This window comes from Aquila chrysaetos, chromosome Z (assembly GCF_900496995.4).
Source record: "Aquila chrysaetos chrysaetos chromosome Z, bAquChr1.4, whole genome shotgun sequence".
Taxonomy (NCBI): Eukaryota; Metazoa; Chordata; class Aves; order Accipitriformes; family Accipitridae; genus Aquila; species Aquila chrysaetos.
Genome location: NC_044030.1, coordinates 10780254 through 11068611, shown reverse-complemented (window position 1 = coordinate 11068611; position 288358 = coordinate 10780254). Strand labels below are relative to the sequence as shown.

Below are 288358 nucleotides of genomic sequence, written 5' to 3'. Positions count from 1 at the left end.
AAGTAGATTTACTTGCTGGTGGAGATCATTAAAAGGTAAATGACCTGAAAGAAATTATCTGAAAGAAAGAGTCAAACTAAAAAGAATTTAGATCAGATCTTTCTCTGTTCTTATTTTTTAATTCCCTTGGGTTGGAGATAACATAGTATTCAGCGAGACAACAGCTTTCAACCTGGCTCCTGGCTGTGATCAAAGTGTCACCTCATTTTCACAGAATGGGTGGGTTCCCGCACCTGTTAAGAGCCAGGGTAGGCATCTGATTAAGGATGTGTGTTTGGAACAAATTTCTGTTTGCGGCTCTCTTCTTGAACTGCTTCCTGTTTTGAAGGTTACAGAGAAGGGAGAATATCTTCCTGCCCTGCCTGCTATCAACCCTCAGATCAGCGGGGCCTTAGTGTCACCGATAGCTGTGGGCAAAGACCATGTCATTGCAATAAGCCATCCATATAAATGACATATATGGCATGTGTGCTGGCATAAACACGATCTTCTGGGAACATATCTGCACACAGAACAGCTGCAGGAGTCCCACTAGCTAGCATCCTCACCTCTGGTCTGCAGCTAGTGGAGCCCTGTTGTAGGCACTGTGGCAGGATATACAAATCCAGCGCATTCTTTCCAGGCATCGGCGCTGATGGAGCTCTCTTGGGGAAAAGAAAAACTCCGTGAAAATGAAATATTTTTGCCCCAAGACTGCTTCCTTTAAACACTTACATACCCAGTTCATTGTCTGAAGAACGCCTGCACAGATGTTTATGCCTGCTTTTGCAGTGGGACCCACACAGAGGAAAGTGTGAGCTGAGCACCACACCATTCTTCTGTGCACACCAGTAGCAGACACACGGCTTTGGCACCACCCATGCCCAGTTGCCCAGATGGCCAGGAGCTGCGTCCCAAGTTTGTTTTATTGTTCTTTGTCAGTTCTTGCTGTGTGGAGTACGGCACTATAAACATTAAGCCCTTTAGAGCAAGGGCTGTCTTCCCACCCTTTGTCAGCGCAACATCAATCATTGTGGCACCCATATCCATGCCTGGAGTTTCTTTGCATTACCCACAATGTACATAGTAACTAGGAAGAATAGTTAAGTGCTGTCTGTCTGGTTGCTTTCTTCCCGTGTGCTGGCAGCTGAGTTTTTTGGGGTGTTTATGTCTCTAGTTCATAAAGAACTGTGGAATCCTCCCTTCTTAAATAGCACTATATAAATCTCAAGTCATATACTTTTCAGAATTTTGCCCACTTTTTAACGTTTCATAGTTTTAGTTATGAACAATGGCAACCATTCTTGTCCTGGATTGATCTGTAGATAAAACTCCGAATACTACAGAGTGCGCTCAAGGGGTAAGGATTAAGGACACCATGCACTGCGTGGTCAGCTGATGCCACTGTGGCAGTGATGACACTCAAACCCTGAAGCAGTCCATGATGTAAACCTGACATAAGCCATGCATGACCAAGATACCACCAATCCTGTGACCACAGTCCCCAGGTACTCCTCTGTTAGAGGTGTTATGACCCAGGTTTACTGGCATGAGATGGAAACCCAGTGTCCATGAACTGACATTGACAAGACAGGCATTGAACCAGCCCTCATATGGCTACTAGCCGGCTCTGGTGCAGTACAGGAAGATAGGTAAACCGTTGTTCAGGGAAGGAGACAGAACTGAAGGACCCTAAGCTTAAGTTTACTCATAGGACGTAGACACGTGTGCGAGCTCAAGACTTAGAGCTGACATAGGTCTTGCCCAAGTCTTTTAACAGCAAAACATGAAGTTACTATTGCTAAGATTGTTTATATTGCAAACCATAATTGGATAAATTTCTTTTTTTTCTAATGTTCTGACAGTAATGTAATGGCTGGAAAGAAGAGATCACATTGCCCAGTCTCCATAGTACTTATCACACAAGGAGCAGAGCAATAAGGACTACAGACTGGATACTTCTTCTTAACTGTTAGTTTCAAAAGCAGCTTTTTGGGTAAAATCAGCAGCAATAAAGAATGAGCTGAACAGCTCCATCTTACTAATGAGTGTTGCTATGGAAATGAGGAAAATATGCTTGTTTTTAGAATTACAAGGACACACAGGATAATGGTGAAAAAACATACATTATAACAACTTCCTTAAAGTGGTTCCATGATACTAGACAAAAATGTGTATGTCTGTGTATAATTCTTATCCCAAAAGTCAGTTTGCTGTCATTTGGTTGTTCTCTAACAGTTTAGCATGGGCTTTTCAAGCATCAACCCTTGCACAATCACGATACAACCGTGAAGCTCCACTTAAAGCTGCGGCTCAGGCAGCTCTCTTATAAGCTTTGCATTGTTTGCCCCACTGTTTCCATGGGAACCTCTGACTCTGCTGCTGGTAACTGAGAAAGGAAAGATTCAGAAAGTTCGGCTAAGCCAGTTTAAAAGAGCAGCTGCAAGCTGCTCATGTGGCCTAGAGGAGACAAAAAAAAGGAAGATTTAGTAGGAGACAGGATGGAAGAAATTGTAGCCTTTTTAAATTAAAACTGTATTCCACAAGAAATAAGTTATATATTTTTAGCATATCGGTCCCATCAGTCCATATAGGGCAAAATTCAGCTAAAAGTACACAGCACAATTATGGCTCCGTGCATTATTAAAACTGCCATATGAAGGGCTAAATTTATTTTACTGGGTAAAGTGCAATCAATACAGACACTGCATGCAAAACCAAGAAGCAGCAATGTATCTTTAGCTTTGTCCAGAGCATGGAGAAACTGTGCCTGGCTACAGCCCAGGTTTTCCCTTGCAATATACTGTATTTCTTGGACTCTTGAGTGCCAGGGATGACACCCATGTATATTACACTAGCTCCTTTGTTACCAGTGCTAATATTGGGCTTCCACACTAGAAGTACATTTTTGCCCAGAAGAAATAAAAGCTGGGGCAGGGCTTCCCAAGGCTGTTTACTGGCAGGGCTTTCAGTCCTAGTAAAATCGTTACCCAATGAGAGAATGTCACCTCTGAAGTACAGAAAGCAATATATCATGACTTGACAATAGACAAGGACAAATGTGACTTGAAATGTATTCCATTAATAAAAATACATATATAAATGAACAAACAGCTCCATGGACTGAACCCTCCTATTAAAATAAAATAAGAGAAATTACTTGTTCTCAAAGATAATTTGCTAGTTTTGTACAGTATATTTATTAAGACCACACACTTGTATCCTGGGATTTTATGAAGTATTAATTAAAATATGAAAATTGGAAACCCATGTTCTTACTGGTGAGTTTGTTCTTGTAATATTGCTGGATAAATCCTACCAGGATTGAAGAAAATCATACTAAATGGGTATTTAAGGTACTAGTTTTCTAGCAGAAACTAGTTGCTAAGTTTTGGGGAATGATTTGATTTCTGCCTTCCTGGAAGGTCTCAACTTTGGCAGACTTAAAAAATATTCCGTCTAATGTCTTTTATATAGCAGCACCTCAGAGAACTTCAGAAAGGAATATATTTGGCAAATGCAGTTTGCTACTTTTGCTAGCACATGGAGTGACCATTGCATGCTGGAGTTCATTGGGCATGGCTTGGCATGTTAGCTTTTTTTGCCATGAAATAGACTGTAAGGCAAGACATCATGGTTCTAGCCTGCTCTATTGCTGATAAGATGCAAAGATGAAAATAGGAGTGCAGAATTTCACAGCTTCCAAGATTTCTTCTTATGTTGGATGGTTGGGTCATTTAGATACAGGGGAGTAAAACATCTGCGAGAAGAGTGAAGTTACTCCAAGCCAATTTGCTATGCAGGTGCTCCTACTCTTCAGTAAGTGTCAGGTGGCTTAAGAAATCCACCACCAAGGTAAACCGAATAATAGAAGATAGGTTTACACTGAGTGAAGATTATTGACAGAAGACTTTGCACTGATACCATGAACTTTCTTTCAAACTAATTTAAAGTAAAGTTTATGCTGAATGTTGCAATTGAGTGCTCCTCTCACAGAGAAGGATGATGGTATTGGTTCTGGAGGGAGGCAGCTGGACTGTTAAGTGAAATTTAACCAAGTGCTGATCTCACTGGCTAACATGAAAAAAGTAATTTAGACTGGGGTCAATGATCTCATTTACAGCTGTATAAAGCAGATTAATGCTTTTGAGATTCCTTTTTCTTAATGTGACTTTCCAGATTGTTCCAAAAACTGTAAATAAAAATAAGACCTTAATTGTCATATGGCCTTAAGCAGTCTGTTAAACTTTGTATCTCAATTATCCTTTCAGTAAAATGGTGATAATTGTACCTACTTGCCTCACTGAACAGTTGTGAGAATAAGTTATGGTTCATAATCAGCTTGCAGGCTGAAAAAGGATGCCTTTTAAACATTCAAAAAGGGACAGGAACAGTTAGTGTTAACATTCACAAAAAAAAAAAAGCAGGGAGAAGAAAAGATCACCATTAAAACTTGCTTCCCCAGGTGCATTTTCTACTGTGTCCTCACCCAGTATAGTAATCACTTCAGGAAAAAATAAGCCAGGCACATGAAAACAATGCTACGATACTCCTGGCAGAATTTCCAGTGCAGGCCAGCACTGCAGCAATGTCTGCTCATGGCTTGTCAGGATCACTATGGGAAATGCACACAAGAGCAGGAGTTGTTATACAAGTGAAGGCATAGAAGGCAACTGATCTGTTTACGGTTGCTTAACATGGGTTTGGGCAGTGTTCTTCCCAGGCCTTCTTGAACACACCCTGGTACCTGGGAACACCTTCACATGGAGCAGTTATGAGATACTGTGGTCGATGTAGTTCTGCTAACAAGCTGCAGCAATATTTATAAACTGCAGAGCTCTATACATAGTAATACACTTGGTAACGGGAAATGGGACATGGTTGCTTCACCTCTGCAATATGTGAAGGAAGTTGCTGTATGTTCATACACCTTTATACAAACAAGAAATTGATAGAAGATCCTATTGCCACCTGGACTCACCAAAATGCCATAGAGACAGTGAAATATCACAAGGCACTGGGCAAAATAAAAGAGCATAAAATGCACTACCTTCTTACAGTCAAATTCTCTGATACCTGTCCTGCCGTGTAAATAATTAAAGCACTGACAATGCTTGGCCGTTGGTATGGATGGTATCAGTTTAAGGCACTTCCGTCTGTATGGGAACATATATTAATATCAAGTTGAGGTTGCTTTTTGCATCCATACAGAAAGGTTTTCACTTTCTAAAATGTATGTCTGTTCCTCAAGATGGGGAGCTATGGGAATGCTGGGCCCCTGCCTACAATCAAAATCCAATAATGCCAAATAGATGTAGAATAGTAGAGAGAAGTTAAAATCTTGGTCAGGGCATCTTGTGTCAATGTTTTCTCATGTCCATCAGCCAAACAGTTGTCATTTCATTTTTCCCAGGCACTGGGTTAAACTGCTTGTGAAGAGCATTTCTCCTGCTCCTTCTCCCCTCTGCTAGAGCCAAGGAATTTAATCTGCTTGGAATGAAAATTCAGTCTCACTGGCCATAAACTTCAGATTGATGTGGTCAGGTTTTTCTTAAGCACTACCAAATTTCACACCAGTTGAAAGCATGTTCTCTGACAGTGATGCAAATTAGCTTTTTTATAAGAGCTGAGATTGTGAAATATGTTGCATAAATACGATCATCTTACTTTTAAGAAGGTTTGTCAGAAATTGACTGTGTATATAGAACAGGAAGGCAGTGGAGTGTTAGCACTGAAATATCACCTACCATCTGGGGCGGGGCTTAGCATGCAGTAAAAAAGCAAGGTCTGGGCATAAATTTGAAAGCTTTCTTAAAGATGTTTAAAGGCATGACTAAAGACACAGAGCACATAATTCTAGGACTCAGGTTAATGTTTGTAATGGAGAAAATCTTCTGCGGGGTGACAGCAGCTATGGCCTCGGTGACAGAAAAACAAAGTTCTGCCCTGACAGGAGGATTGGAAACAAAACCCTACACCATTCTGAACTGGCTGCAAATCAGTACAGCATTTCAGTCCTGTCTGTCATGCAAAAATGAAGTTTTTCTAGATCTGATATGGTGTAAAAAGACAGAATGAAAATTAAAAAAACAAATGGATATAAGTTGGAAGAAAAAGTAGGAAAAACATGTTGAACCTTGGGGAGGAGGAAGAGGTTTGTTTTCTGCCCTGTGTATTGTTGATGGCATGGTTGGCACTACATGCATCATAATCACAGCCATTAGAGATATGCAAGTGTATGCTGCAGATATTCTCAGTAAAGCTCTTAGCCAGTAATGACTCCTAGTGCTGCACTTCACCACGTATCAGCAGAAATATGTAATTCTGTGGGCCAAACATTCCTGCGCATTGCTGTGCCAGCAGGCCACTCATTCATTTCGGTGAGAAATCCAGCTTGCAGAACAGTGATCAGGATTTCTGTGTTTGGTAAGCTGCATACACAGTGCTTATTTCAAGCCAGACACACACATGAGCTTTGTAAAAATGACAACATGCCCCAAACCCATACAGCACATGGCTATATTCCCAAACAATCTTGCCACATATTTTTCTGAACAACATTCTTACAACATATTCTGCTGACGGTCAAGGTTTATGAGGGCCTGCACCTCCCTGACTTGATCCACTTTTCCTGTTGCCTACCCAAGCTCATTCTGTAACAACAAATATTTTGGTTTGTTTCTGTTGGTTTTCTGTTTGTTTGGGTTTTTTTGGGGGTGGGTGGGGGGTGGGTGGAGGGGTGTGTGTGTTGTGGTTTTGTTTTTTTTTTTTAAATTACAGCCTCTGCTTTTTGTTTTCATGCTTCACCATCCTTTCATTTCATCTTCTTTTTTGGTATGGGATACCTCTTCTGTTCTCAGCTATGTGGGGTGAGATCTTTGCTCCTTTACAGCAGATCTAAGGCAAGAGTCATAAAAAAGGGCTTGAAAAACCCCTGTATCTAGCCAGGAAAGGATTTCTTCCATGCAGGCACTTCAGAAGACACATCTCTGAGCCACTGACCTGCTCGGAAACCCTGCCCTGCAGCAGACCAAGGCTGGAGATGGTAAGGAAGCTAGGACAAGCTGCATGTGCTGGGGAGGGTCTAAGCAGACCTGTAACATGTAGGAACATGCCAGGAGGCTTTTTGGACTTCAGCTAGTCATCCAGGGCTAAGTACCTGGAGAGCTTACAGCTACCATAGCCGCCTTTTTGCATGGCCCACACCTATGATAGGCAATCTCAAATCCGTATTTTAAGTATGACTTACGATGTACTTCATTTTACTGTAATTTGTACCACTAAGGCTGGAGTGCCTTGGCTAACTCTTTTTAAAAATCAAGGGCCTGCAAAGGGATCTCAAATGGGAAGTAAGAGAGATTAAGTTGAACTGAAATGGAAAAATTACTGGGTCATACAATGAAGTTTAGCCATTGCGTGCCCTTGACCATTGGACAGGAACACAGCACAAAGCAACTGGACTGCTGGAATTTTCAGCATTAAGCTACAGTGAGCGGCGAGAGCACAAGAGTCTATGATGTGCCATGTCAGTGAACACACGTGAGGTTCTGAAAGTGAGTGTTGGCAACAAGTGAGGTACTTAGACAGCAGGGTCACTGAGGAGAGGTAGGTTTTGAGGTCCTCCAGGGTCTGAAGGTCAAGTTAGCTCTTTGCAAACTTTGCTCCTCATTCTGATCTCACTGCTCAAGGTATATACATCAAACACATCAAACAAACTATGCCAATTCTCTCTTGCTGACTTTTGGAGCATTCAGTCTCGTGTTTTAAAGCAAGCATCTCCTTCCATCTTATTTCAAGCTCACTTCTGCCCAGTTCCCCAGGAATAGATCTCCTTCAGCTGTGAGATGGGAGTGATCTTCTGAGGGGAGAGACAAAGGAGCAGATTCAGAGCATGGTGTCCATCCACTACAGGGCAGATGTGGGGCAGCACAGCCAGGAGGCTGGGGGTAGGAATGCCCTTCCAAGTCAGATGGGCACTTTCTTCTTATATCCACAGGTGAAAGGATTGAGGTTCATGAAAAAGAGAATTAGGAGGAAACCACAGGTAGTACAGCACACAAAAAAGACCACTGTATTTGGGGAGGACTTACTTTGCTCAGGGCCATCCGAGATATTAAGGGTAGGGAAGCCAGAAGTTGAATCCATAGACAGTAATCTATGTATGGCTATCTTCACAGAAGAAGTGTGGCATTTGTGATATCAGTATCTCCTCTCACATCACCTCTCTTCTTTGGGGATGTTCTCCTGGTTCTCATTTGGCACTGAATATGAGTACTGTGCTTGGGTGGAAGCGGTTTTTTAAATGTTATTTCCTTTGCGGTTCCAAAGAGGATACACAGTGCCTCTGAATCTCTGTACACTAGATAGATGTGGTGCTTCACAAGAATGGGAAAGCTGGCTGTTAGACAGATTCCCATTCAGTAAAATGGGTGAATTAGAAAGGTAAGATAAGTGCAGGAAGCTTTGGGACTAAAGGGGGAAAGCACTTGAGATATCTTGTGTATATCAGACAGTAACTGCAGTATTTAAACTAAGAAACAGACCTTGATATAACAGAAGAAAATTATTCTTCATGTTTATCTTTTAAAAACAAGGCTCAGTTCATTGGAGCCAGCAGGTAGGAACCATGCAATGTTAGCAACTTTCTTAGAAAGTATAATGAAGAGATTCTCTTTTAATGAAAACATTTTGCAAAATACTTCAATAGCCTTCAGAATCAGTAAGCAGCTTAAGTCTGTTGTAATAAATATTTAATACTTCCCATGTCCTGAAACTGTTGTTTTGCTGTTTACAAAGCTCTGTGAAGCTGCTGAGAATCATTTAACTGGTCAACCGATGCATCCACTGAAACTGCATTTGTTTTTCAGTTGGGAACAAGCAGAAGAACCCAGTAATGTGCCCAGTGCAGATGGACACAGAGGTTGCTTTCTTAAGAAAAGCATGATTTAAAATTAAGCCCTAATTTAATGGTGTGTTAGAAAGTGATTTTGAACCTCTAATACAAAAATACTTTTATAATTTTGTATGCTTTGTATTTCTGAGTACACTGCTACTACTTGCATTCTTATTTGGCTTACTCCAGAATTATCATAACAAAACTAGTTCAGCTACTGTGCTTGAACATGTGTTTTAAGATACGCTCTTGTATTTTATATTTGTTACATTGCTGTAGAGAGACAATGAAATGGATTTCTGATGGTGTCTCTATAGTCCACTGTATTAAAACTAACTGTAAGTCAGTTGTAACCTTAATTTCCCATATTTATCTCCCCCTCTTTGATTATTGTCTTTGCAGTATCATGGCTAAAATCTGACCAGAAGCTCCTTGAGGAACAGTCTGGTCTCTTTGTTAGTTCCACAGAGTATGCAACATACTCAGAGTAGAAGTGAAATGAAATTATAATAATCTAGGAGATTTTGCATATAAGTAGCTATGTGAATTATAACATGATTAGATCACATTGCACATTTGTAAATTGCCTTAATTTGTAACTGTATCTTTGGGAATGATTTTCCTAGCCCTCAGAAATATGGATAAAAACTAGGAACAGTATATATAAGGAAAGCTGTTGGTGTTCATTGTGTTTAAGGAAATAACAATCTGTTGAGCGAAGGTTCAATTCCATATGTATTGGTAAAGTGGGAAAAGATAGCAAACACAAATAAATCCAGCATCATTGGATGTGAAACATACTCTATTTCAGATACCACAGTGAGATTCATGAGAGCAGAATGTGGTTTTGCTCTGTTTCAGTCTTTGCACAAGAAGGTACACTGAGGTTTCTTTAAAACTTCAGAAGAATTCTAGGATAAATAACGAAAATCTCAGTAATACCTTGGACATGCAGCATGGACTTATTTTAATATCAGGAGGGTTTTTTTTCAGTGTTAGGCCAGGCTTTAGGCTGGTACAGCTGAACATAGCTCCATTGCACTCAGGGTTCAATATTCCCCAGCAACTTGAAGTGCATTGTTTCAGTCTGGGATCACCTTTTGGGACACCAGTTACAACAGCTGTTGACATGCTGCTTACTTTTTTGCTTTAGTGATACTTGGTCATGAACTACTCTATATTTAATGCTTAATAGCACATATGAACATATAACAGCATCCTATTCACCTGTGAACCCAGGACCTAGTTGACTATGCTGATATCTGTCCTTTAAATCAGAGGATATTAACAGATATGGTAAAACTTAGCAGAGGGTGGGGAGGTTTTTTGCCCTTTTTTTAATTTTATTTTTTTATTTTGCTTTTCCCAGGATTAGGTATATGCCGTGGAAGCATTCACAACCATAATTTAACATTCTTGAACCAATTGACTTTGACTGTCACACCTTTTTCTGCACTGCCTTGATATTTAGCTGTCTCTATACAAGGTAGAATACCTGTGGGCAAGAGATCCAGGATAATAGTTGGGAGTTCTCTTGCTGGAGCCTTGACACTAACACAGCTACAACCTGCCAGTGCCTTAGAGGGTAGACTCGTACCACTGTGCCAAACCCTGCCTGTACGACACCAGTGCCCTGTGCTCTTACCCCTTACTAATGGGTTTCCCTAAAGATGCTCGGGGAGGTTGCATTCAGACCCTGCGTGGTGTGCCTGCTCCCCATGAAGGGTCTGGCACCTGTTCCCTATTCCCTAGGGATGGAGAGAAGCACTGTGGTCAGTCCATCTCAGCTTCTTTGGCCACACAGCCCTCTAACCAGAGTCAGTTGCCATGTGAATATCTGAACCAGCCAGAGAAGTCTGAGTTTTTCTTTTTGCCCTTTGGGAAAACTGATTACTTCATGCCACGTGTAGCTTTATTGCCCAATGAGAGTTTGTTTACCAGCTCTCACGAGTAGGTAACTGTGAAAAGACTCAGTGGCAAGCAAGTTCCTGTTGGAAATAGTCTGGAGCCACACCTGTTCATACAATACAAGCCTCTTAGGTGAGCCTCCTGCTCTCTCACGGCATTGAGAAACAGAGAATGTCACACCTCAGTGAAAAGCAAGGTAAGGCTGTATTGAGCACACAAACACACATGCAAGAATGCTAATGTCTTTAGACTGCCAAGCAACATTGTCCATTTAGCCATATCTAATGTTTGCACTCACACACACAAAATATTTGTTGCCTGAATAATATTTCTTTTTGCTTGAGAGGGAAAAAGAAAGAAAGGGCAAAGGCCAGGTTCCCAGGAAGGGGTACATAAAATGTTTTTGATTCAGCTGTGATGGAGTCAGCTGGAGACAAAATGCCTACTGGTTTCTACAGACGCCCAGGTCATTACGGGTGTGATGCCCAGAAACAGAATATAGTATTTCCATATCCACGCTTACCACAATTACATGCCTGAAAAGAACATTTAACTGTAATAAAAACCAGAGCAAATCACTAAGAAATGGATGAGAAGATACAATCTTCTAATAGCCCCTTTTGGAGGATGCAGTAATTTGTAGACACTTGCTTCCTACTTACCGAAATTAACCATCACACCTTACACTGACAGCACGGGGTTGGAATACCGGATGCAATGCAACAATGACTCATGATGACAAGTACTCAAAATGGACCTGTCCCCTGTATTTCAGGTAATCCACCCAGTTATGATTTACTGGTGAAGGATTGAACTTCTTGTCCTTAGGCAAAGGGCACAGCAGCAGTGTCTCCCAGACACAGTGCCAGTGCTTCCATGATGCCTCCAAGTTCACTCAAGGGAAGACCCATTCAGTAGCAGTTTTGACTACTACAGGGCTTTTTGGCACAGGCAGATGAGCAGAAGGACAAAATCAAGCGCTAAACCTGTAGCTTTCAATTTCACACTCTAGGCTGAGGTCTCAAACTTAAAAGAAAGTGGGGGAAATTGCTCAGTCATCTGTTTGTTCACTTTTTCCCATACATGAAAGAGATCATGCTCCTGAACAAGGCAAAATCTTGATGGATCCTGCAGCTGTTTCCACTGTTTCTTTCTTGATGTCCAGGTTAATATCACCAACATTGACAGAACAGCAACCAGCTGCTTCTACTTCTGCTCCTGGCAAGACTCTGCTCTTACAAATGTAAGCATGCCTGATGACAGACAACAATGGTTGCTAAGGGCAGTTGATTCCAGAAGCGGGAGAGTATATATTCCATTTCAGGGGCATAATTTTGGACACATTCTGCCATTCATCCATAACAAATCAGATTAATTCCTGTCTGTACATCTTTATATAACAGTCACTCTCTGGGTCAATGTCGAGAACTGAACTAGGAAAAAAACTCCTCAGTAAAGCAGAAGTCACTACATGGAAAGACCATGATGCTAAGAGCCCTAGTAATCCCACATCCTTTCTAAATGGTAGACCCCAGTATGCACCCAGTTCACACAACACCTAAGAACTTAATATTTACAATGAAGAAACAAAAATATGTTCTGCTTAGGGAGAGGAACATGTACATAGAATTTTATAAAATCAGTATTTAAAAAGGAGTTCTCAGACTTTTCTCAGAGCTGCCTCCTTTGTAATACATCAAAGCTCAGCCTTCTCCCTCACCTGCTGTGTGCTTAATTATAAGAATATTCCATTGCAAAGGAATTTAGAAGGGCATTAAACTGTGAGGCTTTTGATGGGCTTAAATGGTAACTGAAACTTGTTAATTTCCCCATCATCTTTCTCCACTTTCTTAAGGAGTAACTCATGTCAAGCAGGATGTAACAACAGAAATAAGGATGATCTTTCATTTGCAAAGAACCTAAAAATGCTATGGAATATTTTTAGAAACAGAAACTCAGATAGCAAAGGTTATCTAGAGAGAAACTGAAAACTCTGGTTTCAAACTGTGCCTGTCTAGACTAAATGTATATTAGTCTTCTGAGCCACTTAACAGCTGCTTCACCATGAGAGTGGTAATTAAATAACCACAGCAGAAATACAAAGGACCACAAAGACATCACAGGAAACTTGGCAGCTCAGACATGTCAGGTCACCATGTTAGTTACCTGTTGCCATTGCTTCTAACTTGATGCTCATCCCTGTGAGTAGCCAGAGCCTGTAACTACTGTGGAAAATGGGCATAGCTCAGAATAGATGATCCCTGTCATCTCGGTGAGCACAGTGAGAACACCTGAGGCATGGATCTGAAACTCTCTGCATGAAGGACTCCCCACTGTTTCAGCTAGTCTCGGTTCATCACAGTCGGTGCACCTCCCAGCCGTGCAGGAGCGGCTACCGAGGTCATAACGACCTATTAGTGTTGCCCAGCTCGGGACATAATTGTGAAAATGGCTGTGCAGCTGCAAGCCCACAACAAAAGGGTGGTTATATCCTTCCAGAAAAAAACATTTCTCTGGTTGAAATAGCAGGTCTGGACTATGCTACAAACACATTTTGGGACAGCAAGCTTCTTAGGTACAGAGGCCTGTTACTTGCAACTCCTTTAAACAGCAGGTACAGAAATGCAGGCACTGCTTTTGCAGGATGTGTACCTGTGCTTGACTGGCTTAATACAGGTGCATCTGAGAAAGATCAGGAAAACTTGCTCATGGCTGTGATGAAATATTATTTGCACAGCAGTTTTTATCACAGTCCTGTGAATAGAGCTCTATTTTTGAGCTTGGTTTCACAAAATAAGGAAACCGGGATGTCAGAAAGCAAAGTGGTAAGATGGAGAAGCAGCAGTAAAAGCTAAGTGAGCAGCTCTGGAATCATTCATATTTGATTGATTGAAATATTGTGTTAGCAACTATTTAGAAACAACTGTTTCTAAAACACTTAAGTAATAGCCACTAAAATAGTTTTTAAAAAAGCAGTCTGAAAAAGCCAGATGAGTTTTCCTCTAACAATTTTAGCAGTGTATTTTCATCCTCAGGCTACACTGTACTCAGCTTCTTTCAGCAGCACTCAGGTAGAGACTGGACAAGTCAAGCTGCCCCTTCCAACCACTGCTATCAATCTGTGACTCTCTGCCATGAGAACCAAGCATACGGGTAGAATGGTTGTGTCAGGGAGTTCTGGCTACTCGTACATAACCTTTCTTTCCATCTTCAATCTGCACCTCCATTCAGATTCTGAGAGATGGCATGCAAATAGTCGCATATATCAGGAAGGAGATCTCAGCACTCCATACAGGAGTGCAGAGTGATTCCCGAATGCTTGGCAACTGTGCAGCCATTGGGAAAGACACAAATACAGCTCCTATCTTCGCAGGTGCTTGGGAAAGAGACATTCCTTAGGGATGCCTCTGATGAAGCTAGTGGAGTATGCTTACTTCTAGCCCTTGAGACATGAGTAGGAAACCCTGGGAGGTGTCTTGATGACTACATTCAATCACAAGAGATATCTTGTAATCAATGTGTTAATTGTGGACTTCAGAAATTGCCAGGCACTCTGCTTCAAGGCAGGGCTGATCCTGATTTCTAAGCCAGATATCTTTCTAAAGCACATATTTCCTCCACTCCCCTAATACTGGAGTGCTTTGACAACTAAGGACCAAAACATCTTTATGATTTTTCTCACCTACCTGGCCAAAGTGGTTTTGCTTTCAGGCTTTCATGGCTGTTGCAGTGAGAAAGGACTGGGGGCTTTCCAACTGCTCCTGGATCTGCTTCCACTGAACTCTGGAACCACCTCCCACCCTAGCCACCACTTTTGTAGCATAGGTGTCCAGTGTTGGGGACCAGGAGTGCTCCAGTTGCTTTAAGGACTAATTTCTGTGTTGGTATCTATAGATACATCTAGCTATCTTATTTCTATGTGTTCATATTCTTGGAGCATCAAACATTTGTTGATGGAAGCATCAAACATTAATTTTAAATCTAGTGTCATATTCAGTCATGAAATATCACTGCTTAGCTCACTTCTGTAGGTGGACTCTGTTCCTGCTGTCATGTTTTCCCTTGATTTCAGCCTTTTTGGCTCTTGCTCTCAGTTTAAAAAAGCATTCATATTTTTGGTTCTCTAGCCCAAGGGGGCCCTTTGACCCCAATTTCTGTTCTGTTGCTCCCAGACCAAATTCTTTCCCCCAGTTCTAGGCCTTGCTGGATGCCTTTGGTTCCTGATGCCTTGAACAACTTTCCCTTTATTGAATCTACTAAGACTTTGAAATTGTGCTCTTGACTGCCCTTGCCTCTGTTAACAAGAATGCGACAGTTTCACAGCAAAAAGGATTGCTAGATGCTAAGAACTGAGAGTGTCTGCTTCAGTCCAACATCTGCAAAGAGAAAACTGACTGTATTTTTCTATTGGCAGTAAGCTTTTTAAGTTGCACTTAGCATTTATTTATGGGAGATTTTTATTTGCAAGAATTTTTGTATGGCTGGAAACTCTCAGAAACTATCCCATTGAAAGAATGCTTGCTCCTCCAAAGTCATGCAACCTGTCTAACAAATTTGCAATTTTGTTTGATTCTTCTCCTTATCTTTGTAACACTGATTTGCCCTTACAGGACATGAACCATTATGAGGTGATGTCAATAGCCAATTGAGCAACATGAATAAAAAAATAAATTATAGTCAGAGTTAAAAGTCCATGCATAGTGTGTATCTGACTGGACAATGAACAATAAAAATGTTTTTGAAAATACTTGTGAAAAAATCAAAGTTTATTCTCAGAATATTAATGAAAAACATAAATTTAAAACATTGTCTAAACAGAGCAAAATGTTGTAAGACCTGGTGACCTTGTCTTTCCCTCTCTATGTTCATATTCAGTATTTCTCTAATGTGTTTTTTGGTCATAAAAAAAAATTATATGTTGACATATATTCTGCTCAGCATATAAAATTCCATGGACATACCTGCAAACAGGTTTAGCTCTTAAATGGAAGCTGTTTGCTTAATATTCCTTAGAGGGGTGACTTTTTAAACACTGGAACACAGAGATTATTTTTGAAATAAAGCTAGCCCCCCAAATTGAGAGGATTTAAGAGCTTTAAAGAAAAAAACTGAACCTACAAATATGTATATAGTTTCCTTTTGTACCTCAGATATCACTGTCCATGAAGGAGTCACATAAATTCTACGGGAAAAAATTCAGATGTGAAAAATATCATAGCTATTAAGCTGTTTCAACCAGATGCTCTCACTTTTTCTCGGATCACCACACATCTTGGCCATCCTCCTTACCCTGTGGCTCAGCAATAATTGAAATACTGTGGCCAGATGGTTTTGTTTTCCAGGAGATGAGGATAGCATGATATTCCCCAGAAGCAGCATGCGATTTGTTTATAGGGCATTACATTTTTTAAAAGCAAAAGAAAACACCGGTGTATAGATAAGACAATTTTGTGGCAGTCTGTATATTGGAAAATAATGTCTTTTCACCTTGCAGAGATTATCCCTGTTCTGAAAATCTCACAATAAAAATGAACGGAGACAAGGGAAGGTAAAGGAATAAAAAAAGGGCAGATGAAAATGGAAAAAAGGAGCTGTTAACACTTACTTATAACAAATCCACATTGTTCTTGCTCATTGAAAATTGGAAATTGAAAGAAGAAAGTCCGGAGTACCTAACAGAGGACAAGATAAGAGCAAACATGTTTGGGGGTGAAATGTGGCAGAACATAGTCTAGGGAGCAAGCAGGGATGAAGTAAATTTGAATAAATTTGAATAAAAAGAGACTCAGAAAACAAGAGGACAAAAAAACTAGGTAAGGCAGGAGAAAGAGCCATTAAAATGCAGGGAAGATTGAGCTCTGCTGGGCCTCCAGAGTGAGGAGTAAGAAGTTCAAAGGAGAGTCAGGGAAAAGCAGTAAAGAAATGCTAGATATTCATAGCATATGAAGGAAAGAGGTTGAAAAGGCCTGCGTGGATGAGCAAGGGCTCCTGATCAAAATCAAACATAAAAAGGAATCTTACAAGAGGTGGGAACAGGACAGGAAACCCAGGAGGAATACAAACACACTCTCTGAGCATGCAGGGAAAGCCACGCTCCCTCTGGAGTTGAATCTGATGAGGAATGTGAAGGACACTGCAAAAGCTTCTACAAGTACCCTGTAGCAAAAGGAAGACCATAGAAAATGTGGGACCACTGCTGAATGGGGGAGGGTACCTAGTGACAAAGGACATGGAGAAGACTGAAGGACTCAGTGCCTACCTTCAGTGGAGGAGGATCAGGTCAGGGAACATGGAACTGAACTGGGGACACATGAGACCATTGGATCTCATGGGATGCACACAGGTGCTGAGGGAGCTGGCTGACATCATCATAACGCTACTTTTGATTGTCTTTGAATGGTCAGGCAGAACAGGGGAGGTTCCTGAAGACTAGGAGAAAGCAGATATCCTTCCTGTTTTCCAGAAGAGCAAGAAGTTTGAGCCAGGAAACTACACGCTGATTAGTCTCACCTCAGTCCCTGGGAAGGTGATGGATCAACTAATCCTGGAAACAATTTCTAGACATGTGAAGAAAGACAGACGATTGGGAGTAGTCAGCATGGATTTATGCAGGGAGAATAATGCTTAACCAACGTGATAGCCGTCTATGACCAGATGACTGGTTTGGTGAACAAGGGGTGGTATCTGGATGTTGTGAATCTGAACTTTAGCAAGGCTTTCAACACTGTCTCCCATAATATCCTCATAGACAAACTGACAAAGAATGAACTAGATAAGGGTATGGTGACGTAGACAGAAAGTTCGCTAACAGCCAGGTTCCAAGCCTTGTGATCAGTGGCAAGAAGTCCATCTGGAGGCCAGTCACTATTGGAGTGCATCAGGGGTCAATAGTGGGGCCAATGCTGTTTGACATCTTCATTAACAACAAGGTGTACCCTCAGAAAGTTTGCAAATGATACAAAACTGGGAGAAGTGGCTGATACCATACATTGGTGGACTGCCATTCAGAGGGATTTTGACAAGCTGGACAAATGGGCTGACAGGAACCACATGAAGTTCAAGAAAGAGAAATGCCAAGTCCTGCACCTGGGGAGGAACAATCCCAGGCACCAGCACACACTGAGGGCCAACTGTCAGGAATACAGCTTTCCAGAGAAGGACCCAGGGGAGCTGGTGGACACAAAGTTGACCATAAGCAGCAATGTGCCCTTTTGACAAAGAAGGCCAACAGCATCCTGGCTTGCATTAGTATATGTGTTGCCACTACAGGAGAGGCATGGACATAGTGGAGCGAGTCCAGCTGAGGGCCACAAAGATGACAGAGGGTCTGGAGCATCTGACATATGAGGGGAGGCTGAGAGAGCTGGGATTGTTCAGCCTGGAGAAGAGAAGGCTCAGGGGAATGTTAGCTATGTGCACAAATATCTAGTCGGGGGGAGTAATGAAGATGGAGACAGACTCCAAACTGGACAAACTGCTCTAGTTGATCCTGCTTGAGCAGTAGGTTGGAATAGGTGGTCTCCAGAGTTCTCTTCCAAACTCAACTATTCTGTCACTCTGTGAAATAATTTACTTTGGTTTTCTAAATTTAATTCTTCTCCAAGTACACCACAGTTTAATGCTGACTGCATAAGCATAACTGTATTCAGCAGCAATACTTGGGAGAAGGGTCATAGGTTACTATAGACCTGGCTCAGCTTCTCAAGAAAAATATCATGTAACTGAAACATTTGCATGGATTTTACAATATTGTTTGAGAAATTGTTTTTTAAAAGTGCTTTCACATTCTCTTACAAAAAGACTTCTGAAGATCTAAAGTAGCAAAGCCTTACTCCTCAGAGATCTGTACTTTGAGGTTTCACTGCAAGCTGTAGGTTTAACTTTTTCCGTTCTTGGGCATTTGTAAGAGCTCTGGTGTCTAATTTTCCTGGTGTTTGATTTGTTGAGACACTCTACCAGACAAGAGACAGCCAGTGTTGCAGCTAGCCTAGAACTGCATTTGTTAAACCTCATAGGCCACTTTACATACACTGATTAGGTAGCCTGTTACTGCCAGATAAGGAGGATACTGGCAGAGTTGTCTGATAAACTGGGTCTCCCCCCGCCCCCCCGACAGACTTTTCTTCAATATTTACACGTGCTTTAAGACTTGAATAAAATTCTGAACTCATTTAGGCAGGGAGACTAACAAGCAGAGAGCAATTGCATACATTTCTATATCAAACCCAACTAATGACTGCATACTTCTTTTCATAACCTAAACAAAGGAGATTTAAACAAGAGGAAGCTGCAAGACAGAACATTTGAATAATAGCATACATGCTGAGCAGTAATATACACATTTCTTTGATTTAATTCAAAGAAAAGGAACAAAAAAGGTATTTTAATAAGAGGTTACTTATACAAACCCAACATCTTGCTTGGCCTTGGAGGCAGACCTTTTAGAGTTTAAATTATTAAAACTTCGTTTCAAAGACACACAATTCCTACCAATGCATATTCCCTTTATAATAAGGTATTTTACAAAGCAGTTTCAGAGTGCAGATGCATGAATGGATCTAATTATTATGCACAGGGAAAACTTACACTGTCTGTCCCCTTATTTCCATATTTTCATAAAGAAAAATGCACATAAGCAAGAGAAAGCTAATTTGTTCTTGCTTTCTATTTGCCCTGAACCTCAGCAATATCATTTGAACATAAACAGTAGTAGTACAGTGAACTGTGGAGTAGATACTTGGAAATACTAACAAAGGCACACACAAGCTGTGAAATAGCATTTCAGCGGATTTTAAATACATTTTTAACTGGAATTCAGGTGACAAACTGTTGTGCCATCTGAAGATGGAGAACTAAATCACAACTTTCTCTCTCCAAAGCTTATGTAAACAACGTTTTTTTGATAGAAACTCTGATGGTTTAGAAGGAAACTGAAAAGTCTGTGGAGGGGTTAAAAGCTTCTACAGACATACTAGTAAGAGAAACTTTTGTGGTTTTGGTTTCAACAGTCTTCTCAGAACTAATGTCAGTATCACTACAGGTTAACACACTAATGTTCTTTTGCTAGTGATCAAAATATGCATATCCCTTTTTATGAGTTCAAAATTACATGAGTGTTTATCCTGCATCATTTTTGCTGATGGAACAGTAAGTCTCACATCTAGGCCATTTAGGACCCTTGTGAAGGAGACTTCTAATAAATTAATCTTTTTCAGTCTGCAACAAAGCTATACTCAAACACTGTTAACAAAATTCATCAGTATTTTGGCAAAATGATGTATGAACCAACAGTAGCTCTATAGCACATGGGAGTGTTGTTTTTTTGTTTGTTTTTAATTTAAACACAGTACACATTAGCATAAGTCCAAAGCATTTGATTAAAACACCAGGGCGTACCATGCCTCCAAGGCATGACGTGATGAGGCATCTTTGAGGAGGAGGCAGATTTGCACTATCTGAAGAACACTGCTCTCTGTGAATCCTTGCACTCCACAGTAACAGAAGGGAGACCAGAAGCACGTCCTCTACCACTGAACTATCACAGCTCCAGATGGCCCCTTGTCCAGGGAACCTTTACTCTTTGCTCCCCCACTAAACTTAACATACCTGCTTAAAGAATCCATGTGGCAGGGTTGACTAGAGAAGTTACTCAGGTCAAAGGCCTTACCCTACCTGACTTTCCTCCACCATGCTCCCAAAGAATCTCCTGGAAGTACATTGGAGCTTCCTATTTTAAACCAGGCATCGACCTGAGTGTTCGGTGCTGCAGCTTTTTACCTTGAACCCGTCATGAGAGAGAATTCTTTCTCCCCATACAACAAAGCCAGGAGGACAGAATGCCATCCCAGAGAGGATGGCAGAAAGATGGGTCCTTTGGTAAACCAAAGTTATTTACACCAGCTTGGCATCTTCCTGTGCAATATTGTTTGAGGACTGCTCATTCATCAGTGTGGTTTGCTGAAGTATAGGAGTCAGTAGCAGGTTAAACAACCTTTATTCATTTTATTTATGAAGAAGCCTCAGCAAAGTTTGTTTGCATGGAGCCATTGACCCTAGCTATTGCAAAATAAGCAGCCCGTCAATGTAATCTCTCAGGCAAACACCTTCTAGGACAAAGAATAAGCTTTACTGCTTCAGCTCAATACTTCTTCAAAACCTGAAACAGCTTAATAAAATGTGATTATTTGCTCAACTGACTATTGAATGCAGGCCCTCAATCTTCCTAAATTCACTGTACTGTCATATTTTAATGCAAGATACTGTTTTGCATAGGCTGTTGCTGCCTTGTAAGAGAGATGCAATCCAACCAGATAAGGGTTATATCCGCTACGTTCTAACAATTGCTACATATCAGCTCATAATTCTCTGGCTAGACTAGTCTTGTGACAGTGCCAAAATTGAGCATGACAACTCAAATCATGGCTAATAAATGTATATAAGGCTCATTGAGGTGATCTTAAGTCAATATAAATGTGATCATTAGACTCTAACTGCAGGAACAAATAGAAAAATGAAAAACTGACTGCCACTTTCAGTTACAAACGAGATATGGACACAATCTGTGACAGTGGAATTTGAAAATTAAGGCCATTTGTTTTACGTGAAAATTTTATTTTAAGGAAGTTTCCTTAAAATAAGCCACATCATGTGAGATCCTAGCTTTTCTGACAGTAAGTTGCCTTTAAATCTCTACATGCTAACTGCTCATACACAACTACAGCTACCTTGAAACCTAGGTCTTCCACAGTTTCAAAGCATTATGGAGACTAGAAAGTATTAAAAAACCATGACTGAGGTCTTAAGCAGAATTTAAGAACACTCCTTCATCTGCATTAATAATTGAGAGGTGTGGAAGAAAAAAAAAACCTATTAGAGAGTGTGCATTACACTGCAATGTTCAGCTTGTGCTACCGGTCAAGAGTCCTGAGGAAAAAGTGTCTCAGGTACAGGTAACCATAATCTCTTACGTATGTCTATGCTTCTTCCAGACTAAAACTAACCTGCATCTGGCAAGCTCAGTATGCAGGCACAGGCACTCAAATGATTTTCCTTCCGCAGCATACCCCAGATTAATGGGTTAAATTTAAAACAGTTAATGCAATGCATGTTTGCTATTAGACAATCAGCAGAAGAGATAAATTGGCATCTCTGACCCCAGGTCCAAAATGCTACCGTGAACTGTAAAAGCTGAACAGCAGTGCTGGGGAGCTTCTTCATACGAATCCCCTCAAAAAGGGGGGCAACATCACAGTAATAGGAATTGTCATAAACACTGTAAAGAAATTCAGGCAAAACTAGACAGCTTAGGTGATTAGTAACGAGCAACAGACTGTCGCCAACCGGGCACTAACCCAAACCTAGCCAAGGCTGGTAGCCGCCAGGCTGCTTTATCACCGCATGGGCCCCGCTGGCGGTAGCTGCGGCGTGACTGCTGCCATCACCCCAGTGCCCTCGGCAGCTGGTCTGGCTCGGGGGGGATCAGCACCATCAGCGACCTCCAGGTGCACACCGATGCTGGAGTTAGCAATCCTGTCCTGCAGCATTCAAGGTCAACGAGAAAGCTTTCAGACTCAAAAACGGTAAATAAAAAATAATAAAGGCTACGCTGCCCCATCAGCCCATCTGTGCTAGATCAGCTCGGCAACAACCGGCCGCCCCGAGCCCTGCTTCTGCTGATACGGGGCTGCGGTCCCCTCAGCTGCGGCGACAAGGCCTTTGCGGGGCAGGGAGCCGCCTTCAAAGCCACCAGCAAAGTTTGAGGACCAGGAGCGGATGCATCTGCCCCTCCCGCAGCCCTCCTCGGCCGCCGACGGGCCGCAGCCCGCCAGCCCGCCTGCCTGCCCGCCGCCGCTGCCGCCGCCGCCGCGCCTGTTGCTACCGCGGCCCCCGGCCCCGCTCCCGCCCGCCCCCGGGAGACGCCCGCAAGGTCGCGCAGCCGGCGGCGGGGCGAGGGGCCGGGGCGAGGGGCCGGGCCGGGCCCTGCGCCCGGGGAGGCGCGGTAACGGATTTAACCGCCCGCCCCGCGGCCGCCGCCGCCAGCCCCGTGACTCCCCGCCCCGCCTCTCCGAGGCCAGCCGACCAGCGGTGGGCGGGGCCTGCGCCTGACAGAAAGGCGGGGGCGGCGGCGAGCAGGCTGGCCGGGCCGGTGGTTCGTCAGAGCGTGAGCGCCTGCCTGCCTGGCTAGCGCGGAGGCCGCCGGAGGAGCAGCAGGCAGCCCGAGAGCCCGCCCGCGGCAGCTGCCGCCTCCTCTCCGCACGCCGACGGGCCACCGAGCCTCCCTCCCTCGCTTCGCTTCGCTTCGCTCCGCTCCCGCTCCGCCGCCGCCGGCTCCCGCTCGGGCCGCCGCGTCCCGGGGATGGCGGTGCTGGCCCTGGCCCTGGAGGGACTCGCCATCTTCGGGCTCATCCTCTTCGTCGTGCTCTGGCTCATGCACTTCATGTCCATCATCTACACGTAAGCGCGGGCGGGGGCGGATGGCGCCGGCGTTGTTCCCTCAGCCCCCTCCACCCCACCCACCCGCCATCGCGCCGAGAGCGGCCCCGCCGCTGAGGAGCGGAGCAGCGGGCCTCGTCCCCCGCCACCGCACCCGCGGGCCGCCGGCTCCTCTTCCCAGCCTTCCCCCCCCCCTCCCCTCCCCTTTCTCCCCCGCCGGGTGTCGGGCACGGGGAGCCGCCCGCCTCCCGTCCTCTGGCGCGGGGCCGGAGGGGCTCGCCTGCGGGCCGGCGTGCTGGGAGCGGCCGCCGGCTGCGTCCCGCGGCCCCCGGCGTGAGGCATCGCGGGGGTCGGGCCGGCTGTTGTGAGGGCGTAGCTGGTACCCTGCCATCGGTAACACCCGTTCTCGGTCGGTTTCTGCCGCCTGCTTTTGCACCCTGATCTTTGCTCCTTTGCCTTCAGCGCTGCTAGGGAGGGGTTGGGGTGTGTTGTTTGCCGGTACACCTGTAAAGCGAGGCTTTTCCACTGGTGGTGGGAGACCACCGTACACAGCAGTTATAAAATGTGTGCTTTTTAACTGTGCAAGGAGTGTACAGCAGAACAACCGAAGTAGTGCGCGCAGTACCCTGTGCTGACCAGACAAAATGTTAGCTATAAGTACACTTTTTTTTTTTTTGAGAAACAGTGGTAGTACTAGTAAAAAGCAGCATATATAGCGTGTCCAGACCCTTCTTGGATAACTCCAAGGAAAAATACTTTAGGAGTTTGTGAGGAGTGTTTGCATTTTGGTGGCTGACAAAGCAAGCAGATTCCTGCTTGAGCTTTCCAGAGGAGTTCTCTGTGGGTATGTGGGAGAAGGATTAAGAACACATCTTTTTTTTTTTTTTTCCTGTAGCAGACCATGTTTTTACTCCCTCAAATAAAAGGCCAGTGTTGCATCACTACAGGGATTAGAAAATATCTGAATTTCTATTTGCTTTGCTTGTGCTTATCTGTTCTCCTTTCTTGCTGTTCCACAAGCATTTGATAAGTATCTGTGATAAGACCCAGCGCTTTTTGAAGGCAAAACTCCTCTTGAATTCATGGATGCTAAAGACTTGCTACTGCTGCCCTTGGTCATGGTTGCCTTGCTCTTTTTTTATGTGAAATCACTTGTAAGCTCTAATCGTTTTTCTGTACTGTAGTTTGGTTGCCTTTAAGTGGTATATTTACTCAGATAATTAACTTCTTGAAAACTAGCTCTGTGGGTTGTCCTGGGTACAAACGGCAGGATTTCAGTACTGGGGAGCTGCAACGGTGCCTGGTGGGGGAAGAGACTATGGACTACTGTGGGTGCAGCTGATCCTGGACAGCTTTGAAGCTGATCAAAACAGCCCATTGCATGCTAAAACCTCAAGCTATCAGATGAGTATGTGTGGTGCTGCTGCTCATAAATCTTTTAAGAGTGGCAGCTGCGAGGGGCAGGAGACACAAATGGAGTTATGGGGGAAGACATTGTGAGAGGATAAACAGAGAAAGAAAAAGGATGAGATACACTAAGAGACATGAGAGGAATAGAATAGAGGAGAGGAAGAGGACATCATCAGGTGGTCCATGCCACAGGAGCTATACCCTCAAAGGGACTGCCTCCTGTGGAGGCTGCACACTGGAGCAGGGACACTGCTGGATGGATTGTAGGCTGCAGGTAAGCCATGCCAGACCAAGTATACATACCCCTGAAGGGACTGTGACCTGTGGGCAACCCATGCTGGGGTAGAGGCACCCTGAGGGACTGCAGCCTGGGGCAGAGACTCTGCCAAAGGGATTGCAACCTGTAGGTAAGTCACTGCAGAGCAGGTACACCTGCTGGAGCAGAGTAACAGTTAAGAAACAACCAGCTGTGGAGGAAAATGAGTAAGAAGCAAGGCGTGGCAGAAAAACCATTACGCACTGACCCTCGCCTCCTGCGTCAGCTCGCTGAAGGGCTTGGGAGGGAGGGACTGAGTGTAAGGAGCAGTGGAAATGAGCAGTTCACATAGAAAGGTGGGGAAGAAAAGTCTCTGACTAAAGCTGAGCCTGGGGGAGGAGGACAAAAGGTGCTTCCCTAAGAGTTTGGTTGTTTGTCCTTTTTTTTTCCTTCAATACCCAAATCAGAAATTAATTGTCTGTTAATTGGCAATAATTTAAAGTACGTAGAATTCCCTGTTTTGCCTGTGACAGTAATTGGTGGGAAATGCAGGTAGCAGCTGGACCTGGTGTGGCCTGGGGCTGGAGTATTTGCAGTGCTGTGAAAATTCGAAGAAGTTGTGGGTTTTGCTATTAGGAATTTGTGTTGCAAGTGTATGTATTGTATATGGGGAGTTAATGCAAACAATGTGTTAACAGGTAGAAAACTTGGCAGCTGTGAAGGGGATGGGTAAGAATTGGGGTGGTCATGTCCCAACCTGTGAGACCCCTGGAGAAAAGTGTGCTTCTGGTAGGGCTCTCAAGATACTGTCTCAGCAGGTCCAGAGCCAGGAGCTGACTGTCTTTCTCAGAGTGATGGGCTGGTGGTAACAGGAGTATTTAGTGTTCAGTGTGAAAAGTAGGCCCTTGGTTGGAGTTGAGCAGCTGGTAGCACTGAAGTGACCAAACTGCAAGCTGTGCTGGGTTGGCAGGCTGTTGTGGAGGAGGTGCCCCAGTTGCAGTGATTTGGCAGATCTGCAGAAACAGGACTGCTGTTCCCCTTAGTGTCACCATGCAGCTGCTCTTTGCTTGTAGTGAAATTAAAGAAATGCTGGACACTTACAGCAGCCATCCCAGGGAGATGTCCTTGCAGTGGCTGTGGTGGTGCTGGGAAACTGGAGCTGGTGGGATATAGCTGATGGCTGGAGAAAGCACTGCTCTGGTGAGTTTGCAGCCTGTTTGCAGCTCTGCCCTGTGCAAGGGAGGAGGGCTGTGGGGTTGTCTGGTGGAATGGTATGTGGAGGAGTGGCCTGGTCCTGCAAGTGAGATAACGCTGTGAAGTGAATTAATAGGAGGAGGTAATCAACTGTTTGCTTTAACTGCTGGAGTGCATTTATAGGGAAGCGATGGACCCCAGATAGATGGTGATTGTTAATGCCATGGCCTGAAAACTCTGGTGGCTGGACCCTGTTACTAGTGCCCCTTATCTCATAGAGACTATTTGGTCCTGGACAGCAGGCACAGCACACTGCACCCTTTCCTAGACTGCTGAGGTATGAAGGGGCCTCCACTTACAGACAAATTCCTTTTGATGGCAGTGGGAGGACGTAGTATTAGAGCAGAATTGTGTGATACTTGTCATATACTGAAAACTACTTACACTGTACCTGTTACAGGAAGTGAAGAAGAAAGATGAAACACTAATTAGTCTTCCTGTTTTCTCTTTATGGACAGTATTGTTGGTTTAACATTTTTTAAAGTTGCTGGGGTAGGGGCTGTTTATTCTCTATCTGCACTGCATCTAGTAATGCTGAACTGGTGAGTTGGAAGGGCTGATCTGTGCCACTGGAGTACTAAGAAAAGATTGAAACATATAAGCAAAGCTGTTGTGGCCTAGGGAGTCCTCCTCCTGTGGTTCCCCATGGTATTTTAGGTGTTTGATTTAGCAAAATACTTAGACTGTGTGTGAATTAAGTAGATAAATGCGATTATTCAAGAAAGTAAGTTTTTATGTTTTGGAGTGCTGTCAGCAGTTGTAAGGTTTAAGGTCATGACAGCATTTCAGCTGTGTTGGTTTGTGCTGTAATTGCTTTAAAAGATGTAGGGTTTGGATATCTAAGGTACTGTACAAGGTTTCAGTTGAGGAAGAATGTCTGTTCCTCCATAGTGCGTTTGCAAAATCTGGTTCTTGCCACCTCTTTCCCCTACTGCCCTTCCCCACTATGAATGGTTTTTATTTATAAATAAGTATATAGTCGTATGGGCTGATTTCATACTCCTATAAAAAAAACAGGTGGGCTGAAGCAATGAAATGCAAATAGCCACACTGTTAAGTCAAAAGGCCAATCTTTATAAATTGTCTAATGTATGTGATTATGAAATGGGTCTTAGTTTGGTGCGCTGTCAGTAATACTGAGTCAGTGAAGTAAATGCAATAAACACGGACCAAATAGCAGGTTTTTATAACTAGTAATTAGATAAAATGGAGTTTGCATGTATTACTCTGCATACGAAGGCTGTGATATTTGACCTGTTTGAGTTGCTATCCTTTATACCCAACTTGGGACCTTGACTAAGACTGTTCCGTTCCATTCTTGCATATAGGCTCTTCAGTTGGAGTTGAGCCACCAACTGAAGAGTTTGGTGTTGGAGACAGTATCTGATACACTGACTTTGAAACCATCTGAAGTTGTGTAGTTGTATGGACAACTAAAATAAACTATCAGAACTAAAACCAAATTATAGCTATATCTGAAATGGAAGACCATGGGTATGATGTGCTAATAGGGGAAAAAAGTCTTACAGTATTGGCTGAAGTGGTGTTCAGGAAACTGTGGAGTAAATGTTGATATTTTAGCTGTCTGTTAAAATAGTTACTTAATGATTCTTACTAACTTCCATTCTAATCACATGCAAAGAGCAGAACAGAAGTCTTGTGAAATCAGGGAAAAGGAGAAAAAAGAAAAAAAAAAAGAAACCATGAAAACCCAGAAACTAAAGCTTATTTCTTGGGGTTTATGGCCCTGTAACACATCTTGTAATTCTGAATCACTGGCTAGCAAGATCTGTGGCAGTGGATTTGCTGTTTTAACTGTATTTCAAAATAGATGGCTGTCGTTTAATAATGATAGGAGCTTTCTGAACATGGTGTGCCTCTTTCTAAAATAAAGCTGGCAAGCAAAGCCTGCAGAACCTAGAAAATGCCATACTTAAGCATAATCAATCTGATCTTAGTTTCCCTACTATGTCTTCAGATTTCAGTCTAAAAATGAAAGGTTTTATTTTTTTTTTCTCTGAATAACTCTCTCACTTTGTTATGATTATTTCAACCTGAATGCCAAGTAGAGGTGTGTATTGTAAAGATTATTGTGGAACTGAGGAGAGACAATAAAATGGCTTTTAAGTTAAGGAAGTCAAATTCAATCTTTGGTGACTTGCACTCAGCATTGCCTCTGCCAGAGTTCCTCGAAAATATATGGTAAATCTCTTAAGCTGTTTATATCTTACTGCTTTATTCACCTGGTCTACAAAACTGAACTCATGGAGTCATGTTCTCGTTTTGAGTCTCCATTGTTCTTGTAACATTTGTCAGTGGCAATTCTAACTATAGCATGTAATGTAAATCACTTTCTTAAAGACATCTACAGTCAGTTGATACTGAGGTTGTTCATTGTCTTGGTTCCCAGGTAGAAGTGGGAAGGGTAGTGCATGTCACTTAATTGATAAACATATTGCTGGTTTTAGCTTTTTAAAATTTAATTGTGTATGAGTTACAGTAGTCAATGAAGAAATAATGAATTCTGCATTCATGTGGTATTTGGATGTAACTGGGCCCATTGTGCCTTGTCTGCTGGGTGAAACCCAAGACTTTCAGAAACATATAAATGTAAGAAAACACTTGAATGTAACTAAAGGTAATTAATTGCCTTAGTGTAATGCATATGCACACAAGGAGGAAATTCAGTTTGCACAGATGCATAAAACTCAAGTTTCCTGAAATACGTCTGCAATGTTGAAGAGCTTTCTGAACACAGCTTCTAAACCTAAACAAAAAACCACACATAGCCAATGTTTGACTTCTGGTTTTTTTTGTTATGTGAAGACATTTTGATCTTTTGGCTAATAATCTGTTACTGTATAGTAATTATGACCTTTCATTCTTAAGAAAATAACAATTCTATTTCTCTTGGCCCTATTTGATTGTCTTCTCACCCTGTTTTTCTTTGTCCCTCCCTTGCTGCTCAGTCCATGATTTGTGTCCAGGCTTACCCTGCTCTGTTCTCTGACCTATCTGCTTGTCTTCTGTCATCTCCTTTTGACATTTTTTGCTTGTTGGTGGGGCTTTTTCTTCCTTTGGGTTGTCTTAATTTTTCCACTGTCAGTGTCTGGCAATAGATTGACTAAATCACTTTGCCATCATAGGGTTGCATTTTCTTGGTTTGTGGAAGTGCTTCAGAGGCAGTCTTGTCACAGATAGGAGCCAGGAGGGGATGTAGTGTACACCTAACTTAAAACGGTGATCTTTAGAGAACTTGCCTATTACTATCAAGTGTTACCAGGCATAAGTGAACTAACGTTTTGATAGACTTTGATGGAGATAATGCAGATACTTATTTCTGAGATTAGAGGCACCCCTCCCTCTTGTTGATGAACAAAAACAGAAAAGTGAGAAGTATGATTGTACTGAAGCTTCTCCAGGAAATAGCTGGAAGATGTCTAGCACGTGCAGAATGCCATGTCTGTTCCTGGGTTTGTCTTCACTCCGTAGTTGAATAGTTATTGAACTTGAACTACTCATGCTGAAATTTTCCATACAGGTTGTCTACCTCAAGGTAAATCTTTTTACCAGTTATGTAGCTGATGACAAGCTTGATGTAAAGTGTTGGTAACTTTAACAATAGATTGTTGTCTGTGATCTTGTATATGTGGAACAGGGAATGGAGCAAGCTCATGATCTGTATTAGCAATATCTTTCTGCAAAAATTCTTAGAGGGTTAAAAGCAAAAAAAAGGACTTGTATGTTTGGCCACGAACTATGACATTGGAGAACCATGGAAAGTTATGTGAGGGTTCTGTTTGATCTTGGGTAAGCTTCATCTTCCTTGCTCTTTCTCTCAGTAACCCTGTCTCTAGTAATCTATGCGTTGAGGATGGACCCTACTTTTATGCAGAAACCTGAAGGTACTTGCTATGAATGTTACATCCATACAACTTTGATGGGTTGCTTTTACTCAGCGTTATAGCAGAGGCAAATCTGAAGGATAGCAATGCAAAGATATGAAGTCAAGTACAGTTGCTGGGGAGGAACACAGGAAAATGACAGGGTATGGAAACACACAAGTGGCTGAGACTTTAACAACTTAAACGCAGAGGTGAGGGTCAGTTAGTTTTTCAGCAGTGTGAAGGAAATCGGAGTGCTTCAGGCTGGAAATGCCTGTTGAAGGTTCAGTTCCAACCCTCTGCTCAAAGCTGGACCAAATTTCAGCAGTTTGCTCTATGCACAGTGCTTAGATAGGATAATGATAGCTTGTGATAGAAGGTGGAAACCACTGAAGGGATGCTAAGTTTGAGATGCCCAAAATCATTAGGGGTCAGTGCTGGGGCCAATAGTGTTTGACATATTCATTAATGACCTGGAGGATGAGACATATCAGCAAGTTTGCTGATGATATGGAACTGGGAGGAGTGGCTGATATACCAGGTGGGTGTGCTGCCGTTCAGAGGGACCTGGACAGGCTGGAGAGATGGTCTGACATGAACGTCATCAAGCTCAACCAAGGAAAATGCCAAGTCCAGCACCTGGCAGGAATAACTCCATGCATCAGCACAGGCTGGGGGCTGACTGGCTAGAAAGCAGCTTGGCAGAAAAGGACCTGGGGCTGCTGGTGGATGCTAGTTTGAGTATGAACAGCAGTGTGCCTGTGGTGGCAAAGAAAGCCAACAGTATGAGAGACATGTATATACTGGAGCAAGTCTTGCTTAGGGCTACAGAGATGATGGTGAGGCTGCAGCATCTGACATACAAGGACGGGCTGAGAGCTGGGACTGTTCAGCCTGGAGAAGGCTCGGGGGAATCCCATCAGTGTGTGTACCTACCTGATTTTGGTGGGGGTCTGAGGAAGATGGGGCAAGACTATTCTCAGTGGTGCCCAGTGACAGGATGAGAGGCAACAAGCACAAATTCAAATGAGAGACTTGTTTTAAACAAGAGAAGACTTTCATGGTCAAACACTGGAATGGGCTTTCCAGAGAGGTCGTGGAGGCTCCATCGTTGGAGGCATGAAAGGATGACTGGGTGGTCCTGAGCACCCTACTCTAGTTAACACCACTTTGAGCTAGAGAGTTGGAGTAGCTGATCTCCAGAGATGCCTCCCAGCCTCTGTTCTGTGATTTTGTGAAAGGTGACACCCAGGCCTGGACTGTTACAGAGTGATAGACTGAGAAGGAGGTTGTGTGGAGGATATAAGTTGTGTATGTTTTGTATTTTAAACAAATTGAAATTTACCTTGTCACTGTGTAGTCACAAGACTTAAATGTAGGTAATCTTTAGGGGAAGACAGATCTGGAGAAACCAGGAGTTAACTTTTGAGTTAGTTATACTAAGATTGTGGTTTCTGTATTACAGAATTAATAATTATGGAAAGCAAAACAGTGCAGAACCAGAAATCTGAGAGTGATAATGTGAGAGAAACCCCATAATATTGGAGGCAGTTAGGGAAGGCTGATTTTTAGTAGTGTGTCAGGAGGATAAGACACAGACTATAAACTTTGAGGTGACAGTATGGTAGTAGCACCTCTGAACATGAATGATTTAACAGAATGCAAGGAACTAAAGCCTAGACTAAAGACTGTCTAGTGTAGATTTAAAGGAGAAGAATTGTGGCAGACCGGATGGTATGCCTATGTTGAAAGGAGGGAAGATGGTGCAAAAGATGTGACAAGTGGGCTTTAAAAACAAACCACATCTGTTTGAGTCATTTGCATGGAAGGGGAGGATAAAAGACTGCAAGATTTAGAGTATGTAAGATGGAAATGAAATGGGTTGGGTTAGTGGAGCATGTGGAGCTCTTGGAAAGCAAAAAAACCCATGCAGCCTTGTTTGTCAGCTGGAGTGGAAGAAGCTGAACAGTAGGATGAGGAAGAATATAATCTTTTTGTCAGCTTTTGTAAGGATATGAAGATTTCAAAGACGTTTAAAGAAACTGAGGTTTTACATGAACTATGTTTCCATAGAGGCATAACTTTTGATTAAGGTGGGCGAGTAGAGTGGTAGATGATAGAAATTTCACAAATTAATTTTTAAAGCCTTTGTCAGAACTGCTCTGTGGCATGCTAAGTATGTAACTAGTTTTACTGGTTTACTAGAGCACTCTTCAGCATTTGTGTCCATCACTCCCTGGGAGTTGCGTAATGCCAAATAGTGGTGTCAGAGTTCACGGGGATTCTTACATTTTATTTTAACTGAAATGGGGGTCTGTGGGTTTGACACAATATTAGTTTTGCATCTTACTGAAGACTATAGCTTAAAATAAATGATTATTTTATTGAGACATGTTTTGCTGTAGATCAAAAAAAGCTTTTATTTTTGCTAATTGCAAGGCAAATAGTTTTGCATTTTCTTAAATATGTTGCTTTTAATAGTTGATGAGGACCTAGGCTAGACTATACCCTGTCATAATTGGCCTGGGTGAATTCATACCTTGAGTCAAATTATTGAAGTTGTAACATGCATAAAGAAAGCCTTACTCTGTCCTTTGGACAAGTAAGGTAAAAACATGTTTACAAGTATAGACAAAGATAGAAAGCCAAAGTGAAGCATTGTACTAAGTGAAAGATTAGTACTATCTTGGCAGTGCTACTTGTAACTTCTTGCTTTGGAACTGTTGGATCTCTTAATGCAATTTTTGAACACTTGATAGATCCTTCTAGTGGACCAACTTTTTTTTTTTTTCTAAACAGTGGGATAACTAATAATGTATCTTCGTTGCCAATTTGTGCTGGTAGCTGGTTTGGTCTGGTTTAGACCACTTGAATTATTGTCCTCCTCTTCTGAAACACCTTTGTAAACCAAAGACTGTTGTGGTTGGTTTTTTTCCCCCATGGTAGGGCTCATCTCAACTTTGTCAGCAGACAGTCCATAAGGAGGAGTCTGTAAATGAAGTTAAACATTCATTTTTACGTTGCTTGTAAGTGTCCTATTCTTATTAAAGTGCTTGTCTTGAGGTCTTGGTTCAATATGCCTGTATAGTAATGACTTCCCAGGTGACTGGTGCTTGAGTTTGATAATAGGTAGTGTGCTACACTTCATTATGAATTCTCTAGTCATATGCACACATTGTTAGATACAGAATAATCAAGCTGCTGAAACTCAGATTATGGTCAAGGTACTGAGCTGTTATTGAGGAGGTATCCTAAGCACTTTCTACTGAAATACTTTTTTACTTAAATGGGTATGCATTTTTCTTGCAAGCCTTGCTAAAGTAAGATTCTGGGTTAAAAAGAGGTAGAAAACTTTCAGACTCATCATCTTCATGAGAACATATATTTTGAACTGTTGAGTGTTAATAATAACAGGAGTAGCAACTAGAAAGTGAGAAATTCTTCCTGCCTTCATCCTCATAGATCTCTGTGATGGGCTAGGGGAGAGGGAGGAGGAGACAGGATTTTTAGGCTGCAGGAGTCTGTGGGGTTTTTCACTGCTTTTTCCCCCTCCCTGCTGTACTGACTGCACAGTATGATGTAGTTGAAATAGTGTCAAGGGTTGTACCTGTTAATCTTTTGAAATACTAATGGGATGTTTCAAAATTAAGGTACTCCACACTTCCTTTTAAGCATTTTTAAGAGATGATACATGTGTTTCATAACAGCATTTCCAAGCACATTGTTTTATGTAGATTGTGTAGTGGTCAGGGAGGTAAATGACTTTTTGGAGGGTCTATGAGCCAAGTGTTTTGTGTTGTGGGTGTTTTTTGTTTGGGTTGGTTTTTTTTTTAGAGAGAAGACAGGTGAAATTTATGAAGTCAGTTTTTCTGGTTTGTATGTGTTGGAAACATTAAAAAAAATTGCCCTTCTGAAATGCTGCCAAATATGGTGTTGAGTGTAGAAGTGTTACTTTAACTTAACATTTTCTTTCACAGGTTCTTTTATAATTGCATTCTTCAGTTTCTGATATTCCTTATAGGAGACTTATTCAAGCTCTCCAAGGCATTTGCAGTGCAAGGGCAGTGACACTGTCTCACTGACAATTGTGTAGTCCAGGCAAAGGTTTACAGCTTTTTTATTAAGCCAGCTGGGGGTAATAGGGCCTGGGACTGTGTGTTCAAACTTTCGTGAATTGGTGTTTCAGTAAGGTTTCTGCTTCAGTGGCGTGCTGTTTTGTACTCTGGAAACACTTGCAGCTGAGTTAATTAAATAAAAAATGGCCTGTCATCCACTGAAAAGTAAGAAAAAAATATTAGCATGGTATCTGCTTTATGATTTGTTAATGTAGTTTCTGTTTAGTCATTAACATAATTCTGTTACTGGCAGTTAACTATTTTGGAAGCTTTTGGGGAGAAGAAACTGGAAAATGTTGATGAGTAGCAGAGATCTTTGGCACAAAGGGAGCAGTGAGGAGCAACCTGGGGTCTGCAGGAAGCACATTATTTAATTCAGCTAATGGTGTTGTCATTTAAACTTGTGCCTTATGAAATTAATAGGGCTGAGCTATTTTAATCCTATAGAATTGCAAAATACAAGTCAGAAAAACAAATTGAATAGTTTCACAGTACAAAAGTTCTAAAGCTTTATGTTTTAAAAGATCCAATACTTAACATTGAGGGGTTGATCCTGTACTAAAAGCACTCTGCTGTGGTTGGTTTATCTGGCCCAGAGTTACTGCCAGCCACTGGAGATGCTTTCATAAATAAAACACAAATTATGCTGGATGCAGTTCTCTGAAGTTGCATAATGTTTTTTTGCAAGGGGTCTGTATCAAAAAGCATTCCTATTTCTGTGCCTCAGTGGCTCTTGATTTGATGCACAAAGGGATAATCCAAATCCCCTCCTACCCCTACACCTTTCTAAACATTTCTGCCATTCTAATCTGCCTTTAGCGAGCATGTGGCTATGTGGTGACTCAGATCAGCAAGCTAGCTTTTTCTGTGGGATAGTTCTCTGATCAGCAGGCTGATCCAATTTATCTTGTGGTGCTGACTGCTTTATAGCCACCAGTAGGCTGAGGGTGTGGGAAAGCAGAAACAGGGAATGAATTGCTATTTTGATGGCAGCCTGCAGATAGACTACAAGAAAAAACCATGTGTTCGTTTTAATGCTTAGTATGATGCAGTAATGGCTGTGTTGTAGGCAACTTGCTCTGTTTTCCTTAAGCATGTTTCATTTCAGCTTGCTGAATTGTAAACTGTCTAGGGTTCAGACAGTAAAAGGGTTACCATTACTTCAGGTTTAACTACAACCTATTGTATGGGAGCCTGTTTGTTTCTCTTTATTGTGCAGGTGTGGGGCAGGGAGGGCAGCAGGAGAGGAATTTCTTGATTAAAAAAAGGGAGTGTTTGCTGGCTTTAAGTTGAGGTCTGTAGTGTTTGCTCTTTCTTCTTCCTGAAAGATAAGGGATTTTTTTCTACTTAAAACTCTAAAACATATTTAAAATCCCTACTTTCTCTCCCTCCCTTTTAAAAAAGGCTATAGCAAGTTATGGATCACATCTACTGAACATGACTTTTGTGATAACATTTGGAAGATGCTTCTTAAAGAATTTCAGCTGTGTATGAAGATTTCAGATTCAAAATGTCAAGTAGCACTAGGCAGGATTTCTGCTGTTCTGCACTGTATGATTTTGTTTGTTGTTATTACTAGCCACTGATCGAACTACTGCTTCCCAAAACTGGAAGAGCAAATTGATGTTTGGTTTTTGAGAACACTTACCTTCTGAAAAATGAGAATGATCACAACCTAGGCTCTTTCTTAATTCTGTCTCATGACCTTTAATTCAACTGTTTTGGGTTTTTTTTGCAGAAAAGCTTTAACTCTTGGAGCTTGTTTTAAGGTTGTTTTTTTAAATCATTCCCTTTCCTCTCCACTACTCGTTGTGATTTCAGTGCATTACATTCTAAGGTCCTTTTCTTTGTTTTGTCTGTGGGGTATGTGTAATACAGGAGAAAATATGCATTGAAAGTGAATGAAATGTTTGGTCTGTCTTCTGCCCTCAGCTGGCATGCGATGAAGCACTAACCAATTGCAGCATGCTTTTCAACATAAATTTCTAGTATGCAAACAGTAGGATTACATTTTTTTGTTTTCAGTTTTTTTGCAGGCATGCACAAACCTCTGACTGTCTCTGCTGGCAGACAGCCACAAGAAGTCTGTGCTCTGAAGTGGGCACCTGAATCTTGCCCACCATTTCCTTCTCTCAGACTTGTCTACTTCCCTCTATCTCTGACCATTTTATCAAGTCCAATTGACATGTTAATTGTTTTTAATTACAATTGCTGTCATACTAAAAGTGACATTAGGGGTTCCTCTTAGTCCTTTCTACTTGCTCCCAGCTGTGCATTTCTATTCCTCCCTGGTGTTGGATCTGACACTTGTGTAACTTGGGTGGGTGGATTGACTTGCCCTGTGTCCATACGGCTGTTGAATTGGATGTAAGCAAGTGGCAAGAATGGAGGTTGGGGAAGACTGCCTACCTGAGAACACTGGTTGGCTGGTGGGATGGGTTGACCCAGGCCAGCAGCCAAGCAAAGGTGTCCTGAACTGGCACCAGCACATTTCTATGGGGCAATCTATTCCTTTCAGCCAGGAGAGGTAGAAGAGTGGCATGCCTTAAGTATTACTTCGAGAGTTACTTGTGAACTCTGGCAGTGTTTTCTACTAGTAATTAGTTCTAGTTAACTGTTTCTGGCAGGCAAAGGAAGGGAGCAAACTATAAGGGAGTGAGTGCTGTAAAGGAAAACTGTGATGCAGGGTTTGTTGTGAAAGAGTTTTCAGGGGCCTGACCCTAATCCCTGTGTATGTTTCTAGCAGAAGGTGTTGTGCCCCTGATGCTTCCTTTGTGCTGACACTGGTCCTCCTCTGACTCCATGGTGAGTGGGTTTATGCTGCTCATCCAGGGGCAACTTGGCTCCTCTGGAAGCCCACTGAAGCCTGAGGAGGAAGGAGATCCTGTTCTTCCTCTTCTCCCGTGATCTTGGCAGCACATTCACAGCCACCTTCTTGAACATGCTCTGGAGCTTCTTTGCAGCCTTCCCTAAGGCACCCTAACTCTAATGCGGCAGAAGACAACCTGAAGCGGGAGGAAAAAAAGCCAGATTTAGCTTTCTGTGAAGTGAGTGACTTGAAGCAGGATTGTATGGGTATCAATACTAGCATGATGTCTTGTTTGGCTGGTGTTGATGGCAGCACAGTGGAGAAGGAGCACTGGGGGATCTTTGCTTCTAGTGAAGCTGCATGATCATCTTGCCACATCCTTTCATACTGTATACTTGCTAAGTTAAACTGACAAAATGCTAACATTGCATATGGGGTAATAGTTATGTGGTGGTTTAAGTATCTCAACTATGTCACTGTGGGATCAGACAAATGTCAGCACCATTGACAAGCACAGCATGTCCCAGAAAAAGAGGGGAAAGAGGGAAAGAGGGGGGTGCCTCTGAGCAGTAGCCTGTAGTTAAACTGGTTCAGGTATGGTTTGATAAGGACTTGGCTGGATGGTCACACTCAGAATTGCAGTCAACAGTTCGATGTTCAAGTGGAGACCAGTGATGAATGGCATTCCTCATGGATCGGTATTGGGACCAGTGCAATTTAATGTCTTTGTCAGCAACATGGACAGTGGGATTGAGTGCACCTTCAATAAGTTTGCTGATGACACCAAGCTGTGTGGTGTGGTCAACATGCTGGAGGGAAGGGATGCCATCCAGAGGGACCTTGATAGGCTTGAGAGGTGGGCCCATGTGAACCTCATGAAGTTCAACAAGGCCAAGTGCAAGGTCCTGCACATGGGTTGGGACAATCCCAAGCACAAATACAGGCTGGGTGATGAGTGGACTGAGAGCAGCCCTGGGGAGAAGTACTTGGGGGTGTTTGGTTGACAAGAAGCAAAACATGACCTGGTGATGTGCGTTTGCAGCCCAGAAAGCCAACTGTACCCTGGGCTGCATCAAGAGAAGCATGACCAGCTGGTCGAGGGAGGTGATTTTCCCCTTCTACTCTGTTCTTGTGAGACTCCTGTCTGGAGTACTGTGTCCAGCTCTGGGGCCCCCAGCATAAGAAGGTCATGGACCTCTTGGAGTGAGTCCAGAGGAGTGCCATGAAGATGATCAGAGTGCTGGAGCACCTCCCCTATGAAGACAGGCTGAGAGAGTTGGTTTTTTTTTCAGTCTGGAGAAGAGGAGGCTTTGGGGACACCTTATAGCAGCCTTCCAGTATCTATAGGGGGCCTACAAGAAAGCTGGAAAGGGACTTTTTGCAAGAGCATGTAGTGATAGAATAAGGGGTAATGGCTTTAAACTGAAAGATTAGATATTAGGAAGATTAGATTTAGATTAGATATTAGGAAGAAATTCTTTACTGTGATGGTGGTGAGGCACTGGAACAGGTTGCCCAGAGAAACTGTGGATGCCCTATTCCTGGAAGTGTCCAAGGCCAGGTTGGATGGGGCTTTGAGCAACCTGGTCTAGTGGAAGGTGTCCCTGCCCATGGCAGGGGGGTTGGAACTAGATGATCTTTAAGGTCCCTCCCAACCCAAAGCAGTCTCTGATTGTATGTTATAAAGCTCCAATCTAGGGGGAAAAAGATTGAAAACAGGATCAAGGTGTTTAGTTCTTGCTTTAACAATAATTCTGTCCATTTGCTAAGGGGCTGTGGCCACAGGTGATGTTGGCTTTTGTTTGATCTGTTTTACAATTTTCAAATGTATCTGAAGTCTAGGAGTTCCCTAAAAAGGAGTAATAGTGTAGTAGGCCTCTTAATGCCCAGTAGTATGCCTGTGTGCTTAAACCTGGGTAGAGCAGTGTGAGAAATAAATACTTGATAATAGTGTGTTTTTCAGGCTTAGTAGTGTCATTGCAGAGTCCTCTTGTGCTTCTCTCTGCCTCTACACCCAAGTGTCTTGTTTTGCTTCCTGGTGGGGTAGACTGGAGCTATGACAATGGCTGCTTGTGTAGATTCCTTCCCTCCTGCCTTCACAGGCAGGCAAAAACTTGCACTGTAGCTCCCAAGCCAAATGCTGTCTTGAATTTATGACTCGGATATATATAAATAAAAACTTATTCCATCTATGAATGTATAATCATAGAATTGTTTAGGTTGGAAAAGACCTTTAAGATTGAGTCCAGCCGTTAACCTAGCACTGCTGAGTCCACCACTGAACCATGTCCCTAAGTGCTACATCTACATGTCTTTCAAATACCTCCAGTGATGGTGACTCAGCCACTTCCCTGGGCAGCCTGTTCCAGTGCTTGACAACCCTTTTGGTGAAGAAATTTTTCCTAATATCCAATCTAAACCTCCCCTGGCACAACTTGAGGCCATTTCCTCTTGTCCTATCACTTGTTACTTGGGAGAAGAGACTGACCCCCATCTTGCTACAATCTCCTTTCAGCTGGTTTTAGAGAGCGATAAGGTCTCCTCTCAGCCTCCTTTTCTCCAGGCTAAACAACCCCAGTTCCCTCAGCCACTCCTCATAAGACTTGTGCTCTAGACCCTTCACCAGCTTGGTTGCTCTTCTCTGGACATGCTCCAGCACCTCAATGTCTTTCTTGTAGTGAGAGGCCCAAAACTGAACACAGCACTCGAGGTGCGGCCTCACCAGTGCTGAGTACAGGGGGACGATCACCTCCCTAGTCCTGCCCGCCACACTATTTCTGATGCAGGCCAGGATGCCGTTGGCCTTCTTGGCCACCTGGGCACACTGCTGGCTCATATTCAGCTGGCTGTCAGCCAGCACCCCCAGGTTCTTCTCCACCAGGCAGCTCTCCAGCCACTCTTCCCCAAGCCTGTAGTGTTGCATGGGGTTGTTGCGACCCAAGTGCAGGACTTGGCACTGAACCTTGTTGAACCTCATACAATTGGCCTCGTCCCATTCATCCAGCCTGTCCAGATCCCTCTCTAGAGCCTTCCTACCCCTGAGCAGATCAACCCTCCCTCCCAACATGGTGTCATCTGCAAAACTTACTGAGGGTGCACTCAATCCCCTTGTCCAGATCATTGATAAAGATATTAAACAGAACTGGCCCCAGTACTGAGCCCTGGGGAACACCACTCGTGATGGGTCACCAACTGGATTTAACTCCATTCACCACAACTCTTTGGGCCCGGCCATCCAGCCAGCTTTTTACCCAGCAAAGAGTATGCCTGTCCAAGCCACGAGCAGCCAGTTTCTCCGGGAGAATGCTGTGGGAAACGGTGTCAAAGGCTTTACTAAAGACACATTCACAGCCTTTCCCTCATCCACCAAGTGGGTCACCTTGGCACAGAAGGACATCAGGTTAGTCAGGCAGGACCTGCCTTTCATCAACCCATGTTGACTGGGCCTGATCACCTGCTTGTTCTGTACGTGCCACATGATGGCATTCAAGATGATCTGCTCTATAACCTTCCACGGCACCGAGGTCAGACTGACAGGCGTGTAGTTCCCCAGATCCTCCTTCTGGCCCTTCTTGTAGATGGGTGTCACATTTGCTAACCTCCAGTCAACTGGAACCTCCCCGGTTAGCCAGGACTGCTGATAAATGATGGAAAGTGGCTTGGTGAGCACCTCCGCCTGCTCCCTCGGTACCCTTGGTGGATCCCATCGGGCCCTGTAGACTTGTGTGTGTCTAGGTGGTGTAGCAGGTCGATAACCATTTCCCTTTGAAGTATGGGGGCTTCATTCTGCTCCCCATCCCTGTCTTCCAGCTCAGGGGGCTGGGTACCCAGAGGACAACTGGTCTTACTATTAAAGACTGAGGCAAAGAAGGCATTAAGTGCCTCAGGCTTTTCCTCATCCTTTGTCACTGTGTTTCCCAGTGCATCCAATAAAGGATGGAGAGTCTCCTTAGCCCTCTGTTTGTTGCTAATGTATTTATAGAAACGGTTTTTATTGTTTTTTTTATGGCGCTAGCCAGATTAAGTACTAGTTGGGCTTTGGCCCTTCTAATTTTCTCCCTGCATAACCTCATGACATCCCTGTAGTCCTCCTGAGTTGCCTGCCCCTTCTTCCAAAGGTCATGAACTCTCCTTTTTTTTCCTGAGTTCCAGCCAAAGCTTTCTGTTCAGCCAGGCTGGTGGTCTTCCCCACCAGCTCTTTTTCCTGCACATGGGGACAGTCTGCTCCTGAGCCTTTAGGATTGCCTTCTTGAAGAACGTCCAGCCTTCCTGGACTCCTTTGCCCTTCAGGACAAAGGTATGTTACTATCTCTGCTGAGAGACCCAGCAGTCTGTCTACTGTAACAAGCTTTTATTTTTGCTAGAATATTCTCCTGCCCTTAATGAGGTGGGGAGAGGAAGTGTAGTCTTGGCCTTTAAAAAAAAATTTTGTTGCTTAATTTGATACAGGTTAGCAAGAATTCATCATGTAGTATACTGGGCAGCCATAACTCAGTAGTCTGGATTTTGTCTTTGGAAATACTTTTTTCTTCTGCTGAGAGAAGAAATCTAGATTACAGTTGCTTCTGTGGGTTAATTATTACCATGTTAAGGAACTAAGTTTAAGAAAATTTTGTAGATGCCTCTTACATGATATAGGATAGTTGAACTCCTGACAGCCATTATGCATCCTGCTGCTTTTTTCTTTCCCCACCTATGTACACCAGCACCAGACTGCCTAGAAGGAATGTCACAGTTTCACTATTTAGGGATTGCAGGCTGACCCATTTAATATATGTAGGTGCAAAAGTGCTTACAGATAACCTTGCTACTGGCCTTTCACACACAGGATCTGAAAGTGCCTTTAAACAGTGCTCTGCCAGCATCTGTTTCAGAGCTCAAAGTTCTCATACATTCCTTGGTGTAGTGGTTTTCTGCAGATTACTGTATTAGGCAGAGGTAGGAAAAAATGCCTTAAGCAAATACTTCTGTATAGTTAGTGTTTTTGACCGCTTTGGGCTAACTTCAGTGCAAAATAATATTCTATATATGATACAAACTTTGTGAAAGGATTGCTTTCCTTTATCACTTTGAACTGTACTTGTCATACCTGCTGGTGACAAAGACCACTATGATCACAACACCTGTCTGAGAACTGAACCACTGTAAGCACAAGTTAGTGCTCAAAAATACCAGCTTACTGCTTCATGTTACCTCTACTTTGGAGACTTTGGGGCATGGTCTGTAACACACAACTTCATTTAGAACATACCTGCATCAACAATGTTGATGTTGTTTAAATTTAATCTATTATTTTGACTTCCATGTTAAAAGTTAGCCTTAATTTGAATATTGTAACTTATTTTTTATAATGGTTGGTCTGTTTCTCTGGTGATGGTAGGTTTTCAATTGTAACTTTTAAAGTCTTCAGAATATGCCACTTCATGAATAGTCATTCTCAGTGTAAAATGTTCTGGTTTACTGTTAATTTGCTTCTTGCTCCATAGAGTCTAACAGAGCATTGCAATTACTGGCATGGAAATTGTTTTACGTTAGTGTCACAATACCACAGTGCTTTCAGGATGGCAGGCTCCCACTTCTGTGCAGCTTTATGAATAGAACATTAACTGGAGTCATATTTTTAAGATACCATCTTAGAGACAGTCTTGCCATACTGAGCCATACTCTGTCAAAAGTCTCAGTGTATGGTGTTTCATAGCTGAATAGATTCTGATAATGCTGCATGCCTCATTTGCATGCTTTGCAAGGTTTCCCTCTCTCACATCATGCGTAGGATTATGCAGGTGATTGAATTACATAAGGAAAAGCCTATGTGTCAGCATGGTTTGTAATATGATGCCTTGCAAGATTCTGCAGTTTTATCACTTGGTCCTTATTCTTTATCACAGTCATGCCTCAAGTCTGTCTTCATCCTTTCACTCTTTACCTTTTTCCATTTACTCTGCCACTTCCTTCTGTATTTCCTGTTCAACAAGGCTTTTGTCTCTGTACAAAGCTATATGCATTGCTACAGTCTGTTTTAAATGCGGTACTTTTTTTTCCCTTGCATTATCTACCTTCTGTTCCTCCTGGTCAAAGTTGCATTCTTGAGACTATCCCTCCTTATTGGCACTAAAGCCCTTGCTTGCTGTTATGTTTGTGAAAAATGGTAAGGAAATCTCTGTCTGTGGTAGCTATTTGAACTATTGCTTTTCTTACTCTGGTCTGACTGTCCCTTGGCTATTAATTGCTCAGCAAGACCATTTCAGTTTACCTCTGCACTGCCCAGGCTTGGACTCAGTACAAGGACATCACCTGCTTTGCCCTTCTGTCTTTTTAGTGAGTCCATTGTTTATTCTTTGTAACACCATTATGCCCCTGGTGTCCAGCTGCAAACCTGCCTGAAGGGATTGTGCTAGGGGAGGGGGAGGCTGATGAGGTAACAAACATGATGTCACTGTCCTGTATCAGGAAAAAATAACTCTAAGAGAACTATTGGAATCTCTTCTTTTAGTGGAGCTCCTTCATAGTTCACTAATTTCACTTGATCAAACACATTCTTCAGGAGCACACTTCCTAGGAACTTGACTTTTTCTACCATTTAACCAGGATGAAGCAACTCTATTCCCATGTTTGGGTTTTTTTGAGGCAGCATCTTGTAAATTTTAAAGTGTGAAAGTTTTAAATTAAGAATTGATACCATTAGGTGCATGCTGCAATAAAATATTCTTTCAATCTGACTACTATGCAAGTTAGAGAGCTACAGTATAAGTATATACACTAATTTGCAAATTTTAAGTTTCAGCAAATACTTCTTCTCCAGTTAAGTAAATACGTATATAATTTATGTGGTGCAAATTTGATTGTATACTGGCCCATCAAGCTTTCAGAACGTAATTTTGCATTCATCCACACAGGAGTATAGGATTAAACATTCATGTTAGTGAGTTGTTACATGATTGTCAATTTACTTTGTATATTCGTGACTGAAATACTAGTGACTGAAATACTAGTGACTGAAATACTAGTGACTGAAATACTAGTGACTGAAATACTAGTGACTGAAATACTAGTGACTGAAATACTAGTGACTGAAATACTAGTGACTGAAATACTAGTGACTGAAATACTAGTGACTGAAATACTAGTGACTGAAATCTAGTGACTGAAATACTAGTGACTGAAATACTAGTGACTGAAATACTAGTGACTGAAATACTAGTGACTGAAATACTAGTGACTGAAATACTAGTGACGACTAAATACTAGTGACTGAAATACTAGTGACTGAAATACTAGTGACTGAAATACTAGTGACTGAAATACTAGTGACTGAAATACTAGTGACTGAAATACTAGTGACTGAAATACTAGTGACTGAAATACTAGTGACTGAAATACTAGTGACTGAAATACTAGTGACTGAAATACTAGTGACTGAAATACTAGTGACTGAAATACTAGTGACTGAAATACTAGTGACTGAAATACTAGTGACTGAAATACTAGTGACTGAAATACTAGTGACTGAAATACTAGTGACTGAAATACTAGTGACTGAAATACTAGTGACTGAAATACTAGTGACTGAAATACTAGTGACTGAAATACTAGTGACTGAAATACTAGTGACTGAAATACTAGTGACTGAAATACTAGTGACTGAAATACTAGTGACTGAAATACTAGTGACTGAATAAGACTGAAATACTAGTGGACTGAAATACTAGTGACTGAAATACTAGTGACTGAAATAACTAGTGACTGAAACTAGTGATGAATACTAGTGACTGAAATACTAGTGACTGAAATACTAGTGACTGAAATACTAGTGACTGAAATACTAGTGACTGAAATACTAGTGACTGAAATACTAGTGACTGAAATACTAGTGACTGAAATACTAGTGGACTGAAATACTAGTGACTGAAATACTAGTGACTGAAATACTAGTGACTGAAATACTAGTGACTGAAATACTAGTGACTGAAATACTAGTGACTGAAATACTAGTGACTGAAATACTAGTGACTGAAATACTAGTGACTGAAATACTAGTGACTGAAATACTAGTGACTGAAATACTAGTGACTGAAATACTAGTGACTGAAATACTAGTGACTGAAATACTAGTGACTGAAATACTAGTGCTGAAATACTAGTGACTGAAATACTAGTGACTGAAATACTAGTGACTTGAAATACTAGTGACTGAAATACTAGTGACTGAAAATACTAGTGACTGAAATACTAGTGACTGAAATACTAGTGACTGAAATACTAGTGACTGAAATACTAGTGACTGAAATACTAGTGACTGAAATACTAGTGACTGAAATACTAGTGACTGAAATACTAGTGACTGAAATACTAGTGACTGAAATACTAGTGACTGAAATACTAGTGACTGAAATACTAGTGACTGAAATACTAGTGACTGAAATACTAGTGACTGAAATACTAGTGACTGAAATACTAGTGACTGAAATACTAGTGACTGAAATACTAGTGACTGAAATACTAGTGACTGAAATACTAGTGACTGAAATACTAGTGACTGAAATACTAGTGACTGAAATACTAGTGACTGAAATACTAGTGACTGAAATACTAGTGACTGAAATACTAGTGACTGAAATACTTTCTCAGTTTATCTATGCTTCTGACCCAGCCTGATGTCCAGTTTCTAGGATTTTTATACTACAGTTAATTGATCTTACCCTTTTCTTGGAGGTGTTTGTTAACAAATTGATCAGGAGGATCAACTGTTTCCCCTGTGCTTTCAGCTTGCTCTAAGTTTTGCATAAATTAATGCAGCAAAAACCACCTGACCCTTTTCTTGTTTTGTCTTTTTTACAGTAAACTGTTTTTTCTGATTATCCTGTTACAGTACTATGAGTTTTAATGCTATGGAGGAAGGCAGAAAAATCTTATCTCCTGTACAGTTTGAAAAAAGTGATACTCTTATTGTTCAAAATGCATACTGCAAAATGCATTAATCTGAAATGTCTAATAAGTTGAATAAGGTTGAATTTAACCTACATACAATGCTAAGAGTTCTTTAAGCATTGTGTCTGACACATCAACTGTCAGATATAAAAATAGCTGTTGTTTCTACAACCAAAACTAATTTTTTTTTTGCAGCAATTTTAACTCCCAAGCTTTCTTAGTTCTCACTCTATTTTGAATGGAATTCTCTAGCTTATTTTTTTTATATGGTGGTACATGTTATTTTTCCTTACAGACGCCTCCACCTCAATAAGAAAGCCACAGACAAACAGCCATATAGCAAGCTTCCTGGTGTTTCACTTCTAAAGCCGTTAAAAGGTGTGGATCCTAACCTGATCAACAACTTAGAAACCTTCTTTGAACTGGATTATCCAAAAGTATGTATACTGTTTAGTGTGTCTTTTTTTTTTTTCCTCCCATGCCTCCAAAAGTTGTATCAGCAGCTTGGGCTAGAACTATGCAACTTGATTATGTCTTGGATTGTTCTTCCTTCCACAGCAAATGCATAATTACACATTTTTGATGTTGCAAACAAAACTTACTCCTCCTTAAAGAGCTGTCTATAAAGGAATATGACCAAGACTTAGGGATGAAACATACTCTACACTTCACTAAGATTTGTTTAATCGTTATTCCAGTATTGTGGTGTTTATATTGGTATCAAACCCTTCAATCTATAAAAGATCACTTGAGAGACCAGACACCCTTCCCAATGAACTACTACTCTGTAACAGATCCTCTAAAAGAGAACACTTAACTGATAGCCTGAAACTTTCTGGTGGTTCTTCCTGATGACTCATCTGAAGAAGAATTGCTCAGGGATGAGGTGGTGTACCTCACCAGTTGTTGGTATGTATGGTAGTCTCCAAGCCACTTACTGGTGTTGGGAAACATAAGTTAATAAAAGCTTATATTTGTTGTTGACCACTGTTTGACTTTGTAATATAAGTATTAAGTAATGTAAGTGGTAAGTGTGTCAGAAGCTGTCCTTGTTCTAAGGAGCTTACAAATTAAAGGAGAAATCTGCAAATGCTTGCTGCATCATTCACTACTTGGTGTATGCTCCTGTGGATGGAAGAAAGATTGCATTTTCTACTGCATATCTCCTGAATTCTAAAACTTGTAATTTACTTTTATTAAAACTTCTCAATTCTTCTCGAAACTGCTTCTGGCACTGCTGCTTCAGTTATAAAAGGTCAAAGGTATGTGTAAGCTGTACAGTGAGTTTCCTTTGTATATTCTGACTGAGAGCTTTAAACTTACTCCTAAGTAGGCAAGGTAAAACAAACCAAAAAACCCCCACCATTTGGAACTTATTAAAAGTTGGATAGTTCTTCTGTAATGAAGCTTGGAGCCTTTTGAAAAGCTTCAGGCATGAACATCTGAATCCTTTTGACTCAACAAAAGTGCAATAAAAATTAAGTGTGGCCAAGGTAAATTTAAAGTATACTTGAGGCATGCTGTCTATGCCAATACTGCAAGCAGTGCAAAGAAGCTGCAACAATATCTTAAGCTAATTTATGACTATAATAAGCATCAAAACATTATGCAGCTGAAAACATCTGACTACAAATACAATTAGTTTGAGAATTCAGTAAAACAGTTATGCTGGATCTTGCTTTATGAAAGGTAGTCCTGACCCTTACTTCTGATAACTATACATATGGGTGGCAATCTTAAAAAATTGCTACTCCACACAAATCTGAATTTCAGGTAACAATAGTGACAATCATATTTTTCCCAAGGAGAGTGAAAATGGAGGTATGAATGGTTCAGTTTACTGGGACACAGATTATATAGTACAAGCAAGATCCTATGATCCTTCTGTACAGTAACTACAAAAATACTTCATTTGAGATTGACATTACACCACAAAAATTAGAACAACAGTATTGCCTGGCATTCAAAGTTCAGCTGCCAGGGAAAAATTACTAGGAAAGAATAATCTTAAAACTTTTTCCAGTGAAGCTGAGTTCAATCTACAGCGATACTGATTCTCTGATACTCTTCTGTGATACCCCATGTGTGAAATAATCTTGTCTTGCATAGAAGTCAGTTATGTAGCTTCTAAACAGTAGGACTTACATGTAATATTTTTATCAGTGAACAATTCTTACCTACTGTGCATATCGTAATTTTGGCAGAAATCTTTCCATTCATGTTATGTCCAAATGAACCTGATTGAAATGGTTATGTAAATAAGCATCTTGGTATTTCTTCTGAGTTAGTCATACATTTTGTTGTTCTTTACTTTGTTACTGCATACAAAGGCCATTTACTATGAATTTTTCTGTTTTCAAATATTGAAATGTCAAAGTTGTTTATTATTTCTGGTTGAATTTCTTGGAGAACATGGATATAAAAGTGTCATTGCAACTGTGGATTGAAGATTAGTTAATTACTAGCAAAAATAGTTGTTCTTTTATGTATTTAATTGGATGAGCAATAAAGAACTGATTTCTTCAGTTGGTAATTTCTACAGTGTTTGTGCTGTTGGGATTGTTCTGTTGTGGCAGAAGGACCTGTCTGCTTAATGAGACAGATCTTTTACCTTTTAAATTACATTTTCCATGCTGGTAAAATGATAGGAATCAAATATTGCTTGCTCTTTAGGCAAATTGGCTTTGAGTTTGCATTCTGAGAGGCAGAGATGTGTTTGTCTGATAGTTTGTAGTGTTAGACCAAGTCTTAGCAACTCCTATTTAGTGGTTAATGATTTTAAGTTTCCACAATCTTCTGAATGCAGTTAGTTGTTGGGGAGTTTTGTGTTTAACAATACCATTTTTTTTCTTGAAAGATTGTATTTCTTTAACTTAATGTCTTCTGTTGTTCAGTAAGAAGTATTTCATACAAGAACATCAGAGATTGTCATCATTAAGCCCACAGGCAGATTTTGAAGCTCAGATTACTTTTTGCTTAGGTAGTTTACTGAAAATAAAGTTTAGTGATGTGATAGAATAGTATAAGGGAGAATAAGAACTGTTTTGATCACTAGATGGGACTCTTATTTACAACTGCTATATTAAATGAGGTCCAAGAAAATTGTTTTTAATGAGAATGAACTTTTAAATCTTGGACTGCAGAAATGGCTTCTAGGTATCTTGATCAGAAAGTTGCATTTTCTGAATTTTGTTCTTTGGGTTGGAGCTCTCGTAACTTCTTGTAATAGTTCAGTAATTTTAACAGGGCGAGAGGAAGGTTATATCAAGTAAGGAATATGCAAGGAATTTGCTGTTAATGCAGAAACAGAAATACCTCCATCAAAGCTTGCAAAGCTGTCTCAAAATGTTGAATGATTCTTCCAATGCTATTTCTTCACCCACTGTCTGTAGCTCATGTAACAAGCGTGTAGCTTGATTGCTGAAACAATTACAGTTTTCCCATACCTCTTGATTTTTTTTAACGATTATTCTATTAATGAGGAACACATATATGCATATCTAATGTATATGTGTGTTCCTGAGCATAGCTTTGCACAGTTAAGTATATGTATACTGGTCTCAGTGAGTTGTCTTCCAACTCTGTTCTGCATATGCATTTACAAAGTAAAGGAAAGGAAGGTGTAGTTCAGAGGTATGCAGTCAAGTGTATCATAACATTATTCCTTTAATGTTTTGTGTGCTGTAATTTTATTTAATATGAGACTGGATTTAAGATTCAGATGTGAACAAAAATGGAAGTGGAAATAAAAATTTTACCTTCTATACCAGGATGTCTTGCTTCATGCCTAATAGAAACCCTTCCGATAACAGGAAAACTGATGTTCCTCAGTACAAGAGTTTATTGGGGTACAGGCTTGGTTCTTTTTTCACAAGTACTTGCTTGTGCATTAAAAAATAGTCTTATTTAGCTGTAAAACAAACCCTTTGGTTTTATTTTTAATTCTGTAACAGTGTTCTTTATTTTTTCAGTTTGGTACCCTATTTAGATTTATTCCCTAGACCATATTGATAGTAGGGGTGTGTGTGTGTGTAAATATACATGGGTGCGTATACATTTTTGTTTTTACTAGTATGAAGTACTACTCTGTGTACAAGATCATGATGATCCAGCTATTGATGTCTGCAAAAAGCTCCTTGGCAAATACCCGAATGTTGATGCTAGACTGTTCATAGGTAAGCAGTGCAACTTGAAGGCGGGACTCTTACGTGTAAAATGTTTTTAGGTTTTCAAGTCCATAGATGGTATTCTAAAATAAATAGTTGTCTTGTACAGCCCATGTTGGTTCTGTAGCTTAGTCATCAGTTTGGGGTAAAGCAGTAAGTTTGTAGTCACAATCTGTGACATCAGTCCAAAAAAACTAGGAATAATGATTTGTACAACCTCTCACAACTTTTTTTCTTCTAAATCTGAAACAGCAGTTTAAATTCTGTCTTTGGACTGAACTGAATCTGCAGGAAGTGACTTGGAGTTGTGGCTGTAATTTGAGCTTGAGGTCCTGTGACAATCCTTTTATATCAGCTGAGGCTGTAGGGCTCATTCTTCACTTTACATTTGAGTTAGAGGAGGGAGGGTATAGTAGAACTAGGTAGTAGAATGTAATTTTTTTTCCCTCTGACATGACACAAACTGGACTGTGTCTGTCAGTTGGAAGCAAAAAAGTATGTCTCACTTTATTCTGCTCCTCTTTTATTTTTCTGCTAAAATTACTGTAGAGTATAATGGTCGTAACCAGTAGTCTTGAGAAATAAAAGGTAGAGAATATTTGCTTTACAGAATGTAGTAATCAACTTCATAGCTCTGCTGCCCTTTTAATTACATTAACCTTGCTGCCCTGCTGTTTTGAGGAATCATTTGAATACTTTTTCCTTTTTAATTCTCTACATAATTGTAGTAAGCTAAAATATAGACATGAAGGAATACTTAAAATTTAAATACTTTTCATAAAAGTGGACTTTAAGAATTGATGGGTAAATGTTTACTGTTCTTTAGTTAGTATATCTAAATATTTTGGGTATTGAGTCTGAAGTCTGAAAGAACATTATACATTATTTATAGTGTATGATGTTTGTATTTTTTAGGTGGCAAGAAAGTTGGCATCAACCCCAAGATTAACAACTTAATGCCTGGCTATGAAGTTGCCAAATATGATCTCATATGGATTTGTGATAGTGGAATCAGAGGTAGGTGTGTGTTGTAATGTGCTGACTATTATATTGCCCTTATATATTGCCTTACCTGTAGGCAAGCAGTTGCTGGAGATTATTTTGACGGAGAATACAAGTAGAAGTGAAAGTTAAAAATCTGGAAAAAAATATTTTCATGGTATAAAAATGTTTAATCTCTAATTAAAGGTGAGAATCCCATTTAAAAAAACCCAAACTGTTCAAACTGTTTCCATTGTATTTGCTGTTGATCATAGTAATGTTAATCACTGTTATTCTTACTGTGAAAATTTGTTCCTCCAAAATACTGTGCATCAAGGTATATGTGCTCTTGGTAATAGAATGAGAATTAGTGTCTCTGTACAGTAGTCTGCTAATGACAGAATTGCTCAATAAACTGTCTTTTTTCATTTGTCACTTAGTAACGCCAGACACTCTGACAGATATGGCCAATCAAATGACTGAAAAAGTAGGCTTGGTCCACGGGCTTCCCTATGTTGCAGACAGACAGGGGTTTGCTGCTACCCTTGAACAGGTGAGTGCAATGTTCATTTTTTCATTTTGGTTTTTGGAGGGGTTTTTTTTTGCAAGACCTTGCTGACTGAAAGTTGTATAGTGCCTTTGCGTGAATAAATATTTATTTTCAGCTGCAGTCATCTTCAAACTATCTAGGATAACTTCTAAATGCTCCAAAATTCTACTGTGGTGCTCTGAACATTGATTCAACATTTAAGTTTACAGTGCAAACAATAAAGATTACAGGATGAAAATGATGGATTTTACTTTAAAAATTTATTAAAACTGAAGAGCTCATTCTAATGCTTAGTCAGAAAGCGCCATTAATTCTATTTTGATGTCTGAAAAAGAATACATAAATGGCCATGGCAAGTCAGAGCAAAGTCCAGCTCACACAGTATCTTGTTTCCAGCAGGGGTTATAAGCAGAGCCTTTGAGGAGAGTAGAACACAAGCAAGGCTTATATCCTGTTTTCTTGTAATACTGTCTGAACTTTCCACAATTTTCAGCTGAGAGACTTCCTGAGCAGGAAATAGACTTGTATACTTACTAATCCTCAATATATTAGTATTTTAGTAAACACAGATTTCGCACATAAACTTTTCCATTCTTTCTTTGAGTCCATATAGATTTTGAACATCTGTAACTGTCTTTACCAGGAAGTTCCATAGAACTATCTGTTACAGGAACCACCACCTTGTTCATTCTGACTCTTGTTCTTCTGTAGTGCTATTTCATGTGTCCTAATACTTGTGTGGGAAGAGAGAGCAAACAGTTGATTCCTACCCACCATCTTCATATCACTCATTCTGTCCTATTCTCCTCTCTCTTCTTAGTAAGTTCTCTTCTGCAGAATGAAGAGGTTGAGTTTTCTTATTTGTTCCTTGTGTCTCAAGGCATGTAATTTAATCAACTGTCTTTTATTCTAAGCTGGCATATATAAGGCGTTTTGCCCCCAGGGCTAACTAATGTGTGTCAAAGGCAGAAATGTGAGAGATAAAAAGTGCAGGGAAATGCAGCACTCCTCCATTGCCTGGAGAGAGGGCAGCTTGTGTGATTTTTCTGATATAAAGGTTGAATTTCCTCTTACAAGAGAAGAGCACAAAGCTCTTAGCACTGCTATGTCCTGAAGTAGCAAGAAGTACAACTCCTGCTTCTATATTCCTGGAAGAGCTTTTTGCTTCTAGATCCAGTACACTGCAAGATGAGCATGCCTTCTCTTGAATGAGTTACTGTATTAGTAAGACTAGTGTGAAGGCCATCTATAGGAAGAATAGCAGTGAGAGGTGCTAGCACTTATTCCCACTGTGTCTTCATAGGACACTCCTAGTTTTAAGTTATTGAATCTTGTAAAAAGGCTCGCTTACAATCTGATTCTTTGCTGTTTCTGTTTGCAAGTACATTAAATAAACGGAATTCCCCTGCTTCTGTACAACAGTATAGTAAGTTTCTGAGAACATGTATGCAGTAGTGCAGTTAATGTTTACAAGAGGAAGGAGACAGCATGTCTGTCAGCTATCACCAAATAATATATTAATCCTAGTGAGTAGTAAGTTACCTAATGATATTTAATATATGTATTCCCTGAGAACAACCTCAATAAATTAGAAGTTAAATACCAAATGAAATATGGTTTAATGTGTGGATTTAAAAACCGCTTATGGATTTGTAGAAACACAGCCAATATTACTACTAGATTTCTCAGATTTGGTGGTAGACTAGATTTCTTAGATTGGCAGTAAAGATCTTTCCAAATGTACCATCATAATTGGCCATGTCTAGCACTCAGAATCATAGAATCATTTAGGTTGGAAAAGACCTTCAAGATCATTGAGTCCAACCATCATCCATACCCACTAAACCATGTTCTGGAGTGCCTTGTCTACATACTTTTTGAATACCTCCAGGGAAGGTGACTCAACCACTACCCTGGGCAGCCTGTTCCAATGTCTGACAACCCTTTCGGTAAAGAAATTTTTCCTAATATCCAACCTAAACTTCCCTTGCTGCAACTTGAGGCCATTTCCTCTCGTCCTATCTCCAGCCACCTGACAGAAGAGACCAGCACCCACCTCACTACAACCTCCTTTCACGTAGTTGTAGAGAGTGATAAGGTCTCCCCTCAGCCTCCTTTTCTCCAGACTAAACAGCGCCAGTTCTCTCAGCCACTCCTCATACCTTATGCTCCAGGCCCCTCACCAACTTGGTTGCCCTTTCCCCTCCAAACATTCTTGCAGAAAAAGTTGTCAGTGAGTAGTACTTGCATAAATACATAGAGAGTTTCAAAAACCTTACCTTGTTTTGGCAGGTTTATTTTGGAACTTCACATCCAAGGTCATATATTTCAGCCAACTTAACTGGCTTTAAGTGTGTAACAGGAATGTCATGCTTGATGAGGAAGGATGTCTTGGACCAGGCTGGAGGACTGATAGCTTTTGCACAATATATTGCTGAAGATTACTTTATGGCCAAAGCTATAGCTGACCGGTAAGATGACTCTGAAGTAAGCTTATTGCTTTAAGTGCAGTTTAAATCGTTTCTTAAACACATGGTATATAGTATAAGTGGTATACATGTTCAGGTCAGCTTCACACGCTTAAGTAGACATGCTTATGACATGTGCTTTGTCCTATCAATATAGTCTTTTAGAAATAATTAAGCCATATCATTGTCAATTCCTTTAGAAAAAAGTTTCTGAGAACTTGGTTTAAGTATTATTCAAGTGGTATTTGCTTTCTTGCAATGAAGAGACTTGATAAAATACACTTAATTTTTTTGTTTATACCCATTGTAATAATATGGCACATAATGCCAGAGAAACTTTTCAAGCCTAATAAAATTTTTGGGTGTTTGTTCTCTAATTGTTTTTTGCATCTCTTATTTGCACACTTTTTGTAATAATAAATTATTTTTCAGGGGCTGGAAATTTGCGATGGCCACACAAGTTGCAATGCAAAACTCTGGTTCATATTCTATTTCTCAGTTTCAGTCCAGAATGATCAGGTAAAACTTTAATCTTTTGTTCCTCTCCCACCCACCCCTGTCACCTGCTTCTGACGTGGATAACCTGATAATGAGAGGGAATACACTTTTCCAAGCTCATTTATCTAATGTCCAGAGTTCTGAAGTTCTAGTGAACAGCTTGATGCATGCTTCTTATTAGTGTTGGGACAGAGGCACTGACTTTACACAGAAGTATGACTGATACAAGTATAAAAAAAGCCCTAAAAACCAAAAAAAACCCCCAAACCCACCAAAACCCAAACCACCTTTGTACCTTTTAAATGCTATGTGCAGTATCTTTGAAAGGGAGAATTTTTGCAGTATTTTTTTTATTGTAAATTAAATGAGATTAAGCTAACATTGTCAGAAAAGACCATGATGGCTCATCATTTGATGAGGTGGGAGAGGAGGATATAAAGAATAATGCATAGTCAGAACTGATTTGATTGTCTTTTCTAGGTGGGCCAAACTGCGAATTAATATGTTGCCTGCCACAATAATTTGTGAGCCAATCTCGGAGTGCTTTGTTGCCAGTCTAGTTATTGGATGGGCAGCTCATCATGTGTTTAGATGGGATATAATGGTATTTTTCATGTGTCACTGCTTGGCATGGTTTATATTTGACTACATTCAACTAAAAGGTGTTCAGGTATGTAGCCTTATTTTCTTTGGAGGTTATAAAAGTTATTAGTGCTATCTACGTCAGCAAAAGCTAAGCTTAATTATAACAACAAAATAATTCTCTTGACATCAAGGAAATAACAGGTTAAATCCTGTTATTTCTCAGTCTTCCAGCTTCAGTTATAGTAGGACAAAAAGGAGTAAATGTGCTTGGTCATAATTTTGTTTTCTATATGCACCTGTCTCTGCCTAGGCTCTGAAAGTTTGCATATCTGTCCCCTTAATCTTCATGTTTCCAGTCTGCTCTGCCTAGGCATATCCAGAAACTTTAAGCTTTAACAGTACAAGAACAGCAGCTTTGTGGGATTTTGTTTTTTTCTTTTATCTTAGTTGTCACTTTGTCTTGTATTTATTGAGGTGTATATGTACTCTTAAGTACATTTTTCACTCTATTTTGGAAATAATGGACTTACAGGACAGCTGTAGCCTACTTCTAAAAATAAAGTCTTCCCATCACTAGCAGTAAGGTGACATTTTTCTATATTAAAAGTTTTGAAACAAATCAGAACAGCATTTGTTCTTCTAGTGCTGTAGGAACTACTTAGATGACTTTCTGCTGTGAGCATATTCCATCCAAATCTGGTCCATAAGTACTTGTGTATTCAAACTTCTCAAATAGTTCTCATCATACTGAAAAATATTCTTTTGGTAGACTTAACATGTACTGAAAATTAAAAAAAAAAACCCCAAAGTTAGGCCTTGTGTTGATTCTGTAGGAGCCCAGGAGGTCAGTTCAACAGTCACCTTTCTGATCAGTCTTCTCACAATGCACAGCATGTAAAAGAGCTTTGTGCCTATTCCTCCTCTTCTGAAGCCTCTTCAATTTCCAGCTCTGCATGTAGCTGGAAATTCTCAAAGGAGCAGAAAATTTAGAGAGGCTGTAAGCTTTTTCCTTAGTCCTGCTTTTCCTATGTAATAGGCCAAAGCTTACTTATTTGAATTTTACTCCTCTGGGAATGTGCAAGAGTGTTCTGTCTAGATGATGTTCTTCTGGGGTCTGTGGTAAAAACCCGTTGTCTGCTTGAACACAGTTTTACAAAGCTTCAAAAAGAAACAAATTAAATTGTCACGCTTTTCCTTGCCGTTTACTCTACATACAAGTCTCTTTTTTCAAACCTTCAGGGTCATTCTGCCAAACTCCTCATGTTCAATATGGGTAATCATATCTTGAACAGGAAAATGTTCTTGGCTTATAAAAAATGTTATTGATATGCAAATCTGTATAATAAGCTTTATAATAGATTTATCTGTAACACAAATGTTTTAAGTTACTTCAAAATTCCCTTTAAATAATCAGTATGTTTAAATACTTGTTTTTTATATTCCCAGGGTGGTGCTCTGTGTTTTTCAAAACTTGATTATGCAGTAGCTTGGTTCATCAGAGAATCCATGACAATTTATATTTTTCTATCTGCTTTGTGGGACCCCACTATTAGCTGGAGGACGGGACGCTACAGATTACGGTGTGGAGGCACTGCAGAAGAAATTCTTGATGTATAGCCACAGCTTTGTAACTGTGAATGTCAAAAAGAGAAAGGGGGAAGAAAAGTATTATAAATTGTTTATAGAAATACTTTCAAGAAGATCTACCTTCAGTAGTTTTATTACTTGTATGTTTTGGTATCTGTTCTTTAATTTATTTTTGCATGGCACTTGCATCTGTGAAAATACATCTGTAGTCTTGGCCAAATGGTACCTTGCTCCTATGTACAAATAGAAATGGAGAGAATTGGTCCTGACATCTACTTCTTATAGGAATGCTCTGCAGTGAACTCTGGAAAAAAAAAAGTATCCTCCTATCCTCCTGGATATGAACAGCTTCTTACTCCATGGTGTGCTAGCCTAGCAAATCCAGGATTCACATAGCTATTTTCCAGCTGGATTATACAAGGCTGTACCTACTAAAATCACAGAAGTACAGCTCATTTCTGTTCTATCCCACTAAATTGATCTAGTAACACGACCTGGGAAAGAAGCTCTTAAATGCTTTATGCCTACCTCTTGCAGTTGCTGCAGAACAAAATGAATGGAAAGGTAAAAACGCTTTGCAAAAACAAACTAAAGTAAAGCTGGAGTCTTGTGTTTATATGTGTATATGAAATGCTTTAGTCATTGCAATGAACCAAAAGTGGACTGAGTTTGACAGAATGAGTTGGAAGGAATTACTGGTCAGGCATGTATCATGGGCATCTTTTGGCCAACGCTGATCTGGTTCTGTCTTGAACCTTGTTAAGCACTGTGCTGTAACTAGCCAAGCTGGTCCCCTTCAATATTTCCATCCTTTTTTAAGGGGTGTTTGTTTTTTCCTGTGAGTGAATGCTTTGATGGGGAGGGCGGGGGGAGAGTGTGTGTGCGGGGGACATAGTAGGGGGTAGAAGGGAGCAGAAATACATTTCAGAAACATTTCACACATGAGCTATTTTCTTACACAATGTCTTAAGAATGTAATTTCATGATGCAGGTATTTAATATCTTTTTATAGTGAACATACATACCTATACTAGTCATAATTAAGTATTCAATTGCAGTAGATATTATGAATATATTAAAGGGCCGGGTGAGTTTGCTGTTACTGATTAAAATTGTAATCTTAATTTAAATATCAAACTAAGTCTACTCTTGGCTTTTTGCCTTCTACTGTTAGTCTAGCCTTTAAATTGGACTTTTGTATTCCAGTGGTATGACTAAAAGGACTAGATTATAATGCATGCCGTGTTTTACCTCCCTCTGCTCCCTGTAGCTTGGTTTCCAACCTCATTGTGAGACTTCCTAATTTGTGGTGAACTGGACTGTTTTCTTTGAACACTTTTTAATTAAAAAACCACAGCAAAGCTAGAGAGGGATGTTGCATAAGCCTTTTGTTTTCATAATTGTATTTATGCTGCTTTACTTTTCTTATGGAATAGCATATTGTCACCATGAATGTAAGCTGCTAATTAAAAGGCTAATGCCAACAAAGCAGCTTTAAAAGTTGGATGATAACGTGTAGCATATTAGCAATAATGACATGTATTTATAAAAATTGACATTTTTACCTTACTGAGCCAATCCCTTACCTGTCATATGCTACACAAGTGTAATGTGTATGTATGTGTCATAAAACATACTCTGGGCCAAAATGTTTCATCCACCTTAATATCTCTTTTGCCTTATGGTACCATGGAACTCTTAATTGGTGTTTCTGTATGAACAAAGGCTTTTGATGCATGCTTCATTCTTTTCATGTGAATCAGGAAGAAGTACTTTTCCTGAGGAAAGTTGCACACTGAAAGCTAGTCTAGTTGTGACCCACGAAAACATTCTGGTTTTAGTGTAGTTTTTTACATAGTTGAAGTTTGCTGACAATGTTTGTATCTTTGTTTGTTTCATGAAGTTTGATGCCATTCATTGCACTGCTAAAGTGAAGCTTAGCTTGCAACTTAGCTTTATGCTGATTTCTATGCAGGCAATGGAACAGAACCAAAAATAAAAGGCTGAACAGACTTTATTTTTAAAAAAATTAGGTGGGGATAATTGTTTAACAGGTGCTTTTGTATTAGTAGAGCCATCTTTGGTCATGAAAAATAAAGCTTCATTTAAGCAAACAGTTTCATTTGGGATTGTTCAGTTGATTATGAAATGGAAACCAACACTGTCAAATCTTGTAGAAGATGCTGCAACAGAACTTCTAAAAGTTAAAAATGGGTAATGTAAAGTTGTGTTGATCTACAGATGTGTAGAATATACCATGTTTATTTAAAATTGTCTTGTTTTTTCTCTTATTTAAAAATAAATTTTGAATACAACCTGTTTGGAATTTGCCCTTTGTTCAATGATGCTGTAACATGACAGCTTTAATTATGGCAGTTTTGATAAGTCTGATTTCTGATTAGTCTTCATAGCAATAAATGGATGTGCCTTTCTTCTGAGGCTTTTTACACCTGGACACATCTGGTTTGGATTTTATATTTTGCTGTAATTAATTCACATGTACCTAAATCTGATTTTGAGTTGTCCTTAGTTTCTTAGAATAACTTCAGTAAACCTCACAACTGAACAGGTAGTTCCCTGGCTATTGTAACTAGTCAGCCTAGATTCAGATTTTAGAGTTGGATATCTTTGCCACAAACGACATTGAAATTGAGGAGTAGTGTTGATAGCTTTTGCTTTGAGGTACTTTACCAAGAAAGCACTCTATGCTTCCTCTGTCATCTGACTTGGCTTTTTCTTATCTCTTCCCTAACACTTAACTGAGGTTTTCAAGACTGTGTGTATGATAGAGTTGTTGGAATCTGGGAGGCATGGCAGAAACAAACACCACTGGAATCACTTGAAAACTAATTACAGAAACTTAAATATTCCTGAGTGTAATTTCTGCTCAGTACATTTGCAGCCACACAGCACAACACCTAATTCCCCTTTCCTGAGTCCTTTTATTATTTTCCTGCCTACTATTAAATAATGTTTTCATTTTATTCTGTGCTTTCAAATGAAATCTTTCCCTCTTGAATTCCTTTCATTGCCACTCTTCTGTCTCCTGACACTGCTGACTACCTGCACTTCCTCTGTCTGTTTTGTCAGCTGGAAAAGTTTGTCTCCTTCTAACCACCTGCTTTTGTGTATCACTTCTGAAAGCTGTTCCATTCATCCTAAAGGCTTCTTTTAATCCTCACACCTAATTTCTGATCATCTAATTTTAAGGTGGGTTTCGGCTCCTGCTATTCCTGGGTTAACTGGTCCCCCAACAGCTGTGACACTAATTCTGGCTATTGAGGCTAAGGAAACCTGAAGTTTTGTATGGCAATAGATAAACTTTTTACAGTTACACAAAGTGACTTCAGCCTAAATAGTCTCCAGGCTTGTCTAAATAATAACACTTAGAAGAGAAGATGGCAGTGTATCGAATGGCGATAATTTCAAACTTAACCAAGCTTTTGGGGTCTGAGAATGCATAAGCTGATGTTTCTAACTAATTGATTATACTGCATGGGTCTACTACTTGCATATTCAGAGTGAATGTACAACTTTATTTAAAGGTATTTTCTCAGCTCTTCAAACAAACTAAATTCCATGACCAATCTGCCCCATAACAGTGAGTGCTACATATCTGGGCAGATTGAGCTCTTCCCCCAGGGAAGTCATCTTCACCTTCATGCTGGATTTGGAGAAGGCATGTATTATTCCTACCTCAGTGTTGTAGGACTGCACTGTTAACTCAGATAAGTGATCTGGGATGTGCTTTTACCAAAAAAAAACCCAACCCAAAAACGAAACCAACAAAAAACCTCACCCAAAACCAAGCAACCCCACAAACAATACACAACCCCCAAGACCCCTCAGGACAAAACCCCACTGGTTTTCTGTATCCTGTAGATCCTGAGCGCTTGAAGTCAGACTGCTTTCAAGGTTGTTACCTCTTCTGCATTGCACAAATAAATTTCCATTGCCAGCTATCAGACAATTGAGAATAAGTGATAATTCTTATGGTTAAATTCCCCACATTCTGCTTTCAATCCTTATTTTTCTGGTCCCTAGAGTTTGAACCTTTCAGTAAGGAAGCCAAGTTTAATGAAGCACTTCAGGCCAGTTTAGCCACTTCCATGTTTGTGTTAAAGAGTCTTGTTACCTGTTCCATGTAGTAAGTTGCTGTTGACTATATTGCAAATCTTTGAAAATGTGTCTTTTTTTGTAGCAGTTTCTACTGACAGCTGCCTCTGTTTTCAGTTGGAATTCTACCTGCAGATCAATGCCCAGTTCTCCCTTCAAATCCATCTTGTTCAACTACAAGCATACCAGCCAGTCTTGTGGATCCTAAGGCTTTGTGAATGTTCAGCTGTAACCTTGCAAGGTTATGTCCTGTGTGTTTCCTTTTCAAAAGCAGTTTTAGGTTAGTGTCTTGTAAAAACGTTCTTCTAACTATGCTGAAGCCCTGCAATCTGTATATGGAAAGAAGTGTGTCTAACTATCCTTTTCAGTGGAAGATGCTTGTGATGCTTGTCTTCACACTTAGCTTAGGTTACAATAACTAATCAGCTTACTCTTGTAAACCAAGAGACTGTAAAAAAAAAAAAAAAAAAAATTATTTCTAATTCTCTCCAGCACAGCTTTTGGAATGCCTTATTTCTTAAATTCTCATCAGCTCAAGAGCAGCCTGCTACTTATGCGTGGCTCATGCTTCTGGGGAGAATATGCTTCCTCTTCTTGATCTTAATCAGCTCAAAGTATTTTTGCGTAAACGTTGGTGTGTCTGTAGATGATCAATTAAGAGGTGCAAACCAGACAGCTCAACATGGAAGTTTGTAGATTGCTGCTTGTTTCTGTCTCATCCCTCCACACACATCCCCACAGCTCTTTTTCCCTGTTGCTGACAGGAAGGAAGGGCCTCAGCCAAACCCATGTGCCAGCTGGAATTAATGGCCATTTTATATGCAGCCAGCTTGTGGGTGAATGGGAGAGGTCAGGCTCATGTGTCTGTGCAGGAAGCCAGTGAGCTCACTGGGAGCATGAAACAGGAGCTGTCAAAAGAAATCTCTTCACTGGGCTTTGACATGAAGTGAGTTATTGTTCTTGACTTGGCTTTGCATCCTCTGGGCCTGTGTTAAACTTAGATCTGCTCAGGGTTTCAGTGAGCTCAAATGAATCTAAAGCTCTGCTAGTCTTCCCCCCTGCCCTCAACTGGTGAGTAGCTTTTCCTCTTTTAAGGCTTGCCTGTTGCCTGAAAGAGTGTATTTTTATGTATTCAACAGTAACTTATTTTTGGTGGCAATGGGTCCTTCTGTTCTCTGATACCAAATGTTGGGGGAGGTGCTGGGACAACAGGAGACCTGTACAGTACACATGTAAAATGCAGTAACACATTCAAAAGTGACCCCCTAGCCCCATGGAAATGAGAAAATATGGAGAAACTATGAAGCCTTTGGGGGATTCTGTCAGTATATATAATTAAGTTTATTTTTTGTACTTGCACATACATACAATTATATATATGAATTTATGTGCATACATTTTTATATATGAACTTTTATATATAATTATATAGGTACTAATATAAAAATAAAACTATGTAAGAAGCCTTGAATTTGACAAGCCTGTTCTTTTCTGTATGTGGACCAGACAGGTAAAATAATGTTTTTCTAACATAAAAAGCCAGCAGCTCAGAGTTAAATAAATCATGAACCACTGGGGCTAGTATCCAGTTTCATTTCATCTCTCAGTAAGCAGACAGAGGAAGATTCAAAAAAAGAGGTTTTTTTCTGGTCTGATTACTTACAAGCTTGAATAATGTTTTATTCGTCGGCCTTTTGGGTCATCTTAGTAACACCCCACTGAGTGAGAATTCAGAGAGACTGCTTCCTTAGCTGGCAGCCCCCCAAAATCTGAGCAAGGCAAGGCACATACTTTTGTTACTTGCCTCCTTTCTGTTCAGTTTCACTGGCTTCTGCTCTTCCCTCTTGGGACAACTGTTTTGTCCCTGAAGTTCTTTATAAAAGGAGTTTTCCCCTAGGACAGAAATGTGCAGGAAGGAGAAAGAACAGAAAGAGGGACAGAACTGTAGTAAATGCACTGTTAAGTGTGTCTGTGACTAATGCTCCAGAGTGAACGAATACAGGCAAATCTGGGTGCTTTTGCAACAGGGGTAATAAGGAAGAATAACACCGAGGTGAAACCTTAGAAATGTTGTTAAGGGTTCTTGGTTAGAGAGAGGCTGAGACCTCTGAGATGTTCCTCAAGGGCAGCTCTCTAGAATAAGCCTGTTTCCTTTGAATTATATGGGGCTTTCAGCAAGACGTGTTTTATGGTTATGTTGTGTGGCTGGCAAAGGAGGAAACCGAGACAGCAGGACTTGCTGCCCACCCTGCAGCTGAGAAGTGAGACATGCAAACTTGCAGCTGTTGTCTTCTGGTTACAGACCCCTCAGAGACCTTCTCATTTTGATTCCCCATGTCTTGGAGCATTCAGTTGCATGCAAGCTCCTGCAGATGACTTGTAGGATAAGGATGGCTTGTCACTGTTGGCTAAGTGGAGAGGAAGCTATAGCTGGAGCAGCCAGATCTGGACCTTCCCAAGTTTGGAGTGTCTGCAGCCACAGGCTTTATTTGAAATGGCAATGTCTTGAAATTGCTGCTGGTGGATTTCCCTACCATGAAGGGTCCCTGCCAATGCTGTGGGACCTGAGGAGTCCATCTGTCTAAAGCAGACAGCGTATCAGGGAGGGAGATGGGAGCTGACAGATGTTAGAAGGAGTGTTGTTCTCCTGGGAGTACAACCTGTCTAACCCTGGTGGTATGGACTAGGAACCCTCTTACTTTCAGATACTAGAACAGCACAGAGTTAAAATGTTCATGTGTTTCAGGCATCCTCTTGCAATTTTGATGATAATTAAGCAGACATGTAGCATGTGGTCAACGATGACTGCGTGTGAACGTAAGTGTATCTTGCAGACTGACACAAACAACGATCTCTTCATAATGCGTCATCTATATGCTAACTCTGCTAGGAGTGAACAGTCATATTTGACATCCAGTGGTACTTTCATAAAGACAGTCTTTGTGCAGCCAGAATACAACTCCATAATATTTTCATGCTTTGCTTGTCAAACCAATTGCTTTTGTACGTAGCAGGTGATGGCTAGAGAGATGATTTCATTTCGCTTAAAGCCATAGCTGAGTTGAGCACCAGAAGTGAAATTTGGCATTTCCAGTGCTCTGTTCTATGATTAACAGAGAAGCTGGTGCATTTCTGCCTCAGGCAGTCTGTTGCTGCGGATCCATTCTTTATCAACTACATGAAGTACTAAAACGAAGTCCATAAAGCAGGAAAGACTGCAGTTGTGCACAGGGTCTGTCTCAAGGCTGGTTTTCACAGATTCTCAGCAAAGTAGCCTAAGCCCAGCAGCAGTTATGCCCAGAGGCCATGTACCCCTAGAGCTGTTCAAAGTCAGAGCACTACAGGTATACAGGCGAAATTGCCTTTCAAATGGCTAGTACAGGTGGTGATAGCTGTTTTGCAGGACCACAGAGGCCAGTTTGCTGGCCACAAAATTATGCCACTTTACACTGCATGAGCAGCATTTCCTGCTGTTGCGTGAAGGCTAAACACAGATCACATCCTAAAGGAAAGTATCTTACAGACTGAAGGAGACTCTTTTTACTAATCCCTTTCCTCCACCTCCAACACCCAGTAGCTTGCCCCTCTAAAAAAACATGGTGGAATTAGTCAATTTATTACTCCCAACATCACATTGTTGTTTTACCTCCTCTTGGCTGTGAATTGTTTTGAGCTTCTTGCTCCCCAGGAAGTTGATGTTGTCATCATAAATAGGCTGGACACATTTTTTCTTCCTTTTTTCAGACTGCCAGAGGTCTGAACGGACTGAAGCTCTGCTGTTTCATTGCTTCACACCAGAACTTCCCTGCTGTGTGCCTTCACCTGGTATGCACTGCAACCACTTCTGATGTCTGCTGCATCTGTGACAACCATTTGCTCCTATTGCAACATTGCAATTGGTGGACTAATGCGTTGCACCTAAGCAAAGGAAAATGACCACCTCCTCCCTTCTGTTAGCAATGGTTGAAAATCAGAGGGCACTAAAGGGCACACTCGAGTCCTGGTTGCTGAACGTTATCTCCATGTACCATAGTATGCAGGTGGTGTAAATCTGACACAGCTGATGCTCGGCAATCCCTTGCTGGGAACTGGTTCCTGCCAAGGTGGCAATAGAAAAAGGAAAAAAAAGCCTTTGCTTAGCATTTATTCAGAGATAAATAGGTTGTTTGGAGAGTCTCGCTGTAGTATTTCCATGAAAGATAGTCCTTGCCACCCATCTACTTAGCAATGTTTCAGGTTCCTGGACTTTTCTCCATACTTAGCTGAAACCTGTTGTTTTGGGGGAGAAAGGTCTATCACTACCAACTTGAGCTGGATCAGATTGACTAAATGACAGCCATCCTTTTTCCTCTGTCTGCCCAGGTGATAGATCCTTAAACTTTTTTTCCTGGATGGTATGTTGAAGTCTTTTTGTGACAGGCTCACTTTGCTTAGTTACTTTCTGTGTGTCTTTTAGAAGTACTCTACAGATGTCCGCAAGCCCATAGGCAATGAATCAGAGGTCACCAGTCTAAGAAAACTTTGTGTGACAAAGAAATTTCTACTCCCCACCAGAGGGGGTCCATGCTGCCTTAGTGATCCTCTTGGTAAAACAGAACTGGGTTCTTCAGTGGAAGATGGATAATCACTGCTGCTGCAAACAGCATCAAATAGCCCACTGTGAGTGTCCTTGTAGCACAGGACCTTCTTGCTCCCTTGACCATCCAAGAACAGATGTATGTGCTGCTGTCAGGGAGCTGCAGTGCAGTTCTCCCCACAAAGAATTAGGCGTGAATCTTGGACTTGCAGAGTAGCTGAGGTTGGAAGGGACCTCCAGAGACCTAGTCCAGCCCCCCTGCTCAAAGCAGAGTCAGCTAGAGCAGGTTGCTCAGGACTGTGTCCAGTTGGGTTTTGAGCATCTCCAAGGATGGAGACTCCACAAACTCTCTGGGCAACCCATTCAGCCACTCTCATAGCAAAGTGTTTCCTGGGGTTCAGAGGCAATTTCCTGTATTTCAGTTTGTGCCCATTGCCTCTGGTCCTGTCACTGGACACTACAGAGAAAAATCTGGCTCCATCTCCTTGACTCCACCCTCATCAGGTATTTATACACATTGGTAAGACCCCCTTGAGCTTTCTCTTCTCCAGGCTGAGCAGTCCCAGCTCTCTCAGCTTCTCCTCATATGTCAGATTCTCTAGTTCCTTCACCTTTGTGGCATTTCCCTGGACTTGCTCAAGGGGTAGCCTTACCAGTGCTGAGCAGGAGGGAAGGATCACCTCCATCAACCTGCTGGCATCACTCCTCCCTGTGCAGCCCAGGACACTGTTAGCCTTCTTTGCAGCAAGGGCACATTGCTGGCTCATGTTCAACTTGGTGTCCACCAGCACCTTCAGATCCTTTCCTGCCAAGCTGCTTTCCAGCCAGTTGGCCCCCAGCATATACTGGTGCCCGCAGTTGTTCCTCCCCAGGTGCAGGACTTTGAACTTCTCCTTGTTGAACTTCATGAAGTTCCTGTCGGCCCACTTCTCCAGCCAGACCAGACCCCTCTGGGTCACAGGATGACCTCCTGGCTGTCATATGTGCATCAGCGCCCTGTAAAAAGGGAGTATGTATGCCAGAGTAATGCATAACCTAATATATTTCAGATCTATGGTAAAACCCCTTTGTAGCAAGTGTATTTGAGTCCTCTTGATTGCAAGTCTCAGTCATACAAATCAAGTTATTTTATTGGCTCCTTCTAAGTCCCCACAATTCTCCTTTGTACAGACTAGGTGCATAACTGGTCTCTCATTTACATTTCTCTCATTAACATTTGTGCCTTATGTATACCTAACTGGCAAGCTATCCCAAGCAGCTATTTAAATCATCTGAACATTTGGGGTCTTGCTTTTGCCATGTTAATTAATTAACTGTAGCTAAAGTTGGCTGCAGGAGAAGCTGAGTGTTTTCTGATAATTCGTACCAGCAGGAATCAATGACTATGCAACCTCTCATTTTTGCACCAGATTTGAAAAAAAAAAAAAAAAAACCAAACAAAAATCAAACAACAGAAGAACACCAAGTCTGGATTTCACACGCTTAGTTTCTGGCTACTGTGTACTGAGGGTCTGACTGGACTTGGGCTTTTGAAGACTTTCAACTTTTGTTGATGAAAACTGGAACTGAAAGTACTCTAGGCATCACTAGGCTGACTCTAGGCTCTCCTGCCTACACCAGACTTCAAGTAAAGAATACGTTCATTTCAGGAGTGTAACACAGGCAGTCAGGGCTGCCAGATCTTCATGTCTGCATTACGTGTTAACAAATAGGTGCATTCAGGCAGGGAGCAGCATTCAAGCCTCTCTGCAAGCATTCAGATTATCAATCTGAAATTATTTTATTTTGGTATAAAGAGGGAAAAAAGCATTCTATTACTCCTAACCAAAAGCAAATTATCTCCTTCTCGGTCTAAAATGGAAACAATACAAATGGGTTGCTGATTGTAATCATTGGCTGTGACAGTTGGCTCCATCACTCATTCCTCAAATAACTGGGTGAAAAAAGAAAATAAATGGGTTTTGTATATCCCTGATGTATGCATCTGGGCACAGATTCTGAGTGCATTCATTGCATTTTGGATAAGAGTCATCTTTTCTGGGTGAGGGAATCAACAAATTGTCCCTCTCATCAAACATTCCTCTCTTCCCCAGAGCCCCCTGTCTCTCTGCCAGGCTTCCCCCTTCACCTGCTCAATCTTCCCACTGCCATCTAGGTTTGATGTCTCCCCTATTGCTTCCCGTTTCTTCCCTCCCAGCCAAGTGCAGATGCAGGCTGCTGCTCCCTGTGCAACAGGACATCTATGGGAATGAGTTGCATGTCCTCTGTGTGCCTGGTGCACGTCACTCTCTCCACCTTTGCTCTCATCCTCCATTTCCAGGAGGTACCAGTTCACACAGAAGCCAACCATGCATGTGCTGCTGGCGTGCACCCTCCTGGAGGACTTGTGTGTGGGAAAAGCCTGCTGCTTACTGGAGCACAATTGCAGAGGCAGCCATGGTGGCTTGATGGCCACCATCACGCTGACCACCAGCCGGTCCTGCTGCTCCCATGCCCGGTGGGGCGGTGAGCAGTGGGAATGTGCACCACGTGCGGTGAGTGTAGCATGGCTTCCTTCTGGGCTGAGGGTACCTCCAGCCCCTGTGCCAGAGTCCACTGCCTGAAACCTGGTAAGTGGAGCCAGGGGCTGCTGGAATGTGGTGCTGGATGCTCTGGAGATGCTTCGGAGCAGTGAGGAAAGCAAGTTGGGGAATAAAACAGAGGGCTCAACTGCTGTCTGGGTGTCTTCTGCCTTGTGCTTTTGTGCGGCTGTCCTGGCATTCAGAAAGGTGGTGCACAGCTGCTCTGTGTCCGGCACCTACCGTCTGTCCCAGAGAAGTGCAACTCCCTTGGTTTAGACAAACGTGCCTGCTGGTCCCCCAGTGGGCTGCGGCACAAGATGTGGGCGCCTGAGCTTGACAAGACTCTGCAAGTCATAGGCATGCCTTGAAACAGACCCTTAGCAGCAGAAATTTGAGCACCTGCCAGCTTCAAGGCATGGGCGCAGCTGGGCAGAGGTCAGACGGTTTCTGAACGACCCTGCTTTGCGCTGGCTGCAGTGATGGCTAAACCCTTTGCAAAGCTGTTTCAGCAAACTAAATCCAGTTGCAAAGCAGGAGAAGTAGTCAGGGTTGGGTTTGGGGAGATGTGGGGGCAGGATTTTTGTTTGTTTGCTGCTTTAGGGGTGGAAGAGCGCAGTGAAGGGTCTGGTGGCTGGCAGGAGGAGGGGAACTGCAGCAGCCAGCACCAACACCGGTACAAGCTGCAGTGGGTTCATACCCTCAGACAGGGATGTCTTTAATGGCTTAGCTCAGGTTTCAGTGCACATGCTGGTTTTTGGATGTTGGGCTAAGTGATTTACGTTTTATGAATGGCCATTAAAGCATGCAGCTTAGTCATAAAATGTATTAAGCTGTGGGAATTGGAGTTGCATATTGGATTAGGTTTAGCTTTAAGCTAGCTGAGCAACATTAACCATGTGTGTATTGTATTTATATGCAATACATTCACTTTCAAACTAAATATATTGACTTTCATATTAACTCCTAATTTTTTGTCTTTAAGAGGATGTATTTTATGTAATTTTAAATAAACATAAGGCATGCTTGTTTCTGCATGTAAATAGAAAAAACCAGAAAATGTGCTGTAATAAAGCTCCTCCCCTTTATTTTCTATTAAATATATAACACTTCTATTTTAGTAAATGAAAAAGGTTTTTGATTTGCAGGCTTGCCTGTCTGCTGTCTGGAGGTGTTTGCACTCCTACTTGCTAGAAAGACCTTTTGTTCAAACGCAGTACTCTTTCAGCAGGGTACCAGATATAACAGAAATACAAGCAAATTGAGATCTTAGCCTTGAATTTTTCCACAAGGTGGTACATCCTATTCCTGAGAAGCTTTAATATTTATCTAGCAGCCACAGGGCTGGATTCCTCACCGTCTTCATTTGTTCCAGTGCAAAAGAGAGGGGAAAAGCATAAAATGCTGCCAGTTTGATATCTAGTATCTTCCACCCTCTTTATTCTGGTTTGACTGACATAATGATACATAAAGCATCGGATGTGTCCTCCCTGTGTCTTGTTTGAATGGTTATACTGGTATTTGCCAGCAGTGTTATTTAGAATTAGTCTTTTTTAGCTATAACTGCTGTTTCCTAACCAATACCTTTATTGACACTAGCATTTCTCAGGTTTCTGTGTTTGCAAATGTCTCCTCCAGATCTAAGTTATTGTGCTTGTGCCTTGTAATTGCTCTTTAAGGCCACATTGCCTGCTCAGGAAGGAGCACAAAGTTTTGTGGTTGCCCTTCTGCCAAAGTGATGCACAGAAAGTGCCGTATGCTGATGAAGTCAGACAAAGTCCCTGGACACTGCCACAGGGGAAGACGGAACATTTTTTCTTCCTTGGAAACACTTCGCAAACGCCTGTGTACCTACTATGGCACTGCATTCGTGCCTGGGACAAGGGATAGTGAGAAAGCCGTGCTGTGGTATTTGCTGTGTGCCCACAGAGGTGGCTGTACTATGCGAGAGCAGGGACCAGGCTCAGGACCTTCAGGCTTCATTGACGTATAAGTAAATGCCATGAAGACCCAGAGCCTTCGCTGCGCTCCATCGCGACCCATGTGGTGTAACTTGCTCCTAACAACCTCAGCGCTGTGACCTGAGCACAGGCAATCTGAAACTGGGTGCTTTTAACCAGTGCTACATACCATGTTGTTTTTCTTCTAGGCTGTCTTTAGTATTATCTTTATTCTGGGTATTTATTGGTAATCCCCATAAAGGGATTTTGAATTAGCTTTTGGACTTTGATGAGCTTTGCAGATAACACTGTTCCCTTGCCTGTTTCTTGCATTGTTTCTTTGATAGCTGAACAGCTATTTAATACAGGAAGGTTTTCTGAAAGCCCGCTCTAGTAACACTGCATACCATTGTTTTCCTCATTACCAGCCCTTTTCCTGTTCAGCCGAGAGCACAGCCCCGTCATTGGGTCTGTGGCTTTGCTAAGAGCCGAGTTTGGGGGGGGCGGGCCGAAAGCTGACCCAGGGGAGCGGAGCCTGTGGCACACACGGTGCCATGGCCAGCACGGTGCTGGGGACATGGGCACTGCTGACCAGGTGGCCGGGTGCATGGCTGCGGCAGCCCGGGGCAAACAGCCGTTCCTCGAGGAGCGCCGGTTCCATGTTTAACTATAATGTAAGCCTTGTGTAACCTGGAAAGTGAGAAATCACAGGGACAGGTTGTGCAAATCTGTTAACAGTGCCAGTTAGACTGAGCCAGAGGTAGGTCTGAGGGTGCCTTCTGCTGTTTTAAATTATTCATCCTGCCTGATTTCGAAGCAAGGGAGACTGCTGTCCCTGAGTGCGGCTCTCACCGGTGCCAACAGATGGACTTGGCTGGGCACTGGGATCAGGCCTCTGCTGGGGAAATAACTCCTTTGCTTAGAGGTGTTGCAACCATTTGGCCCACTTCTGAGCAAGCGAGGACGGGTGACACAACATCATATGCACAGCAAGCTGCAAACCTCCCACTGCGACAGCCAGGTAGCATCTGCAAGCAGAAGCTGGTGGGAATGGGCCTGACAGCAAATTCAGAGCAGGGCAATAAGGATGAATGGAGCTGGAGGGCCATTTTCTTACCCGTAAAAGCACGTGTGCCTCTTCCCCTTCCTGAGGCTGGGAGGAAGTAATTTGGAAGGATATGCTGATGAGTTGTCACTTAACCCTGCCTGAGTTATCGCTGCACAGGGAGACGGAGAGGAGTGGCTCCCCGCATCGTCCCTCTACGTCAGCGATGCAACTGGAAGTGAGTAGTCAGCATAGTCCATTTTCCCTCATCGTGCTGCACAGGTGGAGCCTCTGCTGTCGCCCGTGGTGTGGATTTTGCTGCTGGGCTGTCACGCTGGAGGAGGGAGTACGAAGGGGCAGAAATAAGTGGCAGAGTTGGCACAGTCCACCTCTGTGGTTGGTGCTGCCTGTGCAAGAGGTGCTGCCGGCCCCACTGTGCCCTTGGGAGGCCCAGGGCAGGATTCTTTAATTAGGTTCCCATTTCTCCAAGAAGGTGCTGACACGGGAGTCTCTTTGCCACCCGAGACATGCCACCCAAGATGCAGCACCAAATCACCACAGCCTGGGCAGTGCCAACCCTTCGAGATGCCTTGGGGGGTCTCGTGTGTCCCTATCAGAGCCAGGCATCGCCTTCAGGAGGTGTGGGCAACACTTGTGAGATGAGCTGTTGCCTAGAAACTTTGCTAAATCTGGGTTGTGGACAGAGGCAGCTGCCTTGTACTCACACAGAGGGCAGGATCCTGGGGCTAAATGTTGGGAGCAACCTCTACCCCTGTATCAGAGTGTACCCTGCTCCTTGTTCTGTGCCCACGGCTACCCTACTGCTAGCTCTGATCATCTGGGGACATGAAACAGGGACTTCTGCAGCCTTCGTAGCCACCAGCGGTGCTGCACTGCCTGGGCCCCCATTCGTGGTGCAGCACGCTCCCAAAAAGTGCTGCCCACTCTCTGGGGGTCTCGGCAAACAGGCAACCTCCTAGCGAGGGGAGTTAAGTCCGTTTGCTAGTCACCATCATCAAAGTGCTCTTTACTTTTTCATGCCTTTGGAGGTCTCTCCTGTGAGGCCAGACAGGAGAAACAAGTGACCTTTCCTTGCAGCAAATGACATTGTGACATTGCGCAGCCTTTGCCACAACTGGTTCATTTCAGAGAAATCACAGCAGTGCTAGATGTTCAGTTGGCACATGCTGAATACCACAAACGTCTGTTTTGCTTTTTCTTGTTTTTCAGAAAGGAAGAAGGTGATGCCATTTCCACAAAATGGGGCTTTCCAAAGCATGCTAAAGAGAATGACGTTTGTGGCAGTAATGCAAGACCTGGCAGTGCTGCCGTTTAGGGGAGGCACATGAACAACATTCTACATTCTCTGCCTAGCTGCTTTTGTTGTGTACTCATTACTCACCTCCTCTTTGCAGTCTGGATAGGAAATAGCAATGCTTGGCAGAGTTCATGCAACCCACTGCTAGATAGTACAGCTGTTTTGTTCGAGCCCAGTTCCTCTAAAGCCCCGTGTGTCTCCAGAGAATTGCCAAGAGCATTTAATCTCTGTGACTAGGGAGAAGGTTCACACCTTTCCAGAGCTGCTGATCAGCTTGCAAGATTTCTCGGACATTCCAGACTTGTATTTTGGAGCATGAAAACTGTTTGCAAATACCAGAGGAAATAGGATGTTATCAGCCCTAAGAGAGACAGCATCTGACCACAACCTGGATGTCAGGTATAGCTGTGTGAAGCGAACACCTTCCAGGTGTGTTTTCCCAGGATGTGTCTATTGGGCTGGCACCTGGAGGGCAACACGTCACATCCCAGGAGCCTGCCGATTACCAGGAAAGAGTTAAAGCCCAGCAAACTCACAGGCATGTGAGCAGCATCCCACAGCCACCTGCCCCAGCTGGCTGAGTACTGCCCCAGTAGCAATGTTGTGGTATAGCCCTTCTGCCAGTGGGCAAATGGATTGCTGGCCCATCCCTGACATTACCTTCTGAACACTAGCAAAGGGGACTAGGAACATGGTAATAAGTTTTCCAACCCTCACGACAGTCAACCAGGACAAACGGGACAATATCTGCTCACTATCAGAGCTTTCTACAGGCTTTTTACTGTCATGGAGCTGCTTTCCTGTTTTAGCTGCAGAGAAATGCAAAATGGCTAAGCTCAGATCCCCTCCATTGCAAATGCCTGAGAAAGGAGGGGGAGCTCAGATCAGAGGCTCCAGTGTGAAGTAAAACAGCTCTCTAAGCAGTGAGCCTGGCTGATGTAAACTGATGCAAGTCCATGGCTGGTCATCTCTGTTGCCTGCTGGATTTGTGTTTCTCTGGGAGCATGATTGATTTCACCTTGCTGAACAGAGTAGAAAGGAAAAGAAAAGGCAAAGAGAGAAAAGCAACAACATGGTCTGCCTGAGAAAGGAAGCAGCCTGCATGTCTATTTCTTTAGTGCCATTTGCCTTGAAACGCTCCTCAGCCTCGTCCTACTGCTGTTTTACAGTGTGGTGAGGCATAAATGACGGCTTTGTACAAGGCATGAAAGTAGGAAGTGTGGGGGATATACAGGCATGGATGCTACCTGCAGCATGGTTCCTCAAGCCAAGATAATCTTACAAGGAAATTGTTTCCAAGAAAAGTTTCTACTAATGCACAAAAAAATCACAAAAAGCTGCAGAATCCTGGAACTTCCACATGAAATTAGATCGTCTAAAACCTTTGAATTGCAGCCCAAAAGGAAACACTTGCATACCAAAGCATGGCTATGACCTGGGACAAGCCTATGGAACAATGCTTAACAACTCCATGTGGTAGAAGGGCATTTCATACAAAACTTCCTGAGAAAAGCCATGGGTCGACCCAAAATATCTCTGGCTGTGGTTGTGCTGCGGATTTTGTTCAGCATTTACTACCAGGAAAACCTGGGCACGTTGCAAGCAGATCTTGGGGCTTCTTGCTCCCATCTCTCCTGGACTGTAAATAGTCACACTGTTGATAGTTTTAGCTGCTGTGTCAGCCACATGGAAACTGGCCCTTTATTTTGTGCTGCAAATGGTGATGGAGGGTCATTGTCTCTTGACACCCCACCACAGACAAGATCAATTCAGGCAGGCAGAAGCCAGGCTGCATCAGACAGCCTGGGTTTGGTCTGCAGGAAGGCCTCTGCAGAACCAGATGGGCTGTACAGGGACAGGCAGGCAGCCTGCCCTTTACTGCATTGGCACGTCTTTACAAACCACTCAGATCTATTCCTTCCATGCATTGTAGTTTGCTTGGGGGCAATGGCTACAGAAAAATTTGTAGGTGGTACAATTTTCTAATGGTGCAACCTTTGTAGCGTTGGTGCCTTGAGATGGCTTAGTATAGAAATGGAGTGTTAGTATTTTTATCTGCAAGTCAAAGCACAATTGGGGTTTTGCTGGTTTGTAAGAGAGGAAATAGCTTAGCCTCCTTGTGGTTTTTCTTCCAAGGATTTCTTCCTGTGAAGTAATGAGCACACCTAAAATTCATTGCGGTGTGTAATTTAACAAATGGTTTCACTTAAAAAGAGAAACAAAAGCATACTTATTTTGGAGAGGAGTTGGTAAAGTTGCTATTTTGCAGAAGTCTTTAAATTCCCTATTTCCCTCACCTCTCTCCAAAGGTCCAAGTAAAGGCAAAGCACTTAGGATAACTTTCTGGCTTTGAGGAGTTAAAAAAAGCATAGCTGGAAAGGTCTGGTTAGATATAGTCAGAATTTTGACTTAACAAAGTGGAGAAAATTGCAGCTCCAGAAACATGATGGAGATCTGCTGGCTGGTGGCTGAGAATGACTGGTACGAGGGGTAGGAGTGATGTGCAGAGGGTGGATCTCACAGGGTGTGCAAAGCCAGCGGGAAGGAGCACCAGCATGGGAAGCACTTCCCGCAGTGCAGCCCTGCACCATGCTTTCCTGAGGAGGAGGGATGTCGGCTGCAACCCTCAAGCTGAGGATGCAAACGCCTTTGGGCCCTTTTGCTACCGACTTCCAGACCTCCTGCCTTGGTGTCATTGTGCTTTCCAGTAAATGCTGAAAAAAGTATATATTATTTTTTCTAGATGAGGCTTCCTAAGGGTGCTCAGAGGCCTCTGTGCTGTGGGGCCAGGTGGCCAGGATGGCTGGAAGTCAGTCTGCTCAGCGGGGGCTAGGGTCCTGGCTCTGCCCCAAGGGGCTGGGGCCGTCGTGCTCGGCAGCAGGTACTGACCCTCTTGCGGGAGAGGGAGGAAGGGCTGCCAGCTTTAGCAGCCCCGGCTCATCGCCCAGCTTATACAGAGGTCCAGGGTGTGTGACACTGTATGTTGTCACATACAGGTGTGTTGTCACAAGGTGGCATGTGCTAGAGGAAGGTAACTAGGACATGTGCATTTGTCTCCCTGAACTGCTTCTCCATATTTTGGATCTACTGGGAGCTTATGCTGTGGTTTCACAGTTTCGGTTGAATAAAAATACTGGGGTTTGGGCAAATTACAAGTCATGTTGTGTTTGGTAATTACAAACAGCATGAGCTGGTTGTCCAGTGTGGTCTCAGAGTTACTGATGCATCTGCAGAGAGGTGCTAGAAGTGCTCAGAAATGCAACAGGACTTCAGAACACTTGCTGCAGCCCTCTGTTACTGAAAGCTCGACTCTGGCTTGACTGTCTGAGAGATATGTTCTGGTTTCTGCCAGGAGCTGCCTACTCTTGTGCTGTGTTTACCACTTTTCTCTAACTTTCAAATCTTCTTTTTAGTTCTTCTTCCTGTGTTATAATGTTTATTCCAAACTTTAAGACTATTTCAGGTCATCTAACAGTTTTAACATCTTAAAATTCTGGAGAGAATGTACTTTCTAACTTTATGTAAAGCCAAATGCATATGTATAGCTACATTTAGGTATTTAATTTTGGGTATTTTAAGCACAGATAAAGCACTATTCGTGTAAAATATGTCTCCAAAAAGAGCTTCATCTCTTCTTAGTGCTCCAAATTACCTGACAAAGCAGTCCCTGTGATTAGTGGCTGATATAAAAGGATAATTAGATTTTTGCCAAGTTGTCTCAGCTTTTTCCCTTGAAAAGGTTAGCACCAAGTTCAAGTGGAGGATCAGTAGCTGTGTGTGTTATTTACCACAGTGGGCATTGTGAAGGTGTGTATTTGCTCACGTCAGTGTGCCTATGTGTGCAGGAGCCCAAAAGATTGCACAGGAAAACACCTGTTATAGGATTACGAACCAGGTGTGCTCAGGATTACCTCGCTGCCTTCATCTCCCCTATGCAAAGCACTGGTGAGGAGGCTGCTGTCCTCTAATGCTCCCAGGGTCTCAGAAGAGGAAAGGGTAAAATTCTTGATGTGCCTTTATTTTCCTCTTGCTTGCAGGCATTTGAGGAGTAGCAGTAGCTGGAGTGATGGTGCCCCGTGGGGGGCTGTGCAATCCCCCTGCCGCACCAGTGCCCATTCTCCCACCTGTGGGTAACCCACCCTGGGGAGACTGCTCAAAGGCAGGCTGCAGGACAGTGCTCAATGGTTAACCTGTCAACTACTTAAAAAAAGAGTATTCTCCAGTTCTGTACTGGGGCTCCCAGGAGAATCTCCCCTGTTGTCCTGCAGCTCAGGCTGTAGTGCTGCCTGTAAACAACAGCAGAAGAGAAGGAAGGAAATAAAAGTTGAAAGCTGACTCTGGTTTCCTTAGAGTAGCTTGCACAGCTCCTGTGCATTTATTTGAATACATCACTGACCACTGATTTCCACCTCTTTCAACTTACCTCTCCTCTTCCTTTTTCTATTCTCCTTGATCTTTGCAGATGTGCTTCCTCTTCCATGGGCATGGGAGCAGTTCAGAAATTATTTATTTCCTGTAAATATTGCCTGACACCAGAGGAGAGTGGGATGTTTGTTTATTTTGCCCTTGGGCTACCTGTGTTACGGAAATCCTGCCATACCACCATGCCAGTTCAGGTAGGTGGAGGTCATGGTGGCTGGCGAGATCCCAGGTTCCCTTGACTGATACATCAGCTTCAGATTCCCCTTTGCTGTACGTATATTGGTCCTGATCACCACCTCTTTCAAGACTTCTCTCTGCCTTGTTTCACAGCATCTCACCTGCCCTATGGTCTAAGTGAGGCACTGAGATACACCCTGGCACTCTTGTCTGCTCTGCTTATTCCAGATGGTCCAATATGTCCTCAGCACATGGAGTTAGTGGACCAGTTAATTCTTGCACAGTCCCACTCTGAAATGGCTTGACTTCCCTGGCCTGGTGGGCAGCAGGGCAGCCCAGACCTGAGAGCACTCAGCCCAGCTACATTGCAGGTACATGTCCTGTCCAGCAATGGTGCCCCTTTCAGGTTAATCTCTGCATCGGCAGCTCACATACCTGTGTTTCAGCAAGATGTAAGATAGAGTTTGGGAAGGTGTAAATCAGTCCCTTTCATACACTCTTTTCATAAAACCAGTGGCCCATCCTCTCAGTGATAAAGTCTGCTGTATAGGGACAACATTGTGTGACTGTCTAGGGACCTGAGCTTTAGCATCTTCCTCCTTAATGGGTGTTCACAGAGAATAGTTGAGATTGGAAGAGACCTCCAGAGGTCACCTGCTCCGACCCCCCTGCCCAAGCAGGGACACCTAGAGCCAGTTGCCAAGGACCATGGCTTTTGTATATCTCCAAGGATGGAGACTCCACCACCTCCCTAGGCAACCTGTGCCAGTGGTCAGTCACTCACAGTGAAAAGGTGCTTCCTGACATTCAGGCTGAACCTCCTGTGTTTCAGTCTCTGTTCATTGCCTCTTGGCCGGTCACTGGGCACTGCTGGAAAGAGCCAGGCTCCATCCTCTTTGCACCCTCCTGCAGGTATTTGTACACATTGATAAGTTACCCCCTGAGCCTGCTCTTCTTCAGGATGAACAGTCCCGGCTCTCTCAGCCCTTCTTTATTGATGAGATTCTCCAGGCCCTTCATCATCTTGCTGGACTCTTTCCAGTATGTCTATGCCTGTCCTGTATTGGGAGCCCAGAAAGGAAACGTAAAGAAACCTGCTTGGGAAACTACCAAAAGCATGAACCAACTGAGACAGCAGCTGTGACCTTTTCTTTTCAGTCTAGTGAAGGAGATTGAGCAGCGTGAGGTTTTGGTTTTGATTTCAACCTGCCTTTCCACTGAACTCAGTTAAACCTTGCATGCTTGGACAGTTTCACTCTCAGTGCACTTTCACTGTTTCCATTTGCCAGTAAATTTCAGGTTGTGGTTTCTGTGCCACTCTACACTGAGCTGTTGGTGTTCAGCCTGCTAGGCCAGCAGAAGATAAATCCGTGGAAGAAACTTATTGCTAAAGGCTTTCACTTGCTGGAGATAGATAGGTCTTTGCCTCTGTCAGAAAACCTGGAAGCCTTGGAAATGAAAAGCAAGTTGAAAACCACTACTGTAATGTAGCTACTATAATTACAAATCAATCAAACGCTGCAAGACTCATGCATTAGCACTACAGTCTTGCGCTCAGAGGTGTAATGGTGCTCCTTGGTGAAGGTGCTCATCAAAATGCAAAACAAATAAACACCTTTGCTTTAACAAGGCAGTCCTGGTGTGAGGAACTTCATCCTGGGCAGAGCACTATGCAGGGCACCAGTAGTGTCCCGCAGCTGGGACAGGGGCTGCGTCTTGGTCTTTCTTCCATAGCGATGGGAATAAGACCGAAGAAGAGATGTAAATGGTGGTGTGTTTGGTTGTCTGACATCCTGAAACACATCTGAAATGCAGAAGTTTTTTGGGCTGGAGGAAGTCGTGGTTTAGTGTGTGAAAGGAGTAGTTTGACCTAGGGTTTGTTATATTACCTCACACACAGCAGGAAGCCCTATTTGTGGAGCAGGACTTTTGAGTGCAAACCCAGAACAAAAGGGTGTCTGAGGTGAAACACAGGCATTTTCTTTCATCTGCACACTCTGCAGGTGCTGCTCAAATGCAGCCCCTTGCTTTTGAGGAGCTCTTGTAGAATGTGCAGCTGAAACAAACATTATTTTTACTAGATGATGCAGCTGCATTGACACAGTTACCAGCCTATAAGGCTGCAGCTATTAGCTGCTTGTGAAGGATATCATAGCTAGCCTTACTTGGGACACACCTGCACATGTGTAGCCAATTTTGTACTTAAAGGGATGGGTTTCAGTTCACTTTATTGCAACCAGTTATTCCCTTTGAAGTGTCACCTGTCCTGCAGAACAGGGCTGCCAGGAGCAGCAAGGTGGACTGTCACTACAGCAGCTGACCTGCCTTACTGAGATGCACACTAAATATCCTCCTGTCGAAAGCTAAATTCCATGCTTTCAGGCTTGGACCTGGTTTGCTCAAGCTAGCTCTAATGTACTTGAGAGCGGCTAAGAAGCTGAATGCTCTGAATTCAGTGTAAACCAAGATTTCAGCTCATTTTGATTTTGTGGGTTTAAGGAAGTCTTATGTCTGTTTCACAATGTCAGTTTGGGAGTTTGCAGTGACTTAATTAAGTGATTTTTGAATCACATCTTTTTTTAATCTGCAGTGACTCGGGATAAAAGAAGGGCTTAGGTCTTCTGTGATGAGAAGCCAAAATGCAAACTGAAAATGCCGTGTTTGATGTCTGGAAACATGGAACGCCCAAGGCTGTGGATGGTGCAATCTCCTTGTGAAAAAAAAAAGAGCCTCAGGAAAATCTATCTTTTGCAGCTGATGTCTCAATTTGCAATTCTGTCTCTGGACATAGTGACTATCATGTGCCTCACAAAGCTCACGGGGTGGTAGCTAATTTGCTAATTTTGTGACCACAGATGTAATTTGGTTCATTTCAGGAAAGTGCTTGCCCTCACTGACTGCCTTGCATTTTGTCTTTAAACGGTCAGGAATGTATTGCAGGCTGCTATAACAATGGTTTAAATGACCACCCTTTGCCCGATTCAAGAACAACTGTTTTGTCTAAGCAGAATTTACACATTTTCATTATGTTCCTTTAGAATATGTCACATTTGTGCTGTATTAGCTTTGACCAAAAAAAAAAAAAAAAAGAGAGAGGCTGACAATGAAGCCAGCTTGAGCTGCATGCTGAACTGCATCTTGCGTGTCTAAATGCACTTGCTGGAGGCCAGTGGGCTGCCTTGTCTGCTCTGGAGTGGCAATACTCCAGTGCCATTGACACCAGGGTAATCCATGATAGCTGTTTTAAAATTCAGATTTAAAACAATGTCATTTGGCACTTGATGGGTCACATTAAACACCTTGAAAAATAATCTTCAGGTCTTAGACTTGCACCAGCACAGAGAGGCATACGTACATACTTATATGTATGTATAGGCCCACATATATGTGTATTTTAGTTCAGTGAGCATAGTAATTCCCTGAATCCCTCCTCTCAGCTAAAGGATCTGATCTGGAGGGTTTACTTGAGTCTTGCACAGAGAAAGGCAAGAGCATTCAACCTTCTCTTTTCTTCAGTTTGCGTAGTGGGAGGTAGCTCAAAGGATGCGAAAACGAGTGCTTGCTTATAAGAGCATAAAGGGAGGTCTGATTTTCCTTTTATTTACTCCAGTTCTCTGACACTTTCTGTACACAGCACCAATGATGCTAGGATCCAGCCCACTGATATTCTGGATGACTGTGTTGTGTTCCTGTTGAGTTTATGGCTCAGTAGTGTTCTGCTTTCCTTTATTTTTTTTCCTATATGTTAGAGTTTCAAGATGATTTATCCTATAGTTGCAAGGAAACGTGATAGCTGGGTCTGATACTACCCAGAGGGAATTAATACTGGAGAGTAAGCTGAAGGGGCTTGCAAAGTGGATCTAAAAGGGGAAAGTGGAGGGAAGTTAGTACAGGGGAGAAAAGGGGAAAAAGTTTGAAATAGACGGACTGAGATGGAAGGTTCAGCGGTGAAAGTGGAACAACCAGAAGCTGTGATGTGATGGTCAGTGCAGCTGGACTTCATTGGCTGAGTAGCCGGGGAATCTGGGGCAGGGCAGGTGTGTTTTGGTACAAGAAGAAAAACTTGCCCTAGAGATAACTTTGCTCCAGATACATTGGCTTGATGACCTTAAGACTCAAACTGGGTGTTGTACTAATTATGTTCTTGGGACAGGAGAGATGATAGAAATGTCATATCATGTTTGCACAGGCTGCAGCTTTCCTTATTACCATGGTTAGATTGCACAACTATTTGGTTTCATGCACTTCGCAGTTTAATTAAACCTTATCTTCACCTTTAAGGTCACGTGCCCCCATGTGATTAAGCAACAACAGCAGTTGCCCTCAAGTAATTTTTATTGCCAGAGCTGCCTCCTCTAACCTTTGACATGATCCAGGCAGTGACTGTCACCAGAGCCTTTTGCAGCATGGTGAATGCCCATGTCACTGCAGGCTTTTCCTCTGTGGTGGCATGGACTTTTGTCTCCCCTGTGCTGTGGTCTCCCTGGCATTCCTGTGCTCCCTGGTTCTCTGCTGGTTTTGCTATGGAGCCCTCCAAAGTACCACTGGCAGGTGCTTATGTTTGCCTGCTGCTCCTCTGAGGACCCAGCTCCAGGACAGAGAGGCATTAGCTTGGTGACCTTAAGACTCAAACTGGGGGTTGTACTCCTTATGATAGAAAGCTTGTGTCTTCTGTCAAAAGGCATTTTTATTTTAACAAGACATTTTCAGTATAAGTCAGTCAGTTCCTTTTTTTCCTCTAAGTGATGATGACATTGTCACACATCGCTCTTGCAGCTCATTTCTGTACAGCTAGCAAAGGTTAATGTTGTTCACATGAAGTTGCAAGCTTTAGGCCTTATCTGCCCCGTCTGCTGTTTAGGTATTGCTGCAGTTCAGAGGAGAATCACATTTTATTTTCAGCTGTCAATCAATGGAAAGTTTGGCTCTAATCTCCACCAAGTAACCTTGGCCTTGCCATAACAAGTCACTGCTTAAGTCATGGACTTTTGAACCCTCATCATAGTCTCGTACTGATTTTTCTGCAATGACTGATGAGTTACTGTCAATTAATGGAAATCTGGGTGTGCTGGCCAGGCTTACCAGGGAAATCAAGCCCTTGGTTTTCTGGGCAGGGGATCCTTTGGCACCTTGTGGTGGGTGCAGAAGGAAAGTGTGTGCTGAAGCAGAAGCAGGAGTAGCTGAGACAGGCACAGAGTGAGCTTTGGGGTTACGTCCATCACTGGAGAGCAGTCCCCCAGAGAGGTGGATTTGTGGTCGAACTGCTTTACCAGTTTTCACAGCACATGCAGAGGAGGTGGGACTCCCAGGGATTAAGCCATGGGCTTTGGCTTTGCAAGTTACCTTTCCTCACCTCTCTTTCTTCCAGGAGCTTCTGCCCATGGCATGGTGCCGGCTTGGAGACACTAACCGTGCTGCATGTCACAGCACTGACCACATCCTCCTCTCCACAGGGATGGGTGTGAGCAGCAGGGGAGGGCTATCCATGTACCAGCAGCAGTGAGCACACTTCTGCATGGGGACTGCTGATGGACACGCAGCTGTTGGTGCATGCTCCAGGATCCCTCCTCACATGGCTGTGGGCTTTGCTGTCATTACTGAAGCAATTACTGCCATCATAGCCTTATAAACACCCCATTCAGCACCTGCCCTTCTGTGCTTTGGGGCTTGCCGGCTCCTCTGGTCATGATGAAAGACCAACACCTGCTGTGTGACCTTTAACAACTGTGTTCTGCAGCCTTTTTTCAGGGAAGGCAGTGTTAGCTAAGGGTACATTTCCTTTCCTCCACTTACAGTGAGCTGGGATAGCCTTTATCCTCCCCACATCTTGCCAGCTGCCAGCATCTGCCTTCTGCAAGATCTCTTTCTGCTGCTCCCACCACCCACCTGCGCAGAGGCTGCCAGGAGCATGGAAAAGCAAGGTTATGCTTCCATGAAGATGCTTCCACAGCCACAAGAAGAAGCCTTAGCCCCTGCAGAAAGGGGCACCTGCCTTTATTGTTTACCTAACACTGACCTTGGAAATGAAACAGTCCCAGAAGCTCAGGTGGCATGGCATTTCTCTGGGCATTTCTCTCTCCCAGCAGACAGGGATTATGGTCTGCACACAGAGGGACAGAAGTGTCCGGTTATGGCTAACAGGCAAAACCATTAGAGCACACCAGAAGCAATGCAGGTGTGATAGATATTGCATGAACGTGTTTGCTTTTTTGCCCATGACCCTCTGTGGTCTCAGGAGGGAGGACTTTTTAGTTGAGGGCAAAATGCAAAGCAAAAAAATCCTTATGCATCTGAAGCAAATAAGGGTCATGAATCCAAACTCCATAAAGCTGAAGAAATGTCTTCTTAGGTGAAGTGAGACTAAAATAGCTAATATTTATAAAGCTCTCAAGGATGAATTATTGATTGAAATTATAAGAGGCCATTATCAGCGTTGACAAGGCAGAATTTTACCTCACCTGTTGTGACATCAAACAAGCACAAAATGAAATTATTGCCATATCAGACCAACACCATCTTCTGAGCATTTCCCACACTTGGGAGAACATACTCCCTCTTTTGGTCTAATGGGAGTCTTGCTCCAAAAACCACATTTTCTCAGGTAGCGTCTTTGCATAACTCTTCTTCCAATTCTCAACCTCCAACCAGACCTGACCTGAGGCAGTCTCTGAGATGAACTTGACCCATCCACTGGCTGTTTTTACAAAATCTCAAATAATAGATGGGAGCCACTGTGTAAATGCAGCCAAGTCTGCAGCTGTGGTAGCTCTGGAGAAGGGCACACAGACCAGACCTAGAAGGGAGAGAGATACTCATACTACTGCAGTGGCTGTGTATGATGTCAGACTACTCTGGACCTCTGGGATCTCCTATGGGTTTGGTTTGAGACTCTTCTTTCTTGTGTAATAGTCCCTGTTTTTTCTAGGGTGTCCCTTGACTTCAGAGAAACTCTAGCTGGATAGACCTTAATGTATTAGCAGCAGACATAACCTTCTGTTACTCTGGAGAAATAGTTCTTTTCTCTTCTGCCTCTCTAGCCCCCAGTGCCTGTTGCTTTATTTCTCCCACTTTTGGACAAACTGAAGCATACTTCATTCTGCTGATCTTCTCTTCCACTATTGCATTTCCATGTTATCTTTTTAGTCTGGTGCATTTTGGAGGCAGGGTACATCTATTGCTTCATGGCTGAATCACAGGTGGCACACTTAGAGCATTCCGATCTTAATTTAATATATTTTCCTTACCAAAGTAACATTATTATAAATTAGAACAGCCAGGCCAGGAGCCTGAATAGCATGAACCTGGACCCTGCACAAGTCATCAACAACTAATCAAGCCCTCTTGCTGTTTCTGAGATTGAGGACAAGAATGAGAGATGTTAATTGCCAATGTTTGTGTGAAATTGCTGAGCATAGGCCAAGCTGCTGTGAATGTCAGAGAACACACTCTGCCTGTGATAAGAACAATGTTGTGTAATGTCCTTTTATTACAGGCCAAGCTAATAACAGATTATCTCACTTTTCCATCAGCTAAGTGCATGCACACAGACTGCTACTGCACTGCAGTGTGATCCCATCTGGCCTCCAGTCTAAACAACTGAACTGTAGAGGCAGAGAGCAGCTTTCACGGAGGCTCTACCTAATTTTGCTTGGACTTACAGTAGGAAGTATCAAACATACTATGCTCTCCTGGCAATACTGGCATTACCTGCAAGCAGCTTAATGGGCTTTGAAATTAGGAGTATTCATAGTACAATATTAAAATTGGTTTCAGATCAGCTTCTGCCTTATTCTGCCTAGCAGGCAGGAGAACCTGTAAACAGAGTATTTTAGAGTATTAATTCTCTGCTCTTTGATTTCTTAAATTTGCTTTAGTGGCCTGACATCTTACCATGCCAGGGTGCAGGAGGGTCTGGGAGAAGATCTGAGCCTGTGGAAATCTGGAGAAAAATGTCTTTCATTTTTGTTTACAAGACTGCTCCCTTGCACAGCCAGAGATCTCCACAAATGGAGGAAGGCCACTCACCCCAAACCACCTCTGAGCTAACTATCATCAAGGATCGGCCTTCTCCACTCTAAACAGGGTCACCGTGTTTAGGGTGAGAAGTTTATATACCCACCAGTATAACAGACATAAACACTTGCCCAGGGAAGTAAGCTATGGGTTATTTATTTAATCTTTGGAGCAATCTGACTCCCTTTTTTCTTTCCTCTCTGAGAATACTCCAGAGGTGAGTGAAGACAAACTAGGTTATTCTTTTTATTATTATTTTTTTTAATCAGGAAGTTACTGCATTTGTCATTCCACATTTCTTGTAACACAGTGTAAGCTGTGAATGAAGGAACCTATAAGCCTGATTTATGTGCCTGTTTCCACCACTTTGACAGCATAAGGAGATGGCAAACTGGGCATGTGTGTGATGAATATCCACAGAAAAAAATGTATGTGCTGACAAAATGGCTTCAGGTATCCCTAATGCAAATAAGAACTGGGCTCACAGCATCCAGGAGTTATTCACAGCTCATGATACCTGTCAGCAGCAATAATGATAAATCTCAGCAATTCAGAAGATCATGAGTTCTTCCCCTTCTCACATTGGGTACCTGTTTGCACAAGGAGCTCCTTGGAACTGAAGAAAAGGGACCACTGAGTAAATAAATAGGAGTTTTTCCTACTGTTTTGTTTTTCAACATACAGAAGCAATCTGAGGACTTCTGAAGTGCAGGCTTTTCTTTCTTTCTTTCTTTCTTTCTTTCTTTCTTTCTTTTCTTTTCTTTCTTTCTTTTTTTTTTTTTTTTCTTTTCTTTCTTTCTTTCTTTTTTTTTTTAATTAACCAAAAACTTCCCTTCTAAATGGTAAGGCAGTGGAAATAAACAGTAGAAAAAAACCAGGAGGGAAAACAGGTCACTGGGTCTGGGTGTTTGTAGCCAAAGGACCCACTTCAGCTTAGCTGCTAAAGCACCTGCCTCAGCTCGGTGGAAGAGGAGCACCGCCGAGCTGGTGGCACTTGGGGAAGGGGTGCAGTGCCCCGTGCCCAGGCGTCTGTGGCAGAGGAGGAAGACGGCTGGCAGCAGCAGGCTCGGGTGACCACATCCACAGAGGCGGAAAGGAGAGGCTTGTCCCCACCTCCACCCCAGCTGTGCTTCCTCTCTGCCACAGGGCCCTCGCCTTCCTCTGACAGTCTCCACACAAACCAGGACCTTCCTGTGGATCACCGCTCCCCCTGCTCTTCTCGCACACCATACCTCTTTCCACCTTCCCTACCTCACAGAGGATCCCCTCGTCCACATCATCCCCTTAATGCCACCTCCTTTTCCTCCTTGACCTGATTCTGCATCTTGATTGGGAAACAGGGCTGGGTCTCTGCAGTGGGGGCTGTGGGAGTGATGCTCACCCTGTAAGTCATGCAAGTGATTTTTGTACCTGCATTTGTGCTTAGCAGTACTGGGCTCCTGCTGGCATAGGAGCGCCTGGCCCCAAACACTTCTCTCAGCCAAACCTCAGCCTCTGCATGAGCCCTGGGGCGCCCAGAGGGCTGAGCAACTTCTGCCGATTTCCCCTTTTCCCTCTCCCTGACAGATGCCACCATCTCAGTTTTCCAGCTGGCTGCAGACACAGCAGCAGTGCCGTGGCGAGATGAACAGGGACTCTGAAACCCCCATGGATTTGCTTTGAAGGGGTGCTCTGGGACCCTAACACTGCGGTTTTACACTCGCATGAGCATGTGCTCCTCCTTCTGCTACTTGTCTGACCCGTGTTCACCCACATCTGAGGGTCGTAGCGGAAAGTTTCACTCTGAGCGTACACCTAAAAGGTCAAGTGGGCCAAAAAGTAAGGAAGGGCAAAATATGCCCCTCCATCCCTGGTCAGGACCCTGCCATCCCAGCCCTCAGGGCCGCCCATGGAGAGCAGGGCAGGGAGGGGAAAGGACATGCAGGTAGTATGGGAAAACATGGTACCGAGAACTTGGACCCCCATGGGCAGGCTGCTGCAGAAGAGCAAATCTGCCAGCTGGGAGGTTTTACACAGAGCCCTACACGAACTAATTACTGCAGGAGCCTGAAACGGATGACATCTGGAACGACCTTCCCAGTTCCCTGCCTTTCGTCTGTGCAGTGCCTGGCACAGCGGGGGTCCCCCACGGCACTGCAGGACACTCACGAACCCGCCTGGCACCTCGGTGCTCGCTGGCACAGGAGGCAATGTCTGGGCTGGCAGCCTGGCCACCTGCTCCTCCACGGCTTCTCCCTGGTGCTCTCAGGAGCTCCCGAGGTCACCACGCGTGCTCGCTGCGATCCGGTGCCTTCGCACGGCGGGGCTGTGGCGTGCAGACGTGACCGTGAGCTCTCCCGGCCACCGGTGAGTCCCATGGCCATCCATCTGTTCGTACGGTGCTGTGGCCTCTGGGACGGGCGCGCTCCCGCCGCCTTGCAACCATTTGCTCTGCGTGTGATCACACGTAAGATGCCATCCCAGGGTGCCTAGCAGGTGTGTTGTGGAAGATGGGCAGGAAGGTGAAAAATAGGTATTTGGGGTTTTTTTTGGCTTGGCTGCCTCTCTGTAACTATCACACCATACAATAGGAAAACTGTCAAAACACTTCTTTGCTCTTTATCTTTCCCACAACAACAGCTCTCAGCTGTGAGAAAAAAATCTTTCTTTAATGCAGAAACAGATGATGCCAAGTCCACATACAGAGACCTGTGACAGCACACACCAGAGTGCTGAAAACAGGAAATTCAGTATCACTTTAAGCAGGTAAAACATTTTAAAACAGTCCAAAAAGATGTACAAAGCCCTATTTCTTCTCTCCAGACAAATACCGCTTAACTTCCCAGGATGGATAATGAGTTTGCCTACAACTCCTGGTAACGATGCCTTTTTTTCCATTGCTTTGATAGTGCCCTTTCTGGACACCTGTGTCCCCATTGCTTGAACTGACGCAACCCAGCAGACGCGCAATTACTTCTTGGCACGCTGCAGGAAAGTCCCACCTAGAAAAAGGACTTAACTGACTCAGACTAACTGACTTAATGGAAACAGGAGTTGCTACACTTTGACAATATCCCTTCCTCCTCACTTTATTTTTCTTCAGCATCAGCATTTTGTATGTGCCTCTGGACACCTGAGTCACAAGAACAGATTAGCACTGGCACAAGCTCTGTATTGGCTCGACACCTCCCCAGCATGGCTCAATGCTGCGCCTCGATACCACGGGGTCAGGATGCTGCAGCCTTGGCACAAGCAGGAAGGGTATTGCCACACATTTTCAGTCCTTGGTGTGTCTGCAGCCCAAGAAATACTCTGTTTTGCTCCAAGCACTGTGTTACCAAAGAAAGACTGACAGCTCGAAGATCTCTCCAGGAACCGCAGCAAAAATTAATGCGTTGAGATCTCCTGAGATAGCCATGATGTTGTGCACATTTCCAGGTGGGCCCTGCTGTATCGGATGGATGGGGCAGACTGGAGGTCAGCGAAGTCTCTTTAGCGCCAAGAAATCATGACTGTTACTGGTGGCACAGCTCATACAGCATCACCAATCCAATCTGCAACAGCCAAGAGTAATGCTGAGGTCCCAGGCTGCCTTCATTTCAACTCTTCTGGAAGACCACTAGTGCTCAGATTACTTCCTTTGGTTATTGGCCTCCAGGAGGCTAAGCAGCAGGAAACATCTGCCCCACGCTTTGAAGGCATACAGCACTTGGCTGTACGACGCATCAGTGCTTTCCTCCCTGACCCCGGCTGTCAGCAACCATTTTTACTGTGTCTGGGGTTTGGGCCCTGTGCATGAACAGGTTTGCCCAACCGATCTCCCTTCCACACGTGGGAAGCTCATGTCACTGCAGTGATGTGGAGGCAGAGAAGCAGGATGGTAAGGGAGAAAAGCAACAGGCTGCAAGGGGGGGGTTAGTTGTTTGCATGGGGGGCAGCTGACTGCGGCGGAGGCGGGTGCATGCTGGGTCTCAGTAGCCTCCTGTGCCCATCCCTGCAGCCCCTCCACAGCAGGGACTGAAGCCACAGTGTGCCTGATCCATGCTCCAGCATTGCTGCTGGGGGGACAACACCCATGCATCCTTTCCTACACATCCTTTCCCATCCTTACCAATACACCAACCATCTGAGAAGTGGTAACAAGAGCAAGTTTCCCCGTGAAAACATGATGCTTTGGTGCCTGTCCTTCCACCCTGGGAGACTCACCTGCCTGTTTGCTTCTGGTCTGCTCACCGGAGGGCTCCCTGCCTCAGGCAAACCGTAAGCTCTGGCTTTGGTGCCCATGCCAGGACAGAAACCTCTTGCTTGCACAAGTGCAGCATCCTGGGCTTGTGGCTTGCAGCCAATTCTTACAAAAAAGCATGGCAGACCCAGGTCTGGAGGCCTGTGCAGGGGTGTCAGTAAAATTGCTTAATTAAAAATGCTCCCTAAATCAATCCTGAAGGCCTCACCATGCTTTTGTTTAGTCTTTTCGTCAGGTAATTTTTTTTCTTAATATTTATTGGGAAATGTTGAAGTTCACATGGTGAATTTTTTGCAGATTTTGGGGGTTTTTTTTGGTTAGACTTCCCCTTTTGTGGGTTTGTGCACTGGAGGCTTAAGAGAAGTGTGGTTTAGGAAAAAATTGTCTGGAAGTGGTTTTAAGTAGCAAAGCAGGAATTTCCTGGTGTTGCAGGATTCTCAGTGTCTCCAGAGATATTGCTGTGGGTTCCCTGCTGCTTCTCCTTGACCGTCCTCCTGTTTGTGTTCTGGGGCCAGGTAGGGCTGTGTGCTCCAGCAATGCAGTCGCTTTTTGGTGGGAAGCCTTCACCAGTGCAAGTTAGAGTGACAATGGGGCTGCTCCAGCTTGTGCTTTGAGCTGGTGTGGCCCTTGTGGCCTGCAAAAGCATGAAGGATGCAGAATGGTTATGGCAGGCTACCAGCTAAAGGCCTCATGTTTCAAATCAGCTCAGAGGCAGCAGCTGAAATCACAGTAGCTCTGCTGAAGCAGGAAGATCATATGTCAGAGGTGGGGAGAGAGAGAGAAAAGAGTCACTTTGTAAGAAAAAGGGACTATTTTGTAGATGGAGTAAGAAAGAGTAATTGCACTGACACTCTTGTCCAAGCAAGGGAGTTTTCCTGGCTGTCTCTGTCACATTCTTTGCCCATCTTTCTTGTCACACTGGCTGAACAAACATTGCTCTTTTGTGCTTCCCCTAAAGTGGGCTTAAGTGATTTTCCAGCAAAGCCACAAGGAGTCTTGTGGGCCTTTCACCCCAAGTCATCTTCCCTATCGGCACATGTTTTGACGCAGTTTTCTATAGCAAAGATGTACCATAGCAAAGGTGTCTCTGCAAGTAATCCTGAAAAATCAGCACCCTGGCAGGCAGGTAGCATCGTGTCAGTTGTGCAATAACCACTCCACTGGAACGGCATCAGGTGAGCATTGGCATTTCATCACCTACATGGATATTTCTGTGTCAGTAAGAAAACCCCTGGCCCGCCCTCTTAATACTATGAAGTCCAGCTTTCAAACATGTGGTCAGCTGGTGATCAGGTTGGGAAGAATCAGGGCTTGGGGCTTGTTCAGTTTCTGTACATTACAGGAGAGTGGTAAAAAGGACCAGACTTTAGCAATCCAGGCAGAGGCTCAGTCCTGGCTCCCATTAGTCAGCTCCCAGGTGTTGCCCTTCTTTCCCAAGAGAGATACCAGGAGTTTTGGATGGGTGGGTAGGGCTTGCTCTGATACAGCAAATCCCAGAAAAGGAGGTACACCATTCCTGGCACTCCTGTGCCTCCTCTCACACCACTGCTTCCTTGCTAGCATCGGGGCACCAAGGGTTTACCTGGAAGCCTCCAGTTGTATTCCTTCAAATACTTTTTGGAAACTTTTTTTAACCCCCAAAGTGTCTTTCGAATATATGACAGAATCCTACTGCTGGGCTCCTTGCTCAGCATTGTAATATTAATGAACTAAAGCCATGCTTGGAGACAGGGACTTTGGCCGACAGGAACTTCAGTGTTGACTTTATGCATAAAGCAGTACCAAGAACATAGTAAGTCTCAGCAGTTATGATTTAGAAAAATAAGTACTAGACCATGAAATCTTGTTGTGGGAACACTTTGTGTTACTGTTGCTTCAAAACCAGGAGCTTGAAATAAAACAGAAAGACAAATGTCTCCAGAGAAGTCAAGCCTGTCTTTGATTCAGAGTGCTGGGGAAAAAAAACAGAAAGAAAGAGAAAAAAAGAAAAAAACCAAGCAGACCACTCTCTTGTTTTGGTGGAGATTTATGGAGCTGGAGGAACCCATCCCAGCCTGGCTTCTGATCTTCCCACTTGTGATTGCTTCTTCTGTCAATCCTTTGAACAGTCACTGAGGATATTTTCCACCTCTTTGGTGGCTGCAGCGGCAGTGAGGGAGACCAGGAAAAGTTTCTCTGTCAGCAGTGGTTCAGATTTTGCTAGTTTTCACAAACCGGGTTCCTGCAAATTGAGAAAAATGGAAGGAGGGAGATGCAGAGGAAGGAAAAAAGGTCAATAATCTTTGTCCTTCCTAAAACCTATGAACTATAGCATTGTACCCTCCTCCTTCTCTGTCAGTAGTAAGCTGAGTTTTAGATTCAGGGATGGGTGCTCAGTGACAGCTCAACGCAAATATGCTTATTTAGAGAATCCTTATGGGGTGTGTTCAGAAAACAATTACTTGCAAAGTTTTTTTTCCCCATTGTTCAATGATTTTTTTAAAAATACACAAATGCCACATACATAAGAAATCTCAAAAGGATAGCTAAATTTTAGGAGAACCATCAGACTCTTTAATAAACATCTTGGGGGCTGGCCCATCAATCTTCCTCGGCATTTCACAGAAACACCAGCTTTTAGCTGCTTCTATGAAGCACTAGGATTTTGCAGAGCTGCTTCCTGTACTAACACAACAGACACGAGGATGTTTAAGACTTATCTTAACGAAGCAGCTAAAATAAAAATGACTGCCCAGACAATCTAAAATGGCAAGGCTTGCTGACATGCCTTGGCAGCATGCAGCACTTGCATGCCTGGCAATTTCACAGCGTAAGCTATGTTGAGCTTGAGACCCACTACATTTGTCCTAACATGTTCACTGGTGCTGGCAAAGGGGGACATGGGTGCTCAGTTGCCCCTCTTCCCCCTCTGCCACCTGTAGCATTTTTACGAGTGGGCTGAAATATAATCAGTTCACATGTATGAAAAATTGAGCCTCTCCCTGTCCATATTTATCAGCAGTGTTATCAGAAAAGATATCAAAATGGGCATGAATGTTTTCCACTGGCAAATGCTGTGGAATGCATGGGCAGATCTCCAGAGGGAAAGCTCGATCACACACCAGGGCAGAAGTGCCCCAAGACAGTGTCCCAAGAGGATGAAAACTTTCAGGGGGAGAGAAGAAGGATGAACTGGGGCAAGCTGCCTGACAGGCAGTGTGTGACCGGTCCAGCATGAGAATGGAGGTGCCTCCTGGGGAGCACAGTGAAACTGTCAGCCCAGCTTGATGGTGTCAGCAAGGGTTTGTGTGAAGTTATTTACACAGACGTGTATGCTTGGCTCCGCAACATGTTCTGCTGCACCTGGTCCACCCCTGATGCTGCCAGAAACCTGGGGACTTCATGCTCCACACTGAGGAGCACAGCCTTGGGCCCCGGCAGCCCGGATTTGCAGTGCGTGCTGGGCACATCGGTGACATTCACCATTTCCAGGCACCGGCTTACTAGGGTGCCTGCGCTGTGTGCATCAGGTTTCCAAAGTGAGGCATGGGCCTTATCTGCCAGATTGCTGCTGACAAATTGTTTCCAGCACTGTCCATCAGCGAGCTAGGTTGTTTGGGGGGCACCAAGTTGTCCATGCCTTTGCTGAAAAGCATCCAAAGAGGAGTAGAAAAAATTAGGCATTAATAGTTGGTAATCAATTCTATTTATATAAAATGACAGATGTTATGAAATGAAACTATTTGACTTTCAAACACACAAGAAGGCTTGCTTAAATCATTCTGACTGGTATGTAAACACCACCCCTGGGCAGCTTGAGGAAATTAGCTGTGTTGCCAGTACGGGATCCCAAGGGGTGGAACCTCTGCAGAGAGGTTATCAGGCACCCTTTGCCAGCACCAAACAGCAAGGTAGCAGTTTCACACATGCAAAGGGGCAATGCCATATCCCCGTGATGTTTTTGACACAACACGGTCTGCCAGTTAAGCATTTGAGTTGCCGAGGGACTGTGGCTGGAGTTTTGAAAAGAAGACCTCGGAAGGATAATATTTTGGAGCCAGCGAGCAGTGAATGCCAGATGAGCTGGGCAGGGTGCACCCGCTCTGCTCCACCGCTGTGTGCTCGCCTGCTGCCCACCCCATCCCCACATCACCTTTGTGTGCAGTGCTTGGCAGGCATGAGCAAATGAGCAGGGATTTCTTGTGGTGGGGTCAAACAGCTCTGCTGTATCTACAGGGATTTTAAAGCACTCTGCTAGCTTACCCTTAGGAGAAGAGACCATTTTCCATGCCAGTGCTTGTGGCCATGCTGCATCGGTAATTCTTCTTCTTGGTTATTTATTTTTATTGCTGTGATTCACAAGCAAGTAGATGCTGCACTGTGAGTTGTGGGCATGACTCAAAGGAAACATAAATGCTGACAAAAAGCGGGAGAGGCTTGTAAGCGTAGCAACAGTGCCATTTTCCATAGTTATTCAGTCAGGGGTTACCCTGCAGCAAGTTTCTGATTTCACCAGAAAACTTTTGCGGTAGTGAATGTACTCTCATTCTTTAAAGCACACAAGTTTCATCGCAACCATTCTCAACGTGCTAAATATTTGGAATTCCATCCCAAGCCGTACCCTGGATTGGCAAGCAAACCTTTCTGCCTATAATATTTCTGATTTTCCTACCTAAATGGTTTTTCTCAGTATTGTTAAGTGCCAAACTTTGTTACTTTTTGTTTATAAGGCATGCAGTACAAGACAGAGTTTAAGGGCAAAAGTTGAGATTTTTACTAGCCCAAGAAAAGTGGATTATTGTGTTAACAGGAAAGACCTGATCTTTCTAAAATGGCTTATTGTTTTTTACAAGGCCCCTTTTCTTGACTGTCCCCCAAACCATTATTGTGATGAGATTTTTTCAAATTATAAGGGACAGGAAAAGAAAAAACAAAGCAGCTGTGAGGGGACCAAGAGGAAACTGTTTACGACACATTTCCCCACCTCCTCCTCTTTCTCCTTTTGTACTTACTTGCTTTCCTTGTCTCCCTCACACACACCTCCCTTCACAAACATGTGTCCTAGGATAAGCACAAGAGATTTTTTTTTCATTATGCTGTGTTTGGAAACTGGATTAGGAGGGAAAGATAATGTTTTTTCTTCATAAATACACAGATAAAGTACCTGATTTACCCCAGTAAGGGAGGGAGGCTGAAAGAACAAAAAGGCTTAGGAGAAAGTAGGATATAAATCTTCAGGGTTTCAGCATTCACTTGAGCTATTTCCTGTACGTATTTCTGTGTTTTTTGGAGCTCCCTGGCCCCCTCCCCGTCGCTGCTCTTCTGCGTGCAGCTTCTCCCCAGCGGACAGGACGGGCAGCGGGGAGCAGGGTCTGGGGAGGGCGGCAGGTTGTGCCAACTGGGATTGCTAACCTGGGGAGGAGGAGGAAGGTGGAAGGGGTGGCAGGAGCAACGCCGGCTCCCTGGGGTCTCCTTGTGCTGCCACCGGCAGGCAGCAGCTCCCTGGCACCCCTGCCCTGACCCTCAGTGATGCTCCTGGGACTGAGGTGATGGAGAGGATGGTTTTGCAGGTGAATGAGGTAGAAGAGGGGATGCAGCCTCTCGGGGCACATGTGTCTCCCCATCCTCAGCAAGGTGGGATCCCCTCCCTGCTACAGAGTGTGGACTAGCCCGCAAATTTTTATTTTCCTCGTGAGGATACCAGTCCAGGCCCTGCTGTGTGAAACATGACAGTAAGGCTGCAGAGCCCAACACTGTCAAGCGTGCGGTGGCTACCAGTACGGGACAGCAGTACCTGGTGAGCAAGCCCGACACAAGAAAAACTATGTCACTCTGACCCCAGAGCCTCTTTGCAGCGCACGGGAAAGGTATGTCACAGCACAGCCATGAATAGCAGCTGCCTTCGGGGTGGAGGGTGGGTGTAGGTTTCTCCATCTCTCCAGCAACTGTTCGGCTCAGACATTTGTCTCGCACGGCTGCTTTCCCTCTCTCAGACAGCAGTGTGGTACAAATCCTCATTGCTCTTTCTTGACCGTAAGCGAAGTCCTGCAGGCAGCCAAGAGCACAAATACAGCTGGAAACCCACTCCCACAGCTGCTCCCTCAAGGTGGTGCCCAGCAAGTGCAGATGGAAATGGTGGGTGCACATGCACCCACCCAGTGCAGCCCCTGGACATACTTGCTCCCCAAAATGGCTCCTTCTCCTGCCTGGCATGCACCCTTGGTGCCCGTGCCTACTTGCAGCAAAGCAGCGGCCCTCCTCTGCCTTCTCTGCACCCGTCTTTCTCACCAAGCACACCCTTTCCCCATCCCCAGCAAGCCACTGGGGCATGATCCTGTGATGCAGGGGTAAGTCCAGGACCGAGGTCCGTCAAGGGCAATGACTTTACATTTGCTTAGACCCACTGTTGATTTCAGGTGGTTCCCACCTCCATGAAAAATGCCCCATGGACTTCCACACAACCCACCTTTTGCCTGGGGTGGTAGGGCATTTTGTATGTAAAGGGTATCACTTTCTAAACAGCTTTAGCAACAGCTGAATAAATCCAGTTCCTGCAAACAGTAAATATCGATTTCCATCATCAATGCTGAACAACAAAAAAAGGTTAATCTTTCCCCCCCTTGGTTGAACCATTTTAATCATCGGGAATTCAGCAGGACTCACTTCTGCTTTTGTGTGCTGCATGCATACCCAGGGGAACTCCAGATCCGGCCCTTACTTAACTTGCCTATCTAAGCAGGTTACCTTACATGGCTTTTGAAATACTTTATCCCAAATTATGTTGAGCTGAGCAAAGCAGAGCAGGGACTGGGAGTATTTGTGGTCCTCATAGACCGTCATGTTGATTTATTTTGAGTGCTCTTTCACGCTTATGGCAGCTAATGCGTGTTACATCTGTGTATTAGTGCTTGTTGCAGCTGCTGGCCCTGCAGAGGAAAGTCCCCACTTTAGCCACAGAACTAGTGTATCACAGGAAGGGACAAAACAGTCATCTCCAAACTGCCTACACTGCTGTGGCTGAAATCTCATTAGGAGGAACAGTCATCTCCGTGCAGGCAGAGGTTAGCACTGGTCTCAGTTCAGTAAAACATCTGACTACATGCTTAATATTGAATCCACTGAGCCAGCTGCCATTACCATGAGCTGTCTTTTATTTAAGCGTGCCACTGAACAAGGTTTCCATTGTCTTGAGACTTTCACTCTCGGTTACTTTGCTAGATCTGCCAATAGTGTTGCTTTTTGGGGGGCTGAAAGCCAACATTTGCAACATCCTGGTCTGGGACGCTCTGAACAAACAGTATGTGCTTGCTGCAGTTTTCCGATCACTGATTTGCTTCTCTCATTTTCCCCCAATGACTTTGCTCACTTGGCTGCTCCTTTAGTTGCTTTGTTACTACTTTCCTGTTTCTCCAAAGAATTTCCTCACGGTGAGCACAACGGGGAGGTGTCCTGCCTATTCTCTTCCCCATCACTAATACCCGGGAACATGGGCATATCTCATCTGGAGGCTTCCAGGTAGAGCAGGGACCTGTCTTCAGCAGAGACAAGTGGCTCAGCCCTCAGGGGTTCACTTGCAATGTTTTTCTTCCCAATTCCCTTGAAAAGCTGGTGCTTTTAGCATTATAAGGAGAGCTTGTCATTTTGAAACTTGGGATGAAGGATAACGTCAGTGACCTGCCAAATACAGTGAGTGTTTGTGGAAGTACCAGGAATGCAACCAATGGGTTCAATTAATCTTACTTATTGGCAAGCTTGAACAGTATAAACAAGGAGACGACACTTCCGCCCTCAGATATTATGGTTGCAGTTAATTTTCTTTTTCTTACAATACTTCGAGGTTTCAGGTTTTGAAACCTACAAAGGATAACAGAGTTTATGAGAGCTGCATTAGTGTGCTACTAACTGAGAAATCCTCTTGAATTTAAGCTGATATTAAAAAAAAAATACAAATAAAACTAAATGTGGTAGGGGAAAACATCTTTTTTTTTTTTTCCCAGCGTATCTGCAGCTGGCTGATTGCTGAAGAATAGCGATGGAGGAAGGCAAAAGCCAAGTGCTTCAAGAGCATACACCTATTACTCCCACAGGGCTGTACTGCAAGGAGGCTGTTTGTAGCTGGATGATTATGGGATTGGAAAGGAATGAACAGCTCAGACAACTGGGAATGGCCCTGTCAGCTCCAGATCAGTGCCTCTCATCCAGCCCAGAGCAAGCCAGGGCTCCCCACTGAGGTCCTCTCTACTGGGCTGGGAAACCCATTGCTGGGATGCAGCTACAGCCACAGGTAGCTGCAATGAGGCAGTGATTGTGGCTCACCCAAGGAGGCAGCAAGCCCAGTTTTCCTGGGGAGAACAGACCCAGCACTCCCAGTATTGCAGTGGCACCCAAACTGGTCAGCTCCATGCAGCATCGTCCTGCTGAAATCCATAAGGCAAACAAGTGCACAGAGCTGGGCTACTCAGCATGTGCAGCTCTGCAGGCTCATGTGAGCTGCCTTGGAGAGGCTCCTGCTTTTCTTTTGGATGGTTTTTAGATAGATGCACATTGTACTTCCCATGTTTCTGGTAACGCTTGCAAGAGCCTGAGGGTCAGAACAGTGGACAGGTCTGGAAGCCCGCCCGGATCGTCCATCTGCTCCTAAAATTTCCAGCACAGAGAAAGCGAGCAAACAGCAACAATTGACCTCACCATCCTGATGGCTGGTGACTGCTGCTCAGGCAGCACAGGCCTGGCACGGACCCGGTTCCTGCCAACCCTTTGCTGCGTCACTATTGTAAGGATGGCATGAAACTCATCTGGTGACATCTGAGGGTGGACAGGGCTGTGGAAAACCCAACTCTGCTCAGACAGCATGAATGAGATCTGTTGTTAGCAGGTCTCTGGACCATGAGTGCATCCGGCAGAGCAGGGAATCCCCTGCAGTGAACAAGGGCTGTAAGCAATCCAGCTCTGTTTTAGCCCAGACTACACAAAAAGTGTTTGTGTGATGCTGGGTTACAGCCCTTCTGGGAATGAGAGCCCGCCAGGACCACACTGAAATTTGTTTGTGCTCAGACAGCTAGGAGAGGAGGAATGCTATAGCTGTGTCATGAGAATCTCCCAATCTGAATTGCCCTGTGATCCGCCTCTTCCAAAGAAACCTGCACACTGGCTCATGCCGTATGAAGTCCACACTGCATTCACTTGGTGCACTGGTGCGTGCAGTGTACCAGCCCGAAAGGTAGCGGTGCGAGGGCTGAAACATGAAAGGCGCCTTAAGGAAGCTGTGTTCAGGTTTGGCTTTCTCATCTGTTTTCTGGGAGTTGGTCCAACACTACAGGGAAAACCCATGATTTACAGGGAAAGCACAAGCTCTTTGCCTCCGACCCTGACCATCTGCTGATTGAGGCCATTTATCTCCACTGAAGCAATGGGGCAACACTGACTTGCATCAGATCATGGTTTGGCCAAATGTGACAGCTGGTATCAGGCACCATGGGATAATGGCAATTGTCAGAGGACTCCAGCTGACCCTGTCACCCTCATCAGAGACGTTACTAGCAAACCCTACTATGTGTTATTTTTTTTATGGTGGCATGAAAGCTGTTCCTATTTTCCATATTAAAATCTGCTGCTATCAGGCATGACTTCCAGTTCTTTAACTGGAAGCTCAACCAAGGCTGCTATTTTTAACCAGAATTTTAACTTTCTGTGATGGCTGCCATCAGCCCTCTCTGGCCCTCTTTTGCCAGTTTCTCAGTGCTTGGGACTGGTTGTTCTACCTTGACAGGAGAAGCGGAGGCTGTCTGTGACAAGTGCATGGAGAGGGTTTCACAGAGACCCTTTTCTCCCCTGCTCAGAAGCCTGCAGACTTTGTAACGTCCTGCTCTGCATATGGACTGGCATGTCAAGTTTGCTGCTCTCACACCATCTGGGCTTTCACCTGCACAGGTCACACGACCCGCAAGACTTTAACTGGGATTTGTTGTGACATCAAGAGATTGAAAATGCTTCCTGCACCCCAAGGTTTGCCTGGATTTCCTGCTTACTACGGCCCACGCGTTCTGTCAAAACCATGATCACCCACCCACCTGGACAGAGATAAGAGGTCATCTTGCCCTGCTTTTGGGAAGGGAAAGCCAAAGCACATGCGTAGGGCTTGTCTGGCTCCACTTGCGCCAGATGCTTTCTGACAGCCTGAAAAGGCACTGAGTTTTCTGCAGCTCCGTCTACCAGCAGGGATTACGTGTTCGGCTTTACACCACCTCTACAGTGGCTCTGCAGAGAGCAGCTAGAGGAGACCTGTACGGGTCTTAGAGGGAAACGCAGCCGGGCTGTGCAGGGATTTCCTGCCTGGATGGGTGGGTGGCTTCCAGCTCCACCAGCCCACCCATGCGAAAAACACTCACCCCTCAGGGCAGGAAGAGCCACAGAGTTCAAGAACTGGACAGGAACTGTTTTTCTGTGTCCCAGCTGATCTCAGTGAGGATTTTTTTGTGCTCTGTGACCTACCTCCACTTAATTCATCGGATATAAAACAGATAAATAAACCAACAAAATTTGTATGAGACACAAACATGGTCAGGATGATGTCCAAGCTGTGTACTTCAGAGCTATCACCGCTCTGGTTTTTCTCGCTTGAAGGAAGGATTACGACAGCAGCTGTGCCGCAGCCGCAGTGTTCAGTAGTTTCATGTTACCATTTACAGCTGCCAGACTCCATCCCATCTGGCCAGAATAGGGGCCAGGTTAAGACCTTACTGCAGAGCCCCCGTTACCCTCAGCACAGGGCTGACCCTGTGCCACAGTAACGCCAGCTCAGGTGTGCGTGGGCCAAAATCAGAGGCCAGCAATCGAAAATACAGAAACAAGTGGAAAGAGCATAGAAACACAGGGAATGAGCACAAAACCACAGAAGAGCTATGCAACTTCTGGTGCCCAGAAGTCATAGCAAGGTAATTTGTAATACTCTCCATCTGAATTATTTTTGATTTGGGTTGAGCAAAAGGAAGCAAATGAAAAAACAAAGAAGGTAGCAACTATCTCTCTGGCAAAAGCATAGAATACATTTTATTTCCCCAGTTTTAGTTAGTTAATCTTCCCTCAGAAATGGCTACAGTTAGCAGCCCCTTGAAATGGCATTGTGCACAGACAGTAAACCCCAAGCATTTCCCTAGCTACTACAGAACAAAACACAACATTTCTTTGCAAAAGAAAAGGCATGATGGAACCTGAATGTCTATGTGCATTTGTACATTTATTTTGCGTAAAAACACTGGTTTAATATGTGCACACTGGCAAAAACGTGAATATTTATGTGCTTGTACATTAAGTTTTCTTTTCTAGGTATACTGTTGCTCTTGAGAACATTTGCAATTCAGCACCCTGTTGGTTGTGTATTGGACCAGGCTTTTGCAAAAGGAAACCATTTTCTAAATTGCATTAAAGAAACACTTTGACAATATAAGGAATTAACTCCTTTCAGTTTCTGATGTACGTGCTTTCCATTCTTGATGTATGTTAGAAAGATCTTCACAGCTGCAACAGCAATTTAACAAAAAGAAACTTTCAAACAGTGGTGCAGAGGTGCATGGGAGTGATTAACAATCAAAATGAAGGTGGACCGATTTAGATCTATCAGGCTGGATCTACAGTAAGTAACATCAGGATTGATTGGTGCACTATCCTTTCGTCTCTGGAAGCCAGAACCTCTTGAAGACCTTTATCTGAAGGCAAAACCGGGTATCTTCTGCTGAAGATCTGAAGTCTGGGTCCTCAGGCTAGGTAGCTCAACAAGTTATTTACCAATTTCCTTATGCGGACTAGGAAAAAGTCCAGCCCACTGGGAAACATCATCATCATATATGTCTAGTTACAGTCAAGGGTTAAGCAAAACCAGGATTTTGTTAAAATGTAAAAGGACCTCAACCTGTACATATAATTTTTGAATAGGAAACACACCAATCTGAATACATAAAATTTTTTTTGATGCATTAGCTCTGTGCCCTAAAGTTATTTTTAGTTTGGCTGGTTTTCACTTATGGAGAGCCTGTCTTGCTCAGGTCCAGTGCAGATTCAGTGCTGCTGTTCCCAGTGCCTGCATTTACAGCAACACGCAAATGAAAAAAAGGGGGTTTCACCAGCATCTGGCAACCTAAGTATAAAGAAGCGTGGGTAGGCATGGGATGTATGGGCACAGATTGGGCACTAGGTACTAAGACCAGGACAAGCAGAGGTCTTCTGGAGCACACCTGGAAGAAGCAGTCCAGCATCCACCTCCAAGGCGTTCTCATTTGCTTACACACCCACTCCCCACCCAAGGTGGTTTATACCCAACCTCCCAGGCACAGTCACATCTTCCATCTCTGGTTTCCTGCCCTGGTTTGGTTGCTGCTCCCTCTGAGACCTTCTGTGAAATGCATGCTAGAAATGGATTTACTACTGTCTTCAAAGAAGGAATGCTCCAAGATAGGACACTGCATAATCTAGCATAGGGATGCACTGAAGCCAGCATAACAGCTTGTTTTAAGAGCATGCAATGCAAGGTGACAATGTGTCAACTACACTGGTCTGACCTCCAGAGCAGTTCTGCTGGCTTTGATGGGATTGCTCTTGAAATATGCTGACATGCTGGCAACCAGGATTAAGCTGCAGCATGTCTTGGGCTTGGGTTTGCAGAATGGATGAAGAATGTCTCTGAACTGATAAATAAAAAGGGCTTGGGAAATTCTCATTCTTCCTGGCCCTCTGTTCCAGGATGTGCTTTTTTCCTAAAGCTGCAGATGTTTTCTACTGTGTGCTGCAAGATGTCTACTATTTGCAGCATCCTTTCAGGAAAAAACAAGTCCTCACCTAGAGTGACACTTAGGGGGATCATTTTCAGCCTGTTGTCAAAGAGAGCAGCAGATTTCTGCAGTGTTGATTAGAGCTTCCCAATACATGGGGAAAGCTCTGCTGTGCAAGTGGCTGCTCAGTTGTGCACATGCACACAAGGACTGGGACCATCCATCTCAGATGCTGAAGGCAGAGCCCGGCTGCACTGCACAGGGAAGGAAAATGCCTGCAGGCAACAGTTCCTCAAATGCTCCCCCACCCTGGGCAAGGCCCTTCTGCCTTTTTTTTTGTCCAAGCAAAATGCGTGTGATTGGACACCAGGCTTCATAACGATGCCCTCCTTCCACATTCAGCTAGGGCCCATGCAATCATAGGAATATACGGCTGGAAAGGACTTATAGTAAATAAAACCATCAGCATTGAGCAGAAATGCAACATCCCTAGACCATGTCAGACCGAAGTTGGTCTAAACACACCCAAAAGCTGTCAGGGAAGAAGAGTCCTCTGGTTTGGGCAGCTCTAGGCAATATTTTTCTGCCCTGCCCTTGCAGAAAGTATTTCTCCACTTGCCATCGCAGGTCACAGTTGCAGCAAATGGGGCTGATTATTTGTCTGACTTCTAATAGGCCCTGGAAAGAAAGGTTTTGTGTCGTCATACATGATTGAAAACCAAGTGAAGAAGGTGCTCATCTTCTCTTCCCTTCGTAAATGAGGACTTCGTTCAGCCTTTCCCCAGTTACCTGTATGTTTCTAAGGCTTCTGTATAGTGTTTTTTGCTTCCAGCTAGCTTTTTCCCTGAGTGCCACGTATCTCACATATGCATGTCACTGCAGCTGAGACCTACCCAGTGCTAAAATGAAAATTACCTTCCTTGGCTGGGGCATACTTCTATCACCCATCCCACAACACTCTGCCTTTTTGCAGCAGCATTATCCTCCCAATACATCTGGTGTCTGTTGCTTTCCTTCCACCCACTGCTCCTATTCTGCTATCTGAATACTCTCTGCGCAGTTCCCATAGGTGTTTTTGATTTGTCTTCCACACGCCATGCATTTTTGCTTCTCTTGCTTTTCCTCCTGCTGACTGTGGCTGTGGCCCCAAGCATAACTGTTGGCGCAGACGGTTTGGCTGCTGAGATGAAGACAAGCTTGTCAATAAGACATTGACTGACTGATTGTGTTGGCCTTTCACAGCCTGTGCCCTTTTTATCCATTTCCAAGTCCCTGCAAGCCTCTCCAATTTTTTTTTCTCCTCAGCCCCCTTAGATTAATGGCTGGCATCTTCAGCGGGGTTTAAATAGTTTGAGGGAAACAGCTTTCTCCTTGTCTCTCCTCATGAGTTTAGAGGTTAGGAAATAACTCGCAGGGCTCAAGCAGGGTCAGCAACTAAATGCACTGACTCTACAATGTTGTTGAACCATGCTGTGGTGATAGCTAGAGCCTCTACACAAGAAATAAAGCTGTATAGCACTAAGCAGCGGTCAGCACCACCCAAGAAAGGCCACCAGCTCCCATACATGATGGGAGACAAGCAGAACTGGGGGAAGGTTGGGGAAAGCAGAAACAGCAACCATTTGTTCAACATTCTCCTGCAGTTTTGGGAAGCAGTGTTCATGGGATGAGAGAGGCTGGCTGCTGCTAGCCATGGGGCATTCCCATCGCTGTCCTGGGCACGTTGCCTCGAATGGTACATCCCAAAGGAGATGTTGAAGAAACCCAGCTGCAAACAGACTAAGCTCAGTGGACTCCTGGGAAGCTCCAGGAGAGGGTGCTTAGCTCTCTGCCATGCCTAGGGCACAGTCCTCCTATGGAGAAGAAACAGCTTCCAGAAAACTGTTCCTCTGTTCCCCGAACTCAGCTATTTATAGACCTGTGTTTTCACTCTGAATTCAGTGTTTCTCTTTTTGCTTCTGTAGCTGCTGGGAAAAAAAAATAAAATTAGGTCAGAAGCCAAACACTGTTTACCATGGCATGGAGCAAATGGTTTGTTTGGAGGTGCGATTTCGTTGTTAAGTAATTACCAGTGAAGCAGAGAGGAAAGCGGAGGAGGCTCCTGTGTGGGTAATTGACAGGCAAAGGAGGTCAGTATCACTGAAGGAGCAGTTGGACCATCCATCCCCCACATTGCGCTCTGATGCCTGCCACAGTTTTGTGGTTTGCCAGGAGACACCAGTGGGAGCTACAGAAGCTCTGTAAAACCAGGGAGATGGCACAGAGCCCTTGGCAGGGATGGGGCTCAGGAAAGGGCTCTGGTTCAGAGTGCCTTTTGGTACAAATTGTCTTTCAATCCTGCCTGTGTTGGAAACGCAACTGATTTGTCGAAGGTGCCAGGAGGAGGAGGGTCTGCAGAGCAACAGCTTTCAGATCATTGTCCCAGGGTCATCATTTCTCCGCGATTGAAACCTGTTTACTTTGTTCTGAAGGAGCTTCTTTGTCTGTTTTCCTAGCAGGCTCTTGAATCCCAGAGCTTATTCCAGTCTTCCTTTTGGTTTGTGTGTAGTTCAAAACCCAGGAAAATCCCCAAAAAGGAGAAAGCATGGCCTACATCACAGGTTCTCTGCCACTGCAGACAGGATTTTTCTAAGAAAGCCTGATAGCCACCTACAAAAAAGGATTACCCAACCGACTGGTAATTGCAGAACAGTCTTTTGCAAGCATATCATCCTGACACCTTTGTTTCAGCAACTCATTAGAGGAGATCCTGCCGTTACTTTGCTCTGCACCCACCCTCTCTGCAGTCGCAGCATTTGCAGAAGTACACGGAGCATGTGCTGCTGAACCTGCTCTACACAAACATGACCTGGCCACAAATGGGAAGCAAACCCACCTCCTGACCAGCATTTCTCTTCCTGTCTGGTACAGGCTTGCGAAGGGACTCCCAAGAATTCAGATGTAGTTAATGTTACAGATATGCTGTGGATAAAACATGCCAGAGGGACAGTCCCACTTCCCCTCTGCAAGTAAAACAAGGCAAACTTGTGCAGATAATCCCACCTGACTGCCCCAGAGGGGGTTGCTAATGGCTCTAGGCACAGCTAGAGGCTCACATCAGGGAGTAAAACTGCAAATAAGACCATGAAAAGGAAAATAGTTCTATTAGCTCCCCATGTGCAGAAGGGGGAGGAAAAGGAGGATAGTTTTCATTTTACTGTCTACCATTGGATGAACATAATAGCAAAGATCCATTGATGTTTTCCCTTCTCAAACACATTTTGTCAGTGTTGACTGCATTTGACCAAGGGGCTGAGGTCCCAAGCAGTTCTTACCCTTTTCATGAAAATAAACACTTTAACAGGGTCCTTCTCCACACATTCTCCACTCAACAATGCGTTCAACCTATATTAGCCGTCACAGCATTCAGAGAGTAGCTCAACCACTAGACAGATTAACGAGGAAAAACAGGCTTCATTGATTCAACTTGCTAATTACTGTGAAGCCAGGGAGACATCTGTCCTGCTGCCGCCTGGGATCTGTTACTTGGGCCTTTTAGAAATCAAGTACAGGAAGCAGGGCAAAATTACAACCTAATTATAAATTGTCCCAGGCTGCTAATTAAGTTATAGCAGGGCTGTCCAAACACAATGCATGCTCTTGCAGTGGGCAAGACGATGGGTTCAAGGACAGTTACAGCAGAAGTCAGCAGCCATTTTTCAGCATCCGTCATTGACACAACCTGACACTGAGACCCTCCAGTAAAGGAGGAAAGGTGAAAGATCCCAGAGGACACTGGAAGTGCATGTTGGCACCCCAGTGTGTTACCATCACAGTGAGCATATTCCCAGGGGTTGCCCTTCAATCCGCATTTCTTTGACCTTGCTTGTCCCAGAGAGAAGCATGTGCAGGGGACTCACTCTGCATGCATCACTCTTGTGTGTAACCTGCAAAAAATCTACTCCCAAACCACATCATTCACTGTCCTATGGCTATTTTCCAAATGTCCAATATGGGAGAAGGGGAACCCCAGGCCATCTCACCTTCCCTGAAAGCAACAGATCTAAACTTCATGTCATCCATGGGGTTGGGCACCTCCCAAAATAACCAGAGACTCAAAGAACATATGCTTCCCATGACTCAAAACTGTTTTGTTCAAAAAGCAAGGGAGTAGTTAAGATGACCAGAATAAAAGTGAGAAAGCAGTTGTCTAAACAAATAAAAGCTTCCCCCCCCCCCCCCCCCCCCCCCCCCCCAAAAAAGAAAGCTTCTGCATGTTTCTGAAAAGGCATCCCTCCCACAGAGCTGGTCTTGTCAGGGAAGCTGTTTGATTTCTGCTTGCTGAGTACTCCTGAGGGACACAAAGCCAGAGGTGGGTAGTTTTCTGCAGTGTTACCAAGGCAAATGGGCTCTGGGCACGGGTGCTGGCACAGGGAGGTAGCAGGATCCCTGGGTTGGAAGTGTGGAGGGCAGGTGTCTGCCTAAAGCCCCTGCTTTCAGCTGCAGCCTGGAAGCAGCTGAGGGGTGTCGTGCAACTGAAGCCAGGCATTAGGGATAGGCGAGCTCCTCTTGAGTGGAAAATTCTTACCCCATTCTCTGACAGCCTTTGAGCCCTTACACTGTTTATATGGACCTCGGCAGCTGGATTGCTGCCCATTGGTCATAATGGCAGTTAGACATCCCTTTGAACACTGTCTTCAACCCTGTCCCAAAATCCCTTTCCAGATACTGGGGGTTTTGCCCTCTGTTCTCTCACTGCAGTGTCTTCCTTGCTGCTGGTCCTGTTACTGGTGTGTTTTCTCACCTAGCCAGGTCCCAGCTTCTCATGCACAGCAACACTTCCAGGGAAAAGTTTCTTGGCCCTCTTTTAATCTGTCCATGTTGCAATGTACCTGATCCAGTATCTATGTAGACACAGCACATATACCAGGCCTCCTACAGCTCAGCCCTGGGAAGTGGCTAACTGCCTGGGTGAAAAAGGAGCAAACAGACTGCCAGCAGGGCCTGAGATGGGCTGGAAGAGAAAGGAAGTTTGTGTGTAATGGCTTTCAGAACCTGAGCTTTTATGGCTGCCAACAGCAAGAAATACCTTTCAGCTCCACTGCAATTACCCAAGCGCAGAGGTGTTTGTGTGTGCCCCGGGAGCTGGAGGAGCTGAGCAGTCTGCAACTGCCCTGGTAGGGACAGGGAGAAAGGAGCGTGGAGCAGGTGAGAAGGGAACTCTGTGAACAGCTAGCAATCCCCAAGGAGATCCTTCTTAAACTTTGTTAGGTAAACAAAGCAAACGCTCCCCCCCCTCAAAAAAAGAAGAAACACCGCTCTTCTGTGTAGGGGTTTTAGTGCAATTTACAAGCACAAACCTCTGTGAAATGGGAGAATAATTATGCCATAGGACAAGGTTAAATGCTTCCCACTTCACCACAATTTTTAGTGTGGTGGTTTGAGACCACAGCTAGGGACAGAGACCAGGAGTGAGTTGCAATGCCATGAAGCAAGCAACAACATTTCCTTTCAGGAGCATCAGCGAGGCTTTGAACCTTCCCTGACCACAGCATCATTTTCTCAGAGATTTCTTTCCAGTTCACATTGGGGCATTGCTGCACCACTGAACTGCAATATTGGTGTCACCTCCATAAGGCAGTGGTACAGTAAGATCTGGTACTCTGAGCAAGGAAAAATAAATCTCTGAGGAGCTGAAACTGATTAAGCTGGGAAAATCAAGTTACCTATAGTCTTTTGCTCTTTCAGAATAATTTTCTTGTGTAAAGGAGGAGAGAAAACAAACAGGTGGCTATGAAAAAGGATGGTGGAAAGGGGATACTTTGACCAGCATTTGGGTAGTGGAATTGCATTAATACAACAAGCAGAAGTCTGTTTATTCTCTTACTTGCTGTCAAAGGAAAAGGAAAAAAAAAGAAAAAAAAAAGAGAGAGGAGAGAGAAAAAGATGAAGAGAGAATGAGTATGTTTCTGACCCACTTAACAAGAGCAATGTGGAAGTTAGTAAAAAGCTTTGATGTTTAAGAAGCGAGGTTTGTGGTAAGACTGGAAAATACCCAGAACGTAACCACTTTCTTTTTGCCACAGGGTCCAAAAAAGGGGTTTGGTCCTAACATGGCAGTGAAAGCAGAATGAACCACAGATATGATTTTGGTCCTCACCTGCCTGCTTTTAAGATTCAGTGATCCTACTCACATCTGAACCAAAGGCAAGGTCTACCTTGGCTTCAGGAAGACCCGATTTTCACGGCTGGTTCTGATTGCCCACTATCATATCTTGTATTACTGTTTTTATTACCTATTTATTAAGACCAGGCCTTTCCACACCAAACAGTGCCTCTATGTTATGCCCCACTCTTTCTTATCCCCAGCTCCAAAGGTACACGCACTGTCCCCAGCTCAGTGTCACCTCACCACAGCCTGCCCTCGGGGACGCTGAAAGCAGAGAGGTGCAGATAGACACAACCAAATCTGCAGCCTGCTTTGGATCTGCCTCAAAATTGGTCAGAATTGGGTGGTGTCCTTTGCATCTTGGGCCAGCATTTCTGTTCTCCAATACATTTCCTGCTGCTGAGGCAGCAACTGCAAGTGGCTAGGAAAATGATCTGGCTGTGACACATGGGTTCAGATGTCCCTGGGCATGCCACTTTGCTCCTTCCTCTCTACCAGCCCGGCTCTTTTGAGCAGGGGTCGTAAGTACAGTAACTTGCCCAGAGTGGAGGCTGGGAAACAGTGCATCTCCAGTTTGCACTGGAGCTTGACCACTCCACTGTAAAATACACCTGTAATGACTTACAAACAAAACAGTTTACTGCGGCACGGCTGATAATTGCATTTTTGAAGGGAACATGCCTGAGGCAAAATCTGTTCAGAGGCCAAAGCACTCAAACAGCAAGAGACATTTCTTTTGCAGTTTTCCACATCTGGACCTCCCACTAGGAGATAGTTCAATATCTGAGAAGCTTTGAGCAACAGAAGGAAAGAAATAATACGTATTATTTAAAGTGTTAAAAATAGAAACAAAGTAAGACTTGAATATTGCTTTGCATACATATTTTTTTTAAGGAGGTTTAATTCTCCATAAAACAGCTCATATAAGCCTTAAAAAAATAACTCATATGCCTAGTACAGATAGCATAGTGGGAAAATTGATCAAACTTGATAAAAGTATACACAGTTCTCATCCAGTGATTGCCTGATTGGTACCAAGGGTAATTTTGTGCAGCAAGCATGAATGATGTCCATCTGCCAACAAGCACTGTAATTTTCCTGGGGATGTAACATCAAACATAGAAGATGTTTCCATTAAAGATAAGCACTGTCACTGATCTCTAAGCATCAGGTTTCTTTTTGTTAGCTAGGTCCCAGCACCAAGGTTTGGTATGACCATGTGCAAAACACTGATGGATCTGTTTGAAAAACAAAGTAGGGATAGGGCTGGGTGTCATTCCATAAAAGCTTTCAGAGGGCCAAACATCCTTACTGGTTACAAGGGAAAGTGCTACAGTTCAACTGACAGATGTTTGGCAAGAAAGAGTGATGAAGAAAAAGAGAAAGATGAAGAGATGAGTGAAAAAAAAAGTTCCTCCTTATTTTCCAAATAACATAGCAAAGAAAGCAGCTGAACACAAAGGACAGCATGGACAGATGGAGCTGACAGCTAACAAGAATGCTGACGAGTATGTGTGGGACCTCCTGTGAATCCATTTTTGCAGGTGAAACATCAATATATCTAAAGGAAAACCACAGCAGGTACTGCCTTTTGAACAAAAAATCAGGGAGCAGAAACACACTCATATGCAACCACTTCCAGAGAGGTGTTTGGTTTGTTGCCTTTAGGAAGAACAGTCACCTACCTTGCAGGAAGCAAAACGTGCCGGGAATTGATACTTGAGGTGTCTTTGCCTCAAGTCTAATCTAATATGCCTTTACATGCATGCAGGTGTCATGATCTGTGGGTACTCATTCTGCATCCACATATTTTAATTCTGGCAGTCACTCAATGAGCTCCCAGCAAAGCGATCAGGGCCAGGGCTGCTCAGAGGACTGGAACATGCTGTCCCCTCTGGGGATGCACCCAAATGACACAAGTTTCCCTACCCGACAGAACTACATGGAAATCCTCCCCACCTCCAGCCATCGCAGCGTTAGGAGTTTGCATTCATCTAGCTGTGCTTCTGGTAAGGTTTGCTTGGTGTGTGTGCCTGGTTTTCATTATGAAATCCTAAGGAAATAGTAGCCAAGGCCAAGTTCATCCCCAGTGACGTAAATTCCCCTAACTGAGAGGCATTGCCTTACTACTGAGACTGGCCCCACATTCCTCCACGGCCACGTTCACTTTGGTGTAAGTTCATAGCCAAGTTATATGGTGCAATAAGCAGAACAACCTCCCGCCAACCCAAACCTTCACAGAGTTGTGTCTTTAAGGGAGTAAAAATAAGAAAATAGCCTGTGGGAAGGGTAGGTTTGTTTACAAGCATTAGTAAACACTTTTGGGAAAGACGGGATTTTTATAGTACAGGCTTTTTATCGTAAAGATAAAAATAGGGATATTTTTTTGGAAGAGAATACCCTACAGACGCAATGTGCATTTGGATCTCCCTCCAGAGATGTTCCTGGTCACACAGGTCATCCCATGCAGCTGAAACCAACCTCCAAAGCTTTGCACCAGCAACATAAATGGAAGCAGGGCAAATCTTTGCTGCCTGAGACAGTTTTCAGCCCCATATATCTCATGGGTAAAGACATGCCGGTTTACCCTCACCTGGAACCTCAGCTAGTTGCGCTCCTGCACAGTGTGACCACTAGCCAATGGCTAATATCCATGGGGTTTCAAAGCCTTGTGTGCAAACTGGGGCTAACACCAATTCCTCATCCGTATAGCAATCTAGCATTTCACTGTGACAGGTCAGGAGCAAGACAGAAGTATCAACTGAGCTAAGGACCACCGCTTTCCAGAGCACCACATCCTACTGCCCTTGAAATAGGACAATTTCACCTGTAGCACCATGACAGCGGGTAGGTCCTTTGGTAATCCCCTCAGAAAAACTTTGGAAAACAGCTGTTCATCGCAAGTGTGCACTTTCAGGAGATCTGTATGCCTGTGCCGGTGGTACCAGAGCAGTAAATGGCATAGTGTAGTGGCTGGGGTTTGTAAACTGGTAACCTGAGTTCTCTTCCCCAGTTATTCCAGTTGATCTGTGGCCTTGTTCAAACAGCACAGTTTCTGTATTTCCATTTTTCCGTCTGGCAAAGCTTACCCTCCTCTAGGAAGAAGCTACCCCAGGCTACCCAATGAAGCCAGCGGCAGCCAGCTCCAAAGCCAAGCAGGGGAGGTGGCTTCTCATAGGGTGGGTGAAAGCTTCCCCACAGGCTGTCACGGACACAACCAGTGCAAGGGGAAACCACGACCACTGCATGGCTTCTTCCTTTCTCTCACTGGTGCCTTCACCCGAGGGCCACCACCACATTGGTGCCAGAGCCCTGCATGCCACAGGTAGCTGTAATGGCAACAGCTGCACAACAAGGTGATGGCTGCAGTGCCATGATTACCTCATAAATTGAAATCACAGCTGGCTAAGGACAAATATACATGAATAAGGTATGTAACCAGGTGAACCAAAGTACCTGGAAATGAAAGAAAAGAAGAACACCTTTATCAACCTAACACCACCTACCTTGATGACATTGCATGTTTGAAAGTGGACCACTGCGACAGAGACTTTGGCTAGCTCTCAGCAAAGCATGCCAGCCTTATTTGTCATACATCTGATGCAGAGCTGGTGGAGCTGAGCTGCTGTAATGTTTCCTCAAAAGACCCAACAAAAATCATACTAAAATACTGGGATACTGGTCAAGACCAGAAAATAAATTCTTTTGTGGTTACAAAAGAGTCAGAAATCACATCCATTACAGGAAATGCCTCAAGCTAAGAAGTGCGACCCTGGGAGAAAACTCAGGGGAGATGCAGCATAACCTATTGCTGTAAAACTGCTGCTGGTTCCTGGACATCCATTTATGGCCCCAGCTGGAGACAGGATACTATGCTAGTGGGACCCATGGTCCACACTAATGCTTTTGGACAGCTTCAAGCCTTAAACTGCCAAGTACCATCATGAGAGTAACTTTATTGCCTTTCCATTGCTGACTCTAATGCAGAAGATGGAGAGGGATGAATCTATGTGTGTGAAGCCTCTGCAGAGCCATTTGCTTGTGTGAGGGTGTAAGTCACCCAGCTGTGGAGGAAAGAGCAGCTTTCTGGTGTTTGATCTTAAAGCCATGTGTATGGCTCCCTTTTGGCATCTCTTAGCAAAAGCACAGGCTCCATGTCTTCCCTATATGCCAGAAAGTCATATCTGAGAGAGGGACAGCCTCTTTTAAAGCTGGTGTTTTGGGATGGTGGAGTTTTCCTGCTGGAAGCAAGCTGAAAAGCAGCCAGCTAAGCCAGTGCTTGTGCTGTTCCTGCTATGGCAAATGGTCGGGAGACCCTCTGCATACCCTTGTCCTATTCCAGTTTGGACATGTAGAGGTTGTTCAGTGCTCCTCCTGTGACCTTGAGGAAAAAGGGGCTCTTCCTTTTGCTCTGCTGAACCTGTGGGCTGCTCAGGACCTTCAGGCTTAGATCACAGCAATAGCTACACAGCAAAAACTGGAATGGCAAAAGCTGCCATGAGCACGGGACGCCTTTATGCCTGAACAAAGTACAAGCTACTCTTGAAAGTAGCTTTGCCAGGGAACAATATGCAACGTGTATTGCTGCATAAAAATACAAATCCTCAACAACCTACTGAAGTATGCTTCACGGTACCTGAGGAGTGCATAAATTCTGTGCCAGATTGTCAACAGCCAACTTTGTGACACAGGACCACTACCCCACTGCAGGGCATCCTGCTTCCTCAGCTGGATGGGAACTGGCTTTCTCTGGAGGTGTGAGCACTCACAGCTGTGCTGATACCAACTGAGTATCATTTGTGTATGTAACATGGTTCCTAGGGCATGTGCAAGGGCACAGAGCCTCTCTGCCTGCATCATTGCCCATGTTTTCACAGTGCAAGCTAACAGTCTCCAGTTGTTTTTCTCCTACTTGCTACATCTGCATGCTGCTGCTGCTGGCAGGACCAGAATGGCTGAGGCACTGAGCAGGGCCAAACCCTGCTGCCTCCAGCTCCAGCTCTGCATGTGGTGAAATTGCACCTTTCAACAGGAGAGAGGAGTACTTCAGCACCTGAATTCCAGCTTTTGCTGCAACCCTTGCCTCTCCTCTCTCTGCTCTGGGGGTAGACATCTCCAATGAGCAGCACACCATTGGTGACGTCTTATTTTAAAATGAGTCTCAGGGCTTTCCATGAACCAGGGATCAGGCGTCATTGGAGCAGCGTAGTATCAAAGGTTGGGGTACCTTGACAGCACTGCAGCAGTCACCGTGCACAGGAGGATCTCCAGAGCACCAAGAGGTTCACTCTCACGGGGATCTGGGGTCCCCGGGTGGCACCAGAGCTATGCTGCACAGCAAGAAGAGCCAGAACAGGACACAGGTGGGAACAGGGCTAGCACACGTGGCTTTGCTGTTTAAGAGAAATGAACTGAAATGAGGCTGCATCTTCACCTAAGTTTGCTGGTGTAGCCTGATGCCCACATCCAGCAGCCTTGCCAACCCAGCCTTTTGCTTACCTGTTAAACATCTGCTGAGTGGAAGGAAGAGATTGTCCCACCACGCCACCATCCCTTCAGACCTCAGAGGTCTCTTGGAAGAAGTGTTGGTCACTCTTCCCACTCTGTACTGCAAAGAAACAGCACAGAGCCCAGCACGCTACCAAACACTTTCCAAAACTGTATGCAAAACAGAGCTCTGCTGCCTGTAACAGGGACTCAGAGGAGTCACTGCCACCCCTCTGGGCTGTGTGGAAGAGCTTGACCAGGTAATAACTTGAGACCCAACTCTAAATTTTCCACCAGCTCATCAGAGACATCACTTCAGAATCACAACAGCCTTTTTCTCTTTTTCCAGTTCATCAAACCAGCGTGAACTCAGAAACCCTTCAGAAGCCTGCACTGTGGCACATGTGCATGAAAACAGTCTGCTCCATTGCACCAAGTTGGGAGGTACTGAGGGCCAAGCCTCAAGTGCCTGCCAGAGAAGCAAAGCCTTTGAGCACATTTAGACTGGAGGGACTGGTCTTTCTCTGTGTGCAAACAGCCTCCCCTGAGATGCCTGCTAATCTCTGAACACACCAAGATCTAAATGCTAAGGTCTAAAAGGAAAGCAACTCCTTCCAGCTGCTTTCCCAGAAAAGTAAATATTTCAGAGGGAAAAGAAGTGCAGAGATCTGGCAGAGAGAAAAGGACATAAACTGAAATAACTGGTCCTAAAAGACTTTTCTTTTAATTATTTTTGTGAAAAGGGAATAATATCATAGAGTGGAGAAAAGTTTGAAGTTGTAGCAGGTGCAGAAGTCCAAGCCAGCTAATCATTTCACTGTGCTTGAGCATCACCTTCACTTCCAGCAACAGCCTCCAGGACTGCAGTAGAAAGGCTCACCCCAGAGAAAGTGAAGAAATGAACCAACGAAAAGAAAATGGGAAAAAAAGGGTAGGAAAACTTGGTGAAGAGCTATTTGAGAGTGGAAGCAGTCTGAGAGCCTCTTAAAACTTGAGAGGTTGTGTTTAGGTTATAGCACTGCATACCTTCTGCTGAGTGCTCAGATCGCAGAATCCATTTGGTGGTTGGCAAGGTTTGCTTGTGCAGATATTGGGGTAGTGCAAAGGTTGGGTAAGAGCTGGGGGCACGGCATGTGGTGGGAGGGGTTGGTAAGAAAGGAACAAGTAGAGAAAGAGGTTGCTCTGCTACATCCATCCAGCACCACCAAGCCTTGATACCCAGCATGAGTTTTACAGTCTGAAAATGTGTGAAGGTTACGTTGGAAGGGTGAAAGCCTCCCAGCTGCCACCCCAGAGGAAGCCTGTGACTTTAGGAGAAGGATTTAGATTTATTTTTAAAGTTTATATTGAAATAGTTTTATTTTCTCCATTAACTAGTTGGAGAAAACAAGTTTTTCTTGTTTTATTCATGTTTGCAAGTGGGGAAAACTACCTCTGCGAACACCAGAAAGTTTATATTAAACATCACAGATTTTGGGAGAGGTGTTCAAGCTCAGGATTTTTGCAGTGAGCCCTATGTATACCAAGGCAGTCACTAAACCCACATAGTCATCTCCACATCAGCGGGAAACAGAAGGAGATGACAGCTGAGGACAGAGGGAGAGGAACCATGAATCAGTTCCCCAAAGAAACAGCAAATATTTTTTCCAGTTTTACCATTCTTTATAGAAGCCTTTTCAAATCTGTTTCAGTCATGTCAATTCATATTGCCATCCTGCTGCAGTCAAGCCAGGCAATCAGATGTCTGATGCTCCTGTGCAAAGTATGAATATAGTCTAAAAAAGCAATAGCAAAGCCAGGTAAATACACAGTTTTTGTCTGGTGCTCTGAAATCACTGAAATCTTTGAAAAACGTGGAAACAACCACTTGCATAAGAACAATGTTTTTAGGAGTGTTGCTCCCCAGCCTCCACTTTTACCCTGGTTGTAGTGGGAAGATGTAAATACTCAATCAGATCAGGATGACACTTCCATTATATCTATTTTTTTATCATAAACCTAGGAGAACAATGAATTATAACCATGCCCAGTGGCTTCATGTTCTTTCAGTGTGACCAAACGCGTTCAGAGGTTATCTGTGCTCTGAAAAGAAAAACACAAGCTTTCTGTTTTCACTGTTTCTTCCTTTAGAGTTCAAGGTCCTTCTTCTCCAAAGTTGTTGCTACCAAGTTACGGCAAGCAATCCCAGGCTTGATTTTGCACTGGCATAATATCAGCTACTTTAAAAGTGGACGTGTCCATTCCCATGGGTGCCGGTAAGGAATGTGCTCAAGCCTCATGTTTCTTTTCAAAGTCGTCAGCTGAGTATGAAGGTCTCCTTAAGCCATAGAGGCTTTCCTTGAGGCTTTATAGGAATGTGTGCTGAAGGACATCTTAAAATGGAGACTATCTTCCTGGCTGGTATCAGTCAGCCCAGTCATAGTGACTTCAAATACAGATAACTCAGTTACTATCAGCTGGGCTATTGCAGACTGTGTGGGGCTCCCCTTTTACCCAAACTTAATGCTCCTTGAATTACAGGCAGTGGAGAACTTGCGCTAAACTAGCACTGTACAATCTGTTTGGCTTAACCCTCTGTACGTAGCTATGTACATTGCAGTTTTAAATAACAGCAATGGCAAAAAATAAAGCCCAAGAGCGTGGCTTTGCAGGTGGGGAGGCAAAATGGCTTTGTTTTCCTTCTATATCTAGATTGGTTTGGATAATGGTGACTGCAAACTGAAACTTAAGAATGACCGTTGCAAGCTCCAACTAGTGCAAGTCACAGTTCTTCCTGTCTTGTTTCAAGTGAGTTAATAATTGTTTATTTTTTGGTCCCTCCATTTTTACAAGTTTATGAAGTTCATTCCTGCAAGCAAGTCAGTTTGGAAGCATAAGGGCAAGCTTGTTTCTTCTATTTCCTGTAAAGCTTAAAGAAATTATTCTCTGATCCATAAAGCAAAACAAAGCCCCTTTTGGAACCTCTGACACAAACTAACATGTGATCAGCCCAGCAATAATCTTATCAGGCTGCTATTGTAGTTTGCACAAGCTCCAGCAAAGAGGGGCAGCTGGCATTTATTTTTAAACTTAAAAATGATCATGAGAGATGGAAGTGCTTTGGGAGGAATTAGTCATGGTTCACAATAATAATCTTTGTTAATGAAGCTCCAAGCAGGCTTCTATCCAGAAGCGGCAAATAATGAGGTGCAGAAATGTTTACAAGCCCATAGAGAATTCATTAATGAAGATCCCTAGTAAAAGAGCTGAAGGAATCTGCAGGATTTGAAGAGCAATATTTATACTAGGGACAATGTTAAAATGCCAGGCTGCGAGTACACACGCAGACCGAAGCTCAGCTTTTTAGCGGATTGCTGTCTATGCTTGTAAAAGTCTTGCATTCCCCCGAGGGCCCTCCTTCTCTGCCTGTTGAAGAAGAAGTAAGGCAAGCTTGTGGTCAAAGTTACCTATGATTTGGAAATCTCTGCAATTTCCGCTGTGACTATCACTTGTGGTCTCCAAGGGCATCCCCCAGTGCCCACACAAATGCCCAAATTTACAGGCAATTGCAAGCCTGCGGTGCAAGGTTTCTCCCTGAGAGCTGCCTCCTGCCACCCCCATTGCTCAGTCACCCATAAATCAAACCATCCGTGAGACCCCAGTGGCCACCACAGAGAAGTTATGGAGAAGTGCCATCTGGAAGCAGATCGCCACCCGGGTCAACTGATCACAGCTGTGTGTTAGTGGTTGTTTCTGAATAGCACAGGGCTACCCACCTTACACAGGCATCACAGAAGCCAAGTGGGTGTTCATACCTGGAAGGTTAAAGCTACAAAAAAGCACTATTTGATCACATGCCCTGGGCTAACAATGACAGATGGGAGATCTTCCCAGAGGGGTCATGGCACGTGAGGGATGGCACATTGCAGAAGCAAGACATAGTAGATCTCGGACACTCAGTTGCTGCTAAATTACATAGTTATGGACTGCCAAGCTTGCCACAACTATGAAGGATCACAGAAACAGAGATCCGTTGATGTTGCCTCTGTCCGTGGCTTTGAGGAAAACTCAAAAGCTGTGTGAAATGCAAGGGAATGCATGGATTTCTGTGCTTCTTGCTACTCAAAAATTGGAGGTACTGAGCCTTGTTTTGCTGGCACAGACACACAGCACTAACACATGCCCCGTGCTGCATTCCCTCCCCAGGAACAAACCCTTCTTGAAGACTAAAGGAGTTTTGTCCAAGGGCCGACCATACGAGTGAACCCTAACTTCCAGTAATTGCAAAGTGCCGTGGCCAGTTCTCAAACCCACTCTAGCAGGAGCAGAGTGACTTAGGAAGCCAGTCACAGCTCTGCCCTGTGCAGGTGTTGGATGCTGGGCAGGGGAGGCAGGGGATCATTGGATTCTCTGCAGCTCCTGGCCAAGGAAATGCCTCACAAGCAACATTCGTCCTTCCTCTCTCACTCTTGCAAAGGATCTGCCAGCACCTGAGCTGAGCTGAGACTGCCAAGGATTTGAGTTTTTATTCCTCCTGTTCTCTGTGAAGCCTCTCTCATTTTCTGGGCTGGAATGATTACTGTACGCAGGTGACTGCTTGGTCTTACAGTGTGGGTACAGGGCCAGCAGCGTCATCCCCTGCCATGCCCTGGCACCTGCAGCTCTCCCTGCTCGGAGGGCTGCTCACTCTCATGCAGGGTGTGATGCTGACACAGGAGATCGAGGAGGTGTGATCTGCCCTTGCTCACAGCAAGGAACAGCATTGCTTTGACATATGGGCACTTTCCCTACTCCTCTGAAGGGATGGTACTAAGCAAGGGTGTAGACAGGCTTCTAGCCAAGGTTGCATAACGTTGCTATCTGGATTTTCAGCTGAGTTTTCCCTTTAATATCTTCAACAGTTTTATGACTGCATGAGCGCTGTACAGGCAGGAACACAGCCAGAGGGTCAAGGGCGGTAATTACTGCCTTCTCTGCTAAGCCTAAAGAAGGATGATCAAGGAGATGGAGCCATACTCTTTTCAGCAGTGCACAGCAAAGGCAACTGTAAAAAGTTGCAGTAAAGGAAATTCTGGGTAGACACAAAGGAAAAATAATTTGCCATGTGGACGGTGAAGCAGTGGAGCACAATGCCGAGAGAGGCAGTGCAATTTCCCTCCTTAGGAGCCTTCAAAACTGGCTGAATAAAGCCCTGATCAACCTGACCTGCCACTGAAGGTAACCTAGCCTTGTATAGGAGGCTGGATGCGATGTTTCTAGTGATCCCTTTCTGCCCAGACTAGTCTGCATTTTTTTTTTCCCTCCTGAAATTCTGAGTAGATGCAATAATTCCTCTCATGAGATCTCTTGGACTGGGAGAGAGGCTTGTTAGGAATGTTGATTTCAAACAAGAAATGCCAGGTTGCAGCAGATTTGCTTGTTTGGGAGAAGGAAGAAAATTTCCAAAATTTCACAAAATTCTTGGGCCATTTCCAAAGCATATACAAATTCAACATAGCCCAGCTGCCTTTAGTTTACTGTTGGTAGAGGTCTGGTCCACCACATTTTTTTGCATGATTGCTTGCCTACATTCTGTCTAAAACACACAAGGTTTCTGAAGTCCACCACCACAGTTGTCACTAGGCAACTGGTCCTGAATGAAGTATTTCAGGGAGTTATTTGCTTTGCCTTCTTTTTTTTCTTATTTCTTTTTTCTTCTTTCCTTTCAGATTTCCAAAGAAGTTTCTTAGGCTTGATCGTATTTCAATAAACACCTAAAAAAAAAAAGAAAAAAAAGAAAAAACTCTCCTTGCAAATATTGGATAATTGCAGATGACACCAAATGGGAATGGACCAGTTAATACGCACAAGGGCAGGGCTGCCGTATGGAGGGTCTGGGACAGGGCGAGGAAGGGGCCAATGGGGCCCCATGCACTTGCGCAGGAGCGAAGGGCAGCCCTGCCTCAGGCAGGCAGACCCCCCGCAGCGATGCCAGCGGGGCCGGGGTCAGCTCTGTGCCCTGGCACGCAGCAAGCTGAGCTGGGCCGGAGAGGCTGGAGGTAAGCGAAAGCTTTTTCCCCTACACGGACAGCACAGGGAGGTGATACCACCTCTGTCCTTTGAGATTTCCAAACCTTAGCTGGATAAAGCCCTGAGCAACCTCATCTGATCTCACATCTGATCCTGCTTGGAGCAGGAGGTTGGTCTAAAGATCTCCCAAGGTCCCTTCCCCTCCCTGCTACTTTTGTTTTATTTTGTTTGTTCTCTTCTTTGCAAGTCTCTGGAGAGTATCATTACATAGATACAGAAGATATGTAAGCCTTATCTTCAGGCTGGGGTGGACGTTTATCTTTTCGAAAGACCTTGCTCTTCCAAAGCTTTGTCAGATGCTCACAAAGAACAATAAATTGAGAAAAGAAGCCTCCAAACTGTGGTGTCCTTTCCCATTCAGGTCTGGTTTGCTTTTGAATATTATTGTATTCCAGTACTCCTAGTTCACCCAACATCTGGAAGCTGCTAGAAGCAATGGGCTACACAGATTGAATTCTACCCTTTTTCCAGAAATATGCAAAAAGTTCCACATATAAGAAAAAAAAAAAATCCATTTGCTTCTTTGTACAGAAGATCTTTAAAAGCTGCATCTGGACTTCTGTAGCATTTATGAATAGTTCTTTTCTCCAAGAGAATACTGTTACCTTCACCTTTCTATTTAAAATTAAAATTCCCTTTGTGTTGTCTCCCTTAGGATTTTCCACCTCCCTGTAAGTGTTCAAGGCCAGGTTGGATGGGGCTTTGAGCAACCTGGTCTAGTGGAAGGTGCCCCTGCCCATGGCAGGGGAGTTGGAATGAGATGATCTTTAAGGTCCCTTCCAGCCCAAACCATGATGCTATGATGATTTTATGCAGAAAATCCGTCTTGCTGTAAACCCACTCATATACGCACAATTTTTTGCACAACTGCTAAAGACGCAACAGCAAGTTACTGGAGTTCTGCAAGTATTGCAAGATTATTTTCAGGAGGTGATCACATTATTATCATGGCTTCTGTCAGAGAGGTCTTTCGGGAGTTTTCAGAGCTTTATTCAAAGAGGGAGAATATCCCAACCTGCTGTTACCCTGGCAGCTGCTCTTCCCATCTGAAAAGTAGTAAGTAGTTCTTTTTCTGTTCTGGTTTGGTTTGGTTGGGGTTTTTTTGTTTGTTTGTTTTTGTTTTAAGGAGTTTGTTTTGCATAGCTCGGAGGCTGAATCAGAGAAGAGTAAAAGACCAGGGTGTGTTTCTGTCTGGCTGTGGGGAGTATCTCCAGTGCTACATGAGTTTCCAAGTGTATCTCCTGCCTGGGTGGCAGGGACAAAACCATGGTTATCTTCCAGGAACTTAGATACTTTGCAGTCACCAAGACACAGTGACTTTGACCCTGATCTGGGTGCTCAGAGCTGCCTGTGCCCGCTTGTGAAATACTTAGCAACATTACCATTAGTGCACTCAGCAGTGCGCTGCCCGGCTTCAGTCCTCCTTAGTAGCTTCTACAAGTCACAGCATTTACTCCTGAGATGAGTGCATGCCAGTCCCCAAACAGCAAAACATGATCAAGCTAAAAATGTATACGCAGTTTGTGTCAGAAGGAGGGAAAAATTGAAGTGACAGACCAAAGCTAGAAATCTGGAAAAAATCAGCTGGGAACTACTGAGTTAGCCAACATCTTCTGTGCTGCCAGGCACTGGAAATAACACTGCTGAAATAAACCCATCCATCGGATCAGCTGGTGTAAGATGGAAGCAGACAACGACTACAATAACAGGATGCACCACTGGCAGGCAAGCTGTTGAGCCAACACTTTTCAAAGGTGCAGCCATCGCAATCTTGTCTTCATGTCAGGAAATTAAAAGGAAAAGGCCCTTTAAAGTCAAAGCATCAAAAATTCTGAGCCAGCTCGCTCCCCTGCCTGCAGGAAGCAATAGCAGCAGTGCTGAGACGCTGGTGGGACACAGGAATGTAGGAAGTCACGGGAAAGCCAGAGACGCAAAACCAAAATCCTCCCTCCAAACCTAGGCTCTTCCTAGGTTAACAGCTCTCATGCCGTGACTGCACACTGCTGCTGAACTGGCATTGAATAGGTATTATATTAAATATACCCTTTGGGACATCATCCTGCCAGGAACACGAGAGTATCTTCAGCCAACGAGCTGGGTGTTGACGGCACACAGCTGTTGTTCAAGGGCTGCTAAGCCACTGCCAACATTGCTGCCTGGCCATACGTACAACTCATTTTGTTCTTACACAGTGTAATACTAAGAAATTAAGGTTAAACAGCGGATCTGCTGACTCTCCCCTTCAGCCAGTTCAACGAAATAGGAAACCACGGATGTTTCTCAGCTATTTACAAAGCTGAAATCTCACAGTCTTCATAGATGGTCCACAAGGTAAATTACATACTTAACATATTTTATGCTAATGCTTGGTCTGCTGACAGCTATCAAGTGATAATTTGCTAGCCTTTTAATACAAACAGCACTGAAAAGCCATCACAAGGAGTATTACAACTACCTCAGCAATTATTTGTGCTTTAAATCTCCATTATTTCTGCAGAGGGGAAGGGTTTTTTTTAACCTTGATTACTCAGTGGGTGCCTTAAGTTTTGCCTGATCTCCCTATTAATCCCAATTCTTTTAAGAGAGGATTAAGATTTTGTTATTTTAAATCTAATGTAGGGACAGCAGCTCTGAGGGTTGGAGCAGCTTGTTTGATTTTTGCTGGGAGTTCTGATTCTCTACATGAGATACATGAGTTCGGGTACTAACACTCTGGTTTAAGGCAAAAATTTGTTACGGGACTCTTAACAGCTTGTTCTAGCATAAGCAGTACTTTCTGGTTAGCAGCCACAGACTTCAAGCTGTCCTGTACCCAAGCAACTTTCTCAGTGTATTTCTCTCTTTATCCTCACAAGACATGTGGTTGAATCACTTGACTATCTGCAGAAAGCAAAGGCTGTCCAAAATACTGTATGATGCATTGCAAGGATGCCCCTCCTGGGAGCAAACTGCTGATCCTTAGTTTGTCCTATGCTGGATGTTGTTTGGAAACCTGCCAGCAAAGGCAGGCCAGTTGTGGAGCAGGGACTGCTGTCTCTTACATGACCAGTGGATTGTATAGCTCATAAATTTATAAGCACTGCAGTGCCTAGCTAGAGCTTGAGCTCAAGCTACGCTGCGTGAGCCAGAGCTGCCTGGAAATCTGCTGTGTTTTGATTGAGGCTGCTCACTAAACTGACACTGAGCAAATTTTGCCCAGTGTTTTCCAGAATTTACTTCCACAGAGAGTGTAAATCAAGACGTTGGTTTATTTTATGCTGGTTATCATTAAATTATTTAGCAAATAATAGTTGGATATTAAATACAGAAACATTTTTCTTGAGCTATTATTTCTATTCCTGAATTTATGAGATTTTGTATTCTGTTAATGTTTCCTTGTTGATCAGGAGCTTTGTGCTTTTCAGTTTTACATGATATACACATTCTTGAGCTGCACCACCAGCAAGAGTTCCAGTTCTGCATGGCGTTTTTCCCAATGTCCTCTTCACTTGCCTTTCATTTCTGCATTTTCTGTCAAAAGAAAATATCTGAATAACCTTGGGACTGAACAAAACAAATCCATCTTGACATCCTTACAATAAGGAAAAATATCCATGGTCTAGGAAATGTGAATTTAGAATCACAGGAAAAGTTTAACATCATTTATTAAAACTCCAGAAAAGGGAGTGAAAATGAAATCTGGTTTGTTTGTTAGTTTTTGTAAATATTTATTTATTTCTAGGCATGGGTGACATATGCCTTCATTTGGCAAATCTTGTATTTAACTCAAGGCCTAGATACAGGCTTTTAGAAATGGAAATGGGATTTGGTGCAGGTTTCATATCTCTCTGTACTTAGTAATCAAAAATAATAAAATTGTAAATAAACACTATCTAATGTATAAAAGGGATTATTTTTTTCTGACACAATTGTCTAAGAAATTATTTTATTTAAAGTTATGCTTTTTTCTATGAGTTCCGTGTCTTCCTGTTAAGAGTAACAGAGGCAAAGTTTGGTCCTTTCTAATATGACATCTTAATAACTAATATTTAGTTTCAGTAAGAAGCAATGCAAAATAACATTTTCTATTACCATTCCAGGAACTAATCAAGTTTGTACTTGGGCTGCACGTATTTCCTTACAATTAAGCCCTTTCACTCTAAGCAGGAATATGTTTAACAGAAGACATAGGAAAATTACAATACTGATCTTCCAAGAAACACTAATCCACTGTTACCATTTGCCTGGTGAATAAAGTAAAATTCTTTCTCTTTTAAAGTCTCTAGCAAATCTCCCTTATAAATCTCTCCAGAAAGAGTAGTAGCCATAGCATTAGACCAGCTAATAATTGATATCCCACCCATAGACTTTCTACCCCTCTGCTTGAATTAGTCCATCATGTGGTTGATGTACAGCTGGAATATTTATTCCTCTCCTGATGAATGTTCTCAGGGGTTTTTTAACTTCAATATTTTTGAAGTCTTCAAAGGACTAGTGAAGTCATGTTTAGCACAGGTTTGGACTTCATCAACTGTCTCATGGTGAATGAGAAAATCTAAAAGATGATTTCCAGAGGATCAAAGCTCCTTTAGATGTTCCTCTGGCTAGTACAGGCACAGGTTACAGCACACTGTTAAACAGAAGCATTTTTGGGGTATCACTATGAATGACTTGTGCAATAAACTTAATTACTTTTTTCAGGTGGGCATATAAAATTTATTGGCAGCATTACACAGTTTGTCCACAGTTTTACAGAAGAAGTTAACTCAGGCTGTACAGTGGCTTTATCAGTTTTCCAAGTCCTGTCCCTTTCAACGCTTTTCAAATAATGATTTAGCTTTCTGAATGCCTCTCTTTGGTCTTCCAGGTACCAGACTTCTTAGAGATGGATAATTACCATAGAAAGATATCAACCATTTCCAGCTCACTGGTGGTCAAAATACTCTAGCCCCGAATGAACACCATGATCCAGAAGCAGCAGCTGAAGTCCAGTAAGGACCACAAAACTAATTTACCCTAGGACTCAGCCTGCAGACAGGAGGTCCCAGTTCTCACCACTGGTTTTTTAAACCTTTTTAAAGGATCCAGTTTGTTCTTTTTACTGTACCAGACCTTTGACGTCAGGAAAGTATAGTTTTTCTTCAGTGGCTGGTAATTGTGTGTGAGCTGTAAAGACCTCTCTGCCAAAGGATGATCTTTCATCAGAGCTAATTTTAAGGTCAAAGCACCCCTTCACTATAAGTGAACTCTAGCAATGACTTCTGCAGCAATACTTTTCAAAAGTAAAAGTTTCAGTCTGTTTTTCAAGACTGTCAAGTACTGGTTCCCTTGGCTGGTTTTGGAAGTGACTCCAGAGACTTGATCTGAACTTCAGCATGAAACTGGAAATGCTTTGGGTTTCAAGGGTGCATTACACTTGGTTACTGCAGCATTATTTTACACACAAATCCCTGGTGACACTGGTTTACATTTAATTTTGTAATCGGCAGCTATCCTGCTATTTTCAGTAGTGGTTAAACTTGGGATTCACACTGTTGGACGTTCCTGCAGTTTATTGCTTATTAGAGGCTTTCCTATGATCTTTGCACTTCTCTTTTTCTTGGAAGTTCTGCTTCAGTATTGCCTTTTCCCCAGGCTTTTTCAACACTTTTGGTATAACAAGCTCTCTGTTCTGTAGTTTAATGAGAGTGACAGGAGCTGGCTTAGCTTTTGATATGGTTTGATTGCAATCTATACAAAAACTGTCTGGTTTCTCCAAACATCATGACAGACTATATTTTGTCCTGTGATTGATTGTCTGTGTTTTGGTGGGTTTTTCTTCCCCACTTTGAATTAAAAATTATTCTCATTTACTGTTATCTCCTCCCATTTTTTAAAAACAGCCTAAGACAATTTTTAGCCAGTGTGATAGAAAGTATTTGCGCATTTTATCACTATACAACCAGAGGAGGTGAAACTAATAAATATTACTGGTTAGGCAGAAATGTAACAAGTGCTTTGCAAATCCAATTAAAATGTGAAAATGGTCCTGCTGTGTTTTGACATTTGACTGCATTGTTACAATACCCGTGGATAAACTCAACATACAGAGGTGACTGCAACTTAAATTATTTAAAATAGCAGTAGGTGCTCAACTTTCTAAATATATTTAATGTGCACATGATGCCACAAATATTTTATTTCAGCATTGTAATAACTCATGTTAACAGCAGAAAATGTTTTAACATGGATGAAGATCCCTGAGTAGTGGGTAGGACAAAAAGAGTTCTTTTATTTTGGTAGATTAGTACTACCGGCGCCATGCTGGAGAGGGATACCGCTGTACAGAAATGCCCTTGGAAACAAAGATGTTTTAGGCTGGCTTCATTCGTCCGTATATTAAAGATGCCATCCAGGAACACAATCTGTTGCTGGACACCAATACATCTTTAACATTGCTCAAAAGTACGTATTTGATTGGACAACATTGAGTGTGTTAAATTAATTATTTAAAGAGATTAGACAAAACCAGCATGAAAGACCCATGAAAAGAACAACTGTAGCACTGCCATGTGTTAGCTCTGCACCAAACCAGAGCTGGAGGATTTAGCAAAACTCTGAAGGATCTTTCCTACTTCCATAGCACAGCAGACAGGAAACTAAACCTGGAGACACTGAGTGAATTCATAACTAGATTGCTACTTCTAAAAGCATTTTCTAGAGCTAAGGCACTGCAGGTCTCAGCTTTGGGGTCTAATGATTCATAGAAATCTGGAATGGCAGCTGCAGTCAGATCAAGGACACCACCACAGGGATTGACAAGTGACACCAACCCTTCGTCTCCCATATGAAACCCTTTTGGTCCAGCAAAACAGTACCCGTAAGGGGCGACCTATACCTTCCCATACTTTCATTGCTGAAACAGTAATCCAGTTGTTTAGCTCTAAGTCCTTTGAGAACCGGTGTGTAGTTTTGGATATGCTGGCCATCTCACCATAAGCTGTATATATATTTTACCACACCTATGTATGAGTAGCAAAATAATTTTCATTTCCTAGTTGTGTAATGGTTCAATGATGTATTAAACATATCCCGAGGAATTTGGTATCTCCACTGCTCCCCTCTGCCCCTCTCTGGAATGGTAAGAATGATCACAAAATCCTTCAAAAACATTTTTCAAACTATTTTCTGGTAAACTCTAGGATCACTTTGAACTTACAGAGAAATACCACTATCTATCTCATGCACTTTGATGTCCTGGTGAAAGAGTCCGGTGTGTTTATAAGCTGTGTCTTCTCAAATATATACAACTTCATATAGCTGAATTACCACTTCTTCAAGGTAAAGGTTTTTATCTTAGATCTACAGTCATGGAGCAATTTTTCATCTCACAACACAGATCACAAAAGCAGAAGGTGTGGCCCCACTGGCTCTGAAAAACTAAAATCAGCCTCCTAAATCTGTGCATTATTAGTTTACCGTCTTTGCCCAATTTAACATAAGGTAACGTACTATGTGATGAGAGGCAGCTGGTGACACTGTGGCATTTGCCTAATTCCTGATGCAGGGAGAAAGCACATTGCTGTCCCAGCCAGGCACTGTGCTCACGGAACACAGGAACCACATAGTGGTCTTTCTTCCAGTGGTTTCATCTCCATGTGCTCATGCAGTTAATATCACCTGCCTTTCAGCCCCTCCAGTGACAGAGCAAACTGGAGCAGATGGAAGGCTGTAAACTGGAGGAAATGAGGGGAAGAAAAATGCAGAAGCAATAACAGTGTGAGAATTAAATGAAAAGTGCTCCTGAGCTAGGACTTGAACTTCGTAGCTTGGTCAAACCATGTGAGATGTCACTAGTGCCAGCATAATAATAGAAATGAAGAACAGGATCTGAAAGTCAAAAGGCGTGTGACTTGTTTGTGAGTGGCCATGGTAGCTGTCCCCACCTAGGGCCACATTGCTTTATCCCCTAAAGGGACATTTTATGTTTTCTGATTGCACAGCATCTTTAGGATCAACCTCCCACCTTTTATGAGGATGGCTCCATGCCCTTGCTTTTTGATAATCCTTTAGAGAGCGTAATTCTGAGGTGAAAATTGCATAATTTCTATTTATATCTTTTTGCTATCCTTGAAAGAAGCCTAGATTATTCTGGAGGGGAAAAAAACGTGCACCCTTCACTTTGCTAGCAACATGCATGGTACAGGTTTGCTAACACTAAGGCAAATCTCATTGGCAGAAAAAGGCTAAGTATTTTGAAGAAAATTGCTAGAAGAGTCTTAAGACTTTGACTTTTAGTTGAATCTTCTTGCTTTCAGAAATATTCTAGTGTATCTAAATATTCAAGATTTGACTCCAGTGCCTACTACATCTTTTAATTTCAGAAGCGTTAAGGCTCTTTTGTACCTGTTTAAATGGGAAGTTAATTTGGCTATAACTGCTTCTAAACTTTCCCCGTAGTTCCTGTACACAGCTTAACCGGCAGCTAAAATGGTAACTCTTGGATATTGGTTTTTTTGCAAGGACATGATGTCACAGCTATCAAATTTAAAGCATGACTTCTTTTTCTAATGCATAAAGATGCTGGCATAAACTTGCAGTGTTTATAAAATCTAGGTTTTAGTATTAGCCACAAGGACCTGATAAGAAGTTTTTCTTCCAGCAGTGCTGAGCTATGTGCTGAGCTATATGATGGCAATTGCTGTTTGGATGAAATCTATGAAATCTTGCAAGTCTGGGAATGGTGGGATTGGTGCACATACCAAATTGGCTATTGTTGCCCTTTGGGGTTTTTTTATTTGATATCTTGAGTATCTGGGGACTGGGAAAGTTTCCTCTCTGCAGTTAGAAGGCACAAGGTCTACTGTAGCAATTAACTGTGAAGTATTACTAACCTCCTTTCTATAGACAAGACTGCTTTCTTTAAGAAATTGGGATGGGGAAGGGAGACAGCCAGGAATTTAATTTGCCTGATTTAACTGGGACTGGTTAAGAGATCAAGGAAGCAGAAATGGTTCTTTTTTTTCTACAGTATTTCTTCTCCTGAGCTGAAAATGTGACCCACACTTCTAATGAACCTCAATCTCGTTGGATCTCCTGAGGTCCAGCCACCTGCCCCCGCAGCAGCAGGAACGAGGCAAATCCTTGCAGAAACAGGCTGGCTGGTACCTCCCGCATGGTGGTCTCTGACCCCCAGTACTTCCCAGCCCCACACGGCACCCAGTGTCCGGGGCAATATGGTGGGTCAGAGCTACTTGCATTAACTCCTTTCTGCACTGTTAGAGACCTGTGCAGGTCTCAATGGAAAAGCAATTAACTGGGAACAGCCACTCACAGGGACCTCACCTAAGTCATAATGTACCAGAGGCAAAAAGGAGGAAGTTTTTTTCTCTTGATTTGAAATAGGATTTTAAGAAATCTAAAATTTTTTTGTCCTTGGAAAACACATAATTGTTTTGCTGTTCTCTTTCATCTAATGTTTTAATTGCTTCCAGAGTCAAGAGCCTTGACACAGCTGGAGCCTGGTCTGCTCACCCTATTTACCTGAATAGCTTCAGGACAAAGAAAGTCTACCACTGGCTGCAGCACACTCCTGATCTTCTGTCACTATGCTCTGGCATAAATGAGGACTGATCATGGTCATGAACTAAGCACAACACAGTGTTTTATGGGCTGGAATTTGCTCAATCATTCCATGGCATTTCAAAGTTGTAATATTAACCTTTCTAAAGCACTCATTGAGTTTCAACTCAGAAGCATTAAGACATTTTAAAATGGGTCTTGTCTAAAATTTGTGTACAAGCAGGGAGTGTAGAAAGTGACTTGAATTAGAAGAATGAATTCCATCCCATACCAAGTATACTATTCTAGACCTCGTCACGTCCGTGGCGGTATGTGAAAAACGTATTGATGCCGGGGGTTGCCCCGACCCATGTGCAGGACCTTGCCCTTGGCCTTGTTGCACCTCATGAGGTTCACGTGGGCCCACTTCTCCTGCTTGTCCAGGTCCCTCTGGATGGCCTCCCGTCCCTCAGGCGCGTCAACCGCACCGCTCAGCTTGGGGTCATCAAGCTGGTGACTTACATCCAATCGTTTACTAAGGCTCGGTTGCTTACAGTTACACTTTCTGTTTTGCTAAGCTGCCGATAGTGCTGTCTTGCATAGTTTTTAATGTTACCTGTGTAATACAGCCAGGCTTATTAAAGCAGTTGAGAATAATAATACGTCTAAACAACATGTGCCCCCCCGGCTTTGTGAGGAAGCGGGGAAACACGTTCTCTTTACACTCCGCCATGCTCTAAACCCTGATATTCGCTCAGGAAGCTTTGACATTTGTTGTTTCTCAGCTCAGAGGAGCAGAGACGGGATTTGACTCCTCAGCAGGGAAGGAGGAAACCAGCTGGGCAGTTGTTGCAATTCCCATGTCGCTAGACGATACCAGCCTGCTTGCCTTCATGTCCTGCCCACCCCATTGTGGAGCAGCGCACCGTGGTTTTTCCCTCCAGCAGCTTAGTCCCAGGTGTGCCCCTGGCTCCTCGCCCCAGGGTCGCTGTGCTAAGAGCTCCAGGTCTTGCGGCGCGTGCTGCATGAAAATGCCAGTGCCGGTGAGTGCCTCTGTCAGCGTGAAAGCTGCAACCACCAAACTCTTCCACGGCCTGCCACTGCAAGGGCTTAAATTGATTTCCATACTGTTTACGTTGGGTGGGTGTTGCACACAAGAGGAGAAAGAAAAAGAAAAAAAAAGTGGTGTATTTCCTCATGCCTCTTAGTTGAAAAAGTACCTTGCTGACTATTCCCTGACCAAATTTTCCTCCTGTCCCCCAGCCGGGTACTGTGTCGGTGCCTTCATCTCGGTGCATGTGCACAGCTGCTAGTCCTCTGTGCCACACGTCCCGTCGGTGAGCACAGGCAGGGGACGTAGGAAGCGGCTGCCATTGCAAGCCTGGGTGCTCACCCTGCAGCTCCAGCACAGTGCTGCATCCATCCCTCTGCCTAGCCAGGCGAGGTCCTAACATCGGCTTAGGAAGTGGGGCGGAAGCAGTGGTGGCTGGTTGCAGGATCCCAGCACAGACCTCTTCAGCTGAGGTTAGGATGCTGTCACGCCACGTCCACGCTTGTGGAAACACCAAGCGTGCCCCTAACCCAGACACCCTGAGCAAACAGCATCCAGCTCCCATTCTGCTGGCAGACCCTGGCACCTCTGACTGCGTCTGCAGAACGGCAGGAATGAAAACTCAAGTGTTTCGTAGGTGGCCTCTTGAATGTTAGACTTTTGTTCCTAGAGATCACAAGGGAGAGGTGCCCGAGGAAGAACCAGAGGAGAAGACAGCAGATGACAAGGCATCGAAGTGTTCAGGTAGAGATGAGCCAGGAGATATGGCTCAAAGTGGCTGGATTAAAAAATCGGGGGTAGAGTGAACGGAAAGGGCACGACAAACTAGCCACGTGCCTGCTTTCTAGTCCTGCGCTGGGGCTGCTCTGCCCCGTGCCTCTGTGCCAGGGACCCGGGGTTTCCGCCTGCTGGGCAGGGCACTCTGCGCTTTCCTTTTTTTTTCTGTTTTGCAGCTGAGTATCAAAAACATGAGCAAGACTTCTTCCTGCCTGGCCATCCGTTAGTGTGTCTTATCGTCTCGGGGCAGTCGACGGCTGGTGCAGGCTGGCTCTGATCTCGCTCTGCTTCTCCTTGGCTTGCTGGGAGCCCCTTCCTCCCGGGTCAGCCCGGGGGCTCTGCCCTCGGAAACCTCAGAGCATGGCTCTGCCTGCTCCTCTGCCTCGGGGGCAACGCAGGACCATAATGCAACCTAGAAATGGCCCGTACAAGAAAAAGCAAGATGTAGGCGGATTTACTTTTCGGGGAGGAGTCTCTGTCAGCCTAAGCAATGCTAGTGGGCTCCAGAGAGAGCTGTTCAAATTTGTGACACGTCTGCGGTGGTACGGTGGCAGCTAAACGCTCTCTGGCTCATCTGCCTTCATGTGCTAGGCACGAGCTTTCAAGGCTCGCTGCAAGACCTGGGTCAGCCTCAGTGCAGGACTTGGGTCAGACGAGGCACCCACGCGCTCGGCCGCGATCCTGTCCCGGACCCCGCATCTCGCCTAGCTGCCCCCTAAACAAGCCCACCGTTTGAAACTTTCCCACGGCTCCCCCATCAGAGAGTTGCCCGAAAAAAGAAAGTCCCTGTGTGGCCAGGGGGGCTCTTCCCCTCGAGGGAGGCTCTTGTTTTCAGTTTCCCTCTTTGGCAGTCCTGGGTGACCTCGCCCGGACTGGTTGCGGTCCAGGACCTTGCTGCTGCGTGGTGGCAGCCCCCTGGGGAAAGCCTGGGAAGGCTCGGCAAGTCACACCACTTTTAAAAGAAACTGCTAAGGAAGTCTGGATTTATGTAATTACTGTGACATGAACAATTCAGCAGTTCCTTTATCTTCTCTTCCTTCTAATTTTTTCTCATGAGCTCCTATGTTCTCCCTATTCAGTACTGTCAACTCTTCCTCTTGCCGGAAAACTCATTAGCTTGCTGGCCGCTAGCAGCCACCGAGTATGTAGCTAAGTACACAGAGACTTGGGGTTTAAAAGGCTCCCAGAAAATGCACGTTTAAAGGCTTGCTCCTGAGAGATGCTGACTGGCTCCATCTCTGAGCAAGTTTAGGCTATTCTTAACCTCCTGGGAGACAGCGTCCGTCAGCCCATGACCACCTGTGTTAATAAACCCCAAGTGATACACACCGCTCGGTACACACCAGGCAGGCAGGGTCACCTTCCGTGTGCGGAGCACCACGTACCCTGTGCAGTCCCTTTCCCTGAAACAAGCCAGCCCAACAGGGTGGCCGCGGCTGGTGTTCCCCTGGTCACTCCTCTGCCAAGCCGTAGCGCTCCCCTGGCTCTGCCTGCCCGTGGCAAACCCTGACCTCAGGTGGACGGCAGGTATGCCGGTGTCCTGGATGCGTGAACAGCCACGTGAACGTCCACGTGTGGGCCCAGCTTCCCTTTTGCAGATGTCAGTCAAAAGTTCCTGTGTCACAGGCACGGGGGTTAGCCTTGGATTGGAAGTGAGACCCAGTGTAGCTGCTCTTACCATTATTTAGACCGGTTTTCCCTTGGATGGTTGAGTAAATGCTCTTTTCAGTGGCATCCCTGCCTGCTGCTGCTCCCGTTAACTCGGCCTGGCGACTTAGGAATGACACTAACTCCTGAAGAAGAGCACGATTTGGCAGGGCACTGATGCTGCCCCGGGATTTCCCTGGGACACAGTTGACTTGTAGCCATGGACCCAGAGCGCTCCGTTCTGCTTCGCCTTACGAGAGCCACGCGTGGAAAGCTTGTCTGCACAGCTCCGGAAAACGGGACCTTTGGCAAATACCGCACAGTATCGCTGTGACAGGATTTCCAAGGAAAGTCCTCGCAGAGCCGATCCGAGTTGCTAAAGGGCAGAGAGTGAAAACGGAGCTGCTGAAGGGTGCTCAGATGGAAAGCAGCTGCGTGAAACTGAGGTGCCTGCAGGACGCTTTTGCTGTGGCTTATTTTGCTGCTTCAGAAGGTTTCTCGGTCCTCGCGGTCTGAGCAAGGGAGACATTGCAGCCCTGAAACGAACCTCCTGTTTGTCTTACCCGTGACGTTACACAGGAATCTCCACCCCTTGTCAGCCTCACTGCAGCCCCTGGGGCTTTGCAGAGGAAGGAGCGGGCAAAGCTGTTCTCGGAGCTCTTCCCTATCCAGCATCCTTTCTTGTTTCTCTTTGATGACCAGGTGTGGCCTGCAGCTTGGGTCAGTACCACTTCAGGCCCTTGCTCTGACACAGAAAACACGCGATGGTGCACGAGCTGGCTCCACGTCTGTTGCGTGGCTGTGATTTACGCTAACTTGTGGGCATGGTGGCAGGTCACTTGACGGTATGTTAAAGACTGAGAGGTCCCAGTCAAGATCCCCTAAACCACGTCTCCCTGCTTTCGTCTTTCCCTCCTTCCCTAGGACCGTTTTACTTCAAAGACGTCCTGGCCCGTGGAGTATTCCCCCTAAGAGAAGGGACTTTGTAAAGCAGAGTTCAGTCTCTCACAGCGCAGGAGCCAAACCCGCAGGAGGCAAAGCACACCACTGCAAGAAGAGCTGCGCCTGGCTGGGGGCACAGCGCCGGGCGCCAGTTCCCGTTCCATTTTTACTGCCTGCCTCATCGAATTCGAATTCATCGAATTTCCTGTGATGAACGGGATGGTGTGACATTCAGCCACAGATCAGGAGAACAAAGGCCACAGTCAGCAGAGGGAATCACATGAGTGGGATTTCCAGAGATGACCAGTTCTGTTCCCAGATACAACTGAATGTGGGCTGAGCTCTAAATAAATTAAATAAAAAGGCCCAAACAAACCAAACCCATACTGAGTTTTGTTTTCAGATCAGTGAAAAAGAGCTAGCAACTTCCATGTAATGCTGGACGAACTGATGAAGATACAGCAAGTGCGCTCTTAGCCTTGATGCAGTAGAAAGTCTGGCTGCAGTTTGAAGAGGACCAAGCCTCCTCCTCTCCTGATGGCTTTAGCTAAAACCCTTTCTCACCCACACTCAGGACTAAGCAGTCTGGCTTTCTGCGGAACTGTCAGATATGCTCACACAGTGGTATTTCCTGAACCAAATTAAATCAGACTTATCCTAACAATTTCAAAAAAAAAAAAAAAGGCAGGCAGAATAGAAATCTCAAAGACAGGGATTTTTAAGTTTATGGAAAAGTTGGTGCTGGCATAAAACTAAGGGCACTCTAAGGGAGAATGGGAATTCAGCTTCATATGGCTTCTAAAGAGCTTGGAATATGTGTGCACATTTGTTGGAAAACTGTTTCTGCCGGACCAAACCATAAAGACCTGCCTGGTCCCTGGCAGTTCAGGGGGAACAGCTGGAGGGAGCAGGGAGACCTGGTACAAGACGTAAGTGTCGTGTGGACGAACTGACCCTCTTCCAGCAGAGCTACTTTGCAGCAGGACTGAATGGGGTGATCAGGCTCTACTGGCCTTTGCAAGTATTTCCAGGCATTCTTACCAAGTGAAGAAAATATAAGACTCTCCTGTGAGTCTGCTGGGATGCATTTTTTGGACCTGAGCTTTCACTGGGGCAGTGCCTCTCAAGGAAAAATACAATTTCTGGCCATGGGTCCTGGGCAAGGATGTGTCTTAGAAGAAATGCTTCAGGAGTCTTAATATCTGTACAACATAGCTTGTGGCTACTAACAGAGTTCTCCTAAAAAATGTTGTCATTGCTGGATACAGAAAATTCAATGACCTGTGTTTCTAAATGGCAAAACAGGTGCCTATGTGATAAGCCTGCATGTCCTAATCCAGAGGGTCTGCAGTGCTGCTTTTGACAGAGTTTTGCAGCACGTACCCTATCTCAAGCCTGCTTCCTATTTTAGAGTTTGTCCATTGCAGCCAGTGGGCTCATCCGCCTGCTTGTATTGTTGCCAGACCTGCAGCACTGCAACAATAAAGATGATGTTAATGTTCCCAAGCTAGTATTTACTCTGTGAAGAAACCACATATATGGGAATGCCTTAACCCTGTGAGGGTCTCAGTGGAACAACACTCATAATCACCCCTATTGCACAGAGGGGGAATGAAGACAGTGAGCATACAACACTTACCCTAAAGAGGTGAAAGCTGAAGGCTTATGGAACAGTTCTATAGTGACTGCTCTGCTGGCATAGGACTCACAAGTACCTCTTTCTATTATGTGCTTTAACAATACCTGTCCTCTTTAGTTCACCTTTTTCAGAAGTTACTTGTAAGACAATGGCTAAAAGTATCTCAGCAACTAAGCTCCCTGTATTCACTCTACCATCCTCCCTTTAGTAAGAGAGCATTATTAAATGTAGTTCCAGTTGCAATTAAAAATAAACTACAGGTGCTGTGCAATCAAACACATGGCAAAGGAAGCCATATAAATACATTATATGCAAAGCTAGTGCAGGACACAGGTCTGCGGTTGTATTCACCATTCACCCCTTCTCATGTAGATGTATGTATATTAAAGGGACACTGGAAGGCTAATAATCAGGACATGAACTTAAAAAAAATTGCGCCTAAGCAAACAATTCTGTGGTTTGGGCCTCATCCCATCGGAGCTGAAGGGAATTGCTCTTTTTATGGATGTGCTTTGGCTCGCACACTCTGGGCTGTTCTTTGTTTGCTTGACCCTCTCCTGCTGGAGAGTAAGTAATAAGTCACTCTTCACTTGTAATGCCAAAACTTTCTAGGCCTTTAATTTTCTGGCTTGGGTGCAGTAGCTGTACCAGTTACTGTTGTTTTCAGTTCCTGTAAAACTTTCTCTTGTTTGTAGATACCATTGCAACTTTCAGTATTTCATCAAGAAAAGCAAAGACGGCAAAGTGTTCCAGAGATGATCAAAGAAAAGCTGTGCCATGGCAAACTAGAGGGGAAAGATCTCATGTTTCTCGGCAAATGCTGTATCAAACAAGAGGCAGGCTTTGAAATTGCAGGGGGCACCTTCAGGGATTTTCTGGCAAGACACAAAGTTTCCCCTTGACAATCCTGAGGGGCAGAACAAAACATGAACATCTCCCACCTCCCTAAGAAGTCTGCATGAAAGGACATCAGATCAGTTCACTGCCAACGACCTGGAGGCACACTGGAACCTAGAGCTCTCCCAGCTACAAATGCACCGCGGTGGTGGCACAGGTATGCATCCAGCCCTCTCAATGGGCTTTTGGCATTGCAGCTATATTCTTAGTGGTGTGGTGATGTGCTGGTAAAAACACTGATGGAGGAGTTAGAAAGCCAAATTGCCCCTTCTGCTACAATTTAGATGACTTTAGGGGTTGAAACTAATTTTATGCAGTCAAAAGCCTGTTTATGTAACGGGAAAAACTTTTGTCAGAGGCAAGGAAATGCAGCATCAATATACATACAAATATATATTTATATATGCAACTCAGAGACTAGCAACACCCATTCTCTCCATGCCTGTGGCTATAAAGGATTACTCATCTGCCAGCACAAACACACATTAAACAAATATTCCTCAAGTACTTCCCTGCATCTCAGAGTTCAATGCTGGTGAAACCTGTGCTCTTGGTTGGTTTGGTCCAGCTTTTCACCAGCTCCACTTCCTAGGGAGAGCACTACTGGAGTGTCACTCCAGTCCAGAAGTGCCTCTCCAATTACTGTCATGTTCATCTTTACTGGTGGTGGGCTAGGAGACTTCTCCACAGCCCTGTGGGGCTCCAGCAGAGGCCCACTGATGCCATCGTGCTGTTTCCCATCAGAACCACCACAGCTCACAGTAAGCAAGAGCAGCTATTGCCCTTGCCTTTCCTGTTCATCCAGAACAGTTCCAGACATCTCCATCCTCAGGAAACCTAATTTGTAAGGGTGTAGGTACTCAGTTAGATGTTTATGTGCATTTGCCTGCCCTTCTCGAGAAGAACTGCTAGTACCTAAATGCCTTAGAGAGTATCTCACAGATAAAAAGCCCAACAGAGCAGCTCAGGCTGAGGGCTTGCCTTTGGATGCGAAGATTAAAGCTTAGGCAAGCACAGAGGTGGAAGGGGTACTATGACATTCTAAAGGGATACCTTCCTCTCTCCAGCTGCTCCCTTACATGGGCAACACTGTGAGAAAACGTGGTTTTAAATCACTGGACTTTCATAAAGTTTGTACTTGACAAAATGTCTGTTTATTTAATTATTTCGGCAACCTTTCTGTAAAACCCTGTTCCTCCATAGGAAAAGGAATACTTTTGTTACAAAATTGTCATTGCACTAGACAAAAAAATCTGAAGCCAGCAGAAGCCCTTGGGCATGTAACTACCAACAACCACTTAAAAGCTGGGAAAAATAACATGAGTCTGCGAAACCCTGCTGTATCAGATTTTAATCATCTACATTTCTCACTTATGTCAGCGCTTGGATAAATCAAAGTCACAGTCTCATGGAGACCCTACGTGGTGGGAGCAAGGCTGCTACAGGTCAGTAGTGCCAAAGCAGGAGCTATTTTTCATTCACTGGCATCTCTCAAACAAAACAAAACAAAAAAATGAAACAAAAGAGATACTTTATTTCAATTTACAATGTTTTAGAACTCTATTTTACTAAAACATGTGAGTTGTGAAAGGGGAGGGGGCCTACAGTGCCAGACACAAAATGGATGAGGGATGGTGGAGTTCCACAGGGGAACACAACAAGATACAGGTCCCGTGAGCGTCAGAGGCTGCAGCTGGTCTTCCCGTGCTACGTAGCACAGACTCGACCCCACAGCTGGTGTGCAATGCCTGCCCAAGTTCAGATCATGGCTCTGTTTATACCTGCAGATTGCTGGAGCACAAGCACTGGCTGTGTGCTTGGGTATAAAAATGGTACAAACATACTACTTGTTTGAAAAAAGACAAAAAGAAAAAAAGAAAAAAAAGAAAAAAAAAAACAAAACCAAAAGCAGCAGAAAGCCTTGTTTCCTTAAAGGGATTGCAGGGAGCTTGGCACAGAAAGCATTGGAACATGATTTGCTAGGTGGATGGGGGTGCACTTTCTACAGTTGCTATGGAAGTGTATAGGATTCAGGGACTTCTGCAAGGGGAGAGATTCAAGTTGAAGCTCCTGCTCTCAATGGGACAAAGAGAAGATCTGACTTTTGATGGATACCCAAACAACTAGGCTAGAAAGGTGTCTGCTGGTGCCTGCTTCCCCATGAGCTTTGCAAAATTTAAGTCAGGGGTAAACTTTCCATATTTCTGGGAGGAAAAAAAAAAATCCCAATGTCTTCATGCAAAACTGTGATCCGACCTCTAACCCAAAGGCTGCTTCAGCTGTCCCCACTCCTCCCACTGCACCATTTTTTCATAGGTAAGCGTTTTGCTGGGAAAATACATTTTCTCCTGCTCCCCTCACCAGCACACTCAGAGTGACCATGATGCTGCAATTGCTCCACACATGCTGCTGACTTGCAAATGACCTGTCTGGCTACCCCCTCAAATTGACAACTAAACACGTCTGGCTGTGACGGACCACAACAAAGGTGGATATTACAAAAAACAGCACAAAAAGCCAAAGTGGTGCATTCATCTGTTCCCAGATTCTGCTTTCTTTTCCTTTATCTCTTGTGCAAGTCACTCCCCTCCTTACTCATGTTCTTGTGATACAGTTTCTTTTCCCTGGCCTCTCTCCAAAGTTCCCTTCACCAGTAATTGCCCCTTCCCCTAGAAAATGTCTGTATTTTCCACCAGTCACTTCGCTGTGGACCAAAAAGATGACTGTCAACCACAGCTTAGCACTGTTTTGCATTTGTCAATGAGGTGTTTCTCAAAAAGCAGGAGAAAAGAAAAATTAAGTTTCACTAAATTTGGCTGCATTTATTGTCCTTACTCCTCCTTGGGCCCAAAGGAGTTTCAGACATTTGTCATGCAGTAGCCACAGTATTCAGATCACAACCGTATGCTCAAAGCCTAAGGCCCTGCTAGTAGATGCTTCTGATATTTCTAGTCTCTGCATCCGTTAGCTTGTACCACACGCTAGCAGACAGAGTATCAGAGAGAGCAGGTAACTCCACTGAAGTCCCACAGCAAGTACTGTCCTGTTCTGCCTTCCACTACCCTTTTGGAGTTATGGAAACCAGGGTAATGTGAGTTTAGCTGGTATCCAATTTAAAGCATCAGAAACTGCAAAGACCACTTCATGGCTGAGGGGAACTTACCAGCACTGCCTTGCTGCAAATCCTAATTTACTTCAGCAACATCTTAAGATCTTGTCTACCTTATTCTTTTCCTTCTTAATCAAGTTTCCTGATTTTTTTCAAGGGAAGTGAAGAGGGAAGGTTACAGACTTTCAAAAATAAATCTAAAGAAGTTAGGAGACAAAGACTCTCCCTGAGCCAGTCACAGCACTTCTAGAAACTGCAGCTTCAAAATAACAGCAGACCTTCAATCTTCTCTCAGAAGGAGACCTGTTTGGACAGAAATACTCAGTCTTGACATGAACACTGTTTTTTTAAAAAGCTCAACATCTACTCAAAAGAACTCTAATGGGTGTCAGGCGACTTCCTCTTTATTCAGTTGGATCTCTAATTCTAACTGTGGTAATGCTTCCCTACTGACACAGAAGTTGCACTCTGCAAAGCAGCCTATGGCAGCCTGAAATTGGAGTGAACAGCGTGGTTCTGCCATTTGCTCCACATTTCATTTGCTGATCTGTTGATTAAAAATCTATTGGTAAAGATTATCTCAAAAGCACGTATCTGATAACTTTTTCTGCCAAACACACTAGAAAGATCAACAGCCGTTGAGTACTGGTCTTCAGTCAATGACAGTCTGTTGAGAGTGCCATGGATAAATGCAAAGGCTAGATAAGCAGTGGATCCCATGATTCCAAAAAATACATTCTTAAATGCGATGGCAAGCATCCTAAGAGTCTGCAGAGAACCATGATAAAGGCAGATCCAATGACTGGCAGCAGAGGAAGCAATTCCTTTGCAAAATTCCAACCACAAAGGAAGCAATTGCTTTTGGGATGGTGTTCCCAAGCAGCTTGGGACAGTTTGCCTCTTCACTGTACTTTTAAAATATGAACTCTCCCTAGGATTTTTTCTTAGATCAATCATTTATCATGAAGAATAAGCAAAGTTTTGTTGATGTCAGATTGCAAGAGAACAACTGAAATTATATTAACAGGCAGTTTTTTCTCTCTCTCTGGTTTTCCTGCTGCTGGACAGAAAGTTCCAAATTTAAAGTGTATCCATTCACCTTTTCTGCCTTGATTTGGAATCTGAGAGGAACAGTGCAAAAGAGCAAATGTTACAGCAAGCACATTTGAAATCCTCATCTCTACCTCAGGCTGTACCTTTGAGATACAGTGTATTTTCTAGGGGTTTAACTGATGAATTTTTTTTTTTTTCCCAACAGAGGCAAGCCATCACTCCCACTCCCTACAAAGAGGAAAAAAATGTGATCATATGCTCCCACAGGATGTTGACTCCATTGGGAAAAAGACAAAGGGAAGTAAATGTAACTTATAATGTAGGAGAAAATGAATACAAGATTAAAAGGTAACAAAGTGAAACTCAAAGAATGGTACGTTTATTTAAGGATGTCAAAGGCAGGAAAAGAAAGATTTATATCGGTTTTGAAAGCTGCTTGTTTGCTTGGAAAAACAGGGACTGATTATAGTGATTTGCACTCGGGGATGGCTGAAAAGAAACCTGCTGCTTCTGCAGTTTCAAGACTTGCATCTGTAGCCTGTGATTTCCCAGCAGCTGGTAGCCAGATTTCTACAGCTGTGAGAAAGGTTAAGACTGAAGTGGAGACTTCTCCCAGCTTACTCATTTCTCATTAAAAAGCTGGAAATTTTTGCTAGGGCCACGCAACAGCAAAATTAGCATATAAACCATAAGCTGCAAAAACAATAATAAATTGCAGCTAACACACACAAGGACCTGTAATCAGCAGCCTCTAATATGGAGCCTTAGAGATGTAGGTACCTGCAGACTCAGCACAGTTCCTGGAAAGAAGATAAAATGTGTAAGACCATGACTGTGGTGTGAAGAGAATGGTTTTAGAAGTCACCCTTAAAAGCTCACTCTGAGACTCAAAGGCTTTTGTTAACTTAATCTAATAATCACCTTGCTTCCTATTTAAAATCTTCTACACCGCTCAGTTCATTACAGCATACCTGCATAAACCTATCTGCTTCTTCTATTCATATGAACACCAAGATTTGTCTTGTAATCCTTCTTCTATGCACTGCATGTTCCCTGGCTATTGTTTGTGCTGTGTCCATCTTTTGCAGAACACCAGAGCACTGGGAAAACATGTTCCTTGAGGAAGCCTGAGTCTGCCTGTAATCTCCTGTTTACATGTCATCATTCTGGACCAGCAGCTATCAGATAAAACCTACTTAAGGGAAGTTTGCACTTGCATTGATTTTTTTTTTTTTTGTCTTCAATTCAGAGAGATGAGTTCAGAGAATGTCACTGGTCTTTTCTAGTGAAAAACACTTCCGTGATTCTCTATGACAGCTACCTTCAGCTGCACTGATTTTCTGATGCTCCTAACAGGTTTTAAGAATTAACAGACCGCAAATGAGTATTGAAAAAAACCATTGCTCTATAATTGTTTAAATCTGTCTGCAGAGAACAGCCTGCAGGCATACTGAAAGAGTTTAGATAACAAGCAGATCTGTGAACACTGGGCTCAACCAAGCCTGCTTTTCCTTGGATTTACATCTTGTGATTGATTTGAATTTCTAACACAACTTGAGCGTTGTTGTTAAATGAGCTCAGCTCTTAGCAGGCACAGGAGACTAATCACATACTAAGCAGCTCAAGATTTTCATTGCTGTTTGCATGCAAGAGACTGAGAGAATTGACTGTGCAATGGATTATTCTTGTATTGCCTGTTTCCTAAAGCATGGACAGAGCATTTGTAACATAATTTACTTGTGCAGTGGATTCTCTGGTGCCTGACAAAAAGAGAGGCTGGATTCTAGTCCTTCTCAACTGCCTGCTTTCACCAAACTCACAACACAACTGTTGCTCTTGAATGTGCCTATGGGCAAAGACATTATTATGGGGAATTAAGAGAGATTTTGTAACAGGCTTGTTTCTTTAGAAAACAGTAAAACTGTGAAACAGTTACTTACAGTAAGTAAGGCAGAAGGAACATTCAACTAACACAAATGAACTTGGACAAACTGATCCCAAGCACACAAATAAGGGCAGCAAGGGGCAGCGGAGGGGAAAGTGCTGATCTCCTCTCTCTGGTTACTAGCGATAGGACACGAGGAAATGGAATGAAGCTGCATCAGGGGAAGTTCAATTGGACATTAGGAAAAGGTTCTTCACTGAGAGGGTGGTCAGTCATTGGAACAGGCTCCCCAGGGAAGGCATCAAGCCTGTCAGAGTTCAAGGAGCATCTGGACATCTGCTTTTAGTCATATGGCTTAGTTTTAGGTAGTCCTGCAAGGAGCAGGGAGTTGGACTCAATGATTCTTATGCGTCCCTTCCAACCTGAGCTGTCCTATGATTCTATGATTCTAAATCTTGACTCATATGCCACTCACAGTAAAGCATACCTTAACAATGGAAAGGGATATAGAAGTGAAGTTCAGGTTAAGTGCTCCAGGATCTTAGAGACTGCACACCTAAGATTTTCAAAAGAGACTGGAAATCTTTAAAAAAAAAGAAAGGAAAAAAAAGCACATGATATCCAGAGAGCAAGGGGCCAGTGTTGTGAAATAATGTCTCTTTTAGGTATTGCAGTTTCTACCACTGTACCAAAGTACTTCAAACAATTTTCACCAGGCCATTATTCCTACAGAGAAGCATATCCTGACTACAGAGACTTTACCCAGAGCATTTTAGGATGTGACTGAACACAGGAAGCAATTATTCAATACCCAAGGCAGACTTATGTGGAAAACACCTGAGAAGGGAAATGCCAGGTACCAGATGAAAAGCCTGGAGGAAAATGTATTTCACTATCATACTGATTTACTATCATCTGCTGGGACATGTTTATGGATAAATGCAAAACAGTGTGACATACTATTAAGGTAGTATTCTTGCTTGCTGATACTCTACGAAGTATTCTGGGTTCATCACTCCTGTGATTACAAAATCACTGTCATTTAAGCCTTACTTTGTCACTCTAAATGCAATCCCTTTCCAATGCATGAACTCTGCCTTTTGTTTTGGAGGGTGAACCTGGGCAAAGCCAGAACTGGTGCTTGCATTAAGTCATGTTATTGGATACAAAATACTTGTTATACCTTGTCAAAGATGGCATGGCTTTTCATTGCAAAACACCCAAAGCTAATACATGAAAATGTGTTCAAACAGTCTGGTCTGTTTGAAAAATATGAATCAGTCCTGCTGTAGTAATTATCAGGATGTAGGATGAAAAAAAAAAACTCCCAGGAGTCCCAGCAGAAAGCAGAACAGATCAACAGGAACCTAACCTAACTCAAACAATCCTATTTAATCTCAAATGCTGTCAGACTGACCAACAGAAAAATCTTTTAAGAAGCAAAAAATAAATAGGATGAAATTGTATCTTCGAGCAAGAAAGAGAATTGCCACAAAGGCAATGTGCAGCTGGAAATTCCCATCTACCTTGCTTCACAGTGACGTCCTGTGTAGACAAAAAGTGCTTAAATAATAGTACTGCTGAAGAGTCTTTGGATACTGCTGTGGCCATACTAGGAAACATCCTTACAGCTACTGCTTTCAATCTCCTCGCGAAAATGCACAATGTATTTATCTCTCTGTTCTCCTCTTTCTCTCGAGTTAAAACATAAGAGCAGATTCTAAACCCATGTAAATATATACCACTGCACTAAATTTAGAAAGAACAATGTTAAGTGGCACGGGGTGCAAACCTGCATAATTCCCTAATTTCAAGGGAATTTCATGAAAATCTGGGGCAGAAAGTTGAATTCCTCAGAATATCTGGATGTACACCCAATTTTGAGCCTGTTTGATTGTAATAAAAATGAACATCTGGCAGATTAAAGGCAAGAAGAATAAAGGGAGTAAGGTAGTATTTAACAGAAATGGAAGGAGCCAGATTTCATTTAGCCACAAAACACTCAAATCACCATGCTGAAACATGCTGCATAATCACATAATAATAATTTTATTCATCTGCCAGTAAGAGACTGGTATACTGCAAAAATGCAGAACTGCTGTTGAAACACTATTTCCCCGCCTCTCAGCACATATTTACAATTGCTACTCATTTGACATTCCACATTCACCTGGCTCTGTTTTTGTGTGCCTCAATGAATACTCCAGGTTATAGAAAAGGACTGGCCAATGGTACACATGGAAATAAAATTTCTAGAATGTGTCAGAATTCACAGAAATGCAAACCAAAGTGGAACTTCCTAACATCTTCATTAGCCAAGAGCCAAACTGAGTAGGTAATTTTACACAGCTAAAAGGGAAAGCTGAGAACTGGCTTATTCCAACCCTAACGTTCTGGTTATGTTAGGCTTTATCCAATGTATTGGCATGGCTGATTTGTGCCCATTAACTTGAAAAATCTTCACGAGACTACTCCAATCCTTTTCACTTCTTCCAGGATGGGTGCAGGAGAGACTTTTATATGAAATGTCGTCAAAGTCAAGCTAAAACACTCCAGGCTAAAAGCTGCTCACTAAAATCTGGGCCTTTGGAAATTACGTTCCATTAAGAACTGACTTTATTTCTAGAATCCTTTCTCTGTTGCTCCCCAGTCTATTAATACTTTTTACACTCCTTGGGGCAGAAACAGAACTTTCCCACCCTTGCTGTGAAATTCCGACTATATCTTCAGTTACATCTTAAGTGAAATGGAAGAAACAGAACAAACTACATATATATATATATACACATATATATTATAAATATATATGTATACAGTTTTTCACAACGTGGTGATCCAACAAGCACACGAGGGAACATAAAACATGAACTGCAACTGAAATAGATCAATTGTCCTGCCTCAAGGTGCGAAAACACCAATAAAAGGTCACTCTTCCTTATTCAGCTGTGAGACTGCAGGAACAAAACAAATATTTCTGGAAAAAATACACACAAACACTTGGGGAAGCTGGGGAGGAGGAAAAACAGAACTTCAGAGCATAGTCCCCTTTTTTTGTGACCATAAAGGTGCCATTTTTGTTAATCTCAAAACGGAAATAGTTCTGTAATAGCCATACCACAAATACTGTCATCGCCCTCTGCCTCATCAGACTTCACCTCTCTCAGAGCCAAAAGGAACAAGCGTCTGTGCTGTCCACAGAGTCACTTCTCCCACTGCCAGCAGCTGCAGTTGTGGAGGTGCTTTTGCAACGCTGACACTTGTTCCTTTCCACTAGAGAGAGCTCAGCACTGAGATCACCAACTAAATTCAGTCTCCTCAGAATGTCACCCAAAGGCACCAGCTCTGTCCTTGAAAGCAATGCAACAGTTAGATTTTTCAGACACTTTCCTAACTTCCTAGCTATGCTGTCACTAGGAACAGAAATACTTCCATCTGAGCTACAGATCATGGATCTGCCAGCTCACGCTGGACTCTTGGCTGAATTCTGCTCAGTATGAAATGGCACTGCAAAACAGTGCCAGACCTGGGAAAGAGGGGTGACTGAGAACAGTTAAATCTGAGACCACACATAGAAACAAGGAGCATACCGGCCCACATATCTGGCCATATCTACGTACAATTGATTGAGACTGAAACAAACAAACAAGCCTGGATGGCTTCTGGCTGTCTCTATCATGCCCAGAACAAAGAAATCTCACCAAAAGATTTAAAGGACCCATCAGTGATATGCAGTAGAAAGTGTATTTTACAATGAAAGGTTTTTCATTTGACACACCATCACAATTACGTGCATAAATGTTGGATTTTTATAGTAACCTGCATGTTATCTCACTATTACAGAATAAAAGAGAAAAAATACTTTAACTTAAGCTTACACAGAATTGTTTATCCAGGGATAAAGCTTTCCCTTTTCCTCTACAGATGAGAACACTTCAGAGATAATACAGATATTGGTAAGTATCTAAACCAGTTTCTCAATATAGCACATCTCAACATAGCACCATGAATGGGTATAGATCAGCAGTAAAAGCAGAGCAGCTTCAGTTGGCTTTACCTTACCTGGCCTGGGTGTGGAACACATATCCAAGGACGCAGAGCAAAAAACATTGGAAGAAAAAGAAGAATTTCAGTGTTAACTGAAGGAACAGCAGTGAAGGATCATTAGAAATGTCTCTAGAATTTCTTGAACCATGAGGGTGTGATTATGTCAATGTTGCAATTAGTGTGGCAGGATGCTACATCTAAAATACAGAGCCGCTAGACCACTCCATGAACTTGAGTGTAAGGATCATAAATCTGAGTAACAAAAGTACCCCTACAGACACACACTTCTAAATCCAAAGCCCCATTCAAAGTGGCACCTGCTAGGACTAGCTTCTCCTAAGAAGTATCTTTGTAAATCTGATCTGAAGTCTAAAAGTTCGTATTTTCAGTTAAACTCTTTCTAGCATAATGGCGTATTTCTTTCAATGAAATGTCAGAGAACTGGCATTCATTAGCAGTACTCTTAAACCGGATTAATTTCACTATACAAACTTGTTTCTGTAACAGACAAAAGTAAGTACAGCCACTATAATTTCACATTGTTCTTTTTGTCCATCCTGTAATAGTTGTTCTCACTAGAACTTTTAAGAACCTTCTTCTATTCTACCTACTTCTTAATTTCCTACTGTTTAAACCTTTTGATTTGCCCTAAAAAATAATTTAAAAAATATAATTGTAAAGCTTGGGAGCAATAGAGCAATGTTTCTGAAAGAGAGAGGCTCTAATGAATGAACTGTTAACATTTGCACAATTATCTGAGGAGGGCAAGGCTAAATTATTTCTCTGTGCTTCCCACATTAAAATGAAACAGATGGAGATGGAAGATAAGTACATGACAGACGAAGACAGGCTTACAGCCAGAGGTAGGTCTGACAAGAGTGACAAAAAAAGCAGAGGGAAAGAGGGGAACTTGCAGGACTGTAGCTGTTTTGGAGAACTTAAGATGGCAGGGAGTCCTGCCTCATCGCTTCTCCCTTACCGGTCCATTCCTGGGTATTAAAATGCTGCACCGCTCTGCTGTGCCTTGCTCTGAAAACTTTACATTATGAAAAGACAAGCTAGGTAAACAAGAGGCACACAGAAAAGAAATTACTTGTTGAAGTGTATGTGAAGACCTCCAACTTTCCAACTATACCCACTGACAAGATAGACTTTATGTTCCTGGTCCTGCATAACGTACTGGAACACTGCTGGTCTCAGTAAAAGGTGAAATAAGTTTTCTTTCACAGAGGATGGCAAGTCTGTCTCTCTAAATCACTTTCTCCCTCTCCAGCTCTCCCTTATTCAGGAACAGCTGCTCATGAACTCTCTCACAGGACCAGAGCAGCAGGAAAATGAACCAGAATAAAGTGGTGCAGTTTGTACCGCTATGCCAAACCTTGGCAACCCATTCCATTAAGAAAGGGAATTATGAGCAGAATGTGTGAGAATGAATTCCACAGGAGAAACTGAAAAATAAGTAACAGTAGTCCAGTATGAACAGTTAAGTCATTCTTTCTCAATCAGTAAAGCAAAATGTTATCAACTCTTAATCACTAATGTAGACAAAGGTGTTCTTACTCAGCTACTAACTACTGAAAACTTACTAACTTGAAGGGCAGATTTAGTAAGCAGTGGAAATGCTGGATAACAGAAATTTTATCTGCCCATTTCTGAAAAAAGTACGCCCAGTTAGATGCAGTTAAAAGCTCTCTCATGTAATTTTGATTGTAATTCCTCCTTGCTACCAACTATGAAGTCTGCTGTTACACTTTGAAATACCCTTTTTAAACACCAAAAAAGGAATTACACTACCTAGAGAGACAGAACATTTAAAATTATAAAGCCAGTAGGAATCAGAAACATTTAGAATTCCAAAACCAAGTATCATATATTCAAAGTGGTAAAACACAAAATATAACTTGGAAAAAAATGACAAAACTTGAGTAAAAACCAAAATTCTTGCTTCTTTATTTCACCAGTTAACAAAATGATTTTGCTAATATATCTCAAAGCAACTTCTGAACAGGAGCGGAAGTAATCACAAGCACTTGATTCTTTCTTACAGAAGGAAAAAATATTAACTGGGTGTATGCCATAGGAAATTGGTTAATTGTACTTTATTAAGTAACTCTAACCAGATGGTACACACCAGCTCATTAATCAGATAATGATTTAATGGTTTTACTTAGCTGTAATTATTGATCAGAGATTAACAAAACTGCACTGAACACAGGTAGCTCCTTATTTGAATTAGTTTCACATGCCATTAAAGCTACTCAGCTTTTTGGCAAACTGCAGTTTTATAGACTGGTATATTATTTGCAATTATTGCTAATTGCTATGAGCAATGATTGCAGTACCTCTGGAACACCTCTGTTGCTGACACTATTTAAATGTGACAATTTTATGGCTAACAACTCTATACTTGTTATTGAAGTACCATTACCCGTAAGTGACTGATGAAAGTCTTCTACCTTTATACTTGGAAATACAACAGGCATTTTATCTGATATAAGGGTTGATCTATATTTTCTCCCATAATGGGCCAGTTTGTGTCCTAAGGTATCCAAAATACCAGTTGATCGACAGACAATCTCAACTGCATCCGGGGATTATTCATGCAATAAAGTACAATACAGACACTCATTATCAGGCATTCATGTGGCTGGAATAGCTGAAAGCCTGTGGCCAACACATGGGACGCATGCTAATGTCTCTGACACAAACCTGTTTGTGAGCGAAGGTTCTCCTTTACATATACCACCATCTGGAAACAAGGGGCAACAATAAGCATCTCACTTCCAGTAACAAACACGTTTCAACTGCCCATGCTATAGTACATACGTGCTGTGCATATATGTCCATACCCGACAGATGCTGGCTTTGGTAAGAAGAGTGCATTTTCTCTATACTGACTTTAGGGGGTAACACATCAGAGAAGAGAGACATTTTCAGTCTCTAGGAATGATGATGTAATCCCTGTTTGTGCCACATCCACTGGAGCAGATAAATGTACAGCCTCGCAGGCTAAAGCAGCAGGCGGGGAGTGCACTGTGCTGTGGAGAGAAGAGCTGGGAAACAGAAAAAATCCAGTTAAAAAAAAACATACTTGAAAACCATTCAAGACTCAAGCATGGGCCTGACAGAGAACTTGCATCACTCATATTCATGGGAAAAATGACAGAGTTTCTGAAGTGTTTTGAAGACCTAAGGTGCTGGTATAAATTCTGAACATTACAGCCAGTGTGAGATGGGTAGGAAGCATTCCCATAGGGTCTGATGACTACTTGACCTATGTTTACCTTGGCACTGACAACACTCATGCCCAATGCAGATCTTCAGAAAGCTTAAGTTTTGGCACTGTCCTTATGCATCTGAATGCGCATCACATAAAAAAGGAAGCAAAGGATTAGGAGGAATGAAGCAAGGTGAATGTGTGACAAGGCACCTTAATAACAACTACAGGCTAATGCATTTTTAAATGAAAAAAACCCCCAATATCTAAGGACATCAGCAGTCAGGCTGTGTGCTTTGTGAATCCAGTGTTGGACTTTTACTCACTGAGGAACAGTTAAAACTGCTGTCAGCAACCATGCTAGTGGGAATTCACAATCTGTTCCTCTGCGGTAATATAATCCCTGAGGCAGCAGACATGTGGCAAGCTGGTGAGCACTTGAATACAGTGGTTCTTTGTGACAGAAGCTGCAGAACAGAAAAGCTTACAGGGACCCCAAGAAATAATCCAAGACCATTCACCTGATACCATGGCAAGATCAGCTGTAGCTGTGTCATTCCTGACAAATGTTTAACCTGCTCTTGCAGACCACTCAGAAGCCATGGTTCCAGAGCATTCACAGTGGTCTGTTCCCATGCATCCCTTTCCTACCGTTCAGAAGCACATGGGTATACTGCCCATGAATGGTACATGCAGCATGAGCACTATGGACACAGGGAAGTTGGTCCTTCTCTAATTGCTGTTTGTGTATTTGTGTATCATGATGTTTCTTGGCAGTCTCTTCTCTGCCAGGCTAAGCAACCTACTAGTAGATTACCCTACTCACAGCTGGATCAGATAGATCTCATGTCTCTCTTGTCAAGTTCCTCTGTCTCTTTCTCCTGATGGGCCACATCCTTCTTGGAGTACAGTGCCTAAAACAGGACCGTGGCTTTACAACTGGACAGGGCAGAAGGCAGACTTCACATGTTTTTTCAAATTACATTCTCCCTCAGAAATGCATTAAATTGATGCTCATTTAAAACTAAAAGAGTATTTGTTATTTAAGAACATTACAGCTACTTCTTGTGAGCACTGTGAAGGGTCTTATCACAACCAACAACTGCGTTTTCCCTTCTCTGCCTCCTACTGGGATGAGGCAGCTTTAATTTCTGCCAAGGATTCTGTCTGATGTACTCTAAAACAGAAGAATGGATTCAAGAATTTTTCTGTACATGGGATCAAGGGCCTAAAACATAATTATTGAATTATCAAGTCCTGGCCCCCAACATTACACCACATTACAGCATGACCCCTGTCAAATGCACTCAATGTACTCAGCTCCCTAAGGATGTCACCTGAGGTTTTTTTGCTCTCACTCCTTTTAAAAGAAGACTGAAATGGAAGTTCAGAACCTAATCTTCTCTACACTTATTCATAACTTGTTCATACTCATACATGATTCTTCCAGTACTATCTATTATCTTAAATAGCTCTCCTATCACTGTGATGCTAATTGATTTGACATAGTATTTATAACTCTCTGTCACATTTTCACCAGAGAAACTGAAATAACTGAGGAGCCTTTCACGCCACAACAGCTCAGGGACACCCTTCCTCCTGCAATAAGCCCTCTGCCAGGAGTGCTAGTTTAGACACCAAGACAGTTACAGCCTGTTCTACCTTAAATGTCAAAGCTGACTCTGACAATGTTTTTCAAAAAACCCCAAAACAATCAAGACTGCAAGCTCAAGTTTACCACTCCATCCGATTGCCAAGGGAATGCTGAGATCCCTTCCTTTACTTACTTAAAGAAAGACACCGTGGAACCTTTATTTTGGAATTTAGATAGTAAGAACTGATTTGAAATTTAGACAACTGTAAATAATCCAACTAATCCTACTTTCTCCAGCCCTGTATAAGACTAGCTTCTTCTATTTCTGAATGCCAAATAAGCAGCTTAACCAATCAATGCTCTATACTTCACAGCCCCCAGGCTGGAGGCTCCTGACCTTTCAAGAGACAGAAGTCAGAAGACTATTCTTAGAGATAAACATATTAAAACAACAACAAAGACATATTTTTTAGTCAAGAGATTTTACACATACATAGACATTCACAATTACTTAAAGGCACATATTTGTTTTACCTTTGAAAGTAAGACAGTTATAAAGTTACTGCCCCTGCATGAAGGATCACGAAACAGAAAGAAATCAATTTCTTAAAAATTTCTAACGTGTTTTTATTGTGGCCTTTAGCTAAAGATCAACTGCTACTGAAAAACAGTCCTTTTAGGCCTTTTGAATAAAGTTGGGAAGACTGCAAATTGGCATCTTATGTAAGAAAAGTACATCAACATTTCTGTCGGGAGGACTTCACTTTTCAAGTAGCACAGCATATATACTTAATTTATTTAGTTAACATTAAATCAAAACACCTCTGAACTAAATTCCTGGTGCTACTCACTGTCTGAATCCTTCCTTTATTAAGATGAGCTCCGTATTTTTCAGATGTTTCGCCAGTGATTGCAAAGATACAGAGGGTGTCAGTTCAAGCAATGGACAACTTCAGCAGCCACTGAAGGAACTCTTTGTAATAGTTTCTAACCACTCAAGAGACCTAAACCAAGCAGGTTGGCAAGAAAAACTATCTGAAAAGAAAAACACGTAAGCCTTGTGCAGAAGGACTACAAAACTGGAGTTCATAACAATACATACCGTGCTGCTGAGAATGAGAGGAACAGTATAAGGCAAACAGCAGCAACTGACGCTAATCCAACAGCAGTCATGTATTGCAGAGTGGGTGATAAATCTGAAAGAAAATATCAAACAATTCAAATGAAGAAATACCAAATAGTGTAGCTTCAGTCTGGTGACTGACCAAGGCTGCTCAAAGCTAACATACTGTAACAAAACTCAGATGCTGGACTTACTGCTCAGTCAAGTAGTAATGGAGCTGACTAGTAGTTACAGTCCAGTTGAGGAAGTAAGATTGAATGCTGTATTTCTCAAAAGTGATTATACTTCTCCATCACTCAGTTTCCTGCCTTTTCCTTTTTTTTTTTTTTTTTTTAAATTTAGATACTCAGTGTCAACATTTTCACCTCTCATCACTGGCAATTTCAGTCTAAATCATATGCCAAGGTGGTCTCTGGTGCCAGAAAATCCTAGCACTTTATTAAATGGCTCAATGCATCTCCTTCAAAATTGTTACAATCTGGGCATGATTGCTCTTCCCCATTCTTTTATTATATTTTTTCCAAGTGACAGACTACAAATAAACCTGGCAATCACAGCCTTACCCAAGCCCATAATACCAGAAGTCACCCAGGGACAGAACAGAAGGCTTACAGTGATTTGCTGTCAAAACCAGAATTATTAAGAACTACTGGTGAAGGTAACCTGGGAAAATCGAAACTCAATCCCTTCCAGCCACTTCTATTCCATTTTCAGCATTAATCAAAGGTTACCTATTTCTTACTGGATTTCCCAGAGACACCTAGGATGCTGGATCTTATTCCTGCAAGATTCCACAACTCTATTTGCTGTTAAATCTTGCAAGCATGAGGATGTAATGTTTTAGCAAAAATTTAAATTCTTGCAAAAATGGCACTCATTCAGTGAAATTACTGTATTTGTTCACAATGAGAATCCAAGTGCCTGAACATCAGAAAAGCAATTCTTAAATTGAACTCTTTTGGGGCTCCTTTGAATCTACAGGCACAAAACTGGCTGGGCATTCACCCAAACACCCTCTGCAGCACAAAAAAATCATACAGAACCATAAGGAGAACCTGACCAGTTTACCATCTTTGCCTAACACTGCTCAATGAAGCAAGGCTTGTATCTGTGCAGAACCCCATGAGTCTGGCAGAATAAAGAATTTCAGACAGGGACCCTAAAGGGAAAATCTGTTCAACCTACAAGCATGTTCAGTTTTGGTAAAAGTTATGCCTGTCCTTGTATCACTGCAACACCAGTTTCCACAAGAAAGTTATGCAACTCTAGAGCAGATGTCAGCTCTCCATAAAAGTGACAGAACTGTCTTCCTTACACATTGCAGAGTATATTTGGTGAAAAACCCTCAAAATTCCTTTTACTTATTTGTGACAGAAGGAAGTGTGCTTTTAACAGCTTTCTACCACTTTTTATTACAATGATTTATCATACAATGTGTAGCTTTGTCTAGACAGCATCTGAAACAGTCCCATTTGGTTTAGATTTAATTTATAAATTTGCCTTCCACACAAGTTGAATTAAGAAATACTCCCCAAAGGATTCAGTGAGCTAAAAATATTCTCAGCCTCTCCAGCTGCAGAAGTACATTAGACCAAGGACACCATTTGGCTGGAAGTCCATGCGATATAAAGGCAAATGGATTTACAACACAAAGCCAAAGGCCTGACCTGTCCTAGTCCCATCTTCCAATGCCCATTCTTTTCACCCCCAATATGTAAAATAGCCCCTGATGATGCTCTATAAACCGATAACTGACAAATTTAGAAAAGGACAATTCCCTGTCTTTCCAGAGTTATTTTACAGCTCTTGCCTATACAGCTCTAGCAATAGAGCCCTCAAACCTAGGGAATTGTTGATGTTAGCCAAGTCTCCATGACCACAAACTGCCTAAATTATATTCTAAGTGTGGCAGTAAATGAACTAGGTCACGAGAGTAAACAACAAAAGGCAACCTAGGAATAAACACACAGCTGTCACCAGAAGATCAGTAATAGCAATAGTCAGACTTGGGTTTTGTGAGCAGTGGAGGAAATGCACCTAAAGCACTGCATGCACCACATGATTTATTATCATTCCAAAGTACTGTCTCACTCTCCACTGTCACTGCATTTCCTAACTCCACTTCATGAGTCTTTCAACTCAAAAGCAGAATTTAGTTTGTAGGGAACTCCAGTGGTGCCAGTTTCTTTGTCAGGAGAGGCGAATGTTTGCTTTTTGCGAAACATGATGAAATGGGTGAAGAGAGTACTTTCCACCATGGTGGAAAGGAGGAAAACTTGATGTCTAGTGGATTCCAAACTCCTCTGAGGTAAACTCATTCACTGGAAACATTTTATACACAAAAAGTAAAACAAAGATAAAACCACGATGAGAAATTCACTGGCTTTTAAAGTTATGCCATTACATTTTAAGAAACTGTACTTACAAGTACAAAAATTTGCCATATTTTTCATGTTTGCATGGTCTTTTTTTTTCTAAGTTCATAAAAGGACTCAACTCTCCAAGGACCACCTGAACATACCAAAATAATGTGGCTTCTGAAAGCTAGAAAATGTTTTGGTTTTTTTGAAATATTTAAGCCAATGTAGAACTGTTATCTTAAAACAGGTTTCAAAAATTTCACATCTTCTGTGCTTCAAATCCTTTGTGCACAAAAACTGCTGTAAAGATTTCGATGTGATGCATAGAAAGAGTAATATTGAAAACCAGGGAGAAACCAGGGAATCCATTTTAGGATGGACTACTGAATCCATTAGAATGGAATACCTAAGTGCAAGGCAAATTTTCTGCCTCTAACCCTTCCAATCCTCAAAGTCACCCAACCATTAATGGCAAATGAAGAAACAGGCACAGCAATTATTAGTTTATGCTGCCAAGCAAAGCCATGACAACTTCTGTTTTCTCACTGAAGGAAAAATTGACTTACTTTTAATTTGTGCCCAAACAGCACAGGACTGTGTTCTCACCTGAAAATGAAAACATAAAAATCACTGTTTTTCATGAGAGAAATTTATTGTCACTAACACCCTCTGCAAGAGCAGCCATCCACAACATACTGTATTTTATTACTATTGGGAATGGGGTTTGTTATTCCCCTGGTACCAGCCTCTAGCTTGTCTGAAAAGATTATAAACTATAAAGATAAGATTAGAGAGAGAACTTTGATGAAAGGCTAGCTCTAGTCTTTTAGATCATCACTCTTCCTTTCTTTCTAGAACCTAGGCATGCAAGTAACACAGAAGGATCTTTGAAGCTGCATGGATAAGAATTCAGAATTTATTAAATGCTAAGATAAGGCTGAATATGCTGTATTAACTCTATCCCCATGTAGAATATGTATGTTAAAATATGGTACTTAATGCCATGTTTTTCAAATACTACATGTAGGGTTTTTTCCAGTTATGACAACTTGCTTGGTAATTTTTAACAATTTTTATAGAATACTTATAGTAGTTAATGTTCACAGTGGTTAAATAAATGTTTATCGGGTGTCTGCTTTTGTAGACTTGTTTAACAAGTTTCGTTTTTTTTACAGCAAGCTTTGGTCCCTGTAGAGCTTTTTTCCCCTAGAACACACTCATACATACACAAGAAGTTCTATTCTGAGTTCTATTGTCTACTGCATAATTACTGTGAAGCCTATTTTTGTCGTGCTTCTATATGTACTTTCCTGCTAAATGACTTCCACAGAATACATACACATATTTTTCATGTTTTGGCAAAATATTTATTATGTTGCTCTGGATAACCGTATGTTTCTACAAAATTGAAGGCTACATTTTGAAGCATTTGCACAAAAGGACAAAGGCACATTTGTATGCTTAATCTTACTTTCATGTGTCTGCATGCAGAATTGTAGAATCTCAGTGTTTTTTAAACTCATTTTTATAAGGAATTTTCTGGTTATTTAAAAAGACAAAACACTGACAAGGAAAATCCTCTTAGGAGAGGAAGAATAAAGAACAAGGGGTGGATTTAAAAACTCGACCAAATGCCAGATTCTGGGGGCACTGGTGTGACTAGCATCATGAAATAGCTACCTCTGTGACATACTCTAGTTTGCAGCAGATCAGTCATCTCTTGCCTATCAGAGAAGTTACAGAACTCCCAGGAATCTCAGCAGCGAAGTTCACTGATCTACACTTCATACTAAATCATATTATAAATCCCTTCCTCTTATGAATTAGCACCGTTCCAGAAAGTTATCAGTGAAATTACTCCTCCAAATACCATGGACCCCAAAGTCCATAGTTCAACCTGGATATTCACAGGTAGCTAAACTGGAGATAGAAACCCCTTCCACAGCTGCACACTTAAAAGAGTTCTGGAGAAAAGAGAAAACATTTTGCCATGCATATACATTTTTCTCAGATGATTTATTATTAGGCTAGTTTTAACAGACTTTTCTCACAGTAGGAGCCATTTTGATTCTGACTTTCCAGAAAGCTCATAGCTTTTTTTCCTGAAAAGACTGTGTGCCATCTTCACCTTTCACAGTCCTGCTCTTAGTTCTGCTACATGCACAAACTGTTTGATCCAAAAAAGCTGATGCTGACACTGAACAAAAGCTATGCTAAAGAAATTAATCTCAAGTAAGTTTAAACTCCAAACACCTTTTTTTAGTTCTTGCCCTTCACTATGAGCCTTGGCTCTCTGCACAGCATGGAATCCATAAAGTAATCACTGGAGATTAAAATCAGTACCAGATGGGTTTCAGTTATTTAATTAGCAGTATCCCTCATGTAGAAGGACACTTCCAAGGGTGGACAATTCATTCCACTTAAGTAAGGTTTTCATGATAATGACAGCAAATTCTTGTTTGTTCCCAAATACTCCCTTTGTCTCCATCATCCCTATATTCCAATTGCCAAATTCATCAATATGAAAAATGGTAATTTCCATTATCTCCAACTTCGTAACTGCTTTCCTTGTACATCCCCAACGATCTCCTCAGATCATCTGACCAGCCTTTTAACACATCTGAATGTCCTGCACAAATGAAATATGCTTTTTAAATCCTCCACCTTGACAAATAAACAGAAAGTAAAAACCACACAGCAGACACCTTTCTCAGGACCTCCAAATCTAAGCAAGGCATAAACGAACGTGGACACAATAAAACGGAACAGCTTACTTGTCTTAACTGTGTCCACACAATTTTATTTGAACTAATTTTCCCACCTTTGCCACAAAGAAAATATGTCAGGTATATTGAGGAATAATGGCAATAAAAAGTCACAACCAAGCCATGATTTTGCAGCATGTATGATATGTATTGTACCCTTCTCAGCAGGAAGGGGTCTGGAGCCAGAAGGGACTCTGGAAGATGCCAGAACATAAAAGTACGATAATGAGAACATTAGTTAGGAGTCTATGACATGTATTTCTAATGTGTCTGTATTCAAATGGAAATGTGTTCACAACTAAAAGACACTACAGAAATGCTGATTTCAGATGTATTAATAACTGAGGGCCAATTAAAGAGCAGATTTTTTTAAAAAGCAGGCTTTTAAATACTAACTCTTGAATCCCAATTCAGTTACTTAAGTAATCAGATTTTTAGAAATTCTCAAAACCCAACAACCCTCACTTTATAATTCTGAATTTCTTTAACTTCTTAATACCAGCAATTGCACAAAATTCAAGGGCATGGTAATTGAAGATAAACCAGTACTTTTGAGCCACAGGTCTAAGTTCCATCTCAAAGAAGCAGAGCTGGGAACCAAACCTGTTTGGCATTTGAAATCTTAATAATGATTTATAAATATTGTATGTAACTTTGTGTACTTCATCAATTAACAAAAGCCATAGAGGAAAGTGTATATTAAGGAGCTGATGCATTCTAAATGGAAGGAAGCAAAGAGTGACTTCTACACATAACAGTAATAATATTCCATTAAATCAGCGGCCTAGAAAATACAACTGGCAATGCTAGAGATGAAACATCAGAAAATAATCTATATGAAAGAGAAAGAATAATGTAACTTAGAAGCAGTTTAGCAAACAGCTGGCAGAGATGCATAAGCAATCTGCACTGTTCTGTGCAAGAAAAACCTCAACACAAGTAACGATAGGAAATGTTCCCCAGTATCAGAAAATATTGAAGGGAAAGAGCTAGGGAAACCAATGTATGAAACCCAAGGACACATAAATTGAGCTCAAGGGTGTATTTAGAAGTGCTTAAAGACGCTAAACTTGTATACATTTGACTCATTAACAATCCTGCTCCACAGAGTAAATTTTTCTAAAAAATACAGTTCGTTGTCCAAATTCCAAGATATTTTGGGCTAACTTAACATTATTTATGAACTGAATGCCTTCAGATGTCATCTCCCTACTTATTCCCTCACATAATTAATTAAAAATTTATGACAAACAACAGACTTGTATCAGGACCAGAAACCACTTTATCTGTGCTATAAAAACTTCTTAGACTATTGTTAAAGTAGATGCCACACAATACTTACGTTGCACAGATTACTAGATACCAGTAACAGCTATTACATGTATTTGTTTTATTTCACTCGCTTTGGACTGAGGCAGAGTTACATTTCTTAATAGAAGCTGTTTCAATTTACTGAGATTTGGGTGTAGGCTTCCAAAATTGTAGAGAATATTTACAAGTGACTCACAGATCAGTTTTTGTGTGCCTCCTTGCTTTGTGCTGTATATGCAAAGCCCTAAAACTCTATTTTATTTTTTTGGGGGTGGCAGGGTAAGGCACCATTTAGGTGTTTTTTACTTCAGCAGGGGTTGCTTTGTTCTGTTTTTACATTTGACATTCAGGAACTGTATGCATATGAAAAGTCTATCACCTGGCCCATATGAGGAAAACCTCCTACTGCTGAGACTTGCATTATGAAAAAATTACAAGCTGTTGACCCCTGAGATAGATGACTGGAAAACTAGTGGCATAATGACATCATGGGAGGCAAGACACTGGAGAATGAAACAGATGAGATGTACATTTTAGAAACTTCTTGTTTTTAATTAAAATACATATTTACCTTAAAATGACAAAAAAATAATACTAGTAATATACTTTTTTCCACAAGGTTTTCCTAAGGGAGCTGGAGTTGACATTCATTGCTATGTGGAAGGTAACACACATGATAAAATGTATTTTTCCTTGTCATTTGGAGAACTGGAATACTTTGCTATAAAACATTCAATTAAAAATGAAAATGGGTGAATTTTTCATTGCTAAGGTGTAATTTTCAGATACTCATACTAATCTCTTTCACTAAATTCTGGCCCAATAAATACACCCTCAATTACTGAGGGCAGTGACGGCCCTTCATTTTTAGTTTCTTCCATTGTTTGCCTTTTGGCATGCACAGTTGCTCCAACATTACAAAGACATAAATATCTGTAAGGAATTACAAGAGTTATTCAAAGAGCTTCAGATCGAATCTAAATCTGTCGTCTAACAGACCCTTGCAACACCATAACACAAAGCTAATATTTTCCTCTTTTTTCCCCAGCAACATTTCATTCAACAGGTGTAAAAAGGTTTTAAAACTTCCATTACCTTATTCCACTCACTTATTACTCTCAAAAAAAACACAATACTCTTCTCCCAGGTTTAAAGGAGCATTATAAAACTTCCCGTAGTAATGTCTGTCTCCAAGAGCAATTGACATGTTATCAGCAACATCCATCGCCCGAAATTCAGCTGCCACATATCCTTTAGCGTCAGCGGTGTTACTAAAGAAAGTTGCAGCAGCAAAGGAGTCACAAATAAAAGTGCTTTGCAAACCCAGAGGAAGCACAATCACTTGATAAAGACTGGAGTGAAACAAAAAAAGTAAACGTTAGCCCTCACTTCAATGTACAAAGCATCAGACATTCATTAATTCACATTGTCTTTTCTATCTTTAGCCTCTTAGCTGCTTTTTATTATCAATGTCCAATACGAACACTTCTTATACTAAAATATTTCTGTCTCTGTGTGTTCCATTGTGTTCTGAACCAAAAGCACTGCATGCACAGCTTAGAGGTGGTTCTCCTCATCACATGCACATTAACTTTATATGTTTATTCATGTTCAGAAGAGCATCAAACTGAGTAGGCTATCTCTTGCTCCTCTCATCTAACACATAAGGTCACCTATGAAACAATACATTATTGGCCTCTAAAAATGATTCATAATATCCCAGAAACAACTTCTTCTGTTTAAAGAAGGAGAGGACAGATATCATTTGTAAAAAAAAAATTAATCAAATCTGTCTTCACACCTCTCAAAACAATGTTTAGTCTATGGTATTCAACCATAGGAAGACTATTAGGGCTGTTACACCAGTCATTTCCTGAAACATTATTAGCTTTCAAATATTTTCTGCTTTAGTGTCATGTTGAGTTACAATTACCTTTTCCATCACAAACAGCACTTAGCAAGGTGTAAATCCTTTTTCTCTAGAAATATATTTTGGTAGTAATACACTAATACAAAAACACTACTTCAGAATATGCATAAATACAGACATCGTTCACCAGTTCCTCTGGCTCCTAGAAAATAAAAAACGTACTGGCTGCATGAGTTTGTTGGAAAAGAAAAATCACGTGGGTAGAACTGTGCTTGAATTCATCAATAAAAATCTACTGTGACTTCACTTGTGGATAAAGGAAAAAAGAAAAACCAAACCAACAGTGAAAACTCAGGATTATCAAAAACAGAATTTTGTTCCATGAAGCAGGGAAGAGTCTGAAGCCAAATACTACTCCACTAAGGGAGGAGAAACTGGGCGTTACAGCTTAAGTTTTCTCCCATTGCTAACAAAAATAATCTAGCCCCCACAAAAAGTTCCAGTATGTAAGCATCATAAATCTGCAGAATGTTTTTTGAAAGGGTGAAGAGTGCACAGAGACAAACCTGATCGGTCCATTTCGATCTTCTGCTTTCCGGAGTCTGAGCAAAGGTGCAGAACCTTTTACTGAAACAAATTCTACATCTGGGAAAGGGGGATCTAAAAAGTAAACAAATACCAGTGATTCAGAGAGGTTTTACAAATATTTCAGGCATGAGAGTTCCTAGCTATTTTTTCCCCAAAACTTCCTCTGTTAACGGAGCCTCAACCCCCTGATGGCTAAAGCCTGCAGGCAACATAAACAGTCTGGTCAAGAAAAAGACAGAGCAAATATGAGCATGATGGCATAGCAGCCCCAGCTCAAACCCCTGTATTAAATTATTTCTGCTAGCTGGGAAAAACAAAGAGGCCAAAAAATGATGGTAGACTACAGAGAAAAGAGACAGGAAAGATTTGTTGGAAGCAGAAGTATTCTTTATTAGACTAACTGAAATGGCCAAGGAGAAGAAAAAGATGAAACTCTGGGCACACAGCCTACTACAAGAAATAAAATGGTATGAATAAAGGAGAATGTATTAGCACCAAAAGCACTTTCAAGCAGGCAACTTCCTTAGTTACTGCTCACAGTCAGCTAGCAATATCCAGCCCCTTAAATTGGATTTCAATATGGGTACAGAGCTCTAATTTGTTTTAGTGGGAATTTGCATCAAGGCCAAAACTGAACAAACACTTCTGCTTCTAATTTCAATGGCAATGATGACAGCTGCACACTGACAGAGACTGGTGCTATGATAATGGAAATTACCACTATCACCCTGGAAGCAAAAATGAAAAGAGCTTCAGTGCGCACAACCAAGGGGGCAGAGCGTGAAGTATGGATACTATCTACCCCAGAAGTCTGAAAGAACAAGCACAAATATTTACAGGTATGGCTAGGCTGTTTGAAAACTGGTCTGTCAAGCTGCTGATGTGGTATCTTACTAAAGAGTAACAAAAGCAGTGCCTATATACATACAAATCAAGGCTTTAGAGCACCGTTAGAAAGAATAACAAATGTCACAGAGACAAACAAAAGAAAACCAATGCATATTTGCCAAAGTTAAATCATATCAGGCAAAAATCTTGCTGAGATGCATGGATTTTTCAAACAGCTGGAATACAGATAGCTGCACATACATGTTGAAACATACAAAATCATTAACTCAGCAGTAGAAAATGAGGCTTGGTAGAAAAACTGTAAAGTGGATAAATAACTAGTAAACAAGGAGCTAGCAAACTACAACATGTTGGAAGCAGAAGTACTGGGGTGCAGGAAGGTTATTAGAGGAGTTCCTCCAAGACTAAACAAAGTAAGTACTAAGTCTGGCATTTTCTTAACAAGCATGGTGCAAAATCCAGGTGCATACAGATTAATTTTGCTGCTAAAACAATGTTAGACAGTGTAAAACAAAAGCAGTGTGGAGACATTATACAAGAAGAACTGAATCACCTTTACAGCTATTGTTTTGCAGAAATGAGATGAAATTCACCAGTATAAAGTAAAAGGTGATACACTTGGGGCTACTAACAAGATTTTTTTGCTATATATTCTAAGTTCCTTTGAGTGTAGGAAGAGCATATTAGTACATCTCAGAATGAGTGTTAGTCACCAAAATGGGAACAGGAAAAAAAAAAAAAAAAAAAAAAAAAAAGGCTGCTCTAAAAAGCATAAGAAACTATAACACTAGAAAAGTACCACCAGAGATAGAGGCCCAGGTGTGATCATTTCACCGTGTCTGAAGTTCCAATCATCAATCCAACAGAGCTAAGTGAAACTAGTGCAAAGGATGACTACAAATAAAGGAGAAGTTGTTTTATATGAGGGAACCAAAAACTTGTCTTTGTAGCCTATGAAAAAGAAATTTGAAAGCCTATGTGATCTCTGCTTTAGACAAATGAAACATGGGAAAGGAACAACTTAAGCACAGTTTGCCCAAAATAAAGACAACAGGCCACAGAGGCATCCCTAGCAATAAAAACTACCTTGCCCTTGGCAAAAATCATCATCAAGAGAACCTCCTGAAAGCTTACCTAGCCAAAGGATTGCTCTGGTAGTTCCCTTTATCAGGTCCTTTTCAAAACCAGGTTATGGGTGAACTACCAGTGAAGAAACCAACTATGAATGTTTAGGATTAAAATGAGACTAAGATTTACATCTAGCAAAGCCTTAATGTTCCACAGCAGCTTCCCTCTAGCAGAGACAGGGCAGAAAACCTTTTCAGATAGTCTTCTGAGTTAATGAAGTGTATTGCTGCCTGCAAGAACAAGAAATGGTCCTTACTTCAGAGGGTCTTTTCAATACTTCTGCACCTGCGGATATTGTAAAATGTATAGACAGTATTTCTATCTGAACAAAATAAATGAACAAATAATATTTGACAGCCAACCTTTATGTCCTTTGCACCTTGCAAACCTAAGCAAACAGAACTTAAGAACTGTAAACCCTTCCTTAACTTCAATGGTTCCTCAGCGCAGACATTGCCAGTGGACAGTGACAGGAAAATATATCTGTCAAGGTAGATGCATCTGGTGCATTTCTCCTATCTTCCTTTCCTTTAGCATCCAATACCACCAGGAGACACTATTATTAATTTCTCTTGAGAGTTTTCCAATTTCCAAGAAAACCTTGGGTATTTCTTCTTTAGTGCCAGCCAGAACGAGCATTGAATGCAACAGCTTCGCACCTTTTTTCCAGAGAAGCAGTGCAAGAGGTAACAAGGGGACAAAAAGAATGCTGACTAAGTTCATAGCAATTAATTTTTGTTTTCTATAATTTGACAGGAAAAATGCAAAACATGAAAATAAATAGCCATCCAGCACTGACAGCCCCAGTAAGTGGGCAAAAGAGAGCAAAATCTGAAAAAACAAACAGGGCTTTTAGAGCTTGGAGTCTTTTGATATTTTTAGTTGCTGCTAAGAAATACTAATTACTACAAACATCAAGCACATCGAAGACAATCTGCCTGTTTTAATAAGAAAAGTGAACAACTTGCAACAATGCGAATTAACAACAACAACAACAACAACAACAATAATAATAATAATAATAATGATAATGATGATGATGAAAGGAATGGATTTCATTTTTGCTTCAGTGACCAGAAAGGAAACTCTGAAGGAGTTATTCCATATGCAGTATTTGGTGACTAAGAACTTTATTAAAAGAAGCATCTTTCCAGAAATTTAACATTAAAAAAAAAACAACCTGTGCTGCGAGGACATCATAATTTCCAGACTTAAAAATCCACATGGTAAAAATACTGACTTAACACTGTCTAGAACAGGTGGAGGGAAAGGGGGAACGCTATGGAGAGATGAGGACTTGCACTAGGTGGGCTGTGAGAAGAAAGCAAGATCCTCCAGTCTGTTCAGGTGCTGTTAGCACCTTGCGTTTGTTAAAGGTTTTGGGGGCTTTTTAAATCTTCACTGGCAGAACAAACTAACATACCTGTAGCAGCACCAGGAAAACGCAGAAGAACATAGCAAGAAATGCAAGTATATGCAGACAGTCCTACTCTAAGCACTTCCTTGTCATAGCAGTGCTACATTACTAACGCTTGGACATTTCATATACAGGCTCATTTTCTACAATGAGAACACATCCGCCGAGCCTCCCTCTGAACATGGAGACAGGCTACAGGAAAGAAGTGCATGCCAGGAAGCGCGTACTGTTGCAACAGCACAGGGAAACAGCACATGCCTCAATGCTGAAGCAAAAGCCTGCTTGGTGTTATGCTGTAATCACGCTCTTCAGAAAAAGTTAGCATTAGCATGTTGGAAGCAGTTCCCTATCAGTTATCATGAAAGCATTTCACAATGGAACAGCTACATTTCTTTCTTTAATCCTGGAAATGAGCTGTTTACTTCTTGTTTTAAAGCCCTGGTTATTGCCAATACTGTTTACAGCTGCAGACTGAGGGCTTCACAGCCAAACGGCCGCAATACAAGGAACATGTGCACTTTTACAACGTTCTCCAGTAATGGTTAACAGGAATGTTTAATGCCTTTCCTGTCATCTGACCTTCTGTACAGCTCTGAAGCTGTAACTCTGGGACAACACCGTGCTACTTACCTTCGCATATATAACGCAGGCAAGAAAAGTTGTAAGTTTCCTATATACAGACATGTCACAAATAAATGAGCAAATCAATTTCTATGCCACCCTATATATGGATATGCAAAAACCTGTTAAACTGAATGATTTGCAACTTATTAAAAAACCTTTGTTTGGTGCCAGCATCGCCCTCTTTACAGCATCTCTTCATCATTTTGTGCTAATGATAAAGCTTTAAAAATAGTAATGGAATTGAACCACAAAGTCCAAAACCAGATGGCAACTCTTCCCAAGTTCAGGGAAGTCAAATCAAAGATTCCTCTTATAAAGCCAAGTTCTAACTGAAACAACCCTTTGCTGAAATACCACCATTTGCGTAATCTTTATTTCCTGGGCTGTATTTGAGGGCTTTGTGTCCAAAACATTTTTTACTGATTTTTAAAACAAGGAAGACAGAAACACTGCTGTAAAATTTTAAAAAAGAGATGTTGATACAAAAGAAAAGGTTTTCGACTGCTTGTATCACTGTCTGAACAGTAACTAAGTTTACGTATTACAGTATAATTGCTTTAACAAAGAGTGAGATTTTTAACTTGGAGAAAGTCGTTACTTAAAGAAGGGAGGGAAGGAAGGAGGTTGAATAAATCGACACCGCATCTACAGAAAAAGATCATTTAAATCTTCTTTAAAGAACTGGTCATCTCTGGAAATCCCACTCATGTGATTCCCTCTGCTGACTGTGGCCTTTGTTCTCCTGATCTGTGGCTGAATGTCACACCATCCCGTTCATCACAGGAAATTCGATGAATTCGAATTCGATGAGGCAGGCAGTAAAAATGGAACGGGAACTGGCGCCCGGCGCTGTGCCCCCAGCCAGGCGCAGCTCTTCTTGCAGTGGTGTGCTTTGCCTCCTGCGGGTTTGGCTCCTGCGCTGTGAGAGACTGAACTCTGCTTTACAAAGTCCCTTCTCTTAGGGGGAATACTCCACGGGCCAGGACGTCTTTGAAGTAAAACGGTCCTAGGGAAGGAGGGAAAGACGAAAGCAGGGAGACGTGGTTTAGGGGATCTTGACTGGGACCTCTCAGTCTTTAACATACCGTCAAGTGACCTGCCACCATGCCCACAAGTTAGCGTAAATCACAGCCACGCAACAGACGTGGAGCCAGCTCGTGCACCATCGCGTGTTTTCTGTGTCAGAGCAAGGGCCTGAAGTGGTACTGACCCAAGCTGCAGGCCACACCTGGTCATCAAAGAGAAACAAGAAAGGATGCTGGATAGGGAAGAGCTCCGAGAACAGCTTTGCCCGCTCCTTCCTCTGCAAAGCCCCAGGGGCTGCAGTGAGGCTGACAAGGGGTGGAGATTCCTGTGTAACGTCACGGGTAAGACAAACAGGAGGTTCGTTTCAGGGCTGCAATGTCTCCCTTGCTCAGACCGCGAGGACCGAGAAACCTTCTGAAGCAGCAAAATAAGCCACAGCAAAAGCGTCCTGCAGGCACCTCAGTTTCACGCAGCTGCTTTCCATCTGAGCACCCTTCAGCAGCTCCGTTTTCACTCTCTGCCCTTTAGCAACTCGGATCGGCTCTGCGAGGACTTTCCTTGGAAATCCTGTCACAGCGATACTGTGCGGTATTTGCCAAAGGTCCCGTTTTCCGGAGCTGTGCAGACAAGCTTTCCACGCGTGGCTCTCGTAAGGCGAAGCAGAACGGAGCGCTCTGGGTCCATGGCTACAAGTCAACTGTGTCCCAGGGAAATCCCGGGGCAGCATCAGTGCCCTGCCAAATCGTGCTCTTCTTCAGGAGTTAGTGTCATTCCTAAGTCGCCAGGCCGAGTTAACGGGAGCAGCAGCAGGCAGGGATGCCACTGAAAAGAGCATTTACTCAACCATCCAAGGGAAAACCGGTCTAAATAATGGTAAGAGCAGCTACACTGGGTCTCACTTCCAATCCAAGGCTAACCCCCGTGCCTGTGACACAGGAACTTTTGACTGACATCTGCAAAAGGGAAGCTGGGCCCACACGTGGACGTTCACGTGGCTGTTCACGCATCCAGGACACCGGCATACCTGCCGTCCACCTGAGGTCAGGGTTTGCCACGGGCAGGCAGAGCCAGGGGAGCGCTACGGCTTGGCAGAGGAGTGACCAGGGGAACACCAGCCGCGGCCACCCTGTTGGGCTGGCTTGTTTCAGGGAAAGGGACTGCACAGGGTACGTGGTGCTCCGCACACGGAAGGTGACCCTGCCTGCCTGGTGTGTACCGAGCGGTGTGTATCACTTGGGGTTTATTAACACAGGTGGTCATGGGCTGACGGACGCTGTCTCCCAGGAGGTTAAGAATAGCCTAAACTTGCTCAGAGATGGAGCCAGTCAGCATCTCTCAGGAGCAAGCCTTTAAACGTGCATTTTCTGGGAGCCTTTTAAACCCCAAGTCTCTGTGTACTTAGCTACATACTCGGTGGCTGCTAGCGGCCAGCAAGCTAATGAGTTTTCCGGCAAGAGGAAGAGTTGACAGTACTGAATAGGGAGAACATAGGAGCTCATGAGAAAAAATTAGAAGGAAGAGAAGATAAAGGAACTGCTGAATTGTTCATGTCACAGTAATTACATAAATCCAGACTTCCTTAGCAGTTTCTTTTAAAAGTGGTGTGACTTGCCGAGCCTTCCCAGGCTTTCCCCAGGGGGCTGCCACCACGCAGCAGCAAGGTCCTGGACCGCAACCAGTCCGGGCGAGGTCACCCAGGACTGCCAAAGAGGGAAACTGAAAACAAGAGCCTCCCTCGAGGGGAAGAGCCCCCCTGGCCACACAGGGACTTTCTTTTTTCGGGCAACTCTCTGATGGGGGAGCCGTGGGAAAGTTTCAAACGGTGGGCTTGTTTAGGGGGCAGCTAGGCGAGATGCGGGGTCCGGGACAGGATCGCGGCCGAGCGCGTGGGTGCCTCGTCTGACCCAAGTCCTGCACTGAGGCTGACCCAGGTCTTGCAGCGAGCCTTGAAAGCTCGTGCCTAGCACATGAAGGCAGATGAGCCAGAGAGCGTTTAGCTGCCACCGTACCACCGCAGACGTGTCACAAATTTGAACAGCTCTCTCTGGAGCCCACTAGCATTGCTTAGGCTGACAGAGACTCCTCCCCGAAAAGTAAATCCGCCTACATCTTGCTTTTTCTTGTACGGGCCATTTCTAGGTTGCATTATGGTCCTGCGTTGCCCCCGAGGCAGAGGAGCAGGCAGAGCCATGCTCTGAGGTTTCCGAGGGCAGAGCCCCCGGGCTGACCCGGGAGGAAGGGGCTCCCAGCAAGCCAAGGAGAAGCAGAGCGAGATCAGAGCCAGCCTGCACCAGCCGTCGACTGCCCCGAGACGATAAGACACACTAACGGATGGCCAGGCAGGAAGAAGTCTTGCTCATGTTTTTGATACTCAGCTGCAAAACAGAAAAAAAAAGGAAAGCGCAGAGTGCCCTGCCCAGCAGGCGGAAACCCCGGGTCCCTGGCACAGAGGCACGGGGCAGAGCAGCCCCAGCGCAGGACTAGAAAGCAGGCACGTGGCTAGTTTGTCGTGCCCTTTCCGTTCACTCTACCCCCGATTTTTTAATCCAGCCACTTTGAGCCATATCTCCTGGCTCATCTCTACCTGAACACTTCGATGCCTTGTCATCTGCTGTCTTCTCCTCTGGTTCTTCCTCGGGCACCTCTCCCTTGTGATCTCTAGGAACAAAAGTCTAACATTCAAGAGGCCACCTACGAAACACTTGAGTTTTCATTCCTGCCGTTCTGCAGACGCAGTCAGAGGTGCCAGGGTCTGCCAGCAGAATGGGAGCTGGATGCTGTTTGCTCAGGGTGTCTGGGTTAGGGGCACGCTTGGTGTTTCCACAAGCGTGGACGTGGCGTGACAGCATCCTAACCTCAGCTGAAGAGGTCTGTGCTGGGATCCTGCAACCAGCCACCACTGCTTCCGCCCCACTTCCTAAGCCGATGTTAGGACCTCGCCTGGCTAGGCAGAGGGATGGATGCAGCACTGTGCTGGAGCTGCAGGGTGAGCACCCAGGCTTGCAATGGCAGCCGCTTCCTACGTCCCCTGCCTGTGCTCACCGACGGGACGTGTGGCACAGAGGACTAGCAGCTGTGCACATGCACCGAGATGAAGGCACCGACACAGTACCCGGCTGGGGGACAGGAGGAAAATTTGGTCAGGGAATAGTCAGCAAGGTACTTTTTCAACTAAGAGGCATGAGGAAATACACCACTTTTTTTTTCTTTTTCTTTCTCCTCTTGTGTGCAACACCCACCCAACGTAAACAGTATGGAAATCAATTTAAGCCCTTGCAGTGGCAGGCCGTGGAAGAGTTTGGTGGTTGCAGCTTTCACGCTGACAGAGGCACTCACCGGCACTGGCATTTTCATGCAGCACGCGCCGCAAGACCTGGAGCTCTTAGCACAGCGACCCTGGGGCGAGGAGCCAGGGGCACACCTGGGACTAAGCTGCTGGAGGGAAAAACCACGGTGCGCTGCTCCACAATGGGGTGGGCAGGACATGAAGGCAAGCAGGCTGGTATCGTCTAGCGACATGGGAATTGCAACAACTGCCCAGCTGGTTTCCTCCTTCCCTGCTGAGGAGTCAAATCCCGTCTCTGCTCCTCTGAGCTGAGAAACAACAAATGTCAAAGCTTCCTGAGCGAATATCAGGGTTTAGAGCATGGCGGAGTGTAAAGAGAACGTGTTTCCCCGCTTCCTCACAAAGCCGGGGGGGCACATGTTGTTTAGACGTATTATTATTCTCAACTGCTTTAATAAGCCTGGCTGTATTACACAGGTAACATTAAAAACTATGCAAGACAGCACTATCGGCAGCTTAGCAAAACAGAAAGTGTAACTGTAAGCAACCGAGCCTTAGTAAACGATTGGATGTAAGTCACCAGCTTGATGACCCCAAGCTGAGCGGTGCGGTTGACACGCCTGAGGGACGGGAGGCCATCCAGAGGGACCTGGACAAGCAGGAGAAGTGGGCCCACGTGAACCTCATGAGGTGCAACAAGGCCAAGGGCAAGGTCCTGCACATGGGTCGGGGCAACCCCCGGCATCAATACGTTTTTCACATACCGCCACGGACGTGACGAGGTCTAGAATAGTATACTTGGTATGGGATGGAATTCATTCTTCTAATTCAAGTCACTTTCTACACTCCCTGGTTGTGAGTCTACTTTCTGACATGTTCATATGAAGAGAGAGACGATACACACACAAGAGTATGTGGCCTGCAGGTGTATCCTGGACTAAAACAAAAAGAACAGCAGCTGAGAAACACAGGAACTACTACAACTGTCTGAGGTACACAGGCTCGAGGTCAAACCTACCCTAACCCACTGGAAAGTGAATGTACAAGTATGTAAGAAATGGCAGCATCTGTGAACAGTAAGCACAGAATAAACTCAAAATACACCTTGATTCTAAGCAAAAAAATGGAGAGGAGGAAGAGCAATGAAAAATCATCATTGCATCTAATGTGAATTATTTTACAAGAAGGAAATGAAATCCAGTAATTCAGGCACAAGAGATCTATCTCTAGTGTCCAGAAAATTTTCTGTCTTATGTCGTCGTCTTAGGTCACAGTGGTCTGCTCTGGACTAAAAAAAGCTAACTAGACACTGTAAATAAGTAGGTATTCATGAACCTCCCAAAGACCACAATTTTGTCACATCCATCATAAAGAATCTATCCCAAAGCAAAGCTTACAGATTCAAATATCAGTAGCATTATAATGCGGCCCAACTGAAGAAGTTACTATTATTTAGGATATTAGAAGCAAAACTGAAAGCATTAGCTCTTTCTCTATTATTCTGTTTTTCAAACACTTGAAAGTGGTTACAAAATTCAGTCGTCTTAAATTCCTGTGTGGAAACAGATAATCAAATTAAGAACAATGCCTTGTCTGAGCATGCCTTAATAAATGATCTTCAAAAAGGAAAAGGAACAGAGCCATGTGTAAGTAGCATAATCCCAACAGAAATAATGAATGAGAACGTACACCCACAAGACACTCCCTTCCTTCCTTGGAAACAGACACAAACTCCCTTCTTGCTTAAAAGACAATCTTGCTACCATCGTTTTATAACTACAAGATAATTATTGCCTAATCATTTTTCACAATTGACCCCATTTCCCATCTCAAGTAGACAGGTGCTGAGAGCCTTTCTAAAATAAGCTAAGAAGGCACAGAAGACTGTGCAAGATGCCTATTACTGGAAATATGAAAGGAGCAGAATTTCAATGATCCATGAAGCATTTGCTAGACTATATTTACCATCCACAAGATGATGAGCAAAACCAACTTTGTGCTCAGCACAGAACTATTTTTAAAGGATGCTACTTCCCAGGGAGAAAAGCAGGCTTTTAAGTGCCAAGCTCTTGGTTTTTTTCATTAGAAATACTATGGATATAATATATCCTCATTCGGGACATATATAGATATAAATATACAGATATTCAGGATATAGAATTAGCTTTCTTAACATGCATTTACAAATCTTGCTTTTTGAAAAAACATGCACTTATTGCGAGCATTTACATGCTTATTGTATTCTGCAACAGTCTTTAAGAATTTACACAGATGACTATCCTTGTCAGGAAATTAAGTCTGTTAGGCAGTGTTCATCCAATCATCCAGGACATGTCTCTTCACACTAGTTGAAACTCCACAGTTAAGATTTCCCGAACTCTCAAAATGTGGGAGGTATGTGGAAGTCAAGGAGATACAACATTGGGATTCGCCCCCAGCTGAGGAAACAGACCAACTTGACTCTGCATTTGTTAAAGGATGCCATATGAAACCTTAGACAACAAATGAGGCCACCTCTGGTACATTAACAGTAAAACACTTTTGTAAGTCTCACCTGCCTTAGAGCCTCCGTGCTTAAGTTATATCTTGCATTTATACAGTACCATTTAGCCAGAAAACCACCAGAGCCAAAAAAAACTTTTCAGACTTAAGCTGGCAGATAAACTGAGATCATCCCACCCACCATGGAAACACAATCGTCTGGTTTAACAATGTACATAATTACAAAATAACTGGACAAATGAAGGAGCAAATTATACACCTACCCTAAAATTATAAATAGTTTTTATATAAATTAAGTTGCTTGTACAGACAATGCAATTCCCAAAACATAAGGCACAGAAGTCAAAGGGACACTGCCAAAAGAGTTATTTTAACTGTACCATTTTCATCTCAGATAGGCTGAAATAGCAACAGATTTAACATCTTATTTAAATCTCATTATTTGGTGAGCTTTGCAGCATGATTGCTGTTGGCTTTTTAATTTTGACTTAATTTCAACTGCAAAAAGACCTACTTTTATTTTTTGGCTTCTATTAAAAAAAGCATAACATGGAGTGTTTGCATGGTAAGTTTTGGCTGAAGATTCCTAATGACAGAGCAACACCTACCTTTTACTGCTCACTGAAAAAACTAAGTACCAGATATAAAATGGCTTGTGTAGCAGGATCTTCTTTCAAAATGGAAATGACCTAACTTTTACACAAAGACCTCTTCTGGGGCTATGCATGTGCATTTGTTAAGCACTAACTCAGCGGAAAGGAAAACATGCCAGCTGCCAAGGCACAAATACCACTCCACACAGCACCTGCTGCAAAGTGTTCTCTAGAGCTCTGCTGAGTAAGTGACCTGATGCAATCTTGCAGAGTTCAGGAAATATCACAGGATGACAAAGTAAAGAGGTATGCCTTTACTCTTGAGTATATATATGCAAAAGTTACCTCAGTCAACCAAATTCTGAGACAGCTTGTTAGTTTTTACAAAGCGACATGTACTCATGAACTCATGGATGCTACTTTTGAGGGACAGCTAGGAAACTTCTGAAAATGAATTATCAAATAATTACTGTAATTTCATTAAAACAAAAAAATCCAGGTCATTGTTTATCCTAAGCAGTAGCTTTAAGAAACAGATATTTGGACTTTCGTGAAGCTTAAAAACCTTAGATTTACTATTAAAAATAGTAGTACTATCAATTTCAAATCCACCACAAATCCCGTTCTTCATAAGCAGTCAGAAGAGAATTGGTTCCATCTAGTGGCTGAACAGAGTTACAGACGCTCAAACAGCTTTCACGTCTCTTACCTACTCCAATTTGTGGCCCCAACGGGAAGAATGATACCAGCACCAAACACTGCACTTCACAGTGTAACAGTAATAACCTAACACAGAAAGTCTGACAGTATACGGATGGTGCAAAACTGTTCTAAATGAAAAATGAGCTAAAAAATGACAGATGTTTTTCATCACAGCATTTTAGTGCCATACAAGTATCTTGCTAAATAGTGAAGCTGAGACTCTCCCTACCTTATTTGCTCAAATGTCTTTTATGTTCTGTACTCTACCAATTAAAGATGAAGGTATCTGTCTGAGGTACTTGCAGGACTCTGCTTTGGATCCTTGCAGACTTCAGTGGTAACTGTTGTCACAAACACCCATACAAAGTGCAGTTGTGCTATTATCTCCACTTCACAGTGGACTCATACTGAAAAACTGACTTTGCCTCTAATAGGGCAGGGAACTTAACCAAGTTCACGCAGATACCAATATTGTGCCTAAACCACCAAACTATCTCTTCCCTGCTGTGCCAAAATTACACTTCAAAACACCACACCCCCATTTCTCTCCTCCTTTTGCTGCTGGACTGTCAACCCTATGAAATCTGTGAAAACAAAAAACAATGAACAATTTTGAGCATGGAAAGAGCACTTTGACAACCCACCATACAACATTTGAGATCAACAAAGCTGTTTCACTTGAGCCTCCTGCACCCAAGAGGTGCTTTTGTAAATACACAAAATAAATGGCAGGACCTACCTGTGATTTGTGTTGTCATGGTAACGAGCAGTGAAAAATTCAAAGCTACCATGGAAATATTAATAGAGTAATTGGTGCCTGGCTGCAAATCAAAACAAACTTCTGGAGCCTGCTTGTGTGTGGTAAGGTTGAAGGTCATTTCATGAAAGAACTCCTTCTGATACCAACGATGGCCTTGCACGTGAAACTGTAACCAAACAATCACGGCATGGAAATTGCAATGTTTTAATATATCACTTGCATTCAGTCATGTCATGCTCTAAATTAGAAGAAATAGCAGAAAAACACATCACTGCATACAGAGCACCAAAAATGTTGGCACTGACAGTTATTCAAATTCAAATGCTTCCAAAATTTGACAGAAATTGCAGTCCCTCTTGATCAGCTCTGACATTGTCCTAGGTCTTTCACTTCTTTTCCTCCTAGTCATTTCACTTCTCCTCCTAGTCTATCATCTCTTTTAGTAGTACTGTAATTTCCCCCAGTCTTGATTTCCTACTAACATATAGGCTTCCAGTAATAGTGCACTTCCACTGTAGTATACCCTAATGGTGCAAAATGATGACATATAAAAGTAAGCTCACATGAACACCTCTTGTTTGACCCCGAGGATCAAGTCAAAACCAAGTCATTTTGATGTATGTCAAAATGCCAAGTACCCTCCAGGATCTGCCTACAGACAGCTATGTTTCCAGGCAAATTTAAAGACCCATGGGGGTTTTTTTGTTTCAGTTGGATTTTTTGTGTGTTTGTTTTGTTGTTGATGTCCCAAATGGTCATGAAGTCATTAACTTAAGGCCTCTCCTGATCATTTCACTATTAATGAAAACTAAACGCTTGCTGCATTTTAATCACATGCTAATTTTCCTTTAAATAGATCCTATGCCTTTAGATAATCTTTGAGCACCTCTTAAGACACAGAGATTTGAGACAACAGCAGGTGGTCAAGAGTGCTGGCAGAGACAGTTCAAGCAGAAATGCCCTGCTGGGGCAAGGGAAGATTGAAGCCGTATCACAAGGCAGAGTAGACTGACTTCATGGAGTTGGAACAGACTTGTCTGAGGCCTGAACATGACAAAGTTGAAAGTACAGATAGGGAAGGCAAAACAGACAGGAGACTACAAAAGAGCATGGTGGCTTCTTTCTTTTTTGAGCTTACTCCCTGGGTTTTTATGAGAGAAGTTATTAGAATGAGCAACACCGCTAGCAGTGAGTGTTTGAAAAATCAGTTTTTTTCACATAGATGATTAATATAAATTGTTTTCTAGATGCAAAATACAGGTTGTCACTTACTGAGTATCTGTCTTCCACACCAGTTCCCCTGAAATTTCTCCGCCATTTCAAGCAGGTATCATTAAAAATTAATACATTATTGAAAGCTTCCTTTACTGTAGAGACAATAAAAAAAGGGAACAACTTATTACAAAAACTTCACCTTCAACTTAATTGAATATCAGTAGCTGAAAATAAAAAAAAAGGGGTTTATTTTAATTCTCTTCTGAGAAGGAGGTAGAATCTAATTTCTTTTTGAATGAACACACACAGTAAATAAAGCATGAACATTTTCCAGAGAAAATTGCTTTCAGAAAAACCCAAGCACGCTACTCAGGAAATCAAGATAGGATTTATTTGTCCAGACTTAAGGAGGTTATAATGACAGAAAGATCCAGGGGTTCAGGCCTTCTGATGGAAATAAAGTTATCATAGAACAATTTGTCACAGTTGATGCCCTTCAGGAAGAAGCACGTGAGAAAAAGCATTTTTGTGGATTCAAAAGCAGTTATTTCTCAAGGTCTGTCTCAGCAGAATTTGTATGTCAGAAGGCAAGCTTAGAGTTTCCATGACCATAATACTACAGAAGCCTGCTGGTGGAACATGCCTTCTCTACAATTACTGAAAAACTGCCAGAACACTGCTCATCACTGCTAAACATAGGAACATTATCTATAATGCTCACATCACTTAGATTAGTATCACACAGCTCAGCAATAGGGAATTCTCTCACAGGCTGAGAATCAGTTTTCAAGGCAAGGAATGGAAACCAGTAAGCACTGTACCACGGACTGAAACTCCAGCATGTAGCCAAGAATGCCACTGCACCAATCCTGCCTCAGCCAGAAGAAAAATCCTGAAGAAGCAAGTTTGCCAAATCCTTCTGAAGGGCACTTACTGCCACTCTTGTGTTTGCTCATAGATTCAATGGCCACAGTGAGCAGAAAGAAAAACGTCTTGCAGGAAAAGAGGATGCTGATGGTGGCTACGTGTGTGTAGTCACCGTAAAGAATGATACAGTCTAGGAGACTCCCTGTTATTCTGTCTGCTAGACTCAGAACTGTCAACTCTGCAGCACAGTAAATTCTTCTACAAGCACGGAGAATACAAAACACAACCTACCCTTTGTTTGAACTGCTACTGTCACTGAGACAGTGATGTTTGTGGAAGAGATGGTAGTAATATTCACCACGTAGTTACTGCCAGAGTTGAGATCTAAACACACCTTTGGATTATCTTCACTTGTAGTGATGTTAAATATTGCATCTTCTGAGAATGTCTTCTCATCCCATCTTTGGCCCAGTATGTGAAACTATTGAAGGATTAACAAAAACAAGGGTGCAATTGGTTGTGGCTCTCCCAAAATTCAGAATACCACTTCAATTAAGCCTTGAGAACCTAGGATTACATCTGCTTTGGAATATCAGCTCAATCAAAAAAATAGGCTTGCGACTAAATGTTTTGGTGCAACAAGATGGTTTAATAAATTAGATCTTTAATTTCTTCTGGCTGTTAAAATTATGAGTATTTTTCATATATTTCTACAACAAATAGAAGGAATCTGTAACATGGACCCTACAAACACCTCCAACACAAATAGTAAGATGTAAGTAAATATTCTTTCTTGTTTACAGCACACAGATGGGAACTACATATGCTTGCTACTTTCTTTTTTCTAGTTTTTCCCCCTTGCCCTGCAGAAGCAGTAGTAAGACTGAATGCCAAACAACAGTAAAAGACAAGCTTCCCTAAGATCGTCCCAGTGCAGCGAAAAAGAAACCTGTTGTTTGTACAAGATGAAGGGACAGACAAAATTTATCTAGTTAAGCTCAAGGCAGTCCAGAGTGTGTTCTGAACTTTACTGCATGCACCCCGTGCCTACATAGTCCTCAATTTTGACTATTCTGAAGTGTGTTGCAGATAGCTCAATTCAGGCAAAAACATGTGCACAGAGCACATTACACCAGAGATCCACAGCTTGCCAGTTACCACTGGGTACACGAAAAGTACTCATTTTAAACTGTTAGGGTAATTGGGAACTTGTTTTTTCCATCTCGGCAGTGCTCAATAAAAGCACTCAAACTAAAAATACATTGGTTTATAACACAGGAGGAGAAAGACAGGTTGCTTTCCAAAATTATCACCCAACCTTGAAACGTATTTTCCACATTAACCTGCCCATCCTGGAGATCCTAAATAATCCCCTTTTTTTCCCTATTTGTACATGCTCAAAAAAACAACCTTTCTTGGGATGTTGTCATTCGCAAAACATGGGAATTCTTATAATGTTGTTTTGGCTTCCAATACACTGACTGAACTATTTGTTTCTGAGAATTTACATCTTAACTTTTATTCTTATGTTTATAGATGGGGAAAAAAAAATATAGTTACCAAGGTTGCTTTCAATTTCCATGAAAGACAGTTCTAAAATGTTCAAATATAAGATGATTGAATCTCTTGAGCAAGGCACAGAATTTCAATGTACCTTGCATTTCTAAAACAAGTTACATCCAGGATCTGCAAGTGATACACTGTTCACTTGACACATTTGCATCACATAGGGACAGAGCCCAAGTTTTACAATGTTTTCTATGTCAAGGTGACCTTGAGCTCTGCAATGGAATTTCACTAGAACATAAATTTGTACTGAAATGCTTCTTATAGTTTCAAGCAGATGTTTAGGTGATTTACTGGAATGGGAACCCCAACAACTTTTGAGTGTTTCACCTAACTTGAGGACAGGGATTTGTTTCTTTCCTAATCCAGCCACCTTTAGGTTTCTAGGCAGTTCACTGGGAAGGAGTCAAATTACCATACAAACAAAACACACAAGGCAAATCTCCACTGCTGACTCACCAGAATTAACCAGGACAAGCTACTCCCAATCTCAAATGCTGCCCCACTTACTGTGTACGTTACCCTCATTCCCAGTCTTCCAGTTTTCCTTTGCCACTTCACACACGTTTCATTGAATATGGACAGATTACTGAATAATTCCTCCTCTGTGAGCAAAAACATGGACACAGAATGAAAACAGTTATTATTTCTCATGCAAATCTTAATCTGTTTGGAGCGATTTTTTATTTTTTCCTTTTTTTTTTTTTTCCAAACAGGAAAAATACAAGGTAGGCAGAAGGAAGTTAGTAGTTTCTCTTAACTGTGTTGGCTCCTAAAATTAAAATACAAGCTAACTGAAGAAGCATGTTCTGAGCCAATGACTGTGCACAGCCAGCATTATGTAAACTACCATGACTAATGAAAACAAAATACTTTGCTAGGCCTGCATTTTAATGTAGAACAATTTCAATTCTAATGACTTTACAGATCTTGAAGAGGACATTAAAACTACATTACAGCTTCCTGACAGCAAACGAACAAGCTCATTAACTCCATCAAACTGCTGATATGTCCGTATATATAAAAACATACATATACAACAGCATTGTTTCTTACACAAGGATCTTCAGTATATACTGTACTAAAGACTATAATCTTTCATACTGGGTGACCAATCCAGGCAAAACAGCCAATAAGAAAAGACATTTTGCTCTGCTTTGGATGCTCCTCCACGTCATAATACATTAAACTTGTACCATGCATAGGTATTCCTGTATTCCTGGCCAAAGTCTTTCATTAAAGTGTGCTTATGACAATATTACACCACCAAAAATGAAGAGCAATAAACAGTGCCCCAGTTCCACTACTTTTGCCATCATTCTACACTCTCCTTGATCTTGGGTGCCAGCATCAGGATCTTGTGACATGCAACGGTCTGTCTTCTAAACAATGAGCCACTCACAAATCACCTTGAAGAATTTGTAGACCATCGGATCTCATTGATTAGAAGTCTCATTAAACTGCAAATAAAAAAGTCAAGGAGATTTAAAAGAGCTGTCTGTAAGAAAAAGAGGCTACCAATAAGCCAACAAACTTAGGAAAAAATGCTCTTCTGAATACAACGGCCTGCATGAAAGCGTTTTAGGAAAGCTTCTGTGTTAGATTGGAAAAGAGATTTTTCATAGCTGAATGTTTTGGTTATTTGTTTGGGTTGCTTTTTAAAAGGTGTCAACATTCTTTCTCTGTTTTATAGAAAATAAAATTAAGTAACACAGCCACAGTAAAACACTTTCCAGAACAAACCCTAGACTAAAAGAATGAAGCCCATGGAACTAAGCATGTAGGGAGTACGGTTGTAGCAACTAGTGATACATCCCTCAACATACCTGTGTTAATTTACACACTTTTAAAAGTTGGCTTGTGCCTCAGAGAAAAAGCACAGCCAGGAAGATCAACTCATCCATTCTTTTTTTAGGCAGTTCTCTCACTGATGTCATCAGACACAGAGCAGTTGCCTTCACATGACAAGATAATCAAGTATCCTCCCAGAGCTAAGAACAAAGCTCCTTCTGGTCACAACTCAGATTGACAGGGAACGTATTTGCTCTTCTTCTTTCCTTCACCAGCCTTCAAATAGTCATTCCTTTGTCCTACTACCATATTTTCTTATTACATTCACTACATGACCAAGGTCATACAAATTCAAGCTCATATAGATTCTAAGCTGAAAAGCCCTTAGTAACTGTTGAAAAAATGAAGGGGATTTATAGGACAGCCTTGGTAGATATTTCAGAAATATTCACACAATAGTTGGAGTAATGCCCTGCTGTAAAAGCAAGCATAGCTCAGACCACTCCTTATCCGTATGTAAACTTCATTGCCATTTCACAGGGGCCCCCTTGTAGCCCACTGACATGAAGCTGTTGCTGAAATAAATGAATACATCGATAGTCTCTAAAATTCCTATATGTAGGCAATTATTTAGAACTAAAGTGTAACTGTTTATGTATTTTGCAGCACTTTATTTTTCCTTTTCTTTTCTTGATTAAAACTGTCATAAAACTGTTTTCTAATGGTATCTCCCTCTCCACATATTCAACATAGATGCCTCTCACTAGACCAGTTTATCTCCCAACTAATTTTAATTCTCCCATTCCAAACTGTCGTTAAACATGAAAATGCTATTGAAAGCTTCTTCTACACAACAGACCAAGATTAATCTGCATGTCCTCTAAAACAAATTTCCTTACAAATGGCTGTGTGATTAATTGTATTTAAGTGCTGCTTATTATTATGTTTCACAGTAATGTCTAGAAACTCCTCAGTATTAAGACTTCGGTACCAACACAGAGCAAAAGAGTATGTTCAGTTGTATTCTTTAAATCAGATACATTTTTATTAAAAGACCAGACGGCAAATATGACTCATTAGAGCACAGCCAAAGGGAAAATGTTTGCATATCCATGAGATCTGAATTAAAATGCATTAACAAGAAAAAAAGGAAAAAAAAGTAATGGCTGAGATTGCTCAGCAAGAAAATCAGGCACTTGATTTGTAAGTTTATAAAATCCACAGAAAAAAAATAAAGCAAAATAAAGCGGCAAACTACAAAAAAGTGATTATGCCAGGTATTCAGGCAAGAAAAGAAATCTTGCACAGCGGCCTCCTTGGAAGGAAGAAGGCAGAACTAGTAGCAATTTTTTCTGTAACTAGATCAATTTTTCTGTCATGCTTTCTGAACTTTCAGAAGAACAAGGCCACCATGCAATTACCATACATCCACAGAATACGTGGCGGACTTTTTCTCAAAAGTTTCCACTCTAAATGGGTGGGAGTGAAAGAAGACGAAAAGCTGTAACATGCACAGAGTGAACACCAGAACAAAGTCCTGGGCTTTCTGAGGAGACTGCTTTTCCTCCCTTACTTACTGATCACATGCTCTTTGTTTGGATAACCAAACGTACAGTAAGTGCTTGGTTTAACACTAATCCCAGTAGCCTAAACACAGTACCCAGTATCAGCACAAGGTATCTCTGAAAAAAATATTCTCACACCTAGAGAGAAACAGGATCCCTGACAGATTAGTTCTCCTGTGAAATCTAACAGTGCCAGTGACTTCCACACCTTGGGAACTCCCAACGTGAAACACACTATATGTGCCTGGCCTCAGTGTGATGTCTTAGCAGACAGTGACATGCAGGTCTTCAACATCTGATTTTGATCAACAGCTTTCACTCAGACTCACAAATGAGATGGGAGAAGTGAAGACCCTCAACCTCCGCATCTTTAAGCACTAGAAATTTCAACTTGTGATTAACCGAGAAGGCCACTGGATGCCACTGCTGCTCCACTGACCTCCAGGTTACCCTTCCCATCTCCTTCCCATCCCAAGGTAAAGGGTCCTACAAACGACATGCATATGCCTGGAGACCCAAACAGAAGGGTGGAAAAAGATCCTGGAGGAGTCAAATACTGAAAAGCAAATCTGGGAAAGGGTAGAGATATGCAAATAGCACCTGGCTGTTAGCAGCCAGGAAAGACAGGTGCTGGTAAACAGAACACAAATGGGAGAATAAAAAAAGTGAGCAACGAAGTGATTCAACAGTGCCAGTAAGCAATGGAGGGGGAGAAATCACGCAAAGAAAGCCAAAGAAACTAATTCTAAGAAGGAAAACAAGGAGTGAAGGTCTCAGTCTTCTTTACTCCACTTTTAAAAACTCTGCTAGGAAAGAGGGCCTCTCTCTGTGCTTCAGTGTGTGGGAAAATCTTCACAGTAATTACAGCCAGTGCGTAAGTGCTTGTACTGTCATGCATTTCTGCCTTAACCATGTGCTGGGAAGAGCAACCTTAATCCTTTGCTTATCAGCCTCTGCAAGTTCAGGTCCCAGTCCTCAGTGTCATTATTTGCTGATTTAAAAAAAAAACCAAACCTAACACACAGACAACTCTTATGTCTAAACAGTCACTAAAACCACATGACTTCTTCTACATACACAATTGACTAGTCCTCCATTGAAAGAGCACGTGACTACCACTGACCTCAGCTTGAGATACATCTTATCAGTGAAGTATATTTGAACTTCCATCAAAAAACAGTATTTACCAGAAAGCAGATAGAACCAGCTCCAATCTAACATTTCATCTTCTGCAAGTAGCTACAAGAGCATCCACAGGTGCAAATTCACTTAGAGCTCTTCCCACCAATCCTCACACATACATGCAATTTAGAGGAAAGAAAAAAAAATCCAAATATTAGCTTTTTTTGTATGTTTTGCCTGTTCACTTCTGTGAAAAGTGTGAACGATGCTGCAAATGCCATCTGCTGCTAACATGCACCACACATACATTCAGACACAGAAATTAAACAGCAAACAACATTTCAAAGAGAACTTCTGCTCAATCTGTTTCAAGGCACCTGTTCCACAGTGTACAGGCAAACACCCCTTGCACAGTAGCTTTCACAAGTGTATATGGAATTTATTTTACAAAGATGTATTATACCTTTTAGGGTAGCATGGTAAGTTTTTATGAGTTTTTCACATTTTGAGTAACATACTTCCAGTTTAACTAGAATTGCAAAATTTCAGCAGGTTTTTACCTTCAGCCCCAAACCTTCCACAGAGGGAATTCACAAAGAAACAGCAAAGCTGTAGGCACAGTCGTGCAGGAAGGAGCAGGCAGATAGCTAATGATTTACTACTTCCTTTGGTCTAAAAATGTTACCAGGAGACAATCAGGAGCAGAGTAATTCATGTATTGAACCAGACTGACAAGAACACAAGAGACGCAATAGTGAGCATACTTACAAAAGAAAAATGTATCAATCAAGGGTGTCAGACTAGACAGGATTAGATGGGCTAGGATTAGAAATGCACATGATCTACTCCCCAGCTGAAAGAGATTCTTGGGACTGAAGCCTGGTATTTGCCATCACGAACTGGGCAATTACTAATTCAGTTTCAAACAAACAAAGAAAAGCCTAAACAGCCCTCCAAAAAATGACACTTTTAATTGTCACTGGGTTGCATCGCTTTGATCTAAGTAACACTCATTCCACCTGTGTTTCTGCAGATAATTGAAGAAATTACCAGATTACCAGATGTCTGAATTTAACGTATCAAATTAGGCCTTTAGAAGAACTCAGGCCAATCAGATCCTTTTCATTGATGACTGTAATTATCCTAATTGTTTGATGGGGTTCTTATTCCTACAGAACCATGGGTTTTAAATCAATGCCCACAGATGTGAGTGACACCTTTTCTATCAAGCTCATAAGTGTTGACATGAATTATTTACACATGGCTGGAATACCAATTAGGAGAGTGACAGTTAACCCATTCATTGTTGCGTGGAAATCGCTGATGCTGCCACAACAGAAACATTCCATCTGCCTTTCTGTATCATCTCTTATTGTACAGGTGGAGATGTAAAAACTGAGATCCCAGAGAATTCTAGCTAGAGGGGAAATCAGTCATTGGTAGTAGGGATAAAGCATAGAAGAAGAAGGGAAAGTGAAAGCAAAGGGATTAAAAAGAGTGTAACCAGACCCTCTCAGTTGCATGGAAATTATCTTTGCTATAGTTCTACAGTTAAATGATGCCCGCAGGATGATCCTGCTCTGTTTATTCCAGACTGGATTCAGATTTTGCTTTTGATTTGTTTCAGGGTTTTTCTGCATTATGAAAGTATTCTTTTCCTCTTCTGCAGCGTTTTAAAGTGCAGTGCAGGCAGTCTGCTATGCCTTCTTTGGACTGATGCACCAAACTGCTCTTCCCTCTAAACCTTCAAATCTCTGAAGCATGTATTTAGCAAGTATCCTCCATCCTCTTCAGCCGTTAGGATTTTCAGTGTTGGCATACAACACCCATTTTCTGGGAAATTACTCAAAACCAACTAACACCTTATTGTCTTGATGCTTTGAAAGTACTCCCCTCACTACCATAATACCCAAGTTCCACATGATTATCTCAAAATCTCCAGAGGTCAAGACGTGCGGCTAAACTCCATTTGTGGATGGGGAGTCACAACCCAGAAAAAATGAAGCATTCTGAAACAGAAAATTAACCTTTAGTGAAAGATGGACAGTCCACGTTGCATTTAGTAAGAGGTAGCGTAAAAAAGCATGCACACAAAAGGTTATGACACAGAAGCTCCAAGCTCAGGATCAGATGGAATGTGCACCGGTGTAAAGGCTAATTTTTTCCCTATTTGAGTTCCAGGTTCACAACACATTGGGACTGGATCATCTTTTCCTCTATATACCATGCACGCAAAGCCTACAATCCGCTGACAGCCATTACTGCCTAACACTACTTTGGAAGGCTCTCACAACTGACCAGTAAGATTGCTGTGCTGTCAGACTCAGCATTAAAGGGAAACAGAGGCCAATTTTCCCTTTTGGCTACAACAGCTATTTCCCACTGCCTGGGTTTTGGAATGCTTTACCAATAATGCACATTACCTTTCCATGCAGGTCAGATTCACTCCCTCCTCCAGCCTTTTTACATACCCATGGACTTTTCCCACCCATGTGCAGCAGCTGCTTCTTTTGCAAGGACAGTATTTCAATTAATACATCAAAAAACACTTTAATAAATGCATTTCTGATAATGTAGCGAATAGTGGTACCGGAGACTTATGTAAATACTGAGAAGTTATTCTTTAATGAAGACTTGTATTTTCTTTTCCTTGGATAAAAATAAGGAAATTGGGCAAACTGTTTGTCTGTGTTAAGACACCATATTGTTGCTACCCACACCAACAGATGCTAAACACACTGAATGCTAACAATCTCCAAAGAAAGCAGACATGGAGAAGTTTTCTAGAGAAGGAATTTTCCAGGATCGGAATAACGAGCAGCAGCCAACCCAGCCTACATGTTTATAGCTGGGGCTAGAGACAATTGTTACAGAAAGGATAGATCAGATACTGTGAAAAAGCTCTCCATGACAAGGATATCTCTAGGACTTGGGACTGGGAAATTGGTAAAAGCTTGATGAATAGTACAAGGCAGGACTCTGCAAACAGGATGAAGAGAACTGCAGTAAGTAAAGGGACTGTCTCCCTCCAAAATATCCCTAACAATTATCCAATCAACATAGAAAACTGCATCACACAGTGCCCCTTTTGTGCATGAACTGACCCCTTCATAACTGTGAAGAACATCGGAAAAAGTACCAAAAAAATTTTTAGAGATGCACATGGTATTAAGAGCAAGGCAACCCCATAAGCACTCTATTCACCATAATTCACCTTAACTTTCCCTGGATGCTCAAGAAACAAGTACTCAAAAGTTAACCTCTGTGTGTGTGTATATGTGTACATGCATGCACATACACAATCTACACATATTGTAAGGGGAAAAGATTTTAATTCAGCATCTATGTTAGCCCTTCCTGACCTTTTACTATTAAACATTTGTATCCAAGCTCAGCGAAAGACAAAACCAACTCATTTACAGATTTTCATTTCAGACACCCCCCAGTTCCTCTCCGTGCCCTTCATGGACTCGTTGAAGGCACATGACACACATTGCACACTGTGCAATTTGCAAGCGCAGATTTAGGAACAAGCATCTCGGACAGATAGCCAAGGCACAAATCACCTTTTTTCTGGCCTTCTTATGGCCACAATAAATAAAAAAAAACCCCTTACTTGTGCAATCCACTCAAAAAGAAAAACATGAGTGGGCAGGCTTCATTTTATAATTTTCACTTTAATAAAAAAATGCAACTATAATTCTTATGAATTCTTAAGATCACATACATCTGAAAGGCATCACTACTGAAACAGAAATTTCATTTCTTTTGAAAGTCATTTGTTACCTCTAATAAGTGTGAAAAATGTAGAAGTTAAGAAGCTGAAGACCTTTGTACTAATTTCCTATTCTTCTTCTTTTTTTTTTTTTTTTTTCCCCTCTCCAAAGGAACCTGGACTAGTTAGGCCATTTTTTAAAGGTTTCTTTTCCATTCCACTTGACCATAACTCTAACTTTTTTGGCCCTCTGTTCCAACAGCTAGAGATGGCATCTGCATTTCTGCCTCTGGCAAAGCTCTTGCTGAAATCCATGGTAATCCCGTGAGTGCAGTCTGCAGGTTGAGGCCCTTCAAAGCTTCAGAGTGCTCAAGACAGAACTCTCGGCATTGCAAAGACTGACGCACCTGATCAACTTAGCCACTCTACACAATGCTGGCTTCAAAACCAATTCAGAAAGTACAGCTATACAAATTGCCTAAATGAAATATGAATTATGACCTCAAATAACAGCAGTTCCATTTGTATTAGGGCACTATAAAAAGTGAGAGAACTGCTTTTCTGCATGCTCATTTTATTTGATGTCATGTTTTATATTCGCAGTGAATGCTCAAGACATCAAGTGAGGCAAGAAAGGCATCAAGTGGCAACTCTTTGTGTAAAGGCTTGGTCCATGAAGTGGTAGCAGCCAAAGACACACTTCCACTCCTTTGAAAAACATGTGGATGTTACAGAGCTAGAGGAACATTACCATCTGCAAAAGACAGCATTGCAACTTAAGAACAAGAGACGGACAGTCGTAGAGTTATCTTGTGACACCTCTTTCTAAGGACACAGAAGAACACTAAGGAGCACAACAGCCACAGTCCAAAACATCTGCTATTTTTTGGCTATTATTAAAATGTCAGTAAATCCTGTCTCCAAGCCCACAGTATGACACCATCTTCGTTACAGGTCTCCGTCCTCAGGACTCATCCTTTTATAAGAAAATCCCTCTGGACTGAAATTCAGACAACTAGATTGTAACAGTCTTTCAGGATAGGAGAGATAGTGTGTGGTGTTGGATTGTTGCATGCTGCCTCTGGAGCTTGCGGCTGGTATATTTGGTGCAACCCACGCCCTTGGTCTGCAGGCTGAAGATGTTGGTCTTGAAGAAATCACTGGGCACCAGTTCATGTTCCATCACTGTTGCACTTGGCTCAGTTTCAAAGTCCATCCTTCAGTCATTTGGGTAATTCTTACAGTAATACCCTTGATACGGCATATAGCCACTATAGATGTAACAACATACATTGGCAGGTTATTTAGCAGTTAACATCATACAGCCTAATTCACTGGCTATTCTCTCCCAAAATCAAATCTCCTTGAGGTACACATCGAACTTCCCCATCCTTCTGCATCACCCACCAAGTGCAGCCAGGTCCTTGAGCAGAAGCAATTCCTTGGATGGATTTGTCTCTGCTTGAGGCGGGACTAACCCAGACTGTCTTCCCTAACATACTCTTCATGCGCACTACAGGGACTTTATCTCCTTCTACAGTATGTGGAAGTCTTGGTTGGGTGGGGCCAGTCTGATTGGCAGATCCTCTAGTATTAACTAACCAGGTGGCTTTTGCTAAATGTGTATCCCAATGTTTGAAAGTTCCATCCCCCATTGCTCTCAATGTAGTTTTCAGCAATCCATTGTATCGTTCGATTTTTCCAGAGGCATGATAGGGGATGTGATATACCCACTCAATGCCATGCTCTTTGGTCCAGGTGTCTATGAGGTTGTTTCAGAATTGAGTCCTGTTGTCCAACTCAATTCTTTCTGGGATGCCGTGTCACCATAAAACTTCTTCTTCAAGGCCCAGGATAGTGTTCTGGGTAGGGGCATGGGACACAGGATGTGTTTCCAGCCATCCAGTGATTGTTTCCACCATTGTAAGCACATGGCGCTTACCTTGGCGGGTTTGTGAGAGTGTGATACAGTCAATCTGCCAGGCCTCTCCATATTTATATTTCAGCCATCACCCTCCATACAACAGGGGTTTTAGCCGCTTGGCTTGCTTAATTGCAGCACGTTTCACATTCATGGATAACCTGCGCGACAATGCCCATGGTCAAGTCCACCCCTCAATCACAAGCCCATCTATATGTTGCATCTCTTCCCTGATGACCGGAGGTATCATGGACCCACCAAGACATAAATAGCCCACTTATGTTGCCAGTCCAGATCCACCTGAGACACTTCAATCTTGGCGGCCTGATCCACCTGTTGATTATTTTGACGCTCTTCAGTGGCCCGACTCTTGGGCACATGAGCATCTACGTGACGTACTTTTACCACTAGCTTCCCTAGCTGAACAGCAATATCTTGCCACAGTGCGGCAGCCCAGATGGGTTTACCTCTGCACTGCCAGTTGCTCTTCTTCCATTACTGTAGCCACCCCCATAGGGCATTTGCCACCATCCATGAGTCAGTACAGAGATAGAGCACTGGCCACTTCTCTCTTTCAGCAATGTCTAAAGCTAGCTGGATGGCTTTCACCTCTGCACTTCACTTCTGACTCGATTCACCTTCTCCTTCAGCAGTTTCTGCGACTTGTCGTATAGGACTCCATACAGCAGTCTTCCACCTCCGATGCTTTCCCACAATGGGACAGGACCCATCAGTGAACAGAGCATATTGCCCCCCATTTTCTGACAGTTTATTATACAGTGGGGCCTCTTCAGCACATATCAGCTCCTCCTCTGGCAACATTCCAAAATCTTTGCCTTCTGGCCAGTCCATGATCACTTCCAAAATTCCTGGGCGATTGGGGTTTTCCATGCAAGCACGTTGTGTGACCAGTGCGGCCCACTTACTCCACGTGGCGTCAGTTGCATGATGTGTAGAGGAGACCTTCCCTTTGAACATCCAGCCCAGCACTGGCAGTCAGGGTGCTAAGAGGAGCTGTGTTTCAGTACCAACCACTTCTGAGGCAGCTTGAACTCCTTCATATGCTGCCAATATCTCTTTTTCAGTTGGAGTATAGCGGGCCTTGGATCCTCTGTATCCCCGACTCCAAAACCCCAGGGGTCAGCCTCGGGTCTCCCCAGGTGCTTTCTACCAGAGGCTCCAGGTAGGGCCATTCTCCCCAGCTGCAGTATAGGGCACATTTATAACATCTTGTCTTGCCTGGACTGGCCCAAGGGCTACTGCATGAACAATCTCCCGCTTAATTTGTTCAAAGGCTTGTCGTTGTTCAGGGCCCCTTTTAAAATCATTCTTCTTCCGGGTAACTTGATAGAGAGAGCTTACAATCAGACTGTAATTGGGAATATGCATTCTCCAAAAGCCCACAACACCTAAGAAAGCTTGTGTTTCCTTTTTATTAGTTGGTGGGGACATAGCTGCTATTTTGTGGATCACATCCATGGGGATCTGATGACACCCGTCTTGCCATTTTATTCCTAAAAACTGGATCTCCTGTGCAGGTCCCTTGACCTTACTTTGGTTTATGGCAAAACCAGCCCTCAAAAGGATTTGGATTATTTTCTTCCCTTTCTCAAAAACTTCTTCTGCCGTGTTGCCCCATATGATGATGTCATCAATGTATTGCAGGTGTTCTGGAGCCTCACCTTTTTCCAGTGCAGCCTAGATTAGTCCATGGCAAATGGTGGGCCTGTGTTTCCACCCCTGGGGCAGTCGATTCCAGGTGTACTGGACGCCCCTCCAAGTAAAGGCAAACTGTGGCCTGCACTCCGCTGCCAAAGGGATTGAGAAAAATGCATTAGCAATGTCAATTGTGGCATACCACTTGGCTGCCTTTGATTCCAGTTCATATTGAGGTTCTAACATACCCGGCACAGCAGCACTCAGTGGCGGCGTGACTTCATTCAGCCCACGATAGTCTACTGTTAGTCTCCACTCCCCATTAGATTTCTGCATGGGCCATATGGGACTACTAAAGGGTGAGCGAGTCTTGCTGATCACTCCTTGGCTCTCCAATTGGCAAATCAGCTTATGGATGGGAATCAGGGAGTCTTGGTTGGTGGGATATTGCCGCCGGTGCACTGTTGTGGTAGCAATTGGCACTTGTTGTTCTTCAACCCTCAGCAAACCCACAACCGAAGGGTCCTCAGAGGCTGGGCAAGGCAGACAGCTGTTCAATTTCCTCCGTCTCCAGTGCAACCATACCAAAGGCCCAACGGTACCCCTTTGGTTCCTTGAAATACCCCCTCCTGAGGTAGTCTATGCCAAGGATGCACAGGGCCTCTGGGCCAGCCACGATGGGGTGTTTATGCCACTCGTTCCCAGTTAGACTCACTTCAGCTTCCAATACAGTTAGCTCTTGGGATCCCCCTGTCACACCAGAGATACAGATGGGTTCTGTCCCTTTATAACTTGAAGGCATTAGGGTGCATTGTGCACCAGTGTCCACTAGAGCCTTATATTCCTGTGGGTCTGATGTGCCAGGCCATCGAATCCACACCGTCCAGTAGATCCGGTTGTCCCTTTCCTCCACCTGGCTGGAGGCAGGGCCCCTCTAATCCTGGTCAGAGTATCTGTTACTCACTTTTTGCAAATGTGAATCAGAAGTCCCTTCAAGAGGATCAAAAATGAGATCAGCCCTTCTACTCTTTCTGGGGGACTGCTCGTGGGAAACTGGAGCGGCATTTTTCCAAGAAGAATCCTCTTTTCTGATTGCTTTTCCTCACGAATCACATACCCATGCATCTAGGATTGAGGTAGGTTCTCCATCCCACTTCCTCATGTACTTTCCATGGTCACGCAGGTAAAACCACAGGTTAGCCCATAATGTGTACTTTCTATCTCCTCTCTCTTGGGCAGAGGAATGCTTACCCCTAAGAGCTGCAATGCAGGCCTCTACAGGTGGGGAGGAGGACATATCCACTTTGAATTGCTGGAACTCCCAGGACAATTCCTCTACAGCTGAGACACAGGCCCATAGGGAGGAAGAGAGACTTCCTTCGTATTGCCGGAGTTGGACACCCAGTTCGTCCACAGCCTTCTTTCCAGGACGTTACTGCCAATGAGTTGGCATAGGCTGGTGGTGCACTTTGTAGAAACTTCTGCCACATGTGTTGTGTGCATTGGACTTCATATGGATCTGTAGGTGACTGCTCATTTTCCGGATCATTATAAATCACCTCCAGCACGGCTAACTCCCTCAGGTACTGGATACCTCTCTCCATGGTGGTCCACTTGCCTTGGTGACACGTAACATCATCCTTGAAGGGGTATCTTTCCTTCACACCTGACAGAAGTTGCCTCCAGAGGCTGAGGACTTGTGTTTCTCTCCCAATCGCCTTGTCAGTGCCCCCTTCCCTAGACAGGGATCCCAGTTGCTTGGCTTCCCTACCCTCTAATTCCAAACTACTGGCCCCAATATCCCAGCATCAGAGCAGCCAGGTAACAATGTGCTCACCTGGGTGGCAGCCAAAATCTTTTTGCATGTCGTGCAACTCACTCAGGGATAGAGATTGCGTGATTATTTCAGGTTCTGCCTCTTCCTCCTGTTCTCGTGATGACCCTGGTTCACTTTCATCCCTCACTAAGTGAACTGATTTCTTTGGGTGTTTCTTCTTCTGTGTAGGGGCGACTGTTACTGGCACAGGTTGGTTCTCTGGTTCAGCTGCAGTACCTGTCGCCAAGGTTGGGGTAGCTGCAGTGCCTATCACCGGGGCTGGGGTAGCTGCAGTGCCTGTTGCTCTGTTTTCCCTCTCTTCCCCCTGAGGGTGCTGCCTAATATCAAGCAGTGTTTGGTAGATACTGGCCAGGGCCCAGCACAGGGCGGTAAGTTGTGTGTCTCTGGAATAGCCCCAGCATTTTCCTTTCAAATATTCTACCACTTCATGAGGTAGAATGTGCTTGTTCGGGAGTGAACTTCCAAGCCACTGGAGGTGAGAAGTTCTCTAGATACCTGCCCATATCCTCCCACATGCCATGCCACCCATGAATATCCAGCCTTGGGAAAGATCTCTGGGTGGTATTCTTAAAGAACTTTTTTGTAGCCCTAAACAAGACTTGAAACATATTCAGGAGACATAGCACCAACAGCATGCTGGCTTGCGCATCCCAAGAATATTCAAAATTCTCAAAAGCTGTTGTAAGTAGCCGGAAGGAGAAAAGGGAGGTGAACGAATGGGGGGAAGTATCCCCCCCGACGTCCCCATAGATTGGGTGTGATTACCAATAAATTCTGATAGAAGGCACCCGAAGTATGGAAATGATATCACTGTTGCATACAGATACCAGCTTAACCTCATGACCAGTGATGTAATCATTTCATAAGTTGACATTACCCAGTATAGCAAAATGATAAACCTGATCCCTCTCCCAGAGGTGATATTGCAGAGAATACACAGAGCATGTAAGAACTTACACAAGGCCACCATGTAAACAAATGAACCAACATTGTGACTAGTGACTATTTAACTAACACAAGAAATGCATATAACAAATTTGTTTTAACACGCTCCGGCCAGATCTGTCGTTATCTCAACCCTTCGTGCCCCACGTCGGGCGCCAAAAAGGACTGTCGTGGTTTCAGCCCAGCCGGTAACAAAGCACCACGCAGCCGCTCGCTCACTCTTCCCCAGGAGAATCAGAGAGGACAAAAGAAAAAAAAAAAAAAAACAACAGAACCTCGTGGGTTGAGATAAGGACAATTTACAGGGACAACACGTAAAAAGAAGTTACAACAACAACAACAGTACTAATAAAAGAATATACAAAACGAGTGACGCACAGTGCAACTGCTCACCACCCAGAATCTGACTCCACCACTTCCCCCACTGAAAGCCAAGAGCTCCCCCCCAGCCCGCTCCCCATTTATAGGCTGAGCATGATGTCACATGGTATGGAATAGCTCCTTGGCTAGTTCAGGTCAGCTGTGCCGGCTGTCCCTGTCCCAGGTCCCTGTTAAAATTAACTCTATCCCAGCTGAACCCAGGACATCGATCTAGGCTGGAAAGTCAACCATGAACAAATTTTACTTTGGGCATTATGAAAGAATAAAAAAAAAGGAGAACGAGTTTTGAATTCCATTGCCCCTACTTTCAATGCAGTGCACTTTACAGTATTAGGCCCACAACGAAATGTCATTAAATGCCTTCTGATCATCTGGTGATATCCTCCTGGCTTTTAAAGCTGAAGGTTCTCAGTGTAGTAATGAAACTTCAGTTGCATTAGTCCCTCTCTGTCTGAAATAAAATGCAAGACAGCTATAGAAAGATCTGCAGCATCCACTAGAAATTGTTGCATGGTTAATATTCTCTCCATGACTTTTCCATCCAAAAGTACCACCATGTTCCCTACATTGTAAATTAGAAAGGGATTTCTTGCCTTCATCCTTCCTCCTGTTCCTACCTTCAGAACAGGAATGAGAAACTATTTAAATAGCACGCTCCACAGCAACTGCCTACAGTAATATTTACCTTTGCATATGTATGTAATATTCTCCCACGACTGATCCATTGTGCATTCTGAAAAATTCCTGTCTCCATTAAAATAATATCCTTCTTTACACTGATAGTACACTCTGCTCCATAGAGTGGTAGAGTTGTCCCAGATCATTTCCGTGTGTGGAATCAGCAAAGGTTTGCCACAGTCTATTTCTGGAACAGAAAAAAAATACGTAACAAAACCTGAAAATGAAAATAGGCAAGGCATATCAAAGTGTTTAAGTAAGAGAGATTAATTGTCCCAGCAAGTAACTCTTCACTTCTTTTTCACTTCCTAGTGGTTTCTACAAGTCAGGCCAGTCCTTTAGAACCCAGAATTTTGTGACTGGAGACTTTCTAGCAGGGTGGGGCATTTATCCTTCAAGATGAACCATAAAATAAAACAGTGTCCTGTTTAGATATGGAGAACAAGGATCTCTACACAATTTTTTTACAAATGGATCTATCTTCCCACAACACTCGTATCCCCCACATGCTATTCATTCCTCTATTTTACCTATCATTAGCAACAATAGATCTGAAAAATGACACATGGTCCAAGGAGTGACATGGAAAAACAGCATCAAGAAGGTAATGTTCCTTTGCCAGGGGATATAATTCAAGCTTTGAAAAAAAGGAGAAGCTGCTACAGACAAGCAGAAAGAGCACTTCTGGGGGAAAATGTGATGGATTATTCAGACCACTTTAGAGATAATTAGAAATTAATTCATTTGCTCAGTTGTTTTCAGGGGCTTCATAATAAAATTAGGGAACAAAAAAGAATGAAGAGCAAATCAATGGAAGAATATTATTTAGGGTTAAAATGACCTTTCAAATCCACAACAAACATTCCGCCTCAATAAAAGATTCTGCATCACTTCACTTATAAAAAGTAAGCAATGTAAGAATTAAAATCTTACTTTCACTAAAGCTTATATGCAGAAAACAAGTGCTTTTAAAACTCTTTATAATCTTAAGCGATTCTGAAATTCTACTCAAAAAAAGGAAAACTAAGTAAAAAACCAAAATTTATAGAATCATGATCTGTACAACCTTTAAAGGAAAAGTTAAACATATGTATTGCAATAGGCAATACCTTTACCACCATGACTACATTCCTTTTCATATCCCAATGTGTATGAATGTATTTATCTATTATAAATCATCAGAACAAGCTTTAGAATAACTAATGCACATGCAAAGAATATGCTTAACTTATAGAAAGACAGTATGTGATGAGATACAAAAATTACTGCTACTTAACTCCAGCTATCTGCCCACAGCCATCCTGTAATCAGACTGAAAAGCAGAAATGCAAAATTGTGTTTCTGTGTAACACTGCAAACCTTCTATTTAGCCTGGTGACCCAGAATAAGAATATGAAAGAAGATTCTAAAAGTAGAGAGTGATTGTAACATACACATTGCACATTCAAAAAAATTACTATGTCTGATGCCAATGAACAGAAGATTCAACCCTCCTGGATCAAGCCGAAAAGATACTAATCATTCAGTAAATGGAAAAGTGAAGTTGTGCTAATGTAAAAACTGACTGAAAACTGTAATTATCCTGAGGTCACATTAATTAATAATACGTGCTCAGAGTAAAAATGCACTAGAAATTTTGTTGGGCAAAATACTTTTTTTTAAAATGTACCTTTGTGTTTCTTCTTATCAAGGAACTTGTTAGGCTACATTCTTCCAAATCATAGTAACATAGGGGATTTACGACTCATGTCAAACAACAATAGCATGCTTGAGCAATCATAGTTTGCAACTGGAAACTGTCCGAATATGGGAATTTTAAGGGGATGCTACTGGCTAATAGTGGTTCAATTCCTGAGCAGTGGTTTTAACCACAGAGTAGATACTGAGCTAGCAAAATGGCAGCAATTTAGGCTGCATTTTCATCTCATGGTAATCCCAATGCCTGACATGCACTGGGATTTTGTCCTTACGATGTTAAACTTTCAGCAATTTATTGCAACTTCATTAGCAACACAGATTAAAAAAAACCTGTTTAATATATGGCTTTTGTTTTGTGACTGAACTTCATAAGCCAGAAGCCTGTATAAACTCAACGCCCAAAGAGGTTGTCTCTAACTGATGACTGCTATTTATTATGGTTACTGAAACAGTATCTATGCTAAATAAATCTGAAGGCAGATTACATTTACCTTTGCACACCAAATCAGTACCATCCCACTGTCCTCTGGCATTGCAGACTGCACTCTGATTACCGCTTGCAATAAAGTAACCATGAACACAATTGTAAGTAACTTCACTTCCATATGTGGTCCCACTTACAGATGCTGGATGCGCATTTAAAACAGAAGGTGGAACCCCACAATCCACACCTAGGGAGAAGAATAAAGAGGAAGATAAACTTGTTAGTCAAGCAGCAGAAGTAATGATCATTGCACTCCTATGAGTATTTCTTTCATTGTTACCAACGAACCCTCTTCTCCTGTGGTAATCCAACGCTCCCTCATGTCCTCTGCAACATCCCCACCACAACTGAGAGTGCTGTAGCGACTTCAGAGCTGCTTCCAATTAAAATTGCTTCTCTCTACCTTTCTCTCAGAATGGCATGCTAAATCTGTGACTCCTTCCTCAGCCTAACTGCTAGCATACAGAAAATGTCCTGGCATTTTTTTTTAAACCTTTAAGACTCTCCTGCTTTTACAAACCTGATTATAGGTGGCAAGCTGGTTCTGTACCATTTGCAGTGAGCAACAGCCAGAGGGAGGCAGACGAGCAGAAACTGCCTTTAGGAGGCTAAATTTTAAAAGTGCACAAGGACCAAAGTAATGCAAAACCATAGAAAAGGTTACGACATACAATACAAAAGTTTGCTGTTAAAGCAAGAGTCTACGTGGTGTACAAAATGCATGGTAGTAGTTGCTCTATTCACAAACATGCCAAGCTGTCATTTACAAATGCATAAAACAAAGAAGTCGAGTAGCACAAAAAAGCAATTTGTTTGATATCATGTCCACTTCCGAAGGTAAGCAACCATCTAAAACGCTTTCCTGTTAGCATGACAACACTCACATTCAACAATTTAACTACACCTCTTCATGTACATCACATCTTCCCATTAAACTATCCGACTTTTTAACTCAAGACAATTAGTTTAATATTCAAGGGAAGCTACAATTTTCAAAGACACATTACATCCATATACATATATTTAAATAAAAAAGGGGGATCTGCTCCACTTACAGTACCCTGATGTTAGGTCACCCATCTTACCAAGCGTGACCTACCTTCAATGGCCAGTTTCATCATGACTATATAAAATACACTCCTAAATTACCATAGAAGGAAGACAAAAGACAACCTTACCTGATTTTCCTGAAAAAGAAGACACTACACTTGGCCAGGAGAAATTCTTAAACTAGCGATAAACACTTACCAGGGAAACTCTCAAGAGTTTAAAGAATTATTTAAAGGTACCTTTACTATTATTAAAAAAAAAAAAAATCAGACTTGTTGGTTTTACAAAAAGAGAAGTCCTAACTGAAATCCAGGAAAAGAGCTTGCAATACAAAGCGGAAATAAGTTTGTCGTTTCAGACTCATGGGCTGTTTCTTGGTGTTTGACATATTTTATTTCAATTAAACATGAGAGATGTGCTCAGAAACTCTGACCTGACCTACTGTTTAGACTGTAGAAATTAAAAAAAAGTCACATGAAAAACAATCACTGAAAAATATTAATAAAAAACAAATGTACCAACAACTCACAAGGACTGCATTCTACAAGCTTTCTGTAGGGACCTCTTGAGAATTTGGGCACTTCCTTTTTGTTTTCAAGTTCACTGTCCTTTATTTATTTTGGGGGGAAAATGTTATTTCAATTGTTTTATTTTTTTATGGCAGTAATTTAGTATTAAATTGTTTTAACTTTTCTTTCTCATGAATTTTCTATTGATATTTAGTATTTCACTTTTCCCAGCCACACTGATTTAGCATCCTTATTCTAATTTATTCACTTCCCATAGACACACATACAAACATTACATTTCTATCCACTCTCAAAGGAAAAAAGAAAAAGAGAAAAAAAGAAACCAGGAAAGAATTAGAAACTGAGAGGGCTTTTCTATTTTCAGAGAAAGAACTCTCCTCACTAAGTGGTAATTTTCAGGATGACAATTCTCCCCTGTAGAATTGTTATACACAGTGTAGTTTCTGTTAGCTAGTACTTCAAGTGTCATTTAACTAATACACAGACTTTCTAACTACTCACAGGAACACAAAATCCTGCACTTGTAAGCAGCAATATTTCAACAGAATGGGCGATAAGAACACCCAAGCAAGTGGAAGTTTTAAAGATGCTCACAGGAACCTTAACATTTCAGAGACGTGAAAGTGTTTGCTCATGCACAAATGCTCTTAAAATCATGAAGGTTATCCAGAGATGAGGGGTGGTATGCCTCTCTTTGGCATCTACAGTCAACCTTTGGAAAAAACTCCAGACGCTGTCAGAAAAATGGTTCTTTTCATGAGACGTCACTGATGCCTTCCAACTACTGAGTTGGAAGTTCCCATGAAATGCTACAGAAGTCTAGTTGTTTTCTAGGCCTTGGTTCACAGGCAGAAGGACACATGCAGTGTCTGTAAAAATGCAAGGACCAGCATCAAAAATGTCACTAAACGAACAAGAAGAGGTGGCACAATTTTAGAACCTGTCCTTTTCTTTTCTTCTTTTTTTGCAAATAGCCAGATCTTGAAAAATTATCCTTCGGATTGAGGAAACAGTCTACAGTCTTTCACAAACACACTTCCCCATGCATAAACTCCCTTAATGAAGAATTTAAGAAAGATTTAAGACTCTTTTCACCTTTGCAGCTTAAAGTGGCAGGTTCCCAAGTTTCATTTGCAGTGCAATATGAGAACTTTCCCTCGTTGCTGTAAAACCCTTCTTCACACTCATAATGAACCGCACTTCCTGCTAGCAAGCTGTAGTTCCCCACAATGTAGCCATGCTTCACTTCAGGAGGGGAACCACATCCAATTTCTGCAAAAAGACTGGGTTAAAAGATCTCACAGTACAAAAATCACAACACGCGACCACTTTAAAATGAGCTGAACTGGATGGTCACATCACAAAATACACCCAATCTGATAAATCTGGGGCCTCGCCAAAGGTGTAGAAGATTAGAGTTGAAGAGTTATACTGGCCACAATCGGAGGAAAACAGTGATCCAAGTACTGAGCTACATCTTTACTAACATACAGCTGGAGCCATTCGTAACACCAAAGAGGAGACACTGCAATGTGATGGTGCTTTGCATGTGCCAGTCTTGTTACATGAATGGCTGAATGATCCTTTAACACCAGAAGAAAATTTCAGGCCCCAATGCACAGCTTTATTTCCCTGCACATGGGAAAGGTGAAGCACAGCAGATAGGCTGAGATGAAATGGTCTGCCCCTCAATTCCTCCATCTCACTGAACCAGCCTGCATACAAAAGCTACATTGCTTCAGCACAGCTGCTTGACTGGGCTCTCTTGTCTGACTCCACAAGTGACACAGACACACTACTTTACCACAGCATGGGGAGGGGGAAGTCAGTGAGATAAGCAGGGTTACCAGCAATTCTGGCAAAATGAAGCAGAACACTCCAGTTGGAAAAACTGGACGAACTACAGGTAGTGACCTTTACTGACAGTTCTTGCAATAATTCAGAAATGAGAGCTGGATATAATCGAGGCAGTACCTTTCACCTGGGATGCCTGGGTTCCCTACATACACTGACAGCTACAGCTTACACTGCTAGCACTTTGCATCTGTGAAAACCTACACTAGAGAGGAAAGGAGGAATGGTTTCAGATTGAAATTTCATCTTGCCATAACAACAACAACAGAACAGAACAGTTTTTTATCCAGGTGGCACATTATGTAATGAATAGCTAAACTATTATTTTATTATTCCTCTCCCCTAGGCTCGTTTCATTCATCTGACCTCTCTTACCAGCTATTTATCCTCTCTTCTCTTCCCCTTCATGCAGTGTGATTATGTAAGCAAGTGGATTATGCCACACTTCCTTCCTATTCACAAACTAACTACATCACCTTCATGGCATTATTAAGCTTCTCTGACCCTGCACACCTGAACCACTGCTGAGAGCCTGCAGGAATCATATCTGGCATCAACTCTACCATCCAGACACCACTGGAGCAAACTGAAACCAAGAAGAAAAAAATCATACAGCAGGCAAAGTCCACAGAGGGGGGCTTCTGCCCTGCCGACTTAAAAGCACAGGTCAGAGCAGATACTACTGTATCATGTAAGATCTGATTTTATGTGCTAGCAAAAACAGCATCCAAAGACTCTCACCTTTGCATGAAACTATGTTCCCATCTGGATGAAAAGAATGCTCTCCATTTTCTAATTTATAACCATCATTGCAGTAACATTTGTAGCTTCCTTCAGTATTCACGCATCTTGCATTTTGACCACACAACCCAGACTCCTCACATTCATCGATATCTAAAAATTCAGAGAAAAATATATGCACTTCATAACAGGTTTTTTTTAATTAGTTAATGTAGGACCCAAGCTTAAAACAAATACAGCATTCCATGAAGGGTTCTATGTAGCTTCTGATGGGTCTTCTGGGAAATAAAGGAGCTTATCATTGCCTGGTGTTCAAGCATCTGAAAGGAGGACACTCTCAATTTTGTAGCTAGCGATCTTCTGAATTGTTTCCATTTTACCTGACAAACAGTCTCCAATGTTATCTCCTGCTACAACAATCCCAGAAAAATCCCTATCTGCAAATATCTTTATCAGTTACAACTGTTCATTGCTGTAACAAGGAACTGGCTAATATTCTAAACTAAACACAAATACGACATTTTGGGGGAAAGGTAAGTATCACCTTATTTTCTTTAATCTAGCTTCTTCTTCTGGAAAGATTATTGCTTGAATGTGACTGTGAAGCAATGATTTGTAACATAGCAAAGAATGCGAAATGGAACTAATTCGTAGCTGTTAGAACCTAGATGTCAAGTAAGTGTTTGCACCCACAGCAGAAAGTGCTCTGATATACTTTTAGAAAGTTCTAAAGTGACAGGAAAAAAGATTTGTGCAGTAGAAAACTAAGTTCTGGATTCCTGCCGCTCAAGATTCTTTGTGATGTCTACCTGTACAGTTTGTGCCATCATTGGGAATAAACGTCTTGTTGTTGTTGGAGGCTCGGTATCCATCAAGGCAAACACAGTAAAAACTTCCGTGGGTATTATGACACAATGTATGATTTCCACAAATCTTGTTGGCTCCAATCTGACATTCATCTTTATCTGTCAGCACATTTAAAACACATTAGAGAGAGATTAGGAAAAGCAGATTATCCTCCCGTCCTCACTCATTCTTGTGTAACCAGACTTCCCCTTACTGTTCTTCTTTCTAAGTTATTTGGGATGTAAACACTGCTAGTAAGATGGGAATATTTAGACCAACAGAGGTTATTGTCCCTGGATGAAACTGTGAATAAAGGTTCATGACATAGCTTGAATTGATCTAAGAGCTGTTGAAACCAGAGGGCTCTCTCTCCGCTTCTGCTCTTCCTTACAGCATGCACCGGCTGCAGCACTTGATGGAGCTTGTGCTGATCTTATCCAACTCATTCAAGTGGCAGAGAATTAACATGGCAAAACAGGCAGCTTGTCTTCTCCCACAATAACAAGATAATTGAACTCCGTGCAGGGCCCAGCGGGTACCAGTGCTCGTGAAGGAAGGGGAAGAGATGGAGTGGAAGAGATCAGAGGTGCAGTACCTTCCCTTTTAAGCAACGGTAAGCTATTACATACACTCAGACACAGCATTTCACATCATCCTTTGATTCATGTATTGATTTGTCGTGTATGAGATAGTATTAAAAGGACACTATCAGCTACAGTAACAAAACAATGCTTAACAACACTTTTCATATAACAGACATTTGCACTTAAGAAATCTGTATATATGCACAGTGTTATTAAGAACAGACCTTCAACTTATGAAATTAGTTTTTAGTTACCCAGTAATCTGAGATAACTGAAAAATCAGCAAAAATGGACTAATTTTAATTGTTATTGTCTAGTTTTCAGTTCAACAACACAGAGGTTGAAAGGAATAATAAAGTAAAGCCCAGCATATTTAATTATTTTTTTGCTGAGGCTAAGATAAAAAAATATTAAATAAACCATTCTAATACATTACATTTTAAAAGTAAATGTTTGACAAACCCTACATTTTCTAAGACAAAATTAATTTAGATTTGTCACTATATACCAGAAACTGAATAAAATGGTTAAGTAACTAAGTCCAACACAATATTTACATCACGCACAAGTAAAGTACAGCTCATGGCTAGCCCTTAGGAGGAAAAAAAAAAAAAAAAAGAAAGAAAAACAAGCCACACATATTCCACGTTTTGGAAATTCTGCCAGGAAATGACAAAGCTTCTACCGTGTTTTGAAGAATTCAGTAATATTACTCGAGAAAGAACATTTTAGGAATGTACACAGTTTCTTACCATTTTACAAACAAGCAGCCTACCTTGACAATGGGTTCTTCCATTGCCTACAAATCCATAGTTACAGATGCAGACGCTTTTTCCTTCAATTTGATGACATGTAGCATGAGTGTGGCAAGTTGCACAGACATCTGGAACTGATCTGTTCACAATTGCTTTAAGAACAAAAAGACACAATTACTTTTTTTTGGTTCTTTTAAAGGACCATAAAGGTGGTCTGGTATGGGTAACCGGCATAAAATTTAAAGTGGAGATAAAATCCAGATTAAAACACATCGAATAACATCCCATCTCCTCCCACCTCATTTTCAAACTTGCAGGAAAACCACAGCCATAATATTCAGACACCAAAGATAAAAAAATAAACAGAAAGGATTAAACAAAATAACTACACTGAACAGTTTTCTCCATCCATCTATTCTTTGACAACAAGCAAAACAGTTTTTCACAAGTTAGTAAGGCTTGCAAGACATATAATAAATAGCTCTATCCAATATTATTAATCTGTCCTCCATATTCATTTTCTTTCCCTTTTGTCTTGATTTCTGTTTCCTCATTTATTCTATTATTTTTTTTCTATTATTTACACATAGACATTTGGGTTATTTATCAATCTGTTTGTACCTTGTATCATCAACATGTATATGGTATAAATGCCATTCATAACAACGATGTTGAGAATGCTGCCAGGAGGAAAATGACTTATGGTAAAGTCATTTTAGAAATTAATTTATATCGGAAGTAGTTTAGCAGCATATGACACATGACCTCATTTACTGTAATTTGATAGGACTATAAATATGCATGAAACTACAATACGATATGAACTTATTTCCTTATTTGTATTCATACTTTTAGTGCATTATGTACATTTCTCTCCATTTTTTGTAAGCTCTTTTTGTTATCTTCACACATGCACTGGCTTTCCAAATGATAAACCTCAGAACGGATGGCTTGAAAGCAGACAAAGCAGGTATATGCTTACACCCCTTTTAAAGGAATAACTAATACTGCACAAGGTGATGTTGTCTCATGATGCTGGACAGAGCAGTATGGAATTTTTCACTTTTCTAAGACAGCTAAGACTGGCAAGGATGGTGTGGCTCTTACAGAATGCAAGTCTTACTGCGTATATCGCAGCTCTGGCAAAATTTTGCCTGCCTTAACACAGTGTCTACATACGTAACCGTAACTGGAAGGAGAAGGCAGCTGAACACCCTAGCCAGCTTTTTTTTTTTTAACCCACCAAATTTATCAGTGTGATAAAACTGCCCTTCCACACGCAGTCTTTCAGTTTTACTGACAGTGCATTTCTCAGTGCCTTACAACTCACGGGAAGCATCACAGATTCCTACTCCTAATTCTCAATGCTTTTACGTACTTTTGTGCGTGCACATGTTCCTAATACCGACAGAAAACAAAAACTGTCAGCATGCAATGGTAGCCAATGTAGGTCAGAAAATTAAATTTAAAAACAGCCAGGATAATAACTTTCTCATGATACCTCAATCTTCTGATAAGACACGGGAGTGTCCGCCTCAGATTGCTGCTCCGGCAGATAAAAAACGGTTCCCCACCACCACCTACTACAGACGAAACTGTACGACTTATTTCTCCTCGGTGACAGTCCATCTTTCAGTCCGGCACTGAAGACCCCTCACGGTTTCAGTCCCACCCAGGCGCTCCCTCAGGCGCGGCTCCCGCCCAGCCCGCTGCGAAACGTGGCGCCCGGTGGGCCTCCCGCCTCCGCCGCCACCGGCCCTTCGACGGCCCGCTCGGGCGGGCACCCAGCGCCACAGCCGCAACCCTCCCGCCGCCGCCGCCGCTCCCGCTCCCCTCGTCCCACGGCCTCCCCCGCCTTCGCGCCTTCCCCGCCTCGGCCGAAGGGCGCCGCCCTCACGGCCTCGCCGCCGCCGCCGCCCGGGGCGAGCGGAGCCGGAGCGGGGCCGGGCCGGGCCGAGGGACCCGGGGAGGGGCGGCACTTACCCCGCCGCCGCCCCGCGCACTGCAGCAGCGCCGGCAGCAGCAGCAGGAGCGGCCCCAGCGCCCAGCCGCCCTCCGGGATCATGTCCCCGCCGCCGCCGCCGCCGCCTCCGCGCCCCGCGGTGCTGCGCGGCCCCGCTGCCTCCGCATCCTCCCCGCGGGCTGCAGGGTGGGAGGGGAGCCCGAGGGGAGGGCGAAAGGCCGCGGGCCGAGGGCGTCGCGCTGCCCCTAGCGCCTGCCTCCCGGCGGGGCGGGACCACCCGCGGGCGGCCCTTATCGCCGCCGCGCCCTCGCCCCCCCCCCGCGGGGCTTTCCCCTCAGCGAGGCCCCTTTCCTCCCTCGGCCGAGGAGCCCTTGCCCGCAAAACCCTCTCTCTTTTCTTCCTTTTTTTTTTTTTTTTTTTTTTTTTTTTTTCCTCCCTTCCCTGGCACAACGCCTTTCCTTCCCCAGGACACCGCCTCGGCCGCGGCCAGGCGGGTGGCAGAGCTGATAAGGGCTGTTGCTGCCGGTAGCGGCCGGCCCTCACCCCGACGCGGGGGAGGGGCAGGAATGGAGGGAAGGGTTGTTTATGATTCCTGGGAAAGGTAACTGGAGAGTTACTCCTAGTTGTAGGCGGCGGCTGTGCTGCTCCCTGCCCGCCTGCGGTGGGGGCCTCCTGGCCTGGCAGCGGTCGTTGGGTCTGAGGGGCACCTCCTGGCTGAAGGGCGGTGGGTCTGAGGGGCACCTCCTGGTTAATGGCGGTGGGTCTGAGGGGCACCTCCTGGTTAATGGCCGTGGGTCTGAGGGGCACCTCCTGGTTAATGGCCGTGGGTCTGAGGGGCACCTCCTGGTTAATGGCCGTGGGTCTGAGGGGCACCTCCTGGTTAATGGCGGTGGGTCTGAGGGGCACCTCCTGGTTAATGGCGGTGGGTCTGAGGGGCACCTCCTGCTTAATGGCCGTGGGTCTGAGGGGCACCTCCTGGCTGAGGGCATTGAGGGAAGGTGGCCACGGCAGGTCCTCGGGCCCACTGGGGCAACGCCGCAGCCCCGCGTGTGGAAGGGGCCCACATCCCTCTGCGCGCAAGAGGGAGCTGGGCGATGGCTCTGCTGGCCCCAACTGCAAGCTTACCTGAAGTGGGCACATCAGTTCTACAAGCGTATGAAAATTGTAATGGTATGGCACCAACCCTTGGTACCTGAAATTATGCAACGCTTTCTCATTGTAGGCCTTCGCCACAGTACAGGTGAATCCCAAAATTCTGGTTTTATCAGTACCAGGAGCGCTGCCCGAAGAGTTTTATGCTGCAGAAGAATGGTAATACTCCTAAAGCTCACGGTCCTCATTCAAGTCTGCGAGTCTGAATTTTAGTAAGCTGCATACACTTGTATTTATCTAGAAATGCAGTTGCCACAACTACAATAGAGGACTGCCAAGGAGATAACTGGGGGAAGCCTAACACAAAGGTGGATTTAGATATCTTTGATGGGCTCTAATGAACTTCCTGAAGAAGTTTTGCTCGTGTGCTATGTTGGCTTTACATTAATGCCCTTTCATGCTAACACAGTCAAGTCCTCCACCACGATTACATTTAAGTGACATAACCTGATCTTTTTCTGCTGTGCTGTAACAACAAAGACCAAACAACCTGTGTCTGATTTCAATGGAAACAAAACTCGGTTTCATAAGACTATCAGCTTTATTGATTTATTTATGTAAGTGAATCTGTTCCAGTGTTTTTTAATTACCATTCTGCCTACTTAACCATGTATACATTTTTAACCAGCTTCTGCTACCCTTATTCATCTTGACCGGGTCACAAAGTGACCTGAGTCTTCAACAGTGGCCAGTTACATCACGGGTGACCCTGCTTTTGCAATAACACACTGCAGATGTCAGTACTGCATATTTCTATCTTAAATTACTGGAATTGGAAGCATGCATTCTCAATGGTGGTAAGTAGTTTGTCACTATAAGGAATGATTCAGAGAGGAATTGTGCTGCACAACATATTAAAAATCATTCAGAAATCACATCTTCTCTCCCCCTTAGCAGCCTGCCAACTTGCACCACTGCAATTTCTACTGTTCCTTTCATAAAAATCTGTTTATATACACCTCACACAGCAAACAGGAAAGTATTTTTGGCAGCAAGCCTGAAGAAATAAATCATATTTATAAAGAGAACAAGTTAAAAAAATGTAATATTAACATGCTTTAAAGAAAGTAACAAGGAAGTGTATCAGTTGAAGAAAATACAGGACTTAGACTGGAACAAACCTCCTTGTTTTGTTCCAGTCTAGTATGTCTTAAACAGCCGATTAGCTGCTGTTTAAGACATACTTCAATACTGAGTAATTAAGCTACACACAAAGGCTACTTCAAACTGTGTATGTGTTGTATGCACATCTAAATTCAAAGCACAGCCATAGGAAAGTGTCAAAATGATGTTGAGAGGTCATCTATTCTGTTTTTCTGCTCTACAGCTAGATGGACTATGTAAAATGATTCCTGACATACTTGTCTAACCTGCTCTTTATAGTGACAGTGATGTAGAATTCACAGCATTCCCAAGCAATCTGTTCCAATACTTCACCCTCTTTGTAATCTGAAAATGGTACTCTGAGGTTCAACCTAACTTCTAGTTGAATTGTTAAGTCTTTTTTTCAGTTCACAAGAGACTCTCAACAGCCTTCATGATCTGGAACCAGGTTTGAATCAGCCACTGAAATGAGTCACAGATCACCTGCCTCTGAGGTCACCTGCCCAAGTCCTGAGCTAATTTATGCACAAAGACAAAGATTCAGGAGGGTAGCACAGATCAGTGTCCCAACATGCTGATCCTTACGGCTTAGGCAAATTTAGCTTATTTCCTACAAAAATCTGTCTAAGGAAAATACAGCATAATATCCACATAGATTTTCTGTTGTGGGTAGGATAAGGTTTTTAATCTTTTCACTGTCAAACTTAAAGGACCTAGTTTGTAATTACAACGTTTCCTTTGCCCCTAATAGCATTAAATCTTGTTACCCAGAAGGCATCTGTACCAGTATTTGCTTCCATTTCTCTTCTTTGTAATAAGAAAACAGTTGGGATGGTCAAAGTAATTGAATTCATCCAGAGATACTTGGAAGTTTCCTATGCAGGTTTTCCTTGCAGCTGTCTAAATGGAGATAATTGAAAATCAGAAAGGCAAGCAGGATTAAACATCTCTTCAGTTGTCTGTATTTGTTCTGTCTCCTTTGCAGACAGTGAATGTTACTATGTCATCTAAATCACATTCTTTTTGTAAGGATGTTTGGCATAGATTACACTACTTATTCTGACATACAAAGACAAAATATTTGATACTAATGGCTCTTTCAGCAAACAGATTTTTAAAAACACAGCAAACATCTTCAGCCAGACTGAATAAATGTAATTCATCCTTGTTAACAGATAACACAGCTATTGATAATGCAGTTGCATTCTCGAGCAGCTTGCTATCAAGCACTTCTTTCCATCTAGCAATGAAAAGAGTAACTAACTGGATGGAAGTTTCCTTCCATCTGAATTCTGCCTCTCTTGCCTATTTAAAATGAATCAGACTAATAACTGGTTTCTGGTTATCCACTTAATTTCCAGAATAAGCAACAGCAATTGTTGAAACAGAAATAACTGAAAAATTGGCTGACCCTCTTCAGCTTCTAATGAAAATGCTTCAGTAAATATTATGCAGAAGAAAAGCATTTTCTTGTACTGAATTTTGCTACAAAGGAAATATTACCACTCAAGTTGTTTGCAGCATTTCTGTCTGTACCCTCAGGTGCCCCTATGCCACTGTCTCAACTCCTGACAAGTGAACTCAAGATTAAAAAAAGAAATGGGATTTCTGCAAAAGAATTAGAGACACCTGAGTTTAAACCTTAAATATTGAATGCTTCTCTCCAATTTCCCTGGAGAATAGGCCTTGGATGAAACAGACATCAGAGCATGCCAGAGCATGGTAGGTGATAAAGCCCGCTGACAGTTGCTGCTAATCAGAAAAGCAGTTCTACAGAGTAAAAGGGCTGCTATCTGTGGGTTTTAGCATAGGAGTAGGAGCCCAAACTGAGCTTTGCCATAAACTCACTGTGACCTTCGATAAGATAACCACTTTCTGCCTCTCTTCGCTTCTCCCTCCCACTTAGTTATGAAACAGGGATAATATTCCTACATAGGTGTGTTGAGGCTTAATACCATAAAAGCGGGTCTGAGATGATGCATGTAAACTTCTCTGATAGATGATGTCACTACAATCTGCCTCAGTTTTTAAACCACAAGGAAGTAGCGTCAATCAGTTTATGGGGCAGCGTCCTAATATTTCTGGATCTTGGAATGTCATGCAAGAAGACTGATGAGTAGTCGCTGCTTCTGGTTGTTCCATGCTGTTATATACAAGCTGTGCCATTATTTTGAGGGCTATGCTGAGTGAAGGCAATAGTTAAGAGGAGAGAGGCAGAGAGTCACAAAGGAAAAGTGAAGGAAAAAAAAAGAATAACAGCACACCCTTCATAGATTATAAAAAAAAAAATAGTGTTGTGATTTTCTGAACTCCCAGTAGATGAACAGACATCTTTTCCTTTCTGATCCTAGAATACCTGCTAAAATCAGCAGAGAAAGAACTCAACAACGAGCTTAATACTTCCTTCTCTGCCAGGCTCCCTGAGCTCATCCACAGGGATGCTGGCCTTACTATCGCAGCTGCACAGAACATAATAACTTATAGCTAAGGCAACAGTTAATGATAATTTCTTTGATAGGTACAGGAAGAAAACCAAATCCCACTGACTGTATTATCCTCTCACCATTAGCTTTGCATATTTTGGGGAAAGATCAGTCTAGAAGTCCCATCATTAAATGGGAAATATAGCAACTTTTCAAACTATATTATCTATGAAAATAAAAAATTCCATACACGTCTTGTGAGAAGGGAGAACCAAATATTGACTACAGACTATAAACTGAACAGTTCTCCTCAAGCTGTTCAGGCAGCTGGGGATTCTTTTCCCTATGGCTTCTTTCCCTACAGACCAACCATATTTTGTCACCTGGCAATCTCGTATTTGCATCAACACTTTGTAGTGGGAAAGAAGAGGGGAAGAATCTAATAACCAAACCTATCATAGTAAATACCTTTACCTTCACTCCCTGGGTTGTTTTGTACACAATTCAGCTTTCACATGCTGTTTATCCAGTTTGAGGAAACCATTTTTACCTCAATTAGAAAGCACCTCAAGTTACTATATTTTTAGACTCTGGGAACACAAAGCCAGAAGGATGAGTTGGATTTCAGATTTCTATCATCATGCCTTCATTTTTGGTATATATAGAGAGAGTGCTTTTGTTTTATTACAAAAACAGCACGAGCTCTGCTCTTTAGTCTAAAAATTCAGTTAGATATAACTCTATTATTTCTACATTTACTGGCAATCAGAAGAGAAAGAGACCCTGGGTGATGACATTCGTCTGTTGTCATAAATTGTAGTGAAGATATAAGATGGACATTTCTAGGGAAATACAAGGTCACCTAGTCTTTTTTTTTATATTAATTGCAAAACTGACAGCCCTGTTTATCTTCAAATAGTTTACAATATTCCCACAAGACTCTTCAAGACTACCTGTAATGCAGCTATCCAGAAATTGATTGGCAATAAGAGACCACTTGCCACAGTAATTAAAGGTTGAATTCTGTCTAGTACTGACATTTGTTATTGCACCACAAAAATACAGTAGCTAAATGACAAAATCATTGACCTTTACTGCGATTTTGTCTACTACCTGCTTCTTCCCACCAGGAACAGAGTATGTGTTAGTCAATAGGACCTAAATAAAAATTAGGGATCAGAGATGCTTAACGATGACAGAAACTTCTCTATAAAAGCAAAAGAAAGTATTCTGGGGATAAGTGTTCGCATTATAAAGGGTCCCAAAAATTTGGACGAAAAGACACAATTAGACTAGTCAATTGTTCCATTTTATATACACCCAAAATTAGGAAGGTTACTGTACATCTCTGATAAAGGGTCTGTGCATGAAAATGCATTTTTTTTATGTACTGGCTTTGGGACACTGCTTGTCAAACCATAAAACCACAGATATTTGATACAAATATTTGTTGGCTTCTGGAGAGTTTTTTTAAGCACTGTCTAGGATAAAAATATTTCCAAATATTAAAAAATTTCCAAATTGAGATATTTCCAAAATGAAACTGTTCTTTAAATTTAATCATCCCTGCTTTAATCTGAAAATTTAGGCAGAGACGTGTCACTGTAGCTAGCACAATAGCTAGGAAACAGGGAAAATTAAGCTGTTGCTTAATTATGATCACTGTTGTGGTGAAATTCTTGAAAAAACAAAGCACGGCTGGCAGAAAAACACTCAGAGATGTCTCTGTATTAGAAGTGTAGAAACATCTATAGGCATTATTAACTTACCTTGTGCCTAAGGAAAAATAGTTACATCTTGGAAATCATGAAATTTAGAAATAACCTGCTCTGCTTTTATAGTTCTTTTTTTTCCTCTTTGTATACAAAAAAAGACCCCTTAACGACAACCTGACCGTTTCATTGCAGGGTATTGTGAAATTAAAATATAGTGCATATTAACTGTGCCTTTCTAATGGTCTCTGAATGACAGATTTGTCCAGCACAGCCTTTCTCAAACAGCAACTTTTCCAAATCTTGGGAACCCAGGTTTCTGAGCATATTTTTTACTCAATAACAAAATAATTTTTACTCAAAACAGTTCAACTTTGACTTATACTTAGTGATCCTTCTACACTTACGATTCTAAAGACAATTATGCATAAAGTGAACACTTGGATCTATATTAAATATTTAAGATCCAGAATCAAAATTTTGGGCATGTTTAAATTTGTTGTAGCTTATCTTCTTGAGGAATGCATGGCCAACTTGCATTCTAGAATATTGCCCCAAAATTAACCTGGACAAGGCAGTCAATAAGCACATGATGCATCAGTAACTGCTTTCTTAGACTACTTTTCTGACCTTGTAATTAAAATTCTCTTTAGAGTTGCAGAAGAGGCATTGCAATTGTTTTCGGTCACGTGCAATATTCCTCTCAAAACTCCTGTGATAGTATTACAAAGATGGAAACTGAGACAAATGATACTCGTCTAAACCCACAAAATACCCATAGATTGATTAATCTGAGCAAGAAATTGAAGTTGGTTTTACAAATCACTGTCAGTTGTAACCTTTAAATCTGTAGGCAAAAAAAGTCCATATAAAACCAGAAACTTTACCTAGAAAAATGTATAGAAAACCAATAAACAGATAAAAAACCTGTCTGTCTCTCCCCACACAAACCTTGATGTGGGTAACGTGTGGCTACTATGCATCTCTAATGAGTAGTTAATGAGCTACTCCCACAATTAATCCTCTTTTTGCCTTCTTGGAGAACTTTCTATACACCAGAAGAACTTGATATTCAAATAATGTAAGTCTGTGGGAACTACATGACAATTGCCTATTTAGTCCTGCAGCAGGCTGAGTATTATTTTTCTTGCTATGTACTACATCAACTCAGTGTCTAATTACAGTTACAGAATTTTTTATTTTAGTTGAAGTACAACTATTTAATCTGTGACATTATACAGCTACATAAATCAAATATCCCAATTTACAACTGTCTTAACAATATAACACTGTGCATTAACATAGCATTAAGATCCAGGTAAGTGATTTTACACTTCCTTCCAGTCTTTGAAACACCAGGGGTGTTTTAAAGTTAGGCTCCCATCATTGGGAGAGTAAGTGAAAAGACACACACATGTAAGCTTAGCAGGATAGTTGTTTAGATTGGATCCCAGACTTTGAAAGGGAAAAAATTCAAGATCAGTCAGCAGGATTTCTCAACTTGCATTCATCATCTTAATCAAGACTATTGCTTCTATGCAACTGATCTGCAAAGTTATCAGCAATTTTCCTGTTAGATTACATGAGACAGTAAGTGATTGAGATATCCCAGGCAAGACAGGATGTTGTTGCTAACATCTTATGGTTGTGTCAGACCCTTCAGAAGTAATTTCTTCCTTACCTATTTTCCTGCTGATGAGTGGCAATAATGACTCTGAAAATATTTTTTCAAGGGCCTTGATTAAAATCTGATGCATCGAAATAAAAACTAAGTGAAAAGTGTAATCTTCCTGTATTACAAAGTTGGGAGAATCTAAGCCCCACAGAATAAGCAGCTTGTGCAACAGCTAGAGATAAAGATACACAGTAACTGAACACCTTCCTCAAAGAAAAACAATTTGCACAAGCAGCAGTCATAGTCCTGCACTGAGTGCTGAATAAAGGGCTCCATAAAGAGTTCCAGGAAGTTCTTCAGGAATCTTACAAGCATACGTAGCGTGCCTTGAAGGTGAAGTTAGCCCAGGCCATCTTGTGACAGGCAGGCTGTAACCAACAGTGCCAACCCAGGGCAGAAAGAAAAAGACGTTTATGCCCTAAGAAGTCTTGGCATCAAGAAGCATGGTGTTGTGTATTAACTTTTATATCCCTGTGATTGAATGATCTTATCCTGGGAGATGCCTAAACTTCAGAACTCAAATAGCATAATTGCATTGTCATTTACTGTTGAAACAGAAGGCACACAACAATTGGGGTAAGTCTCCTATCAAAATTCCAACCAGTTCAGTATCTGATAGACCAATGAATGCTCTGCGAAAGAGAGTAAGCTTCTTGAAACACATACAGGAACAGCGTGAACCCTTTATGCTTTTGACAAGATAATTAAAGCCTCAGCAAGAGGGAATTTGAAGCTATCCAGTCACTCTGAGAACATACACACAAAAAGGAAAAGAGTATGTAACACAACCAAACTTCATATATGAAGGAAGGGGTAAAAACAACTCTCAGCTAATAGACATGACAGAAGAGAGTACTTAGGTAGCAAACCCTTTTCAGAAACTTACTGTGCTCTTAAATAGAAAAACTATTTTCACAGCTTTGTAAAATGATGAACCTTAGTTACACAATTCTCAAGATATTTCCAAATCTGTTGAACAGATGAGTCAAATTCTGCATATACATGAATGACATTCTGCTGAACACACTGTATTCCTGCTATTAAATCTCATACTGCTTTGGGGCAATTTGGCCACAAGAGAGAACTGGATATAAGAGGGGAGGGAAGGAAAGAACAGATTAGAAATGCTGAAAAATCAGTGAGTCACATTGCCATGTTCTTTGGCAAGAACTAAACCTGATAATTTCAATTTTTTGTCCATTCTTAACTGAAAGTTTTTAATTAGAAAAGAACCCACAACCCTCCTTCTAAGCACCCACCCACACTGCTGTGACTAAAATAGTTTATGGAGCTACAGGCTGTCCTTCCCAGACCATCAGCAGAATTCATAGTACTGAACAGAATAGTTATCCTAATTTCTTCAGCATTTGAGATAGCCTTAAGTGTCTTTTTCTAAGATCATATTTTTTAAAAAAACTTCATTTTAATTTTTATAGGCAGTGATACTTACACCCAACAGCATTTGCAAATACATTGTCTAGGTCTGTGCTACATACCATCATAGCAGCAGAAATAGAAACTATATATCCAACCACAGAGCTGCAAACCTGCAGCACTATGCAGTATTCTTCAGTCAGTCCTCTTTTTAAAAGTTTCCAAGCATGGAATAATGTGGCTTTTCCAACTGATATGGGCTCTGGATGGTAAAAAACCCCACACAAAATCCTCAATAAAAACTATTCTATACCCTTCATCATACAAGCAATATGTGCACACAGAAGAGAACATGTTAAACCATAGCTGGAAAAACACTTTACACAGTTCATTTAATGCAGGTACTAGAGAAGGCATGCCTTTGCTTTTCAACCAAATGATTTCTAATGCTTGCATTAAAAGCTAAGATTCTCTCAGATGGACACTGACTAGCTGTACTTGAATCAGATTGGAAATAAAAAACAGGACCTAAAAGCGTTACCCTGATGAACTGACTTAGCCTGTGCAGCAAATATTAAGAAATAGGAATGATCACTAACTTGAGACTGAAGTATCTCCTTATAAAAGCTCTTTTGGAGTCAGGCAACTCAAGTTGCTACCCTACACTACCCTTAAGAGGTTTGTTCTCATTTTTAATGGACAATTTCTCTCGTTTTTTGCAGCACCTGAGCTGAGTTTCTGGTCGACAGCAAAGGCATTGGTCTGGAAATGGTCTCTGGGAAGATTCACTTATCTGATGCCTCTTTGCCCCTCTGCCTCTACCTCCTATGCTTCTTGTCACCTACGTGTTCTACCACATGACTTCCACTTTCATATCTTTTGTTTAGACATCCCTGTACTCACCAGCTACACTCTGAAGAACTCAAGTCTAAGTATCCAAGCGCACTTAAGAAATGCAAGAGGGGATTTTTATTTTATTTTTAAAACATACATTACCTTGTTTCCAGCTCTGTAAATGGGTGAGTAGAGTAATGGCCCGTAGAGTAATCTTTTAGGACTGATCCAAACCATATGAGAACTTATCTGTTGGCAAATTCACCAGTTACTGCCCTTTCTGTTTCAGCTTGCAAGTAACAGAACAAATTCTGGTATCAAAAATTTTATATCCATGCTATTTAAAAGTGATTTTTCATTTTCTGAGATGGACACTTATATTAACTACTCAGGGAAAAATAATTACTTGTGATTATTTTACAGCAGTACAACAACAGCAGATAAGAATTTGAGATGGGATTTATTTTTTGGTTAAGGAGGGAGAAAACAGGTAGGAATTCCACTCTCCTACCACACTTCCTCAGGCAAACTTGGCCAAAAAAAAAAAAAAAAAAAAAAAGCAGCCAGATTTTGGCCACCAAAAGCTAGCATTTTGTCCAGAATGCTCATCAAATATTTAAGTATCAAGGACAAAATCAAGAGTTACACTTGGGGACTACATATCTAGCCTTCAGAGAACAAGCATTTTGCTGAAAGCTACAATTCAGTCTAAACTGAATTTTATTTTTCTCCCTACAAAAGCATCTATGTTCAGAGATTGGTAATAGCATAGTTTACACTAGATTTGCTCAGTGCTCTAGTCCTAGCATTGAGACACCCGCAGTCACTACGTACATGTATAAGACTTCAGATTCTTCACGATCTGCTAGGCTTCAACTCAGTGGCAGACAATTAAATCCTTGTCAGATTGGCTGAGAATTTTAGCTCAGAAGGAGGCACTGTACTCCCAATGTCACCCACATACTTGTATCTATTGCTTTAGACTACTGCCTGTTTACTATCAGTCCTGAATTTTGGATGCAAGAATAAAAGGGTCTAAATTAGTGTCATGTAACACACAAAAGGAAAGCACAAGAGTATGAAAGAAAAGCAATCAACAAGGAAGCTGAGAAACAGGAAGCTGAAAGCAGACCATGTTTTTCAGCTACTATTTACGTTTTTTTAATCTTTGTGCAAATGATACAAACTTGAATCCTAAGGCTAGAAAAGAGTACAGCATGGTAAAAGAGAAAAGAATTCTCATTAATGAGGCCCCGAGGCTTGAAGTTTCTCTCTCATCCCTGTCTCAAAGAATGAGGCAGTTGTCAACTGCTGTATTGGCCCAAGGTTGTAGAACAGATTTCCATCCTACTGAAAATGAGAATTTCTATGCTCATCAGGGGAAAGTTTAGGTGCTGCTGTTGCTGAAGATCTGCATTAGTCCTCTTAAAATATTTTTGATATAAAAAGCTTTTGCTTAGATGGCCGTGTATGCTAAAGAAAAAAAACAACAACAGAAAATAAGACACTATTAGCTGCATAATTGTAAGACAAGAAAAAACCCAAAGCAATAGACAAGAACACAGGAAAATTTGATAGAATACAGCTGTAATTACATTTATTAAAATGCATGTTACAACAACTAGAGTTAAGAAGAGTTAGGTATAGATACAAAGTAATCATCAAATATACTAACCTAAAAGAAAGAGAATATATTGAAGCATAAACAAAATCAAATTAACTGTGCACTACACAGTCAGAAAATAAGTTTCCTTAATACTGAAAAGAAGACGTAATATTAAGTGATCTCAACAGACATGGAATCCTTTTTCTGCAATGCCACGAGATGTTTACAAATGAAAGCGGTTGCTTACTAAAATATACAAGACAATTGGGTTTTTACATAAAAACATTTTACACTTCCATTTGTTCCCCAAAACACTTTTTGCCAGGTTTAAAAAAACCAAAACATGATGTTACAAATATTTACAGCATTTTCTTGTGCTAGATGAACATTTTTTATAAACTGAAAAGGAACTTTTTTGAACAGATCGTGTAAAATGAGGGAATGTCAGCAATTCTTAGCTATGCGTTGTGTGTCTTGAATACAGCACTAAAAGTAGTCCATTAACCTTCTGCATTATCTTGCACCATTTGGTTCACATTACGATCTCATTTTCCACTGTGTTTCATCCACCAATAGTAGTCTCAAGTAAAGGCCACTTTGCATTGGGTCTTCCCATCAGAAAGGAGCATGAGAGAAAACAGGTTTTCCACAAAATGCCTCAGTAAAACCAGAACAGTCAGCCTTCGGTCAGAGAGTGAGGTGACGTTCTGATGCAAGAATCTGCTTGGTTAGCAACCTTTGTCTTGTGCTGCTGCAGTTCGAGGGTGAACATTTGCAGAAAGTGGATAACATATCAAAAAAAATTGGAAAGTGCTTTGAATTAACTAAGTACAAGGGTGGTAGCTTCCTACTCATAAATAATGCATAGTTTCCAAGAACTGAAAAACTGCTTACAGTGATGACATTAGTGTGCTAAGATAAAAGCTTTCTAGATCTATCAACAGAGCTTCAACTACCTCAGCATTTTTTTTCTTTGGGACTGCTCCAGGCACAACATGTTATTACTATTCAGAGTTAGAAATATGCAGGTTATGCTTGGATTCCTGCATATTGCAGTACAAAAGAAAAAAACTGCAATGGTAAAAGCAGAGAAATAATTAAATCTGTATTGAAAGAGCTGTAATTCACTTATTGTATAGTCAGTGGACAACATTCATTCTTAACAATATAAATATACAATATCCAGGGGAAAAAATTTATTTATTATACTTAAGACAGCAACATATATGAAAAAACCTTACATGTAAAACTACTGAAGGCACATAAACTTTGGTCCAATTTTGTTCCTGCCCCCCATCCTCCCCTCAGTAAAACCCTGAAGTTAAATACCTCAGAATTTTTCCATTCTTTCTTGAAATAATTCACAATTCCTCACTGTTAGAATTTGCTTTGAAAAGAGCAGGCAAACAGCCTTGTATATAGCAAATAAATCTTCAGAAGACAGTTAGAAGATAAAGTTAATCTGAAGAAAAAATTCTGTGCAATCTGACCAGTACACAATCCTTTCAGCACAATGGTAACAACACTAAGTCTGGTAGTCCTGCTCTAGTTAACAACATACCAGGGCGAAAGGTAAAGGAAAAACAATGCTTTTTGTAAGCAAGTGACCTCTAATTTGAAAAACGGCAGTATGACCTAATGGTATACAATGCCAAGTAGTAGGTCCACATCCCTTATAAAAGAAAAAAACCCACCAAAACTCATGACCCTCCTACTGACATGAATCGGAGGAGGGCAAGATATTTGATCACACAAACCACACTGGCAGTATTATCAAGAGAGGCAAATAGTTTTCTCAGCATACAAACACAGGTTTGCCATCTGTAATCAGAAAATGTCATATAAAGGCAAATCTCAGGTATGTGGAATATCTTAGGCATAAAAAGGACCTCAATCTATCAGTGCACAAAAAAAGTGCAATTGACAGGACCAGCTGACAAGGCAACCAAGTCAAATTATGAATCAAAGTTTCATAAATTTGTTCTGATGTTCAAAGACATTTGAAGAAATTCAAAGCAAAAGTTTTACTCTTATGCATCAAATCACAGGTCATTTGAAAAGGCACTAAGCCGCTCCTGGGTTGTTAAAAAGGCCTTAGTACACTTTGAACCAAGTATGCATCCACCCCAAAAAAACAGAGCTAGAGGTAATCCACAGCTGTTTTGTGGACTTGACATATACATAGGCAGAGAACTCTACCCTCAACTGTTTCCAGCACCTGTAGTCAGGGTATAACCACTAGTGTTTTAGAATGTAAGTTACACTGTGCACAGGTACTTCACAAATAATTTAAACAGAAATTAAGAATCTATATTAAAGATGTTATGAACTTGTGAAATCTCCATTCTTAGAAATACTGAAAACTTAACTGGACAATTCTCTGAGCAACTGTTCGAAGTTGGCCCTAATCTGAGTGAGAGGTAGGATTAAGGCCTCCAGAGGCTGCTTTCCAGCTTGTATCACCGTAAGAATCTGTAGAATAATCCCATTCTTTCCCAAATCCTGCTCTTTTCACAGATATCAAGGGGTCTGCTCATATATGCTTTAGAGAATCAAGAGCTGAGATGCAACTGCGCTTTTGCAGCCAGGCACTAACTAACGAGTCAAGCACAAAGTATAAGAATTATTCATTTTGTCCTGATCCTTCACTGACAATGCTTTATGATACAAAAGGGACTACGGTTTTGCTTTTAATTATTCAAGGCAGAATACTGAATGAGATAAACTAGCCTTAACTAGGGCCTTCTTTCTGCTAAGCAAACGTTAAGATGTACTGTTAGTTTTAAAGCTTGTGTGCACTTCCTGTAAAAGCAGATCTCCCTAAGAGGCAGCATCTTTAAGATATACAAAAATCCAAAAGTAAGTTGACAAGAATAATTCAACTGCAGAAACAGAACAACAACAGTGGAAAATTAGAAAAAGATAAATCATAAACGTATATACAAAACCAAAAAGCAAACATCCACCACCCAGATTTTTCTTAAATTAAAAAATTGTAAGTCTCTGCTAACTTAAATTGTAGACCTCTACATTTCAAACTGCAAACAGTCCAGAGCTGACATTAACTCTACTCTCAATATTAAGTTAAAACCAAGAAATTATTCCTTTCTGGTTTTGAAAGAATGTCAGAGGCCCTCATCCTTTTATGTTTGATTAAGCTTTCCCATTTTCTGCTATATTATATGTGCCAATGTTAGCTTTCAAATTTAAGGTTCTTTTTTTCCTGCTTTAGAGTTACATTCAGATCTAGTATGATTCCTCTCCTCTGTAGCTGTAATTCTTAAGAAAAGTGACAAAACATTTTTCATATGAGCTGGCTTTATCAAAGCAATTTATGTGCAGTAAACAAGCAACATTCCCAGTCCAGCAAGATTCTCTTTAACTGATATCAGTGTGCCTGCTAACAAGGCAAAACACAGACAGTATTAAGTATCTTGTAAAAAAGGACTTATGCAAATGAACAAGCCTGCTTACAACTGCACTTTGCTGAAACCATTCATGTGTCCCTTCTTAATATGGTGCTCTGGCACCACACAATTACTTAGTTTCAAACTTCACCGAACTGAATTAGCTATTTCAGAGAGGGGAAAATGGAAAGACTACCTCAAATCCCAGAGATAACATTGTCTGTTATTACTAAGCCGTTTAACTTTCCACTAAATAGTACATTCTGAATATTTATTTATTTATTTGTGTTGTACAGCACTTATTATAGCTACATATGTATTTAGTCAGCATTCTGTCTACTGTCAAATAGCACCCTTTTGTTGCAGTATAGGAGGTTTGGCACCATCTTTACTATGATTGGCTGCTGTAACTCTAATTAACTTGCACACAAGAAAAGAAGGCAAGCTAGTACCCTGCTGATTTTGCAAAAATATTTCAGAGAGGAAATTTGAAAAAGCTTACTCCAGAATACCCGTATCATGGTAGAAACATGCTCCTCTAGAAAGATAGAAATGAGTCATACAGCCTAATGAAAAAAAAAAAAAAGAACGAGTGCCAAAATATTACAGCAGAAACAAATTCTGCAGTAGTTAGAAGTAAATACATATTATGTTTGAGAGGACTACCTCTTTAAAAGGTGGTTAAGTAAATACTGGAAAGAAAAATCTCTTAAAAAGAAATTTAACTTTTTAAAATACAGTCAGAAGTCACTAAAGTTCGTATGTGCTTTCAACACCAAAACTAATTGCATCTCAGCTCATTCTCCAAAGAGAAACAGACATTCAGTATCGAACATTTTTGCATTCTTACAAAGGAAAGAACGATAGCTCTTTATTACTTCAAGTTCAATACTGAGAGAAAAATGCAGAAACCCAAAAGAGAATATTCTGATACACCCAATGTCTCTCAAAGTTAGATGAAGTCCAGAAACTGCAGTAAATTTGCTGTTTGGTGTCTCTATATAGGGGTTTTTTTAGCACACTTCTCTGGGTGTGAAATTTTTTTCAGCCAAGTACTGGTATCAGACAACTGCAACAAGGTAAATTCTAAGAATCCCTACATGATTATGCAATGAATTAAACCTCATTCCCACCTCTATCCAATCTATACTAAAGCAAAAGAGACTAGAATTCAGAGTATTACTTAATGAAAAAAAAAAAATTTCAAGTATTAAGGGAAACATTACCAAAAAGATGAAGAAGAGAATTTTCGCAAAGGCCACAATATTCTTTTCAAGACACTTTAGAAAAAACTCTAAGCTATTGTATCATAAGCACATAGTAAGGCACATAATAAGAAATTAAGTAAATACATAGTAATTTAGGAATTAGACATTATAGTGGTAGAAAAAACTCTTGAGGTTTAATTTTGCTGCCCCCAAATGACTTTAACAAAAATAACTTCTGAAAAACTTGTCAAACCATCATAGACCTGAATATTTTCCCTAAGACTGTAAACATTTTATTCTTCAAAGAAATGTAAAAATTTCTTTGAAATCAGGACTATTTTCTTGTCTTATTTTCTCCAAAATAGTATTACACATCACTTCATAGTAAAAATAAGACCTCAAACTTCCATTCCATGGTTAAGTCAAGATAAGTCTCTGATACCACATCTCGAAGAAACTTCTCAAATATCTTTTACTCCACAGAGAAGGCACTGCCTTTTCTCAAATAATTTAACCCATATGAACAGCACAGACTTATTGTTTTCAAAAAAACCCCTGGTAACATAAATACTATTTAGAGGACGATCCCAGTCAGTGCTTGCTTTTCTTCAAGAAACCCAAGCACTATTTCACATTCAAATTAGTGTTCAATCTGTATAGAGTAGATTCGCCATTTTGTTAGAAATATTATTTGTTTGGTATATTGTAAAAGCACTCCAAATGTTTTGTAAGGCTGATTTTGGACAAAAGGTAAAAGGATGTTCTCTAAGTATAATTTTAAGTAGGAAATTTGATGATACATATTGTTGCTAAAGCAATTTCACAGAATCATCTTTCTATGGATTAATATTAAACTTTGATCACATACTGGCAGCTAAACTCAGGAAAGATCATTACTTAATCCTTTGTGCATGAATGAGCTTTTTCTTTTGAGAGACAGAGCTGGTCACAGCTGTTTCAGTCCCTGTTTGAAGATTTTACTAAAACTGTGATGCAGTCTTACAGGAAAGTTCACAGAAAAGTCAGATTGTAGATTTTGTGAAAGAAACTCGGAGGTGATGGTTTTCTCCAAAGTCATGATTGTGAAGCGCAATGAGAGCTTGAAGTGCTTCTTCCACAGAGCCCAGCTGGATAAGAGCCATTTTGTAATTGTGTCTGAAGTACAATAAAAATCATTATTAATCCTAACCAAATTTTCATTGCACTAGCCAACACAAAAAGGTGACACAAGTATTTTTTCAGCCACATCACACACACTTAACACTTGTACAGTGAAAGAATCAGAAATAGTTATGCACCTGCTAATATGAGGAGATAATAAAAATATACAAATTTTGCAGATCAGTGGTCTACAGCCGTATCATTCTTCCATTACACTGCACTTCAAAAAACAGGGTCGAAATAAGACTTGAAGACCTCTAAGAAACACTTGTGTTGTCCATATATATGGGATTATTCTAGCAGGTATGGTCATGCTAAAATAATGTTGCCAAGCAACCTTAATGAATATTAAAGCAGATTCATTGTCACCTTTTACATGACATTTTATATATACACATCTTGTATTTCTTTTTAAAGAAGTGAGTATTTACTTTCCTTAAACTTATCTTACTTTGAACACACGCGGAATTTGTCAAAAGGCTGAATATTTTTCATTTAATTATGCTAATATAGTATCCCATTTAAAATTTTAAGATTAGAATTATCATAAAAATTGTCATAGCTGTACAGCTTTTGCCTATAGATACACGCACATGGAACTTTGCCTATAGTTATACACACATGGAATTTCCCAAAAAAGCAATTGGCCATCTTCCAGGGTGGAAGCTTGCTCAGCATTTTTACAAGAGAACTTACCGGAAGAATTTGAAGGCTTTCACAGTAGATCCTGTACCGGCAAAAAGGTTCTTCATATCATCAACAGTAACAGAAGGCCTATTTAAAAAAACAAACAAACAAAACCAAACGAAAACCCCCTCAAGTTGTGAAAGAGCACAGCGTTCTGTGATAGTATCAAAATCACAATTCTGATTTCTAAATTAAATTTGAACAGCAAAAACTATCTTCACCAACTCAAGCCGTGTCAACACTTTAGACCAAACATCTTGGCTTTGACACTAAGATTTAGCACCACAGTGTGCTACAAAAATGTTTCAGACACACTCTACTGCTTTTCATCCTCCCCCATTATTCTCTCAGTTAAATTCAGATTGCGTAAAAATCACTTATGATCTTAACCTGTACCTTCAGAAATACCTTTCATCCTGTAATTACTGGGAGTATGCTTCACATATTTTCAAATTTGGAAAGTTTTCTATTTAACTCAAAAAGCCATTTTCTAGGTGTCTTTTTTTTTTTTTCCCCCCCTTATTTGGACAAAATTCCGTAGTTTTCCCTTTTCCCTCCCTGCAGAGCTGCTGAACAAAAGAAGCCTGTAAAAACTTATGTTTGGCTGTCACTCCACACATTGTTGACAACATTCTAGATAGGAAAAAAGGTTGTTTCAGTTTTAAAGAACACACTCCTTAATGCATTTTTTTTAAAAAAAACTTCCCCTCTATGTAAGGGGTCTGAATTCTGTAAAAACCATTCTTTAAAAAGTGTTAGAATGATTAAAAACTCTACCTACATTAAATAACAATGCCAGTGATGAATTTGATAAAGTAACTCCAGTACATTATCTTCAAAACCATGTATTTAATCTTTGCAAAAATTTATAACACAGGACTTAATATTTGAAAAACAAAAACATATTCTCAAGAAAATGTAAACTGGTTTAAAACTCATAAAGAAGAGCATTCAATCAGTTATCCTCTTTGCTAGCAATAAAAAAGTGACAGTTAAAGGATTCACTTATTGTTAATTACACAGCAGAATGACCCAAATTCTCAGGAAACTGTAAAAGGCCAAGGTAATTTAAAGCTTATGTCAGACTTTGTAACTTAAGAACATAATCTAAAAAACATCTTTCCAGGAAGATCACACATGTAGATACTCACGGGATGTTGGAGAGATGCAGGGTGGCAGATGGAGGAAAGATGTTTTGGAAGTTCTTAGAGCCAGGCTTCTTAAAGCGATGTAAAGGGCTGCGGCTGTAGTCCTTTGTCAGACCTTGGTCCTGTTGTCCGTCATGAGGAAGTTGAACTGACTGATATTTTGAAAGACTAGCGTGGAGGACCTTTCCATAAAGCTTCAGTCCATTCAGGTAGCTGATAGCTAACAAGTGGAAATATAATTTGAACAGGAATGAAGGGAGAGGGAAAAAAAAAAAAAGGATTCTTTGAATACTAATATTGTCTTCTATTTAGTGTCAGATTTCACATTCTAAATGTAAACTGCAACTTCCATGTCACCAGGTGGGCCATGTCATAACATTATATTTAAAACAAGTATAAGGATGTAATATAACCTCCAGTCTAAATGCAAAAAAATGCAAACCAGCATTTCAATAAAGAGCAGTTGATTATTCTTAAATCGCTAGATACAGGATATACTACAGGAAAACTGCATGATCTATTATTAAGATAAATTACAGGAAAATTGTATGATGTTTTAATTCTAATATTTACTGGATTGAGACCCAAAGGATTTTTTTAAATCACTAGAGGAAAATAATTTGTTTACATGAAAGCAAACAGATCATAATCAACATATACAAGGAAGGGTTTGTATGTAGTAGTAAAGCATCACAATGATGGATTTAATTTGTTTATGCTTGTCACTGACAGATGGCAAATTCCTCACCTATATCACACTCATGCTAGTCTGAAGCAAAACTGTGCCTTAAAAATCAATACCTAATTGAGCCTGGAATGCATCTGCCATCTGAATCAAAGCATTTTCTTTATTGTTAAACATGATCTTCACACGATGCACATCACCATACACACCTGTGGAAATCCAGAAAGGAAATTTGTCCAGTGCATTGCTACAAACAGCACAAAGGCAAGTCTGTTTCTTTTGACTAACATTAGTATTACAAAGAATAATCAACTCATTAAACAGGTTGGTTAGAATATTAGTATGAAAGAGAGCTTTAAAGTTTGTGTATTATTTTCTGAGGGGAAAAAGCCCAGGATCTTAGTGATAAAACTGCAAGTTTATGTTCAGCTTTTAAATAGTCCAACAGTGTTAAAGTCCTCTTAACAGAGGCATGTTAAAATACTACTATGACAACAAACATTGTCCTCTGCAACTAACATACGTGCTAATTCTGTACTCCATTTCCTCTGATGTAATCTTTGTTTTTTCATCTTTCTTTGCTTTCCCATTCTTTGTAGCAAACAAATTGGACCACACACTGAAAATCTTTTGACACCATAACCATTTTGCCTTTTTGGTACCTGTGGCCTACAACTACTGACTCAGTTTATTGTCATTTTGAAACCAGCAAATTCTCTTGTGTGTTTTCTGGACAAGGACAGAACAATGGAGCTTGCATTAACCAGCATGTGTCAGATAAATAAAGAGAATGCTAGCCATGTAGTTTCTCAAGGTATATTTGACATATCTTACCAAACAGGATGAAAAGTCCATATGGTGTGATGGCCTGTTTAAATGATAAAATGAGTATATTATTTTTAAAACCATGCAAATAAAGAAATCTATTCCATAAGTGCACGGTAAACAAAAAGAATGGAAGAGATACTGCACACTAATACATAAACCTGTCTCTCCAAAAGCTGTTCCCTGCAATAACTACAGTGTTTAGTGCTCTTGTTAATATATATTTGCTATGCACATATAAAATATTTAAACAAGCTAACACTTCAGCTCATGCATTTTCATCAGTCAAGACCGAGTCTGTCATGCCAAAGAAGTTATTAATATTTTAAGTGGCTTAATTATTTGAACTTAAGTCTTTCCACGCTGGCAGTTCATTCCCTGAAAAATAAAAAACATTTGCTAAACTAGAAACAGAAAAGAGCATTCAAGAACTCCTTTGTATTTTCTAAACAGCAGACAACACCTACAAAACTAAAACCAGTTGCTTCAAAATGTGTTTGCTTTGTCTTCAGTTTTGTCCCCACTTCTGTACGTGACCATAACATGCAAAAGTGATACACATAAAGTTTTAACTGTTTATATATGAAGCATATAGAGAGTTGTATTTAAACTGTGTTCAATTAGAAGCTGTGAACAGAAAGCTACATATTGAAAGAAATAATTTTTCTTCAGTGATTTTTTATTAAATCCTTGTGTACCAAGATCCCCAAGTACCAAAGAATATAATTTACACCCTAATGCAGCCAAATCTTATTCAACTGAGGCAAAGGTTTTGCCAGTAATGAGTACTAAAAATACCTGGATATCAGAAGCACTACTCAGACTCTCTAGCCCTATTCCTTCTGAACTCACAACATTTGAAATACGTACCAAACATACCTAAATTATTTAAAAATAATACAGAAGATACTGCAGCCTAAGGGTAAGCCCGTATCTCTTATCATCAGCATTTAGTAATAAGGAACAATTACTATAAATGTAAAATTTAAATGCTTCTATAGTTTATCCTTCTGGCCCAAAAGTTTTAATTCAGCAGTTTATTTAAAGAAATTTCTTAACCAAATGAGAATGCAATATTTCTACTAAAAAAATGTTCTTTGGAAGACAAAACCAGCTAATTTAAAAGTCAAGAGGGAATGTTCAAATGCATACTGAAATATAAATCGAAATAAGGTCAACCAGATTTTCTGTACACAGAAAAAGAAGTGACAGGGCTCAGACAACCACTACTGAAGAACAAGTGTTACACAGTTGCCAAGAAATATATTTACAACAATTTATATTTACAACAATTAATGTTGTTGTACATTCTTATTTTTTACCTTTTTAGAAGTTGAGCATTATTTAATGCATTTATGTTGTAACGTGCACTGCAGCACAAAGTTCTACATGACAACTTCTCAGATATGATTAGTATTTAAGTAAAGCAGCAATGTCCTAAAAATAGCTTTGACCTATGGTTCACATACACCTATTCTTAAAAAACACTCTCTTTTAAGACTCGGAGAATCATCTTGAATAATCAGTCACACAAAGCACATCCACAGCAGTCATCAGGAATTACCTGATAAGTTATATTAACAAATCAAAGAAAAAGTGACTTGTCTTAGAGTCCTAATCTGCAGCTGTTTCTTTTGATGCTTACTATGGAATTCAGCTATTAGTACAAAAACGGAAGCACAGCATTTACTTAAAGATTAAAGTAACTGGTCAACAGATTTTTAAATCTCAGTAATATGAAGATAACTTCCATTTTGCCAATAACTTCTAATTTTATCAGTTTTATGGTGGAGTAAATCTAATGAGTGTATAAAACAAACAACAATTTTACATGACTGTAGTAGAACTGCTTATCAACAGTCAAGTAGAATTGTGTTTTAAGCCATGGCCTTGGTAAAGCTTGATTTTTATAAGAGATGTATATTGCTTTTAATTAAGCACAGATCAACGTGTAATATTTGAGTAACAGGAGTAAGCTTATAGAACAGTCTATGTAATTTCCAGTACAAAACTAACTATCCAAGCTGTCCTTGGCAACTTTACTGCCAACACATGAAAAAAATCTGTGTGGTACTATGAAAAGTGAACATGTATTTATTAACTTTTAAAAATGAATTTACAGTGATGTCAAGAGCAAAGTGCACCTGTGTTTTTCCTGTCCAACCTGGGAAAAGTTGCAAAACTAGAAAGATCCTATCTTTCTTTGAACTGTACTTGATTTGGCATGCTTTTATCTCCTTTTCTCTTCCCTCCCGTTTCTCTAACTCCTCATGATTTGTAAGAAATGAAAAATTCTTTGGCTTCTCTAGTGATAAAGTAGCACACAGAGGAGTCACTGACAGAGATACCAGTAAGTTTAGTCTTAATATATGTTGTTTACCTCTTCAAACATTTCTCACATCTGACCATAGACTTTTCTCTAATTACTAGCTACACTGCTAACATAGGTTTCCTAAAGTAAATTGTTTTAGGAAGCTTTTCACTGCTGACTGGAGTTTTTAACCTCATCAATATTGCAAACTATCTGTCGCAAAGAAGAATAGAGCTGTCCTGTTTTTTATATTATCAGCACAGAGATTTCCTCTCTCATTCCTTCAGCTAATGTCAATTTGCAAGAAGGATTCTGGCAGTTGATACAAGTTGATACTTGCATCAGTGCCACCAATGAAACTTACTTCAGGGTTGAGGTTGCTGACTAGTAAAACAGAATTTCGTGGAACACCAGGAGTCATCGTCTGTCCAGGTGCGGTGACTGTGAGAGAACCAACTGCTCCAGGAACACCTGGAACCGAAACACCTGGAAGGGTATTAATAGCATCACTTGACATCTCAAAGTGGAAAAGACATGTTAGAAGACAAAAGCAGGTTATGTTTGGCAAAAACATCAATATTCAATTAAAAAAATGCTTTTAAGGAATTTAGTTATTCCTAGTATCTGAGCAATAAAGAAGAAAGCACCTCCACTCCAGAGATTAAGAAATACTCAGCTACACCAACAGACCCAAACAAAAGGGGACACAAATCGCAGCTCAAGAAAGAAGAAAAATAATTTAGCACAAAAGTTTATCCTGTGCTAGAAAGAAAAAGATCACTGATTCTAAAAGACTCTATATTTCTCATTTTATAGCTAGAAAAGGGGAGACTTCCTCCTTTAGCTTTGAATATCACTGAAGTCTTCTGATTCTTAGAAAAACAGACGCTTAGTTTTTTCTCTTGCTGGTAATCTTTACCATGGCATTTAATTTCTTTGCTTATTAAATGATAAACTACCTCAGCATACATTTTTAATTACAGAAGGTAATTTTACTGAATAATATGAGAAAGAGAATCAGAAAGACTCAAATCAGCATTGAGTTATGAGTGCTATATTTGAAAACAATTTGCTCTGAACACAGGTGTATTCAGATAGACCACTAGCCCCAAATGCAAACACCACATTTTTAGAAAATAGAAACTTACCAGCAGCTTCAGCAAAGCCCGTGCCTGGGGCAAACTCACCAGGCCGTGCATATGATGAGAAGATAACATTTTGGGTGCCTAGAGAGAGCAGACATACCGAATTAAAAGAGATTTCAAAATTTTTAGAAAACAGAAGAGACTTCAGCAATGAGAATCAGCTTCCCATGTTGCTACGCTGACTTTGGTCTATGATTACCTCTTCTATAAATCTTCTGGGTTAAAAACTCTCATTGAAATCCACAATTCTATGTTCTACAATGACAATTTTCAGCCACTTTTGAAGGCAAATATCCTGACCAGCCTCAATGACCCTCTCTAAAACAAAGTCAGGGCAAAATGTAATTTAGACAAGTTTGAATAGGAAAGCACAGCATAGATTAGTATCCTTTAAAAGTTAAGACACCTGTAGTGCAATGTTCAATGGTTTTTATTCACACAATGGAAATGCATTCTAGACATTTTCTGGAAGTAAATACACTCAAAGACATTTTGCAATGATGAGATGCAACTATTTCCTAGACATTTCTAAAACCAGTACAGGCTAAATAATACAAACAACTACAATGAATCTGAGGTTCTGAATTTTACTAGCTATTGAGATGCAGAAAGTATACGTATTTTGCTTTTTAAGGAGATGTACTTTCCCCGATTGTATTACTTCACAAATAACCAGTGTTTTTTATGGTTCTCCTGGCAATCACAAGCATTAAACAGATTTGGAACACCAGCATATGGAGAGTCCCAGCCTCGAAGATGATTTTCACATTAGTATGTGGAGTTAAGTGCTACCTGGGACAGCACACAAACTTGTGTTCTAAGAGGCAGTTAGATACAAGCTTGAGTTGTGGATTCTTTCATATGTTAGTACACTAGATTTTTTTAAATGGGGCATCTATAATCAGCAAATACATCCTGCAAGCCTGGCAATATGTCTGCTTTACTACTCAAACCTCCACCATTGACTAAAATAGCTACATTCACTAACAGATGGTTATTGACAGGGATAATACAACACCAGAAGAAGTATCCGTTATGAATTACAAAATCAACAAATAAAACAGACACCACAGAGCAATTATTCATGAATACCGCATCACATTACACCTCCTCTTATCCGTAGCAACAAAGTGTCTTTCATACAAACAACTGAATACATTTATCACACCAAAGCAAGTCATTGTGTTCTTGAAATATACGCACTGGTGCATTATACTGACAAGTTTTGGCAATATAGGTATTAATCACTTATTCACAATCCAAGAACGGTAATGGAAACATTAATGAAGAAATAGATAAAGTGCTTTTATTCTGCCAAATAAGACCTGCATGTTGCAAACTGATACCAAAGTCAGGCATGTAAAAACTGTCAAACAGAGCTAATGCAGAAAGATCTGGAATTCTTTGTTGCATTTTTTTATGTGTGAAATCACTTGCTTCATGGCTGGCAGCTAGCTTTCAAAGCAAGCTAATTCACGCATCTCTGCTTATGCTGACTAGGTGAGGGAACTCTTTAAATGCAAAACATTCATAAAATCTGCTTGTTTATAGTGCAGTATCTTTTCCACCAAAAACAAAACAAAAGAAAAAAGAAAAAAAAAAGAGGAGATAACAAGTTTCAAGAGCAGTTCAGTTTTGCTATTAAGATAACTTCAACTCTACAGAAAAAATGGATGTATTATTATGATAGATACCTGCTTTATCTTAGAATTCTCCATCAAAACTACGTCCACTAGTAATAACACAGGAAGTGTAAGTGCTGACATGACTCCCAACATCTTTTCCTCATGTCATGCAACCGAGGACTACCAGGACATACTATGGCAACATATGCATGTTGTTACCACTGACAGAAAGGCTAGAAGCATGCCTCTCCCAGTCTACAGCTATTTTTTTTAAAAGAAAAATACCTATGTAACTGCTTCACTATGACTGCACTACAAATTTTGATACAGGCATCAGCCTCTTCTTTACACCAGCACCTCTGCTGTTCTTACTATTACAGTAAAAGTTCACACTGAAAATGAGATTGCTAGCAATGACAAGCTTGGAAGAGTGAGGTGGGAGGAAATGGGTAAGTGTTCATGTGTTACCCTCCAAAAGCATGTGTACAATGTTATCTCTACCCTACAAGCAAGTTTGTCCTTAATCTACTCTAATTGTACTTTCCCCTTTTATTGACATTTCAAATTGTGTAAGTCTAATTAATAAGAACATATCAGATCTATAACGGCACATTTCCATGATGCTGTACGGCAAATACTCAAAAAAATTATAAAAATGGTTGTATATTACGTAAAGATCCAAGGCCTACCTTTAAGAGGACCAGCAAAATCAATCAAGAAAGTAGTGACTGCAACAAAGCCAACTATCTAAAAAACCAAACCAAACCCAGTATCTGCCCTAGCAATCACAAAAAACTGAAGGAAAAAAGGGAACTGTTTCCCAGCCCTTGCTACTGTTCTAACCAACTGGACGGCACTTAGATACCTATTCAACAGCTGAGATAGTTCTTAGCTGTGTATTATTGCTAATGGTTGTCATTAGAGAGAAAGAAAAGTAGCTAAAATCACTCAAATTGCATTGTGAGCACTTCTGCCAGGGCAGATTAATCTGTCTGGTGATTTGCATTTTTACCAAAGTTGATTAAATGAGCATGCCTGAGCTATTTATGCGAAAAAGGCTTCTCCAGTGTGGCTTCAAGCAGACACTGTCTCTTCTATGCCATGGAAGTGACTTCTAAAATTCAAGAAAATTTCTAAAATTTTATCTTTCAGAAGGTCACTACAAAACATACAGAAATAAGCGTGGCATTTCTAAATTTCTTACAGTTTCGTTTCTTACAGCTGGCAGTTACCCTAAAATACCAACGAACAAGAGCTAACACGCTTAAAACACTTCTTTTCAAGCAGCTTTAGGGAACCAGCATCCATTTTGAATGACTGACATTGACCGTTCTGATACGTAACGTTTATTATACTACCTGTATGAATGGTATTTCACAGCATTTTACAAATGTAGCTTTTTGACAACACTTTGACTTTGCCCAAGAGCATTCCTCATGTTATAATTTCAGATATTCATTTATCTTGAGTAGGACCTTCTGCTCTCCATACAAACTTTACTGGACCTAACAAACCAAAATGTATGCAAAATGTACCCTTCTATGAACCCAATATGAAGCCAGAGCATAAATGTAACATAAAAAGCATAATGATCTTACTGTGTATTTACCACTAAAAGTGAAGGTTTCTTACCAAAGGCAGGAGCTACGCGTGGCTCCGGGGGCAGTTGGCTATCACCAGAAGGAAGGTCAAGGCGAGTGAAATCTCTGCTTTTCTCATTGTTGTACTTTACCTTAAGGCTAGATAACCTGGAGAAACCAATACGCAGAGTGCAGCATGCAGTGTAAATACTTTGGCCATCCAGAGCCTGAAGAAAAATAAGTAAGCTTTCAGAGACAAAACACATAGTGGGTAAGTTTATTTTATTTTCGCCCTGCAATTGTATCCAAACAGAAACTCATCTTCTGTTTTTAAGGTGCTGCTTTTAAACGCCAAGTAGGCAATTATACTGCCGCTATCCTTACCTAAACATCCTGTGTAGAGTACTAGTGTAGTCCACTAATTAGTAAGTATTGTCGCCTTGTGGCAATGCACAAAACATAGCTTTAAGTATGACTTGTCTTTCCACCTGTGCTTCTAATCTTACTTGTCTCCCACTCAACTCAACACACAGTATCAGATGCTAGTAGTGATACTAATTTGGAGATTTTTATTGTACAGAACTGTCCCTTACATGTGAAGGGTCTAGAGCACAAGTCTTATGAGGGGTGGCTGAGGGAACTGGGGTTGTTTAGTCTGGAGAAAAGGAGGCTGAGGGGAGACCTTATCGCTCTCTACAACTACCTGAAAGGAGATCGTAGTGACGTGGCGGTCAGTCTCTTCTCCCAAGTAACAAGTGATAGGACAAGAGGAAATGGCCTCAAGTTGTGCCAGGGGAGGTTTAGATTGGATATTAGGAAAAATTTCTTCACCAAAAGGGTTGTCAAGCACTGGAACAGGCTGCCCAGGGAAGTGGCTGAGTCACCATCCTTGGAGGTATTTAAAAGACATGTAGATGTGGCACTTAGGGACATGGTTTAGTGGTGGACTCAGCCGTGTAGGTTTACAATTGGACTTGATGATCTTAAGGAACTTTTCCAACCTAAATGATTCCATAAAATCCATCTTTTTAAGAGCAGCTATGCTCAGAGAAATCACTGAAGTAGTATTTTCTGACTATACCAGTCATAAAAGAATCATGATGGATGAAGGTGGAAAAAACAGTCAAAAGATACTAGTTTGTTATAATTATTTAATATAATAGAGACTGAAATTATAATTTCTGTGAAATAAGGTATAATTTATTATTAATACTGTTCTTTAAGAAAAGATGCTATTGCTAACACACAGGCTATAATCCCAACTACCTTTACTAATTTTCAATATATAGTTAATCTCTAAAACACACAGTGAATTTACTTATCTGACTACAGTGCAAATAGCAGTAGATAAATATTCTGTGCCTTTAATTTTGAAGCTGAGAATAAAGTCACCTTCAATAACAAAAGTAGGGTAAAAGTTCCATTCACTCTAGTCTTTTGGTAATTTTTTGAAAAAACTGAATGCTGAATACCACTTAATACTTAGTGGAATCTATTCTTCTATGTACATTCTATGGGAACTTTCAAATTGATTTTATTTATTTACTAATATTGAGGCATCCACATAGGTTAAAGTGAAATAGAAAGTGTCTCAGGCTTAGTTTCAAGTAAGTGAAGTATTTTATTTTCTGTCTTTATTTTTTAGTTCACAGTTCAAGTATTATAATGTGAGGATTTGTAACACTGCTGTCCCTTTTCAAAAATCTGTGAGGTCTCAGCCCTCAATATTTAATTATCAAACTACTCCCCACTGAGGAAATTAACAATATTTTCTAGAAATTAAAATATTTAGCTATTATAAGGAAACTAATTCTGAAAGTTGTTTTGAAAAACAAACGTATTGGGTTTACGTAGGAAGCTTTTGGTAGTGGGGGGGCTGCTGCCCCTCTGTAGGAAGAGACCAGGGGCTGCCCCGTGCTGGAAAGAGTGAGTTCCAGCCAGCTCCAAAACAGATCTGCTGCTGCCCAAAGCAGAGCCAGTCAGCACACTGGGGGCACCTCTGTGATAACATGTTTAACAAAACATGTGCAACAGCTGGAAGAGAGAGGAGTGAGAAAAGTGTGAAAGAAACAACCCTGCAGACACCAAGGTCAGAGAAGGAGCAGGAGGAGGAGGTGGTCTGGGCACCGGAGCAGAGATTCCTCCGGAGAGGATCATACTGAGGCAGGCTGTACCCCTGCAGCCCATGGAGGTCCACAGTGGAGAAGGTATCCACCTGCAGCCCATGGGAAGGACCTGTGTTGGAGTAGTTTGTGAAGGACTGTATCACATGGGGAGGACCCAGACTGGAGCACAGGAACAGCGTGAGGAGGAAGGAGAGGCACAGACAGTGTTATGGAAAGATCACAACCCGCATTGCCTGTACCCCTGCACCACTCGGGGGAGGAGGTAGAAGGGTTGGGAGTGAAGCTGAGCCTGGGAAGAGGGAGTAAGGGTGTAGGGAAGGTGTTTTTACTCTTGTTTTTGCTCCTTACTATCCTACTCTATTTTTAATTGGCAATAAATTAAATCAATCTTCCCTAAGTTGAGGTTTGTTATGCCTGTGATGGTAATTGATGAGCAATCTCCCTGTCCTTATCTGGACCGATGAGCTTTTTCATCTTATTTTCTCCCCCTGTCCTGCTGAGGAGGGGAAGCGAGAGCAGCTTGGTGGGTGCCTGGCACCCAGTCAAAGTTAAACCACTGCAGGAAATACACCTAAAGTAGGTGAGGTTTTCTTCATTACTAAGAAAGTGCATTGTAAAAATCAGGATACAGCACGTTTGATATTAAGAAGTTTAAGGTGAAAACATTGATTACTACAAATTTCTCATTGAAATTCAAACAAGTGGAATATTCATCTAATCTCTGGGCATTTAACTACACTACTCTTAGTATTGAATCTCACTGAAAATATTCCATTTAGTTTGAAAGGCAAAAGACTTTTTGGTCGACTAGTTACCATCACTCATCACTACTGACAGGTCTGATTTTTGTTTTGGTAGACTCAGGCAGGTCTTGGGGTATGTGCTGTGCATTTATGCTTGCAGTTGATGACAGAGTGCTATCCTCTTAACTAATGAGGGATGGCAAAGTTATTCATGTGCAACAAGTGTGCTAGAATGAAGAGAAGTCATAAAGTTAATGATCAAGCTATTCCTAATGTTCCCCATTTACTTGGGGGGGAAAAAAAAAACCCAAACAAAACAAAACAAAAAAATCAAGCTGAATATGCTACACTTACAATTTTGGCATGATATGCATTCACTGGATTAGCATACTGGATCAAAGCTTGGAACACACTGTTCTTAGTGAAGGTGACAATCTTCAAGATAGATCCAAATTTAGAGAAAATCTGAGAAGGAAAAAACAGGGACTTTCAGAAACAATGAATAATTCATGCACACTAAAAACTAGCATTTAATACTTCATATCAATTTCTGAAAATGATTTCTTTTCTGACAGCTGAACAGAAATTGAGTGAACTCAGAATTTTGTTTCAGGTAAAAAAAAAAAAAAAAATTAAAAAAGAGGCTACAAAAGATGTGGAAGAAGGAGAAAATTTCCTTAAAGTTTTAGCAATGACTGTTCAACTAAGAGCAGGGAAGGCCAGCCCAAACAGGCATTTGTCCAATGTCTGCACAGAAATTGTGGAAAAATCAAAGTTGAGGTTTGAGAAATGGACTTTTACAAGTTAGTTGAGATGGGAACTGCAAAATGCCTTGCAAGGTATCCACCTTTACATTCTGTACTTCAAACAAATTCTGCAAATTTGGTGACCAAAAATACATCTTAAATAGTTGATGAGCCTACAAATGAATCACGGAGACCCACTGTACTAACTAGAAGAAAAAGAAGGAAAGAAGAAAGACAAAGACCTAGTTTGGGACCTACCCCTCTAATTTACAACGGAATGGTATTTGATTTATTGCAAATGCAAGCATTGCAGAAAAATTTTAGAAGGTTGAAATTAAATATATATACACTCAAAATGAGAGTGTGCACTACATGAAGGTGTCTATACAAAAGCAAAGCCACATAGAATGAGGAAAAAAAGTATAGCTAGGATGTATCATGCAAGTGCAGAAAAACTATCTCCAAATTAAGAGAGGAAGAGGAAAGGTAAGTTTGGGAAGTACTAGCAGTTTTAGAACAAACTGTTAGAATTGATGCAAAGTCAGGAAAGCAGAACCCCCCAGGCAAGTATTAAGCCTGAAATGGAAAGAAAGGCCAGAGGTAAGGACAAGCATTTCTTGCCATCCTGTTAGGCATAGAATCATGGATGCAAGATACACTGTCCTAACCCTTTGTGCCCAGTTTTTCAATCTCTCAGAAACAAGGTTTTTATGCTGCAGTCATTGTTTTGTGGTAGAAGACAGACACAAACCTTTTTCACAGCAATTTAAAATTAGCCATTGAGTTCCTGTTCATAAAGCACTTCCCCTTAAGAAAGGCCTAAATACAGCTTCTGAACACATGCTTTTCCATGTTTATCCAGAAGACTAAATAGACCTTTTTAAGATAATGAAATTCAATGTATTCCTGTCTGGTTTTAAAGCTAAAACCCACTGTGTATATCAATTTTGTTTCTGCAAAGATAACACTGAATATTCTATTTCTTATAATAAATATTTTAAGGTGAATTGTGGTAAAAGAAAGTGCTAGTTTCTTGACAAGCAGTTATAATTTACAAAATATAATTGAAGTTTTGGATGACAGCTTGCCTGCTAGTGTTCCATATGATGCTATACTTACCAGTGAATACTTTCGTTTTCATTAACCTTACCACACTTACAAAGTAATGTTACATTGTAACCATCAGGCACAAAATGCTGCTTTAATTAGAGCAGATTGTCCCTTGGTAAGAACCCCAAATAAGCTCCCTTTTCAAAAATTGCTTAATTTTCTAGACCTATTGCAAAAGTAGTTGAGTGAAGGTCATTGGGCAATTCAAAGACTGAAAATATAGCTCTGCTGCATTGAAGTAAACATTAATTAAATTAATTAACATGAATCTCCTCTTCCACTGCCTGCTTAGTAAAAAAAAAAAAAAAAAAAACCACAAACAAAAAACCCACAGAAGATTAGATCCAGGAACTGCTGTTGCAATATTAAACTAGTACAGCTCCCATAACCACCAAAGTTTGTTCTCAGGTTATTCTGAGTGCACTAATAATCCTAAACAGTTGACATACTATTTGCACGAGCTCAATAATGAGTGAACGATACTCACAGATACAAACAAGAATTTAGATCAGGCAAATTGCTACATCAAAGTGACAACTAGTATACTGGATAATCAGTATCATGGTGGGGAGATACAGAGAAAGAGGAAATATTAAGAGGTAAGACGAAAAATAAAGTGTTGGTAACGATCAGCTATTATGCAATATGCTAGTAGAGCAGCAACAATCTTCTTCCAGGACTGCAGGTTCTTGTAAAAACATCCCTATTATTTTAAATCATTAATTTGAGAAACTCGTATTTGGGGCATATTTTTTATCACACAAATTTACTAGTAATTACAAAAGCTTCAAGTATAGAACTGCTTGCAATATTTGAAAAAAGTATTGACAAATCCTTCAGTCACAAAGACATAATCTTGTAAAGTTATTGGTTTTAAACTTACGGTTCTTAACAGCATAGCATGACTCCTAGCAGGAGTTATGGTAATGTCTTTCATAGCTATAGCACATCACTATTCCAGGCTTTCAGAGGTAAAGTAAATGGCATTCTAATAGTTGATGAACAATCAAAAACATTTGTCCAAGCAACTATACTTGTATAGTACATCACTTGCATTGAATTATAAAAGTGAATATAAACCCCTAAAATTTAATCTAAACTACAAAAGTTACTCAGTATAAAGAGTGCTAAAATATTGGTCCACAGGTTCATAACAATCAGTATTTCACTAACTCATCATGTGGGCAAAAATTAGAAATAACACCTCAGGTTTGTTGCTACTTCCACAGAAACCAAGGAACTTAAAAGAAATGAAAGACAACATGAAAAGCTGAGTACAGAAGCTCTGTTTGCTTTGATTTTTTGTGCAAAACTGATTCAAGCCTAGATCCCTAAACTGCAACAAATCATTTTAAAGTGACAGTCCTCATTCAAGCAATTAAGTATGCACAGGTACTTAAAAAAAAAAAAAGGTTTATGGCTTTACAATAGCAACATTGGAACACATTTTAACTATTTTTTTTAAGCAATTCTCATTACCTGACACAGCACGTCTAAAGTGACAGGGTATAAAAGATTTTCAACAATGACCCGAAGAACAGAACCTTGACCTGGAAGGCGCCCACCTTCAGCACTGGAAGTACTTGCAGCAGCCAGGTTTCCAGACTGCACAGCATTCATAGTTTGCAATGCAGCTTGGGCTCTCTGAAATCATGACACAGCAGAGACCACAATTAACTTACACATACACAAATCATTCACATCTAAACAAAGTTCTCTTACAAAGTGTCCTGGTTTCAGCTGGGATAGAGTTAATTGTTTTCCTAGTAGCTGGTACAGTGCTATGTTTTGAGTTCAGTATGAGAAGAATGTTGATAACACATTGATGTTTTCAGTTGTTGCTAGTAGTGTTTAGTCTAAAGTCAAGGAGTTTTCAGCTTCTCAAGCCCAGCCAGCGAGAAAGCTGGAGGGGCACAAGAAGTTGGCACAGGACACAGCCAGGGCAGCTGACCCAAACAGGCCAACGTTGTATTCCATGCCGTGTGACATCCCATCTAGTATAGGAACCGGGGAGTCGGTGCGGGGAATCGCCGCTCGGGGACTAGCTAGGTGCTGGTCGGCGGGTGGTGAGCAATTCCACTGCACATCATTTGTACATTCCAATCCTTTCATTATTGCTGTTGTCATTTTATTAGTGTTACTTTATTATTATTAGTTACTTTTATTATTAGTTACTTTTTTCTGTTCTATTAAACCGTTCTTATCTCAACCCACGAGTTTTACTTCTTTTCCCGATTTTCTCCCCCATCCCACCGGGTGGGGGGGTGTCATGACCCAGACTGGACAGTCCAGGGAGTTGTGTTTAATTCAAAATTCCTTCAGGCTAAATTAAGGTGAAAGGACACCAAACGATCAGTTACAAGATTTTATTCATGACAGAAGCAAACTGAACTGGGGAGGCATGGTAGTAGGTGGGAGGGTTTCTCACAACAGGAATTGGCATAAGACTACTTCTGTAAACTGTGTAACCATATACATCAATTCAGGGAAGGAGATCCCTGCCGTTGAGTCACGAGGTTCAGAGCAGACCCCCTTGCTTTCCAGACTCCTCCTCAGAGAAGGGTCTAGGGGCGGCTGGATCTACTCTTAGTCTCAGACTTGGTCAACGGTTTATATCTTGAAACGGATGAGGTGTAGGGATTGTGGAAAAGGAAAAGGAAAGAGAGAAGAAGACAGAGAGAGAAAAAGGAAGAGAGAAAGATTTCACCGGTCCTGGGCCCAGCGTTGGTTCAGTCAGCCGAGGTGTCCAGTCAGCTGAGGGGTCCAGTCCCGGTGGGCTTGCGCAGCCGGGGCTTCAGTTTTTGTCCTTTTATCATCCTTGCTCCTCCTTCAGGCGGGCACCCGAACTCATCAGGTTAATGAGCAGTTTGTGAGCCTTTGGGCTTGGGGGTCCTTTGCGGAGTAACTTCTCCTTCCCTGCGTATGTGGCTGTTGTTTGAGCTTTGTATCAGAACAGCTTATCAGAACAAGGAGCTGCGCACCCTCCAGCTTGCCCTCCCCCTCCTGTTGCTGATGTCTGAGCCCATCAGGGCTTTTCACCTTGGTTCCTTGCTGTGCAGGGTTTGCCTTTAAGCAGAACTTGCCCCACCACAATGTTTGAGACATTAAACTCTTTCAGTCTCTCACAGGGGGGAGTGAGTGAGCGGCTGCGCGGTGCTTAGTTGCTGGCTGGGGTTAAACCACAACACAAAGAAAAGCATGTAAAATGCATTTAAAATGCAGCTTTTAAAAAACATATTCCCTTTATCTGATTATCATTCCAAATCCCATGATAATAGGTAAATCATACCTCTTCCTTCCCTTCCCCCTCCCCTAAAAATGTCAGATCATACTTTCATGGAATTATGACTTTCTTTTTTAGTTAAACTGTCACTACTTTGTAATGCCATATAGACACAATTTTGCTTTGATTCAGTAAGCTTTTGTCATTCTAGAGATCTTCCAGCAAATCAATATGATGACAGTATTGTAATAGATTAACAATCAGTCAGTGTACCAACAACTATTTGCTCTGCTTTGTTAGTATTTCATTCTCTTCAGGAACTAAGTTTTTCTGGGGATAAGCTTAAAAGTGCATACCCTGCTCTTTTTTCTGAGCCAAGATATCAACCACAAAAAAGACCTTTAAAAATCTCACTCCTCAAACTGCCTCACTGGGACTTTGGAAGTCTCAACACTTGTTTTTGACAGGCCTTCCTCAAAAAGCTCTTCAGACTACCTCTGAGAGCACTATGGAGAAATGTTCCTTTCCAAATGTAGTGTTGTGACTTGAAGTCATGTCTCAGTAACACTGTCTCCTTGGAAGATGGGCTAAACATGGCACAGGGTAAAGATATTACCCAGTTTCAGAAACATGTAACCCTGCAAAATAATCTGTACTTCAGGCCAAAGCCTAGATGCTAGGTTAGCAAGGTAGTGTTCAGCTGCTCTGCTAGGGTCTCTAAAATTTAAATAAAACTCAAATGTAAGAGTCGTAAGTGCAAAAAAAAAATTTTTTTAAAGTAGACAATGTTGGTTTTATAGAAGGACAAAGTAATACTCTGAGAAACAGATACAAGGAGTCTTATCTGCAAATATGAGTATAGTTTTCCTGAGGCTGTTACATACACCACACCCTTAAAAAAAAAAAAATCTTGTTATTGTATTTGTTTTTGCAGATAACAAACCAATCCAGTAATCTTGGATGAGGAAAGAGACAAATAACATTTATTACATTGACAAGCTTGCAAGATTTCAGTGACTTTTGTGTCAGCATAAATTAAAAATGAGCACGAATTTTTGCCCCAGTCACTACTTGCAACATTCTTACAGAAAACAGAATCGTGATACACACATCATATTATATAATTTATGTATCTAAATGGCAGGTCAATTGCAATTCATTCAGGAATCAAAAAATCCAAATGTATTTCAACTACAATATGATGGTTTGTATACTTTGATCTTGCCATGCAAAAAAGTATTTCCTTGTTTGGAGATCAGGATTTAAATCAGTTATCTGCAATGTTCAATTCATATTCTTAAGAAATTAAGTTTTAGTACTTCAAAAATACAAGGAAGATATTAATTCTGGTGTTTGGCATGAAGTTACACAAAAACCTGATGTTTTATCAGTGAAAATATCCATTTCATTGGATCTAGGGTTCTTAGAATAAACAGTCAACATTAAAAAAAGATAACACTATTAAGAATAAGCTTGAACAACTTAAAGATGATGATTTGCTATTCCTGAGTTTGGCAATGCCTTGGAACGGTGCCAACAACAAAAATTTTCCAAAAGCAGATTACATGACCCCTCACAATAACATCCATATCTGATAAAGTAAAAAGCTTCAAAAGAGCTGCTTTTTGGGCAGAAAGTGGTTCATCATGTATCAGCTGGGTTTGCTCTTCCATGTGTTCTTCATATAGCATCTACAGACCTATGATTAGCAATTAACTTTAAGAAAACACAAACATATAAAATCGAAGTGGTATGTTTTTGTGGTATTACCGCTACTATATCATGGACACAATAACATGGGAAAAAAAAAATCAGGACTAATTACTCAGAGAAAAGATTTGCCAAACAAGACATGATATTTGCTTCATATTCTGAAGCTATTGAGAACTGTTACCTAATGTTAAAGCTTAGGAATGGCAAAAGTTCTTCCAAAACATATTGTAAGCAAGTATTTCTAAGTAATAGCAGAATATAATAACAGAGTCACCTACAGCAGGCTGCTTAGGACTGTTTCCAGTCAGGTTTTTAACGTATCTGAGGATGGAGACTCCACAACCACTCAGAACAACCCATTCCAATGTTTGACCACTCTCACAGTAAAAAAGTTTTTTCTTAAGTGGATTTTTCTGTATTTGAATTTATGCCCATTGCCTCTTATCCTGTCACTGGGCACCACTGAAAAGAGTCCGCCTCCACCTTTTTTACTCCCCACTCACCACATATTTGTAGACATTGGTAAGACACACCCAAGCCTTCTCTTCTTCAAGCTGAAGAGTCCCAGCTCTCTCTGGCCCTCCTTGCATGACAGATGCTCCAGTTCCTTAACCATCTTCACGGCTTTTTGCTGGATTTGTTCCACTATGTCCATGTCTCTCATGTACTGAGAAGCCCAGGATTGGACACAGCATTCCAGATGCATCTCATCAGCGTTGAGTAGGGGGGAAGGTCACCTCCTCTCAATCTGCCAGCAATGCTCTGCCTTCTGCAGCCCAGGAGGCTGCTGGCCTTTTTGCCGCAAGGGCATGTGTGTTGTCCACCAGGACCCCCAGGTCCTCCTCTGCTTTCCAGCTGGTTGGCCCCAGTGTACCATGGTACCTGGGGTTACTCCTCCTCAGGTGCAGGAGTTGGCATTTCCCTTTGTTGAACTTAAGGAGGTTCCTCCTGTCAGTCCATTTCTCCAGCTTTTCAAGGTCCCTCTGAATGGCAGCACAAACATTTGGGGTGTCAACTACTTCTCCCAGTTCTGTGTTGTCAGCAACTTGCTGAGGATGTTCCCCATCCCACCAGCCAGGACATTAATGAAGATGTTAGTGTTGGACACAGTATCAACCCCTAGGGTACTTCACTAGCGACTGGTCCCCACCTGGGCTTCATGCCATTGGTCACAACCATTTTAGCCCTTCAGATCACTTCACAGTCTACTTATCTCGACTGTATTTAATCAGTTTGTTTATTGGGATGTTATGGGAAACAATGTTGAAAGTCCTACCAAAGTCAAGATAAACAACATCCACTGCTCTCCTCTCATGCACCAAACCAGTCATCTCACCGTAGAAGGCTATCACATTGGTCAGGCATGACCTTTTCAAAAACCCATGCTGACTTTTCACAACTACCTTCATATCCTTAGAACATTTGGAAATGGTTCCCAAGATTAGTTGTTCCATTACCTTTCCAGGGACCAAGCGAAGGCTAATCAGCCAGTGGTTCCGTGGATCCTCCTTCTTGTCCTTCCTTAAGATAGGAGAGAGATTTGCTGTCTTCTAGTCCTCAGGAACCTCCTCCAATTGCCATGACCTTTCCAAGATTGTAAGAGTGGCCTTGCAATGACATCAGTCAGCTCCCTCAGCACTCACAAGTGCATCTCATTAGGGCCCCACACTTTTGTTTATCCAGTTTGTTGAAATGTTCCCTAAGGAGATTCTTCTCTACTTCCTTCATCAAGACTTTCCCACTGTTCTCAGTTGCTTGGTATTCCCAAGGGCAAGTCTTAACCACTAAAGACTGAGGAGAAGGCATCCAGTACTTCAGCCTTTTCTGTGTCCTTTGTTGCCAGGGCACCTGTCCCATTCAGGAGCAGACCCACATATTCCCTAAATCTTCCTTCTGCTGCTGATACACTTTGAGGAACCATTCTTGTTGCTATTCACATCCCTCGCCAGAGCCAACTCCGTGTGGTCTTCAGCTTTCCTAACCACATCCCTGCATGTTTAGATAATGCTCTATATTCCTCATGGGTCACCTGTCCATGATTCTACCTTTTCTATGCCTCTTTTTTTATGTTTGAGTTCAGTCAGGAGCTCCTTGTTCATCCAAGCAGTCCTCCTGCCACATTCACATCACTTTCTGATCATCAGGATGAGCCATTCTTGAGCTTGAGCTCCTCCACTGTAATTTTACAGGTATTGAGAAGTCTCTGAAAGAAGTTACTGCTTAGATAACAATAGAAATAATACCTATCAGAATTTGACTATTGGTGTAGTGGAAAGTAGTCTGTTTCTTTACTAATGTTGTGGTTTAACCCTGGTAGGCAGCTAAGAGCCACACAGTCACTTCCCCTCAGCAGGATGGGGGAGAGAATCAGAAAGGTAAAAGTGAGAAAACTTATGGGCTGAGATACAGACAGTTTAAAGCAAAAGCTGCATGTGCAAGCAAGGCAAAATAAGGAATTCCTTTACTACTGCCCATCAGCAGGCAGGTGCTCAGCCACTTCCAGGAAAGTAGGGCTTCTTCACACCTAACAGTTACATGGGAAGAAAAACACCATAACTCTGAATGTCCCACCTTCTTCCTTCTTCCCCCAGCTTTCATTGCTGAGCACAATGTCATATGGTGTCGGATATCCCTTTGCTCAGTTGGGGTCACCTGTAGGAGCTGTGTCCCCTCCCAACTTCTTGTGCACTCACACTGGCAGGGCAGTGTGAGAAACAGACAAGGCCTTGACACTATGTAAGGATCACAAGCTGCTATGAAGAAAATTAACTCTATCCTAGCCAAAACGAGTACACAACTTCTGTGCAATTCTATCCTGCTAAATGGAAATATTATACTTACAGCCTGATTAGGTAGATTGTCAGTCTTAAGTTCTCTGTAGTTGGAATACTGAATATAAACAGGTCGACTGCAGAGGTAAGGTCTAGCAGTAGCATAGTAGTCCATCATAGTAATCGCAGCTTCTTCAGAAGCCATTTCCAAAAATGCCTGCAACCAATACATAGCAGTTTTCAGTGCTGTTTTGTTTACAGGAGGGAACAAAGCATCAAAGCACCATTTATTCCCAATTCCACTCTCACTAGAAAAAGATCGTGTGAAAGCACAGTACTTATTTGTTCAGCATTAAAATGCATTTGTGTGTGCGTATTTATGGGGATATTTGATTTGATTTGTGGGTTTTCTTAAGAGGTTTTACACTGTAAGTACAAGAAGTCATTAAGAAGAGGTGAAATAAGTATGACATATGGGAAGCAATGCTGCTAAAAATACCACACTGCTAATGAATTCATTAGGTTCCTGAATCTAAGTACTATTACCTAGGTAGCAGATACGTATACTGACTGAAAAAGTAGGAACAGGACACTAAACATCTATCACTTTGTGCATTATATTAACCCAGCTCAGTGCTCTCAACAATTTTCAAATGAATGCCTATTATTTTTAGGATTTCAGTGTTTATTTGTGATCTGAACTACCCTGTCACATCTAAAAGGATTTAAAAAAAAAAAAAGTAAGCAATTTATTTCACATTAAAAAGTTAACATGCATGTTAATTATTTAATCAGGCAGGTTATTTCAAGGCATATGTCAACATCAATAGTGACAATGTAGTTCTTTATTGTCTATATATTCTTACATAAGGTGGATATAATGTTTAGCAATATTATTAACAAGTTACTAGGTCATTATTTAATCCAAAAGCATATTAAAAACTTAAAATAAATATCAAGACATCCTTTCACATTTGAAAATATGAAAGTCTTGAGCTATCAATTAAAGATTTAGACATTCTTGCAATCATTTCAGCCAAAGGCAATACCAAAAGGATCATAACTTGAACCACATCTTGAGCCTTGCTCTTACAATTGAAACATTGAAAATTACGTACCTGATTTTTCCCTTTTAGCATCAAGAGGTTGGTTACTGTGCCAAAAGGGAGGCCTAATGAAATGACATCTGCTTCAGTCGCATCACTTGGAATTTGACCAAGATGAAGGACACGTGAAACTGAGTGTGGATATTTCTCTTCTCTAAGTTTCTTCTCATCATTCTCACCACCTAAAATATTTTAGGGAGAGGGATGGACAAGCAAACAAGACAAACTTATTGTACAGTATAGATACCAAAACCTAGAAGAGATAAACTGCTGCCTCAGCACTGACATTGACTTATCTATAGCTTTTGGTATTCTAAGAAAGGATAAGCCATATAACCAAAGGACAGTTTAAGAAGACCCCTTCAGCTGTTCCAAATCTCCACTGCAAGGGGAGAGTGTGGTGTGTTTGTTTCGCTTTGGTTTGTTTATTTTCTTGTAGGGTTTTTTTGGTTGGTTTTTTTTTTTTTTTCTTTTTTTGAAGTCTCACAGACAGAGAGCCCAGTAACATATTTACAAAATGTTAATTACACAGAAGGGCAAGTAGTACTTAGGAGGTAATACATTAATTTTTTTTTTTATTACTAACTTATCTTCTTGCATGGTATGTTTGTTTAGATTCAGTTGCTACCACAAAGAGTTTTTTTATTTTATTAAAGAAAGCCTGTGGTCCCACATGATTGTAAGTTTTAAAAAGTGTTTGAAAAGGATAGACAGTAGTGAGGTGTGAAATCCATACAGATCCTAAAGTTTTCTACTTTGGCAAAATGCCTTTTTTTTTTTTTTTAACACATGCCTATTTGGATCCTGTAACGGGTAGGTGACCAATGGTTACATTTCAAGGACATGACTTGGAGTCCTTGAGAGCACCTTTAAGCAGAATACCACATCTGAAGAGGCAGATTGTTCTAGAAGCTATCACAATGGAGTATTAACTTCAAGTAGTAAAAATGAAATTCATTAGCCTACCTACAGATCCCAGTAAGAGATTCTCATAAAGCAAGCTACAGAGGCTTATGAGACTTGATGGAAAAAATATCCTAAACTAGAGGAAAGACAGCATATTTGATGGAAATTGTATTGAAGTCTAACTGCATACCATTTAACTTAAAAGAAGAAACAGCCTTCTTTTTTTAGTCGTGTGGCCACAAACACCTTCACTCCAGCAAGACTGATAGCCTTAACACCTCATGTGTTGCATTATGCCTTCCAAGGGGAATCACAGAAGGTTGGGAAAAAATATCTGTATGAGCTTAGTAAGTAATTTCAGATTTTGCTGTAGGTTTTGAGTACAGTCTAAGGCTGAGAAGTGGTTCACACAAGTCATTCTGTATAAGGATCTTTACAGAGGGTTTTTTTACTAGTAGAAGTCTGTAAAACTCCAAGTTAGGTGATCTAAGCCCCAACCATGGCACACTCATAAGCCAAGTTAACTAATTCCCCCACCTGCAAAACAGGAAAGTCTGTTATGCATTTATTTTTCCATCAAGAAATTTTAAATGGAATCATGTGCTCTTTGTGCATTCTGAAAAATGTGAACATGAGGCACACTTGTTGGGCATGAGACTAAGACACACAGAAACATATTAAACACATATCAATATCAAGCCACGATGGGATATATTACTATTAAAGCTTAACAAGCCATCCTATTTTGTTAAATCTGCTTTTCAGGTTCAAAATGGACAAGATGTCCTTGACTTAGTAAAGTCAAGGACTGCTTGACTAAAGAAAGCATGAAATGAAACCTAACAGGAATTTTGCCTTTAGTTTAAGTTGAGAGACTCTGGCAGAAGAAATACCTTCTGGGTTCTGACTTATTATCAGAGGTGACAAGATGGAGCTAAGTGGCAAGCACAGCATTTTCTTTCTACATTTTCACTGAGTGTTACAGAAGTTTTCAGGTCAGGCATTCAGCCAAAAAGGACAGTGGTTACCAGAAGAGTTTCAGCCTGTGTACATACAGTATGCATCCTCTATCTCACTATCTACCCATTCGCAAGCAGATGTTAGCTCTAGTTGATCTGCCTTCTGAACAGTGACCAACACCTGACCTAAAAATGCTATTAAAGGGCTTATTTTCCTGTTGTAATTATATTCAGTTTTGTGGAACTTTAGCTAAGTCACTAAATGAGCAGTAAAAGCTAGCACTCATTCCATCCCAGGTATAAAGACCTCAGCATTTTTTAAATGATGCTTCTTTCTCCAGCTACTGTTTGATACTAATTTTGATGCAGAGTGATAATCATGTGGGTTTTTGGCATCTAAGTTTCAAAATTGATTCGACAATTCTTTAAAGCACGCCCAAGGCGATCACCTCTTCCAACTCAATTAGGTGAAAGAAAAAATGCTTTCAAACAGACAAAGATAAGAGAAGCCTTATGAACAAAGTGAAATTTGGGGCCTGGTGCTACAAAGGGAAGTCCATTACAATCATGATTCATGACTGGTACAAATATATTTCCCAAGCGAGTAGCCTCAGATCAAGAAACCCAAAACATATTTTAGATATATGACCCACCAGATGAAAAAAACATCGCAGGTGAAGCAGTTGTATTAGGTAAAGAGATGCATCTCAACAGAGATTACATAAACCCAAAATGAAGTATAAAGAAGAGAATTAGAGGGTTTTTTTAGATTTATTAGGAGACAAACCCGTCTATCTTATTTTAAAGTTTAATATCGTTTAGACACCCTGGACACTATGAAGGGTCAGTGGTTGCATAGACAATTAATAAAAGCCACTTGAATTTAATACAAATTTATATTCCTTGCCAGCTGGTTTCTTCTCACAAAAATACCATCTACACAGGCCTGAAATACTTCAGCTATTAAATTACTGAGTTATAAGCTAATACTGTTTCAAGCCAAGCAGAAGCCTCTGGATGTCACACTGAATCTATTAGCCCAAGTATGAACAGTCTGACATGTGCAAGTCGAAGAAATCAAAAAGAAAAAATCTTCAAGTTAGCTCCTCACACTCTTCATTTCCCTTATTCGCCATTGGAAATACAGCAAGTAAGTCTTAGATGCTTATCAAGAGGTCATCTGCTCTGTCTCTTGCCCCATTATAAAATAAACTATTTGGAAACCACTGTTGACAGGCAATTATCTATGTCATGAGTTAGTTAATTTACTTTACTTGAAGTTAACTTATGCAGCCATGGACCATTAATATTTCAAGCTCTCCTAAGCTGAAAGTACCTCCAAAGAAAGCAGTCCCAGCTTTCTCTCTCTTTCAACTTTTTGTTTGATCTAAAACTACAGGTAACCAAATACACTTACTGCATCTTTCTCAACACAGAGTGGGGCAGATCATAAATTTCTTTGGATGGTAGTACTAGTTTAATATATTTGAAGAAACATGTGGCTGTGGTTTCATACTGAGCCATCACATTGCTTAAAAAGACCCAGTTTCCTTACCCTGCATGTGTCTATCAAATTTCCCACCATCTCCCAAAAAAACCATTCTGCTGAACAACAATCCGTGCATATATGTAGTGAACCAGATCAAGAAGACATCTGATCAAGGGCAGGGGCGGGGGGGCAATCATTTTTCCTACTGCTTCCCTTGCAAAAACACTACCATTCATCTCAACCCATGGAGAGATTGTCTGGTGACAAGAACTGGCAGGAAAACATCTGAAAACAAATCACAGGACTGTCTGTGTTGCTGCTCAAGAAGTTCTGAAAGTGGGGTGGAAAGCAGGAACAAGAACACCCAAGGAAATCAGCTTAACTCTTCAGCACAAATCCACATAATGTGCCCTATGTCCACCAGACTGAGATTGATACAGGATATTCATCTTCTGTATCTGTAATCCTGACAGCCTTGAAATACATCAAAACAAATTCCTTTCAAATGCACAACTACAGGAAAATTGAGTAGGCACTTGACAATCTGTACAGAATGCTCCTTGCTTGATCATGATTACAGAAAATTTTTTTTTTTTTTTGCCCATTTCAGCTGGAGTTTTGGAGCTCCTCAATACTGTCATTGAATTGCATAGACTGCAGTGGCTCTACTGTTGGAATCAGATTACAGTTCAGGCATGGTGAGGCTGCTCATGGTGACAATAAAGAATACAAAAAAAATACATTTACAGAGAAAACACACACTGTTTAAGAACTGTGATAACAATCTTTTTTTATGTGTACCTGTAGCTGGAGTAGAATTGTTCATGGTGAAAGGCCTGTTACTGACACCAGAAGAAAGAAGCTTCTGAGGTCCACACTAAAAAAGAAAAGAAAACATTACTAGTAAAAGCTGTTACAGAGAAAGAGCTTGATATAAAAGTGCAAAGACTCCTGTAATTTATTCTTCCCAAGAACACCCCCTTTCTATACACATTATTCACAATTGCTGTGAACTTATATTTCAGGAAAAAAAATGCCAACCACACAGCTTTTCCTTCTGTCTCAAGATGTTAACAAGTTCAGCTGTTACACTTTTCTTCTCTTACTATTTATCCTACTACAGTTCACATTTTAAAAGACCAAGAATAACAAATGCTTATGAAAAGAAATGAGCTGGCTGCAAGCTCTGAGTCTGCAATACAACATTGCTTCCAGATATGAGTAAACACATAGCTACGCAGATAAGGTCAGCATTTGTGACTGGACACAGTGGACCTTGAGCAAAACTAACTCAAGACATATTTAAATATACCTGTGGCACCTTTTTTTAAACCTAATCCTTGTCCTAGGAACTTGATGGTGGATCATACGCATTTAGAAAAAATACTGAAAATCAAAGTATATGCTTTAAGAATACTGACAATTTGAGGGTCTAACTACCACCAGAGGAGAGTTTGAGCACTACAGGTTCTTCATTCAAAAATCAGTGCCTAGCTGCCAATTAAGTCTGTTTACTCTTTAAGACTGCTCCAGTATGCCAGCCAAGCACCAGCTTCAAAATGCCAACAAGAAACAAGGTACGACAACACCTCTAAAACGCAATTAAGATTCCTGAAACTTTCACCACATTCTTCCATAAAAGCATTTTAATGAAAAGTTGAGTCTAAGGGAGTGGTTCTACAAGATGGAAAAAGTTGATCCAAACAGCTCCTCACCACTTTGGTGGAAGGAGAGGTTCCTATTGCCCTTGCCCCAGTATTCCCACCTGCTCATGGTCATGAGCTGCTTATCTCACACCAGCTCTGGTGCCCAAGAGATTTTCCATGAGATGACTCAATCCTCCAACCTGCCAGCACTCTATGCTAAGTTAGGTTAGTTTATCAGCAGAAAGAGGGGTTGAAAAGTGCCAGGATCCAGTGTGAAGAAAGGGGTAGGGATAACTGAAGAGGAGACGGGACTAAGAAAGCATCCTTTTGGCAGCCATCATGCTGGCTTGCATTGGCTACAGAAGTACCGCTCAGAGAGGACCAGTTTATGAGCTGTTACATAAATATATTTTAAAAAAATTCCAATTCTAATTGTTTTAATTTGCCACCAATTAAATCCATTTCCAATAAAAATACAGGCTAATGTAAAGAGCAGCCTATTCAGCTGAGCAATAGAGTATACCATACATCATATAGCCTAAGTTATGCTTCTTTGGATGGTCACATTTTAAATTAATCTCATTAAAGTTTGTCAATGAAATTATTACTAGAGGTCTGATACATATCATATTCTATTTGGATGTATATTGGAATGTAATTAACATCCAAAATCCGTATTAATTTTTACTTATTAGAAGTATCTTCAGTATGCCAGCATCCAGGTATTGAACACCTAAAGAGCATATTTTGATTGTAAAGTGCATATCCTGCTAATTAAACAAAAGCAGCAATACGTGCAGATAGTAAGTGGTAGAAAGTATTAAAGATAGTCTTTTATTAAGCCAACCATTCCTTTTTTTTACAGGAGGGCAGGAAAAAACCCCCACTACTGCTGTAACTCCAGTTATGGGGGCTTTTAGCTCGTTTTTTAACTTAGCATTTATTCAACAGAAGAAGCATCTGCATTTTTCAAGAAGGCTGTGAAAAATCTTTGTGTTTTAGCACGTCCGACTCTGGCAGCCAGTGCCTTTTTTGAGCAACTTTTAGTTATTTTGTGGTTTCATTATAAACACTGGACCCAAATACATCTATTATTATTTTGACAGATAAGTTAATTTCAATGACTTGACATGTATTCTCACAATTTCATATTTAATTTTATATGCACTGACTTTAAAAAAACCACAACAGACTTTCTCAGGAAAAAAAAAAAAAATTCTCCAGCCTCTTCTGTTTTTAAAAGTTGTCTTAGTTGATTCAACTCAGGATTCAAATACGCACCTTAGTGCAGAAACCAGAATCTACTATTTTGACAAGCTATCTACTTATAGTTTTTGCAGAAGTTAGGAAAATGTGTAATGGCAAGATTTTTCCAAATTAGTGTAAGTTGTCTAGTTATTACTCTACAAAAGAGAAAAATCCATACGATATGAACTGTTAGACTTACACATTTCATGGAATTTATAACTTGTAACAAAAATTAATTGTTTTCAATTAAATTTTACTGCCTGCATCAATAACTTACAGCATTAGACACTTTTTAGGCTTGGTACATGAAAATGCAACTGATAAATTTGATGCTGATTTCCGGGCAAAATTCTCAGAGGATGCCACAGAAGATATTAACTAACTTTGAGTATTTACAACAGAACACCTTGATGGGCAGATAGATCTTAAAAACAAATTGCAAGGACCAGAACTTACTATCACAGATAACACAGAAAGTCTATAAATCAAGCATAATCTGAAAGATAACTCAGCTTTCTCAGAACAAGTTCTAGCATATTCCAAACCAAAATGTATGTAACCTTCTCAAGAAGTATTCATCCTTTCTAGACCACCCCATCACTACAGTTTCATCCAGCAATAATATTGTTTGTGGGATTGTGCTGTAAACCAATGAAGCAATTCAGGTTAAAAAGACACACACACAGAGGAAAACAATTCACATGGCTGCAGCAATGTATATTACAACTCTCTACAGAACTGCCATGTATCCATACAACTGAATCTGTAGCTCACTGCAGCACAAAATGAACCGCTCTGGGATGGGGGACTAAACCAGCTTCAACAGGGGAAAAATGATACCACAAACTTAAAACCTTCAGTCATGACATGTGCCTGTACCTACACTGATACATCATCATTCAATCACCATCTCCTAAGAGGGCCCCCTAGATTTTGCCTTTCCACTGACAACCATTAACCTGGTAATATAGCATCCAAAACACAATGAAGGCTCTTTTAAACCCCAAGCTCATCACTTGTTTTACTGTTTAGACTGTTTTACTGAGTCTAATAAAAGACTAGCAAGGCTTTGAGCCTCTTACAATACAGGGAACCATCATTGCTGCAAATGTATAACTGTCTTCATATCTTCAATTTGATACAAGGAGGGTTTTTAAATGAATGTACATTTAACTGTGTATATGTTAAAAAACCCCAACCAATAAAACATTAAATCAAGACATCATAGAATAATTGGCCTGCCACAGTCTTGCTAAGTCTAGAGCCCTTATTATAAAACTTAGTTTCTTACAACCAAAAGATTTTGACTATACTTTTTGTTATTATTTGAATGCTCCACTGAAACACTATCCCAATTTATAACTTTTGGTACCAATACTAAGTTACGTACCTACTTTTAGGTGGATGACCAAGCTATTTCTGACGTACAAGAAGACTGTAAAGATGCTTTTCAACAACTCATCATTTATCCAGCAGTATAACTGATAAGCCTTCTCAGTCATTGATCGAAAGCAAAAGCAAACCCAATGCAAAAACATTCTAGATGAGTGAAAAGATAAATTGACACCGTGACAGTTCTCCAGCAAGTGGCATTACAATGGTCATACGTTGGAGGTATTCTGGATTAGTAAAGGAGGTGATATTTACTTCATCAGTGTCTTCCCACCCCTATTCATCCAGAATCCAGAGAGAAATGACAGCATTCAAGTTTGTGAAGCCCATTTGTTCAATCTCCTTCTTTTCCAGATAGAGCTGAAAGATATTTTTTGAATACTTTGTAACATGAAGCGTTTAATGTGGTGACACAGATCTACTACAGACTGCTCCAGTAAGAGGGTTGGCAAGGCCTTGAGTGCTGAAAAAGTCCACACAACAAGTTAGTGTGGCCTAGGAAGCATGTTACAAACTTCTTACTGAATCTTTCTACAGAGGCTAGAGAGTCCTACTGTGCCCCTAGTCTCTCTCTCTACACTAGTTTTCAATTGCCTACTTCTTAGTTATTCACTGTTTAAGTCCAGCTAGAAACAGTCAGAGCAGCCAAATCCTGCCTACAAAAGCACCTTGACATCCTTACTTGCCTGCAGTTTATAGACACTTGACAGGCACTTCTTTCAGCCCGGATGTCAGCTTATACTGCCCTTATGCCATCACTACTGCTTCAGTTTTCACAGCACAACTGTCCAAGATGAGAGAGTTACTTAACCTAAGTGAGCTGCTTCCACGCGTTCACTGTGAGACCTCACAGGCAAAGGTGAAGAGGCAGGCAGGGCAAGTAAGCGCGGCTGCCCGACCTTTCACTGATAAGCACCTTCTCCAGCACAAAGCTACACTCACAGAAAGCAGCACCATAGCTCTGTTTGAGTGTCAGAAGGACTGTATCAATTACATGGTGAATATTCCTTCTTTTGGACTTGTGGGAAATGTAGGTAAGTGGAATTGTCCAACACAAGGATGGCTACCAGCCCAGTGCTGGAACACCCTCCTCTGTTCCTTTACTCATCCCATCATTCCAAACACATTAATGATCTCCTAACATGTTAAGACTGCTTTTTCTTAAACCATAACACATTCCACCTCTCCTATTTCATGACAACATTTTTGTATTTCTTTGGGATTATTAAATGGTGACAGGTAAGGTAAGAGCAGTAGAACACCTCACAGCTAGTTCAAGTTTATTCTTTCGTTTATTTATCAAGTAGAATTTAGAAGCCAGTTGCTTGGAAAGCATAATTTGATTTTGGACATTTCTTTAAAAACAGGACAAGTTTATTGTGCCAAGTAACCATTCCAGTAAGGGGCCTTTACAAAGTGTATCACTCAGTGATAGGTTAATGAAACAAATTATTCTTCTGTATCCACCATAGTGAATTTCCCTGACTAAATAAGGCATATTACACAACTTCAGACTACAGGAACAGATGCCTTTCCTGAAATTACTTAAGCTGTTCTATGATTTTTAAATTTCTGATAATAATAGATGTTAATGATTCTGCAACTCAAGTATAAACAATGCTGCACTCATAGCAAAGATGTATAGCAAACATCTGAAAGTCAACAACTCTAGGTTTCTAAAGTCTTTGTGAGTCACATGTACTTGGAAACAGGAGGGTAAGTCTGGGACTCTACTTCTTTAGAACATGTCTATTTGTCAAAACAATGGCAGGTATCTATTCAAGGTTACTTCTGGAATCAACAAATCCTATAAACAGCCTTTTAATTTTTAAAAAGGCTGTATGTAAACAAAATCATCTTTTTTTTTCCCCAACTTGCAACTGCAGTATTTTCCGCCTCTCTTCCTTGCTAGTCACAAATTCCTCAGTACAGTTCAATTAATTACAAATGGGATAGTCTCAGAGAAACTTATATCTCATCTGAAATATGTATTATTTGTTTTCCTAGAATATAGCTAGTCACATTTGTAGACTATTATTTCTAAGTCAACAACCAGTAAGGATATCATCACAGCTTTTTTCTATGAAATAGCTAGAACAACAAAAAAGGGGGCCCAATTTTAAGGGAAAATAATTCCTTCAAAAAGCACCTTTCTCCCTGCATATAAGGTAAAGGTTTTTACATTTTTCTACAAGATTCTACATGGCAACAAACAAATTACTGTTCCAAAAAGGACACACTTTGAAACATGACAATTTCAAGCTACACCAGTGAAAAATTGTTGTTAAATATAAATTAACTGTTCTAATGCATACCTTATTAATTTTTATAAAATCCGATTGTGAAAAAAAGCTAAGGGTCATGAGAAGGGTGAAAATTTCCATTATCTTCTACATCTGCAATAAGCTCTATAAATACCTGTTACATTCGTTTATTCCTTCTTCTACAAACCATGTTTGCAACAAAGATGCAACTTCTACTTCCAAAACGAGGATTTAATGTGAAGTACAATGTCACTGATGCCAAAATAAAAAGATTTCAAAGAAAGTAGATGTAAACTAAGGGAAATTTCAAAGTCATATATTTGTATTAAAAATAAACAAACTGACCTTACAAAGAAAAAGCTGCCCTTTCAGTAAGCTGAAACAAAAGGAAATTATAGGCAATGATCACAAACAAGTAAGCCTCCTTTCCTCCACGCAAAGACCCCTCCCAAACACATTGGCTCAAGAGGCTGATCATCAGTCATCCTAGAAGCACGTTGTTTTAGCACAGATAGCCTCTCTTCTGCAGGCTTGAATGCTCAGTGGCTCTGTTAGCAATACAGCCCACTCTACAGCCTCTGTTACCAATTACTGAAGCTCCCAGCCATACTGGTAACAAGATACTGTACACTTTCAGGGAGTCATGCAACAGTAATTAAAAAGTGAAAAGGAAAAGAATGGATCAAGTTTTAGGCTTGTTGATTTCATTAATGAAAAGATACAGCATGATTTTTAGAACAACAAATAATTAGCAAAGCTTAAGCAGTATGTACTGTCACACAAACTAAATCATCTTTCCTAATCATGATAGAACAATTTCTTAAATATGAAGTTTCTATGACACAACAATAACTTGAATAAACAGTCCCTAATAGCAGATGCCATACTGAAGTTGGAAAAACAATATGGACTCCAAAATAGCCCAAAATACACTGCATTAAGTATTTAGCAAGAATTTCAAATCCATCAGGTTCAAGAACTGCATACAAAATAGTTTTAGAAACTGTCTAGTCACACCATCTTAACTTTTGCAATGTAGATAATGGAATAGTAGAATCATGGAATCATTTCACCATTTTTCTATAAAACAGCTGGAAAAAAATGGTTAATAATAAAACTGACTACACACACACATTTGTCATGTTGTCTTCTTTTAAACAGCTATTTCTCTTTTTACCACCATAGACTGTTTTTTAAGATTGATGTGCAGCTTAAAATGAAGAAATGCAAATTTTAAAAATGTATTTTTTTTAAAACCACATAAATGCTAACTGCATTGGTTCAAATCACACCCAGGAGCTATGTGGATTGCAAAGAGTTTATCTCTAGTTTATATATATCTGTTTTCCAGGTCAGCAGCAAGAATATGGAACAGGAGATAACCTTTACTAATCTACAGCATTCATACTCCACTGGGGAGACAGCGGAGGACAGAGGGGAAGGAGGCAGTGAAAAGCTCATGACACCAGAGTTGAGCAGTGCCTTTCCCCCTGCCTTTCACCATACCAACTAGCACAGACACATAAAACCCTTACTGCATGGTATACACCTAGACCATTTCCCTTTAGCAGTTGTCTGCTTTTACTGTTATCTAGGTGTTACCTATCTTTTGTTGGAAAAGAATTTTAAATGAATCATCCAATTCTACTGTATGTCCAAGGTCACATCTTATTAATACAAGAATCACCAACTGTATCTCACACGCTTTAATCAACACTCCCATCCATTCACGAAGTCAGAGAAACCACAAGCTATAGTGACAAACTGCTAACTTAAAATCATTTGAAACTAGGGAAACATCTTAAAAGTGCGAGTAGGCAAAGAAGAATCCAACTGTTCTGGCACATTTGCTGGTCATCCATACTGGCAAGCATCCACAACAGCAACTTCTGCATCCATAGCTACCTGGCAAAGCAGGTCACAATCTCCACATTTTAAATAACTGCCTTGCCACAGTCTAACAGATAATCTAAAAACACAAAACACACCCACTATATAAGAGTTCTGAAGTACAATTCTAGCACAAAACCAGCTCTGTGCCTTTGCGATGCAACACGTGAGGCATAAAATTTCATCAGACTTTGACTAAAAATCAATAAAGAAGCAATAAACTCAAAACAACAAGTACTCTAATTTTACACATAGGTAGTGGGGAAAAAACGTAGCTCTAACAATAAAAGCCTGGAAGTCATATTTTAAGCACTTTCAACCTTATGCACGTAGTCACTTTCATTATCACCACTTAATACTCATGTTTACCCTCACTATAGTAGCAGAAACCAGAAATCCAGGTACTTGTTATTTAAAGAATTCAGGTTATATTTAACTGAAATTTTTTTCTATTATTAACAGTACTCACCTACTACAATAACAGAAAAAGTGAAAACGTAGATTCTGAAAGGACCTCAGCCCCATGCCCTAAATATGAGCTGAGCATTCCTTCTCTACTTTCCACACATTCTAAGATCTTTATTCTTCCCTTCTCCCTAAAATAAAAGGGCAACTAAATATATGCCAGGTATAAATACCTTGAGCTTTTTAAGCAACAAGGTCAGGAAGGATGCAAGAGTTGGTTTGTCTGCTTGACTCACCACAAGCCCTTGCCTAGGAATATGCAAGAGCCCAGTAACAAAAAGCACTTCTTAAATTGTGAGCTACTCAATTATTATTTGAATTAAGTAGGAATTTTTTAATATATAACATAATTATAATACTGTGTGGTTTTTCTCTTTTCCAGAGACAGTTTGCACTAACATCGAGGCGTACAGTTTGGCTACTTGTTAAGATATTTTCCTAAGAAGGTAAATTGCTGCTTTCAGTTTTTAGGATGTAGAGCAGGAGAAGGCATACTAGTAGTTTGACTCATTTAATTGCAGAATCTGGTCTTTAAAAGGTGTTGTAAATACTACTTAAATGTACCAAGAAAATCTGTATCTAACAATGTTACTATCCCATATACATAAGACTCATAAAACATCTGATCTGATGGATATAATAGAGACAGATAATTGAACAGAAACCTAACAACTAATTCAGACTATAATTCAGAAATAACAGAAATTTATTCATACTAACACTGGAACTGAATTTTCTGATGCAAAATCTTCAAAAGAAATACCATCTTAGGCTCTTCTTCTCACACACTTCCATCATACTTTCCCACTGTGAACCAAATGGACAAACTAATTTGATGAAAAAATAATCCATGATCTTGTCTGCAGCAGAATCATAGAGCTGCATCTGCATACCTGATAGCATGGTTTCACAGTGCATCCCAGCTGAATTAATGGGGTTTTTGCCACAAAGGTGAGTAAGTGGCTTACTGCATCATTTCCTTTCCCTCTGTTTCACTCCCTCTTGCTAAAAGGGAAGCAAATTTAATTTGCCAACCAAACAAAAGACAAACTCCCTTTCAAAAAACACTTTTCAAGAACAAAAACAAAACAACAGCCTAGTGTCCTCAGACGAGCTGGATCTGGAGGTCAGAGTAACAGAGAAGAGACTGAAGCAAGACTTCACTTTTTCAGCATCATTAAAAGTGCTAAACGTCCTTCATGAAAACATATTCTCACTAGTGACATGGTGTGAAGGCTACAGTAAGCAACAATGCAAAGGGGAGGAAGTTTTGTCTGTATTGCTTAGATTTAATAACTAAGAGGTGACAATATACATAATACATTCCATAGTGGAGACAGCAAGTAGAGTTACTTATCAAAAATGAGTCACTAAAGTCTATTTTTCTCCAAGAGATTTTTACAGTCAATCTGTAGTTGATTTCTTCCAAAACGAGCTTTCTTCCAAAAAGAGTTTAACAACTGCAATACTTGCATCATTTACCTGCCTACTTCTAACCATTCTTTAAAGAGACAGACTCTGCATTTTTATTCACAGTAAAACTAGCACCATCCAACTACAAAACTTAGGTGGAGACAAGACACTGTAGTTTTATGGGGATGTAATCAGAAAAGTTAATACCAGGCTTCAGCCTCTCATAGTCTGCCTTCTCTTAATAGCATAAAAACTTCTGTATCCTTTTTTCTACTATGACTTTTACAGGAGGATAATTGGAGGAAAATACTGTCACAGATACAAGCTTCGTAGTGAGCATCACAACTACCACGTCACATTTGGGAGATTTTAATAACTCACACACAAAATCTAATTATTATAGCTTTACTTTTGTATCGAACCTGTCTCTTGAAGCAGTATATCTACACTGCATTCTGAATTCATAAGACTTTGCTTACATACACAGGTTTACTTGCCAGCTCAGTCTTTCATATTAACACTGTCCAACATTTCCAACTTTAGTGTAACTTGTGCCAGGCTCAACTTCCAACATGCCTATACTCTTTCCATGCTTCATTTACTTTTATGGATTCATATGTCACTTTAGGCAAAGCTGGTGAGTACTCCCAGAACTGGGCTGTCTCTATCAAAAGAAGCAATCAAACAATCAAGAATAAATTGTTGTTGAAAAGAGATCTCCTAATGCTAACTCAGTTTGGTTCATGTATAGTCAACAGATTTGAAAGTTGTGCTGTTTAACTAAGAACTATTTTAAAAATAAAGCATTTTGTCACTTTATTAGCATTCCAGTTCCTATGTAAACTGAAAATATGAGAATGTACATATTAGCTCAGTGCAAAAAAATCTAACACTTCTAACAGGTGATGCCCAGGAAGGACTTTAAGAAGAAAACAAGCATACGAGAATATTTTCTCAGAATATTCTCCCAGAACCACACAAACATACATGCACACAAACACAAGTTAACTTAAGTAGAAAAAGCCACAATACATATCCGAAAGCAAGAGTAAACATTAAAGATATGAACATGTTAAACACTTAAGTAAATGTGTTAATATAGTGTATCCTTCACAGTAATGACTTATACCACACAATGAAAATCAACATCTAAGTAAAGGAAGAAGCATAAATTACATTTGTCTTTAAAACAATTCATCTGTGGAAAAAATAATTTTAATCATGATTTAGGCTAGACATTTTAAAATAACCCATTCTGAATGTCAATCAAACTTCCCTTTAGGGGGAGACTAATACCAATAATGATTTGGGAGCCATTTTATCAGCTCTTCTAAGAGGCCTGGATGTCCCTGTTTCACCATCTGATCCCACTGGGTAAGCAGTGCTGTCCATCAGGGCAGGTAGAACTTGCCACATGATGAGTTAAGGGCATTTCTCCTTTCAGCATCCAGTACCAGAAGCCAAAGGGCCAGCAGCAGTTGTGACTCCATACCTCATCACTGCAGATGCTGCCCAGATTCCCTCATAGATGGCTCATGTTTCTCTTTCTGTTAGGATATGGTTTTCTCAGGTTGACAGCAGCCTTGGCTCCAGAATTCAAGGAATACTCCTGTCTCCCTGTGTGCTTTCTGCCATAAACTCCACTGGTTTGACTGGCCCCCTACTGGTTTTATTTAGTACATTTCAGACATTTGGACCCATCCTGACAGGGGTCAGCACAACAGCATGTGCAATTTATTGCTTCATCTGGTCAAAGGCCTATTGTTGCTTGGGCCCCACTCAAGTCTGTTTTTCCTGGTGACTTGGAACAGTGGGCTCTTGAGCTGACTTCATCTGGGTACGTATATTCACCAAAATCCTACCATTCCAAAGAAAATTTGTTTCCATTTATGTTCATTGGTGTAACTATTGCCACAACCTTACTAATCATGTCAGTATGAAGACAATGGTGGCCATGTTGCTATTTAACACACAGAAACTGTATTTCTAGTCCTGCAAGTCCCTTCACCTTATTCGTCTTTGATTGCAAGTCTTACATTCAGTTCAATTTCAGCTATATTTGTTATCTACCCCTTGGGCAGCGTTTCCCTATACTATGATGCCATCAGCTTACTGTAAGTGTTCTGGGGCACTGTCCTCCTCCAAACCATTTGCACAAGTCTCTGACAGATACTGAACTATGCTTCCACCCCCATGGCAGGTGGTTCCAGGTGTATTGTGCTCCCCTCCAGGAAAGGCAAACTACAGTTTACACTGGGGGGCCACAGGAATTGGTAGAAACACATTAGCTATGTCAGTGGTCACATAGCAGGTGACCTCTTTGAGCTGTTACTTGTGGATTGGTGTAGTGAGTCACTGGGCAAATATTCCTATGTAAATTTGGCCTGAATTACACCTTTTTCCTATCACCTGCCTGATTGTGCTTAATCTAAGGAAAGTCCCATCCTTAACAACTATGTAGCAACGTAAGAGAGGTCAAACTGTGGGCATCCAACATCACCCTAATTACGCAAGTGATGTCAGCTCAGTGGGCCAAGACATATGGTAACTGTGGTTCACAAACAAGCGATCAAGAGAAACTAAATAGTACAGATGCTGAAATGCTAGGAAATCTGCATAAGGAAAATCACATCTATTCATAATCTTAAAACTCCTATACAGGTTATTACAAGCAGTTGGCTACCACAGGCAAGTCCTGTTTTCTCTAAACAGCACTTGTAGTTACATTTCAAAGCTGCTTAGGATTTATCACATTTTACAACTCTTACACAAAAAGTCTTGCAATATTCCTTCATTGCAAGTACAGGTGAATAAAAACAAATAATACATGGCATAAAAACTCACAAGGATTTCAGTGACTTGAGAAGAAATCAACTAAGAATACTTTTTCCACAATTTCAACATTTAACTAACCTATCAAATGGGAAAGAAAACATTAATAAAATATTCCTTTTTATATAAAGGCACTGTCAATTTTTCAATGATTGTAAACTATCAATGACTACTCTCCCTTAAACAGAATTCCTAAAAGTTAAATCCTTGTTTAGCATTCTAAATCTACAAATGCCCTTTTAAAGTGCCCAATATTACAATAAAAAATAATCTGATTACTAAATGCATTAAAATGATAGTTTGTCAAACTGGAGGCCACAGACTCATCCCCATGAAAGATACTTCACATCCTTCTCTCCCAGTGATAATATCCTGCAAGACAACCTGGGGGACTCCATGCTGGGCTGAAACATGGAAAGGAAGGCTACATACAGAAACCAAATTCTGCCTCTTCCACCTTCTGTGATAGCGCTTATACGTACTAGAAAGTGAGTTTGGTATCCCTAGTTTACTGGTTTACTTGGTTATCCCAAGTTAATCCTCTTTCTCCCCTTCTCCTGGAAGTTACACTGCAGTTGTCTTTACAAATTTAAGAGTGAAGCTCAGTGTTTTTCACATCCAAGAGTCTACTTCAGCCTTTGCTTATAAGGGGCTTCAAATATGTATGTAGACTTATACTGGACAGTTGAATTAATGTGAAAAGTTATTAAACAACATTTTCAATTATGAAAAGAACCACTCCCATTTTTTGTAACATGGGAAGTAATAATAATTGACAAAAAGCTAAGAAATTATATTCTCTGAGCCATTTAACTTTTCAGCTGAAAGTATTTATCCACATTAAAAGGGGTAACTGTTTTCAGAGAACTGCATAGCTACCTTAGTAAGTTAAAATATCAAATTAAATAGATTCAGCATGTTAGCTTGAGCTCAAATGAAGAAAGCTCTATGCAGACTACCAACACAAGGAATTTCCTAAGTCTCTAATGCTCCCAGACAAAGACCCCTGATATTTTAAATAGAAACCTCAACTCTCCAGGTGTTCTAGAGTTGGAAGTATCATATAGTACGCAGCTCTCCTTTGTATTATGACACAAGCACTGAATTCTCTACCCTTTAAGATCTGCAAAATTGTGTAAGTGTGGGAGCAGGAGAACAACAACAGTAGGGTATTCCACAGAACTGTTTTTCATTTGTTTTCTCTTCTGTAAGAAAAATACTAATTTGCCTTTTACTCTGTACCTTGTGATGAGGCATGACAAAACCAATCAGCACCACAGCTTGGTAAGTACATCATTACTGTTGCTGTTCCTTCCCAATTCTGATAACTACTCATGGAGGCAGGTCAATATTAAACTTCCACTCTACCTTTTGCTGCCTTTAATAGAATGACACACTTTCCTGCTTCCCACAGATTTTGGAACTACTATTCACATAAGAAGATTGTTTTAATGGTGTGAAATACAAAGTAAACCACAGACAGCTTAACTCTCACCAATTTGCTCCTAGTGCAGCAGGTAGAATTCAGCAGTGTTCTGGCACTATTACCAATTTGAAGAACAAGCAAAGACAAACTATTTATTAACTGCACTTGACACGGAACAGCATCACACAATCTCAGGGACTGAATTATGACTCTTTTGCATCACTATTAGATAACGTATTTGGTATATAAGACTACACATGGGGAACCAAACAATCCAAAAACCAATCAAAATGAAGGAGTCTCAAAATTAACAATGTTAAAGTAACAAAGGGATCTGCAGATCAGGTTGTTCTCCCCTCCCTGACAGGCTGCATTTATATAATAAAACAAGTCTATTCCTGGCACTTCAGCATTTCCATTTTAAGAATAATTTATTAGTAAATATGACTTTGGAAAATTTAGTAATTTGCATGAGACTCCAGGAAAAACAGACATACCACCAAAAGCCTTTTTCACACTTCTTATTTACACAACACTTTGCACACTTATTTGGCTTTCAATAGAACTGAACAGATTAATTTAAAAATAATTAATCTGAAGGTCAGAATAACTTACATCTTGCATGTCCCTGCTGTTTCCTTTCCCAGTGTACTAATATAGCCTATTCATACTTAAAGCACTAAACCCACACTCATTTAAAAGTTAATTTCTCAAATTTATTGAGGTGCATTCCCATGTAGAGAGAAGGACACCTTTCTTATTGCAGCAAAACAAAAACGTTTCTAGTTTGTACACTAGGAGAACTGCTAAACATGCATCACCAATATCAAAGACGTTTGCATCTCCCTAAACATATTAGGGTTTGTAAATAAGCATAGTAAAATGTAAGGTCCAACTATTGTTTCACTAATTTTGCACAAACGTGAGTGAGCAAGAGAAATGAAAATTACAAACTACACCATTTCTGCATCAAAGAAGTTTACGCTCAAGTGAGGACATGGTGTAGAACTGTATTACAATCCACTGTATTACAGGAGTTCACAGCAGAAGTTGGCATGGGCCAAATGTAGGTATCAGTCTAACAGTTTGCTGTTCACTTAAACTGAACAATAATATGACACTTCCCAGAATGTTATGACTACATCTCTTTTATTACTAAATAGAAAAAAATTTCAGTAATGCTAAGTCTGCATCTGGATGTACAGACACCTTTATACTTCCAGCTGTCACATTTAAGACTGACTACATCAGAATTTAATATAAGATACACCATTACCAAGTGTATCAAATCTGCAGTTTCATGCAGAAAGTCCAAAACAGACATCATGACCAGAGTCCACAGGTCAGAACACTATAATATTATATACTTTGCATTTATGCTAGATACAGGGCAAGAACCTAAGGAAATAATATTTTCCTCTTGAAATTGTGTATGTCCCATCAATATGCAATTTGAAGATGCCAGGAAGTAAATCATTAGCTTATGAGAAAAAACACAGACTTCTTATATCAATCATGCCTTTCTAGAGATTCACTATCACAGAGGCTTTTCTCCTCTTCTAGGTTCTTTCCTCCAACATATGATGTCCAGACTGCTCAACTAATTTGGGTCACTGGGAGAGGCTGCAGTGGAGCAAGAAGAGCACAGTAGTAAAATAAACCACTATCAACAAAAGCAACCTTGAGCATGGGATTATCATGAGCTGTAAAATTAGTGTGACAAGTTAAGTTTTTAAATGAACATAAATGTACATTTTCATTCTTAAAGTATGAAATACCTCCCCTCAGTATGAAGGCTTTAAACTCATCCTAAAGGACAAGAATCTATATACAACTTTGAATGCTCCAGAGACCAAGCAGGCATCATGACAGAGAAGCAGAGCTTCCTTTGAAACTGTGCATCAAAAAGAAGATGACAGCTTTTCTTTGTAGCATCATCACCGATTTATGATTTCCAATAATGTTGTTTTCCAGTAGTTTAAATGCAAACTTTACTAGCAATAAAGATTAATGTCTATGCTTCCTTGTTAGTTTAACCCTTAAATATGTGAAGATCAAAATTTAGGTTTTCCTCATGAGTTAACACAGGTTTTTTGTTTAAAGAGAAAGTTACTTCAATATATTCCTTTTTCAAACAATCAATAGGACACTCAACACAACCCTTACTAAAATCTTCATCCTAATTCTTAATAAGTAATTGAATGTGTGAGTATGTCTGTAAATAAACACTATACAGAATGAAGTCCTGTACAGCAAGATGATACTTTGCCTTAAACTTAAGGGGTTTTGGTTGAAATCACAAATGTATCTGTACAATGTCATATTGTGTATGGTTTTGTGCCATTTTATGCTTTACTATGAACCAATCAGGAGATGTTTACAGGACATAAATAACCAGTAACCTAAAAAAACCACAAGTAAGCTAGGCAGAATTTGGGCAGAAGAAAATTTACATAGCCTTAAAAAGTACAAAAGTGCCATAACTGAACAATCTGGTTTATAATTTGTTATTATTAAAGGTTAAAATTGATAAATAAATACAGCTAAGAGAAACAGAACAAAACCATGAGGTTTATGATTATCAACATGACATCAGCAAAAACCAGGAAGCGTTATAATAAAAGAAGTAACAAGTGTATGTGAAAGGCTATAAAGAGATTCCTACCTTTAAACAAACTGCTAAGAGATCTGTAACAACACCGTACAAAAAAATGAAGAGAGAAAATTGAAGATGTTAGCAAATTATTGCAAAGTAATGGTAAATAGGTTAAAGGAAGAAGGAAAAACATTGTTATGAAAGCCAAAATATGATGAGCTGTGCCTTTTTTTTTTTTTCCTCTTGCAAAGGACATAGTTTAACAATGCATAGCATGGAGAGAAAAAAAGAAAACGACTGCCAGGATCACAATAGCAATCAACAAAATTTCTGCAAAATTTGTCTATGAAACACACCCTTTTCACTGTTCATTTTTAACCCTACTTCCTTCTGAAAACAGAAAAATGCATAAACAAGATTCCAGGATACAGTGTTTATCAGCAGCTCTACCTTGTGGCATGAAAGATATTTACTTTTGTTACTTTGATTTCTATTGTTCTGCAGAACTAAATATACATAACTTAGTTTAAGAAAATAATATTTGGGGAAAAAAGGTCTCGCTTCCCATGCATCCAAAACCCACCATGGATTCACAGGAAGCTACCAAAAAGATTTGTCTCTCAACTGATCAATCATTCAATTTAAAAGCATGAAACTACTTCTTCTAACTTACAAGTTTTCAGAGTCTGGAAAAAAGAAAAAATTTCCATTCTCAACTTAACCATGACACTCTAAAGACACATGTTTTGGATTGTTTGCCTTTTGAGTATTTAATTTTCAGCTTCACATTTAAAGCTTTTCTCCACAACAACAAAAGCCAGAAATTTTTTATTTTTTAAAAGGAAGATTCATGTCCTCAAACAATCACATAACTCTAGGACTAAAAGCTCGAAGAATTGCACACTTGAAGTCAAGTAGTTGGAAAGTAATAAAAATCTGCATGATGATGTGCATCACATAAATTAAGTATTACTTGAATAAGCTCTTGTCCTAATAGATGAAAGATTTGCATCAAGATCAACAATAGAGTACAATACTTCTATTCACAAGCTGAATTTTCAATTACTACTTAATATTTTCTAGGAAAGTAGTATTGTATGCAGGAAAAACATGGTCACGGCTATGATACCCACAGTTCTTGTCCTTCTTGTCTCATCTGTGTTTTGTTTCCTCGCCACTACCTTAGCAATGCTTACCAGCTTCTCACTGCATGACACTTTCTCATGCAATAGTCTATGTTCCTCAGCCCAACTCTGCTTCATCTGTTGGAACAATTAGTAATAAACTAGCCACTGTAGGAATCATCCTTTAGATTAAAGCTTCAGTATTAACAAAGTAATCATATAAATGAGGGCAAAGTCATAATCTCAGACTGTCTGGAGACTCAGGAGACAGTACAACATTAATTTCTGTTTACATTCTCCCCTGTATCCAGAAAGCCTATGTCTTTTGTTTAAATGAATGCTCCATCTTTTCAGTATATATGGACATGTATTGGCTTTGTGTGGCAAGGTTTTGGTACCGGGGGGGGCATTACAGGGGTGGCTTCTGTAAGGACGCTTCCCCTGTGTCTGGCGGAGCCAATACCAGCCGGCTCCAAGACAGACCCGCCGCCAGCCAATGCCGAGCCCTTCAGCGATAGTGGTAACGCCTCTGTGATAACATTTTTAAGAAGGAAAAGAAGTTGCTGGGACAGACACTGGAGAGAGGAGTGAGAACATGTGAGAGAAACAGCCCTGCAGACCCCCAGGTCAGTGCAGAAGGAGGGGGAGGAGATGCTCCAGGCGCCCGAGCAGAGATTCCCCTGCAGCCCGTGGGGAAGACCATGGTGAGGCAGGCTGTCCCCCTGCAGCCCATGGAGGTCCATGGGGGAGCAGATATCCACCTGCAGCCCGGGGAGGACCCCACACCGGAGCAGGTAGGTGCCCAAAGGAGGCTGTGACCCCGTGGGAAGCCTGCGCTGGAGCAGTGTGCTCCTGAAGGACTGCACGCCATGGAAGGGACCCACGCTGGAGCAGTTTGTGAAGAACTGCAGCCCGTGGGAAGGACCCACGTTGGAGAAGTTCGTGGAGAACTGTCTCCTGCGGGAGAGACCCCAAGCTGGAGCAGGGGAGGAGTGTGATGAGTTCTGCACCTGAGGAGGATGAAGCGGCAGAAAATAATGTGTGATGAACTGACCGTAAACCCCATTCCCTGTCCCCTTGTGCTGCTGCGGGGGTTTGATAGAGAATTCGGGAGTGAAGTTGTGCCCGGGAAGAAGGGAGGGGTGGAGGGAAGGTGTTCTGAGATTTGGTTTTATTTCTCATTACCCTACTCTGGTTGATTTGTAATAAATTGAGTTAATTTTCCCCAAGCTGAGTCTGTTTTGCCCGTGATGGTAATTGGTGAGTGATCTCTCCTGTCCTTAACTTGACCCACAAGCCCTTTGTTATATTTTCTTCCCCCTGTCCAGCTGAGGAGGGGGGAGTGATAGAACGGCTTTGGTGGGCACCTGGCACCCAGCCAGGGTCAATCCACCACAGGACAAGATCTTCTCCTCTCTTATTCCCTCTCCTAAGTATCCCAGTGACACAAAACAAATCTCTTCAGTTTTAATTCACAATAGTACATCCTCTAACAGCCTTCATTTCTTCCAACTCTGAATAGAACACACAAGTTAGCTGGCAAGATAATAATTTTTCCTGATCAAAGTATACTGTGAAGTGATTTAACAGTAACACTAAAATCATATTACTGTTAAGCATGACTTCTTTAGTTTTAACCCTATTATTTTGCTTACAAACATACAATCAACTATGGGAGAAACATGAGTCTGAGAAGAAAACGTATGAAGCAAATACAACTCCTGAATTTTATTAATATTTAAATCCATGCATCCTGTTAATATTCTCTGTGTTTTATAAAATACTGATAACTAAATGAGGTACCACCTCACTGAGACCACCTTTGGGCAGCCTACAGTTTTAAATTAGATTGCTGTGGTTAAACATCAAGTTATTAACACTCATTAGTCTAGAACACAGTTTTAATCTAGTCTTTGGATTGCATGTTTTGAGAACTCTGGATCCTGCTGAGACCTGGCTTTTTTTCTTGTCGTGTGTTATGAGTCCCTCTCCCTATCTTTTAAGGTACACACTGAAACAGCAACTAGTACCATGATAAAGAGCTCCTCCAAAAGAACATTGCTCACAACACGCTAGGCTACGCTTGTCACAAGTGTGCACTAAAAATGCCCATTTTGTACACAAAACAGATGAACCCTATGGCTCCAAAATAAAGTTGACAAAAATAAAAAATTCCTAATGAATCATAATCTTGTTCCTTGGTGATTCTACATCAAAGACAGTATTTATGTTATTACTGCCCACTCCTCAGCCCTACAGAGGGCTACCATTACACAGCAAAAAAAAGCAGCAGAGAGCAGAGGCAATAGGGGAACACAGTATCAACTGAATGATCTTTGCATTTACATAGAAGTCCCACTAGTGTATATACATATAAATATACACAGATACACTTGAGACTTATTTTACATGATGGTGAGACAAAAATTGCCACTAGCAGTCCATTAGCAAAACAATTTCCCTACAGAACATATGCTATGGGATCCTGCAGATAAGACTTAGCAATGAATAGTTATTTTCAAGTTAATCTTATATTTTCAAAGCACTTAATTCTACTTCAATAAATTTGTTTCCTATTTTAGAAAACAAATCCATTGTACATACACAAGGTCTGTTTCAACAAATTGAAAGGCTTTATCCACTGAAAATTAGTGGATAAAGCAGGGCTGTACAGAATAAAAGGAAATTATATATAAACACAGTCTTCTCCAGCGACAGACTTACTTAACACTTCCAAACTAATGACAATTAAGACAACTAAGTTCCTGAAGCAACAGATAGCTGCTTTCAATCTGGGGGGGAAAAAAAAAAAAAAAAAAAAAAAAAAAATCAAAAAAATCTGGAACTGCATAGATTTATAGACACTAATTTATTTTGTTTACCAGGAAGTGATGCCTATACTCATTGACCTTTCCTTTAAGCACTACTTTAGATCATGCATTAAGTTGACCTGTAAGACTGGACAATATATGTAGTTTTGCCACCCATACCTTCACTCACATTTTGATACTCCATCTCTATAAATACTTGGTTGTCTGGAGGAGAAAGACCAAGGGAAAAAAAAACATTTACAAATTAAAAAAGCCAATGTATTGGGTTTGCGTGGCAAGGTTTTGGTAGGGGAGGGATTGCAGGGGTGGCTTCTGTGAGAAGCTGCTAGAAGCTTCCCCTATGTCCAACAGAGCCAAGGCCAGACCCGCCGCTGGCCAAGGCCGAGCCCATCAGCAACGGTGGTAGTGCCTCTGGGAGAACAGATTTAAGATGGGAAAAAAGTTGTGGCAGCACAGAAACTGCAGCTGGAGAGAGGAGTGAGAGCATGTGAGAGCAACAACCCTGCGGACACCAAGGTCAGTGAAGAAGGAGGGGGAGGAGATGCTCCAGGCGCCCGAGCAGAGATTCCCCTGCAGCCCGTGGGGAAGACCATGGTGAGGCAGGCTGTCCCCCTGCAGCCCATGGAGGTCCACGGGGGAGCAGATATCCACCTGCAGCCCGGGGAGGACCCCACGCCAGAGCAGGTGGGTGCCCGAAGGAGGCTGTCACCCCGTGGGAAGCCCGCACTGGAGCAGGCTCCTGGCAGGACCTGCAGATCTGTGGAGAGAGGAGCCCACGCTGGAGCAGGTTTTCTGGCAGGAGTTGTGACCCCAGGGGGACCCACGCTGGAGCAATGTGCTCCTGAAGGACTGCACACCGTGGAAAGGACCCACGCTGGAGCAGTTCATGAAAAACTGCAGCCTGTGGGAAGGACCCACACCAGAGAAATTTGTGGAGAACTGTCTCCCATGGGAGGGACCCCACAGTGGTGCAGGGGAAGAGTGTGAGGAGTCCTGCCCTTGAGGAGGAAGGAGCAGCAGAGACAATGTGTGATGAACTGACCCCAACCCCCATTCCCCATCTCCCTGCACCGCTGGCAGGGGATAGGTAGAGAATTCAGGAGTGAAGCTGTGCCTGGGAAGAAAGGAGGGGTGGGGGGAAGATGTTTTAAGATTTGGTTTTATTTCTCATTTCCCTACTCTTGTTTGATTGGCAATAAATTAAGTCAATTTTCCCTAAGCCAAGTCTGGTTTGCCCGAGACGGTAATTGGTTGAGTGATTTCTCCCTGTTCTTATCTCAACCCACAAGCCTGTTGTTATATTTTCTCTCCCCTGTCCTGTTGAGGAGGGGGAGTGATAGATAGATAGTGTGTGGTGCTTAGTTGCAGGCTGGGGTTAAACCACGACAGCCAAACAGCTCAAGAGACTGTGGATGCCTGGAGTTTGTATTCATCTTCTGAATCTGATCAGTTTTATAAGGAGAGCAAGCTTTTCTATACATCCACCAAGTTTTATTACACAGAAACAAGTTCACTAGCACTGACAGAAAACAAATGAAAAATGAACAGATCACCTACTTTTGAGTTCAAGAAGTTTCCTGCACAGAAACTAAGTTTTGCACTACAGCTTCCACCACATCCAAGGTCTTACACTGTGCACTGAATGAATGACTTCACAAAAAATCATTACAGATTTCAAATTGACTGTGTTTTGGGAAAGGACAGGTAACCAAAACAAGGGAGAAGGAACAGACCTGAAGCTAGACTAATTTTCCTGGTAACACAAGCTCAGAACAAATAGCTTGTCTGTATACATGGAGCCAGGAAGAGAAATCAGAGACTAGAAAATAGAACCAGGTGAAAAGAAGGCCTAACAAAACCAAGAAGGATTACATGTAATTTATGAATTAAACTAAGTCACCTGGCAATGTTACAGGTCAGTAAAATACTCAGATGCTGTATTCATTTAATTTGCAGTCGTTTTGGGGGTCACTGTGGCAACATGCATTTCATGCTGACTGCCAAACAGTATTGTAAGTGTTTCTAGCCTAGAAAATACTACGGTTAAAAGGCTGAAGGCATATAGAATCATAGAATCATTTAGGTTGGAAAAGACCTTTAAGATACAGAAGTCTTTGAAGCATAGTTTGCATGCTCAAGTACAGCCCTTGAAGTATGTTGTCACTCTGGACAAGTGCAAAAATGTGCTTTGAATCCTCTCTTTAAAGTGTCTATGACCTTTTTCAAAGTATTGCAGTCTAGGAATTACCTAGTAAGCAAGAATTGAAAGTTGGAGCGATACTCTTAACGAAGTCACTGCAAGGTACAGTAGGACAGATCTGCAGTGGCCTGCTCTTCGTTACACATGGAAGTTATTTCACATCCTTCTCTTGTGCCACTGCACATGTAGCTACCATGTCACCTAAAGACAAGAAAAGGCTTACCAGTCCCCGATTTCTCTACATGGTCTGATCCCAAACCAGAAGACATGGTAAGATTTGATTTCTGCCTGTACCTGAACTGTTTTTGGATCATCCCTACTCCCATGATTAATGCAACCCACCTCCCAAGAGGCTGATGTTTTGTTTGAATGGTAAGATCCTAGTAGGGAGTACTGACCCCACCATACACTTGTACACTTGCGTGAAATATGCACAGCTGCACAGAGTGTACGTATGCAAACATTATTTTGGTTCCTTTGCTTCTGGTATTCACTATTGAGAAAGAATGATGTCTTCGCCTTGACTTTAAATGCCCCTGTAATACACCATGTCTCCTAATGAATAAGAATGGCAGCAAGTTAAATTACTTGTAGCACAGTGTAATTAAGAAAGTTAATTGCAAAGATAATGGTTAGATTATTGAATCATATAAGCATTCATTCCACTGGCTTTCACAGGAAATTTAGGGTGTGGTCTCCTGGTCAGTTTAAGATGACCTAAGGCTGCAGCAAGCACAGGCAGTCATGTCATTCCCCACCCTTGTGTTTTTACAGCTCCCCCTTCAGTGACTAACAACTGCAAGGCAGCATGGTACCAGAATAAGTTACTATGCAGTTCACACACAACAATTGCTACACCATAAGGGAGATGCAGAAATGTGCTGCCAAGGATGGTGCTGCACTTTTGGCAACAGTCCTGAGTTTGAACAATTTCAGTTAAAAGGGAAACAGCAAGAGTAGGGAAGAGTGGTATCAACAGGAACAGTCAAAACACTTTTTCCTCTTTACCTACCCAGTCTGCCGCAGTGTCAGAAATGCTGCCTCTTACTCCAATATGAAAGTCATGTCCACAGACCTGAAAAGATAGGGTCTATTTTTACACGCTGAAATGAGGAGTGGGGACAGGGGAAGTCTCTCAAATGTAGTCTTCCACAAAGATTAGGCAGCACAAAATGAAATTAAAAGTACAAATGATATACGATGGTCAAAAGCAGAAAAAACAAAAGCAACAGTGCAATTCCATACAACAGTTAATGAGTGCAAAAGAAAAGAATTAAGAACCATACCTTGAAACAGCAGCTGTAGGCACACTTTTATTACATAACTAACTCTCATCTTCACATTTTGACACAATATTATGTTTAATCAGGATATCCTTTAAAAGAAAGTCGACTTAAACACACTTGTGCTAATCACTTAATACCTCCAGAGGTTCTTCAACTAGCACAGGACTAGTTCAGCAGAAAACTTGATAAATACTCCCTGGTAGGACGCAGCATACTTAACTGCTTATCTCCCCCCACAGGGTACCTAAGCAGATTAATTTTCTTGACTATAGATCAAATCAAATAAATAGTAATTTGACAACTGGTAAGAAAACTATGAGATCAATTCATATTATGCTATTTTGATGTTTCTGATTGTGACAGATGATTCCCATTTCTGACTGTATCACATAGTAGTAGTAAACAAGTTTGATCAGTGAACAGCAGGCTCATAAGGAGGGATAACTTCATTCACATTAGGCCTACATTAGATATTTTTCATAAGCACATAACTCAAAGTGGGTTAGAAACAGGTATTGATGAAGAAACTACAGGAAAAAGTAAGCCAGGTAATTCTACTTATGTAGAATATAAATCCAAAAAAGGCTTGTAAGCCAGAAACCTAAGGATAATAACGTGCAAGTGGTTCACATCTCTTCAAAAATTTGAAGATCATCTTCCAGGATTCAGAAGCCTTTTGAAATCTTTTTAATCTGGTACCAGAGTGGCTGAATTTAACTTGAAAATACAAATTCAGCTGCTGTGTTTACTGTTGTTCCTGATTTTTTTCTCTTACTAAGCCACAAGGTAGTCACTAACCTCAGTTAAAGAAACATATACATCTATATACATATCTGGGCTGCCTTCAATAGTCAACAAAAATTTATAGTTCATACCATTACTAATTTCTTTGAATTTAATCAGTTTAACTTGAATCACGTTTTCCTCCAAATGCAATAAAGAGCCAATTTCTTTGCCACAAAACAGTGGAATTTTTACAGCTTTCTAGAGAATCTTCCTGATCCAAATAAAAATAGTTTCTCTGTGTTTACCTCTATGTATTCTTACCCTTACTAAATATAAGTTTTAGATCTAAATTAGCCTCAGTATCCCACAGAAATAAATTAGTCCCTGTATTTAATTTCCATATTAGTGCCGATGAAGTGTAATTTTACTTCTTTTACTCTTCCTATTTTTAAGAGCGTTTAACAACAACAACAAAAAAGTCACAAGCTGGTTTATGAAAAGTTTTAAAATTCTTCATGCAAGGGCAGTTTTAACCAGTCATGGTCTTCACAGCTTTCATTTTCACCTAACAGTTTGGAAATCCTCCAATCAAGTCCAATTCACAGAAAGTCCTTAGCATCTGCTAACAAAAAAAAAAAAAAAAAAAAAAAAAAAAAAAAAAAAAAAAAAAATCACACCCCAAAAAACAGGCCTTCATGAAGTGTCACAGGCAGCATCTAACAACTCAAAGCATACTCAAACTTGGAGTTCAACCATCTGTATCATTACTGAAACACCTAAAAAGCTCTACTTAAGAACATTTCTTAAAAACCACTCAACTGATTCACCTTTAATGCACCTTTAGTCTTTGCCTTACTCTCTGACAACCAAGTTTATTTGGAAGGTTCTACTTTGTGATGTTAGATTTGTACAGTTTAAGAACTACATATGTTTTGCTTATACTATTTCTACTCAGAACAGAATGAATGTCAACCTTAAGTTATCTTTAATATTAGTATTTCAGGGCAGTAGACTAACTGACACATGCCCCTTCCCTCCTCTCTCAACTGAAATAACAAAACCTTTACCAAAATTAAAAAACAGTTTCCAAAAGAAACTCACCATACTAGTCGAAAGTGAACAGGGATATCATGCAAACCATACACTCAGCTTAGAGGGCAATTCACAACCTAGGAGAAAAAAAGATTTGTATTGTCAAATGGATTAAAAGAAAAATAAAATTACATGTTCCTCATAAGCACATTTGACATTAAAAAGGAGGATAATCTCACTCCAGTGAGAACTTCCTTAATTTTCTTTTGAAATTCTCCAGAAATTAGTTTCAAAGCTAATGTGAAAAAATGCCGATCATAGCAAAATTACTCATTACGTTTTTTAATGTATGTGCATTTTGATTAACCAGCATTTATACAAGAGTGTTCTTGTCAATCTGCCTCCCTATCAAGGCTTCCACTGCAAGAGTCTTAAAAGATGTCAGAAAAGTTTGGGCCGCACTGCTTTGAGTCATCAGAACAAAAAAAAAATAAGTCTTTCTAAATTCTGTTTCAGAATTCCTAGATTTCAAGAACAGGTAAGATTTTACAGGTCACTGAGGTACTGGATGCACTTTAAGTTAATAATATCTATGTCTCTGCATGAAGTTAGAAGCACTGTCATCTGTGTTCCGTGCCGGCCTCCCCGGCGCCGACCGCAGCCCCGGCCCACACCAGGCTCCAGATGGGGCGTGGGTCCTGCCACTCTCCCTGGCTGGGCCGTGGATGGGTTAGTACCTGCCACTGCTGATCTTTAGTGATCATTTCCATTTTCATGTATGTGTACTGTTATGATGAAAAAAATAAAGGAAACAGTAAAGTACTTTACTGACCTTAGGCACAGTTACTTTGCTGGGACAGCTGAATCTTCCACCACGGTCAAACTTCTGAGGCCTTGGATTCTGGAATGCCAACAGGCAAAGGGAAAAAAATACCAGCAATCACGTTAGCACTTAAAAAGTAGCGAGGGAAGTTGGCAGTAGACATAATGAACTTGCTTTGATTACTTCGTTTCAAGTTAAGAAACTTTATCAAGACGCAAGACAAGAAGTTGGTGTATATCACGCTACCCCAGCAAGGGGAGTGCAATACTTCAAACCTGTGAGAAAAGATCTTCTGAGGACCACGTACTGTGTAAGCTTTGTCACTGTAACAACTTACTGCGTATTTAAGGGCTTCAGGGCTGTCTATAAAAATGCACTTAGGATTACAAGAAAAATCATTCCGATTATTGATTAACCTTGTGGAAGAGGTGTCAATCAGTTCACTTCCACATACGCACTTCTGTCAGCCACCAGCGGCATGGCAGACAGCAGCACCCCCTCGTTTTTTCTGCTACAGACAACCACCCGCCGGGCTTGAGGTACAAAACTTCAGTCACGACACGAAACTGCGATCCCCAAGAACTCGTCACGACCCTCACTCGCCCTTAAGAAAGCAGCGCGCCAAAGGGCTTCTTTAAACGCCTTAAAAAGGGGTAACTCGGCAATAAGCGGAAAGACCCGCCAACAAGCGGCATCCGAGGGGCGAACGCCACCTCCGCCCCGGAGCGCCCGCGGCGTTCCGGGAGGGCAGCCCAAGCCCCGCGGAGCACCCCGCCCGGGAGAGCCGGCACCCGCGCTCCCCGCTCCCCTCAGCGCCGGGCGGCTGCCCTCGCTGCCGCGGGGGGGAAAGTCAGCCGCCAGCAGCGGCGTGGGAAAGACGCGCCCCCGCCCCGCCAGCGAAAGAAGAGACGAACGAGAGGAGAAGAGAGGAGCAAAGGCACGAGAAAGCAGAAAGAAGAGAAACGCGAAAGCCGCAGGTACCGCGAAGCTGGGTGCAGAAGCGGCCGGTCAGTCGGCGCCGGGTCAGCGGCGGCTGCCGCTTTCCTTCTCGCACAAGTACCTGGCGCTGCAGCCCGCGGCAATATCCCCATCCCGAGCCCGGCCCCTCCGAAACCCGGCCCCCTGCAACACCCACCTTTCACCTCGCTCCGCTCCGACGAGGAGGAGGAGGAAGCCAAGCCGGGCCGGGACGGGCCGGCCCCCGCCCCCAGAGGCCGCGCCCCGCCCCAGGCGGCGCCAGGTGAAGCCCTCCGGGGACGGACGGGCGGGGGGACGGCCCCCGCGGCAAACGGCTGCCGCCCGCCCCTCAGCGCGGCCCCGGCCCCGGCCCCGGCCCCGGCCCGGGGCGCGGGGCAGCGGTGGCAGGTACTAACCCATCCGCGGCCCAGACAGGGGGAGCGACGGGCCGGGGTCGGGGCAGGGGCCGGGGCAGGGGGCGGGGAGGCCGGCGCGGAGCGCGGTTGATAGACAGCTACCGCGGGCGGGGCCACCGCCCCCGCCCCCCTCCGCCCCGCCCCTCCCCTCCCCTCCCCTCCGCGAGCCCTGGTGCAGGCGTACTGAGGGCCGGTGGCCGGCCGGCGGAGCCGGCGAGCCCGCCTGGGCGGCGGAGGCCGGCGCGTGCCCGGCCCGGCCGTCCGCGTCCCCCTGCTCGGGTGGCGGGCGCGCGGTCGCGCCCGGGCGTTCGTGTCGCCTCGCCGCGCATGCGCGGTGTGGAGGCCGGGGAGGCAGCGGGGCTGCTCGGGGGGGCTTCAGGGCTGGTTGGGGGGGACAGTGGCGAGAGGGGGGGCCCATGGGTCTCTGCTAAACCCCTGCCTGGAACGGGAAGGATTAGTGCGCACGAGAGGTGCCTTCGTTTTAAGCGTGGCAGAGCGTGACGGTTGCTTATTTGGCCGATGCACAAAGTCACCTGAAAGTAAAAGCTAAAAGGTAGTGAAGACAAGGTGGTATTAGAAGAGGGGCGGATCCGTATGCTTTCAGAAGCCATTTGCAGGTTGCTGCCCTTACAATGTGAAGCCTTTGACACAAAGTGGGAAAAGGCTTGCATATGTATTTGCTCAGTGCCTAACACAATCGCAGCGCATGACACCGTCCTTAACAGGAAACAATGGGATTTGTTACATATTTGCATCTCCTGGAGTTCATTCTGTGCAAGACTTAGCCTGGCACACGGGCTGTTGATGATTACAATTCCCGATCCTCTCTCCCTTCAGGTAATGAGAATGTATTTGGTGAGCAAACTGCAAGCACTTCCTGACAGATGACACCGATCATCTGTGTCCCATCACCTGCCAGAGGGTATTTGCACTGAATGTGACAGGACATCTTTTGAGTCCTGCTGTACAGAGAACAAGTGGAAAGACTGGAGGAGAAGCTGGTAGGTAGCAAGTTCACCAAGTCCTTGGCCCAATCCCTGCCTGCATCCAGAAGCGCCTAGGAAAACGGGTGCTTTGGAGTTCATGGAACGTACACACCAAAATGGGGGACTGGGTTGGCTCATAGGCTGTGGGCTGGGAGTCCTGTTATCTGAAAAAAGAATGAAACTTTTTCAGCTGAAGGTTATGAATTCTATAGTGGCAAGACACTGCTGTCTCTCATCCTTTTTCTCCCTTTTTTCCCCCCAAACTCGGTAGCATACCAGTCTGTCTTTGCTATCACAGCTGCCAGTGTGGACAGCCCATACCCCGTATTGGGGAATTAGCCTGACCTTAAAAAAAACTAGGTAATTTGTCAACCAGGTTGGTCCCTTAAAAAGTGTGTCTGTACGCTGTGTTCCTAGTTCGGGACTGTTAGGGCAGGAGGCAAGAAAAGCATCTTGTAGAGAGAGGGAAATTTCATTTCCCCTGTGTACCTCCAAGTTTTTGTGGTTTGATAGCACAACCTCTTATGTCCTTTAAACTCAGCCTGAATTCTCTGATCTGGGAAAAGTTGTGATCTCAAGTGGAAATTGTGAGAATGTTGTTGTTTCATATGGTTTCCACCTTAGACCAGGTTTCGGTGTAAAGGTTATCATCACTTGTGAATAAATGAGGTTATGAGTGTGTTGTTTGATTTAATTGGTCAATTTGCAAGAGCAAGTTCTTGAAAACAGTAGATTTTGTTAAGAATATAGGAGTGTTTAAAAGTTTGCTTTTCTGTTCCCCTGTGAAATACAGGAGCGAGACAAATCACCATGATCAAAAAACCCCACCCAGCATATTGACAGCTGAAGTAAGATTAGAAGTACTTTGGTGAGTATTCATTTGAAAAAATTAATTTTAGTCGTAACAGCAGACTCAGAATTGATGATATTTGAATCAGTTATGATGAGAAAAGGAGGGGAGAATATATATGTGAATATATATTATATGTATTCTAATATATAGGTGAATAGATATATTCTAATGTTAGAATATACATACACACGTATGAGAATATACTAATATATTCAATATTTTCAATGTATTAGAATATATATGTTAGTAATTATATACATTTTTAATATAAATAAAAATTAATATTTTTTTAATCTTTTGAAATATCTTTTCTTTAGAGGTCAGATTGTGAAAAGTGCCTTACAGTTTCATCCCTTGGCCCACATGTTTCTTGTTACAATTTAAGTATACAATGTAATTTAAAAAAAGTATGAGGGTTCTCCTGTAATTGGTCTGTATACTATAAAAATAGAAATAAGTGTGTTTCGCCAATAATCTAATCCTGCTGCCGATGAAGAATGCTTTTAAATTCATTTCCAACTGCAATTCACAAAGCCAATAGAAATTTTGATAGATCGTGGTAATAGAAAAAGAAAATAAATCCTTTGTGGTAGGGTCTGCGAGCTGGTTGTTAACATGTGCAGGGAACAACAGAAAGGAAGAAAAATTTAAACATTCCCTTCCTGGGAGGGAAGGAGCAAAGGGGAAAGAGACAGATAAAGATAAATGTGAGGGAAAATACTTCTAGGAAGAAAACTTGGGCTTTGAGAGTTATATTCCTACTTTCCCTGTGACACTTCTAGTGTTTTTTTTTAAATTGGTCCACTTATTTTACTCATTCTTTTCTTTTCTGCTTGCTTCCTTGATTGGCTGTGTCTGTTTGTTTTTCTCCTTTTCTGGTTTCTTTAAATTGCATTCTTCCTGATCCATGTCAAATTCATGTTTCTTGCAACTTTAGGGAAGTTGGTGCAGTTGTGCTATTTATAAACTAGGTGTGAGTGATTGTGTTGAATGGATGTGTTGTGTTTCAGCTGCCTCTTTTATAAGGACATATATAAGGACAACTGAACGATGGTCTTGTTTACTTTAAAGAGGTATATGATGTAATTTAATTAAATAGAACTTCAAGCAAGAACAGAGGTCTATATGCACAGATCCAATCATAGAATCCAGGCCTGGGTGCACAATAATTAGCCTACTCAGCATACAAATATGATTAGACAGACACAATCAGTCAGCATGATCTATTCTAAACAAACTATGTTTTATCTGTTTTCAGCAGCACAGAATTTTATTGAAAATTACTTGTCTTTTAGGTTATTCATATCAGGTTTAAAGAAACTAATACCTACCATATTTTTCTCATTCATATTATTGATATTCCTATTTTCCATATTACTAATACTTTCTTACCCTGTGAAACAAACAAAAAAAGGACTGTTTTTCTGCTTTCTAATTTTGTTCTGTCAAACTTATTGCACAAATCCATTCTGGAATTTAGCTGATCTGTTTATCACAGAAGAAAACTTTTTATAGATTCTCAACCCTGAAAACACTTTCTCTTTTCTGATTCCATCAGTTTTTAATGCTTGCCACAAAATCAATATATAATCTTCAAGTCATATTGCTCCTATGTGCTGTAACCAGGAATGCAACATTCTGTGTACGCTGATTCAGTACCAAAAGGAGATGTAGAACCCTTGGTTCCAGACCTCTCCATTTCTTCACTGGGTCTGATCTGGCATGACTACCTACCGTTCTGTGTTTTAGTTTACACATCCATAAGACAGAAATTGTACTTATTATGAAACTTAAGGAAATTAATTTGTCTGAGAAAGAATATGTTTAGTCTTTTCAGTGAGCAATTTAGCACCACCTTTGCTCTTTTCTTGCCAGGTTAATAAGTAAAGGAATACGACTTTCCGTCTTTTTCCCAACATCTACTGTTAAGTCATTTTAAACAATACACATAATCACTGCTAATTGTCAGCTTTCATGGTTATCTTCCAAATTGTACAGTCATCATGTTAAAACAATAATTTAGACATCTTTGTTACATTTGCTTCTTACTTTTGCCATCCAGATATATCAAGTAGTTGCTGTATGAGTGCTAACTCATTGGAACAAATTCATTACTATATGGTTTTAAGATTTTTTTTTAATATATTAATTAGTAGTTGGCAGCTAAAAGATCTTCTAAACTGCTTTTTATTTAAGGGGGAAATATCCTGGTCTCTATTTTATTTAGCTCCTGTTTACTCAGAATAATTTGATACATTGTTGTCTTTCATGTAATTCTCCTATTAAAACTTCTCAGTTCTTTGTAAAATATGATGTGTACATAGTCAGATGTGCTGTATTTCTGGGAATAGAATACAATACAACTTCTAGTAAGAACTTCTTTGTTTAGTTTCCTGGAAAAAAACCAAGAGATTTCTTACCAGGGTAGTTGTTGACTAGGTCATTCAGCTTTGCTCCTACTTGACAACACAAGGCCCTCACTAGCAAATGTAGCTCAAGAAGTACCAGTCCTAATTAAACCTGACAATTGACTGCAACTTGCCAGCTCCTCAGCTGTTCTGACCCAACTACTTGTAAGGTCATTACACAAACTGGATTAAAAAAAGTAACCTCCTCCTTCTCCTCCACCTTTTTGTTGGGGTTAGTCCGGTTGGCCAAAGTGGGGATAGCGATTTCCAGGAGTGGGGCAGAGCAGACACCTGGAAAGACCAGCCATGGACTTCCATGGGCCAACCCTTATCTGACTTACCATGTACTGATATGGCTGGCAGCTCCTGGTAGGGTATGGCCTCCCCACTAAACTGTCCACTGCACCATGGCTCAGCAATACGAGTTGCATCTTTGACTCTACTGGTCACTTCTGGAGAGAAACTGAACAAGACGCTTCCTCTGAGCAAACCAATTCCTTGGAGTGAACCACTCAAAGTGACAGTTAGATATTGTGATTTACCATTCTGTGTCTTTCACAAAGGGGCCTGATGCATTGCAGAAACTAGTTGCGGAATCTTAGCAGAATTTTACTGACAGCGAAGAAAAGGGAGAAATTGTTTTGCTAGGCTCCTAAAAGCCGTGTTTATCAAAATGCTAAGTTTAAGTCAGACTGAAATCAGTGTGGCCACAGTTCAAGAGCAGCTATTTGGTTGTTTTTTTTTCTGAGAGATAAACTTGACAAATTTCTGTTCAGCTGGTAAGTGTGAGAATGTGTTAAAATATACGTACTATTGCAATAGTCATACATTTAGTTACTAGTAAGGAATTTGGTTGTAGCTGCTTCACTATAAAGTCTGAAATACCCTGACAGTGGGAAAATGTTCTTGTAGTCTGGGCTAGCATTCAAGGTTGTGGTTCGTCTCCTGATTTCAATGCAGAATCATTCCAAGACCACAGTGAACCTAAACAGCATTTGTGGACAAATGGCAACAAATTACTATTTGTCTGTTTCACGGATGAGGGAATGAACTAACTAAATCATCAGTGATGGAAACAACATAGTTAACCTGTTAACTATAGCCCTAAGTGCGGTGCATTGCACTAATTTAGTCTAGGGCTGCCAAGATCTATGTATACTTTGCAGAGATCCAAGTCACAGAAGGTGGCAAAAGATCAGGTGAGGACAGTAAAAGTCTTTGCCAGAGTCTGGATGTAAAGAGTGTTCTGGAATGGTGTGTGATATTTAGGAATGACAGAAATTGAAAGGTATTTTATTTGTGCCTTTTGATACCAAAGTTTAATTTGTTACCAGAGCTTAAAGTAAACTTTGAAGCAAGATCTAGCAAACTTGTGATGTAAAATTATGCTCCAAAATCAGTATTTGTGCATGTAAATGGAATTGCCAGAATGTGTAAAATTGTGAACGTACTACCCTCCAGGGAGGTAAATATATTCTGTTTGTAAAGTAAATGTAGGGCATTGGACAGTTCAGAGGAAACTCAGAATGCCACCCCAAATCCAGGTTTAAGCTCAGAGGTAGCCATTTGAATCACAGAGTGGAGGGTCAGGAGACAGGCACAGAGTTAAGAGCAGGACTTGGTGTTTCACTTCCCTAGATAACCATTTTGCATTGCTGATAAGACAATACCAAGCATGTCGTGTTGTGTCTGACTGTTCTGAGATACTGTTTGTCCCACAAGAAAAAAAAAAAAAATTGACTAGGATCCATCCAGTGAGTATGGCAGCAAAGATCTAATTCTTGGTCCTTTCCATTGCACTTCTCCCAGGATCCAATCAGTATGAATCTTGGGATGGGGGGGTGTTGGGTGGTAATACATCGCTAATCTGGTGGCTGTTTTGGGGGTGCATCTAAAATCGTGGCATGTTCCCAATCTAATTCACAATACATGCCTGGAAATGGTCAGTGAATACTATCCATTGTTTCTCATTGCATTTTTATTACGCTGAAGTGAGTTACTCACTGACACCATTTGCAAACCTATTTAAGTTACTGGATGTGGCAGAGGGGAGAAGCATTCAACGACTTTTATTAAGGAGGGCTTCCAGGGGCAGAAGTTACTGCTCAAGTGGTAAGGACAGGTGGGACTCTTAGGAAGCCAAGCCTCGTTTTTCCATGGGATAGTCAGGTAGCAGCAAGAGGAGGCTGCTCCCCAAAGGAAGGTGAGAGGAGAGCAGCCACAAGGCAGGCCAGGCAGTGGCCTCAGCAGCAGGGGACAGTCCCGTGGCACCAGAGGCAGGTGAGCAGAGCAGAGCGGCGACTGCAGCAGGTCCTGTTGACAGTCTGGTGAGCATCAGGCAAAGAGGAGGCAACATGCCAGGTCCAAGGTGAATCCAAGACACCCAAACAATGATTCAGGTACAGAGCTAGGGGCAAGTGTACCTAAGATGTAGCTCAGGCAGGGGCTGAAGGCCCAGGCATGAGGTTAAATGGAGACCCCAGCCAGAGGGTGTAGGTTGAAGCTCTGGGAGAGGCTTGTCAGGGCAACCAAGGCCTATTTGTCACCTAGGTTCCTGACAGGGACTTACTGGGTGTGGGCTTTCCCGTTGACTTTGTGTAGGTCAGAGACAGAAAGAAGATGGGATATCAAGATGAAGAGAAGCCAGCAGGAAGGTGAAGAAGTGGTGAATAGCTCTTTGGAAGGAAGCTAATGGTCACAGCTTCCTTTGAGCAGAAATGTCTGTGGAAATGCAGACATTGCTTTTGGATGAATAAATATTCCTACTTCCCCCCCCCCCCCCCCCCCCCAGTGGGATACAGAGTGGTAGAAGCATCTTTTATTCAGAAATATCCCCCCAAGCCCTCTGGATAACACCAAAACGCTCTGACTCATGTAGTCCTTTTTTTCCCAGATGAAGTGGTTTGACTTTGTGATTTGCTTTTGTCGTGGTTTAAGCCCATCCGGCAACAAAGCACCATGAGGCTGCTCACTCACTCCTCCCCCCCGGGTGGGATGAGGAGGAGAAAATATAAAGAAACGCTCGTGGGTTGAGACAAGGACAAGGAGGGATCACTCACCACGTATGGTCAGGGGCAAAAGACAGGCTCAACTTGGGGAAAACCAAAATCAATTTAATTTACTACCAATCAAATCAAAACAAGGATAATGAGAAGTAAAACCAAATCTTAAAAACACCCTCCCCCACCCCTCCCTCCTTCCCAGGCACAGCTTCACTCCTGGTTTTCTCTACCTCCTCCCCTCCGGCTGCGCAGGGGCATGGGGAATGGGGGTTACGGTCAGTTCCTCACAGGTTGTCTCCGCTGCTTCTTCCTCCCCAGGGGCAGGACTCCTCGCTCTTCTGCTCTGGCGTGGGGTCCCTCCCACGGGCCATGGGTGGGCATCTGCTGCCCCGCTGCCCTCCGTGGGCTGGGGGGGGACAGCCTGCCGCCTCACCACGGGCTGCGGGGGCATCAGCCTCCTGCGGCGCACCTCCTCCCCTCCTTCCTCGCTGACCTTGCTGCCTGCACAGGGGTTTCTCTCACATCCCACTCTCCTGCCCCGCTGCAGGCTCCCCTTCTTAAACCTGTTCTCCCAGAGGGCAACCACCGTCGCTGACGGGCTCGGCCTTGGCCAGCGGCGGGTCCGACTTGGAGCGGGGGAAGCTTCTAGCAGCTTCTCACAGGAGCCGGCCCTGCGGCCCCTCCTCTGCTACCAAAAACCCCACCACACAAACCCAAAACAACTTTGTATTCAAACAGTACTTATTGTCATGATGTAATTAATGAGAATATCTTGATGCTGTAATAACTCTGGTAATACTATTGAAACTGTGAATGTTGGATGTCATTTGGCCTAGGGTTTCTTAGTTGATTTGGTTGTTGACTGAATAGAAACATGGGTTTTTTTCTCTCTTGCCTATTTTAACCATCCACTTTTCAGGACAGAGACTAATTCATTGTACTTGCATCTTGACATTCTGTGACCCAGATTTCTGGTAGAGCATCTATTCAGTTCAATCAGGTTACAAACAAATTGTCTGAAGGTTTGTCATTCAGCGTTCAGAGAGCTGCCCTCTCTGACTACTCTTTTTCTTGAAGTCATGACATCTAAGTTTTCTCAATTTTTCTTCAACTGAGGCCACAGATGTGCCTAATAATGGAGAAATGATCACATCTTTTCCATAAAGAAGCCTTTGTACTTTAATGTGGCAACAGCGTGGGTGTAATAGATTTGTTACCTCCTCCAGGTGCCTTCCTGTTATGGCTTGACATAACGGTACCCTCTAGGGGTAAACTTGATTTGTTTATTTATTTATAGCTTATTTGGAAGTGCCAGGGCAATAGCAGAACTTCCAAGATGGCCAATTAGCTGATAACTGTTATAGTGGAATATTGTTACCACACAACACCTTTTTTCTCCATGAAAAATTTCCTTGACATTCTTCCAGTATTATAGATGAGTTTGTGGTGGTAAGTTTCAGTAGCGGACTAAATTTCCCATCAGTACATCTCGCTAGTAAACTGAAACACATTTTATTTTACAGCTCTATCATACTTACTCGTGTTCCCTTTTCTCTTTCCAAATATTCAAAGAATCTGTTTTTGGTAGGTAACCAACAATTTAACTTTTCTTGGTACAAGGTTCTTTTATACCCATGTTATGCCCTTACAGGCTTTGATTAGACTTGCACAGCATCATGTTTATGACTTTTTACACATTTTTCATTAATTAGTTGTCCTGTAGGATGTTCCAGTGTGATTTTAGAGTTCAGTCCCACATTATACTTTGCAAATTACTATTCCCAGCTCCACAGAATTTGTTTCATAACAGATGCAGAAACACTATCATCTCACATGAACTTTGTAAGTAACTAAATGTACCAACATACACATTACCGGGTGAGGACTCTTAGCCAGGGAAACATCTGCTATATGTTTGATTTCTGGACATCTGGAATAAGGATCATTTGCAGAGTGTTGCTTTTTAATGCAATATCTATATGTACAGCTTGACTACAGTTAACAACTCTATTCCACAACTTTTTGGAATGACTTGGAACCAAAGAGTTCAGAGAGTTGCAGAGTTCGCACTGACATTTACTCATGTATCTTGATCATGTGTGGCCACAAACAGCTCCTAGTTGGCATATAGTGTTTCTGAGATTGCTCTCATGAAGATCCAACTTTCTGCTTGCATTTCTGTGTGTCTAAATAGTCTTTAGATTCTAGCTAAGCCACGTACCTCAAAACTGGTGGGAGTGCTGCATAGTGCAACTTTTGGGTGTTTGTGTCTTTTATCAGGTCACGGTCTAAATGCCGAGGAAAGAGCTCAAGTGTTGAGACTGCAACTGATAATTTTGTGCTCCGTCTTATGTCTCTTCCACTGGAAGAGCTTTTAATTGCTGCTGGTAACAGTTTGTATCCTAGAGTTAAACCTAGGCTTTCTCCTATACAACAAATTGTTCATAGGCTCTCCTGAATGACCTTTTCACAAGCCCTGTCCCCTCTGCTGAGCAAACCATCCATATTCCTGGCAGATTTACCAGGCTGCATCTGCCTGCATGAAGATATATTTCCATTCATAGTCTCTTCTGCCTTTTTTTAGCAACTGTCAGGTGAACAAGAAAATACAAAATGAACATGAGAAGTGGAGTTCTTTTGCCTTCTAGGCCCAACTAGAAAATAATATGAAAAAGGTGCCCCCAGTTTTATTTAAGAAGATTGCTTCTGCCAGCTCAGATGAAGTCCAGTCTTACAAGCACTTGACCTAGTACAGCTAAAGAGAAGGTGACAGTTTGGCAGAGGATGCAGTGAGTGTGGTCAGTAGGAACTGTCCAATACAGATTTGGCACAGCTTTTAAGAGAATGCCTTTCCACTCTTTTTTAAATTCCTTAATCACTCCTTTTCCCCCCATAATTGTGAGGAATGACAAATCAACTCTGTGTTTGACTGTGCTTCAACAAAGGTGAGAAAAGGTGAGGGAAGTTAGGTATCTCTGAGAAAGCTATCAAAAGGTGATCACCATTTGTCAAAATCATAATCTGTAAAACAGTTACCATTTAGCAGCCCTGTTGTTAATGACTGCATTGTTGCTCTGCTCTTTCATGTACCCACCTTCTTACTTGCCTCCTCTTTGGGATGCCCATTCTTCAGGGCAGGGCTAGTCATGCACTCTGTGTTTGCTCAGCAAATGGCCCAGCAATACTCAGCCTTTAGTATATTGCAGATAAGGAACAAGAGAGAATAGAATAGCATAGCATAGAATAGAATAGAATAGAATACAATAGAATACAATACAATACAACACAATACAATACAATATTACAGTTGGAAGGAACCTACAACGATCATCTAGTCCAACTGCCTGACCCCTTCAGGGCTGACCAAAAGTTAAAGCATGTTGTTAAGGGCATCGTCCAAATGCCTCTTGACCACTGACAGGGGCCATCGGCCAGCTGTCCAGGAAGCCTGTTCCAGCATTTGACCACCCTCTCGGTGAAGAAATACTTCCTAGTGTGCAGTCTACACCTCCCCTGGTGCAGCTTTGAACCATTCCCACACATCCTATCACTGGATACCAACTACTCATAAGATAGGCTAGTGAAACAATCTGCCATTCTCCTTGAAGACTTACATTTCTTCTTCTTCCAGATGTGATAAATTAATTTAGTCTCAAAAAGGATTCCAATCAAAGTTTACAATTTATTAAATGAATAAAGGCAAGCAAACAGCGCTGGGTGCATCCGGAGTCTCTGCTCTACCAAGGCACACACTGTGAAAAACAACCCAGCTTCTTTTATAGTCTAACATTAGTTACATCGTGTCTTTCCAAAAGACTCTCCACCTCCTGGTTGTGCAGGTGCAGTAGTTCTCCTAGAAACTTCTCGAACTCTCCTCATTGGCTGAGGGGTCTTCTATACAATGTGTCTCCTCACTGCTCCTCGCTGCTCCGGCATGACAGCAGACATCCTGTGCAACAGGCGACACCCTGCACAGCACCAGCTGTGGCCATCAAAACCCCAGCAAGTTCGCAACAGACACCTCCCCCCCAACAAATGCATATAACAAATTGCTTACACACTGCCACTTCAATACACCCTCTATTCATACGTACTAAAGATCACCCCGTTCGTAACCTCGCTTAATACTATGATAAATGCCTCAGTTCTCCCCTAGGATCTCTTGTTTAACACTGCACAGTTAACAACAAAACCGGTTTGGGGCTGGCAAAAAACAACGATATACATATCATCTGTTTCCTCCCAGCCTGTGGTTATACGAGGACCGACAAAATGGTTAAAGATTACATATACAGTGAGGGTCACATTTTATTACGTGGCCCTAGCATTGTTTATATTGACACGAATCAGATGAACACATTTCACATGAACCTACTTCTGGTTTCAAACTGTGTTTTCAGAACTTGTCTAATAGAACATATGGTCAGTTG

General features: G+C 41.7%; 3 protein-coding genes and 1 long non-coding RNA gene across 6 annotated transcripts; 2 read left to right on the top strand and 2 right to left on the bottom strand.

Moving 5' to 3' along the window:
* Positions 1-22886: 22886 nt before the first annotated feature.
* Positions 22887-59018, top strand: UGCG (UDP-glucose ceramide glucosyltransferase). The gene is made up of 9 exons (XM_030004782.2): positions 22887-23233; positions 46164-46305; positions 49941-50043; positions 50950-51051; positions 51456-51568; positions 53858-54036; positions 54466-54552; positions 55012-55201; positions 56563-59018. Exons 1-9 carry the CDS (start codon positions 23136-23138, stop codon positions 56731-56733), a joined length of 1185 nt encoding a protein of 394 aa, XP_029860642.1. The 5' UTR covers positions 22887-23135; the 3' UTR covers positions 56734-59018.
* Positions 59019-148005: 88987 nt separating this feature from the next.
* On the bottom strand, positions 148006-203830 carry SUSD1 (sushi domain containing 1). Its single transcript, XM_030004259.2, is given in 17 exon segments — positions 148006-149132; positions 151993-152086; positions 154940-154979; positions 159545-159574; positions 159576-159801; positions 160886-160979; positions 173774-173960; positions 175067-175161; positions 176168-176357; positions 177953-178047; positions 193061-193240; positions 195243-195422; positions 197911-198087; positions 199411-199563; positions 200220-200375; positions 201616-201747; positions 203579-203830. Coding segments are annotated over 17 exon segments (2250 nt in total). The 5' UTR covers positions 203661-203830; the 3' UTR covers positions 148006-148993.
* A 964-nt stretch (positions 203831-204794) lies between these two features.
* Positions 204795-215312, top strand: LOC121232660. 2 transcript variants are annotated; one of them, XR_005931530.1, is made up of 3 exons: positions 204795-204869; positions 207357-207536; positions 213721-215312. It is a non-coding gene; the product is annotated as an uncharacterized LOC121232660 (long non-coding RNA). The 2 variants fall into 2 exon arrangements; XR_005931529.1 differs by lacking the exon at positions 204795-204869 and adding an exon at positions 205225-205267.
* Positions 215313-215402: 90 nt separating this feature from the next.
* PTBP3 (polypyrimidine tract binding protein 3) lies at positions 215403-276478 on the bottom strand. Of its 2 annotated transcripts, XM_030005568.1 has the most exons (17): positions 276442-276478; positions 275316-275384; positions 274553-274620; positions 272452-272514; positions 248914-248989; positions 244771-244940; positions 243723-243869; positions 237425-237589; positions 234444-234554; positions 231273-231447; positions 228019-228096; positions 227235-227356; positions 224569-224602; positions 223851-223943; positions 223053-223269; positions 221911-221988; positions 215403-221208 (listed from the first exon to the last, which is right to left on the bottom strand). In XM_030005568.1, exons 3-17 carry the CDS (start codon positions 274553-274555, stop codon positions 221076-221078), a joined length of 1665 nt encoding a protein of 554 aa, XP_029861428.1. In that variant the 5' UTR covers positions 274556-274620; positions 275316-275384; positions 276442-276478; the 3' UTR covers positions 215403-221075. The 2 variants fall into 2 exon arrangements, with proteins under 2 accessions (XP_029861428.1, XP_029861427.1); XM_030005567.1 differs by lacking the exon at positions 276442-276478 and having other exon boundaries at positions 275316-275411.
* Positions 276479-288358: the final 11880 nt, after the last annotated feature.

Coding starts and splice junctions, on each gene's coding strand:
- PTBP3 (XM_030005568.1), bottom strand. Junction 228,097..231,272: donor ACGCGTAGCTCCTGCCTTTG/GTAAGAAACCTT, acceptor TGCTCTCTCTAG/GCACCCAAAATGTTATCTTC. Junction 227,357..228,018: donor GGGCTTTGCTGAAGCTGCTG/GTAAGTTTCTAT, acceptor ATACCCTTCCAG/GTGTTTCGGTTCCAGGTGTT.
- UGCG (XM_030004782.2), top strand. CDS start 23,136: ATGGCGGTGCTGGCCCTGGCCCTGGAGGGACTCGCCATCTTCGGGCTC. Junction 46,306..49,940: donor TTGAACTGGATTATCCAAAA/GTATGTATACTG, acceptor TGTTTTTACTAG/TATGAAGTACTACTCTGTGT. Junction 54,037..54,465: donor GCCAAAGCTATAGCTGACCG/GTAAGATGACTC, acceptor ATTATTTTTCAG/GGGCTGGAAATTTGCGATGG.